Below are 224909 nucleotides of genomic sequence, written 5' to 3' on the forward strand. Positions count from 1 at the left end.
CTTAAACGGAATTCCACGGAAATTTTATAATTCCGACGGAATTTTCCGGAATAACACCCAAAAAATCTCACTCTCTCAACACCTTAATCTCTACTTATCTGGCTTGCAGTCACTGCCATGTATCACCTTTTCTTATTTCTTTCTGCTTCAAACACAATTGGGAATGACAGCTGAATGAATTGTGCACCCCCTCCTACACTGCTCCTTGAGGCTGGAGCCTCTCCAGCCTCTGCCTTGGCCCGGCCCTGAGTGTGATTGATGGTCTAGGGGGTAAGACAGATACCTACTACCATGTAGTGTGGTTCATGGTCTAGAGGGTAAGACAGATACCTACTACACACTGCATCCTGGGTTCAAATCCCAGCTATGGTATATAAGCATGCTTTTCAAAAAGCACAAATCCTTAATCATGCTACTTTTTCTATTGAATTGATCATAATGGTAGTATGGTTTATGCTAGGCCTGCTTTAGCATGTAGTGTGGTTCATGGTCTAGAGGGTAAGATAGAAACCTGCTACACACTGTGTCCTGGGTTCAAATCCCAGCTATGGTATATAAGCATGCTTTTCAAAAAGTACAAATCCTTAATCATGCTACTTTTTCTATATGCTAGGCCAGCTTTAGCATGTAGTGTGGTTCATCATGGTGTAGAGTTCATCATGGTCTAGTTTTGAAAATCTGTGATGATTGATGATGATTGATGATGATGATGATGATGAATATATTTTTCCGACGGAGTTGCGGAATACCGTTGGAATGAAACAGTAGCGGTATGACGGTGTGCGGAATTGTCCCGGAAATGGGCTCTTCCGACCATGCCTGGTCTGTCTTTGCAAATCTGGCCTAATTGGCTATTCATGAGGCAATGCTCATGCAAATGTGCATTTGCTTTAGCATGCCAAACTATGCGGGGTCAAAAAAACCAATACCGCAAAGCGGTCGCCCTGCGGGAATTAATTCATGCTACATTATCACTATCCAGGAGCACCACGGGGAGGCTTCCCAATGCCCCCATACAACTGGCCACGCTTGGGGGGTCGCCTGCACCACCCAGCCTCCCCCTCCGGGGTGCCGCTGTTGTTCCCAGGCAATGAGAGAGCCTGGGACCCCACGGTCCCCCCAGTTGTATAAAAAGGGGGCATTGGGAATCCTCCCTGTGGCGCTCCTGGATAGTGCTAATGTAGCATGTAGCAGGGCGACTGCTTTGCGGTATTGTTTTTTTGACCCTGCATAGTTTGGCATGAGAAACCAAATTTGCATGATCATTGCCTCATGAATAGCCAATTAGGCCAGATTTGCAAAGCCAGACTTGCTAGGGTAAGGCCTCTTTTCCATGGACTGTTGATAGGCAGTGAAATGCCTCTCAAACTCTCACAACTGCTCACTGCTGCCTGGTAACTGCTTGTTGCTGCCTGGTATCTGCTCACTGCTGCCTGGTAACTGCTTGCTGAGCACACAGCTCAACAGTCCGTGGAAAAGAGGCCTTAAATTTGGTGTTTGAGCATGCATACATTTTCTCATGCAAAGTACTTCTTCTTGCTTGACGGTTGAGGCACGTCCTGGGGGCAGGGCGCTACTTCTTCTTGCTTGAAGGTTGAGGCACTTACTCTATTATATATATAGATATTTCTATGATCCTTTCATGATGACAAAGGCCAGAAAGAAGTAGGCAAAGGAGTGCCCATTTTTCCGTACAGCTGTTATAATTTAAGTAGGTCTCAGTTATTTGGACTGAGGTTTAGGTAAAAGGCTTGTTCGCAGAATATACCTTTAAAATAGAGTTTCTTGTGATGCAGGCAGAAGCATCTCAGTGTCTGCTTGAAGCAGATGATACAAGCAGATACTGAGAACATGTTCCTGAAGGAAGGCCACAGGCCTACACTGCCCCAGACATATGGACTACGAGAACAATCAACATAGGCCATATTTACAAAATATTACATTTTTGTAAGTAAGTGAAAAGTGGCATTGAATATTAATTGAGTAGGTGTGTATTATGACACCACGAGGGGTCGAAGCCAATAGCCGGGTCTGGGGGATGGCTAAGATGAGGTCACATTTAACTCTTTCCTAGTCAGTATTAAAGGGCCGGAGGGGCCAACGGAGCGCACTCTTATTCCTACTTTCATGCTCTCTATATGCTGACTGGAACTCCTAATATCTCCTTTCCTTATGTACTCTGATATAATGTATGCTGTGCATAGGTAGTCTAGAAGATGTAACTTAGAATAGACATAAGAGGACCTGATTATCTTCAGCAGGAAGGTAATCACGCAGCTGTAACGCAACGCAACGCAAGGCAAGAATCTGCTTGGCTAAGATATGATGAACTGTATCTGTATATCTGGTTTCCTGAATAAATAACTTGTACATTGAAGATGCGTAAGAAAGTCTATCTCCTGCTTGCTGTGATGAGTCGTGTTTGTCCAGAGTGGGGACAGAGAGATTCTACTGAGTTTCTTGGCTTCCAGATGATTTCCTCAAAAGAAGTCTGGGCACAAGGAGTGTCCGCATACGTGTGCCAAGCAAGATGCATGGTCACGGATAGGAAGTGTTTACCAGCCAGGGGCATGGAGACACGTAGTAGTCAGATATTTCCCAGGGAGTGATTTGCAAGAGCGGATCAGGGGGGGGGGGTATCAGGACAGGGTGACTTATGGGATTATTCCTTTAAGTGAGGCACCTTAAAGTGCGGTGCAGCATGTGTTCCCAATAGAGATAGGGGGACAGTGCATAGTTGGAGAGGGAGAAAGGAAAAGAGAGAAAGAAAGGAGTTGACCAATCCAGGTGTACTCGCTGTGACTGCAGAATGTTTTTTTGGGTCGGGAACAGGACCAGAGATTGACAAAGAAGTCATTGCTGGGCTGTTAGCGTGTTTTTCCTCGCCCACCGATTGGTCAAATATATACAGTATATTTGTTCTTTCTCTTCTTTTCTCCAGCTCTGATTTAGTTTAGCACAGAACAGAACTGGAAGCAGTTCAAGGGGCAATTATAAAGATGAAGGAATTGCCATTTACAGATTGACAGTGTATCAGTACAGTGTTTGCCAGATGACTACCTACCGAGTGGGCATTCAGGGATCTGCATACAGGAATATGACGCTGGAATGCTTAGCCCTGCACCCTGTGTAGTTTAAGTGCAAAGTGCTCCTTCCTACAGGGAGGCAGCCATTTGTTTTTGTAGTCTGGGGGTAGTAGCACGGCAAACATTGAGCAGAGGGTACGACACACAGGACTTCTAGCAGAGCTGGTATCGCAATGAAGTTCCAGGTAAGTAAATGCGAAAATGAGTAAGAGCATTGCAGGCTCACCTGCAAAGCAGCAACAGGTGTGTGGCATCCGTACTCTGTGCATACGACGGCCACATATGTACAGAAGGGGGGGGATGTGGAGAGTAGTGTTGGGCGAACAGTGTTCGCCACTGTTCGGGTTCTGCAGAACATCACCCTGTTCGGGTGATGTTCGAGTTCGGCCGAACACCTGACGGTGCTCGGCCAAACCGTTCGGCCACATGGCCGAACTAAGAGCGCATGGCCGAACGTTCCCCGAACGTTCGCTAGCGCTGTGATTGGCCGAACGGGTCACGTGGTTCGGGCCCGAACGCGCTCTGATTGGCCGAACGGTCACGTGGTTCGGGTAAATAAATACCCGAACCACGTCATATCTCCGCCATTTGTCTGTGGGTTTAGCTTTGGGTAGGCAGGCAGGGTAGTTCGCTCTCCAGCCACGCTAGCCAGGGTCCCCCCCAGTCATTGTGTGTCGCTGCTGGGAACAGTAGTACACCGCTCGCTCAGCCACACTATATATAGCATTGTTTACTGCCACTGTGTACCTCGCTCAGCCACGCTATATATATAGCATTGTGTTTTCTGACACTCTGTGTACACGGCTTAGCCTGACTAATATAGCATTGTGTGTACTGCCACTGTGCACCTCGCTCAGCCACGCTATATATAGCATTGTGTGTACTGCCACTGTGCACCTCGCTCAGCCACGCTATATATAGCATTGTGTGTACTGCCACTGTGCACCTCGCTCAGCCACGCTATATATATAGCATTGTGTTTTCTGACACTCTGTGTACACGGCTTAGCCTGACTAATATAGCATTGTGTGTACTGCCACTGTGCACCTCGCTCAGCCACGCTATATATAGCATTGTGTGTACTGCCACTGTGCACCTCGCTCAGCCACGCTATATATAGCATTGTGTTTTCTGACACTCTGTGTACACGGCTTAGCCTGGCTATATAGCATTGTGTGTACTGCCACTGTGCACCTCGCTCAGCCACGCTATATATAGCATTGTGTTTTCTGACACTCTGTGTACACGGCTTAGCCTGACTATATAGCATTGTGTGTACTGCCACTGTGTACCTCGCTCAGCCACGCTATATATAGCATTGTGTTTACTGCCACTCTGTGTACACGGCTCAGCCAGACTATATAGCATTGTGTGTACTGCCACTCTGTGTACACCGCTCAGCCAGACTATATAGCATTGTGTGTACTGCCACTCTGTGTACATGGCTCAGCCAGACTATATAGCATTGTGTGTACTGCCACTCTGTGTACACCGCTCAGCCAGACTATATAGCATTGCGTACTCTGCCAGTCAGTGTGTATATTGCTGGGATCAGTAATACTCCACTCACCGCCAACCACTATATGAGCTCACCATGAGTTCCTCAGAGACCTCCGCTGTGAGCAGCACTCCCAACAACAGCAACGGCCAACGCCCCACGCAAGCTATAACATCCACTACAGCAGCCAGTGGTCAGCAGCAGCCCTCTCCGGAGGAGAATGTTGTGTCCATCGGTCCGTCGCCAGAACGATTAATGAGGGCTGCCATTGAGGAGATGATGGGGCCTGATGTGGAGGAGGAGGTCGGGCTCAGGCCAGCATCTCAAGTTAATGTTGAGGACGATGAGGGGTCTGTGTCTGGGGATGTTGGGGTGGCAGAGGTGGTGGGTGGGTCAGACTCAGGAGAAGAGTTGTATGATGAGGATGATGATCGGGACCATCTGTATGTGCCTCAGAGTCCGACCCCAGAAAACATGTTGTATCGTGTGTTTAGGTACTAAAATCTGCGTTCCCACTTCCCAGTACTGCCTGCAGTGCCCGGGTCCACGGATCCATATAATTTTTTGGGCAGCACTATCAAACTGTGGTACTATGAGTGAGTTGCCATGGTCCTTCTGTGCTGCCTGTCACACTCACCATCTGTCTGCAGATGGATTGTTCAACACAGCTACGCCATCTGACATGTAGTCCTGGACCTTGACCATCTTCTCTAGGCGATTGGTGTTGGAGGACGTGGAACTGCCCGATTGCTGTTCTGTGGGCTGCTGCATGGGTGTCAGAAAATGTTCCCACTCCAAAGACACTGCCAATACCATTCCCTTTTGGGCACTAGCAGCAGCTTGTGTTCTTTGCTGCCCTCCTGGTCCTCCTGGGTTTGCTGAAGTCAGTCTGTCGGCGTACAACTGGCTAGAGAAGGAGGAGGATGTCAATCTCCTCTCTAAAGTCTCCATCCTCAAGGGCCTGCTGGAATTGTTCCATTTTTGACCTGTCTGACACTTTCTTCAATCAGTTTTTTAACATTGTGTTTGTATAAACTGGGTATAAACCCAGTAATTGGTGTTGTCAAGATTCCAGAATAATGAATAATAATGAATAGTGAATAATGCGCGGGCCGCGTTCAATGCAGTCTAGCATGAATTGAGCCATGTGTGCCAGAGAGTCCTGCCAGACTCCTCTATCTTCATGTTCTTGTAAGCGTTGTGATTGTTGTGATGCACCATATTCGTCACCAGCATCACTTTCTTCCTCTTCTGCTGTCCTTTCCCGATAAATTGTGGAAGTCCAACGTGCACCGCTCTGTCCCTCGGCAGTGGGGGCATCCAATTCCTGCTCCAACTCCAGCTGTTCCTCGTCCTGTTCTTTGTCATAGCTGGGACCAGCGTTTCCTGAGGCAGGTTGCCTGATGTTGGTATCATCACGCTGATCGTTTTCATCTTCAGAATCCCCCACTTGCATCATGCCAGCGGTTTCCATCTTCAACATTGATTTCTTCAGTAAACACAGCAGTGGTATTGTAATGCTGACTGTAGAGTTGTCACTGCTGAGTCACGCAACGTGGATTGCTCAAAATTTTGGAGGACTTGGCAGAGATCCAACATGGTGGCCCAATCAGATCCACAGAAGCTTGGTAGCTACTAGCTGCTGGAATGCGCCTCGGCACTGCGCAAAAGCGTGCTAGCATGTGCAGCGTAGAATTCCAGCGCGTAGGCAGGGACATCACCCAGCGAGCGATGGTGCGCTAGATTGAAGCGCTCCTGCATCTCTTGGTGAGTCCTTCAGAAGCGGTACTGGACTTTTAACAATGTTTTTTTTTTTTTCCTTCAACAGAAGATCTGCCACGTTGGAGTGAGGAGGACGCCGCCGACCCCGACACCAAGCTGAACCCCGGCGAACTCCAAGCAGAGGATCTTCAGGAACCCTCAAGGCTTTGAGCAAACTGAGGAGGATCAGCAGTCCCGACGAGACCTCTCCTCATATGCGACTGAGTGCAGTGGAGCTCCCCAGAACAACCTCTCAGTTGTCACTTTGTCACTGGTCACTTTGTCACTTTGTCACTTTGTCATTTTGTCACTTGTCACTTTGTCACTTGTCACTTCTCACTTTGTCACTTGTCACTTTGTCATTTTGTCACTTGTCACTTTGTCACTTGTCACTTGTCACTTTGTCACTTGTCACTTTGTCATTTTGTCACTTGTCACTTTGTCACTTGTCACTTCTCACTTTGTCACTTCTCACTTTGTCATTTTGTCACTTGTCACTTTGTCATTTTGTCACTTTGTCATTTTGTCACTTTGTCACTGGTCACTTTGTCACTTGGTCACTTGTCCAGATGATCTCGGTACACCTCCTGAGATTCAAATTCCTGCACACATTGCTCTGGGATTTGGGTGTGATGAATGATGCATCTAACTGGCCACCGGAGGCAATTAAGGCCTTCAAAACATTGAAAGCAGCTTTCTGTTCCGCCCCCATTTTGCGTCATGTTGAGTTGTTGACGTCATGTTCATCCTCGGCCTCGCCTTGCATTTCAGTGCGAGGTGCATTTTCCACAGAAAAAGGTTGTGAATCCGGGCACAACATTTGTGGCTGTTCCATTGACCTTTCACAGGTAGAAGATTGTGGGGGTGGGAATAGCTCCTCCGAATAGCCCATTGTGTCCTGAAAACTACTCATTGCATTGCTTTGCGCACACATTTTTTTGTCCTCATGCAAGGCCTGAGTTGCACCTGAAAGCGTGGCCTTCTCCTCCTGCGCCTCCTCCTGTTCCATCACATCTGCTGCTGCTGGGTTAGCGTTGACGCCCGGTCCCTGTTTATTGAACCTCTTATCTTTATTACATTTATGACTGCATGGCGGTAAAAAGCATGCTATCCGCACGCTTCTTGTCCTCATGCAAGGCCTGGGTTGTTGTGTCTCAAAAAGCATGGCCTTCTCCTCCTGCGCCTGCTCCTGTTCCATCACGTGTGCTGCTGCTGCTGGGTTACCGTTACCGGTCCCTTTTCCTGGAACCTCTTCTCTGTATTACATTTATGACTGCATGGCGACAAAAAGCATGTTACCTGTGCAAAGAAACATGACATTTTCCACATTTAAAAGACAGTTTTTCCTTTGAAACTTTACAATCAATTTTCTCAAAAACTATAAGCTCTTTTTCAAATATTTTTTTCCTCTTGTACCCACTCCCAAGGTGCACATACCCTGCTAATTTGGGGTATGTAGCATGTAAGGAAGCTTTACAAAGCACGAAAGTTCGGGTCCCCATTGACTTCCATTATGTTCGAAGTTCGGGTCGAACACCCGAACATCGCGGCCATGTTCGGCCTGTTCGGCCCGAACCCGAACATCTAGATGTTCGCCCAACACTAGTGGAGAGAGCTTTCAATGAGGTGAGAGCTTCCAAAGGTGAAGTCCGCGGGAGCATATTTTAAACAGGTAAGTACTTAGGATAGTACTTAGGTAGGGGAGAGAAGTTTAACTCCAATCTACCAAAAAGAGTAAACAGAGTTCATGAGAACCATAAAGCAACAAGATCAATTACGGTATATATTGATCAATTTAAAGTGTACAGAGTACAAGCCGCAGGGCGAAACCCAAATCATTAATAAGAATTGATTTGTTTGTATTTCGATTTCAGGAGTTTGGCAATATGGAAGCAAGAGAGCTGAGGTGCTGGCAGCCGAGACAGAGATGTCATTCGGATAAGCGAAAGTTTCCAGATGCCAATCCGAGTTTGGAGAACAGCGAGATTCCTGAGATTGGAAAGAGACTAAAAAACAAGATTCCTGAGATCGGAAAGAGACTAAAAAAAACTGACTGTGCAAAGCATAATGCAAATTGCTAATGTTTTTCTTTCCCAATGAGGTGCTTTTATAATGAAGAGTACCAAGCTAATGGTGATCCTAGGCTGCCATTTCGTCCTAGGAAAATGAAGAGAGGACATTCTCATGAACAATAAGGGGTTAATGAGAACACAAGGCCCAAGCATGTTAATGTTGGGAGACAAAGGTACTGATCCTTTTCCACTTCCGTCTGATTGGCACATGGGGTCCAAGCAGAGAAGGAGGAATAGATCACAAGTGCCAGGTGCAAACAAATTTCATGGCACAATGTTGGTGAAAGGTCTGAAGGGTTAGGTGTGCTGGAAGTTTAAATTGAACGGCAGTGTAAATCTGCTATTGAATGTCACACTCCCAGAATCAATGCACCAATCCAAAGTTTTGTTGAAAAGTACATTGCAGTACAATGGGTACATGCAAAAGGTGGAGTGTGTGATTCAGGGGTACCTTGTCTTGGTTGTCTAGAGTGAGATGGTTCCAGATTGGAGAGGAACGAGCAGGAGGCGTCAATTCTCCTACAGGAGGGATGCAGGGGACAACATCCCACTCTGGGGTTACCAACAGAGGGTGTCTCTGAAACAACTATACACACGTAAAGGCTGGAAAGCCGAGGGCTTGTGGTTTTCGAAACAAGAAGTAAAAATCGAGATCAAGCCACATTTCCAGGTGACAAAGAGAGGGGGGGGGGGGGAGAGCGATCCCAGGGGAGGGAAAGCTAACACAGGGAACCCCATTCTCCCTACACGGGTCACAGCAGGGGACAATATTACACAGTCCATATGCAGCCACTTATCCTCATGCTAGTTGGGTAAGTGAAGAGGTACTCCTAATTGAAAGATTGCAGAGTGTACAGTCTTCCCGACCTCGGGTACATATTGTGCCTCAGGACATAAGGGGGGAAGAGGTCCAATCAGGGCAGTTGGGGACATATTTTGTCAGGGAGATGCTAAAAGATCCTGTACAACTGAGATTGGACAAGGAGAGGTTTATCGATTTTTCTGGAGAAGGATCTTTTGCATGGAAGCTTCAAGATGTTAGGGTGAACAAATGGAAAGGGTGCAACATTTCTTTACGCACCACTACTTCCTTAGTTCCCACCTCAAACCATGTCTTACACCATGACCTGAGAGGTCAACATTTTTTGGTGCTAGACAGGGAGGTGAGTTGCCCTCATACGTAGGTAGAAGCATCTCAGTGTTTGCTTGAAGCAGATGTTACAAGCGGATACTGAGAACATGTTCCTGAAGGAAGGCCACAGGCCTACACTGCCCCAGACATATGGACTACGAGAACAATCAACATAGGCCATATTTACAAAATATCACATTCTTGTAAGTAAGTGAAAAGTGGCATTGAATATTAATCGAGTAGGTGTGTATTATGACACCACGAGGGGTCGAAGCCAATAGCCGGGTCTGGGGGATGGCTAAGATGAGGTCACATTTAACTCTTTCCTAGTCAGTATTAAAGGGCCGGAGGGGCCAACGGAGCGCACTCTTATTCCTACTTTCATGCTCTCTATATGCTGACTGGAACCCCTAATATCTCCTTTCCTTATGTACTCTGATATAATGTATGCTGTAGTCTAGAAGATGTAACTTAGAATAGACATAAGAGGACCTGATTATCTTCAGCAGGAAGGTAGTCACGCAGCTGTAACGCAACGCAAGGCAAGAATCTGCTTGGCTAAAATATGATGAACTGTATCTGTATATCTGGTTTCCTGAATAAATAACTTGTACATTGAAGACGCATAAGAAAGTCTATCTCCTGCTTGCTGTGATGAGTCATGTGTGCAACTCTCGCTGATGAGTTTGCTGGTGCCGGAGAAAAAGGTGATTTATAACAACAGCTAAGCGGTCTCACTCACTTTTTCCTACAAATGAAGCATCTGCTGTACAGCAGCAGAGTGGCACAGCGGAAGCGTGCTGAGCCCATAACCTAGAGGTTGATGGATCAAAACCATCCTCTGCTAGGTGTACTTTGGTTTTTACACCTTGCTTTACCAGATGGGCCAATCGGTGGCCATAGCCTCATAAGAGAAAGTGTCATTAGGGCCTTGCTGTAACATAGATAGTAGTGTAACTATTTCAACTAATGTACCCTTCTTAAACTTGAAGGTTATATACAAATGTAAGCAGAGTGGTGCAGTGGAAGCGTGCTGGGCCCATAACCCAGAGGTTGATGGATCAAAACCATCCTCTGCTAGGCATGATTTCATTTTTGCACCTCGCTTTATTGCTGGATAGTGTAATGGTTAAGGGCACTGCCTCTGACACAGGAGACCTGGGTTCAAATCTCGGCTCTGCCTGTTCAGTAAACCAGCACCTATTTCAGTAAGGAGTTTCTTGGGCAAGTCTCCTTAACACTGCTACTGCCTACAGAGTGCGCTCTAGTGGCTGCCTCGCAAGCTCTTTGAGTCCAACAGGAGAAAGGCGCTATACAAATACTGCAATTATTATTATTATTATTATTGCATGGGCAAAATGGTTTCCATAGCTCTGTAAGAGAAAGTGTAATAAGGGCCCTGCCATAACATAGATATTACGGTAGCTAAGACTACTCCTGGGCCTTTCTTGTAGTTGAAGAGATGAGTGAACTGTGACACCACATTTAAAAGAACAAAAAAAAAACAGCAAACAGAAAAGCGTCCCCATATTGGAGCATTGGATTTGGTAAAGTCTTAAGCCAATTGGTTGTAAGCCACAAGTAAGCTTTAGGTTAGCAGTAATGGTTGCATGGCCACATAGCTTTTCATCCTTCCCACCCTTGCTCTGGAATCTTCCAGACTTCAAATCGCTGTCCTTTGCTGTGTGTGTTACACCAGCATCATCCAGGGGGGCACATGATCCTTCTGAAGTCTTGAATTGAAGCCTGTAAGCAGTATCACCATGTGTCCCACTGCTTTCATCTAGCAAATTAGGCAAATAAGCAAGCTCAATTTTCTCTTGGGTATATCACAATGGTACATGCTAGGCTGGCTTCAGCATGTAGCGTTGGTGGGATAGTGGTGAGCATAGCTGCCTTCAAAGCAGTTGACCTGGGTTCGATTCCTGGCCAATGTATGTGAGATTGCTTTTGACATCCTACAAATCCCTGGAAGACAAGACGGGGAGGGGGGGAATTACACTCCCTGATTGATGTATACACATACAAGGTATTGTAACGCAGTTTAGGCCTGCAATTTAGCATTCAATTTGATGTCTACCCTTAAAACACTGCTTTGCGTCAAATCCAGATTTTTTTTCTGGGACTTTTGACGTCTATCCCACTCAACCATGTCTCCCTCCAGGTATTAGACCCCTTGAAACATCTTTTCCATCACTTTTCTGGCCAGCATAATTTTTTCTAATTTTCCAAGTTCGCTCCCCATTGAAGTCTATTGCAGTTCGCATAAGTTTGTACGAACCAAAGTTTCGTGGTAAATTCGCGGACCGGGTTCGCGAACCTAAAATCGGAGGCTCGGGCCATCTCTATTCGTCATGTGCCTTTGTAAGGTAGTTGTCCCTACGCGGACCTTGGTCTTTCCATAGCTCAATTTTTGGTGCCAGAGAGTTCAGATGGCATTGCTCTCATTTGAGGTAAACACACAAAAAAATGTCCACACCACTGAGCCCTGGGATGATGGCACTTCGGTGGTGGCATCAGCAGCGGACGTTGAAAGGCATGTTGGCTGGCTGTCCATAGGTGGCCATACATGCCGCCGGACACTGCCATGAACTGTTTCTGGCAAAAAGCTCCCCTGCTTCTTTCAGCAACTCATCTCCTCCTACTCCTCTCTGACTCCCCCTCTGAACTGTCCCCCTGGTCATCATGTCTATTAGGATCCCATGTGACATCCTGTCAGGAACACAATTACCACTGCTGCGGGAAGCGGCGCCGCCGCTTCCGTATCTGATGTCACTTTGGCCGCAGCGACATCCCCGCAGGCTCCCCTCCGCAGGCTGGGCATTTCCTCATTGCATAGACATCGCTTATCACACGCGCGCGACAGGCGGCGTGATCTTTATGCATTGAGGAGGTGGGTCAGTTGACACCTTGGTCAGCTGACCATGGCCGCCGCCTCCGCCGTGTTGATTGGCTCAATTTCCGGGGGCGGGCCAATCAGGAGTAGCTGTTGTACTTATACCGGGGGCTTTCAGTAGCCCGTTGTCTGTCGTTGCTGAAACTTTGCGGTTAAGCTCTCAGACCTTAGTCAGTTCCCAGTGTGTTTGATCCGGCAGGACCCCTGGGATTCACACATAGCGCAGGAATTTGATAGCTTTAACTAGTAGCAGTCAATATCATTGTATATCTCATTGTGTTTGAACTTTGCCTGAATTTCTGACTATTCTTCTGCCTTCTGATTCTGTACTCTGCCAATCTGATCTGTTGCCGAATTCCAGCCTATACCTTTGACTTTGATTTTGCCTCCTGATTCTGTACCTTGCCTATCCGACCTGCTGCCGACCTCGACTTGTTATTTGACTATGATTTTGCCTGACGATTCTGTACCGCTGCAGACCGACCCGTTGCTGACCTCCCTTGTACGACCACTCTCTGTCTAGTGATAGCCTCAGTCACCAAGGGCTATCACTCAAGGAGTACTCCTGATTTAGAGCCCGTTTCCACTATCACGAATTTGCATGCATTACCCGCATGCGAATTCGCATAGCCAACACAAGTGGATGGGACTGTTTCCACTTGTCAGTTTTCCTGAACGTTTTCTGTGCAGATAAAATCTGCACGGTAGGGCACTCAGAATTCACGTGTGGCCTGAGTTGCATGCGAATCACAGGTAATGTATTTAATAGGGAAACCGCTAGCGTTTTCGTCTGCGTGTTGTAGTGCGATTCGCATGCGAATTCGCATACAAAAACGCATGTAATAAAGTTTTGGGGTTTTTTTCAATCCTGTCTCTTCCTTTTTCCTGCTTCCTGTTGTGTCTTTATTAAAAACGCCTGGCAGACAGAGACAGCATGGAGTTCACCATAGACACACTGGTGGCATTGGTGCAGCAGAAGCCATACATATACGACAAATCACTGCCAGAATATAAGGATGCTGCACTCATTAGGAGGACCTGGGAGAAAATAAGCAAATGATTTTCCCAAGACTGGGACAATTTGTCAGCAAAAGACAGAAGGCAGGAAGGTGAGTGCAGAACAGTGCAGTTTTGATGTAGTAGTGCATGCGTTGTAGTGAAGTGTTTTATCGTAGCAGGGACCATAATTTTGAGCACGCCAGTTGTGGCAAGTGTGCAGTGTCGTCAGAGGACATTGCACGGACAGGGTAGATTATATCCTGGGAGGTTGTAAAAATAGTTCCCCCTCACCATGGACCCGGCCAAAGTTGTATGCACTTTAGGTTAGACAGCTGTAGTTGCAATCAGTACAGATAGGCAGCTATAGGTTCCCCCACTATAGGTAGACAGGCATAGGTCGCCCAGTATACTTGCACCCATTATAGGTTACCCAGGTAGGTTCCCAAAGTATCGGTTATATACACAGGTGCCCTCGGTACAGGTTAGATAGGTGTGTGCCTGTAATATAGGTTGGTGAAGTAGTTGCAGAATAGGTTACAAAGTTCATGAAGGTACCCCCAGTGTAGCGGGGGAGTGGGAGGGACTACAAAGTTGCCTGTATACAGCAATAGAATATAAACATGTGTACTTGTTTGTGGAAAGATGTACGGTACATTCACGTGCAACCACTGTAATGGTCGGTAACTAGTAATGTACAGCAGAATAATTGCAGGTGTCGATTACAGTGGATTGCACCAAAATTACAGTACAGCTTTCCACTACCACCACCCCTTGCTCAAGAAACATGGATCTGTATTGAGAACCTGTGGATATCACCATTATTGACATTATGTCTGCTGTTATGACATTGGTGCTGGGTGCAGCGTAATTATGTCATCAAGCTTCAAACCAAAAGTAATGTCTTACTAAAGTAGTACGACCCCCAAAAGTTAAATGTATGTAAATTTTTGTGATAACAAAGTAAAGAATGCAACAACGTTGTACATTTTTCAACATTTTATTACTGTATTCGCTGAATAGCTAATGTTTTATCTATAATTGTCCTGCACTGCTTTGGAAGAAATGTGACACTAGGTCACGATTGCGTATCGCCTCATTAGTGTGGCGTCCTCCAGTCCAAGTTATGCCCGTAAGAGGGTGCACATCTTGGATGTGCTGGTCGTCGACTTGAAGTCCTTCTCTTTCGATGACAAAATTATGAAGAATACATGTGGCTTTCACCACAGCCACAGCAGTATCAACTTTTAGGTTAATCACTGTATACAGCACCCTCCATTTGTTAGTCAATATGCCGAACGAGCATTCCACCATGTGCCTTGCCATGCTCAATCTGTAATTGAAGTGGATGGTACGGTCATTTAAATTGGTGGAGGAGTAAGGGCGCATGACATGTCGCGATAGAGTGAAGGCCTCGTCGCCAACACAAGTGTAAGGGAATGTGGCATTAGAGGTCCCAGGCCATGCTGTTGGTGGTGGCAAGTCCAGCATTCCATTTTCCATCCGAAAGTAAAGATTACTATTGCGAAAAATGGAGGAGTCACTTGCAGTTCCATAAGACCCAACATCGATATACACAAATTTATAGTCGGCGTCTGCCACCGCCATAAGTACAAATCGAAAATAATTTTTTTATAGTTGAAGTACTGGGTGCCACTCTGTGATGGCATGACCATCACACGTACGTGTTTCCCATCAACTGCCCCAATGCAGTTGGGGAATCGACACTTCCTCCAAAACTTGGTGGCTACATCCTCCCACATTTTGCGATCAGGAACCGGCATAAAGGTTTGATGCATTTTTCTCCACAGTAGCATACACGTCTCCTTCACAATGTACGATATAGTAGTCTTCCCCAAACGGTATGAGAAGTGCAAAGATGCATACGATTGCCCTGTTGCCAAAAACCTAGGGGAAAGCAAGAAACAATTAATTAAGTTTTGTTCTTTTTCCCCTACAGTTATATACTATCGGAACAAATGGAGATCTTTGAGGGACACCTTCCCAAAAAAATTGACTAAGCTAAAGAGATTGCAGAGAAGTGGAAGTGGGGCTACAGCTAAATCTACGTACAAAATCTTTGACTTACTGTCTTTTCTGAGACCCGTGTTTGAGCCACGAAGGTAAATAATTTTCACAATCTGCAGTTTGAGTCTTCCATTTGCACCCCAAGTGTTGCTACATGAAACTAAACACTTTTCTCTAGGTTTATTTTTAAATTACAGAACAGAAGATAGTTTGATGGAACCAGAAACTGCAGAACGTGACAGCCACAGCAGTATAGCATCTCCACAAAGTAACTCTGATGATGGTGACAATGTGTCAGAGGTTACGTCGACTCAGGCAAGTGCCAGTGGAATCTCTGTGGCTTCCACGGTGAGACGCAGACCACGTACAGTAACTAGACAGAGGAGAGTGAGGTCTACAGATGTACCGGACGACTTGGAACACATGGCACAAATGAATACAACATACAAAGACATTTTAGATTATTTACAAAGCAATCGTGAGCGTTAACTTGCAACAGAGGAAAATGTCCCATATAAGATAGCTACATCGGTGGTGCCATACCTGCAGGAGGTTGATCCTTGTTATTATACTGATATTCATTTAGAAATAATTCAAGTTGCTAAAAAGTACATTATGAAAACCAGACAAGACCGTGAGGGAAACCAGGGCAATCAGCAGGGGGAGTACTCGGAGGGGTGTGGTTATCAAGGTCAGCCAAACACTATGGCCCACAGTTCTGATTCTCAAGAGGCTTGGAGACAGCAAACACAAGCATCCACTCCAATCACTCCCTCACAGTTGTATGGAATGGGACAGCCGCAACGAGAAATATCGAGCAGTTTGAGGTGACCCATCCCTACCACTTCTTAGACAGACAAGGAGAGAGTTGTAGCACTTTACGTTCATCAGGGCCAGAAGCGACCCGTTCCTACCACACTTTACAAAGTCACGGCGAACCGTCTGCTACACAAAGTTCTGAAATATCAATGACCAGATTTCTGTTTGCCTTTGATGCAAATGAGTAAGAACACTTTGATATAGCCCCCCCCCCCCCCCCAAAAAAAAAAAAAAATTGTACTATTTCCTGTTATGTTGCCGTTCAATGTGCACCTGTGTTGTTGCTGTGCTGCTCCCAAAAATGCATAAACGGCACCGGCAAGTCCTTGTCAATCGAGCCGGTGATGGCTCAATTGATAATATCCCACAGGTCCGATGAGATGCCGGATCGATTCCTGCTCGTCCATGCCAGCGCTCCTTGTCAGCCATTCGATTTACCGCTATTGTCCGCCAGCGGGTATCCAGCAAGAAATCTATGTGGCAGGTCATCTGAGCTGTCGGATATTATCAAGCGAGCCATGAGCGGCTACATTGTTTGGACTTGCCACTGCCGTGTATGCCCAGCATAACACCGAGAAAAAGAAATCCACGTCAACGATGGCTGTGTGAAAAAATTATACATTAAATTTAAATTATACAAATTATGAAAACAGTGGTTACAACAATTAAAAAAAACTCACGCATATCAGAATTCATACCTCCATAGGTTATCACCTCCGACACGTGTGAGCATTATTAACGTTATGTACCCACTGATTTGATAATCAATAAATATTTTTTCACACAGCCATCTGTATTGTGGAATCCTTTTCCTTGGTATGCCTTTCAATACTCCAATGTATGGTTACACTGGTCCACAAATTTAAGATATTACATGATTAGCAATGTGTGATATGTTGGCGCAATCACTGTACTGGCACTTTCCATTCAAAAACTTTATTACTGCCTTACACCTTGTGTAATACTTGACAACTTGCACTTTTTGTCCATGTTGGACTATTTTTTGTCGTTTTTTGGCACTATTTCAGTTTGTGCTTGACATTTATACGTTACAGTATGTTGTTACCTTGCAAATACATGATAGTTCTTCATGTACTACTGTTGTCTGTGTGCTTTCTTCCAAATGTCAAATGCAGGACAACTACTATGTGGGGTGCCACAATGGGCAGATGGGTTATAGTCTTGTATATGGATATGTTATTTATTATTATAGAATCCTTGGCAGTATATTAATTCAATAAACTTGCACTACATGGGAAACAAATCCTACATGACCTTCTCACCTCAGAGTGAGCAGCAATCTCTCCTCCGGGATGACGGCACTACGGTACCAGGTATCCTGTCACTGAAGATCAGAACCCAACATCTGCAGCAGGTGATCAAACCTAAAATCAACCAAACACAACCATTATTACAATACATAAATATTATAGTTAGCCTGACAAGACACTGCAGTACAACAAGTAAAACATGTTTTTAACAATAATACTTACGAGGTAGTAGTCATCCGGGTGTAGTTAAAGAATTTCACTGGGATAGAAAACTGCCCTTTCAGAGGCCTCTCTACCACCAGTGGATGCACCCAGAAGCGGTGTCGCCTACGTGGTGTAATCCTCCTCCTCCTCCACATCCTCTCCATGCTGAACAGCAAATTGTTCATCATGGACAGCAACAACACCTCCTCCAAATCGCAAAACACCATCTTCTCGCAGAGCACACAACAAACCACTACCTACTCAATTGCCTTCACAAAACACACAAGGAGGAACAAGGAAGTCCTCATATGCAATTTTCCATGAAAAACAAGTTCCTGCAGTGACAACTTCCCCCTTAAGGATCACAGGCAGCTGACAGGCATTGGCAGGGTTAAAATCGCACATTGCGCACCACATGCGCATTCGCATGGAAATTCGCATGCGAATTTGCATAGCGATGCGAATTCGCATGCGATTAAATCGCAGCAATTTCACACCACAATAGTGGAAACGGACCCTTACTGTGCACTAATTCACGTGTGATCACACTCACATTAAAGTACTGACTTCTGAGCTGTTAGAGCTAATACTGATCATTTCATAACAACAGACCATATCTATAGAGGCTCAGGTCCAGGCATTAACTGTAGCAGTTGAGCAGTTAACTGCCACTGTGGCATCACAGCAGGCTCAGTTAAATCTCCTGACTGTGAACAGGCCTCAGGGAGCTGAATCATCATTGCCTCCCATTCCTGTCCGTGAACCTAAAATGGCGCTGCCAGAAAAGTTTTCAGGTTTAAAGTCAGACTTTAGACATTTTAGAAATAGGTGAATGTCATATTTCGAGATGAGACCCATCTCGTCAGGCACTGAGGTACAGCGGGTAACTTTGATCAAAACCTTGTTACATGGGGACTCCCAGACCTGGGCTTACAGTCTGCCTGATGGTCACGACTCCTTAGTGTCCGTTCAGGAATTCTGTAAGACTATGGCAGTTATTTATTATGACCCCGACGTAGCCGCAACAGCAGAGAGAAAATTGAAAAGACTACGTCAGGGTCATGGTACAGTGGAGGATTACGCTTCAGAATTTAGAAAGTGTGCAGTCTCTTCTAGATGGGAACATTTTGCTTTGCTGAATTGTTTTCTTACGTGTTTGTCAGAGTCAGTCTCAGATATAATGATCAGTCATCCTGAACCCAAAACCCTTGATGAGGCAATTTGATTGGCCATTAAGATTGATCACAGGATCAGGTACAGGGCAGATCCCGCACTTTTCCTAAAACCATACTTTCCACCTCTTCTGGCACCACTAGTGCGGATGAGCCAATGCAGATAGGCCATTCCAAGCTGTCTGAGGCAGAAAAGTCCAGGAGAAGGAAAGAAGGGCTCTGTTTGTACTGTGGGGAGAAAGGGCATCTAATCCAAAGCTGCAGTAAGAGGTCGGAAAACTTCTCCACCTAGGTGTAGTTGGAGGTACTACCCTAGGCAAAACTGTTTTGCCTCCAGTAAATAATAAGATGTTGTTACCCTGTACCATTACTTGGGAGAATCAGGTGCATAACACCCAGGCCTTTATTGATTCTGGTTCTGCAGCCAATTTCATAGATTTCATAGATTTTGACTTAGCCTCTCAGTGGAATATTCCCATCTGTTCCAAAGAGAGGCAAATTTACGTTACCGCCATTGATGACTCTCCCCTGCAAAACAAATAGCTCCTTACGCAGACTCCTCCCCTTGTTTGTCACGTGGGGGTTCTGCATAAGGAAGAGATACAATTTTATGTCCTTCATATGTATTCCTCCACCATTGTCTTATGTCTTCCCTGGTTGCAAAAACACTCTCCCTTGATAGATTGGAACACTGGACAATTACTGGCATGGTCCCCAGCCTGCCAAAAACATTGTCTGGAGAAGATTGCCATGTGTTCCGTTGATTTTCAGGTGGATGGTGTTCCTGCACAGTATGCCACTTTCTCTGATGTTGTTTGTCCACGTTCCACAGATAAACTTCCCCCGCATAGGGAATTTGACTGCCCCATAGACCTAAGACCCGGTACCATGCCTCCTAGGGGTCACTTGTATATCCTCTCGGGTCCAGAGCAGCTCGCTATGAAGGATTACATCAAGGAGAACCTTGAGAAAGGTTTCATCCACCCCTCTAAGTCACCAGCAGGGGCAGGGTTCTTTTTTGTACAAAAAAAGGATGGTGGACTCCGTCCACGCATCGACTACCGAGCATTGAACAAGACTACCATCCAAAATCGGTACCCACTGCCATTGATTGATGATATTCTGATTTTCTCTAAAAATGTATCAGAACATCGGGAACATGTGAAGTTCGTGTTAGCCAAACTCAGGCAAAACTGTCTTTATGCTAAGTTAGTAAAGTGCCTGTTTGAGGTGTCAGAAATCTACATCTTGGGATACATAATCTCTACCAATGGGCTGTCCATGGATCCCAGGAAAGTTTCTGCGGTGCTGGAGTGGCCTCAGCCTGTAGGGTTGAAGGCACTTCAGAGATTTTTAGGCTTTGCCAATTATTAGAGAAAATGTATTAAAGGATTCTCTTCTGTGGTTACCCCCCTGACTGACCTGACCAAGAAGGGGGCAGATACCTACAATTGGTCTGAGAAGGCATGTTCTGCCTTTTCACAATTGAAGGCCCTGTTTTGCTCCGCCCCCATATTACGTCATGTGGACGTCACACGTCCTTACGTTCTGGAGGTGGATGCTTCCGAGGTAGGAGTGGGGGCTGTACTGTCTCAACATTCTGGGGTTCAGGGACGTTTGCATCCCTGTGCGTTTTTTTCACGCAAGTTCTCGCCAGCTGAGAAAAACTACGATATAGGTAATAGGAAACTGCTGGCCATCAAGATGGCTTTTGAAGAGTGGCGTCACTGGCTCGAGGGAGCAGAGCATGTGATTGTGTACACCGATCATAAGAACTTGGAGTGCATTGAGGGGGCAAAGAGACTCAATACCAGACAAGCCCAGTGGGCTCTCTTTTTCTCCCGATTCCTAATACACGTGTGATCACACTCTGATTAAAGTACTGACTTTAGAGCTAATACTTATCATTACACATCCATGGCAGTATCATCATCATCGTCAACATCATAACCATCCTCCACAGCTTCGCTTGTATCAGACACCTCACAAACTGCACCAACAGCAGGTACTTCATCATCCTCACACCTTACGTCCATAGTGACGCCTAACTCAGACATATGAGGTGGTGGTGTAATATGCTTAGTGCCGTCATCTTGTTGTAACAATAATGGCTGTGAATCAGTTAATTTCCCACCAAATAACTCCTGCGAAGTGTCAAATGGAGTGGATGTGGTGCTAGTAGTAGCGCTGGTGGCTGCAGAAGATGAGGTGTTCTGTGTTAAATAGTCAACTACATCCTGCCAATCTTGGGAGTTGATGGCACGTGCCTTTTGAACACTGTACTTTGGTACAGGGCCGCACAAAATCATGTCAGCATGACCTCGAACAGACCTGCTGGGTGGCTTACCTCTGGCTCTGCCACTGCCTGTTGTTTTGTCCATATTCAGGGGGATAAAGTGAAAGGTATGCACTGACTTGACTAATATAATGTGCAGTCACACAGGTGCAGTGAAAAGGTATACAGTGACTGCTGGTATAATAATGCGCAGTCACACAGGTGCAGTGAAAATGGATGCACTGACTGCTGGTATATAATACAAAGTGCGGTCACACATATTCAGTGAAAGGTATGCAGTGACTGCTGGTAGAACAATGTGCAGTCACACAGGCGCAGTAAAATGTATACACTGACTGCTGGTATATTACAATGTGCAGTCACAGATGCAGTGAAAGTATTACAATACAATGTGCAGCTGTCACACAGGTGCAGTTAACAGGTAGGCACAGACTGGTATATAAAACAGCGTGCGGTCACACAGGTGCAGTGAAAGGTATGCAGTGACTGGTATTACAATACAATGTGCAGCTGTCACACAGGTGCAGTTAACAGGTATGCACGGACTGGTATATAAAACAGCATGCGGTCACACAGGTGCAGTGAAAAGTATACAGTGACTGGTATTACAATACAATGTGCAGCTGTCACACAGGTGAAGTTAAACAGGGGTGCTCGGATATCCCGATCCACGAATTTGGCAACCACGGCTGTTGCTAAAAGAAAATTCGCCTCTGACGGGATTGGGATTTTGATACACATCCATGCTTCGACGCAGATTTTTGCTTGTGAATGACGCAATCACGGCCGTGATCCAGATTTTCTTTTAACGTTAATAGCAAAGTCGCCATACATGCTACAATCTGTAACGATTGGGTGTTGCAACTCAGACATCTGATTATTAGGTGATCTGCAGTATCACCAATAATACAAGTATAGCTAGCAACAATACTGAGTAAATAGTGCTTGGTGCAACAGTAAGTAATGGTAGCCAGACCTTACCAGAGGAGCTGGTAAGGTACTATCTGAATAAGTGACTGTATAGTTTGGCCAGACCTTCCCAGAGGAGATGGCAAGGTACTAACAGACACTGTAGTGATGATCAGTGGTGCTCAAATACCCCTTTTTAAAATTCGAGTTTGGTCGAATTCGAATAGTAAATTATTTGAGGTCAGTCGAATATTCGAGTCGAATAATTTTTACTATTCGATTCGACCTCGGACTTCGAGCTCACTATTCGAGTCGGTATTCGAGCTCATTATTCGAGCTGACTATTCGAATTGGCCTTAAATAGCTTCCAACACTTGTTTTGAGGGTGAATGATGCAAGAAACATCTTTTTTTCCAAGTAATAACAGCAAGTGATTATGTGGGGATGTTCCTTTAAAAAAAAAAGGTGGAAAGAGAAGTTGTGTCCAGAATTTTGTTCAGTACTGTATATACTTCTTCTTCTTCTTCTTCTTTATCTTCTATATCTTCTTCTTCTTCTTCTATATCTTCTTCTTCTATATCTTCTTCTATATCTTCTTCTTCTTCTTCTATATTGTCTTCTTCTTCTTCATCTTCTTCTTCTTCTTCATCTTCTTCATCTTCTTCATCATCATCTTCTTCATCTTCTTCATCATCATCATCTTCTTCTTCTTCATCTTCTTCTTCTTCATCTTCTTCATCTTCTTCATCTTCTTCTTCTTCATCTTCTTCTTCTTCATCTTCTTCTTCATCTTCTTCATCTTCTTCTTCTTCATCTTCTTCATCTTCTTCTTCTTCTTCTTCTTCTTCTTCTTCTTCTTCATCTCCTTCTTCTTCTCCTTCTTCTTCTTCTTCTACTTCATCTTCTTCTTCTTCTTCATCTTCTTCATCTTCTTCTTCATTTTCTTCTTCTTCATCTTCTTCTTCTTCTTCTCCTCCTTCTTCTTCTTCTTCTTCTTCTTCATCTTCTTCTTCTTCATCTTCTTCTTCTTCATCTTCTTCATCTTCTTCTATATCGTCTTCTTCTTCACTTATTTCTCTTTTCAATTTTTTTTTTAAAGAAATGCAGCTATTTTTGAGCGTAACAAATAGCTGGTGGCGCACACATGTTGGAAGCGCCATTGTATGTGCTCCCTGGCAGTGGAAACACACAGACAGCAGGAGGTAAATTCAGCAGCAGGAGGAGGAGGATGAGTGTGTGGCAGCAGGCAGTCAATGAGGCAGGCAGCGTGACATAATAGCCCTGGTACCTAGCGGTGATACCAGGGCTGTAAATAAACACAGCAGGCAGGAGGTCCCAGACAGCGGTCGTGCAGCCCACATCGTGTCCAATACACAACTGGGACAACACAGTTTTCAACCTGGGCACCTCAGAAAAATTAAACCTTTTTTTTTTTTTTTTATGGTTTTTTGGTTTTGTTTGTACAACCAATTACACAGATATATAGCTATTGTTTGACGTAATAGCTGGTGGCAGAGTGGCAGCAGAATGTAATTCTGTGTACCCTGGCAGTGGGAAACACAGACCGACAGCAGCAGTAGCAGGAGGAATGGAGGAGTAATGTGAGCAGCTATTGTTTGACGTAATAGCTGGTGGCAGTGTGGCAGCAGAAGGTAATTCTGTGTACCCTGGCAGTGGGAAACACAGACAGACAGCAGCAGCAGGAGGAATGGAGGAGTAGTGTGAGTGTGGCAGCAGGCAGGCAGCGTGACATAATAGCCCTGGTACCTAGCGGTGATACCAGGGCTGTAAATAAACACAACAGGAGGTCCCAGACAGCGGTCGTGCAGCCCACATCGTGTCCAATACACAACTGGGACAACACAGTTTTCAACCCGGGCACCTCAGAAAAATTAAACCTTTTTTTTTTTTTTTTAATGGTTTTTTGGTTTTGTTTGTAAAACCAATTACACAGATATATAGCTATTGTTTGACGTAATAGCTGGTGGCAGAGTGGCAGCAGAATGTAATTCTGTGTACCCTGGCAGTGGGAAACACAGACCGACAGCAGCAGCAGCAGGAGGAATGGAGGAGTAATGTGAGCAGCTATTGTTTGACGTAATAGCTGGTGGCAGTGTGGCAGCAGAAGGTAATTCTGTGTACCCTGGCAGTGGGAAACACAGACAGACAGCAGCAGCAGGAGGAATGGAGGAGTAGTGTGAGTGTGGCAGCAGGCAGGCAGCGTGACATAATAGCCCTGGTACCTAGCGGTGATACCAGGGCTGTAAATAAACACAACAGGAGGTCCCAGACAGCGGTCGTGCAGCCCACATCGTGTCCAATACACAACTGGGACAACACAGTTTTTAACCCGGGCACCTCAGAAAAATTAAACCTTTTTTTTTTTTTAATGGTTTTTTGGTTTTGTTTGTAAAACCAATTACACAGATATATAGCTATTGTTTGACGTAATAGCTGGTGGCAGAGTGGCAGCAGAATGTAATTCTGTGTACCCTGGCAGTGGGAAACACAGACCGACAGCAGCAGCAGCAGGAGGAATGGAGGAGTAATGTGAGCAGCTATTGTTTGACGTAATAGCTGGTGGCAGTGTGGCAGCAGAAGGTAATTCTGTGTACCCTGGCAGTGGGAAACACAGACAGACAGCAGCAGCAGGAGGAATGGAGGAGTAGTGTGAGTGTGGCAGCAGGCAGGCAGCGTGACATAATAGCCCTGGTACCTAGCGGTGATACCAGGGCTGTAAATAAACACAACAGGAGGTCCCAGACAGCGGTCGTGCAGCCCACATCGTGTCCAATACACAACTGGGACAACACAGTTTTCAACCCGGGCACCTCAGAAAAATTAAACCTTTTTTTTTTTTTTAATGGTTTTTTGGTTTTGTTTGTAAAACCAATTACACAGATATATAGCTATTGTTTGACGTAATAGCTGGTGGCAGAGTGGCAGCAGAATGTAATTCTGTGTACCCTGGCAGTGGGAAACACAGACCGACAGCAGCAGCAGCAGGAGGAATGGAGGAGTAATGTGAGCAGCTATTGTTTGACGTAATAGCTGGTGGCAGAGTGGCAGCAGAAGGTAATTCTGTGTACCCTGGCAGTGGGAAACACAGACAGACAGCAGCAGCAGGAGGAATGGAGGAGTAGTGTGAGTGTGGCAGCAGGCAGGCAGCGTGACATAATAGCCCTGGTACCTAGCGGTGATACCAGGGCTGTAAATAAACACAACAGGAGGTCCCAGACAGCGGTCGTGCAGCCCACATCGTGTCCAATACACAACTGGGACAACACAGTTTTCAACCCGGGCACCTCAGAAAATTAAACCTTTTTTTTTTTTAATGGTTTTTTGGTTTTGTTTGTAAAACCAATTACACAGATATATAGCTATTGTTTGACGTAATAGCTGGTGGCAGAGTGGCAGCAGAATGTAATTCTGTGTACCCTGGCAGTGGAAAACACAGACCGACAGCAGAAGGGCAGTACACAGCAGCCCACTGTAGGTGTAAAATGTGTGGCTGCAGGCGACGTAATAGTCAAACTGAACCAGGCTGGCGTAGTGAGCAGGAGCCAGGAGGTGGTAAAGGGTGGTAAGGCACATTAACGATGGTTCTTAGCCAGTTCATGTCCCCCTCTCGCCGACAACAGGGGCCAGGAACTCGCCTTCCACCCACGCCTGGTTCATCTTGAGAAACGTCAGTCTGTCCACAGACTTGTGAGACAGACGTGAGCGTTTCTCGGTGACCACGCCACCAGCTGCACTGAAGCAGCGCTCGGACAGCACGCTGGAAGGGGGGCAGGACAGCACTTCCAGGGCGTACTGCGCCAGCTCGCTCCAGATCTCCAGGCGCTTGACCCAATACTCCATGGGATCAACAGGGGCATCGCTGTCAAGCCCGCTGTAGGACCCCATGTAGTCAGCCACCATGCGGGTCAGGCGCTGGCTGTGACTGGAGGAGGATGCTGCTGCATGCACCTCCTCTCTAGTCACTGCTGCCGGAGCCTCTACAGTCCTGTAGAGCTCGTGGCTGAGAGACAGCAGGTCTGTGGGGCGCTTGCTGCTGGATGCAGGCACCTGCTGCTGCCTCTGTACTGGCTGCTGGACAGTGGGGGTGGAAGGCTGGGGGAAGGCTTCCTCCAAGCGCTCAACAAGGGCCTGCTGCAAGCTCCTTATTTCTTGCGCTGGGTCTCCTCCTGCAGGCGGCAGGAACTGGCTCAACTTCCCCTTGAGGCGTGGGTCCAACATCATGCTGATCCAGATGTCCTCCCTCTGCTTCATCTGGATCACCCTGGGGTCCTTGCGCAGGCACGCCAGCATGTGCGCTGCCATTGGGAAGAGGCGGGCCACGTGTGCTGGCACATCGATGGCAGTGCTGTCCTCATCCTCCTCCTCTGCCTCGTCAGCCTCATCCTCTCTCCACCCCCGCACCAACTCAGCTGCACTGTGCTGCTCCCCCTCATCAGCAGCAAGGTCAGGGACCTCCACCAAGTCCTCCTCCTCCTCCCCCTCAGAGGTGGACTGTGCAGCTGCTTGCCGCTCCTGCTGGTCCAAGGCTGCCGCTCCCTGTTCCAGCAAAGCATCGAGGGCCCTGTTCAGCAGACAAACCAGGGGCACCCACTCGCAGACCATAGCATGGTCCCTGCTCACCATGTTAGTGGCCTGCAGAAAGGGAGCCAGCACTAACCACACCTGCTGCATGTGCCTCCAGTCATCATCGGGGACGATGGACGGGATGTTGCTGGTCTTGTCCCTTCTCTGAGCGGCGGAAACAGTGGCCAGGGCAAGGTACTGGTTGACAGCGTGCTTCTGTTCAACCAGACGCTCCAACATCGCCAGGGTGGCGTTCCAGCGAGTCGGAACGTCAAGGATCAGCCGATGGCGTGGCAGCTCCAGCTCCTTTTGCACGTCTTCCAGGCTCGCACAGGCTGCAGCCGAGCGCCGGAAGTGACGTACAACGTTCCTTGCCGTTTCCAGCAGTTCGCCCATCCCCTGGTAGGTGCGCAAGAACTTTTGCACCACCAGGTTCAGCACGTGGGCAAGACAGGGGATGTGGGTCAGGTTTCCCCTGTCTATTGTGGCAACCAGATTGGCCCCATTGTCGGCCACCACCTCTCCGACTCTGAGGCCTCTGGGGGTCAGCCAAATCCTCTCCTGCTCCTGGAGTTTGGCCAACACATGGGTTGCCGTCAGCTTGGTCTTCCCAAGGCTGACCAACTGCAGCAGCGCTTGGCAGTGGCGGGCCTTCACGCTGCTGCTGAGGCGGGGGGTTTGGCCAGGTGTGCCGGAGGATGGCAGAGGATTGGAGGAACCTGCTGCAGTTCCCCTGACCCTTCGGGGGGGCACCACCCACTGTGTTGCTGCTGCTGTGCCCGCTGCTGCTCTCCCATCCTCACCCCCTTCCACCAAGCTGACCCAGTGGACAGTGAAAGACAGGTAGCGGCCTGTCCCGAAGCGGCTGCTCCAGGAGTCCATGGTGACGTGGACCCTTTCACCAACCGCGTGCTCCAGCCCTCGCTCCACATTGGCCATCACAAAGCGGTGCAGTGCAGGAATGGCCTTGCGGGCGAAAAAGTGTCTGCTGGGGAGCTGCCAGTCTGGGGCTGCACAAGCAAGCAGCGCACGCATGTCGCTCCCCTCCTGCACGAGCGTGTACGGCAGGAGTTGGGAGCACATGGCCCGTGCCAGCAAGCCGTTCAGCTGCCGCACACGATGGCTGCTGGGAGGCAGAAGCCCTAACCACCCCCTGGAAGGACTCGCTCAAAAGGCTCTGGCGTGGCCTTTTGCTGGCACGGGAATCAGCAGACACAGCAGAGGAGGCCACTGAGGACTGGCTGCCAGAACAGGCCTCAGTGTCGGCGGCAGGAGTTGCAGAGGGGGGAGGAGCAGTGCGTTTCCGCACTCCTGCTGGTGCTGCTGGAGGAGCAGGAGGGCGGGTGGCTGCTGTTGCTGCTGCTGCTGAAGGCTGTGCAGTGATGGGTGTGGTGCCACTGCCAGCACCAGATGCCTTCAGCCTCTGGAACTCCTCATGCTGGTGGAAATGTTTCACAGCAAGGTGGTTGATGAGCGAGCTGGTGCTGAACTTTAAGGGGTCTGCACCTCTGCTCAACTTCCGCTGACAGTGGTTGCAAGTGGCGTACTTGCTGTACACTGTGGGCATGGTAAAAAAGCGCCAGATTGGTGACAAAAACAACCCCCTACGGCATGGAACCGCTGCTGCCTGTCTCCCTGTGGTGGTTGGGGGGGGGGCTTGGGTGCGGCTGGTGGTGGTACTGGCAGATGCTGCTGCTGCTGCTGCTGAGCCTGAGACACCAGCAGGCTGTGGGACCTGCCTACTGCTGCCAATGCTTGCAATGATGCGCCTCCTTGCAAGGCCCACAAGCGCATCCTCCTCCTCCTCCTCAGAGCTGCTGATGACGACATCCCCTGGAGGTGGTGGCACCCAGTCTCTGTCTGTCACCGTGTCATCATCATCCTCCCCCTCCTGAAACATGTCCTGCTGGGATGATGACCCCCCAAACTCCTCTCCTGATGCATGGATGGGCTGCTTGACTGTCGCCACAGTCTTGCTGTCCAATCCCTCATCCCCCAAAGTGCCCATCAGCATCTCCTCCTCCAAATCGCCAACAACAGCAGACAATTGACTCATCATGCCTGGGGTCAAAAGAGTGCTGAGTGACAGGTCGGCGACTGACGGTGAACTGGCCTCCTCCCCAGGCCCTGCTGGGCGGCTGCTGCGAACAGGGGTGGTGGTGGTGGTGGTGAGGGTGGAGGCCTCGGATGCAGAGCTGATGGCGGGCTGCTCATCCTCCGTCATCAGTTGCACCACAGTGTCTGCATCCTTTTCCTCAATGGGACGTTTCCGACCCGGCTGGAGGAAAATCGGAGCAGGTGCTACACGCTGCTGCTGCTGTGTCTCTGCAGCGTGAGTTGCAGATGCTCCTGCTGGGCGGCGCCCAAGGCGTCCACGGCCAGTGGCTATGGGAGGAATGGTAGCCACTGACGCTGCTGCTGCGGAACTGTGCATGGTGGCGCGGCCGCGCCCGCGGCTTGCCACAATGCTGCTCCCTCTCCTCCTGATTCCCTTGCTGCCCTTCCCCTTGCCCAAACCGCGCTGGCTGCCACTTCCAGACATCTTCGATGTTTTGGGCGTAAACACAAACGTTTTTGAAAAGGGCGGGTGAGGTGACTGAGTGAGTGTCCCGACTCCCTAGTACAGTAAGTAAGTAGTAACAGTCAGGAAGTACAACTAGCAGTTACAATAATCACAAGGAAATAGAGTGTGTGTACACTACAGACAGTGAGTGCACGCACGCGCAAACACGCGCAGGAGCTGGCCTATGAACAGAGACTGAGTGAGTGTCCCTAGTACAGTAAGTAAGTAGTAACTGTCAGGAAGTACAACTAGAAGTTACAATAATCAGTAGTAATCACAAGGAAATAGAGTGTGTGTACACTACAGACAGTGAGTGCACGCACGCGCAAACACGCGCAGGAGCTGGCCTATGAACAGAGACTGAGTGAGTGTCCCTAGTACAGTAAGTAAGTAGTAACAGTCAGGAAGTACAACTAGCAGTTACAATAATCAGTAGTAATCACAAGGAAATAGTGTGTGTGTACACTACAGACAGTGAGTGCACGCACGCGCAAACACGCGCAGGAGCTAGCCTATGAACAGAGACTGAGTGAGTGTCCCTAGTACAGTAAGTAAGTAGTAACAGTCAGGAAGTACAACTAGAAGTTACAATAATCAGTAGTAATCACAAGGAAATAGAGTGTGTGTACACTACAGACAGTGAGTGCACGCACGCGCAAACACGCGCAGGAGCTGGCCTATGAACAGAGAGTGAGTGAGTGTCCCTAGTACAGTAAGTAAGTAGTAACAGTCAGGAAGTACAACTAGCAGTTACAATAATCAGTAGTAATCACAAGGAAATAGAGTGTGTGTACACTACAGACAATGAGTGCACGCACGCGCAAACACGCGCAGGAGCTGGCCTATGAACAGAGACTGAGTGAGTGTCCCTAGTACAGTAAGTAAGTAGTAACAGTCAGGAAGTACAACTAGAAGTTACAATAATCAGTAGTAATCACAAGGAAATAGAGTGTGTGTACACTACAGACAGTGAGTGCACGCACGCGCAAACACGCGCAGCAGCTGGCCTATGAACAGAGAGTGAGTGAGTGTCCCTAGTACAGTAAGTAAGTAGTAACTGTCAGGAAGTACAACTAGAAGTTACAATAATCAGTAGTAATCACAAGGAAATAGAGTGTGTGTACACTACAGACAGTGAGTGCACGCACGCGCACACACGTGCAGGAGCTAGCCTATGAACAGTGACTGAGTGAGTGTCCCTACTACAGTAAGTAAGTAGTAACTGTCAGGAAGTAGAATTTACAATAATCAATCAGTAATCAGAAGGAAATAGAGTGTGTGTACAGTACACAGACAGTGAGTGCACACACACACGCAGGAGCTAGTAGCCTATGAACAGTGACAGTGAGTGTCCTAGTACAGTTACAGTATATAACTATTCAGAAGGAAATAGAGTGTGTGTACAGTACACAGACAGTGAGTGTGCAAGCACACGCAGGAGCTAGCCTATGAACAGTGACAGTCAGTGAGTGTCCTAGTACAGTTACAGTATATAACTATTCAGAAGGAAATAGAGTGTGTGTACACAGACAGTGAGTGCAAGCACACGCAGGAGCTAGTAGCCTATGAACAGTGACAGTGAGTGTCCTAGTACAGTTACAGTATATAACTATTCAGAAGGAAATAGAGTGTGTGTACACAGACAGTGAGTGCAAGCACACGCAGGAGCTAGCCTATGAACAGTGACAGTCAGTGAGTGTCCTAGTACAGTTACAGTATATAACTATTCAGAAGGAAATAGAGTGTGTGTACAGTACACAGACAGTGAGTGCACACACACACGCAGGAGCTAGTAGCCTATGAACAGTGACAGTCAGTGAGTGTCCTAGTACAGTTACAGTATATAACTATTCAGAAGGAAATAGAGTGTGTGTACAGTACACAGACAGTGAGTGCACACACACACGCAGGAGCTAGTAGCCTATGAACAGTGACAGTGAGTGTCCTAGTACAGTTACAGTATATAACTATTCAGAAGGAAATAGAGTGTGTGTACACAGACAGTGAGTGCAAGCACACGCAGGAGCTAGCCTATGAACAGTGACAGTCAGTGAGTGTCCTAGTACAGTTACAGTATATAACTATTCAGAAGGAAATAGAGTGTGTGTACACAGACAGTGAGTGCAAGCACACGCAGGAGCTAGTAGCCTATGAACAGTGACAGTGAGTGTCCTAGTACAGTTACAGTATATAACTATTCAGAAGGAAATAGAGTGTGTGTACACAGACAGTGAGTGCAAGCACACGCAGGAGCTAGCCTATGAACAGTGACAGTCAGTGAGTGTCCTAGTACAGTTACAGTATATAACTATTCAGAAGGAAATAGAGTGTGTGTACACAGACAGTGAGTGCAAGCACACGCAGGAGCTAGTAGCCTATGAACAGTGACAGTGAGTGTCCTAGTACAGTTACAGTATATAACTACAATACAAAATACAATCACTAAGTAGTAAAGGACAGCAGAAATACTGTCTAATACTATCTAATACTGTCTAATACTGTCTAATACTAATGAGAAATAAACTAACAGAGGACAGGAGGACAGCTGCCCACACAGGCAGGCCCTGAGGCCTAAAGCTGTAAGCTTGCCTGCAGCAGCTGGCCTGTCTCTATGTAACACAAAAGCTACTAACTAAAATACAATGTCTATCTAACTAAAAACAATATAGGTGTGTATAGGAGGTGTATGTGAGCAAAAACGCTAGGTAAATGACCACAATAGAGCTCTTGCTAAGCCAAAGCACAAAGGAGCAACTCTCTCTCTATGCAAGTCTCAGGCAAGGACGGAGAAACGGAACATGGCGGCCGCTATTTATAGGGTAGGGGCTGGCCAGGGTCCCCCTCTGTGATTGGCTGCCGTCAGAGGGCCTGGGAGCCCTCTGATTGGCTCTAAGGACATCAATCTGGGCTATGACGCTATTCGAGCTCGGTATTCGAGCTCGAATAGCGCCGTTTGCTCGAATAGCTCGAATAGTGAATGGGCTATTCGCGTTTACTCGAATAGCCCATTCGAATAGCTGCAGCTATTCGGAGCTCGAATACCGAGCTCGAATAGCTTAAAAAGGGCTCGAATATTCGAGCTACTCGAATATTCGAGCTCTGCTGAGCACCACTGCTGGCAATAGTGGTACACCGCTCACCCACCACTGTATAGCATTTCTGTACTGCCACTGTACTGCTGCCAGTCAGCGTGTACTGTAAGGATAAGTGAAATGAGGAAGAAATCCGGTGAAAGAGGGAGGGGCAAGGGAAGAGGTGTTTCCCCTGACGGTTCACGTACAGGCCACAGGGGAGCACCCAAGAAAACCCACTCAATACCGCCCATGTTGTCCAGGACAACAACCCTCACAGATCCAAAAGAACAGGACCAGAATTACTTGGATGACCTCTCAAGCGTCCAGCAGTGGGTTAAGCAGCACCAGCACATCACGCACGAGGTCCGAGTCCTCAGCCAGTTACAAGGAGCCAGTGGGCACAAAGCTGACACAACCGGCAGCGACACCACGCACACAACTGCCAGATAACCAGACGACGTTGGAGTGAGCTGCGCAGAGTTTGTTCTGGGGAGCTCTACTCCACGGCGGCGGCCCCCCACAATGACATATGACGAGTTTGAGGAGATGGAAGAGGAGGGTATAGACAATGTGGACATAGACCCAGATTTTGTTTGTGAAGGAGAACATCGCCGTCGTAGCAGCAGCACAGATGAGTCTGTTGAAGAACCCACTGCTGCACGAGTTCGCCTTGTGCCACAAGGTAGGCGGCGCACAATTTCAGGCACCACAAGCGTGGAAGTTCAAGTGAGAGGCAAAAGAGGCGCAAACAGAAATCGCCAGCAAGGCAGGTGCTCCAAAGTCTGGGCTTTCTTTGAAGACTGCACTGAGGATGTTACCATGGCGATTTGCAAGGTGTGCAAGACCCGCCTGAGCAGGGGGAAAAGTATTAACAACCTCTCCACCACCAGCATGAGCCGCCACATGCTATCCAAACATCCCACTCTGTGGGCAAACGCGGCAGGACAGGGTACCACCAGCAACACTGCCTCCCTTGGGTTCACCAGACTCACCACCAGACCCGCCTCAGCAGCAGCAGTAGCCCAGCCATTGCGTGGTTCACAACATTCAAAAAAATCAGATGACGCTGACACTGTCACTTTCCGGAGTAGTGCTCTTGAGGTCTCCCAGTCTTCATCAAACACAACAACCAACAGCCCTTCGGTGTGCAGCCCTACGGTTCAGTTGTCTGTCTCGGAGATGTTTGAGCGCAAGAGGAAATTGCCAGCAAATGACCCCCGGGCCGTGGCAGTAACAGCCAGCATAGCCAAGCTTCTGGCCTGCGAAATGCTGCCATATCGAGTGGTGGAGACAAACAGCTTCAAGGGCATGATGTCAGTGGCCATCCCACGTTACGTGGTTCCCAGCCGCTACCACTTTGCGCGCTCTGCAGTGCCTGAGTTGCATGAGCACGTGGTCAGCAAAATAACCCGAAGCTTGAAGAATGCCGTTGCCTGCAAGGTTCACCTCACCACTGACACCTGGACGAGTGCGTTCGGCCAGGGTCGATACATCTCCCTTACCGCGCACTGGGTGAACCTTGTGGAGCCTGGCAGCGATTCCTCACCTGCTACGGCGCGGGTGTTGCCCACGCCGCAAACACCTGCACCGCCGTCCCTCCCACTGGATAACAACAGCAGCACCTACCTCTCTGACTCCTTCTCCTCAAACGCATCTCAAAGCTGTACCTCATCCGGAAACGCGAACCCAGCACCAGCAGCAGTAGGATCGTGGAAGCAGTGCAGCACAGCTGTTGGCATGCGTCAGCAAGCATTGCTGAAGCTGATCTGCCTTGGGGATAAGCAGCACACAGGGGAGGAAATTTGGAGGGGAATAAAGGAACAGACGGATTTGTGGCTGGCACCGCTGGACCTGAAACCGGCCATGGTTGTGTGTGATAATGGGAGTAATCTCATTCGCGCTTTAAGGTTGGCTAAGCTGACACATGACGAAGAAGAGGAGGAGGAACAGCTGGAGTTGGAGCAGGAATTTCATGCCACCACTGACGAGGGCCAGAGCGGTGCACGTTGGACTTCCACAATTCAGCGCGAATGGTCAGCAGAAGCAGACCAGGAAGAAGGTGACGACTATGATGCATCACAACAACTATCACAACGCTCACAAGAGGATGATGAGGATTCTGGTAGGACTCTGGCACACATGGCTCAATTCATGCTAGACTGCATTGAACGCGACCCACGCATTGTGCGCATTCGGGACAACACCAATTACTGGGTTTATATACCCTTCTGGATCCACGGTACAAACACAATGTTCCAAAACTGCTTGAAGAAAGAGTCAGACAGGTCAAAATGGAAGAATACCAGCAGGCCCTTGTGGAGACTTTAGAGAGGAGATTGACATCCTCCCCCTCCTCTAGCCAGTTGTACGCCAACAGACTGACTTCCGTAAACCCAGGACGACCAGGAGGGCAGCAAACAACACAAGCCGCAGCTAGTGCCCAAAAGGGAATGGTATCGGCAGTGTCCTTGGAGTGGGAACATTTTCTGACACCCATGCAGCAGCAGCCCACAGAACAGCAAGCGTGCAGATCCACCTCCAACACCGATTGCCTGGAGAAGATGGTCAAGGACTACATGTCAGATGGCGTAGCTGTGTCTAACAATCCATCTGCACCCTTCAACTATTGGGTATCGAAGCTAGACACCTGGCACGAACTGGCAATGTACGCAATAGAGGTGCTGGCTTGCCCGGCAGCCAGCGTTATGTCGGAACGCTGTTTCAGTGCTGCCGGAGGCATCGTCACAGATCGGCGTATCCGCCTCTCCACAGAAAATGCAGACCGTCTGACTCAAATTAAAATGAATCAATCCTGGATTGGAAACGACTACGCAACACTCCAGGACCCCAACCAAGTAACATGACCAATGAACATCTGGGATGGTTTAGCGTTTCCGGTCCCTGTTTATTGAACCTCTCATCTGTATTACATTTATGACTGCATGGCGGCAAAAAGCATTGCTGCTATATCCGCACGCTGTTTGTCCTCATGCAAGGCCTGGGTTGTTGTGTCTCAAAAAGCATGGCCTTCTCCTCCTGCGCCTGCTCCTGTTCCATCACGTGTGCTGCTGCTGCTGGGTTAGCGTTGCCGGTCCCTGTTTATGGAACCTCTCATCTGTATTACACTTATGACTGCATGGCGGCAAAAAGCATTGCTATATCCGCACGCTTTTTGTCCTCATGCAAGGCCTGTGTTGTTGTGTCTCAAAAAGCTTGGCCTTCTCCTCCTGCGCCTCCTCCTGTTCCATCACGTCTGCTGCTGCTGGGTTAGCGTTGCCGCGTGGTCCCTGTTTATTGAACCTCTTATCTTTATTACATTTATGACTGCATGGCGGTACAAAGCATGCTATCCGCACGCTTCTTGTCCTCATGCAAGGCCTGGGTTGTTGTGTCTCAAAAAGCGTGGCCTTCTCCTCCTGCGCCTCCTCCTGTTCCATCACGTGTGCTGCTGCTGCTGCTGGGTTAGCGTTACCGGTCCCTGTTTATGGAACCTCTTCTCTTTATTACATTTAGGACTGCATGGCGGTAAAAAGCATGCTATCCGCACGCTTCTTGTCCTCATGCAAGGCCTGGGTTGCGTCTCAAAAAGCGTGGCCTTCTCCTCCTGCGCCTCCTCCTGTTCCATCACGTGTGCTGCTGCTGCTGCTGGGTTAGCGTTACCGGTCCCTGTTTATGGAACCTCTTCTCTTTATTACATTTATGACTGCATGGCGGAAAAAAGCATGCTATCCGCACGCCTCTTGTCCTCATGCAAGGCCTGGGTGGTTGTGTCTCAAAAAGCGTGGCCTTCTCCTCCTGCGCCTCCTCCTGTTCCATCACGTGTGCTGCTGCTGCTGCTGGGTTAGCGTTACCGGTCCCTGTTTATGGAACCTCTTCTCTTTATTACATTTAGGACTGCATGGCGGTAAAAAGCATGCTATCCGCACGCTTCTTGTCCTCATGCAAGGCCTGGGTTGTTGTGTCTCAAAAAGCGTGGCCTTCTCCTCCTGCGCCTCCTCCTCTTCCATCACGTGTGCTGCTGCTGCTGCTGGGTTAGCGTTACCGGTCCCTGTTTATGGAACCTCTTCTCTTTATTACATTTATGACTGCCTGGCGGTAAAAAGCATGTTACCAAGAAACATGACATTTTCAGCATTTAAAAGACAGTTTTTCCTTTGAAACTTTACAATCAATTTTCTCAAAAACTATAAGCTCTTTTTCAAATATTTTTTTGTACCCACTCCCAAGGTGCACATACCCTGCTAATTTGGGGTATGTAGCATGTAAGGAAGCTTTACAAAGCACGAAAGTTCGGGTCCCCATTGACTTCCATTATGTTCGGAGTTCGGCGCGAACACCCGAACATCGCGGTGATGTTCGGCGAACGTTCTCGAACCCGAACATCTAGGTGTTCGCCCAACACTACTAACAATATGTCTTCTACCTGCATAAAACATTTCGTGAAATTCAGACGTTGCTAACGGCCATGGCTGTGATTTATGTACGTCAGAATCACTACCATTGAAATTGCCCAAATAAACAGGTTTTTGTGACCCTAGGCTATGACCTCTTCAGCCTAGGGGCCCGAAACTCACCAGTTATGATCCCCCTAACAGTTCTACAATGCTAGAAAATTTGCCACTGCTGAGCAATTGCCCTTTGAAAAGATTTGAGATTTTTGAAAGTGAAATAGGGAGCCTAATGGAAGCCTATGGCAGAATTCAGCACTTTTGCACCCCTGTAACTCTGGTTTTCAGAGATGTAGGGACCCCATATTTGGAATCCAAGTCTAACAATATGTCTTCTACCTGCATGAGACATTTCGTGAAATTCAGACGTTGCTAACGGCCATGGCTGCGATTTATGTACGCCTGGATCCCCTCCATTGAAATTGCCCAAATAAACAGGTTTTTGTGACTCCCTAGGATATGACCTCTTCGGCCTAGGGGCCCGAAACTCACCAGTTATGATCCCCCTAACAGTTCCTACAATGCTAGAAAATTTGCCACAGCTGAGCAATTGCCCTTTGAAAAGATTTGAGATTTTTGAAAGTGAAATAGGGAGCCTAATGGAAGCCTATGGCAGAATTCAGCACTTTTGCACCCCTATAATTCTGGTTGATTATCATCACCCGCCGACTTTAGCAGTTAATAGCAAAGGCCCCTTACATCCTAGCAACACCAAATTTGCAGGATATGTTAAAAAGATAGCGGGAAACAATATTCAAAGGACTTCCGAGGCCACAAATGTGAAAAAAGTTAAATACCTTTTCATGATCCAGATCCATGGAGGACGCCATCCGCGCCCTCCCGTTCATTCCCCCATGGCTCCCGCAGTAATATCGGCCCCGGTCGGGTCCCGACTCCCGACCCCTCCGAACAGGTCGGGTTCTCATTCCCCACTCAATATGGCCGACACAGATTGCCGCGGCTGCGCAGTCCGCACAGACGCGATTGCACCTGGCAGCTCTAGGGCCTCCTCCTGCCGCGTCATCAATATGCGTGCATACATCGGACGCATCGGGAGGAGGACCTAGAGCTGCGCAGCCGCAATCGCATCTATGCGGACTGCGCAGCCGCGGCAATCTGTGGCAGCCATATTGAGGGGGGAATGAGAACCCGACCCATTTGGAGGGGTCAGGACCCGACCGGGGCCGGTATTACTGCGGGTGCCATGGCGGAATGAACGGGGGGAGCAGATGGCGTCCTCCATGTATCTGGATTATGAAATGGTATTTAACTTTTTTCATACTTGTGGCCTCGTAAGTCCTTTAAAAAAAAAAAAAAAAAAAAAAATATATATATATATATATATATATATATATATATTTTATTATTTTTATGTGCTGAGTGTGGGAAATAAATGAAAAAAAATGACGTAGGGTCCCCCCTCCCGAGCCTCTGTAACCCCTTGTCCCCCATGCAGGCTGGGATAGCCAGAATGCGGAGCCCCGGCCGACTGGGGCTTCGCACTCTGAGCTATACCAGCCCGCATGGTCCATGGTATGGGGGGGCTCCGGGGGGGGGGGGGGGGGGCGGCCAAGCCTTCCCCTCCTCTCCCCCCCGGAGCCCTTGTCCAATCCATGGACAAGGGGCTCTTCCCCACCTCCGGTGCCCCAGGAGGAGGTGGGGGTGACGACTCCCTGGGGGGGGTTCATGGTGGAATCTGGGAGTCCCCTTTAAGAAGGGGACCTCAGATGCCCACCCCCCTCCCAGGAGAAATGAGTATAGGAGTACAAAGTACCCTTTACCCATTTCCACAAAGGGTTAAATGAAATAAAAACACAACCACGAGAAAAGTATTTTATTATTCTAAATTAACCATAAATACTTACCTGTACCTTTAAAAAGTTTTCCCACGCCAATATCCACGGTAAACGATCCAACGAACTGTATCCTCTTATGTTGCAATCTTCAATTAAGTTGATTGAAGATCTCCGACGCCTCCCACATAGCAGAGAATGCCTCCTTTTGGACGCATAGCTGCCGGCTCCTGCTGTCTCTCCCCACCTCCTCACCTGTCGCTCTCACCTAGCCTGGCACCCATGGGTGCACTGGGTGCCAGGCTAGGTGAGGGTGACAGGTGCAGGCAGGTGGGGAGAGACAGCAGCGAGCCGGCAGCTTCACGTCCTGCTCAGGACGCATTCTCTGCTAAATTAACGGTTCTTGAATCATCCGGTTCTTTTTAATGAATCGGTTCTTTTTTTTATGAATCGGCTCATTTTAATTTGAAACTTTAAAATTGATTTTCTCAAAAAGTATAAGGTCTTTTTGAAAAAAAACTTAACATTCCCAACAATTTTGGTGTTTCTACCATGTAAGGGGACTTTGCTATTAACCGTTAAAGTTAGCGGCCATTAAAGTCTATGGGCGAACCGAACTTTGAAAAAAAGTTCCCGGTTCTCTGCGAACGCGAACCACCAAAGTTCGCCTGGAACCGTTTGCCGGCGAACCGTTCGGCCCATCTCTTCAATTGACCCTCATGATGCACTATGGGGGCAAATCGAATCCCATTCGCCTGCAAACCGTTCAGGCCACCTCTAGTTAGGGACTGCTCTTTTTTTTTATATGTATGTCATGGGTATATTACTGTTATTTTAGTAATAAGGGTTTGTAATTATTGGACGGACACAAAAATATCCAAACCAGAAAAAATACACCTACAATTTGTATTCAGAACTTGGTATATAGTAAATTGTGTCACAGAAAAATGTCATTTTACTCAGTTTGAAAAAACATTGTTGGTCTACATACAAAAGAAAAAAAGAGCTGTGTGCTCAGACCAGGTATCACCTGACTTATATACTGGCTGCCATTTATCTATTGACTAATTAAGATGGCAAAACAAATGCATATTCCATATGCTTGCCAGAATATTCAGGGTCTAAACTAACTCACTGGTATGCCCTGCAGAAGTTTGCCCACACAAAATGTTTTGCTTTTCAACAAGAGTGCCGTGTGTAGAGATGTCGGCGAACGCTTCGGGAACCGTTCGCCGGCGAACACCTCACCCTGTACTACTTCCATTTCGCTATGACCCGGAGTAGTACAGCTGCGTCCTTGATCGCGCGCCTGTTGCCAGGCACTTTCTGCGCATGTGCGTGACGTCATGAGTGATGTCACGCTCATGCGCAGAGAGTGGCTGGCAACCAGCGCGTGATCAAAGACGCGCACCACTGGCCCAGTGCAGCCGTACTACTCCGGGTCATAGCGAACCGGAAGTAGTAGCGGCCCATAGGGGTTCGCCTACATCCCTAGCCATGTGGGGGCCTCCCATCACTGGCCTCCCATCACTGCTACCACTCAGGAGTGCAGTGTGACTGCGCCCCAGGGGGAGGGGCAGAGATCCGCAGACAGTGCACCCCAAAGCTTGGCCACTGCCTGAAGGGAACCATCTTCCTTACAAAGGAAAGATCCCTCACAACTAGCTGAAAGAGTATGCAACATGACCATTGTTGGTGGAGGGGTGTAACCCCAGTTCTTCAATCTACAGAGTGTGCTTTCTTAACCTGTCAAATCTCCCCACCTGCCTGTACAGTGGTTACCTGTGCGGTAACCCTTGTTTATATATATATATATATATATATATATATATATATATATATATATATATATATATATATATATATAGGTATGAATAATTATCGGTATATATATATATTTATACACAGAAACGCATACTCCCGGGCTGCTGCAGATTTTGGATTGCGGAGGCGTTTCTGCCTCCAATATAAAGTATAGGAAAACCGCAAACCGCTCTGAAAAACGGCAGTTCAGAGCGGTTTGCCAGGCGTTTTTGTTACAGTAGCTGTTCAGTAACAGCTTTTCTGTAACAATATATGAAATCTACTACACCAAAAACGCTTCCCAAAACCGCAAAATGCCAGCTGAAACGCTACAGAAAAAGAAGAAAAAGCGTTTCAAGATCTGCTAGCATTTTGCGGATCTGCTAGCGGGTTTTGGTGTGCACCAGGCCAAAGTTACTTTTATTCAACCAGCAAGTCATTTTTTGATGGGAAATGACATAGGTGTCTCCCAAAACATAATGAGACAATGTACAAGAGTCATTATTGTGAGTAAAAAAAAAAAAAAAATCTCAGCTTTTATTTACATTTGAGCAAAAAATGTCCAGTCCAAAATGATTCATACCCTTTTAAAAAACCCTTTTAAAAAAATCAAGGAAAAGCCTCTAAGTCCCCCGTGTCAATGATTGCCGGCATCAATGAGATGCCTGCAGTCATTGTAACTAAAGAAGTAATACATCCACACATTACCTGCTAAAAGGAAGTAATGCAAGGGGCAAGACAAGAAAAATAACATTTATATTGTGCTTTTCTCCTGGCGGACTCAATTCAACTCAATTCACTTTATTGTCATTGTGTAACACAACGAAATGTTACATAGTTACATAGTTACATAGTTATTTTGGTTGAAAAAAGACATACCTTCATCGAGTTCAACCAGTATAAAGTACAACACCAGCCTGATCCCTCACCTATCCCTGTTGATCCAGAGGAAGGCGAAAAAACCCTTACAAGGCATGGTCCAATTAGCCCCTAAAAGGGAAAAAATTCCTTCCAGATGGCAATCAGATAAAATCCCTGGATCAACATCGTTAGGCATTACCTAGTAATTGTAGCCATGGATGTCTTTCAACGCAAGGAAAGCATCTAAGCCCCCTTTAAATGCAGGTATAGAGTTTGCCATAACGACTTCCTGTGGCAATGCATTCCACATCTTAATCACTCTTACTGTAAAGAACCCTTTCCTAAATAAATGGCTAAAACGTTTTTCCTCCATGCGCAGATCATGTCCTCTAGTCCTTTGAGAAGGCCTAGGGACAAAAAGCTCATCCGCCAAGCTATTATATTGCCCTCTGCTGTATTTATACATGTTAATTAGATCCCCTCTAAGGCGTCTTTTCTCTAGACTAAATAAACCCAGTTTATCTAACCTTTCTTGATAAGTGAGACCTTCCATCCCACGTATCAATTTTGTTGCTCGTCTCTGCTCCTGCTCTAAAACTGCAATATCTTTTTTGTAATGTGGTGCCCAGAACTGAATTCCATATTCCAGATGTGGCCTTACTAGAGAGTTAAACAGGGGCAATATTATGCTAGCATCTCGAGTTTTTATTTCCCTTTTAATGCATCCCAAAATTTTGTTAGCTTTAGCTGCAGCTGCTTGGCATTGAGTACGATTATTTAACTTGTTGTCAATGAGTACTCCTAAGTCCTTCTCCAAGTTTGATGTCCCCAACTGTATCCCATTTATTTTGTATGGTGCTAGACCATTAGTACGTCCAAAATGCATGACTTTACATTTGTCAACATTGAATTTCATCTGCCATGTATGTGCCCATATAGCCATCCTATCCAGATCCTGTTGCAATATGACACTATCTTCCTGAGAGTTGATGATTCTGCACAATTTTGTATCATCTGCAAAAATAGCAACATTGCTCACTACTGCATCTACTAGGTCATTAATAAATAAATTGAAGAGCACTGGACCCAGAACAGACCCCTGTGGGACCCCACAGCTAACAGTCTCCCATTTTGAGTACGATCCATTGACCACAACTCTTTGTTTTCTGTCCATTAGCCAGTTCCCTATCCATGAACACAGACTCTTCCCCAGTCCTTTCATCCTCAACTTTTGCACCAGTCTTTTGTGGGGAACAGTGTCAAAGGTCTTTGCAAAGTCCAAGTATATCACATCTACAGCATTCCCAATATCCATATTAGCATTCACTACCTCATAAAAGCTGAGCATGTTAGTCAAACAGGACCTGTCTTTAGTAAACCTATGTTGATGCTGAGAAATAAGATTATTTTCTACTATGAAGTCATGTATAGTATCTCTTAGTAACCCCTCAAATAGTTTGCACACAACTGATGTTAAGCTTACAGGTCTATAATTTCCTGGATCAGATTTTTTGCCCTTCTTAAATAATGGGAAAACGTGGGCTGTACGCCAATCCACTGGGACTCTGCCAGTTGCAAGAGAGTCACAAAAGATAAGATAAAGGGGTTTATAAATAACTGAACTTAATTCCCTTAGGACCCGAGAATGCATGCCATCCGGGCCAGGTGCCTTGTCTATTTTTAATTTATTTAGTCTTGCCTTCACTTCTTCCTGCGTTAAGTATTTAATATTACAGTTAGAAGATTGAGACTCTTCCGCCTCTGTAGTTTGCAACAGTGCTGTTTCTTTTGTGACGACAGAAGCAAAGAAAGCATTTAATAACTCTGCCTTACCTTGGTCATCCACCATTGAGTTCCCACCCTCATCCTTTAGGAGTCCTATACAGTCAACCTTTCTTTTTTTAGAGTTAATGTACTTGTAAAACTTTTTGGGGTTAGATTTGATATCCTTAGCGATTTGTTTTTCAGCTTCAATCTTTGCCTGCCTAATTTCTTTTTTACAATTTTTATTGTACTCCCGATAACTGCTTAGTGCAGCCTCGGTCCCCTCCTGTTTTAAGACCTTATAGGCATTCTTTTTCCTCTTCATTTTATCTTTACCCTTTCTATTCATCCATAGAGGCCTTATTTATTCCTAGATATTTTGTTTCCATATGGGATATACATACTACAATATTGATTGAGTATAAGTTTAAAAGCTTGCCATTTCCCTTCAGTGTCTTCCCCTTGTAGTACATTATCCCAGTTCACCAAACTTAGTGCCTGCCTAATTTGATTGAACTTTGCTTTTCTAAAATTCATTTTTTTAGTGGTCCCGCTGCCCCGTGGCCTATCAGTCACCAGATCAAACGTTATCATGTTGTGATCACTATTTCCCAAATGTTCCTGAACCTGCACATTTGATACATTATCTGGTCTATTAGAAATGATCAGATCCAGTAACGCATTCCCCCTAGTTGGTTCAGTTACCATTTGAGTCAAGTAATTGTCCTGTAGTGCTGCCAGAAATCTGCTGCTTTTACCAGAATGGGTAGCCTCAATACTCCAGTCAATGTCTGGAAAGTTGAAGTCGCCCATAATTATGACCTCATTTTTACTTGCAGCTTTTTCAATCTGCTGTAGTAATCGCAGTTCTGCAGCTTCATTAATAAGAGGTGGCCTGTAGCATACCCCAATAAGCAATTGGCAACTTTTATTTCCACCATGAATATTTACCCAAACGGACTCCACATCTTCGCAATCTTCCTCCATCTCATCGTTGAGGACAGCTGTAAGAGAATTCTTAACAAAGAGACAAACCCCTCCACCTTTTTTCCCTGTTCTATCCCTCCTAAACACATTGTATCCTTTTAAATTAGCTATCCAGTCATGGCTTTCATCCATCCATGTCTCGGTTATTCCCACAATGTCATAGCCTTTGTCATTCAGAATGAACTCTAGTTCGTCTATTTTATTTGCAAGGCTCCGAGCATTGGTTACCATGCACTTTATATTTTTACCGCCACATTTACCAATTTTGTTTACATGAAATGGGCTACTTGAATTTTTACCAACCTCCTTAATCTTTACACTGTCCCCACCCCCCTCTCCAACCCCCATAATGTTAGGTTCCCACTGTCTTTTTACCTCATCTTGTCTACGTATTGAGACTTTATCCTCCCGCCTCCCCCCAGATCCTAGTTTAAAATCTCCTCCAACCGTTTAGCCATCTTCTCCCCCAATGCAGCTGCACCCTCCCCATTAAGGTGCAGCCCATCCCTGCTGTAGAACCTGTAGCCGACTGCAAAGTCTGCCCAGTTCTCAAGGAACCCAAACCCTTCTTTCCTACACCAATTTCTCAGCCACTTATTTAACTCCCTAAGCTCCCTCTGTCTCTCAGATGTAGCACGTGGCACTGGCAGTATTTCAGAAAACACCACCTTGGAGGTCCTTGCTTTAAGTTTATCTCCAAGTACCTGAAAATCATTTTTGAGGACCTTCCATCTCCCACTAACTTTGTCATTGGTGCCAAATGACTTTTCCTGACAACCCCACGGTGCATATAGGGAACATAGTGATAGTAACAAGAAAGGGAAGAAATTATACAAGTAAGCCAGGTATTACAGATGTTTAAACAATTTGTACACAGTGTTAATTATTTCAGAGAGGATTCAGAGTTCATCAAGTTTATGGTGGATGGGAAAAAGCTGTCTTTCAGTCTGTTTGTGTGTGTGCGGATTGATCTAAAACGTTTACCTGATGGAAGGAGCTCAAACCGGGCATTTCCAGGGTGAGTGTTGTCCTTGATAATGTTTTTGGCCCTTCTCACACTGCGAGTATTATACAAAAGTTCCAGTGATGGTAGTTCAGTGCCAATAATGGCTTCTGCTGTTTTAACAACTCGCTGCAGGGCTTCTCTAGTAGCCTTCGTGCAGCTGTTGTACCAGGCCATCATGCAATTGGTCAGAACGCTTTCTATAGTGCATCTGTAGAAATTAACCAGCAGCTTCTGTGGGAGGTTAGCGCTCCTTAGTTTTCTCAGAAAGTAGAGGCGTTGTTGTGCTTTGCCAGTTAGAGCTAAAGCATTGTCAGCCCAGGACAGGTTCTCTGCGATGGTGACTCCCAAAAATTTGAAGCTGGAAACTCTCTTCACAGCCTCTGCATTGATCATTAGCGGTAGGTGAGTGGTCTTTTTGGTGGTCCTAAAGTCCAGAATAATTTCTTTGGTCTTCTTTGTATTTAATAACAGGTTTTTAATGTCGCACCATGCAGTCAGGTTCCTAACTTCTTCTCTGTATGCAGCTTCCTCATTGTCTCATATAAGCCCAATGACAGTCGTATCATCTGCAAACTTAACAATTATGTTTGAGGTATGGATAGGCTGGCAGTCATGGGTGAAAAGTGCATAGAGAAGAGGGCTTAATACACAGCCCTGTGGCATGCCAGTGCTCAGGGTAAGGGTGGAGGATGTCTGTTTTCCTAGTCTGACAGTTTGAGGGCGATTAGTAAGGAAGTCCAATAACCAAGTACAAGTCAAAGGGCCAGAGCTGCACTCTATAGACACTAGCAGTGTTTGGGAGACTGGCTGTAACGATTTGTGTCAGTAAATAACAGAATTCTGATTATAGGTGATCTGCAGTATCACCTATAATGCAGATGTATACCTGATTATATGGTGATCTGCAGAATGACCTATAATGCTGGTATATCAGAAGCTGTAGTGACAACAATATATAGTGATGTGGTGCAACAGTAGTACGGATAGGTTTAACAATACCTCACCGGCGGAGCTGGTGGGTACTAACAGTACAGTGCCTCTCACCAGAGTCAAGGGCCCTCTGGTGAGAGTAGAGAGGTCAGACAGATCAGGTTTGGCAACAGACGGACATATACAGTACAAAATCGGAAGGCAGAGACTGAAAGGTATAAACAAGCAGAGTCAGCAGCAAGATCAGATGGGTAACAGTACAGAATCGCTAAGCAGAAGAATAGTCAGAACAAGCCAGAGTCATGAACAAATAATACACAGTAATATAATGATTAGAGCTATCAAACAATTCCTATCTTGTGTGAAATCCCAGGTTTTTTTCCCGGATCAAAGCACACCGGAATTATCTAAGGGTCTGAGCGCTAACACGAAGTATTCGCAACAGCAGACAAGTTGCGAGTAAATCAGCTAGGCTTTTGAAGCTGAGGAGACCCATCAGGCACGCCCCCTCCTATCAGCCAATGAGGAGCAGCGAGCGTCTCCTCTGACGTCAGCCGACGCGCCTCCTCCCCGCATAAAGGTCCTGTCTATGAGCGTGCACGCGACAAAGCAACCCTATGTGCAACAGACAGCCTTGTCCTCGGCGTGCTAGACGCCTGAGGCACGGATACAACGCTAGACAGGGAGCTGACGGCAGCCGCAGGGGTAGCGCTATTCACCGCGGCTGCCTCTCCAACATTTGTTACACTGGCCTAAGGCTTATTGAACAGGCAGAGCCAAGATTTGAACCCAGGTCACCTGTGTCAGAGGCAGAGCCCTTAACCATTCCACTATCCAGCCATCAGCCATTAAAGGCGAAATAGTAAAACTACACCTATATACATTTATTTTAATAAAAAGACCCACGCTTACATTTAAAATTAACTCATTACCTCCCACACTCTTCCATAGTACCCAAATACATTTTTTACAAAAAAAATAAATAAAAGACAATTAAAAAAAAACAACTTAAAGAGACACTGAAGCGAAAAAAAAATGTATGATATTATGATTTGTATGTGTAGTACAGCTAAAAAATAAAGCATTAAGATCAGATACATCAGTCTAATTGTTTCCAGTACAGGAAGAGTTCAGAAACTCCAGTTGTTATCTCTATACAAAAAAGCCATAACACAAGCGTCCAGGAGCTCCACTATAAGGCTCAAAATACAAGAATTGGTGTGCCACGGTCCTCACCCCGGTACCTGGGGGCCACAGCAATATATATTCCAAAAAAGACCGGCACCACACTCAGTATCTGTAGCTCTTCAAGGTTTAATAGCTGAGGGAGGCTTTAGCCAGGGACATTATTGATGAACCTTTGTTCAAATTTCTTCAACAGACTAATCCCACTACGCCACATATATACGTACTTCCTAAAATCCATAAAACTTTGCAACGTCCTCCTGGATGTCCTATTTTGGCGGGAGTGGGATCAGTTTTTGTCCCGTTGGCTCAATATTTAGACAAACTCCTTCAACCCATTGTGCAATCCCTGGACTCCTACTTGCGCGATACAGGCATGTTCTTGGATAAGTTGAGAAGTCTGCCTGTACTTGAGGGGGATGTTGCATTGGTTACTTTGAATGTTGAGAGCCTCTACACCTCCATCCCACATGATGGGGGTGTAGAGGCTACAGACTGGTATCTTATGATGCAGTCTGATTGCACCACCCCCCAGCGCAGGTTTTTGATACAACTGCTAGAAATTGTTCTTAAAGAAAATTACTTTTCATTTGAGGGGCGGTACTATGGTCAACTACAAGGCACTGCTATGGGCTCTAATGTGGCCCCCTCCTATGCAAATCTTTTTATGGGGTTATATGAAGAGACTTTCGTTTATCTCAACCCTGTGTTCCGCCAGCATGCTTTATGCTGGTGGCGCTATATAGATGACGTATTTTGCATATGAAGGGGGCCACGTGAGACATTGCATGCATTCTTGGAGACAGTGCACCGGCAGTGTCCGGCCATCAAGCTGACAGCAAATTGGGACACGGGACAATTGCCCTTTCTTGATGTCCTGGTTTGTTGCGATAATGGGACGATATCCACCGATTTATATACAAAGACGACGGACAGGAACTCCACCCTCCACTACGGGAGTTTCCACCCGGGTGGTGTGAAGGATGGGATTCCTGGAAGTCAGTTTTCAAGGGTGGATAGGATCGTGAGTGAGCCTGAGAAATGTGCTGATCGCAAGAACGAGCTCTGTGGGAGATTTCGCTCCAGGGGATATCCCATGGAAGTCTTAAGTGAAAAGAAACGTTCCCGGGGCCGACGTTTGAGAGGTGTGCCGCGTATTCCATTTGTTTCAACCTTTAATATTTGTAGCGACGTAATTTCAAGGACGGTGCGTCGCCATTGGCACTTGTTGAGGGATGGTTTCCCCACAGTGCCTGAGTTTAGGTTTCCTCCTATGATGTCGTTCCGCCGCGCCCCCACATTACGGGATAAATTGCGAGTGAAATCAGCACCTCAGGCACAGCCTCACACCGTTAGAACTGGGATGTTCCCCTGCCTGTCCTGCCATATGTGCAGCAGTGTTATACGGGGTCAAACCTTTTTGCATCCTACCTTGGGTACTGTGTATCACATCAGGGGGCACTATACATGTGACTCTAGTCACGTTGTTTATTTGTTGAAGTGTCCTTGTAGCTTCATTTATGTAGGTATGACTACACAGTGCCTCAAGGTTAGGATCTCTGCGCATAAATCAGCCATTAGGAATGGCACGGCGGGGCAGGCAGTGGCAGAGCATTTCAAGACCTGTGGGCATAATGTTTCTCAGCTACGGGTAATGGCCATTGATGGGGTTCCATCAACTTGGAGGGGAGGAGATAGACTTAAGGAACTCTTACGGAGAGAGGCGGGCTGGATTAGGCGATTAGATGCCATGGGGAGGGCAGGGCTCAATCGGGAGTTAGATTTGGGTTTCTGTATTTAATTCTTAGGTGACTTATTTGTGCATCTCTATTGTGATAAGTATTATTGTATTGTGGCACTTTGATGTTTTAATATGTTTTAGCTATTAAACCTTGAAGAGCTACAGATACTGAGTGTGGTGCCGGTCTTTTTTGGAATATATACAAAAAAGCCATTAAGCTCTACGACTTTCAAAGTCGTGCAGAGGGCTGTTTTCTGACTTTTATTATCTCAACTGTTATTTAACTATTTACTTTTTCTCTGCCAGAGGAGAGGTCATTAGTTCACAGACTGCTCTGAGAGAATCATTTTGAATGCTGAGTGTTGTATAATCTGCACATATTATAAAATGATGCAATGTTAGAAAAAACACTACATACCTGAAAATAAAAATATCAGAATATTTTCTTTGCTGCTAATCTTCCTAGTAATTATTTATAGTACACAACCAATTCATTATATCATATTTTTTTCGCTTCAGTGTCTCTTTAAATAGTTACTTTAGAGACTGAACTTTTTAAATATGTATGTCAAGAGGGTATATTACTGTTAATTTTTAAATTATGAGTTTGTACTTAGTGATGAACGCAAAACTGAAAAATTGCACCTTTATTTTCAAATAAAATATTGTTGCCATGCATTGCACTAGGAAAATATTTTAAGTGTTGCAATAACTGGGACAAATGGGCAAATACAATTTGTGGGTTTTATCCACAGTAGAATGTTTTAAAACTATAATGGCCGAAAACTGAGAAATAATGATTTTTTTTCAATTTTATTTCCTATTAAAATAATTCTTAGCATAATGTACCACCCAAAGAAAGCCTGATTAGTGGCAAAAAAACAAGATATGGATCATTTTGTTGTGATTAGTAGTGAATACGTTTTTGCCAAAAGAAAGGGAGGAGCACTGAAAGGTGAAAACTGCTCTAGTCTGTATAGGGTAAAAAACCCCTCAGTGGTCAAGTAGTTAATTGCAAATCATGAAGTTACTTAGCAGAGATGGTGAATAAGATGCAAATAATCAGTGTTGCTTGCAAATTTTAACCAAAGCCATTTTCACATATTTGCCACAATACAATGCATTTTTACAATATGGTCAAGAGTAACTTGTGGAAAATGCGGAAAATCATTATTTTTACCACAACAATTCCCAAAAAGCATTATTTTTAGCACGAAAATTTGTTAGAAATCACAAATTTATTGCAAAGCTATTTTCTATGGCATTTTTGCACGAAAGTTGAATTTTGCATTAATTTTTGCAAATATTAATGCAAAAAGAATATCGGCACTTTCACTTATCACTGCTAATAATTTGGGCATACATACCAATTCAATGCAAATTGCATGCAGCCTGGAATAGGGTCAATCAAAATTGATAGGTAGTGGGTTTGATTGGTCCAGTTCTAAACATATCTACTCTCTGGATAAATGTCTGTATGCCTTAGGACCTAGCCCATAGGTTGAGTGGGCATAAACCAATACAAGACATACTCAGGGGTGAGAGAGGCTCCATCCTCAGGGCACAGTGTAGGAGGGGTGCACAATTCACTCGGCTATCATTTCCCTATTGTGTTTGAAGTGGAGAAAAAAGAAACGGGGATACGTGGCAGTGACTGCAAGCCAGTAACTAGAGATTAAGGTGTTTGGGGGGTTGGGGGCCCTGGAGCGCCTCTTAGTCTAATAGCAATCAGTGTGTGATGGCTGGGGTGGGATGGATGGAGGGGTGCACTTTGGTATCTCAGCCTTGGGTGCTGGAGAATCTGGTCCCAGCTCTGGATATACTCACCAGTCACTGGGGCTGCAGTAGAGATCAGAGATATTGTAAGAAATGCCAAGAATCCATGTATAAACATCCCCAAACAGCGATGGAATAACATTTATCTTGAGGTGATGATTCTGCTTTGGACGTTGTATGTTGTACAGCAGGTATTCCTGTCATGTAAAAGTACTGAATGACTACACTTTTAAATCTTTGAACTGTCCCCTTTCATCTTTATAGAGTTACCAAAGAGTTTTTGTTTGTACTACATAGTATATTTTTATCTGTAAGCAACATTTTAACCAAAGTCTACTGCAAACAAATCAAAGGTCAGAAGTGTTTCATCTGCTGATACTATCTCTCTGCATGCCAGTAAATGTTGCTGCACTCCAACTTCCTAAATATTTAAACCTGGAAAACAGTGGATAAAAAAAAACAAAAAACCTCTGTTCTGTAACTGGCTAAATGATAACTGTAACGATCGGTGTAACACAGAGAGGGTCTGATTACCGGTGATCTGCAGTATCACCGAGAATACAGATATATACCCGATTATTGGTGATCTGCAGTATCACCGATAATCAGATATATCTCTAACCTCTGGACACCTGGGTAATAAGAGTGTTTGGTGTAACAGAAATACTTTGAGGACTGCACCTGAGGAGCAGGTGCACAGCAGTAAGGAGTACTGCACAGTAACACGTTCCTTCCGAAAGCCAGAGACTCTCCCGAGGGAGGGGTCAGGCTAGGAGTAGAAAGGACAGAGTGTGAGTGACACCAAGGAAGGGTGTCACCCCCAGGTCTGTGAGCTATCTCTAGACTGGGGAGATAGCTCTCAAGGTCGGACAAGCCGGGTCGGTAACAGACAGACAGATCAGGGACAGAGACAAGAGACAGATGCGGAATCCTAAGACAAGCAGGGTTCGGCAACAGAGTATCAAATATAGCGAAGTACCTAATCAGAGATCAGAAGAGTAGTCAGGAAAGCAGAAGGTCATAACAAATAATCAACAATGCCTAGTCTTGGGTGTGAGCTCCTTGATCATCAACACCCTGGAACTGGTCTAGGTAATAACACAGATAATATACAGTTTTCCCTAGACTGAGGTGTGAGGTCCTTGATCGTCAACACCCAGGAACTGGTCTAGATAATAACACAGATAATATCACAGATACTGACAAGGTCTGGGTGCTACCACGTAGTGATCGCAACGGCAGACAACTAGAGAATGACCAGCACCCAGTATATATAGCAAGGCGCTCTCCAGCGCCTCCCCTAAGTGCTAGACCAATGGGAAGTGGTACTGCCGTCAGCTGATCGGCTTGGTCAGCTGACTCCCTTCTGGCTGTCATATAAGTTCTGCCTCTCAGCGCGCGCGCACATCCTTCTGAAACTGTGTGGACTATCAGTCCCAGCCACACCAGACATGTGATGTAAAGCACCCGCCGCGCTGGATACGGAAACCGCCGCACCGCTATCAAGGCTATTCTCCGCGTTCGGCCATACTACTAGGTGTAGGCCTATGCGTGCCAACCGCCGCGTTGGACGCGGAATCAGCCGCCTTGTTCTGAGTACATGTGGCGGCTTTTCCGCGTTTTCTCACAATAACATATGCAAAATAAACTATTGAATTAAGCCCACGGTGGGCTAGATTAACTTATCCTGAGAAGACTGAGGCTCAGTCACCATCTGCTGCTAGATCATGTGTGGCCGTTGGGAGGGGACATTGTAGAGTCCACTCCAATGGTCCTCTCTGGTCTGACAGTAGCCCAGGGCAGATGCTTTATCCCATAGGCTATATTGTACAACACATCTGCCTGGTACAGAATTATATGCACAGAAGTGAGTCCAGCTTACTGCAACAGAGCTCACAGAACCATTGCACACTGAAAACAAGTGTTAATGGCTTCTATAAATAAAATAAGCAGACAACAGACAAAAAAGTCTGTTCTCAACCTCAGTGGGAAAAAACCTGATATTGCTCATTTTCTTTGGGGGTCCCTCCCATTACCCACTCCTGGACCTCTTCTGTCCCCAGCCTAATGGAAGATGTCCTAAACAGCAACAAGAAATTCTGAAATGCACATGTGTGAGCTACAAACTGCACTTGTGCTGTGAAAGAAAACTCTCATGGGCAAGCTCTTCCTTTTGTTGTGCATATGTATATTGGAACTCGCGTATGCAGTTTTGAATCACTTGTTACAGCTGGGTGATATTCAGCCTCGGACAGGCCCACCGAACCACCGATGGTCCCATCGGTGGGCCCCGGCCGTCCCGCCTCCTGGGGGCCCCAGTGCTAAAAAGGAGGGGGGCTAAGCGCAGGAAGGGGGGACATTGTGCACAGATCGGCGGGGAGGGGCGGAAGCCCCCCCCCTCCCTCACCTAGGGGCTCCCCTTCCGCGCCCCCCCCCCCCCTCCAGAATTGCAGCCAGCGGCAGCACCGGGGAAGAATCACTTAACGGTATGACGGAGATCCGTAGCTCTGCGTGCCGCTGGCTGGTCTGTCTCTGTCTCCTGAACTGACTGTCCAATCACACTCTCGCAGGAAGTACTGCAAGAGCGTGATTGGACAGTCAGTTCAGGAGACAGAGACAGACCAGCCAGCGGCACGCAGAGCTACGGATCTCCGTCATGCTGGTAAGTGATTCATCCCCGGTGCTGCCGCTGGCTGCAATTCTGGAGGGGGGGCCCCTAGGTGAGGGAGGGGGGTGGCTTCCGCCTCACCCCGCCGATCTTTGCCCGCCACCATCCTGATTGCATTTTGAGGGGGGGTATCTGCCACCAACCTGCCCTCATTACGATTTTCTGGTGTCTGCTGCCCACATTATGATTTTCTGGTCACTGCTGCCCACATTACGATTTTCAGGTGTCTGCTGCCCACATTGCGATTTTCAGGTGTCTGCTGCCCACATTACAATTTTCAGGTGTCTGCTGCCCACATTACGATTTTCAGGTGTCTGCTGCCCACATTACGATTTTCAGGTGTCTGCTGCCCACATTACGATTTTCAGGTGTCTGCTGGCCACGTTACGATTTTCTGGTCACTGCTGCCCACATTGCGATTTTCTGGTGCCTGCTGCCCACATTGCGATTTTCTGGTGCCTGCTGCCCACATTGCGATTTTCAGGTGTCTGCTGCCCACATTACGATTTTCTGGTCACTGCTGCCCACATTGCGATTTTCTGGTGCCTGCTGCCCACATTGCGATTTTCTGGTGCCTGCTGCCCACATTGCGATTTTCTGGTGCCTGCTGCCCACATTGTGATTTTCAGGTGTCTGCTGCCCACATTACGATTTTCTGGTGTCTGCTGCCCACATTACGATTTTCAGGTGTCTGCTGCCCACATTACGATTTTCTGGTCACTGTTGCCCACACATTGTGATTTTCTGGTCACTGCTGCCCACATTGTAATTTTCTGGTAACTGCTGCCCACATTGCGATTTTCTGGTGTCTGCTGCACACATTGTGATTTTCTGGTGTCTGCTGCCCACATTGTGATTTTCTGGTGTCTGCTGCCCACATTGTGATTTTCAGGTGTCTGCTGCCCACATTACGATTTTCAGGTGTCTGCTGCCCACATTACGATTTTCAGGTGTCTGCTGCCCACATTACGATTTTCAGGTGTCTGCTGCACACATTGTGATTTTCAGGTGTCTGCTGCACACATTACGATTTTCAGGTGTCTGCTGCCCACATTACGATTTTCAGGTGTCTGCTGCCCACATTACGATTTTCTGGTGACTGCTGCCCACATTGTGATTTTCAGGTGTCTGCTGCCCACATTACGATTTTCAGGTGTCTGCTGCCCACATTACGATTTTCTGGTCACTGCTGCCCACATTGTGATTTTCTGGTCACTGCTGCCCACATTGTGATTTTCTGGTAACTGCTGCCCACATTGCGTTTTTCTGGTGTCTGCTGCACACATTGTGATTTTCTGGTGTCTGCTGCACACATTGTGATTTTCAGGTGTCTGCTGCACACATTGTGATTTTCAGGTGTCTGCTGCACACATTACGATTTTCAGGTGTCTGCTGCCCACATTATGATTTTCAGGTGTCTGCTGCCCACATTACGATTTTCTGGTGACTGCTGCCCACATTGTGATTTTCAGGTGTCTGCTGCCCACATTACGATTTTCTGGTGTCTGCTGCCCACATTACGATTTTCAGGTGTCTGCTGCCCACATTACGATTTTCAGGTGTCTGCTGCCCACATTACGATTTTCTGGTCACTGCTGCCCACATTACGATTTTCAGGTGTCTGCTGCCCACATTACGATTTTCTGGTCACTGCTGCCCACATTGCGATTTTCAGGTGTCTGCTGCCCACATTACGATTTTCTGGTCACTGCTGCCCACTTTTTTTTTGGGGGGGGGGGTATCTGCCACCAACCTGATTGCATTTTGGGGGGTATCTGCCGCCAACCTGATTGCATTTTGTGGGGGTATCTGCCGCCAACCTGATTGCATTTTGTCGGAAAATCTGCTGCGATTTGACTACTCGATGAATTATCATGAGGCATGTAACTACTTGAATATTTTATCTAAAATGTATCTGGTCGGACCTAATCTCTGTGAATAACACCGCTACTTATGTTGTGTTTTTTTTTTTTTAAGTCTGCCCATGACTCATCGTGACCACGCCGATGTTCCAGTGCGTTGTGACACCCATTTACTTTCGCTGCGGCGCGCTGCGCTCGCCGCATGTGGACATATGCCTATTGGAGACTGTCCTCAGAAGTGCTCACGATCTTTTCCCTACCATAAACTGATGCAAAATTTCTAGAGTACATGTGTATGTGAGCCCAAAATGGGGGGGGGGGGGGGGCTGAAACTTCCTTGGTGGGCCCTAGGCTGAAACTTCCTTGGTGGGCCCTTAGTGTCCCAGTCCGACCCTGGTGATATTACAAGAGGCTTATTGAAGTGAAGCCAGTTGAAGAAAAGAGGACTGGGTTCAGGGAACAGGAGGGACCCCAAAGACAATGAGCAGCACCAGGCTTCTCAGGATAAGGTAATCTAGCCCTCCATTTGCTTGGTTCAGTTTTTTTTCCTCCCAATTCAGTGGTACTTTTTTTTTAACAGTAAAAGTTTATTTGAGTTATTCAGTGGTACTTGAATTGGTAACTATACCTCCCTGCCTAACACCAACTTGGTTCTCCCTCAACTCTATTGATGGGCACAAATTTTGCATTATCGTAATTTCGCTTCATAAGTCACAATTACAAAGCAAAATTGTAATGCAATATTTCGGAAAAAAAATTGTAATTAATTTAGTTTGTTCCTGTAATCAGGAACCGTAATTTTGTGTAATTAAACATAATTTTGTGCCGACTTTAGAGGTTAATAGCAAAGCCCCCACACATGTTTTTGACACTAAAATACTATGTATCAAGGAGAATTATGGGAACAAGTAAAAAAAAACAAAAAACTAAAAAGACCTTAAAGTTTTTGAGAAAATCGATGAGGGAGCTTTGCTATCAAACACTAAAGCAGGCACAAAATTATGCAAAATTATGCATAACTACGCAACTTTACAAATGGATTTACGTGAAATCCTGGAAATCAGTTGAATTTCCAAATTCTAATTAAATTATGTGCGGCCCTGATCTTGCAATTTTACACAATGTCTTGTGTAATTGTAATAAGCAGATAACGATCATCACTACTGAACTCTAGTTATTATCACCCAATGCCGACCGGCAGTGGGGGTGGTGTTTTGCAAGGAAGGATGGGACTTTGTAAAGCACCATGCACAAGAGTGGTGGGCACAAAACTCTTTGAATATCCCCTGATTCAGTGCGATGCCCAAGGATATGAGGAAAAGGTTGATGGTGCCTTTCAGTTTAACCCTTTATTGAAGGGATCACCTAAGTTCACACACCCTGACTAAAATGTACATGGGTCTTCCTATGACTTGTTCTACAAATACTAGTAAAAAGTCAAGTAATGATACAGATGTGTTAGTATTATTATTAGGTGTGTCTTTGGAGCATATCTCTGGAATCCCCATCTTGATCTACCGCTTAGTGGAGAAACCTTCCGTTGCTTGCAATGTGGCACCTGAGATGTTGATTGCTGTCCTCTGTCTTGCTAGTCACTACTGGTAAGGTCTATTTTTTAAGTCGTTTTAACAACTGTAGGTCAATGCTTCCACCTATATTTATAGACTATGGTGATACTGTGGGCGTGTGCAAATGGACTACATACTGTATTTGTACCGAGAAATTGAAAAAAGCCCAGATGCCTACTGTGAGTTCTATTTCTGTTTCTAGCTTGCTGCTCTTCTTATACTTATTATGGAAACTGCCTTCTTGTCCACTGCAGATTATAAACTATGGTCTACCCAGGGGCAAACCCAGGATTTTCAGGGGGGGGGGGGATTCCTGAAAGGTCTCCCTCAGCCACGCACAATACAGTATAATAATATGGTAGGACATCATGCTGGGTACACATAATGCAATTTTCCGACCGAACGACCGACAACGGGATCGATCAGGAGCAGTTTGGATACAGATAATAATGAGGACACTCGACATTGGTAATGAAGGGGAAAGTGAAGCATTCACACAGCAGGGCACAGGGCTGTGCTCATACCTGACTCTGTTAAGTTCCCCAGAGCTGCTCCATGCTTTGTACACACACTGCTGCTCCATGCTCTGTACACACACTGCTGCTCCGTCCAAAGTCAACTCTAGCAGGGAAAGAAAGGGGGCAGTGCTGTGAGCGGCAGGATACCTGCAGATATTCTGGTGTCTCAATGTGTGCCTGTCCCCAGACACTGCACTAGCCCTGATCTGAGGGGGGATTCTGGGCAGCTGTAATCCCCCCAAGTGTTTGCCTATGCTACCAATGGCAAGTCTGACATTAATAGGCTTATATTTGACTGAAATGTCTTTAAAAAATAGATCAAGGTAGGAAGTAGCCAAAAAAAATATTGGAATAAGTTAACGAACTGTTTGTAACGATTGGTGTCAGCAAGTAAGTGATGTCTGATTATTAGGTGATCTGCAGTATCACCAATAATACAGACACTATTCCTGATTATGTGGTGATCTGCAGAATCACCAATAATGCAAGAATATCAAACAACTGTTGTGATAGCTAAATACAAAGATAGGTGCTTGGTGCAACAGTATGTACTGATAAGTATAGAGATACCTCACCAGAGGAGCTGGTAGGAACTAACAGTACAGCGGCTCCTCACCAGTGGCAAGGGCTCACTGGTGAGAGTAGAGTGGTCAGACTAATCGGGTTGGCAACAGACAGGAAGCTAAGGTACAAAATCAGAAGGCACAGGCAAGAAGGTAAACAGGCAGAGTCGGCAACAAGATCAGATGGGCTAAAGTACAGAAGCGTAAAGCAGAAGAGTAGTCAGAAACGAGCCAGAGTCATACACAGATAAATATACAGTCTTCAATGAATTATAATTATAGCTATCAAAGGTCTGAGCGCTAACACGAGGTATTCGCAACAGCAGACAAGTTGCGAGTGAATCCTCCGTGCTTATCAGCCAATCAGAAGCGGCGAGCGTAGCCCTCTGACGTCAGCCAACCGGCCGGTCAGCTGACGCGCCTCCTCCCCGCATAAAGGTCCTGCCGATGCGCGCGCGCATGCGCTAATGTGACCTTGTGTGCAGCAGAGATACCCATCCTCGGAGCATGAGAAGCCCGGGGTGTGGGGACACAGTCAGGCAGGGAGGCAGAGGCAGCTGCGGTGGTAGCGTAGTCCACCGCAGCAGCTTCACCGCTATTTGTGACACTGTTCTTGTTCATCATCTCTCTTTTTTTCCATGTTTACGTTAGCTACCTTTGAAGCACCTAAAGAGGAAAAAATGATCTATAATAATAATTTGAATCCATCCACTGTATGTCTATGTGTCCTTCCATGGACCCCTGCTGCCCCACTGTAATTGATTGCCTTTGGCCACAGTCGAGCCGATTGGCTGCAGCCTACACTAATTGGATGGAATGCTCATTGGCTGGCTCCATGTAGTCGTGGTGCTGATTGGCTGTGTCCCACTCTAATCGTCTGCAGCTAGCATGGTGCTTATTGGCTGCAGGCCGCTGTAATTGCCCACAGCGATTCACTTTAGCCACAACACTGATTGCAAGAGGAGCTCATTGGCTGGCCCCTGGCCCACCTACCTATAAGGCCACCATATTGATTTTTTTAAAAAAAAAGTTGCAAAAAAATTATTAAAGTTAAATTAGTAGGAACAATTCTTTTGGAATTATTTTTTTTTTGTTATTTTATAAAAGTTATTTTTAGATAAGGGAAAGAAATAAGGTAAAATAATTAATGAGTGTCGTGTTAATCATCCTACAGTACTTATCTATTTTTTTATCTTATCTCAATGTATTATTATTATTGATTTATAAAGTGCTAACATATTCTGTGGTGCCGCACAAAGTAAGAAATACACATGGGGTACAAAATAATACAGACAATTGTGTACACCAATATACACAATACAGAGTCGGTCCAAAATACAGAATTTGTAATTAAAGTGACAGATTTAATATCAATAAATGCATAACAAATTCCAAGACACAAAAAGGGTGAGAGAGCCCTGCCCTTGCGAGCTTACAGTCAATGAAACCTTTTAAGCACACAGCCAGCAAAAGTACTAAAATAAGGGCATAAAAAACAAGTTTCACTTAAGTTAAACAGAAACAATGCCTGTTCAGTGATTGTTTTTCTTGGAAAGTGCTGAAAAGTTACTTTATAGACAAAGGAAAAATAAAAACAAATAAGAAGAGGTCATACATGTGATATTGCAGGTTGTGTGTATCAGCCTCATAGAACATGTACAGTATATGCTCTACACATGTTGGTATAACATCACTTTTAAGAGTCTCAGAAATGATCAGTGGGAATTCCATAACACTGAAAGCCTTCTGAATCACAAACCTTTTGATCTGTTCAGTCCAACTGTCCTTGAACCAAACAGAGGAGTATTTGTGTAAGTATCTCAGCACAAGATGTATGGGTGTATTGTTGTTTTTTTTTTCTTAATCAATAAAATTGATTTTTATTGTTTTTTTTTCACAAAGTGTCATTTTCCGCTAACTTGTGACAAAAAATAAAATCTTCTATGAACTCACCGTACTACTAACGGAATACCTTGGGGTGTCTTCTTTCTAAAATGGGGTCATTTGTGGGGTTCCTATACTGTTCTGGCATTTTAGGGGCCCTAAACCATGAGGAGTAGTCTTGAAACTAAATTTCTCAAAATGACTTGTGAAATCCTAAAGGTACTCATTGGACTTTGGGCCCCTTAGCGCAGTTAGGGTGCAAAAAAGTGCCACACATGTGGTATCGCCGTACTCAGGAGAAGTAGTATAATGTGTTTTGGGGTGTATTTTTACACATACCCATGCTGAGTGGGAGAAAGATCTCTGTAAATGGACAATTGTGTGTAAAAAAAATTAAAAAATTGTCATTTACAGAAATATTTCTCCCACCCAGTATTGGTATGTGTAAAAATACACCCCAAAACACATTATACTACTTCTACTGAGTACGGCAATACCACATGTGTGGCACTTTTTTGCAGCCTAACTGCGCTAAGGGGCCCAAAGTCCAATGAGCACCTTTAGGCTTTACAGGGGTGCTTACTAATTAGCACCCCCCAAAATGCGAGGACAGTAAACACACCCCACAAATGACCCCATTTTGGAAAGTAGACACTTCAAGGTATTCAGAGAGGGGCATGGTGAGTCCGTGGCAGATTTGGTTTTTTTTGTCGCAAGTTAGAAGAAATGGAAACTTTTTTTTTTTTTTTTTTTGTCACAAAGTGTCATTTTCCACTTACTTGTGACAAAAAATAATATCTTCTATGAACTCACTATGCCTCTCACCGAATACTTTGGGATGTCTTCTTTCTGAAATGGGGTCATTTGGGGGGTATTTATACTATCCTGGAATTCTAGCCCCTCATGAAACATGACAGGGGGTCAGAAAAGTCATAGATGCTTGAAAATGGGAAAATTCACTTTTTGCACCATAGTTTGTAAACGCTATAACTTTTACCCAAACCAATAAATATACACTGAATGGTTTTTTTTTAATCAAAAACATGTTTGTCCACATTTTTCGCGCTGCATGTATAAAGAAATTTTACTTTATTTGAAAAATGTCAGCACAGAAAGTTAAAAAAATCATTTTTTTTGCCAAAATTCATGTCTTTTTTGATGAATATAATAAAAAGTAAAAATCGCAGCAACAATCAAATAGCACCAAAAGAAAGCTTTATTAGTGACAAGAAAAGGAGCCAAAATTCATTTAGGTGGTAGGTTGTATGAGCGAGCAATAAACCGTGAAAGCTGCAGTGGTCTGAATGGAAAAAAAGTGCCTGGTCCTTAAGGGGGGTAAAGCCCACGGTCCTCAAGTGGTTAATAGGTGTGGTTGCTCTTTGCCCTGGAAAGGGTTAACTATTGGTTAAGCATGAGAGCATGAAACTTCCCCCTCCCAATAGCTTGGTGTGGCATGTAGTCAGATGTCTATATGTAGCATAAAGAGGTGGCGCTACTAGGGGTCAGCTATACACATCAATCTCCCTGTCACAGTCCAGTCAAATTATATACTAAAAATGATAACAGTCTCTTTTGGCAGCTTGATCTTCATAAATACTTCAAATTTCTCCTTATTGGCAATAGATAGCCTCCACCACACCTTTGTGCCAGACTCACCATCCACTAAGACCCCCAGACAGGTCTAGTAAAGCCTTGGGACCATTACCAGGTCGTCCCCCACCTCTCAGGCACAGATGGATCACACTTGTCTCGCTCACCAACAGGCACGATGTCTTCCTTACATATGTTACTTGTCTCCCAGAACCTCAATAAAAAGGCCTCTCATAGCGTAATACTGTATGATATTTATTATCTTATAAAATCAATTGCACTCACATTTTCCAATGTAAAAACAAGGCACAGAGTTTTTCTTGGGGCGGGCCCTCCCCCGCTTTGTTGGCCACAGGCAGGCTGGTTCCTATAGTTCCTCCGTGTGCTACACCGTTGGTGCGGTGTGGTGGAGGCTATCTATTGCCAATAAGGAGAAATTTGAAGTATTTATGAAGATCAAGCTGCCATAAAAGACTGTTGTCATTTTTAGTATATAATTTAACTGGACTGTGACAGGGAGATTGATGTGTATAGCCGATCCCTAGTAGTGCCACCTCTTTATGCTATATTCTGTTGTAAAAGGGAGGAGGCAAACAGGGAAGACTGTAATCTATATGTACACAATTTTTTATTAATTTTTATAATGCGGGAGGATATCATTGAAAGCTCTGTCTAGTGTCAGCGCGTGTGTGTTTTGTATATCATACTTAGATGTCTATATGTGTTGTAACTTTGTATCAGAAGCTTAAGCACTTGACAAAGGGCGGTTGGCCCAAAACGTTATGCTGTTTATGCTGCATTACCCCATTTATAGAATAAAGAGAAGTTGGGTATAATATCCATTGAGGGTTGAGTCCTACATGGGAGTGTTTGCATGTTTTGGACTTTACATTCACAGGTTTGATGGACCTCTTGCCTTATTAGGACTCCCCGAGATTTACAAGCACTTAACCCTGAGGCTGGTGGACTACTTTCTCATGCTTGCTGGAGCTCCCCTGGCACCAGGACCAGCAAAACTGCCATGCACTATGTGATCAAATCAAAGTTACTGGTCTTTTGTGCATCAGGCCCTTGATCTAGCAAACCTAGATTGAGTAAAAGTTGTCTACTAGGGTTCAAAAGTTTACAGCCCTCTCTTTGGTCATATTAGAATGTAATAAGGTTTCTATTAATTGGTAGATTACTGGCAATGTGGGACAATGGCATATAGGGGTCAAAGTTCAACAGTGTTTCACATGCCCTTAAAAATGGAGGTACGCATTAGAAATACTGTTTGTCTATAATCCAAGAAATGTGTGGAGATGAAATAAAGGGTTTGCTTTTCTTTTCAACAATGGTGAGGTTCAATTAAAAGATCATTGAGAATAAAATGCTGAACTTGCTCTAGTCTTTAAAGAGGAACTTTAACCAAGGAATGAACTTCATTCCAATCAGTAGCTGATATCCACTGCCCCCCACAAATCTTTTCCTTTTCTCTGATGATTCATCAGGTGGCGCTGTATGGCTGATATTGTGGTGAAACCCCTCCCACAGTGTGATGTCAGGACCATGGTCCTGACAGTTTGCTGTCTGTGAACTTCGTTGCATTGAGGGAAATAATGTTTTCAACTGCTAAGCAAGCAATGCCTCCCTCTGTGCATAGGAATCTCAGTAAGGGCTGATTCACACTGCAGGAGTTTTTTCTAAGCGCTTGTGATTTTAAAAGACAAAGACAAGACAAATAACATTTATATCGCGCTTTTCTCCTGGCGGACTCAAAGCGCCAGAGCAGCAGCCACTAGAGACTTGCCTAAGGTCTCCTACTGAATAGGTGCTGGCTTACTGAACAGGCAGAGCCAAGATTCAAACCCTGATCTCCTGTGTCAGAGGCAGAGCCCTTAACCATTACACCATCCAGCCACCACCATTAGCTCTTGCTAATGAAATGTTATGAGTTTGTTCTTACTTGAACAATGTGATTTTATTAAAATCATCCATAGCATTGCATTAGCAAAAAGCTTTTCAAATCACTAGCGCTAAAAAAAGCTCTTGCAGTGTGAACCAGGCTTAATGAACATTCCATACAGATCACCTGGCAGAACTAAAGCTGTCCCCACCAGTGATGAATCTCACAATGTAAATCAGGGAAAGGAAATATTTTATAATAGGTAAACACTAGCTAAATAACTATATCATAATGTAAAAAAAAAATGATTTTATTATGTTTATTTTCACTACAGTTTCCTTTTAAAGGGGTTTGAATTTTAAACATAGAGTAAATATAACAGAAGGGATAACACAAAATATGTCTCTCTGATGAGGTGTGTAATTTCGGCAGCAGTATCTGTAATTGGCCATCACATCAGAGCCTTTTATCCATTTCCTGCTGATGGTGTCTACCAATAGCTAATGATTGAGAGTGAAGCCTTTTGCATTTGGGCACCATCTCAGCATCTTCAAAGTGAAAACTCTCCTGGGAATAATAAAAAAAAAAAAAAAAAAGATTTGTTAGTCTAGTAGTGATCAAGGTCACTAGCAAAGAAAATCCTCATATACAACAGGGATTCGTACTGGTAGTGGAAGTAGAAGAAAGGTAAGCATGTTTGTCTAAGATGAGATATGATTAGGGATGGCCGGAAATGCAAATTTTATTCTTTGGAAATCCGGGTTTTCGCCAATGTCGATTACTGATTCTGAAGATTTCTGAATTTTCGATTTTTGGAGATTCTTTTTTTTGTCATTTTTTGCATCCTCTGATTGGCCAAATACTTCAGAGTTAACTCTTGACAGAGTTAACAGCCATGAGATTTTTTGACATATTTACTGCCAGATCGATCATTTCCAACATGTCTGATCGGATTTGCGATTGATTTGCGGATCAATTTTCCATAGAAGTGAATGGAAAATCAATTGGAAAATCGATTGGAAATCTGCCAAAAAATCTCATTGTGTGTACCAGGCGTTAAGGCTAAGGTGGTATAGCCCTGAAGTAAGGCTAGTGTAAAGCCTGTAATTGAGTGTAAGTAATAGAGCTGGTTTAGGATGGGAGTAAAGGTTAGCGCAAGGAATATAGAAGGGAGGCTGGAGCTGAGATTTTGGGGAGTGAAGGATAAGGTAAGGTATAAGGGTGTAAATGCTTTGGCTTAAATAGGTTAGGAGTAAAGGTCATTGTTAAACATACAGGCCCTTATTTAAATCTCTTTTTTGTCTTAGGCAATTTTTACACTTACAAGAACACTATCGCGAAAAACTATAAAATTTAAAAATGAATGAAAACACTTAAAGAATAACTGTCGGGCATAAAATCAAAAATCAATTCTTTATTTTTATCTCGTAAACAAGTAATAAGGATGCTAATCAGGCAATCCAAAAGTTAAAAATCACTATTATTTTTCTTGTTGATAAATTACCATTCCCCAGTTTACATGACTCTTATTTGGTACACAGAAAATTTGGTACACAAAAGAGAAGTTGCAGGGCATGCTGGGTTGTCTTTTTTTGCTTCCTTACTTCCCCTCAGACTTAACTAATGCAGCCTGATTGGCTGAAGCCTCTTTCCCTCCTGTTTTCCCCTCCCACACCTCTGTTCCTCTCTGATTGGCCAAAATTTCTCAGGCTGAAACAATGCACTTTCTATAGAGAAGGGCGGGCAAATCAGGCAGAGGAGACTAAGGGTGGATATTACATCACGACTGGCTTCAAAATAGCCACAGAAAATATGGAAACTGTCTCGAATAGGATTCTCTACTTTTCCTTTATAAAATTCACAGGAATCATAACGTGGACAGTGCAATACATCTGTTATGTAAGTAGAGCAAGTATTTATCTACTTCTATATTTGTTTTTTTTTCCTGAGATAGTATGGCTGACAGCTCCTCTTTAAATAAAAAGTATATTTCTCCCAGAGTAAAATGTGGCATAGATTACTTTTCTCCCATGTTGCTGTCACTTACAATAGGAGGTAGAAATGTGACAAAACTGACAGTTCATCTCCCCATGGGGGATTTTCAGGGTTTTCTTTATTTTCAAAAGCACTTTGTGAATGGCAGTTAATCAGCCCAACTGCCAGAATAGTGTGCAAACAGATAAGGGTGGTGGCCAGCATCTTTATTATAGATCCTTTCCAGGGAGAACTTTTGTAAAAAAAAAAAAAAATAATAAAAATAAAATAATGAAATACTGAGATTCCACAATGAAGGGATGGATTAGTCAAAAACCTGTCAGTTCCATGAGATTTCTAGTAACTGCTGTAAGTGACAGCAATATAGGAGAAAAGGGATGAATAACTCATTTTACTCCGGGAGAAAGATTTTTCTTACTTGCATGTGTTTACATGTATTTTAAATTGTACAATTTTTACCCAATAGTGGTCCTTTAAATTGCATTGGGGTGTGTTGAGATGCTCCTGTCGCATTGCACCGCAACACCAAAATGACAAACATATGACCCTGCAGCAGGGACATATGCATAGGCCCACCCCCAGCTTAGTGACATACTCCCTGCTTGACAAGTATTACACCACTGGCATTTCCGTCATCCGCGCATGTTTGCTGCACCGTCCAGCTCTCCAATTCATGTGTCGCCCATTTACTCCAATGACTTTGGCGGCAATTCCGAAGTGGTAAGTGCCGAAGGCCCCATACACTTACATTGCCATTGCGTTACCCTGTGGGAAAGCAGGGTAACACAACACACTCTTGCAATGCACATGTAGAAAGGACCTCAAATTGTTCCCAAGGAGATTATTTTTTATCTTCTGTTCAAAATAACTTTTCAGCACTCAGCAATTAAAAAAGTACCAAAATGTAGGCAAAAAAGTACTGCCAAATTTGTTCTATGTATTTTCTTGCTTGCTGGTGGTTTAAAGGGTATTTTAACCTCTTGAGGACCGCAGTGCTAAACCCCCCTAGTGACCAGGTCATTTTTAGTAAAATAGGCCACTGCAGCTTTAAGGCTAAGCTGCAGGGCCGCACAGCACACAAGTGATCCCCCCCCCTTTCATGATCGCTCCCCCATGTTTATTTTTTTTTTGTATAAATATTATTGATACTGTTTTTTAATTAAAAAAAACTGTTTCTTTAAATACCTTCCCTCCCCCCCCCTCCCCGCAGCCAGTCAGCTTCTGCCTATGAGAGCCGATCGCTCTCTTGTCCCCCAGGGGGACAGCCGTGTGACACGGCTGTCCCCAGTACAGCGCTGCTGCCAGTCGCAGCGCTGTACATGTAAATAGACGGCGATCACGCCGTCTATCAGTCTCCTGAGTGGCAATAGCCGCTTGGAGACTGAAGGCGGGGCGGAGCTCCACCCCCCAAGCAGGTGATCCTGCATTAGCTGGCCCCAGGACTTTATGCCGATCGGCGTTAGGCGGTCCTGGGGCTGCCGCGGCGGCCACGCCCATCGGCGTGACGCGGTCGGCAGGAGGTTAATTATAAGATGTGAAACTATCACCTAGGAGAAATCTTGTGAGAAAAAGTGAACTAAATAAGTATTACAGACTTTCTCAAGAATTACAGAAACTATTATCATTTACGTTGTACATAAGTAAGCTCCCATTTGCAGAATCTGATTCCAAATGCTAATTTACTGTACAATTACTCCTAAACTTTCCTTCTGCCTTTGACACTGTTGCTAATTCTCTGCTTCTTCAGACTTTCTCACCACTGGTGATCAAAAACCTGGAGCCATTGGAGTTTCATGGTGGAATCCCTTTAACAAGGCGCACCTAAGTCTGGGCTGTGTCATTTTCAGTGTCCAAAAATACAAATACGAATACAACTCTAAAATATTGGTGCTCCTGGTGTCTTTTTTTACTCTCAGTTCCTAGCCTCTCACAAATCAAAGTTTACAGACCAGATACACCCAAACGCTTAAGGTTTCTTCCAGTTTTTATAGATATTGAAGCCTACAATTCCAGTAGAAACAATGAGTCCAGTGTAAACCTGCCTGACACACCTCCTTTGGGGAAAAAAAGACAAGTAGTAAAATTGCCTCTCTTGAATTGCATATGTTGTTCTCTAGAACAACTGGTGCTCGTAATGCATCAATTACGATTACGGAAAATTTTGCATAATTTAACGTTACGTACAGCATACTACTTTTGTGAATCGTAATTACACCTGTAATTATGCAATTTATGCATAATTTGCGTTCAACCCATAAAAATATTTGCATCTATTCGCCAGTGTTCTGTGCCAGCTATTGGTTAAATGTTCAATGCGAAAAATACGTTTGAATGAAGAAAAAAAATCGCATTCATCAGCCAATATACTGCACACATGCGGCTATTTAATTATTCAATGTGAAAAATCAGTTTGTATGCTTGAAAACATTCACAAAAAAAAATTATGTGTGATCCCGCATAGGCGTAATTTCTGCCCAAAACTTTCTAGAACCCTTATAACAGGGCAAAAAATTGCAACGTTTTTATTCAATCTACTCTGCTAGGAGAATAGCGTTACATCAAAATAAGTAACTCTTGCCTTAAGGAAGACATCTTGGATATTTCATAACTCCGTCGTGACATGAAGCTGCTACGGGTCCTGAACTCCGAAAGTTTTCTTTACATTTCACATTTACCTCTGTAAGATGTTTATGAATTTTACTCAGGTCATCTAGTGATTGCAGATCAAGGTTATTGTTCTTCAGACTCCTGGAAGAAATGATACAGGGCCCTAAAAAATAGCATTTAGGCTTTATTAAATGGGTTTTAAAAATGTTTCCTTACAAAACCATTAGTGGTACTTACTAAGGCATTCTGGTGGGTCACTCCATTCGCCTCTGTCACACCTCATGCTATTGTTGCCAGTGAGGACATAATGGTCATCACATATGATGTCTACCAAGGTTCCAGAATTGTAGACATCTTGGTCTGGACTAAGCACACTATATGCAATTGTGGGAGGAGTGCAGTGCCCTAAACAATGAACAGTGTCTATTCCCGGACACTGATGTGTCCAGGCTGACGTCGTTGAATGTTTGTCTCCACAGTCACTGAGACCACGTGCTGGCACATTTTGAGGGTCCATATTGGATGTGTACATATACGGTGTGCCTCTGAGGAAGCGGCCCTGAGCCGTGAAACATGTGTCAGGCAATCTATATGCCATATTGGAATCCGTTGTTATTGAATGCTGGTCTTATGATCTTGAAGAAATTGATATTGAAGAGAATAAAAGACAAACTGTTCATTTAAAACCCCGTGATTATTTTTGGAACCTGTTCAGTATTATATTGGGATGGAACAATACTACGTATTTTATCTGTATCTGTATTGCATATGTACAGTATATGTTAGTATGGCTTAATGATTAAAGTTTTTACACTTATTCTAACACTTTTTGCGTTTTGCTTTATGGTTGTGTTCAGTTCAAAGGCTGCTTGATATTAGGGCCCAAAGGAAACCATCCACAGTGGGGAGAACAAGGCCAAGTTTGCATTTAGACAACAACTGATATCTGCTCTTTCTAGACATGTTTGAATGTTCTAACCAAGTACTGGTTAGTGTCATACACAACCTCCAAACTGTGGACTCCTTTATATAAATTTGTATTAAACTATTAGGAAAACCTTCTGAAACCTTATAACTACTTGAGATAATTTGCTGTACAAAAATGATGACATTATAAGTTCCTTAGCTCTTGACAAAAAAAAAAAAAAGTAATTGCGTCTTTGCATTTCAGATATCCTATAGATAATACCGAACCATCATTAACCCCCTTGGCGGTCCAATTCCCGCAAATAGGGGACAGCACAGCACTTTTTTTTTTAAATCATGTAGCGAGCCCAGAGCTCGCTACATGATAGCCGCTGAGCAGCGCCATCCCCGCAGCCACTCCGATCGCCTCCGGCGATCAGAGTAAGCAGGAAATCCCTTTCAGAATGGGATTTCCTGCTGGGCTTCCCCGGTTGCCATGGTGACGGGGCAGGATGACATCACCGACGTCATGGATGTCGGGACGTCAGAGGGAATCCCGATCCACCCCTCAGCGCTGCCTGGCACTGATTGGCCAGGCTGCGCAAGTGGTCTGGAGGGGGCGGCGCGGCGGGTAGCGGTGAATCGGCGGCGAGTGGCGGCGATTGTACTATGCACACAGCTAGCAAAGTGCTAGCTGCGTGCAATAAAAAAAATTATGCAAATCGGCCCAGCGGGGCCTGAGAAATCCTCCTACACAGGTTACCTGTAAATGTAAATGGACAAGTGTGTGTAAAAAAAATCAAACAATTGTCATTTACAGAGATATTTCTCCCACCCAGCATGGGTATGTGTAAAAATACACCCCAAAACACATTATACTACTTCTCCTGAGTACGGCGGTACCACATGTGTGGCACTTTTTTACACCCTAAGTACGCTAAGGGGCCCAAAGTCCAATGAGTACCTTTAGGATTTCACAGGTCATTTTGCGACATTTGGTTTCAAGACTACTCCTCACGGTTTAGGGCCCCTAAAATGCCAGGGCAGTTTAGGAACCCCACAAATGACCCCATTCTAGAAAGAAGACACCCAAAGGTATTCCGTTAGGAGTATGGTGAGTTCATAGAAGATTTTATTTTTTGTCACAAGTTAACGGAAAATGACACTTTGTGAAAAAAAACAATTAAAATCAATTTCCGCTAACTTGTGACAAAAAAATAAAAACTTCTATGAACTCACCATACTCCTAACGGAATACCTTGGGGTGTCTTGTTTCTAAAATGGGGTCATTAGTGGGGTTCCTATACTGCCCTGGCATTTTAGGGGCCCTAAACCGTGAGGAGTAATCTTGAAACAAAAATGACCTGTGAAATCCTAAAGGTACTCATTGGACTTTGGGCCCCTTAGCGCAGTTAGGGTGCAAAAAAGTGCCACACATGTGGTATCGCCGTACTCAGGAGAAGTGGTATAATGTGTTTTGGGGTGTATTTTTACACATACCCATGCTGAGTGGGAGAAATATCTCTGTAAATGGACAATTGTGTGTAAAAAAAATCTAACAATTGTCATTTACAGAGATATTTCTCCCACCCAGCATGGGTATGTGTAAAAATACACCCCAAAACACATTATACTACTTCTCCTGAGTAAGGCAATACCACATGTGTGGCACTTTTTTGCAGCCTAACTGCGCTAAGGGGCCCAAAGTCCAATGAGCACCTTTAGGCTTTACAGGGGTGCTTACAATTTAGCACCCCCCAAAATGTCAGGACAGTGAACACACCCCACAAATGACCCCATTTTGATAAGTAGAGACTTCAAGGTATTCAGAGAGGGGCATGGTGAGTCCGTGGCAGATTTCATTTTTTTTTGTCGCAAGTTAGAAGAAATGGAAACTTTTTTTTTTTGTCACAAAGTGTCATTTTCCGCTTACTTGTGACAAAAAATAATATCTTCTATGAACTTACTTTGCCTCTCAGTGAATACTTTGGGATGTCTTCTTTCCAAAATGGGGTAATTTGGGGGGTATTTATACTATCCTGGAATTCTAGCCCCTCATGAAACATGTCAGGTGCTCAGAAAAGTCAGAGATGCTGGAAAATGGAAAAATTCACTTTTTGCACCATAGTTTGTAAACGCTATAACTTTTCCCGAAACCAATAAATATAGGCTGAATGGGTTTTTTTCTTATCAAAAAAATGTTTGTCCACATTTTTCGCGCTGCATGTATACAGAAATTTTACTTTATTTGAAAAATCTCAGCACAGAAAGTTAAAAAAATCATTTTTTGACAAAATTCATGTCTTTTTTGATGAATATAATAAAAAGTAAAAATCGCAGCAGCAATCAAATAGCACCAAAAGAAAGCTTTATTAGTGACAAGAAAAGGAGCCAAAATTAATTTAGGTGGTAGGTTGTATGAGCGAGCAATAAACCGTGAAAGCTGCAGTGGTCTGAATGGAAAAAAGTGCCTGGTCCTTAAGGGGGGTAAAGCCCACGGTCCTCAAGTGCTTAAAGCCGCCAGGCACTTGTTCAGCAGCAGGATAAGCCATATACCGGCTGTATCCTGCCCCCAAGTCTCCCAGCGGCCAGTTCATATGTATGCCTTAAAAAGTAGAGTAGTGCTGTTTATACTCGAAAGTGAAGAAAAGAAGCTCCACTGCAAGGCATTTAAGATTAAAAAAAAAATTAGTACACAAGGGCCCATATTCAATTAACTTTTTGTCCTGAGTTTTCTCCTAGGTGATATCTTTAAAGTTATTAATAAAATGCATTTTAAGCCACCAGCAAGCAAGAAGGTGCTCAAAATAGTTTTGATAGTACTTTTTACCTACTTTTTGGTACTTTTTTACATATCAAACTGCTGAAAAGCTATTTTAAAAAGAAGCTGAAAATTATCTCCTGGGAGAAAACTTGGGAGAAAAAGTGAATTGCATATTGGCCAAGTTGTGTAAAAGTGGAGATCAGAAACACCATTGACTTGAAAGTGTTTAAAGGACAACTGTAATGAGAGGAATATGGACGTTGCCATATTTATTTCCTTTTAAACTTTACCAGTTTCCTGACAGCCCTGCTGGTCTATTTGGCTGCAGTAGTGTCTGAATCACACCAGAAACAAGCATGCAGCTAATCTTGTCAGATCTGACAATGTCAGAAACCTCTGATCTGCTGCATGCTTGTTCAGGGTCTATGGATAAAAGTATTAGAGGCAGAGGACCAGCAGGAGAGTCAGGCAACTAGTATTGCTTTAATGGAAATAAATATGGCCGCCTTTATTTCCCTCTCACTTCAGTTGTCCTTTAAAGGGACCCTGAAGTGAGAGACATATGGAAGCTGACATATTTATTTTCTTTCGAACAATACCAGTCACCTGGAAGTCCTCTTGATGATTCTGGAATCAGTGGTGCCCGAATTACACACCTGAAACCAGCATGTGGTCAATCTAGTAAGAATTTCCAAATTCTGAATTCTTGGGAATTTTCAATTCCACCGGGTAATTCTGAGTTTTGTGCGGAATACTGTAGAATTTACAAAATTTCATGGAATGATGCAGAATTTTGTTGATAATGCTATGTGAAAATGCAAAAATTCTATACAAAAATGTAAAAATTCCATGTGAACTTGAGACCTATTGGGAATTTTTTTTTCAAAAATTTTCACTAACCATAACTAATGTTATAGTTATTACAGTACAGTAAAATTACAATTACATAACTGGCATAAATGGCCAGAGCTCATAAAAAGAAACTTCTGAATATCGACCCCAAAAAAAGAAAAATTCGGAATTCTGGAAAAATCGCAGCAGCACCAAACTTATGGTCCATTCAATAGAGCGTGCAAAATTGATCCGTTCAAATGGACCAATGCAAATGAATCCATAGGTTAAAATTGTATCCATTCCCATCCGTTACGATCCGTTACGTTATGATCTGTGACCAGACCGTTTCTTACTGCCAGTGTGAATCTCGCTGAATTACATGCACATGAAACCCACACAAAACTGCAAACACAGTCCCGGTTTTTGTTCTCACCTTTTTTTAAGCATGTTGGCAAGTTTATCACTCCATCTAAACACTGAACTGTCAGCAATTTTGAATCCAATATTTCATATTCTGGAGCACACTGAAATGTTGTGTATTCAGCATGTACCTTGTATATTTTTTTATATTTATTTTCTTCTGATGTTTGATGTATATTGTTTTGTAGCAGAGCAACTTCTTTTACTGTGCAAGGTGCTAAAAGTAAGAAAGATATACAATTAATTAATTGCAATACCACACACACAATGTGCCATAACTCCCATATCACATAAAAACTCTCTTCTAAAGCGTAATACTATAAATGTTAATAACACTCCCATAATGTCAGTTACCAAAGGACCGTGATTAGAGGTAATATTTGACTCCTCTCTCTCTCTCTCTCTCTTATACCTCACATTCACTCTCTAACCAGCTCCTGTCATCTCCAACTCAAAGACATACCTCACATCTGACCTTTTCTCACTCAAGACACAACTAATATTCTCGTATAATATCTCATCTGGACTATTGTAGCACACTACTTTGTGGACTACCAACTAACAGTATAATATCATATAATATCTCATCTGGACTATTGTAGCACACTACTTTGTGGACTACCAACTAACAGTATAATATCATATAATATCTCATCTGGACTATTGTAGCACACTACTTTGTGGACTACCAACTAACAGTATAATATCGTATAATATCTCATCTGGACTATTGTAGCACACTACTTTGTGGACTACCAACTAACAGTATAATATCCTATAATATCTCATCTGGACTATTGTAGCATACTACTTTGTGGACTACCAACTAACAGTATAATATCGTATAATATCTCATCTGGACTATTGTAGCATACTACTTTGTGGACTACCAACTAACAGACTGGCCCCGCTCCAATCCGTACTGAACTCAGCTACTCATCTAATTCATCTTTTTTCTCGCTCCCTGTAACAAGCATGGGTCTGGCGGCTGCTGACTCGCACGGGGGGTCTGCAGCCGCCTCTCTCCCTGGCTCTCAAGCGTTATCTGTTCCCTTGGCGTCTAGCATGCCGGGAACAATGTTATCTCCCGCTCATAGGGTTTCTGTCTCGCGCGGGCGCGCGCAGAGACAGGACCTTTATGCGTGCAGAAGGCGCATCAGCTGACCTGCTGGTTGGCTGATGTCACTGATGACTCTCGCCGCGCCGATTGGCAGATTCCGTGGTGGGAGTGGCTGGAAACGTGCCTCCGCTTCTTAAGCCTCCAGTCTTCATTCGTTCCCTGTCGTGAATACTTTGTTTGAGCGCTCAGACCTTAGACTAGTGCCAGGTGTTGAAACCAGGGACTTCACACCAAGACTAGGATTGTTGTTATATTGTATTTGATTACCTGTGCATGATTCTGGCTATACCTCTGACCTTGCTTCCTGCTTAACCCTTCTGTACTTCTGCCTATCTTATTAGTTGCCGAACTCTGCCTGATTACTGATTACTCTTCTGTCTCACGATTCTGTACTGATACTTATCTCTCTGTTGCCGAACCTAGCCTGTCTGACCTCTCTACTCACCAGTGGGCCCTCGCCACTGGTGAGGTACTATTGTCTCACCAGCTTCTCTGGGGAGATAGTTTCTTATTGCTCCTTTAGTGACTGATAGCACCTTTCCAGCTCCTCTGGAAAGGTCAGATCAAGTCTATACAGTCACTTTCACTACTGGTACCTGGCCAGCCTCTCTGGTGAAGGACTAGTCTGTATTTTCCTATTCTCCCACTGTTTGAACCTATTCCAGCCCTTTGGAAAGGTCTGTGCTAGTATATACAGTCAGTGTATTGATAGTACTTTACCAGCTCCTCTGGTAAAGTTCCTCTCTACTATTAAAGTTACGGTTGCACTAATACACAACTCTGTCAGTATCTCTACCAGCTATACTTGCATTATTGGTGATTTTGCAGATCACCACATAATCAGGTATAGTGTCTGTATTATTGGTGATACTGCAGATCACCTATAATCAGACGTCTGAGTTGCAGCACCCAACCGATACACTCCCCCTCTGCTGTTGCTCCTCTCTGTCAAGCTCTTCACTGGCTACCAATTAACCAGAGAATCCAGTTAAAACTCTTAACCCTAACCTAAAAGCTCTCCACTCTCTATAACCTCTCTCCCCTTTACATCAACCCACTAGTTTCCAGATACCAACCTAATCACAAACTCAGATCTGCACATGACCTTCATGTCCTCTAGAATGACCTCCTCAAATTCACGTATACAAGATTTTGCACGTGCTTCACCCCTCCTCTGGAATGCCCTTCCACAGCACATCTGTCATTATCCAACCATTGTTACTTTTTATCCACCACTACAGTATATCTACGTCCTCTGTGACTTCATCTAAGCCACGAGTCAGTAGATATACGTCTTGTAGCAGAAGCAGTGCTGTGCAGGATTGGGCTTGCTCCTGTGCACATTTTTGGCACTATCTGATGCAGCACTAATTGGTAAAAGGGAATAGGTTTCCTGAGCTAATGAGATTGATTTTTACCATTAAAAATACTTGTATTTTCTCAGTTCATAGTGAAAAATACACTCTGTAGCACTATTTCAGAATCAAATATCTTCACCATAAATTGTGACAGGAACATAATCTAAATTTTGTGATAAGCGGTAAGAATAGCCAAACAAAATTTGTGTTTTTTTATCTACAGTAGCACTTTTTATTTTTAAACTGGAATTGGTAAAACTGAGAAATAATGTAATTTTTCTATTTTTTGCTTTGTTTTCCCATTAAAATTCATAGAAAACAAAATTAATTGAGGGAAAAAATGGCATACAATGAAAGCCTAGTTTGTCTTGAAAAAAACAACATATATTTAATTTCTGTGTCATAAGTAGGGATAAAGTTATTTCTGATTAAATAAGGACATGGCTAAACTGTCAAAACTGCTCTGGACCACATGTGGGAAACAAGGTCGGGATTAGTGTTGATCCAACATCCAGATATTCGGGTTCGGTTCGGCCGAACATGGTCCAGATATTCGGCATATTCGAGCCGAATCCCGAACATAATGGAAGTCAATAGGGACCCGAATATTCCTGGGAAACTTCTGCAAAATGGCTTGGAAATAGTGTGTGTGTGTGGGGGGGGGGGGGGGTGGGGGGGGCAAATGAGATCCTGAAAAGCTGTCGTAGTACCAATGGGACCGGCAACGCTAACCCAGCACACAGGATGGAAGAGGAGGTACAGGAGAACAAGGCCACGCTTTGTGACACAACCCATGCCTTGCATGAGGACAAAATGCATGCTTAAAGCGATGCATTTTGTCGCCATGCATCGATAAATATAATATAAATGAGATATTCCTGAAAAGCAGTCCTACCAATGGGACCGGCAATGCTAACCCAGCACACAGGATGGAAGAGGAGGTACAGGAGAAGAAGGCCACGCTTTGTGACACAACCCAGGCCTTGCATGAGGACAAAATGCATGCTTAAAGCGATGCATTTTGTCGCCATGCATCAATATATATATATATATATAATAGAAATGAGATATTCCTGAAAAGCAGTCCTACCAATGGCACCAGCAACGCTAACCCAGCACACAGGATGGAAGAGGAGGTACAGGAGAAGAAGGCCACGCTTTCTGACACAGCCCAGGCCTTGCATGAGGACAAAATGCATGCTTAAGTGAACCCAAGGTGAGAGTGACATGGAGGCTGCCATATTTATTTCCTTTTAAGCAACACCAGTTGCCTGGTTGTTCTGCAGATCCTCTGCCTCTAATACGTTCAGGCATAGACCCTGAACAAGCATGCAGCAGATTAGGTGTTTCTGACAATAATGTCCGACCTGGCAAGATTACCTGCATACTTCTTTCTGGTTTAATTCACACACCACTGCGTCCAAATAGATCATTATAGCTGCCAGGTAGCTGGTATAGTTTAAAAGGAAATAAATACGGCAACCTCCATCTCATTCTCCTCAGGTTCACTTTAAACCAATGCATTTTGCCGCCATGCATTGATAAATATTATACAAAGGAGATATTCCTGAAAAGCAGTCCTATTCCTATCTGGGACCGGCAACGCTAACCCAGCACAGATGTTCATGGTGCTTGGTCGGGGGGTGTTGCGAAGTCGGTTCCAATCCATGATTTATTCATTTGTATTTGTGTCAGACGGTCTGCATTTGCTGTGGGCAGGTGGATACGCCTATCTGTAATGATGCCTTCGGCAGCACTGAAACAACGTTCGGACATAACGCTGGCGGCAGGGCAAGCCAGCACCTCTATTGCGTACATTGCCAGTTTGTGCCAGGTGTCTAGCTTAGAGACCCAATAATTAAAGGGGACTGATGGATCGTTCAACACGGCTATGCCATCTGACATGTAGTCCTTGACCATCCACTGCAGGCGAGCGGTGTTGGAGGTGGAACTGCGCGAACGCTGTTCTGTGGGCTGCTGCCTGGGTGTCAGAAAACTTTGCCACTCCTTGGACACTGCCGATACCATTCCCTTGTGGGCACTAGCTGCAGCTTGTGTTGTTCTTTGCTCCCCTCCTAGTCCTGGGTTAGCGGAAGTCAGTCTGACCGAGGCTGACTGCCTCGGTACTGCTTCATCAGGTACTGGACTACTGCACTCTTCTGCTAGCAAAGGCGTGCTAACATGTGCAGCGTCGAATTCCAGCACATGGGGACTTCGCACACCAAGCGATGGTTGGGTAGACTGAATCGCTGCTGCAACTTGGTGAGTGCGGCCGAAGCGGTACTGGAATTGCGAAAATGCTTTGCCACTCGTCGCACCTTCTGCAGAAGATTAGCCACGTCTGAGTATGTCCTCAGGAACTGCTGAACCACTAGGTTCAGAACATGGGCCAGGCAAGGGATGTGTCTCAGCTTTGCCAATTGTAACGCGCAAATTAGATTGCTCCCATTATCACACACAACCAGGCCTGGTTCCAGCCAGGTCCAGCGGTGCCAGCCACAACTGGGTCTGTTCCTGTATTCTCTTCCAAATTTCAGCACCCGTGTGCTGCTTATCTCCACGGCAGATTAGCTTTAAAGAGAACCCGAGGTGGGTTTGAAGAATATTATCTGCATACAGAGGCTGGATCTGCCTATACAGCCCAGCCTCTGTTGCTATCCCAAACCCCCCTAAGGTCCCCCTGCACTCTGCAATCCCTCATAAATCACAGCCATGCTGCTGACAAACAGCTTGTCAGAGCTGGCTGTGTTTATCTCTATAGTGTCAGTCTGCTGCTCTCCCCACCTCCTGCAGAACTCCAGTCCCCGCCTGCATCCCTTCCCTCCCTGCTGATTGGAGGGAAGGGAGGGGGGCAGGGACCGGAGCTATGCAGGAGGCGGGGGAGCAGCTGAGACTGACACTACAGATGTAAACACAGCCTCACAGCACGGCTGTGATTTATGAGGGATTGCAGAGTGCAGGGGGACCTTAGTGGGGTTTGGGATAGCAACAGAGGCTGGGCTGTATAGGCAGATCCAGCCTCTGTATGCAGATAACATTCTTTAAACACACCTCAGGTTCTCTTTAATAAGGCCTGCTGACGCATGGCAACAGCTGTGCTGCACCACTTCCATGCACCTATTGCTGAGTTAGAACTGCTGGATGAGGTAGAGTTTGGAGAGGCGGTGGAGGAGAAGGAGCCAGAGAGGTTGGTGCTTGATAGTGCTGCCCAAAAAATTATATGCATCCGATGACCTGGGCAGTGGGAACGCAGATTTTAGTACCTAAACACAAGATACAACATGTTTTCCGGGGGCTGAGGCACATACAGATGGTCCCAATCATCATCATCATCATAGAACTCTTCTCTTAACCCCCCTCCCACCACCTCTGCCACCCCAACATCCCCAGACACAGACCCCTCATTGTCCTCAACATTAATTTGGGATGCTGGCCCGAGCCCAACCTTTTCCACCACATCAGGCCCCATCATCTCCTCAACGGCAGCCCTCAATAATCGCCCTGGCGCCGGATCAAGGGACACAATGCTCTCACTCGGGGAGGGCTGCTGCTGATCACTGGCTGCTGGGCTGGATGTTATAACTTGCGTGGGGCATTGGCTGTTGCTGCTGTTAGTGCTGCTCACAGTGGAGGTCTGTGAGAAACTCATGATGGGCTCACGAAACATGGTGAACGAACTGCAGTGGCAGTCTGACTGTCTGTAAATAGTAGCTAAAGTGTATGACTGGCTAGCTGAATACAAGTGAGCACTCTGAACCTGCCTGCCTGCACTAAACACACTAATCACGTACTGCTTTTTTATACAACACTAAGCAAGAGTAAAATGCAATAAAGTGTGTTTTTTTATGGGCACAACTGATCCCTGCTGACACTGAAAGTACTTAAAAAAAAAAAACCATCAGTAAAATGCAATACACTGTGTTTTTATTATGGGCACAACTGATCCCAGCTGCCACTGAAAGTACTGTCTTTTGGTTCAACACTAAGACAAAATTATTTGCAATACAGTGTTTTTTTTGGGAGACAACTGATCCCACCTGCCACTGACAGTACTGTCTTTTGGTGCAACACTAAGACAAAATTATTTGCAATACAGCGTGTTTTTTGGAGAGAACTGATCCCAGCTGCCACTGACAGTACTGTCTTTTGGTGCAACACTAAGACAAAATTATTTACAATACAGTTGTAATGATCTGGGGGCGATTTCCACAGTCAGCGCACACCAAGTGCGCCGAAGCGGATGGAAATCCCCCACAATCACAGAAGCAAAGTACCCAGTATATATTTGTAGAGGGGAATTCCAACCAGCAGGTGGAGCTGTGGAGCACAGAGGAACAAGTCCTCTGTACATCCACAGATGCCAGATAGAAATAGCACGATGAAACAACACAGGGCAAAACAAACAAGGTAGCAACTCAAAAGAGAGCAAGAACAGAGACAGACTGTATGAATGTCTACCAATCTAGTCGTCACCCAGCGACGGTAGACATATCACAAGCGAACAGACTAGAGTGAGAAAGCCAATCGCAACAGAGGCAATTGCTGTCAAAAACACAAGACTGAGCAAAGACAAAGCAAGAATAGAGTAAAGGAATACACAGCAAATAACCACAATCCGAACGCCAAGGAAAATAACAAATGGACTAACTAAACGCGGTCACCGCACGTTATGCGCAACAGTGACAAGCGTGTTAATATCACGGTCACCACACGTTAAGAGCAACAGTGACAAAACATACCAATCCTAACTAACAAATTAACAAGAAAAACAAAGACAAACAGATACCGAGAATGCTTGCTAATCGGTTGCCTAACACCAGACAACAGCAAGCGTTTGCTCCAGACAAAACAGACCAAACGATTCACTATCAGCCACCACTGGAGATAGTGTAATCGCAAGTACAGGACAAGACAAAACTAGACAATACAAATAAAACACAAACTGACAGCACTAGTAGAAGTGCAAAGTGCACTCCCCAATAATTAACTACACTAGAATATTCAGCAATAAGATACAAAGAGGCTGAGGCTCTAAAGTCAGGCTTCACCAAACAGAACCTATGACGAGCAAGGAATTCTGGGAGGAAGTGACATTTATACCGAAAACCTTCAAAGGAAGCAGACAAGCAGATTGCAAGATAAGTGGATGCAAATCCGCAAGCCTCCCGAATCTTGCAAACTGACAAAAAGGCCTCTTTTCCCTGGACTGAACTATGCAACCTGCATAGGAAACCAACAAACTGTCCAGGGAATCAAGGCCAGCAGAGCGGATTCTGACAACAGTGTGTTTTTTTTGAGACAACTGATCCCACCTGCCAGTGCCTGCTGTCAGTGCCTGCTGGCAGTGGTGAGTCAGAGGCCCTGTGGGTGCTGTCAGTGGTGAGGATAGGGCCCTGTGGCTGGCCTGGCTGGCAGTAGTGAGGCAGGGGCTCTGTGGGTGGCTGGGTGCTGCTGTCAGCGGTGAGGCAGAGGCTCTGTCCTCCGTGGCTGCAGCAGTGCTGTGTGAGGCAGAGGCCCTGTGGGTGCTACTGTCAGCGGTGAGGCTGGGGGCCAGGGACCTGTGGCTGGCCTGGCTGGAAGTGCGCTACGCTGAAGCTCTCTCCTACCTACCCAAAGCTAACCCCCAAAGCAAATGGAGTCGATAACACGCGTTCGGGTATTCATAGTCCCGAACCACGTGACCCGCTCGGCCAATCACAGCGCGAGCCGCGTGTTTCGGGTGACCGCTCGGCCAAGTTCGGTGCATGCTCGGCCAAGTTCGGTGCACGCTTGGGCAATCACAGTAGGGGGGAGGAGTTCGAGCAGCGTGGCCGAGCATCGTCATGAACACCATGCGGTGTTCGGCTGTGTTCGACTCAAACACGAACGGCCCATTATTCGGGGAATAACGAATAGTGTCGAGCACTGTTCGATCAACACTAGTCGGGATGCGAAGTGGTTAAACGCTCTCTCAAAACTCACTTTTTCCAACAAGCCTACGCTCTACCTTAGGCCTCTTCCCCTTTGCCCTAAAGCCAAGTTGTACTCCTACTAGATATACTAAAACACACTACCTCTAGGTATGTTTTTTGTATACTACCCCACCCCTTGTTTCCACCCCTAGTCCTTTAGATTGTAAACTCGCAAAGGCAGGGCTGCCACTCCCCTTCCTTTGTGTCTTGGAATGTATTATACATTGTATTCATCATGTTACTTTTGCCACTGTCATTACCATTTCTGTATTTTGTATCAATTTTGTCACCAATGCTGTATTTTGTTTATTGGTGTACCATTTGTCTGTATTATGTACCCCATGTTAGTTTCTTACTTTGTACAGAACCATAGAATATGTTGGTGCGTTATAAATCAATAATAATAATATAATAAAATAATAATAATAATAATAATAATAATAAAATAATAAATAGTATATTTCAGTGCAAAGTAACATTCAATCTAAAAAAAAATAAAACATATTTCTCTATGGTCCATATCCAATTAACCAATTAACTTTCCTTTTGAGTTTTCTCCCAGGAGATAATTTTTCATCTTGTCTAAAAAATTTAGACAGCATTTAATTATTAAAAAAATACAGAAAAGTATGTAAAAAAGTTATATTTGCTTAGTGGGGGCTTTAAAGGTATTTTATTGGAAAGGTTTGAAAATATCTCTTAAAGAGAACCCAAGGTGGGGTTCTTCCATCGCAATCCATATACAGAGGCTGGGTCTGTCTATAGAGCCCAACCTATGTTGCTTGTTAGTTTCCCCCAAAGCCCCCCCTGCGCGCTGTCAGACCCCATAAAACACAGCCGCGATGGCGACACGCAGCGTGTCGCAGCCGGCTGTGTTTAGCTCACTACTGTCAGTCTCACGCTCCCCCGCCTCCTAAATCGCTCCGGTCTCCACCCACATCCCTTCCCTCGCTGATTGGAGGGAAGGGACGCGGGCGGGGACCGGAGCGATTCAGGAGGTGGGGGAGCAGCCGAGACTGACAGTAGTGAGGTAAACACAGCCGCGTAGCGCGGCTGTGATTTATAAAGTCTGACAGCGTGCAGGGGGGGCTTTGGAGGAAACTAACTAGCAACAGAGGCTGGGCTCTATAGACAGACCCAGCCTGTGTATATGGATTGCGATGGAAGAACCCCACCTCGGGTTCTCTTTAAGGAAAAACTCAGGAGAAAAGCTAATAGAATATGGGCCTATGCTTTTTGTATTGATATCAAATACATTTTCCTCTACATGTAAAGATGTGAGTTGGTCTGGCAAACCAAGTTGTGCATTGAACTTTGAATTTTAACTTTTTTACTCGCGTAAACTCTTGGGGCAACAGTATTGCCCAACCTGTTCTTAGAGCGGGGTTGTCAGCTATAAAATCAAGTTCCATTTACCCACTGCTCTGTGTTTATTATGTAGCCTGCAACCTGACACTGCATTGCAAGCATTCCAATCTAATCAGAAATGTTTCTACTGTAATAAATCTTATCTCAGTCAGCTTGACTCTATTTGGTATATTGCCAACGAGAAGGAAGCTTGTCATCTCCCCTCCCACATGCTTGCTCCTCACTGACTGGCTGAGGGCAGTTTAGTGAGCTGCTGAAATACTATCTATGCTGTGCTCACATGTGCTTACAAAGCAAGCTAGCTATGACAGTGCAGTGTCTAGGAGAAAAATAGAGTAAGGGAGGAAATTGCATTACAATTGGCTTCAGTCAGAGAGAATAAAAATGGAAAATGCCTCAAACAGAATTCACTGAAATCAAAACTGGGACAGTACAATACATCTGTTATGTTAGTAGAATAAGTATTTATCTACCGTATTTTTCGGACCATAAGACGCACTTTTCTTCCCTCAAAGAGAGAGGGAAAATATTGGTGCGTCTTATGGTCCAAATGTGCCAAAACAGACCTGCCTCCCCTTAAGAAGTGGAAGTGGAACATTCCGATCTGCTTGTCGGCAATGTCCCCAGGCGTTTATCTTGTTTTCCCCCGGCTCCTTATGTGGTTCACTTGTGGCTGCCCCCGGTGTATTTATTTCTGCCCCCCCCTGTACTTATAGCTGTCCCCCGTGTAGTCATATCGGCTTCCCCGAGCGCCGCTGTGTCCCGCCTGCCTCTATGTAGCGTTATGCTTACCCCCGTGTATTTATAGCTGTCCCCCGTGTAGTCATATCGGCTTCCCCGAGCGCCGTCCTTAATGCTCTGTGTCCCGCCTGCCTCTATGTAGCGTGAGGCTTACCCCATAACGCCGCTATGAGTAGCGGTAATCCTTGTAAAGCCGCTGAGGGATTCACGCACGCAGGCAAAGTATTTCCCTCTTCACTTCCGCATTAGTGACATATGCGGAAGTGAAGAGGGAAATACTTTGCCTGCGTGCGTGAATCCCTCAGCGGCTTTACAAGGAGGATTACCGCTACTCATAGCGGCGTTATGGGGTAAGCCTCACGCTACATAGAGGCAGGCGGGACACAGAGCATTAAGGACGGCGCTCGGGGAAGCCGATATGACTACACGGGGGACAGCTATAAATACACGGGGGTAAGCATAACGCTACATAGAGGCAGGCGGGACACAGCGGCGCTCGGGGAAGCCGATATGACTACACGGGGGACAGCTATAAGTACAGGGGGGGGGGCAGAAATAAATACACCGGGGGCAGCTATAAGTGCAGGGGGGAAAAGTATAAGTACAGGGGGGGACAGCTATAAGTACAGGGGGGGGGAAACTATAAGTGCAGGGGGGCAGCTATATGTACAGGGGGGCAGCTATATGTACAGGAGGCAGCTATATGAATGGGGGGGACAGCTATATGTAAGGGAGGCAGCTATATGTACAGGGGGGGGGCAGCTATATGTACAGGGGGGCAGCTATAAGCACACTGGGGGCAGCTAAATGTACAGGGGGCAGCTATAAGGACACTGGGGGGCAGCTATAACTACAGGGGGAAGCTATAAGGACAGGGGGCAGCTATAAGTACAGGGTGGCAGCTATATGTACAGGGGGGCAGCTATATGTACTGGGGCCAGCTATAAGTACAGGGGGCGGCTATAAGGACACTGGGGGCAAATATAAAGGACACCAGGGGAATAGATAATGACGCAGGGGGCAGGGATGAGGAAACAGGCACATATAGGGAAACATCAGGCACATAGGACAAGGACAGGGGCAGAGATGGGGACAGAGGACACAGGCAGGGCAGAAGAGGACAGAAAGGAGACACACAAACTACAAAAGGGGGACATAATTAAGGGAAGGAGAAGATGCACAAGATGCCCCTGCTCCATGGATGCACCAGGTTTAATAAAACATTTTTTTCCTGGTTTTTGTCCTCTAAACCTGGGTGCGTCTAATGGTCCAGAGCGTCTTATGGTCCGAAAAATACGGTACTTATAAATGTGTTTTTTTTTCCCTTAAAGGATACCTGAGGTGACACGTGACATGATAAATATGGGTATGTACAGAGCCTAGCGCATAAATAACTATGCTGTGTTCCTTTTTTCTTTCTCTGCCTGAAAGAGTGAAATATCAGGTATGTAAGTGGCTGACTCAATTCTGAGTCAGACAGGAAGTGACTACAGTGTGACCCTCACTGATAAGAAATTCTAACTATAAAACACTTTCCTAGCAGAAAATGGCTTCTGAGAGCAAGAAAGAGATAAAAAAAGGGGCAATAGTTCATAGATTTTAGCTCTGGCATACTTCAATGAATGTGTATTTGAGCAAAAATAATAGAAAACTTAAAAAAGTAGATTTAAACATAAAATACAACTGTGGAATATCTTAAAAAGTCATTTTTAGGAGAAGGAAGATAGATACAATCATGTATTTAATTTGTTTATTTTTGCCTTTTGTGTCCTTTAACTGTCCCTGTGGCTTTAAGGGAGTAAGTAGACATTTAAGCTTGTTTTCATTGCTGCTCTTCGTGAACCATCCATCAACTGACAGAGGACAGGCTGGTCAAAGTTCTTCCATGCTCAACTGATGGTTTGCTTGCGTTGCAGCAACAATAAATCAGTCAGTATATATCCAACTCTGATTTCTCCACTCATACAATGTATTGCACTAGGACGGACTCCCTACCCCATGTGTGAGTACAGCTTACAGTCATTTTTTTATGGGAGGGGTGGGGAGGGTAACAGTTGTAATCTAAACTAGTTAATACATTAAAATCTCACATTTATTAGTGAATACTACACAAGGTCCTCTAAAATAATTAAAAAGGAAGAAGCAGGCATCCTTTAAATACCATGAGATGTAAGGAAAGAACTGGAAATCAGTCCTCAGGCCTTGCAAGAGGAAGAGGTGTGGCCAATGCAGCACTCAGAGGGCTGCCCAGATACAATTCCAGTTACAATACTATCACTCCTTAAAGGATGCCAGAAGTGACATGTGACATGATTAGATAGACATGTGTATGTACAGTGCCTAGCACACAAATACCTATGCTGTGTCCCTTTTTTTCTTTCTCTTCCTGAAAAAGTTAAATATCAGGTATGTAAATGGCTGACTCAGTCCTGACTCATACAGGAAGTGACTACAGTGTGACCCTTACTGATAAGACATTCCAATTATAAAACACTTTCCTAGCAGAAAATGGCTTCTGAGAGCAAGAAAGAGGTAAAAAGGGGAATTTCTTATCAGTGAGGGTCACATTGTAGTCACTTCCTGTCTGAGTCAGGACTGAGTCAGCCACTTACATACCTGATATTTAACTATTTCAGGCAGAGAAAGAAAAAAAGGAACACAGCATAGTTATTTGTGTGCTAAGCACTGTACATACACATGTCTATCTCATCATGTCACATGTCAGTTCGGGTATCCTTTAAACTAGCACTACTTAAACTGTACACATAATCTCTGATTTAGCTCAACTGAGTCAGAGTCCACTTCCTCCGTATCCAGTTGCAACCTTAAAATCCCCCCAAAAAATCTCTCTCTCTCTCTCTCTCTCTCTTTCTCTCTCTCTCTCTCTCTCTCTCTCTCGGCCTCAATGCCTTCAAAAGGGATTTTTGCCATTGAAGGTGTTTTGTCTTCTGCTCGGATATCTGAACGAACTATCCGCCCAGATTTCGGAGTTCAGATGGGAAATCCGAGTTTGCTCGGATAGTGCTATTCGGATTTTAACTACCTTAAGGCCGCTCAACGCCCATGGTCGTGGCCACGGCGGCAGCCCCAGGACTCCCTAACGCCGATTGCCGTCAAGTCCTGGGGCTGCAGTTTGCAGGAGATGCGCACAGGATGCGTGCGCATCTCCTGCTTGGGGGGGCGGAGCTCCGCCCCCTCTTCAGTCTCCGAGCGGCGATCGCTGCTCGGAAGACTGTTAAACGGCGTAATCGCCATCTATTTACATGTACATTACTGCGATCGGCAGCAGCGCTGTACTGGGGACAGTCGTGTGACATGGCTGTCCCCCTGGGGGACAAGAGAGCGATCGGCTCTCATAGGCAGAAGCCTATGACAGGCGATTGCCAGGATTGGCCAGCTGGGGGGTGGGAGGGTTTAAAAAAATAAGAAAGAAATAGTAAAAAATAATAAAAAAAATAACATAAATATTGATAAAAAAAAATAAAATAAACACTGGAGAGGCGATCAGACCCCACCAACAGTGAGCTCTGTTGTTGGGGGGGGGGGGGGGAGGAGGGGGGGTATCACTCCTCTGCTGTGGTGTTTGGCCCTGCAGCTTGGCCTTAAAGCTGCAGTGGCCAATTACAGAAAAAGCAGCCTGTTCTTTAATGGGGCTTAGCACTGTGGTCCTCAAGTGGTTAAAAATATCCGAATCGCTATTCAAAGTCTGGATAAAGGAAAAAGTTTGGATTATCAGGAGTGTTTTTAGGCATAGGCATTACAGTCCACTGCCTGGAGTGCCATTAGTCCTGGGGGGCCATACCCCTGATTAAGCCCCATCCCCTGTATTAGGCCATGCCTCCCCGGCAAAGCTACACCTCCCACAGGGGTTTGTACTTCCTTCTGTCCCCTTGTGCCCCTCCCCTTTTTCCCCTTGCACCTCCTCCTTTCTCCTTTTGTTCCTCCTTCTGTCTCTTTGTGCCACCTTCAATCCCCCTGTGCCACCTCTTCCCCCCTGTGCAACCAGAGATGGATTAAAGTGAAATGGTGCTCTAGGCAAGCAACAATTTTGGACCCATGCTTAATGGCCACCTAGTTTTTTTTGTCAAGATTTGTTGGGGTTATTTGTTAGCATAAACTGGCCCCTATACTCTCTCCAGGCCCTAGGCATCTGCTTTAGTTGCCTTGTGGATGATCCAGATCTGTGTGCATTCCTATGTGCCTCCCTCTGTCCCACTCTGCCTCCTTCTGCCCCCCTTTGTGCCTCACTCTGTCCCCTTGTCCCACTATCTGCTCTCATCCCCTCCTGCACTCCCCCAGTCCAGTATGTAAAGGCAGAGTATAGCGCAACAGAAGCTGTGCTCTAACCTCCCCTCTGGAGACCAGCTCTGTGCCTGTGCAACCATCCTATCTGTTTTTTGCTCCCTCTAGTGCCTCAATCTCCCCCTGGGGGTACTTACTTGGGAGGGGGAAGCCTCTGGATCCTATTGAGGCTTCCCCCATCATCCTGCATTCCACAGTGGTCTCACTGTGCCCCTCAGAACAGCAAGCATGTAAATATTTACCTCTCCCGGTTCCAGCACAGGCACAGTAGCAATTCTCTGCTCGGGATAAGGCTGAAATAGCCGATCCCAGTCAAGTCGGCTCTACTGCAGAGGCGCAAGTAGCCTGTGCAGTAGAGCGGATCTGAGTGTGATCGGCTATTTCTGCCTTATCCCGAGCAGAGAACTGCTACTGTGCCTGTGCTGGAACCGGGAGAGGTAAATATTGCACACGCTACTATGGCTGCACCACAGCATGACACAAATTGTTGGCTGTGGCTTCGGAGGGGCCCAACAAGACTACCGTGGGATGGAGGAGGACAGGGGAAGCCTCTATAGGATCCAAAAGGCTTCCCCCGCCCCAGGTGGTCTCTTTAACATACCCTGCAAATTTGCTGGATTTTAGCATATATGGGGGCTTTGCTATTGACCGCTAAATTCGGCAGCCATTAAACTTTAAAAATAACCATTAAAAAAACATTTGTGCAAAATCTGTATTTTTTTTTTTTTTTTTACTATTTCACAGTTGATCCTCCTCCATGCCACTGTCCAGGTCCTGGTATACGTTTTACACCCTTTTTTATGAAACTAAGGCTGCAGTTACCCTAAAAAGTTTTGAACTTTGCCTGTCCACTTAAGTCTATGGAGCTTGTCGCGAACTGCAGGTTTGCGAACATTTGCAGAAAATTTGTGAACGGGTTGGCAGACACAATAATTTGATGTTCGACCATCACTAATGTAATAGGCGGGTAGTGAGTGGTAAAGTTTATCACTCATCCTCTTGCCCATAAAAGAGATGGTCCGAAAGGTTCGCACATGAACTTTTTTGCGCAAACTTCAGTGGTTCGCATTCGCGGTGAACAACAAACTATATGCGAGTTTGACCCGCCCCCTATACTACATCATTAGGGTCAGCTTGGACTCTCTACATCACAGTCAGCAGGCACAGGGTAGCCAATCAGGCTACACTCCCTCCTGGAGCCCCCCCTTATAAAACGCAGGCAGCGTCAGCCATTTCACTAACTCGTATGCCTGCAGTAATTAGAGAAGGGAGAAACCTAGCTGCTGACATGGGGAAAGCCTAGTTAGGCTCTTGTGTTAGGCTTGTTAGGTTGCTTCTCCTTGCTGATCTTATTGCTAAAAAGCACTCCTCATCCTCAACAGCTCTTTTGAGAGCTAATATTGTTCTTGTGTTGTAATTTTTTTTGTGTGTGTCCCACAGACACTTGTGTTGCATATACAGCCCTGTCAGTCAGTCGCAGCTACTAGTGGGACCTTGGCCCCTTGGTAATTCCTACTGTGCCACTGCCAGGCCCAGCACATTCAGTGACTACCTGTGTGTGTGACAGGTGCACATTTGTAAAACCAATCACTGCATACCCACCTGTTCAGTGCACCTACCTACCTACGTGAGCGCACGCAGTGTCACTGCACCTGTTCACGGTACCTGTGTGTGTGACAGCTGCACATTTTTAATACCAATCACCAGGGCCGGATTTGTACTTTCCGGCGCCCTAGGCCGGCTGTCACCAACCGCCCCCCCATTCTGTCCAACTCTGACTGGTGTTCACTGGGTTACATGGGCTCCTGTCTGTTTTGCTGCTTTGCCCCCCCCCCCCTGTTCAAAGAAGCAGTGCATGCTCTGTCCACTCCATGTAATTTTGCACTCCAGCCTGGATGCACAGCAGGCAATAGTGTTCAGGGCTTGCATAATTCAGAAATGATGCTCATATATGAGCAGCACTTGTCAAGTACAGATACCCATAACACTCCAAGCCTCGGCTGCTGTGCACATCAGTACAGGAGTGCGTAATAACAAGAAGCCCGAGAGGACAGAGCATGCACTGCTTCTTTGTCCTTTGTGCGACTTGCTTCAGTCAGAGTCACAAACAGGTGATGGTGCAGCGCAAAGGAGAGAAACCCATCCAAAACAGAACAGGTCAGTAGAAGGATCCGACACTACACACGCTGGTATAGATGTACTGTAATGCTAGGTGCACACGATGCAATTCTGACAGATTTACTGTCAGATCGATTATTTCCAATGTCTGATTTCCGATCAATTTTTCAATCGATTTTCCGTTCATTTCTATGAAAAAAATCATTCAGAAAATTGATTGGAAAGCAGATCGGACATGTTGGAAATAGTCGATCTGACAGTAAATCTGTCAGAAAATTGCATCATGTGTACCTAGCATAAGCTCAGGTGTACTTTACACAGTGATAATTTAGCACTTGGGGCAAGTGAAGACAGATCTTAATCAGTCAGCAGGAAGTTTTTAAGTTTTGTAATAGAATGATAATAATTATTGGCTAACCAAAAGAAAATAGTGAGCCTTTGGCTAATGAGCCATCTTCAGACTTTGTTCCTGTATACAGGATGTTAGGACACACAGCTATATATACAGTCAGCAGGAGATGTATACATTGTTTTGTAAATATAAATAAATGTAATACAGTTGTCATTCTGTTTCAAAACATCCTGCTTTCACTGATGGCTAACACAGAACAATGCTTTGCTGCTTCTAAAACATGTCAGGAAAGAGTTAAACTGTACTAGCACAGAGAGAATGTTGTCATTCCTTAGGAAATAAAAACAAACCATAAATCTAACAGGTCTCAGGTCTTTAACAGCTCTGACCAAGTAATAAAACATCAGTCTGGGGGAGAGGAGAGCTGATAATTCCTATCCTTGAATGCGTGCATAAAGAAACTAATCTGAACTCAAAAGTTCTACTACTTGAGCCCATATATTTTTTTTCTCACAGCAGCTTGTATGTCCCCACTCATTATACTGGACGAGATCTTCAGATGACAACAGATGCTGACTGTCATCACACACACTCTGCAGTGAGAGAGATGCAGGGATCTCTGGAATTCAGGCAGAATAGAGCAAAGCAGAAGTGATTTACTTTGACATGTGACCTCTTATCTCTCCAAGTCCTGCGCCCTGCTGAATTTTATCGCCCTAGGCCTTGACCTTTGTGGCCTTTCCAGAAATGAGGCCCTGCCAATCACTGCATACACACCTGTTCAGTGCACCTGCCTACCTACCTACCTACGTGAGTGCACGCAGTGTTATATACCACCAATCACTGCACCTATTCACGGTACCTGTGTGTGTGACAGCTGCACATTTGTAATACCAATCACTGCATACCCACCTGTTCAGTGCACCTACCTACCTACGTGAGCGCACGCAGTGTTATATACCACCAGTCACTGCACCTGTTCACGGTACCTGTGTGTGTGACAGCTGCACATTTGTAATACCACTCACTGTATACCTGTTCACTGCACCTGTGTGACTGCACATTGTTGTACCAGCAGTCACTGCAGCCTGTTCACTGCACCTGTGTAATCGCACATTGTTGTACCAGCAGTCACTGCAACCTGTTCACTGCACCTGTGTAACCATACATTGTATTAGTCAAGTCAGTGCATACCTTTCACTTTATCCCCCCCCCCCCCCCCAATATGGACAAAACAAGAGGCAGAGCCAGAGGCAGGCCACCTGGCAGGTCTGTTCGAGGTCGTGCTGTCATGATTTCATGCGGCCCTTAAACCAAAGTGCAGTATTCAGAAGAAGGCATGTGCTATCAACCCCCAATATTGTCAGGACGTAGTTAACTATTTAACACAGAACACCTCATCTTCCTCAGCTTCCGCATGGAAGCATGACATATCTTCCTCCTCCTAAGGTCATTGCTTAATTGTGGACAGACCAAATTTGATCAGCTGGACAGTCACTGTTGTTCTGTCATTGCGCTACCTCAGCCCGGCGACCATATGGGCTTGAAAACTGCCATGAGCGGCACTCTCGCCATGGTGCGCACCAGTCCAGCATGGCTGTCACTACACAAACAACTGTTTGCAGTGCGTTACACAGTGAGTTTGGTCTGTCAGTGTGAAACAGTACTCTAATTGCACTCCCTGATTGATGTATACACATGCAAGATGTTTTAAAGCACTTTAGGCCTCCAATTTAGTATGCAATGTGATTTCTGCCCTTAAAACGCTGCTGTACGTCAAATCTAGATTTTTCCCCGGGACTTTTGCCGTGTATCCCTGTCCTCCATGCAACTCAGATGTTAGACCCCTTGAGACATCTTTTCCATCACTTTTGTGGCCAGCATAAATGTTTCTAGTTTTCAAAGTTCGCCTCCCCATTGAAGTCTACTGCGGTTCACGAAAGTTCATGCGAACCGAACTTTTTGCGGAGGTTCACGTTCGAGGTTCGTGATCCGAAAATTGGAGGCTCGAGCCATCTCTAGCCCATAATTCATTAAAAACATAAAGTTTGTCCCCCTCTAGCTACTAGACAGAATTAAGTTTCTAGATGTCTGTGACCACGCCCATCTGCTTGCCCCGAGTCCGACCTGCCCCTAGCTCAGCAGCGAATAATTAGGCTGTGGCTGCCTGAGCTTCCGAAGACTGTAGAGAAAAAATGCCATGGTAGATTTGCCGAGTAGGCGGGTGGTGTTTCTGTCATTAATAAATGATGGGGCAGCAGGTAAGTAATTTACCCTACCACTTACTGATCCCTGCATGGATGATAAAAAGCCTTACTTTGCAGGCTTTCTATTTTACACTGGAGGTTCTCTTTAATAAAAGCTATACAAATACATTTCCAAACGCTGCATATTCTCTTTAAATACAATTAAAACATTTTAATATCAAACTAGTAACGTGTAAATTACTATTTTATGTTATATTTTATGTTATATTTTTTTAAAGTACTGTTTTACATGATTTTACTGTATAATCTAGTATAAGAAAATAATTCATTGAGGAGCCCTTATGAAATCAATGAAAGGGAAAGAAATACACAGAAATGAAATATACATTTTTAATAGTTATACTAACATTAACATATTAGTATACAGTGGAACCTTGGTTTTGGAGCATAATTCGTTCCGGAAGCATGCTTGTAATCCAAAGCACTCTTATATCAAAGCTAATTTCCCCATAAGGATTAATGGAAACCCAGTTAATTCGTTCCACACTTCAAAAACAGTTATAGTAAAAAACAAAGTATAAAATAAAAATGTAAACAATACTTTTTATTATAACAAACAGCATCTTTGCCTTCTGTTGGCTTGTCACAGCTTTTTTTCTGTGTGGCTTTAACAGGGAACTTATCCAATGACAGTTACTTTTGAGGATTTCGTGGAAATGTGACTTTGCACAGTCTCTACACTCAGATTAAGTACAATTAAGTACAATCCTGCAGAGCTAAAAGAGAGAAGAACTATCGGCTCAGTTGTGATGATGTGACGCATGTATACTGTTTTTGCTTGAACTGTACAGTATATTAAGACATTGCTTGTATGTAAAGTCAAAATTTCACAATAATGTTTGCTTGTATAGCAAAGCACTCTTAAACCAAGTTACTCTCAATCCAAGATTTTACTGTAGAAAGAAAGGCACATTAGGCGTTGCTAGTTTTTTTCCCATTGGAACATGTTGAAAATATGCTCTAATTACATCGCTGTAAGGCACTATATATTGACCTGTGGAAGCAGGCTAGTACCCATGAAATGCATTGTCTATTAACTGTATTCTGAACAAATGCCTTTTCCAGTTGAACTGGTGCCCTATCTTGTGGAGGAGAGTTAAGCAACTGCCTCTCTATATATTACTGGACATTATCAGAAATAACTTTTTTTTACATCAGACACCTCCATCCCTGTATTTTGTTAAAAAGATGAATTGTTAGGTGATTGACAGAGGGGGAGCATGTAAAACATCTATGAAAACAGTTCCCAAATCTTAAAAAAACAAACAAAAAAAACTTGTGTATCAGCATGCATTAAATTCATATGCAGTGATATAACATGAAATCTTGATGCCATTACCTCTGCAAACTGGCGTCTTGTCCCAGACTCCATTTATACAAGTGATTCTTTCACGCCCTTCAAGTTTATAGAAATTGACGCACTCATATTGCACAGAAGAACCTGATCTATAGCTCTTCTTTAATATTTCTGTAAGTTCTGCATCAGTCACTGCTGGTGGTGCATCACAGTTCACTGCAGAGTCAAAATGAAGAAAACAGAAGACACTTTGAAGGTTACACAATGGTAGTGGGAAAAAGGCGCCGGCGCCTGGTGGATGAAAAGGGCACCGCCATAGACTCCAAGGGTGTTTCTGCAGGGGGAGTGGTTAGGGTTAGGCACTACCGGAGTGGTGGTTAGAGTTAGGAACCACCCAGGGGCAGTTAGGGTTAGGCAACACAGGGGTGGTGGTTAGGGTTAGGCACCACCAGGGATTGGGTAGGGTTAGGCGCCACCAGAGGGTGGTTGGGGTTAGGCATCACCAGGAGAATGGTTAGTTTTAGGCACCACCAGGGGAGGGTTCTGTGTAAGAGTTGGGTTGGGTTAAGCTGTATTGTTGAATTACGTTACTATTTTTAACGTTAATATATTTTCGTTAACCCCCGTCTGTTTTAAAACGGTATACATCGTTTCCCAATTTCATTAACAATGTTTATCGTTATTGAGATTTTGTTATCCACCAGCGCCATTTCATTATCCAGCCAGGCCCATGTTCCCTGAACCCTTTTTTCAAGCATGCTATACAACAATGCAGAATTTGTGTAAAGTAAACAGTTTACAGTCAGCTTACAGTTCAACTCTGCCACCCCCTCCCCCTGATGCCGCCACAAAATTGTTACAAACAGCTGGTAAACAAGGCATTTTTTTTCTCACATGCTGGCTGTGCTGAGAGACCTCTGAAAAGCTTTTTAGTGTTGCTGGCTAAAAGCTCTATAGGTGTGTGGGGTTTACAGAAAAATAGTTTTTTTGATAGTTGTTCTTTAAATTAGTCATAATAAAGATGTGAAGTAGCAGGGAGTATACCATTTTTCCAAAAATGCATTGCTATTAACCTGATGCACAGGTTGGCTATCTTGCAGTGTGAACATCTAAAAATAGAGTGTGACATGTTGAATGAGATGGAATTTGCCTATTGCATCCCCAATGGGATTGCCGATAGCCATGTAGGGATGGTAACAAACTGACACAACGTTTTAAATTGAATGAAGGTGTCTCTTCTCCCTTACCATTAGAGATGGCCCAAACAGTTTGCACACAAACGTATTCACGCAAACTTCGCTGGTTCGCAGATCGACCGCAAACTATATGCGAGCTCGACCCGCCCCCTATACTACATCATTAGGGTAAATTTTGACCCTTTACATAACAGTCAGCAGACACATGGTAGCCAATCAGGCTAGACTCCCTCCTGGAGCCCTCCCCCCTCTTATAAAACGCAGGCAGCATCAGCCATTTCACTCACTCGTGTGGCTGCAGTAATTAGAGAAGGGAGAGAACCTGCTGACATAGGGACAGCTTAGTTAGGCTCTTGTGTTAGGCTTGTTAGGTTGCTCCTTCTTGCTGATACTTATTGCTAAAAAGCACTCCTCATCCTCAACAGCTCTTTTGAGAGCTAATTTTGTTCTTGTGATCTTTTCTTTTTTTTGTGTGTGTGTGTCCCACAGACACTTGTGTTGCATATACAGCCCTGTCAGTCTTGGTAATTCCTACTGTGCCACTGCCAGGCCCAGCACATTCAGTGACTACCTGTGTGTGTGACAGCTGCACATTTGTAATACCAATCACTGCATACCCACCTGTTCAGTGCACCTACCTACCTATGTGAGCGCACGCAGTTTTATATACCACCACCAGTCGCTGCACTTGTACCTACCTACCTATGTGAGTGGTGTTATATACCACCAGTTTGGACCTGTTCACGGTACCTGTGTGTGTGTGTGACAGCTGCACATTTGTAATACCACTCACTGCATACCTGTTTACTGCCCCTGTGTGACTGCACATTGTTGTACCAGCAGTCACTGCAACCTGTTCACTGCACCTGTGTAATCGCACATTGTTGTACCAGCAGTCACTGCAACCTGTTCACTGCACCCGTGTAACCGTACATTGTATTAGTCAAGTCAGTGCATACCTTTCACTTCATCCCCCCCCCCCCCCCCAATATGGACAAAACAAGAGACAGAGACAGAGGCAGGCCACCTGGCAGGTCTGTTCGAGGTCACGCTGTCGTGAATTCGTGCGGCCCTCGACCAAAGTACAGTGTTCAGAAGAAGGCACGTGCCATTAACCCCCAATATTGTCAGGACGTAGTTGACTATGTAACACAGAACACCTTATCTTCCTCAGTTTCCGCACGGAAGCGTGACATATCTCCCTCCTCCTGCTCTGATTCTATCACCCCACTTAACACTATGTTGGCATCCATCACCAAAGTGCCATCATCGCTGGGCTCAGCGGTGTGGAAATGTTTTTGTGTGTCTGCCTCAGATGAGAGCAATGCCATCTGTACTCTCTGCCACTGAAAATTGAGCCGTGGAAAGACCAAGACCCGCGTAGGGACAACTACCTTATGAAGGCACATGATTACAAAGCACAAACTGCAATGGGATGACCACCTGAGGAAAAGCAGCACACAAAAGCAAAGCCACACACCGCAGTGGAAGATACCAGGCTGCAATTATTTCTCAAAAAAGGCGATACCTAAACTGTACCATGATGTTGAAAGGCAAGTGGTGACATCTCTGGCACACAGCGTTGGGTCAAGGGTCCATCTGACCACGGATGCCTGGTCTGCAAAGCACGCTCAGGCCTGCCCAAAGACTAAGTCAGTCCCCACACACAGCATCTCTGCCTGCATGCCGTGTGACTGCCTGCCCCAAGACTAAGTCGGTCCCCACACAGCATCTCTGCCTGCAGGCCACTTGACTGCCTTCTCCGCCACCACCAACGGGGTACAGCAATCCAAGCGGATTCCTGAATTTTTAGGGCCGCTGCTAGCAGCGGCCACAATAATAGTTTTTCTGGTGTGTGTACATGCCTGCCTAATTTTTCTGGCTGCACTGCGGCTGCAACAACAAAACAAAAGGCATGTGCATGTGTCAATTCCCCTTCGTGATCATTACCTTTCGGGGGTGAACGGGCTTCCGTATCACAATGAAGCAATGACCGCCGGCTATATGAGTGTCTCGGGGGGGGGGGACCCCCAAGATAATAAGGTCGTTGCTTCATTCAGGACAGACCAAATTCAATCAGCTGGACAGTCACTGTTGTTCTGTCATTGAATTACGTCAGCCCGGCGACCATATGAGCTTGAAAACCGACATAACCTGCACTCTCGCCATGGTGCGCACCAGTCCAGCACAGCTGTCACTACACAAACAGCTGTTTGCGGTGCGTTACACAGTGAGTTTGGTGTGTCAGTGTGAAGCAGTACTCTACTTACACTACCTGATTGGTGTATACACATGCAAGATGTTTTAAAGCACTTTAAGCCTCCAATTTAGCATTCAGTGTGATTTCTGCCCCTAATGCACTGCTATACGTCAAATCCAGATTTTTCCCCGAGACTTTTGGAGTGTATCCCACTCCCCCATGCAAAAACTCAGATGTTAGAACCCTTGAAACATCTTTTTCATCACTTTTGTGGCCAGTATAAATGTTTCTAGTTTTCAAAGTTCATCTCCCCATTGAAGTCTATTGTGGTTCGCGAAAGTTCACACGAACCGAACTTTTGGCGAAGGTTCGCGTTTGAGGTTCGCGAACCAAAAATCGAAGGTGCGCGCCATCTCTACTTACCATCTGACAAAGCCCTGACTGATGGGTGATCCGCATTATCATGAATACTAACAGTTGATGAGGTCAGTGAGGTATGTCTAACTCAAACATACACATGGCGACAGGAACCACACTGCAAGAGCACTACCAGTTGTGTGCAGACAGCTTAACTTCTTGCCGACCGCTCCACACCAATTGGCGTGGATGCGGCGGCAGCCCCAGGACAGTTGGCATGATGTCCTGGGGTGGAAATAGCAGGGGATTGCGCACGCCGATGTGAGCACATCCCCGCTTGAATAATGGAGCTCCGCTCCACCATCATCAGTGATCAACGCTAGGAGACTGTTAGACAGAAAAACTGCTGTCTATGTACATTGTATAGCGCTGCCATCTACAGCAGCGCTGTACTGGGGACAGGCGTGTCACTCAGCTGCCCCTCTGGAGGCACAAGAGCGATTGGCTCTCATAGGCTGATGTCTATGAGAGTTGATCGCAGGGATTGGCTGGCGGGGGGAGGGAAAGTCCAAAGTAAAATAAATACAAAAATAGCAAATGTATTCAAGAAAAAACAACAACAACAAATAAATAAAAAAATAAAATAAACAAACATTCCAGCAGGGATCAGAGCCCACCAAAAAAGATCTCTGTTGGTGGGCAGAAAAGGGGGGATGAATCACTTATGTGCTAAGTTGTACAGCTCTGCAGTGAGCCCTTAAAGAGACTCTGAAGCGAGAATAAATCTTGCTTCAGAGCTCATAGTTAGCAGGGGCATGTGTGCCCCTGCTAAACCGCCGGTATCGCGCCGCTAAACGGGGGTCCCTTCACCCCCAAACCCCCCACTGCAACACTTGGTCACAGACTTGGTCGCTCCTGGAGGCAGGGCTAACGGCTGCAGCCCTGCCTCCAGTCGCGTCTATCAGCGGCGCATCGCCGCCTCTCCCCCGCCCCTCTCAGTGAAGGAAGACTGAGAGGGGCGGGGGAGAGGCGTAGATACGTGCTGACAGACGCGCGTGGAGCAGGGCTGTGGCGGTTAGCCCTGCCCCAACCAGGAAGCACTCCCCCGCTGCACGGAGGGGGATTTGGGGGTGAAGGGACCCCGTTTAGCGGCGCGATACCGGCGGTTTAGCAGGGGCACACATGCCCCTGCTAACTATGAGCTCTGAAGCGAGATTTATTCTCGCTTCAGACTCTCTTTAAAGCTGCATTAACCTGATTTGTAAAAAAATAGCCTGATCACTAGGGGGGATAAAGTCTGTGGTCCTTAAAGAGACTCCGTAACAAAAATTGCATCCTGTTTTTTATCATCCTACAAGTTCCAAAAGCTATTCTAATGTGTTCTGGCTTACTGCAGCACTTTCTACTATCACAGTCTCTGTAATAAATCAATGTATCTTTTCCCTGTCAGACTTGTCGGCCTGTGTCTGGAAGGCTGTCAAGTTCTTCAGTGTTGTGGTTCTGCTATGAACTCCCCCTTCCAGGCCCCTCTATGGACACTGCCTGTGTATTATTTAGATTAGGGCAGCTTCTCTCTTCTCTCTTATCTTTTACAAGCTGGATAAATCGTCCTCTGAGCTGGCTGGGCTTTCACATACTGAGGAATTACAGACACAGGCAACGCTGTTTGCAGGAAGAAACAAGCAGCCTGAAACTTCAGTGCATGAGAACTGCAGGGGGAAAGAAACACACAAATGATCTCTTGAGATTCAAAAGGAAGGGTGTATACAGCCTGCTTGTGTATGGATGTATTTTCTATGTGTGGACATACTGTACATCAACCTACTTCCTGTTTTGGTGGCCATTTTGTTTGTTTATAAACAAACTTTTTAAAACTGTTTTTAACCACTTTTAATTCCGGCGAGGAGCGTCGAAATTGTGACAGAGGGTAATAGGAGATGTCCCCTAACGCACTGGTATGTTTACTTTTGTGCGATTTTAACAATACAGAGTCTCTTTAAGTAGTTAATATTGTGCTTGCTGCATGCTGACAGGTGGCTCATGCTGCATTGGCTGATCTGGCTGGTGGGACTGATACAAGTGGCAACAACGGAATCATTCAAGATTGGTGAGAGACTCTAAGCTTATTCATGCAACTGTATGCAAAGTGCTTGGGGGGTCTGAAGTTGCATACGTTGATCTGTAAAGCATCACACGTGTTTCTAACAACCAGCATCACAGAACACAATAGATCCCTAACGGTCTCAAATTAGCAAAGGGAATTCTTTGCATTCAGGATCATGACTTTTGACACATGCGGTTGATGTGGAGGAGATCTTTTACCTTAGTGCAGGGGTAGGGAACCTATGGCTCGGGAGCCATATGCGGCTCTTTTGATGGCTGCATGTGGCTCACAGACAAATCAGTAAGGGTTGATTCACTAAGCTACACAGCTCAAGCAGTGCAACTTAGTGTGGCAGCGCAAGTGAAATTTTCAAAGTAGGCACGCTACTACTGTAGCATGCACTACTAAATTGCTCGCACTCCCCCCAAAACACAGCTGCTCCAATTGTCCCACTCTGGACCCTGTCAGGTCCAGTGACTTTGTAGGACGAGATCTCTGCACTTTGATTGGTGCGGGGATCTCGTCCTACAAATTGAATCAACCCCCAAGTCATCTAATATTTGTACAAGCTGTTAGTTGGTATTTCTCCTGTCTGGCTCTCTGGGAAATTGCTTATGTTGCTGAAACCCAAGAGAAGCTGAAGACGTGTCTGACACTTCCGCTGCCCTGTGAATCAGCTGTATACACATCGCCGTAGCAAAAGGGACATGAGCACTCTGCTGCGCATGCGCACTGTCCCAGTTTGAAACATATTGTATGGCTCTCAGGGAAATACATTTTAAAATATGTGGCGTTTATGGCTCTCTCAGCCAAAAAGGTTCCGGACACCTGCCTTAGTGAGAACTTTTGGCAGCTCCTGTATAAAGATTAGGGCTAGCAAGGGGTGTGACTGAGTGGGTGTGATCACCAGCTAGCATCACTGATGTTTATTGCTGGTCATGGAAAGGTGTACATTTATAATATAAATAGGAATAGCTGCAAGTAGATTATCTGTATATGACCGATATTCTACTTTGGTTTAGTGGGTTATCCTGAAAACCAATATTCTACTATAGCCTAACCTAACCTTATTCTCACACAGAGCCCTCCCTCTAACGATGCCTAAATCTAACCACCTCCCCTCCGATGCTTAACCCTTACCAACCCCTCTGCAGATGTCTAACCCTAAAGCCCCTCCCTATGATGAATAACTGTAAAAAACAACCCTCCGATGCCTAACCCAACCCCCCCCCCCCTTCCGACGCCTGACCATAAACACTTCTTCTAAATCCTAGCCCTCCCAAAAAACATTGATGCCTACCGATGCCTCATCCTGAAGCCCTCCCAGTAGTGATCATCAAATAGATGCAAATTCGTACGAGTTGATGCAAATGTATGCAATTTTTTTTTACAAATGTATGCAGTTTGAAAATGGACCAATCAATTTAAACTCAGGTTTAAACTGATTAGTACTTTTTCAAGCTGCATATATTTGCATAAAAATGTGCATACTTTCAGAAGTATTTGCATCTCATTGATCATCCCTACTGAGATGGCCCGAATGGTTTGCCGGGCGGGTAGTTCACGCAAATTTCAGCTGTTCGCATCCACGACGGGACGCGAACACAGCGAGTTCGACCCGCCCCCTATACCTTGTCATTGGGCCAAACTTTGACCCTTTATATCACAGTCAGCCGACACATGGCAGCCAGTCAGGCTGCATTCACCCACGGATCCCCGCCCCCCCCCCCCCCTATAAAAAATGCAGTAGCGATGACCATATGCTGCTCCTGTAGTGAGTGGAAGGGAGAGACATTGTTTCAGTGACAGGGACAGTTAGCTGGGCACTGTGTGCGTGTGTGTGTGTGCGTGCGTGCGTGCGTGTGTGTGCGTGCGTGCGTGCGTGTGTGTGTGTGTAAACAAACAAACCGAGAGCCCGATATGGTGTAGTAGGTTTTGGAACAAGAGGAAAAAATGACAAGTAAGTATTACTAGCCGACCCGCGGCGTAGCATACGCCGCATAAGGGGGTAGAGGGCAGGAAGGGGGTATTGGGCACAGCGGCGGGGAGGGGAGTCGGACCCCCCCTCAACTGGGTCCCTCATGTGTGCTCCCCCTCCAGCTTAAGCTCAGCAGGAACCCACCCCCCCTCACCTGGGTCCCCCATGGGCGCTCCCCCTCCTGCTTAAGCACAGTAGCAGCTGCCACTATTAGTAAAAGGCAGCAGGTGGGGATGACTCACCTCTTCCGTGTTCCAGCGTGTGTTCCACTGTTGTCACTTCCTGCAATGCCACCCACTGTATTGGTGTAATTTGCCTTCTTAAAACAGAAAGAAATCTGCAATAATTCAGCTATAAATGAACATTTGTGGTTACCCACAATGCACTGCGACTAAATATGCCAATTATTCTTTTTCACCCTTGGTAAGTCAAGCAAGCCTATAGGCCTGATTCACAAAGCGGTGCAAACTGTTTAGCACGAGTGTGCTAAACAGTTAGCACGTGAAGTGCCGTTCGCAGACTTTTGCACGCGCAAAGTGCCGCGATTTGCGCGATAGCGGTCTTTTGCGCACGCAATTTGCCGCGAATCGCAGCACTTTGCAAGCAAAACTCCGCAATCGTGCGACTCGCTGCAAATTCCGTACGCAAAAGACTGCGATTGCGTGATTCGTGGAACTTCACATGCTAAACAGTTTGCACTGCTTTGTGAATCAGGCCCTACAGCTTTTCATTTTATACAGTCATATCAAACCCACATGAAACAGCCTATTTCAGACTTTCAGTCCTCATCAGTTCTTGGCAGGGATTGATATGGCTGTATGAGATAGGGCTTGGACCAGTACAACAGAGTAACCAAGCAGCTCAGGGTGACCCAAACTACTAAGAATGTGTATAGGAGGATAAAAGAGACCAAAAAGCCCTCCTACTAAAAAAAGCAAAGCTTGGTGTAATTTGCCTTCTTAAAACAGAAGCAAATCTGCAATAATTCAGCTATAAGTGAGCATTTGTGGGTACCCACAATGCACGGCTACTAAATATGCAAATTATTCCATTTCACCCTTGGTAAGTCAAGCAAGCCTATGGGCCTGATTCACAAAGCGGTGCAAACTGCTAAACAGTTAGCATGTGAAGTGCCATTCGCAGACTTTTGCACGCGCAAAGTGCCGCGATTTGCGCAATCGCGGTCTTTTGCAAGCGCAAAAGTCCGCGATCGCACAAATCGCAGCAAAATGCGCACGCAAAAGACCGCAATAGCGCAAATCACGGCACTTTGCGCACACAAAAGTCCACGTACGGCACTTCACGTGCTAAACAGTTTGCACCGCTTTGTGAATCAAGCTCTATAGCTTTAAATTTTATATAGTCATATCAAACCCACATGTGACAGCCTGTTTCAGACTTTTGGTCCTCATCAGTACATAGCAGGGATTGATATGGCTGTATGAGCTAGGGCTTGGACCAGTACAACAGAGTAACTAAGCAGCTCAGGGTGACCCAAACCACTCGGAATGTGTATAGGAGGATAAAGGAGACCAAAAAGCCCTCCTACTAAAAAAAAAAGCAAAGCTTGGTGTAATTTTCCTTCTTAAAACAGAAGCAAATCTGCAATAATTCAGCTATAAGTGAACATTTGTGGTTACCCACAATGCACTGCTACTGAATATGCAAATTATCCCTCTTCGCCCTTGGTTTGATATGACACTACTTCTTCTTCTTGCTTGGACCAGCCCCTTCTTCTTGCTTGGACCGGCCCTGTGGGCAGGGCACTACTTCTTCTTGTTTGAAGGTTGAGGCACTTAGTCTATTATATATATAGATACTTACAAACATGGGTTACCGCTCAGGCAACCACTGTATAAGCAGGTGGGGAGATTAGACCTGTCCCCACTCAGGATTAAGATGTCGCTCTCTATGAAAGAAGAAAAGGAGGGTGTGTCACCCTTCCACCAAGGGTGGATAACTGGATATGATGATGCACAGAGGCGCCAGTAGTATAAAATGCACTAAAAAGTTTAAAATGTTCAGGTGGCGGTGGTGGACCAGCCAACCAAAAGCAGACACGATGCTGTCGATTGAAGTCAAAGATAATTTATTCACATACTCCGAGACAAACTGTGACGCGTTTCACGGGCAAAATCCCACTTCTTCAGGCATTAAATAAGAGGAATATCACACAGCTCTAGGTCCAGATAAGGCTCGGCACCTCTGTGTGCGTGTAAAAGGCACTGGTCACACTGCATACAGTCATTGCTGGGCTGTGTAGTTCTACTATACTCTTCTATCTATATTACAAGCAAGCCAGCACACTGTCTATCATAAGCTGTGCTTTGCTTGCTACTGTATCTGTTATTGATATCTGTGTGGGTTACACTTACACTACACACAGGCCACAGTCAGTTGCTGAGCCTTGTAGTGCTACTATACTCTTCTAACTATTGCAAGCAAGACATCACACTGTCTATCAAAAGCTGTGCTTAGCTTCCAACTGTATCTGTTATTGATATCTGTCTGTATGGGTTACACACTGCATACAGGTCAGGCCACAGTCACTGCTGGGCCTTGCAGTTCTACCACCCTCTTCTATCTATTGCAAACCAGCACATATCACTCCCACTCAACATATTAACTGTTATTAGTTTTATTTCGTATTGTTATACCCCCCCCCCCCCCAAAATAAAAATAAAAATAAATAAAAAATAAATAAATAATCACAGAGGGGAACCCTGGCCAACCCCACCTGACATCATTGAGCCAATCAGAGGGCTCACAGTCTAAACCCTTGCACCCAATCACAGAAAAGAACACTGTCCAGCCCCCCTGTATAATAAGGAGGGCTGCCATGATGAGACATATCGTCCTAGCTTGCAGAATGCTCACAGTGCTGGTGGCCTAGCAAGGGCTGTACACATTTATAAAAATAAAGCTGTTCAGTGATTAACCCCTTCACTATCACTACACTATTGTTAAATCGTTAATTAGCTTGATGTCATTTTGTGACAGTCATTGTGTACCAGTCAGAGTGTGTGCTCCAGTCCTGCTTGCCTAGCAAGGGCAGTACACAGTGATAAACCGAAAGCTGTTGAGTGATTAACCCCTTCACTATCACTACACTATTGGTAAATCATTATTTAGCTTGATGTCATTGTGTGACAGTCAGAGTGTGTGCTGCAGGCAGCTGCTATGTGTCTGTGTGTGTGCTGTGCACAGACCAGGCCAGCTGCTGCCTGCTAGCTAGCTATTAGCCTTAGCTAGCTACAGCATAGGTTAGTTAGGTTAGGGATTAGGGGATAGGATTACTGTGTTATTGTGTAGTTAGTACTGTAGTACTGCAGTACTAGAGTAGTAGTACTACTGTGTTAGCTTTATACAGAAATGCTGTGCTGTGAGCAGTGCCAGTTAGACAGTGCACTAGTGTCTTCACCTCTGCTGTCTGACTGTCACGTGGCACTTGCCACATGTCACTTGTCACGTGGCACTTGCCACGTGTCACGTGTCACTTGCCATGTGTCACGTGGCACTTGCCTCGTGTCACGTGGCATGTGGCACTTGGCACGTGTCACGTGGCACTTGGCAGGTGTCACTTGGCTTGTGTCACATGCCACTTGACATGTGCCACATGACACGTGGCAAGTGACACATGCCAAGTGCCACGTGCCATGTGCCAAGTGCCACGTAACACGTGCCAAGTGCCACGTAACACATGCCAAGTGCCATGTGACACATGCCACGTGACATGTCCGGCATGCTCCTGGCACACGTTACCCCTGCTGCATTGCCCTGCTCCTGCTGTCTGTGCAGCTCCCACCACCAGGGTGCCACAGGCCACTGCTGCTGTGCTGATACCACCTATATTTAACCCGAACCACAATTGCTGCGTAATTTACTGGGGGTGTCTTGGCTGAAAACTGTCATGTCCCAGTTGTGCGGTTGGACTTTGGACACAATGTGGGCTGCATGACCGCTGTCTGGAACCTAGGCCTGATGTTAATTGACAGCCATTTTTTTTTGGGGGGGGGGGGGGATTTTAAGTCCCCACATCATCAATTAGTGTTTCCCATTAAAAAATAATGATGATGCATGCCTCATTTACCCTAAAAACCCTTTTTAAAGCAAGTTAAAGGTCACTTCTGTTTTTTTCCATGCAGATATCTGAATCCGGCTGGATACCCCGGATACTGAGGTCGGACATCCAATTCGGATCCAGATTGGAAAATTTTGAAATCGGATATCCAACCCAAATCGGATATCTGTGTATCGGATCCGGATTTTGAAAAGGGGTATCCGAGCAGCACTATACCTTTGTGGATGGTCAGGGCTTGCTGATGATAGTGAGGTTTGCAGTGTTCATCATTTCATATATAGTGAGTGGGAATGGCACATCCTTGCCTGACATGGTAGGATATCAGGAAGAAATCCACCCAGTTGTGGTTGGTGATGGTGACAGTGTGGTACACGATGGTACCGGGAGCAGGGGTGACAAATGCTCTGGACGCGGAGCAGTAAAAATTGTTGCTGATCCTTTTCTTCACTACGATGACAATTATGCGAGGAGAATAATTTTCAAAAGTACCAAAGCAGGCCTGTAACCACAGGATCTCATAACTGTGCTGAGCTGTCCATCTGACAATCCATGATCCCGGTATACCACAATCTTCTCTGGCAGTGCATGATTTAACTGGTAGTATTTCTGGAGAGTGGCCACAACGCACAGCTTCAAGCCAGCCATTCATACTATCCTGATGTGGTCGCTGAAAGATTACACAGAAGTATCAGCAGGTCAGGAAAGTATTTATGCTGGCCACACAACAAAGTCTGTCACTGAACGGGAACTTTAGCCGGCATCATGGTAGATCCATTCCGATCACCATCAGATTTTTCAGGGGAATGTCCACTCCCCACAGCTCTCCTTCAAGCTTGCAATTTATCTGCAGCAAAATTTTCTGTGCAATGCTTCCCAGTTTTGTTGGATTAGAGATTGCTTTCACATTCACAACTTGAGAAGGCACAGCACAAGTTCTTTATAGCACTATACAGGTCAGCGCTCGTCGGCAGGTATTAGCTCTGGAATTACCATAATTACCAAAGTAACATATCAGGAAAAAAAAAAACATTGTAGAATTTTATAAATAACTCTTCAATTTTCAATTAATCAAAAAAACAACAACATATTTTAAAATTTTCATCATCATTACCTGCACTCTCGCCAACGTGCGCACGAGCATGGCCATCTCTACACAAACATTGCCGCTGAGAGGACTGACATTTTATGTAACTTTATTAACTAATGACAACCCTTTGCGGCAGTTTGCGGCGGTGCATTAAACAGTGAGTTTGGTCTGTCAGTGTGAAGCAGTACACTACTTACACTACCTGATCCATGTATACACACGTAAGATGTTTTAACTACTTGAGGACCCAGCCTTTACCCCCCCTTAAGGACCAGCGCTGTTTTTTGTGATCTGTGCTGGGTGGGCTCTGCAGCCCCCAGCACAGATCAGGTGGCATGCAGAGCGATCAGATCGCCCCCCTTTTTTCCCCCCTATGGGGATGATGTGCAGGGGGGGGTCTGATCGCTCTGGTCGGCAGGCATTTTGCGGGGGGGGGGCACCTCAAAGCCCCCCTCCGCGGCGAAATTCCCCCCTCCCTCTCCTACCTCTCCCCCCTGGTGATCCGCGCTGCACAGGACGCTATCCGTCCTGTGCAGCCTGTGACAGGATGTCCTCTGTCACATGGCGGCGATCCCCGGCCGCTGATTGGCCGGGGATCGCCGATCTGCCTTACGGCGCTGCTCAATGCAACCAAAGAAGACATACGTCTCCTGCGTTTACATTTAGTCTGCGAGCCGCGATCAGCGGCTCGCAGGCTATTCACGGAGACCCGCTCCGTGATCTAACAGGAAACGGCCGCTCGCCCCCAAGCGGCCTTTCCTGATTTATTAGGGAGGCACCTGGCGATGCAGATCTGCGTCGCTGGTCCTCCAGCTACCACTTTGCCGCCGCACGGTATGAGTGTGCGGTCGGCAAGTGGTTAAAGCACTTTATGCCTCCAATTTAGGAATGCAATGTGATTTCTGCCCTTTAGGGATCATAACCCTGCTCTGCGTCAAATACATTATTTTCCCAGGGACAGCCAGCCAACATGCCCTTCAACGGCAGCTGCTGACACCACCATAGTGCCATCACCCCAAGGCTCAGTGGTGTGGATTTTTTTTTGTGTGTCAGCCTCAGATGAGAGCAATGCCATCTGTACTCTCTGCCACCAAAAATTGAGACGTGGAAAGGCCAACACCCGCGTAGGGACAACTGCCTTACGAAGGCACATGGAGAAAAAGCACAAACTGCAATGGGAAGACCACCTGCAGAAAAACAGCAAACAAAAGCACTCCAGCATGCCCTCCTCCAGGTGTTAGACCCCTTGAAACAACTTTTCCATCACTTTTGTGGCCAGAAATAGTCCCTGTATGTTTTAAAATTCGCCTGCCCATTGACGTGTACGGCGGTTCGCCCGGTTCGTGCGAACTCAAACTTTTGCGGAAGTTCGCGTTCACAGATCACAAACCTACAATCTGAAGTTCGGGCCATACAACCTCCAATGCCAAACCTTAAACTCGCCCCCCATCCAGCAACAATAAAGGCATTGCAATTGGTAGTTGTATTAATATCAGAATCTGTATTATTTGCCAAGCACGACTGGAATTAGGTTTGGCAAAAGCAGGGTATAGTAAATGTAATACAATGCAGATGTCAAAACAGTTGGAAGCAAGATATTTGCGATTGCTATTACTGTTACTTTGGCCACCGGACGGTGCGGCAAAATGCAGCTAGAAATAACGGGCTCATTTCCGCATTTTGCCTCCCCAAATTATAGCAGTAGCTGCTGCTAGTCATGGCTATTATTATAGTTGCCTATGACAGTATCAATTTTACCTGGGTGCCACTGGTACACAAATTAACTGCTTCCCATGAAGATGGTATAATTTTTGTCAAAATAAAGAAAACTCTACACCATATATTATTACTGTGTTCTATAGATGATTGTCCAAATGTACCAGTAATTTCAGCAGCCAGTGTATTGGTATTATAATTCTTAAAAAATGACTAATTTATCAGCTACTTATGAGATTAGGGCCCATCCCGTTTCCCCTTCAATGCCCCCAGTGGCTTCTCAGTCACAGGACTGTTTCCTCTGTCAGCAAGTTTTCCTCCAACATAAAAAAATATCAGCCTTACCGATCACTGTACATTCACTGAATCAGTGCCCCTCTGGCAAACAATATTGCCAAAAATCTGTAAAATAATTAGAGCATAGTCATTAGAGATGTCGCAAACATAGAATTTTCTGTTCGCGAATGGTGGACCCGAAGTTCCGCAAAATGTTTGCGACCATGCGAATTTGGTTGAACCGCCATAGACTTCAATAGGCAGGCGAATTTTAAGACCTTCAATGAAAAAGTTGTTTCAAGGAGTCTTACACCTGGATAGTGGCATGCCAGAGGGGGATCCATGCCAAAAGTCTCACCAAAAATTACGGAGCTGACGCAAAGTCGGGTTTTAAACCCTAATGGGCAGAAATCACATTATGCACAGCTCTGGGTGTCAGTGGGCAGTGGAGTGTCTCACACAGAAAGATAGAATAGTACTATCAGAATACAGTGAAATAATAATGCACAGGAGTGGTACTGTGTGTGCAATTTAATGAGGCAACAGCAGTAGTTTGCAAATAGCTCTGGGTGTTAGTGGGCTGTGGAGTGTCACACACAAAAATAACACAAGAGACTGATGTGCTAGCCCTCAAAAGGGCTGTTTGAATTACTTTCACAGCAAGTGAGGAACAAGAACACAAGCCTAGCTAATGCTTTCCCTACCTATCTGGAGCAAATCTCACCCTGCTCTCACTAACAGTCAGCAGCCAGCAGATAATTGATCCAATATGGCCACTGCCAGTGGCAGCTCAAGGGGGGCTGCTACGTAGGTGCTGGACCAACTTCTGGGGTATCTGATGACCCGTGGCACGTGCAAAAAATGGGTATGTCTATGACCTGCAAGCGCGTAAAGTGCGCAGCGGCAAAAAAAGATGGGTGTGGTCATGACCGGAAGAGGGCGGAGCTAACTGTAATTTATATGAGCCAGAGGTGAGAGTGATATGGAGGCTGCCATATTTATTTCCTTTTAAGCATTACTCGTTGCCTGGCAGCCCTGCTGATCTATTTGGTTGCAGTAGTGATCTGAATTACACCATAAACAAGCATGCAGCTAATCTTGTCAGTTCTGACGATATTGTCAGAAACCCCTGACCTGCTGCATGCTTGTTCAGGGTCTATAGTTGAAAGAATTAAAGGCAGAGGACCAGTACGTCAGGTTCCCTTTAAAAGTGCAACGCAAAGACAGTGGGCCCAAGTTTTGGTGACCCTTTCCCCAGAAAATTCACATAATTGTGCAGGTTTTCTCAAGAAATTACACGTAATGTGACCAGATTTGCCCAGAAAATACGTTCAATCATGTCGGTAGATTTGCCCAGAAAATACGTTCAATCATGTGGCAGATTTGAACACAAAATACGTTCAATCATGTTGGCAGATTGAACCAGAAAATATGTTCAATCATGTTGGCAGTTTTGACTAGAAAATAAGTTCAATCACGTCGGCAGACTTGATCAGAAAACACTTCAATTATGTGGCAGATTTAACCCGAAAACACTTCAATCATGTGTGGCAGACTTGATCAGAAAACACTTCAATCATATGTGGCAGACTTGATCAGAAAACACTTTAATCATGTGTGGCAGACTTGATCAGAAAACACTTCAATCATATGTGGCAGACTTGATCAGAAAACACTTCAATCATATGTGGCAGACTTGATCAGAAAACACTTTAATCATGTGTGCCAGACTTGATCAGAAAACTCTTCAATCATGTGTGCCAGACTTGATCAGAAAACACTTCAATCATATGTGGCAGACTTGATCAGAAAACACTTTAATCATGTGTGCCAGACTTGATCAGAAAACTCTTCAATCATGTGTGCCAGACTTGATCAGAAAACACTTCAATCATATGTGGCAGACTTGATCAGAAAACACTTCAATCATGTGTGGCAGACTTGATCAGAAAACACTTCAATCATGTGTGGCAAACTTGACCAGAAAATACACCTGTTAATAAATAAATAAATAAAAAAAAACCATTTACTCACCTGCTGAAGACCTCCTGTCCCAGCCTCCGTCCGGCGCGCAGCTCCCACGATCCTCTGCAGCCAGCAACTGTAACTTCCATGCTGAGAGCAGGGCTATGGGAAAATGGCACCCGAAGACCTGCACTGCAGACTCAAAGTCTCCAGAGCAGGGCTTGGGATGCCATTTTACTGTAGCCCTGCTCTGCCGCTGACAGAGCTGTGGGCTGCTGCTGCCGGTGAACTGACACGGTGTCTATTAGACGCTGAAAGTCAGTTCACGCTGGGGGGTACTTTAGGGGTGCTTGTAGAATTTTAGGAGGTGCTTCCGCACCCCAAAGCACCCGCCTGGCACCGCCACTGGCCACTGCAATTGCTTTTTTTATAAGGGGGTGGGGGGGTCCAGGAAGGGGTGCTAGCTGATTGGCTGCCATGTGTCTGCTGACTGTGAAGTAAGGGGTCAAAGTTTAGCTCAATGATGATGTATAGGGGGCGAATCAAACACGCCAAATGTTCGCTATTCGCCGCAAATGCAAACAGCTGATGTTCACAGAATACTGCTCGCCGGCGAACTGTGTGGGCCATCTCTAATAGTCATCATATTATTGTGTAGATGTATAAAATACAGGTTTAGATATCCAAAGAAATCGAGAAAAGGACTTACTTGTGCATGCCGGCTCTGTCCACCGTGCATCCTCACAAGTGATATAATCTGTATTAGCCTCTCCAGTGGTATATCCGGGGTCACAGTCATAAAAAACACGGTCACCAGAGGAGTATTTATTCTTTTTCTGTTCTATAATTTCCACATGTGAAATGTTTGCTGGAGGTTCACAAGAGGTATCTGAAAGAGGCATTACAGGCCTTCAGATTGGACCACAAAAATTGCACAAAGTGAAAAACAAATGAAAGGGACCCAGATAAAAAAGCAAAATTTACACTTACCTGGGGCTTCCTCTAGCCCACCATAGGCTGCGAGTATCCCTAGCGTCATCCTGGTTCCTTCCCTGGTCCCAGCTCCAGTTACAGGACGACTTCGGCCTGAAGCCGCCGGGTCTGCTTCCTGCTGCAGACGATTGCGGGATTACACTGGCCGGCTACACGTCACCATGCCAGCCGGTGTGAGAGTCCTGCTCATGCACAGGGCCCTCAGGCTGGCCATCATGATGACGCGTAGCCGGACGGCGTGATGATGCGATCACCACAGCGGGAAGCAGACCTGGCAACTTCAGGCTGAAGTCGTTGTGTAACCGGACCAGGGAAGGAGCAAGGATGACGCTTGGAATACTTGAAGCCTACGGTGGGCTGGAGGAAGCACCAGGTAAGTGTAAATTCTGTTTCTATACCCTGCCCAGGGTCCCTTTAAAACTAAAATTAAAAGAATCTTTGTGATAACAACTTTTAGTGGAACTTCTAAAATAAGTAAGATCACAAATCTAACAAAGATACAAGATACAGATGGTAGTTATATCTAAGTGACAGATACCCAGGGTTATGAAATGCCTGGTTATGAAAAAGTGGCTCACTTCCCTGCCCTAGTGCCTCTTTCCCTCCTTCCCCATGCCTAGGAGTCCTGATGAGAGTGTAAATGTGAGGTTACTCACCCAGATCTCGGCATTCTACTGATGAGATCTCCCTTCAGTCGGGGGCACTACTAGCCTAATACTGAGGGTACCTCTGGCTACCTTATGCTAAGGGGCGCCTGTAGCTACCTATGACAGGCAAGACAAGTAAGGGAGAAGTGACAGCTGGGCCAGCCAGCACACTTGCGGTGTGGTTCAGAGGGAGTTTGTAGGTTCATGGGGCGCAATATAAATTTTATTTGTCTTTGTCTTCTATACTTTCCATTTTCAGGGATGAGTACTGTTGACTCCATAGCAAATCTGGTGAGCATCCTGGCATGGGACCAGATACTGGCATGGGACCATTTCTGAGGATATTGGTGTGGTAACATTAATTAAAGGCAGGGGTGTAGCAATAGGGGTTGCAAAGGTTACAACTGCATCGGGGCCCTTGGGCCAGAGGGGCCCGAAGGGCCCAGCAGTATTAGCTCTCTATTTGTCCACTGCTCATAATAATCACATCTATAGATACTTTGAATAGTGGTAATCATTAACAAACTGCTCCCCATCCCCCTGTCAGCACCTCTGGCACTGTAGTTGCCATCGGCAGGTTTTGGTGCACCGTAGCAATTGTTATGTATAGGGTGCTGGGGGGGCATTGTAAAACTTGCATCGGGGCCCACAGCTCCTTAGCTACACCACTGATTAAAGAGTAACTGTTAGGCAGAAAATACACAATAAGTTCTCTACTGCATGCTAATAGAGCAGTAGAAAGGATGCTAACCAGGCAATGTAAAAGTTTCAAATCATTCTTACTTTTGTCGATTTCTCTCCTCATGCCCCAGGCTCTAAAAGTGTACGCAAGCCGCAGAGAGAAGTGACAGGCATGCTGAATCAGCCTGATTGGCTGATGCCTCTGTCACTCATCTCTCTGCACTGCGATTGGCCGCCTGGTCTCCCCTTGTCTGCCTGGTTGCCGCTGCTGTTAGAGCGCACGGAGGGGGGCCAGAGGCTATCTCCTGTCACTGTCCTCTGCCCCCCTCCTCCAGTGGCATGTCCACGCCCCCCCCCCCCCCCCGCCGTTCTGCCGCCCGCCGCCGCCGCATTCTCCTTTTTCCCCGGACTGAGCTTTGGGGAAGGATAAAGGTGGTGCACACACACAGACTCCCGGAATAATGGTTCCAGGCGCTGCAGTATCCTACACTCTGCACTAGTGCAGAGAATAGATGGGAACGACAGCGCTTGGATCCATTATTAGGTGAGTCTGTGTGTGGCTGCTGCATTTATTCCTCCCCGCTGTGCTCAGAGTCAGTGCGGGGAGGAGGGGGATGCGGGGGGGGGGGGAAGAAGATCTAGCCGGACACAAGATGGCCCCTGCCAGCAACAGGAGCCTTCTAATATATAAACATGAAAATAACAGAAATCAAAACGTGGACACTACGATACATCTGTCATGTAAGTAGAGCATGTATTTATCTACTTACATATGTGTTTTTTGAGGGGGCATTTTGGAGCTAACAGTTGCTCTTTAAAGGTAAGTATTTATGATTAATTAAAAACAATTAAATACCTTTCTCCTGGTTATGTTTTTATTTTTTTTTTACTTTTTGTGGAAATGAGTTAAGGCTACTTCTTGAACCATGTGGGCTGTTATAGCTCTGGGTGCGGAGCCTCACATGGTCTGGGTTTAGAATTTTGGCTATACCAGCCTGCATGGGTAATAAGTGCTTAAAGAGGCTTGGGAGGAATGATCCACGTGGATTGATAAAATACATGTAGGGTATTCAGAACTAGTATGCATTACGCACCCATTAAATAACCTAATTACGCACTGCCTGTACATATACTGTATACTTCCCCACCTCTTGTTTCCACCCCATTCCTTTAGATTGTAAGCTCGCAAGGGCAGGGCTCTCACCCTTTTGTGTCATGGAATGTTATTAATTTAATTGCTTGCACACTGTTATACATTTTAGCCATCATGTTAAATCAAATTGTAATCAGCAGTGCTGTATCTTGTACAGTGTTCATATTTGATGTACCGTATATACTCGCATACAAGCATATACTTGCATATACTCGCATACTCGCATACTCGCATACAAGTGAATTTTTGACCCCCAAAAAGGGGGCAAAAGTTGGGGGGTCGGCTTGTATGCGAGTCATTTTTTACTGGTGGTCGGTGGTCCGCGCTCCCCCCTCCCCGCTCCCCCCTCCTCCCGTGGCCGCCGCTGCTATTACCTGCTTTAGGCAGTGGCTTCCTCTAATCCGGGTTCCCCTCTCATGTTCCGTATAGGAGATCACAGCAGTGCGCCCGGCGCTGCTGCTGTGACGATGCAGGGGGCAGGAAAGAGCGGTTCTCCTGGTAACGGCGATACACATCGCCGCTACAGGGAGCCGCACACTTTCCTGCCCCCTGCATCGTCACAGCAGCAGCGCCTGGCATGCTGCTGTGATCTCCTATACGGAACATGAGAGGGGAACCCGGATTAGAGGAAGCCACTGCCTAAAGCAGGTAATAGCAGCAGCGGTCGCAGGAGGAGGGGGGAGCGGGGAGGGGGGAGCGCGGACCACCGACCACCAATAAAAAAAGACTCGCATACAGGCGAAGCAGGTAATAGCAGCGGGGCCGCGGGGGGAGCGCTATACTGGCCACTACCTACCTATACTGGGCACTATACTAGCTATACTGGGGAACTACCTGCCAATACTGGGCACTTTACTAGCTATACTGGGCACTATACTAGCTATACTGGACACTACCTACCTATACTGGGCACTATACTGGCTATACTGGGCACTATACTAGCTAAACTGGGCACTTTACTAGCTAAACTGGGCACCATACTGGGCACTATACTAGCTATACTGGGGAACTACCTGCCAATACTGGACACTTTACTAGCTATACTGGGCACTATACTAGCTATACTGGACACTACCTACCTATACTGGGCACTATACTGGCTATACTGGGCACTATACTAGCTATACTGGGCACTATACTAGCTATACTGGGCGCTATACTGGGCACTATACTAGCTATACTGGGGCACTACCCACCAATACTGGGTACTTTACTAGCTATACTGGGCACTATACTAGCTATACTGGACACTACCTACCTATACTGGGCACTATACTGGCTATACTGGGCACTATACTAGCTATACTGGGCACTTTACTAGCTAAACTGGGCACTATACTAGCTACACTGAGGCACTACCTACCCATACTGGGCACTATACTAGCTATACTGGGACACACTGGGGGATCACGCAGCCTGCACCAATCCAGCATTTCCTACCCCCGGCTTATATAAGGGTCAATCATTTTGCCCTGGTTTTTCAGGGAAAAGTTGGGGGGTCGGCTTATATGCAGGTCGGCTTATATGCGAATATATACGGTATATCATTGTCTGTATCATTATGTATCCCTTGTTTGTTTTCTTACATTGTACAGCGCCACGGAATATGTTGGCACTTTATAAATAAATAATAATAATAATAATAATTAAAGTAAATCTTAAAAAAAAAAAAAAAAAAGAAAAACAGCCTAAATTTACCTTAGGGGGAAGCCACTGGATTCTAATAAGGCTTCCCCATCCTCTTCACCCGCCTGCGCAGTAGAGCGGACCCAACAGGCTACTGCGCCTGTGCAGGAGTGGGGAAGGTAAATATTTACATGGCCGCTGTTTGGGGGCTGCCAACACTGGATCCTGGCGGGTGAAGATGTGTAGTGGAAAGTACTCCCCAGAGTCCTCCAGAGTACTCCCCAGAGTTCTCAAACATAACAAGGTCTTTTTGGATTTTTTTTAAATTCTCCCTAAGATATCTGGCAAAATTTTTAAACGTCGGAATTCCGTGGAAGTTATGCCACAATGTAGCAGGACTTCCCCACCACAATCTTCTCAGGCACCTCTGGTGCCCATTTTTCCAGGCTGTGTCATGCCTGAATACCTGCTTCATAATATGCTGGAAACTTAGACAAGGAAGGGTGCTAAAACAGTTTGAAAAAATCTTATCAAAATAATTGTTGTGCTCTCCAAAATTCATACTCATAATAATGTTTTTTGCTTTACCACATGCAGTAATACTTTGAGAATTGAAGCCTACATGGAAAATGTGTTTGTAATTTGTTTTTGAAATTCTTAACAACTAGCATATTAATTGGGGGTTTGGTTTGGCCATACTTCATCTTTAGAAATGTATACATCTATATTTTTTCGCCTTTCTCATGTGTTATAATGTTTACTCCATTGGACTCTTCTGTAAACTCTCATAAATTCCCTCCCCCCTTACCCTTTTCTTTCCCTTTCTCTTTTCAACCCGCTGGGTGCTACCACAGGCAAGATGTGGTATTTCCACCCATGGTACGCCCTTTAATCCCCTACCTTTTCCATCCCTTACCTTCCTATCCCTCTTTTTACCTTCCTCGTCCCTTTTTCTCTCCTTCCCTCCCCATATAATAAAAAATGTATGGGTTCCCTTTGACCACTGATGTTTTGAATATTTTTATTCTTTCTATATATCTGTCCTGAATGTGGTTACAGTGTTTACTTCATATGATATGCTATTGTGTGATACTCCCCATATGTGGGGAACATGTTATATAACTGTGTATATCATATGATATTTTTCAATAAACACCCTTGAAACGAAAAAAATCCAGAAACTTTTTGAAGAACCCTTACAGTCATCAATATTGCATGCATTTTTTGTTTTCAGGAATCAGGGTGAGTGTTACCTACAGATACACTTTGGAACATTTTGCCATCTTCCAAGTAAGCATGTAGCATTCCCATCTCCGGACAACCTGTACTCTGCAGAGCATTCATAGGAGGCTTTCTCATTATGCTTGTATTCTGTCTTTCCTTCTAGAACTCTCCCATTTGCTATTTCTTCCGGTTTCCCACAGAGACTTTCTAAGGAAAGAGAAAAATTTCCAAGTACAGTTTAGCACATGTGGAAAGATAACATTCACAGCAGACAAACACTATCCAGAATAAATGGCAGTTTTTAATAATTTATGAAAATATTGGAGAGTTTTTTTTTTAAATGTATTTATTCATTTTCTTTAACTGTTAACCACTTGAAGACGGCAGTGATTGAAATCTACACCCTGTTTTTGTGGTGCCATAGATTTCCCTAGCTGTCATCCAAGCGCTCCTGCGTTGATTGCACACATATGACAGCTGACATATCCCCTCACTGATCAGGAGCCATCCCGATTGGCTCCTAATCATGTGATCACTATGATCACTGTTGATCGTAGTGATCACTAAAGGCAGCAGCGGGGGCAGAAGCAGCAGGATAGGACCGGTACTCACCTCTCCTGGTTCCTCCGGCGATCATCACTCCCAGTCTGCTCTGCACGTCCTCCAGCATTTTACCATCTCTAGTGTCGGGCCTCAGCTTGATGATGACTTAGTGGCAGTGTGAGGCTGAATGCCGATCTGAGAGGAGGGGAGAGCTGCTTGTCGCTGGACCAAGGGAATGTGAGTTAATACTTACCCAGTATGCTGCCTTCTGCCAGCTCTGCACAAGGGGGACCACAAATCGAGACCACCCCACCAGACCACCGCACTAAACTACCCCACCAAACCACTTCATACCACCAGATCAGCCTACAAGACCACTCCACCAGACAATCAGAGACACCCAACAGACACACCCCTGCCAGAGCTACCAGGGATAACCCCACCAGGCCACCAGGGGCCCACCAGGCCAAAAGGGGCACTCCTGCCAGGCCACCAGAGACATTCCCACCAGGCCACCACAGGCTCACCAAGCCACCAGGGAAACCCCCACCAGGCTACCAGGGGCACGCCAGGCCACAAGAGACACTCCTGCTAGGCCCATCCCCACAACACCAACAGGGACACCCCCTCACCAGGCCACCAGAGACACCCCCTCCAGGCTACCAGAGACACCCCTGCCAGGCCACTAGAGACACCCCCGCCAGGATATCAGGGTCACCCTTGCCGGGCAACCAGGGACACCACTGCCAGGCCACCAGAGACCGCCTTAAACCACCAGAGACACCCCATCAAGCCACCAGGGGCCTGCCAAGCCACCAGGGACACCCTCACAAGGCCACCAGAAACACCAGCTAGGCCACCAGAGACACCCCCACCTGGCCATCTGGGACCCGCCAGGCCATCAGGAGCCCACCAGACCACACCTCCCCTGCAAGACCACTAGGGACACCCCTGCCAGGCCACCAGGGACCCTCCCATCAGGTAACCCCACCCACTTTAATGACCACACGCTCTACATAATAAAATCATTAATGAACCTTGTCCATTAACCCTTTTCCCCTAAAGTTTACAAGTAAAAGAATGCTCCCTTAAGATTGTATCTCATGGTCCCAAATTGAATTAATCAAACGTAATGTATGCACACATATAATTGAAAGCAGTTGAATGCTGTCAATATGCTGTTTGAGTCAGAGCAGTTCAGTTTGTTCTGCTTTTTTTTTTTTTTTTATTAATGGACACCCGAGGCAAAAATAAGCTAATGAAATAATTGATTGTATCTATCTTCCTTCTCCCAAAAAGGACTTTTGTAAGATATTCCACAGTTTTATTTTATGTTGAAATCTACTTTTTAACTTTTAACGGTTTTATTGTTTTTGCTCAGTGATACATTCATTGAAGTATGGCTGCTAAGAAAGTGTTTTATAGTTGGAATTTCTTATCAGTGAGGGTCACACTGTAGTCACTTCCTGTCTGAGTCAGGACTGAGTAAGCCACTTACATACTTGATATTTAACTGTAACGATTGGTGTCAACACGCAGAGAGAGAATCTGATTATTGGTGATCTGCAGAATCATCAGCAATGCAGATATACACCAGATTATGGATGATCTGCAGAATCACCAATAATCCAGGCATGTCTAACCTCTGGAAACCTGAGATATGAGTGTTTGGTGTAACAGTAGCACTTTGAGTGAGAACCACCAGAGAGAGGAGCTGGAGGTTAGAAGAAGAAGGGAATTCACCCCAGACTGTGGGTGAATCCCTATAGGCTAAAGGCTCCCTAGGAGAGGGGCCTAGGCTTGGTTGCATGATGCCCTGCTGCTAAGATAAACAGACTTGCCCTAACTGGATGTGAGATCCTAGCTCTCTATACCCTAGAGGCAGGCTAAGGTAATACAAGTACACAGTGCTAGTCTTGGGTGTGAGGTCCGTAGTGTCAACACTCTGGAACTAGTCTATAGCATAACATAGCATTGACACAGTATCCTAGGCTTGGGTGTGAGGTCCGTAGTCACAACACCCTGGAACTAGTCTATAGCATAACATTGCGAGAATAATCTAGCTCAGTGTGAATTCCCAGGTCCTCCTGGTTCTAACACACTGTGGGATCTGACTGAGGTCTGTGTGCCAACACATAAAGCATTTGCAACGGCAGACAACGTGAGACTGAGGGACGAGTGGTTATATAGTGCAGCGCTGATCAGCGTTGCCCAGTCCCCTCCAGCCAATCCTCATACATCCTGGGATCAGCTGACCAAGGGAGTCAGCTGATCCCTCTCTGCTTCCCATAAAGCTTCTGTCTTTCCGCGCGCGCGCGTGTATTCCTCAGCCTATGTGCACAGGAAGGCTGTACCACATCAGACACATTTCGCCGCGCGTAAACCGCCGGACTGGACGCGGAAGTAGCCGCCATGCCGTCAGAGCACGCGGCGGCTATTCCGCAATCCTTCACATTAACTCTTTCAGGAAGAGAAAGAAAAAAAGGAACACAGCAAAGTTATTTGTGTGCTTAGCACTGTACATACTCATGTCTATCTCATCAATCACATGTCACCTCGGGTATTCCTTTAAGCTCTTTCTGACAATTTTATTGGCTTGATTATGTAACAGATGAATTGGTCAATTACGGGTGCATCCCTGTAGTTAGTTCCTCAAATGGCCAGCTGCAGACAGATGCTTTTAATCATTGCAAAAAAATCTGATTTCTTTTTAAAGGAATATAGCATGAATAAATATACATGTATTACAGTAATTCTGAGTAAAGTAAACATATAAAGTGTTTAAACTTAGACATTAACCTCTTGAGTATTACCACTCCCCCCCCCCCCCCCCGTTCCAGTGGCCAGGAGCATTCAGCACCTGTACCTGCACAGGCACAGAATACTACAGAACGTGATTGGGGCGCATGTGTGTCAGCCAATATAAGCTCAGTACACCCCGGACCAGAGAACATTCTGGGGCAAATTGCAGAAGATTCAGGCAGTGCAGGAGGATGGCAAGGGAGTTATCAGCCTGGAGGGGGCTGGATGACGGGCACCTATACCTAGCTTTGCTGAAAGCACCTATACCTGGCTATACTGGGGGCACCTATGCCTGGCTATACTGTGGGCACCTATACCTGGCAATAATGGGGGCACCAAAACCTAGCTATGCTGAAGGCACCTATACCTGGCTATACTGTGGGTGTCTATACTGAAGGTACCTATACCTCGCTATATTGGGGGCAGGGGCACCTATACCTGGCTATACTGGGGACAGGAACCTATACCTAAGCTATACTGAGGGCACCTATACCTGGCTATACTGGGAACGGGCACCTATACCTGGCTATATGGGGGGCACCTATACCAGGCTATCTGTACTGGGAGCATCCAGCGGTGAGCTCTGTGTGCCAAAACCCCTGCTTTGGCACCTGCTTGGGGGGCCCCATCCAAATTTTTGCAGAGGGCCCAGTGGTTTCTAGTTACAACCCTGGTTCTGAAATGCCCAGCAATGAGTCCAGATCCAAATGCCATTAAACACATGTGGAGAGATCTTAAAATTGCTATTGGGAAAAGGTGTCCTTCCAATAAGAGAGCTGGAGCAGTTTGCAAAGGAACAGTGGTCCAAAATTCCGGGTGAGAGGTATAAGAAGCTTATTGATGGTAAAAGAAAGTGAATAATTTCAGTAATTTTTTCAAAAGGATCTGCAACCAAATATTAAGTTAAGGGTTTCAATAATTTTGTCCAGCCCATTTTTTGGAAATTTGTGTGGCATGATGTCTAATTTGCTTACTTCCTCCTTTTTTTTTTTTTTTTGTTCCAGTACAACAAAGGGAATAAACAGGTGTATAGCAAAACATGTTTTACTGCAATACTTTTGTGTGAGAAATACTTAATTTTCTGGAAAAATTCCTAAGGTTCCAACAATTTTTCAGCCATGAAAGCAATAATTAAAGAAAATTATAATAGCAGCAGCAGGAATTGGTGGCAGCACAGTAGGCCATGGACCCTGGCGGTAGGAACACAGCAATAACCAGATAGAATTTTAAAAGGTGGAGGTTTCAGGTAGAGATGGGCCAAACTATTCACCTGGTGATTTTTTTGCAGTGGGTGTTCACGTTCCCCCCATGGTGTGTTTGACCCGCCCCCTATACATCATCATTGAGCTACATTTTTACCCCTTATCTCACAGTCAGCACACACATGGCAGCCAATAAGCTATCCCTCCCACCTGGAACACCCCCCTCCTTTTAGAAAGCAAGCACAGAAGCCATTTTGCAGTCTTAGTTTGGCGTCTGTGCTAGACAGATGAGGGACAGTGTGTTGTGACAGGGAGTGCTAGGTAGGCCTGTGTTCTGTGTCCTCAGCACAGATTCTTGCTGCCACCACATTTTTCTGAAACAGCCACAGCATTCTTAGGGCTAATACATTGTTTTTCTTGCTATTGTATTGCTCTTCTGTGGCCAGTGCACAAGTTAGCTGTTGGAGACAGGTCTGCTGGTCCTAGTAGTGCACTGACCATAACCTAATAATCCTTCACATCACAACTGGCATCTAGTATCCACTATTGGCCCCTCTGTAAAACCTCAGTGCTGTTGGAGACATGTCTGCTGGTCCTAATAGTGCACAGACCATTACCCAGCAATCCTTCACACCACAACTGGCATCTAGTATCCACTACTGCCCCCTGTATAAGGCCCCAGTGCAGAATCAGTGTTTTTTTGGTCAATTAACTGTGATTGAACTACCTCAGCCTGACCATAGATTCTGGAAAACTGTGATCTGGAAAATCGCCTGCACTCCCACTATTGTGCACACAAGCATGGTGGCCACTACACACCACTACACAAAGACTGCCGCCAAGAGAACGAACATTTATGTCCTGGAGGTGTCAACTAGTAAAAACAAAGAGATGCCCACCTGACATAATTACTAAAGGTCGTTTGCGATTGTTTGTGGACTGTGGTGTGTTAAATGCAGTGTTTTGTCTGTCAGTGTGAAGCAGGTATAACCCTTGTACTACCTGATGTACGTGTGCGCACGCCGGTCATTTTAAAGCACTTTATTACATCAATTTAGGAATGTGATTTCTGCCCTTTAGAGATTGAAACACAACTCTGCGTCAACTACATCATTTTTGGTGGGACTTTGCCATTGATCCCCCTCCGGCATGCCCCCATCCAGGTGTTAGGACCCTTGAAACAAATTTTCCATCACTTTTGTGGTCAGAAACAGTCCCTGTAGGTTTTAGAGTTCACTTGTCCATTAAAGTCTACGGAGATTTGCCTGTTCGGAATCGAGAAAAATCTCTAGTTCCAGGAAGCAGTCATGCAGCCGCATTTGGGGCCTCCAACTCAGATAGCATAGTTTTCAACCCCAACACACCCAGAATTTTTTAAAATAACTTTTGCCAGCAGCAGTAAGGGTAGGCCGTGGACCCTGGCAGTGGGAACACAGCATGAATGAATAATTAAAATTAGGAGTGCAGGAGTAGAGTTGGGCCGAACCTCCGATTTTAGGTTCGCGAACCGGGTTCGCGAACTTCCGCGGAAGGTTCGGTTCGCGTTAAAGTTCGCGAACCGCAATAGACTTCAATGGGAATGCGAACTTTGAAAAAAAAAGTGATGGAAAAGATGTTTCAAGGGGTCTAACACCTGGAGGGGGGCATGGCGGAGTGGGATACACGCCAAAAGTCCCCAGGAAAAATCTGGATTTGACGCAAAGCAGCGTTTTAAGGGCAGAAATCACATTGAATGCTAAATGACAGGCCTAAAGTGCTTTAAAACATCTTGCATGTGTATACATCAATCAGGTAGTGTAATTAAGGTACTGCTTCACACTGACACAACAAACTCACCGTGTAACGCACCGCAAACAGCTGTTTGTGTAGTGACGGCCGTGCTGGACTGGTGCGCACCATGGCGAGAGTGCATGTATTGGTGGCTTTACAGCCCATATGGTCGCCTGGCTGATGTAGCTGAATGACAGAACAGTGACTGTCCAGCTGATCAAATTTGGTCTGACCACAATGAAGCAACGACCTTATTATCTTTTGTGTGCCCCCCGAGACACTCATCTATGCGTATCTGAACAGTACAGGTATACAGTGGCGGGTTCACTGAACACAACAGGTATGCAGTGGCGGGTTCACTGAACAGGTATGCAATGGCGGGTTCACTAAACAGGTATACAGTGGCGGGTCCACTGAACAGAACAGGTATGCAGTGGCGGGTTCACTGAACACAACAGGTATGCAGTGGTGGGTTCACTGAACACAACAGGTATGCAGTGGTGGGTTCACTGAACAGGTATGCAGTGGTGGGTTCACAGAACAGGTATGCAGTGGCGGGTTCACTGAACAGTACAGGTATACAGTGGCAGGTTCACTGAACAGAACAGGTATGCAGTGGCGGGTTCACTGAACAGTACAGGTATACAGTGGCGGGTTCACTGAACACAACAGGTATGCAGTGGCGGGTTCACTGAACAGGTATACAGTGGCGAGTTCACTGAACAGAACAGGTATACAGTGGCGGGTTCACAGAACAGGTATGCAGTGGCAGGTTCACTGAACACAACAGGTATGCAGTGGCGGGTTCACTAAACAGGTATACAGTGGCGGGTCCACTGAACAGAACAGGTATGCAGTGGCGGGTTCACTAAACAGGTATGCAGTGGTGGGTTCACAGAACAGGTATGCAGTGGTGGGTTCACAGAACAGGTATGCAGTGGTGGGTTCACAGAACAGGTATGCAGTGGTGGGTTCACAGCACAGGTATGCAGTGGTGGGTTCACAGAACAGGTATGCAGTGGTGGGTTCACAGCACAGATATGCAGTGGTGGGTTCACTGAACAGGTATGCAGTGGTGGGTTCACAGCACAGGTATGCAGTGGTGGGTTCACTGAACAGGTATGCAGTGGTGGGTTCACAGCACAGGTATGCAGTGGTGGGTTCACAGAACAGGTATGCAGTGGTGGGTTCACAGCACAGGTATGCAGTGGTGGGTTCACAGAACAGGTATGCAGTGGTGGGTTCACAGCACAGGTATGCAGTGGTGGGTTCACAGCACAGGTATGCAGTGGTGGGTTCACAGAACAGGTATGCAGCCAGACAGGAACAAGTTAAGCCTAACTAATCTTTCCCTGAGAGACAGTCTGCAGCAGCTCGCCCTACTCTCACTAACGCAGGCAGCACACGAGTGACCGTAATGGCCGCCACTGCCTGCCTTATATAAGGGGGGGAGTGGCTCCAGGGGCTAGTGTAGCCTAATTGGCTACACTGGGCCTGCTGACTGTGATGTAGAGGGTCAAAGTTGACCCTCAAGGTGCATTATGGGGCGAACCGAACTTCCGCAAAGGTTCGCCAGCGGGACGCGAACGCGAACCACCGAAGTTCGCGTGGAACCGTTCGCCGGCGAACCGTTCGGCCCATCTCTATGCAGGAGGAGGAGTTGGTGTTCAGTTTTGCATCCATCACTAATTCCATGCCCGTAAGTTAAAAAATAACAGTAATATACCTGTAATATACCCTCTTGACATAACTATTAAAAAATATTTAAAAAGTGCTGTCCCTAAGGTAACTATTTATGATTTGTTTTTATGTATTTTTTTACATACAAAAAAAAATTACATTCGTAAGTATGTGAATCAGAAGTAATGTGTGGCACTGTAACTCCAGAACATACAATGAAGCAGGCATCTAATAGATGCCGGCATTCATTGACTCGGGGACTTAGATTAATGAAAGGGAACTGAGTTTCTATTCATTCATCTACCTGCTAAAGGGTGGTGACGGGAGCAGACGCATTTTCACGGCACTGGGACTTCAAGTGAAGTGATTATACTGCACCTGGTGGTTAAAGGAACAGTCCAACAGAAAATGGTCCATGGTCTTCTCAACACCTCCAGACTACCCATGAGCACAACCATGATCCCACTATCTTATAAACTTCAAATTTCCTCTAACAAAGAGCTTGCTGTGAAAGGAAAGCCAAGCAAAAAACCTGAATTTGCTAGGAATCCTGTCTGGGAAAACATAGAAAGCACAAACCTTACCTCATAATTGGGCTTGGGCAAATTCTTCAGGGCCAATGGATCTTGAATAAAGGACTCAATCAGTCCCCACCAGGACTCTCCAAGAGGTTGAGATAATATCCTCCTTCATCAATCCCCATTGCCTGATCGCTTTCAGACATGATGCAACATAATTCGGGAGATAGCCATTGCTAGTCCTCGGCCTTTTCACCAAATCACCTTCTTCACAGCATCTGAGAAAAGGCTTAACCGCTTGCCGCCCGCATCACGCCAGTAGGCGTGGCCGCGGCGGCAGCCCCAGGACCAGCTAACGCCAATTGGCGGAAAGTCCTGGGGCAGCAGTTTACGGGAGATCGCGTGCACGGTGCGCGCGCATCTCCCGCTTGGTGGGCGGAGCTGAGCTCCGCCTTCAGTTTCCGAGCGGCGATTGCCGCTCGGGAGACTGTTACACGGTGAAACCGCCGTGTATTTACATGTGCAGCGCTGCGATCAGCAGCAGCGCTGCACTGGGGACAGCCGTGTGACACGGCTGTCCCCATGGGGGACAAGAGAGCGATCGGCTCTCATAGGCAGAAGCCTATGACAGCCGATCGCCGTGATTGGCCGGCTGGGGGGAGGGAGGGGATTTAGAAAAAAAAAAAAAAAGAAAATGTCAAAAAATATTTAAAAAACAAACAAACAAATATTTATAAAAAAACAAATAAACACAGGGGGGGCGATCAGACCTCACCAACAGAGAGCTCTGTTGGTGGGGAGAAAAGGGGGGGGGAGATCACTTGTGTGCAGAGGTATACGGCCCTGCAGCTTGGCCTTAAAGCTGCAGTGGCCAATTAATGTAAAATTAGGCTGGTCACTAGGGGGGTTTACCACCATGGTCCTCAAGAGGTTAAACCAAAATAGGAAAACACCCATCTATCCAGGCAATTCCTCTGCCTACATCTTACCAAAATTGTTCTTTATATATGTTACGGCCAGAAGCCGAAGTGTGGCCACTTCGCGTTCTGGCCAACCACTTCGGGTTCTGGCCGGCCAATGTGCGAAGTGGCCGCAGCGCAGCGGGCAATGTTAGAAATGTAATGTTTACACTAAGCACAATGTATTTTACGGCCGTCTCGCTGCGGCCAAATGTATTAAAACTTGCTTAATTTAATTAAATATAGCCGGCGGGAATGTAATAGATGAAGCCGCCGGCAAATAACATGAATAAAATAATTTATATATTTGTAATAGAATAAATAGCCTTAAAATAGCCTTAAAATCACGTATACATTAATATTATAAATAAAGAAAAGTATATATAAATATATACAATACAATAGATAGCCTTACAAGCATTAGAAATCTTAAAATAACAGTAACATTAAAAGCGATATTTTAGTAACTATAATCAACGCATTATAAGTGTAAAAATAAAGTTAATACCAAAAGCGATGTATTTCTAATACAATAAGGTTGAAAACGGTATTTACGCATTATACATATGAAAACAAATTTTTAAATGATCAAAGAAGTGTAAACGAAAATTTAGTTGTTATACTTTTGTAAGCGAAATTTTTAAACTAAATAATAAGTAAAAACTGATATAAGCGAAATTTAAAAACGAAAAAATAAGTATGACACAAAGTCAAAACGAACTTGTAAACGATATTTGTTATAAACCTTATTCTGTAAACGAAAAATTTTGTTAACACGATCCCTGTAACCGCTATTTCTCGGGCGCCCTTTTTTCCTGTCGGGCGCCGATTAGCCGATATTTTGCATTGCAGTCTATGGCGGCGCCCTTTTTGTCCACTATCCCTGTGCGCCCTTTTTTACTAGCACCCTGATGGACGCCTGACACCAGTAACAGCTCTAAGCCAGTGTCTGTCGCCATGATCTAATTGACAATGTTGTGGACTATGGACTCTGACCTTCCTACAGCTTAATGGACAATGTTACCAGCAGGTTCTTTGATGGTGATTTTGAGTTTCTAACGCTTATCTATTGCCAGTGACTGGTACTTGTCATCACATTTTATACAGTTTGGATACCTATTGCATTAAAAAGCAAGAATATTTGCATTCAATTGAGTTTGCTCATCTGTGTCGCGACTACTGGGATTTGGTATAATACTGTAGTAACATTAAAGTAACATTTTTAAAATCAATAACAAGTGGAATATACCATTACAATGTGGAAAGGAAGTCCATCCTGAATTGGTGCACTGAATTCTGACTTCAGGATTTTTGGTTGAGGCAAGAAACCCTTCATTGCACTCGTAGTCCAAGTACTCTCCAACTTCATACGCATTCTTGTGCTCCTTGTATGTGCCATTTGCAAGGTTAGGTCTATAGCAAAATTCTGAAAGGGGAAAAATAACTAATTACAACCCTATTGTTCACAACTGGCCTAATGTACTGAGGCAGTGGTTATAGCTAAGGAGCTATGGGTTACAGTGCAAGTTTGACATTGGGCTTCCTCAAGCGCTCCACAAATAAGAACTGATATAGGGTACCAAAACCTGCCAAGGACAGTTACAGTGTTGGAGAGTTATAAACTACTATTAACCACTTCTCAACTGAGGGGTTTCACCCCTAAAACACCAGTGCGATTTTTACCTTTCAGCGCTGCTTCCATTCCTTTATTTCTGTAATATGATTGGTTATTGGGGACTGGGGTCCCCATAACCAATCATTGGACTGCAGAGCCGGGGTGTGTGTGCTCATGCGCAGGTCGCGGGGGCACGTTTGTTTATTTTACATTGGTATGAATAAAGACTGCTTCTGTTTGAAGCAGTCTTCATTCTATTCATAATCGGCGAGTCTAATTGGATTTAGGAACGCTTGTTCCTAACGTCCAATTAATCACCTGCTGTGCGGGCTGGCTGGAGTGTGTGCGCGAGTTCCACCCGCCCACTCCCAGCCAGTAAACAAACAAGTGCGCCTTTCTCCGTCCCTGGGGGTGAAGCGGTGTGCAGAGGGATGGAGAAATTTAGCACTGGGGGGGTAAAGTGGTTAAAAGCACCCACGCTCATAGCCAGCAGCATTTCCGCCCGGCGGATCGTTCAGAAACAGCCTTATCAGTCCGCCGACAGTGCATACACACGCACTACAGTCTGCTGAAAACCCGCCCAGTGGGAGGTGCTGACGGACCCATCCTTGGCTGCTGTAGTGCGTGTATATGCACCTTAACACTAAATTTATTAAAGCTGCAGAATGTGCAAAACGAGGGCTAAGCCGTCAAATTACAACATAAAAGAGAAAAAGATTACCATTAAACATCACCAGGCCACATATATATATATATATATATATATACATATATATATATATATATATACATACATACATATATATATATATAATTATATTTATCATATGTTTTCTTGATTTATCTCTGTTACTCTTTGAACCTGGATCTTTTTATTCCGGGAGAGATACCCCCTCTTATTATGACTATTTTTGAGGAATTACTATTATTAATGGGCGCTGGTCATGTCACCTTTTAGTGATGTTTTAATTGTTTTTACCTATGCGGTTTTGTGGAATCAATAAATGTTTTTTGTACTTTGCATAATTAATGAGTCTGTGGTCTGGTGCTGTTAAAGGGTAATCTTTTTCTATTTTTTGTTGTAATCACACTGTTGAGTATCTTTTAGAGCAGAGAGAACGTTCTGAGTTCAGTGACTTTGATGAACAGAGGCGCCAGCAGAATAAAAACAATAATTAAAAGTTTTAAAATATGCTGGGGAGGCAGTGGTGGACTTACCTCCGAAAGCAGACTAGACTACTTGTCTGACATAAATAAACACTTTATTAGTACCCCAATAGATGCAACGCGTTTTGCAGGACCAAGCCCACTTCATCAGGCAATAAAACAGGGGACAAAACAGTAGCTCTCAGGTAGCACGTATAGTTCTGAGTTCAGGTCCGCTTTAATTTTGGTTTCAGATTCACAAATATGCAGTCGATTCACATACACTACAGCCAACTTATGTTCAGAATGCTACCATAAAGCCCCTAGTATGTGGGGATCGCCTGATGAAAGATATGTGTGCTTGAGAAGTCAAGCAACCAGCGCTAAATAACAACAATGGTAGAATAGAAAGGATCCGCTAAATAACACTAACTTCCCTCCATGCAGAGCAGTGCACAGAGGTGACTTACCAAATGTCTAGAGACCATCCTTTAGCTTCCTATCGCTCCCAGCGGCTGTTATGCATCCTTTGTGTACGGCTCCCGAAGACGTGGGTCACATGACACACCAGGACCCATACATGCATGCAGGAAAGCCGCTGGGACAGGAAGTGTAGTGGACAGTGCCTAGAGGTTTGATAAGTCTCTTCTGCTGTGCCGCTCTGCAATTAATGAACTCTTGGCCCCCATTCTGATGGTTAGTTGAGCCTTCTGGATGCCTGAGTTTTGGATAACGGGGGGTTTACTGTATGTCTCTTTATTCTTTCACTGGAACCATGAGGCTAGAGGATGAACGTAGCAAGCAATGAAAAGTGAAGGGTATTGGCATGCTATTCAAGGCACTACTGAGATACTAATGATTTTTCTGAGTTTAAAAAACAAAAAATTATTTATATTACTTGTACCGACTATCCTCCTTAACATATGTAGCAATTTTGGTAGCAATAGCAAGTATGGGGGCTGTGCTATTCACCGCCAAAGTCAGCACATAATTACGCATAAATTACATGTAAATTAATGCTTTAATTATGAGTGATTAAACAAAGTCAATTGGATTACGAATTTGTAATTAGGTATAGGCGTAATTGTGAAAATATATACATAATTTCGCTTTATCGTAATTAGCTGATTATGATCTTCACTGAATCCATATTTCCTTCAACAAGTCTAAGCCTGCCCTCTCTCTTATGGTGGCCATACACGGTACAATAAAAACGTTCGATTTTCCCGTTTATTCGATCTAAATGATTGAATTGAATGAAAGTTGAATTTTTATTTTTTTTCGATCAAGAAATTCGAACGATTATCCCGTTTTTTCGGGAAAAATGATCGGACATGCTGGAAAAATCTTTATATTCGATCTAACGGAATAATCAAACTAAATTATCTAATTGAAAAATTGTACCATGTGTGGCCACCATTAGGATCCTTCCTAAATGAAGAGAACAAATACATTAAGGTCTCTTTCACAGTGGGACGTTAAAGTCGCACGTTAGAAAATGTTTAAACGTGGAGTAGCGCACAGCAATTCAAAGTCTGTGAAACATTCACAGTGCACACGTTGCGTTTGTGTGTAACGTGTAGCATTATTAGAAAGTGCTGCATGCTGTGCGTTATACACGTTATTAACTGCGGTGGACTGTTTGCACATGATCAGTAATGACCTGGAAGCATACTTTTTATTTCCTGTATGCTCTGCTGTATGCGACCATAACAGGGCATAAAGTTGTGTTGTGACATTTTTGGGACATTTTTTCCCAGTGTGAAGGTAGCCTAACTGTAAATAATCAAAATTTTGGGACCTTTTCTGTCAGAATTTACAGTAGTATCAAAAGACTATAACACACACAACTTACTTGAACACCCTTTCCCTGATAATTTTCCATTAGGAAGACACTTTATGTTGCCATGGATACTTCCATCTGACATTTTGTAGCCTTTAAAACACCTAAACCATAGTCTGTGTCCTACAAGGATTTCTCTGGCTGTTGACCAAATGTATGAATTCATCTCATTACGAGAAGGAATAACACATATTTCTGTGAGAAAGAAAAAGCAAATATGTTGATTTTAATATTTAACCTAACTGAAGACCGGGCGTATGTATTTGGTTATTGTTGGGTCCAACTACTTTTTTCTAACCTTAACACACAGTTACTCAATGACCAAGTTTGTGAGCTTTGGGGTCCTTGGCATCAATAATGTGTACATTTTCCCATTGAAATCAAGCAAACAAATTGATTGGCTGTTTGTGGCTCCACCCCTTTATCTGATATTGTGCTGCAGTCACCCAATGACCGATTGTAGCAGGTTTGCGGCCTCTGCCATTAAGTATAAGAATGGCAGCAATTTAAATATTCCCTGTGAAAATCAATAGGTGAATTTTGATTGGCTGTTGAAAGGCCCCACACACTTTCCTGAATATTAATACCAGTCACCCAGTGACCAACTGTGCCAAGTTTGAGAACCCTGCGAGTAACAGTACAAGAATGGCTGCAGTTTACATTTCCCATTTGGTTGTTGTTGGCTACACCCACTTTTCATAACCTTGACACACAGTACTTCAATGACCTTTTTTGGGGGACTCTGGCTTTATCACTGTGAGAATTGCAGTGTTTTACATTTTTTTTCATTGACGTGAATGGGTGAAATCTGATTGGCTGATTGCAGCTCCGCCCAGGTGGGCAGGGGGGATGCAGGACCCCCAAGAACATATCATCCCAGTTAGTAAGGGATTTGTATACCAAGTAGTCATTGAAACACACACACACACACACACACACACACACACACACACACACACACTTACTTTTATATATATAGGTTACGTATATTTCTAATAATTTTCTATTTATAAAGTTTACGTTATTTTTCACTAAATAATCTGCGGCACGCTGCCTCTAGAATTTTTAATACCATACTAGGATTATTTCTAGGCCACACCTCTATTTTACTTGCAATTCCTTCCTATCCTCACAGTATCTTAGTGTGACTGCACTGTTCAACTGACCAGACGAAGAGTGCAGTCTAACCACTAAGGGCTCTTTCACATATGCACTGATTTTCTGCATTTCAACGCAGCGCCTGAAGTTTGCGTTACCCAAGGTGAAATGAAAGTCCATAGACTTTCATTTTAGCTTTCACATATAACGCAGCGTTTTTGTGCGGTGCGCTACGACGCACCCAGGTGCAGTTTTTCGGCCTACGCTAGCGTTACGCGTTTCAATGTTAGTCAATGTAAACCGCACGCTATGCACGTTTTTAATCCGTTGGCAACGCAGGCAAACAGTCCCAGAATGCAAATAGGCAACTTCCGCTTTGTCACTTCCTTTCTAGGGCGAGACAGGATCGTGGATGGAAGTGTGTAGGAGCTGTGGCGCAGTAGGAAATAAAAATGGGCGCCAAATGCACATTCGACATAGAGGAACTGATTGTGAAGGTGGAGGAGCATCCTGGACTGTATGAGAAGGGTCATGAGGACTTTAAAAAGACCAGCAAAAAGAATAAAATCTGGAGAGCAATCACCATGGAGCTGTTCGTAGAAGATTGGCCTCTTTGGTCAGAGGATCAGAAGGAGGACAAAGGTTTGTCATTGCTATAGAACTATGTAAAGTTTTTTTTAACTCAGTAGATTTGTTTGTTCTGTTTGGGTGTGTGTCCAGGTGTAAAAAGGTAGTGATGATAGGTAGATGCAATTGAAACTGATTGGGGTTTTGTCCACTGGCCATATACTATGTGCACACATGAGAATTGGAACTGTGATGCTGCATATGGTGCAGTTTGTTCCCCCCACCCCGCCGTATAGCGCACAGAAGCTGGCCGACCTTATGGGCCCATACACCTGATGTCCCCACACAGCCTCTCTGTCTTTTTAATGCCGCTGATAGCAGCAGCCACTATAATAATTTTTCTAGTGCGTGTACATGCCTGCCTATTTTGGCCGGAGCAGGAAATGTGTGTGGTTGGGTGGGTGGGGGGCACTACCACCACAACTACCACCACAGCTATCACAGATTGTGATTGGTTTCATGCTGAAATCGATTCACAATCCTGTTTGCAGTAAAGGCAGACATACGATCCCTCTGTCTGATGGCAAATCTACCAGTGTATGGTCATATTAGTGGTAGTGAAATGATGGTGGGGCGTTTGCAGTGTAGTATTTCAATTGTGCACTCTGTCATGTCAAACAAATGGAATTATAATTGAATGATCATAATGTTGTTGAACACATACATGTGATATATATATATATATATATATATATATATATATATATGTATATATATTTTTTTACAGTTGCAGAGATGAAAACTAAGTGGCGACATGTGCGTGATAATTTTGCAAGAGAGATGAAACTAGAGCGAAAAGAGCAACGTAGTGGCTCCGGTCGTTCCAAACGACAACCGTATAAACACACAGCAATTATGGCTTTCCTCAGGCCTTCTCTGGAAATGCGGCTGTAAGTTTATCCTTTTTGGGTTTTTTTTCCTGTTTTTTAAAAAAAATCATTACTTTTCGTTCCTTTTTTTAATTATAGCACAGAGGATAACATTACATTCTCTTCTGATGAGGATTCCATCCTATCTATGGATACATCGGACAAATCTAGGCGCACTGAAGAATTAGAGAATTAAATTGACTTCTCACAGGAACTTATAGAGGACACTGAAGGCACCTCAGATAGTGCTGGTAAGAAAGCATTCAGAAAAGCTGGGGGATCAGATAACAGGGGTAAAAAAGTGACCAAAAAAAGCAAAGAGGAAGATCTCATGACGTCACTGAAAACATGCATGACTGTAATTAAGGGCAAGGAACAGCCAATGTCGGAAGCGCAATCATTAGCGCAAAGTTTGATACCTCTACTTGAAAGAGTGCCTGCGTCGAATATGTTTGCTCTAAGACATGCATTGTTAGATGCAATTTATGCACACATCCCTTCCGCCTCAGGTGGAGATGTTCATATTGCTGAAGCTCCCTCTACTGGTTTTGTGCCTCCTCCTACTATTATTTATCGTCAACAACCTGTTGAACGATCAAGTACACCTATACAACATGCGGTGCCACAAAGTGGCAATGTTGGTCAGTCTATGCATGCTCAGTATTTACAGAAGTACTCTTTGAAACCAGCTCATTCTAATGTGCCTCCACATGCTGAGGTACAACGTACCTATCAGCAATATCATCTACAGTCTTTAGATAACAACCCTCAACAGGCCCAGCTTAAAAATCAACCACAAAGTGGTACAGTGCGTCCTCATTCCTTTCCACCCCGACGTAGTGATAGCCAAAGTGGGGATTCTAATTTTCAGTACATGAGCAGTTCATATTCTTACCCTGATATTACTGAACCTCCCCAAACATATGGGTCTGATACAAACATGCCTTCTTTTCTGCAAGAACTAAGATCGGGCTGCGCTAGTCCTCAAAATTTTTAAAATAGAAGTGTTCAAAGAAACACAAACCCACCAACAGAATATACCCAGGCCCAACAGGGTTTGCCACATCAAGACAGCAATGCAGGTGCCAGTACTGCCCCAGAAGGCAATTATTTCACTGATCTGTAAAATTGCAAATTTTTGGGTGGGTTGACTAAAAGTTCTGTTAATTGTCCCTACAGTAGACAGTAATGTTATGTGAAAAATGGTGTTTGTGGTATGTGCACTACCTTCTATGGCAAGCACAGGCAGTTTTATATACATAAATGTTTGACAGTGCAATAGCACTACTACATGTAAAAAATGTGAGGTAAGATTCTGACCTTGTAAGTTTTTCAACACAGAAAACCTAAACAACCGCTTTGGGCCTACTTTTGTATACAATGTTCTTTATGTGATAGAGGTGAATGATGTATTTTTCTAATACATTGTTTGTGGACATCGCATCTTACACAAATTTGGATTGTGTAAAATGCAATGTGAACCCATATTTAAATAAAAAAAAAAAGTCAGATACTCACATAATCACAGACTTCCCTATCCTCTCCCGGTGTTCTTTGTGCTGTGTTGGCTTCCCCCTACCATCTGCTACCATGGAGACTTTGGAAGTCTTCACGAGCCGAGTTCTACCGAAGACAGGCGGTTACAAACTGCACATTCGCGAATGTGTCATACAGCGTGTTCCCTCATGCGCAGTGTACAGCTTAACATCTTTGGGAGCACTCGGGTTCACGAAGCATTTCAAAACTCTCCATATGAACGAGAAACAGCGGTATTTGACTGCAAGGGACGAATAACACTGTGTGGAGCCAGCGCAAGGACGGACACCGGGAGAGGAGAGGAGATACTTACCCTCCTTACGTGATTATCTGACTTTCTTTTATTTAAATATGGTTTCTCATTTGTTGTAATTTCCTAAATGTCATGTCCGACACAATGTAGGACATGCCATTCAGGAGGTTTTGAACTACATACTTTGCCTACCGAACAATATTTGCCTTGTTACTGTGCTTGCCATAAAAAATACTTATAATCAGAGAGCTGAAGTAGAGAAAAGCGTTTGTACCTACCTTGGGCTTCCTCCGACCACATACACCAGGATCACTCCCATGCCGCCATCCACCACTGCCTGCATCTATCAGAACCAGCTTGCCGCTCTTCCGTCAGTCGGAGCCACTTTACTGTAGGAGAAGTGCGCTGTTTGCTTATCTGAACAGCAGCCGATAAAGAGATACATAAAGGGCGCACTTCCTTAGCGTAGCCTGGCTCCAATGACATCAGTGACAATAGCCTGTGGTCGTAGATGTAGGCAGTGGTGGATGGCGACATGAGAGCCATCTGGACGTCTGGGGCTGGAGGAAGCCCAAGGTATGTACAAAAGCATTTCTCTACTTGAGCTCTGTGGTTCCCTTTACACTACATCACCTATACTGCAATTGTTGTGTTGATCGTTCATCCTTATTTTGTAAGTAACACTTTATGGTTATGTATGCTGAGGTTTCTTGGGTGTACAAATATGGATATTTTTATATAGTACATTGAGGTAAGACCAGTACTGTCCTGCATTCATGTGAGCATTATAGTTTTGTTTGTTACATGTGGAAGAGACTACTCTCTCCCCAAGCAGTATGATTCTGAAGTTTGGAGGCTTCACAGTCCCTCAAAGTGTTCAAAACTTGATGTAGGAAGTAAGATCCGGTTCACATTTACATTGTAAGCCAGTGACTCTAGTTTTTGATTAAGTACATCCGGAAGGCTTACTACGTGGCACGTTCATATAGTAGCAAAACATCTAATCATTGAATGTTTGTATCTGGTTTCAATAGACAAATTCATATCTTAACTTCTAAAACAGCCAACGATAGAGGCTTCATCTTCCACTGAGAATACAATGCGCGTCGTGTGAGTAGGGAAAATGGGGTCTGTAGCAGTTTCATGACCCAGGGACTGGAACATATCCATATCCAACGGATGTTTGTGGTTAGATCCATTGGTTGAAAACCTTACGGTTTTACAACTGCTAATGTGAACCGGGCCTTACCTTAAAACAGATAATTTGGACAAGTCATTCTAACCACTTAACCGGTTATTTCTAATGTGTACTGGTTAGTTTTTCCTTTTCTATGCCGTTAGCTACAGCGATGTTAGAGTCACACATGTCCGTTGAAAATAAACATAGCTGCAGTGTGTGGTGGTTTAAAATCACATGCTGACCCCTTCACCGTCCGCCATTTGCATCATATTATTGCAGGTGTACCGGTAACTTACTTGTACCTTTGCAATCCTTCCCTCATCATTTATGTCTGGCATATAGCGATTGGCTCAGAAGCACACTGACCCCTCTGTCTGATCTGTGCTTTGTGTGTGCTCCATTACACCAAACCTCACTTGATTAGTATGTGACGCTTAGTGTACTGGAGCGCAGACGAAACCCAGATTAGTCAGAGGGGTCAGCTTGATTTTGTGGCAATCACTGTGCGCCAGGCAGAAGTGAAGAAGGAAGGACATACTGCACACACAGGGTGTATTTTGTCCGGGTCAAGCTTCAAGGAAGTTGCCGGAATGCCGGCATGAATATGACACAAACAGCCAACAAAGGAAGGAACAGGATGAGGTCTCTGTATGTAATTTAAACCCCACCCCCTCACATTCACACGGTACCTATTTTTTTCATCTATGGTATCCTTTTACTGCTCCTTTCATGTGAAAGGTAGAAACTACTCATTTAAAATGGCATTTTCGAATACTTCCCGTACTGCATACGTTGCACTTTTTTTCTGTAATTGATGGTGTTATGTCAATTTGACATTGTATTGTGTTATGTTGCTGGTTTTTACAGCTGTATATTGCATTCTATTAATGTGTACTGCATCACAGTATGTTACTGTTCAATTTTGCACTTTTGCAGACTCTATTGCAGTGATTTTCTGTAATAAAAAAGCATTGCAAAATTTTTCAAAAAATAAACAATGTTTATGTTTAACGGAGTGTAGTTTTTCATCCAATGGGTTACATACTGTTTTGGTACAAATGTCTAAGACTACAATTTCACAAATGCATACAATATTATCCATAAATGTATTGGGTAGTAAGTAAGGAAGAACCGTATACAAAAAATTTAACTTTTTTTATTGATTACAAAATCAGATAATACATTTTTTTATTTCAACATTGAACAATTAAATGAAAAGTTGTGTGGACTTGTCAGTTTTTAGTCCTTGTACTGCCAACTACGTGGGTCATCGTTGATGAAATAGAATAACAGCTCATCCCTCAAGTTCAGTGCTGAAGATGATCCTCTGGGAATTGGTCCTGCGATTTGTGGCAAAGGATGTTCAATAATCTCAGGCACAATCCCACCTTCCATGTCCCGCAAGTAGTTGTGCAGCAAACATGCAGCTTTGACAACCTGAACAGCGTTTTCCGGATGTAACTGCATGCTGGTGTGAAATACCCGCCACTTATTAGAGAGTATACCAAACGTGCACTCCACAACACGACGTGCATGGGTCAGTCTGTTGTTGAATGCAGTCTTCTGCAAGTTCATCTTTTTTTGAGAATATGGCGCATGACATTCACACTCAACCCAAATCCTTCGTCAGCAACAAAAGTAAAAGGCTTCGGTTCTGTTTTTCCAGGCCAAGGTCTCGGTGGTGGAAGGTCCAACTTTCCGTCATTCATGCGTACTCCCAGTTTACATCTTTCGAATATGCTGGCATCATTGCTGCTGCCGTAGTTTCCAACATCTATGAATGTAAAACGGTAGTCTGCATCTACGACAGCAAGCAGTGTTATAGAAAAGTATTTTTTGTAATTGTGGTATTTACTACCGCTACAAGGGGGACAAATCAATCGGACATGCTTCCCATCGATTGCACCAATGCAATTTGGGAAGCTGTGTTTCAGCCAAAAGTTATCAGCAATTTCTTGCCACTTCTGTCTAGATGGGAATTCCATGTGGCTTGGTTGTAAGGCTGCCCAAATGATAGGGCAGGTGGAATTGACAATCCCTTGAATTGTTGAAATCCCCAATCTAAATTGATAGTGCAACGAAGTGTAGCTGTTGCCAGTTGCCAAGAATCTAAACATTAAAGTAAAATATAAATCAACTCCCAATGCACAAACACAAGTTTCACAATTCGACAGATTTTATTTTAACGTACTATGTAGAACACTGCTGACCACAGCTATGCTATACATAGTACATAACACTTGAGCACACCATAAAACACGGTTCAATGGGTTGAAGGTAAGTGTACAAAACAAAACACACAGTGACAAGTATTATGTACTATGTAGAGCACTGCTGACAACAGCTATGCTATACATAGTACATAACACTTGAGCACACCATGAAACACGGTTCAATGGGTTGAAGGTAAGTGTACAAAACAAAACACACAGTGACACGTATTATGTACTATGTAGAGCACTGCTGACCACAGCTATGCTATACATAGTACATAACACTTGAGCACACCAAAAACACGGTTCAATGGGTTAAAGAGCAATAAAAAAAATAATAATATGTACATCTATCGACATGAAGAAATGCTCAACATACAATAACACATTACATACTCACCGCAATGTGAGCAATAATCTCTCCACCGGTGCTATTGGGTTCCGGAATCTAGAAGTCTGCTTTAATAGGTCACTATGGATCATATGCAGAAGTGAATCAAAACTATAATTTAAAATGAAAAATAAGAAAATATATAAAAGTTTACCACACCCTTGAAAAAATACACAACACATATTGTCACATTACATGTAATGACAATAGGCTTACCTGGCTATAGTCATCCTGGTATAATTAAAGAATTTTTCTGGGTGACTCCTGAGGTCAGCATAGAGCACTCTGAATGCACTCTTCTGTTGTCGCTCCATCAACAATGGATGCACCCAGTACCTCCTCTTCTGGGCTTTTCTTCTCAATTGCATAATTGCAATTATAAGGATTAAAGCTAGTCCAACTTCAGCATACATTATCAGAAATGGCAAACTGACAAAGCTGATAGAAAACACTCTACCTGATTACTCCTCTACTACAAAGCCACAAATTACTATGCAAGTAACACTGGGCTTGATTCACAAAGCGGTGATAACTCAGTTATCATGCCTAAAAGACTTTAGGCGTGATAACCTTTGCACTAGCAAAGTTATCACCGCTTTGTGATCTAAGTCGCGCGAAGCTACCGCGCGTACGTGCGCGTGCAAAGTCCCATAGGGCTTAATGGGAGCTTCGCGCGAAGCGCCGGGTGCTGCGCGAAGCGCCGGGTGCTGCGCGCGCGCCTGCGCGCTTGCGCGCGCGAAACTTTGCGCGCGGAAAATTCGCGCGAGTTTCTTCTTATCATGCCTAAACTGAGTTTAGGCGTGATAAAGGGGTTTTCACTCGCGTGCAAACACTTTGCATCGCTTTGTGAATCAGGCCCACTACCTTATATACACTTCTCTACAACCAATCACTGGCATTAAAAATAATTCACCAATCAGGTCACCTGAAAATGCATTTGTTACAGTTTAAAAAAAAAAATAAAACTGTCAGGCTAAAGAATTAACAAATCAAAGCAAAATAAACTGCATGGTGTTCAAACAACCAATCATTTCTCTTTAATTTGCATTTTACACAGTTCAAAATATAAAAAAAAAAATTAACGCTGCGTTTACCTACTTGCATTGAAAACGCACCAAAACGCATTTACCTGTTTTGCTAACGCAGCAAAACGCTGCTCAAAACGCAGCAAAACGCAAACAGCTAACTTTCAGCTTTTCTCAACGCACTTTGTGGTGTGAAAGAGCCCTAAGGTTGAGCTCTTAGATCAGAATAGTTCAGAGTTCTGAAGATTCACATCAGATTTCGTCCATTTTGAGTAAAATCACAAAATGTGGAAATCTTACTATTTTGAACATTCAGAAACAAGAATTTTCAGCAAACAGCATTAACACAGAGAAAATTGGCCTCTGAAACAAGAATTTTCAACAAGTAATGTCAACAAAATGGCCACATGGGATTCCCTGGTCCCTGAAATAGGAACAGTTTTTCACATGAATGGGAGGTCCAGGGGACCAGGGCATACCCTGCCATAGGCCCCTGAGCCCCCCACCCCCGATCCATGTGGAAAACCACTTGTTCTGCCACTCTAATGTGGCCTCTGGGGACCAGGAATTACCCAGTGGCCATATTATTATTTTGCTGTTTGCCAAAAATTGTTTCAGAAGCCAGTTTTCATGTTGCCATCCATGCAATACAGATGCAGAGGTTGTCTATGGCCATTCAGCCCCAAGAGTTTGTTGGGAATAGAACATGCACAGGAACATTTTAGAGGATAATGGTGTGAGATCACTTCTGAGGATATTGGTGTGGGATTATTCAATGGAAAGTATATCTAGTTAATTTAGAAAAATATTTTTTATTGTGTTATTTTTATTGTGTTATTTTTTTTTTAAACTTTTTGTGGAAATGGGTAAGGGGTATGTCAGTACCCTAAACCCATTCCAACTGGGTAGGAGGCGGGCATCTGGGCATCTGCTTGGTAAAGGGGAACCCCAGATGCCACTATGAACCCCTCTCCAGGGCATCGGACCATGGAGGTGGAGGAAGTGCCTCTTGCCCATGTGTTGGACAAGGGCTCTTGGGGAGAGGGGAAGGCTTGGTTGCCCCTCTCCTCCAGACCCCCCTCATACCATACCTGGCACATTATCCTCCATTACTCTGCACCTCTACTGAACAAAGACTTAGATTTTTAGGTCAATTTGGTGAAACCACATTAACAAAAAAAATCACTTACTTACCAAGTGTAACGATTGTGGAATTCTCTCCGTGATCAGTGCACAAGACGTGCGCTGACACTGCGGAAATCCTCCACAAGCGTATGATTTGAGGGAACCCAGCAAAAGGTGCAATGCACCTGTAGAGGGAAATTCCTGTCGACAGGTGGAGCTGTGGAGTGCAGAGGAACAGCTCCTCTGCCCTGCTACACACGCCAGACAGGAATTGCATGAAGGGAAGGAACGCAGGGCAAGATCGCCCTGAAAGAGAGAGATCAAAGCGACAGAGGGTATGTATGTCCACCAATCCAGTCGCCACCCTGCGACGATGAACACACAACCAGGAAGATAAAGTGAGAAGGCAATCGCCAGAGATGGTGATTGCTATCAGCGACACAAGACCGAATAAGCACAGATGAGGAATGTATGTATGTCCACCAATCTAGCCGCCAACCTGTGGCGGCGGACACACAACAAAGGAAACCGAGTGAGAACACAATCGCCTGGGAAGCGGTTGCGAAAGAGATTGAGCAAAGGGACAGATTGTATGTGTGTGCACCAAACTAGTCGCCAACCCGCGACGGTGCATACACAACAGCAGATATGAAGTAGGAACGCAATCGCGGGAGAGGCGATTGTTAGAGGTGACACAAGGCTACAGCAAGGCAGAGCACGAGAGTAGCAAAGGCACAGCAATTCATACAATGAGAAGACAAGGAAAATAACAAACACTAACTAAACGCGAACACCGCACTCATTCACAACAGTGCATGCGTTTATGTGCGGTCTCCGCGTGATAAGCACAACAGACACAAGCACGCCTAACTAACCACCGACAGACAAACATGAAACAGAGGACGTGAGCGCTTGCTGAACGGTTACCTCACCGAGCCACCAGCAAGCGTTCGTAGCAGACAAGACAGATACACGAAAACAGGAATAAGTGAGAGATAGGATCCACAGCACTAGCGCAAGAGGCTAATGCAATCCAGGAAGACAGAACAGAAGGATCCACAGCACTAGCGCAAGGCGAGTGCGATCCAAGTATAGAAAGAGAGATGGAGATCAGATGGATCCACAGCACTAGCGCAAGGCGAGTGCGATCCTTGCAAGACAGATCAGATGAGATAGCTGGTAGCAAGAACAAAGATCAGAACGACTTCCTGTCGACCACCGCAAGGACAGGACAATTGCAACAGACAAACAAAACAGATATGCAATCCTAACTGCACTAGGGAACCTGCCTAGTGCAGTCCCAGGAATTACTCTAAGCTAATCTTTAAACAATGAGCAAGGCTGACACTCCAAGAGTGTTTCACAGGACTAACCCTTATGACCAGCCACTTACTGTGGAATCACATGGTATATATAGAGCAAGCCTACAAAGGATGTGGCTAGGCAATCTGCATGACAAACGTATGCAAATTCCTCAGCAGCAAGCTGCCAAACTGACAAAAGGTCTCTCTTCCAGAGACCTGCAGAATGCAGACCTGAACAGTGGTCAAAAGGCTGCCTGCCTGCGCAGGCAGCCGAGCGGATCCTCACAGTACCCCCCCCTCTAGGGTCGGATTCCAGACGAGCCTCTAACCTGATATTTGCAAAAGACTCTAACTGAAGACTCATGAAGGTCAGGACAGCCCGACACGGCCCAATTCCAGAGTCAGCCCACCCGAAACTGACCTCATCGGAAGGAGAAGCCACCGAAACATGCCCATCAGTACCACAAGTCTCAGTGTAACACCCATCAGGACTGTGAATGCCAGAGAAGAAGCCATCGACACCCACTGAGCCATGCCCACCACCTTCCAAGGACCGTCCAAAAATACCAAACCTGCCACAATACCTATTCGAAGTGTCCCTTTCCACAAAGCACCCACTGCTGATCTCATCCAAGGTACCAGGAAATATTTCTCCCAGGATCTCCCAGAACACTTTGAAGCTCCGCAGAGATCCCAGGAGGGCAGTACGATCACCAGGCTCACATGGAAAACTATCAAGAACCCCTATGGAACCAATGACAATTCCGGATTCAGAATTACCAGGACAAGCATCAAGAACAGGGCCTTCAGGGACCACCTCTGGGCATGCAGGCAGGCAGGCAACATCAAAACAGGTTTCCACCGAGGAAGCATCTGAGCAGGCTGGCAACCGAGACACACTTGGGCTTTCTGGGTCACAGAACACATCGGGGTACACTAGCCCAAGGGGAACCTCAGGACACGACGAGGAACTGCCAACCTCAGAGTCTGTCACGAGAAGACCAAAACAAGAACCGGGCAGAGAATCATCACGAGCAGTGGTCACAAGCACTGGACTTTCAAAAGAAGGCTTGGACTCAAACCTAGAAATCTCTGTGACAATAATATCATCATTGACTACATATGAGTGAAGCTCCACCAGAGCTGCAAGGGTAGCCAGCACAACAGCAATGCCTACTGAAGTGGGCAACACCTCAGAAGGACTTGGGGGGCAGGAGACATCTCCTACAAGTTCTGCACCCTTTGGGAGGAACTCGGAGGTCTCCAGGACATCAGACAAGACCTCAGGAACATAATTTTCCAAGTTTTCTGAGAAGGATTCTAAACTATCCATGTTACAGGGCAAAACTGGAACTTTATTTTGTGGACAGGGTAGATGTCCCAGGGAAGGTTCCACCATAAACTGAGACTGAATTTCATCATCATGAGCGGAATGTACAAGAATATTTACTGGAACACACACTGACTCCCTAACTTTAATCTCACTGCACCCAGAATTCTGTGTAGCAGTCAAACTAGCTTGCAACTCCAGAACTGAAGAAAACAGGTGAGTATAGTAGCAATACCTAGACGAGCCTCTAGGGACACTGCAGGAGACTCTAAACAAGGCCATATTAACTCATCCAGAGTACAGGGTGCAGAATCAGCATTTTCCTCAGAACAAGAAAGGGACTCACAAATGTCAGTGTGATTGGAGATCATGTTTTCATTCATGGTACAGGGCAGATTCAGAGAAAGCTTCTCTGGAGGTCCAGGGCTTGCCCACACTTCCCTCTAGGTGTCGCATGGTGGTTTGGGGGCCCCAGCGAGGGAGAGAGACCTGGGGCCCCCGGGCTGTCATGTGGACCAGTGTTTGTGATTTTAAAGCTTCTCTGGGCAAAGCAAAGAGGCTTCAGCATCAGATTCGCAAAACCGAAGCGCTGTCTCACTCTTAGATTCGGCTAACAATGTCAAATCCGAGGAGTCAGAACGCAAAACTTGCGAATCAAAAATCGCTTTAGGTTGTGAAACTGACGCTTCCATAGCGCAAACCTCCGCGATCTGCGGGGCAGACTGCAAGGCGTTCAGGACAGAAACACTGGAGCAACTGTCACCAGGCAACGGGCCCTTACGGGTGTGAACAGGGTGAGACAAAGACGCATTTGCAGTAGAAATAGCGACAACATCAGGAAAAACTTTATTAAACATATTAATTTTACTTTTGATGCTGCATAATTTAGGAATTTTCCCCATAGCAGGATCACAGATGGAAGATCTTAAATATCTGTCTCTAAATGACAAGGGGTCCCACACATCCTTGAGAAAACTGGCACATTTATGCTGATCACAATCTGCAGGAACATCAGAGAAACAGGCATCAGATCGCAGAGATTCAAACTGCACGCAGTCAGGAGAGAATCCTCCAGGATTCGCACAGGAATCAACCACAGTGGCACACCCACTCATTTCAGATCGCACAATGTCACGACTCACATGCTTTACCCCAGAAAGGCAGGAACAATCATCCGACAACGATGTCTCTTTATTGGAATCAATTAATTGGTGTGTGTGCAACTCATCCAAAATCGTCTGCCATACATAAATCACCAGATCCACATCACCCTCGTCACATTCATCAGAATCAATCAAAAGGTACATAGAATCGAGACAATCATTCAAGACATCTTCGCTTTTTGCGATGTAAAAATCGCAAAAGGCTTTCCAATCAAAATCAAATTCCTCCATCAAGGCCCCAATGTCCCATGAGGCAAATGGAGGTTCAAACAGGCCAGTATCCAGATAATCTCCATATGGGTGGAGTTCAGGAACAAGAACAGATTTTTTAACTGCTTTAATATAGTGTGCGATCCTACCTATAATAGGATCCACATAAGCTTAGGATTGGGGCAAAAAACCCGGAGACTGAGCAACAACATTATCATACTGAATGGTTTTGCACATTTCAGACTTGACAGAAATAACCTCTTTATTTGTGGTTGCTATGGGCAACAAATCTTTTGGCTGACAAGCCAAATCAGCAGATTGGCCTGCAAGCACCAATTCATTAACATATGGTAATGACACAGAAATGTTGCATAACCTAATCTGATCAGCATCATGCACTGCAGGAAAAAACTCATAGAAATAACCTGACAGGGGAATTCTAAGTTTATGAGAAAATACATGATTCAGAAATCTGCGAGGGTTATGTCTCAGATTCTCGTGTCTGGCATACTCATCCGCCCACACAAACAGATCCCCTTGGAAAAGATTGTAAGCAATCTGACTACTCCAAGTGGAAATATTGGTGGCCTGAAATTCAGGATTTGCCAAGAATCTGGAACATTCTGATATAAACTCATCTCTGGTTTCAGAGTCCTGTATCTTAAACCTCTTATAGATACAGGACCCATATTTGACCAAATCATACAAATCGGAAATTCCCTCTACACTGGGAATTTCGGTTTGGCTGGTCATACTGTAACGATTGTGGAATTCTCTCCGTGATCAGCACACAAGACGTGCGCTGACACTGCGGAAATCCTCCACAAGCGTATGATTTGAGGGAACCCAGCAAAAGGTGCAATGCACCTGTAGAGGGAAATTCCTGTCGGCAGGTGGAGCTGTGGAGTGCAGAGGAACAGCTCCTCTGCCCTGCCACACACGCCAGACAGGAATTGCACGAAGGGAAGGAACGCAGGGCAAGATTGCCCTGAAAGAGAGAGATCAAAGCGACAGAGGGTATGTGTGTCCACCAATCCAGTCGCCACCCTGCGACGATGAACACACAACCAGGAAGGTAAAGTGAGAAGGCAATCGCCAGAGATGGCGATTGCTAACAGCGACACAAGACCGAATAAGCACAGATGAGGAATGTATGTATGTCCACCAATCTAGCGGACACACAACAAAGGAAACCGAGTGAGAACGCAATCGCCTGGGAAGCGATTGCGAAAGAGATTGGGCAAAGGGACAGATTGTATGTGTGTGCACCAAACTAGTCGCCAACCCGCGACGGTGCATACACAACAGCAGATATGAAATAGGAATGCAATCGCGGGAGAGGCGATTGCCAGAGGTGACACAAGGCTACAGCAAGGCAGACCACGAGAGTAGCAAAGGCACAGCAATTCATACAATGAGAAGACAAGGAAAATAACAAACGCTAACTAAACGCGAACACCGCACTCATTCGCAATAGTGCACGCGTTTATGCGCGGTCTCCGCATGATAAGCACAACAGAGACAAGCACACCTAACTAACCACCGACAGACAAACATGAAACAGAGGACGCGAGCGCTTGCTTAATGGTTACCTCACCGAGCCTCCAGCAAGCGTTCGTAGCAGACAAGACAGATACACGAAAACAGGAATAAGTGAGAGATAGGATCCAAAGCACTAGCGCAAGAGGCTAATGCCATCCAGGAAGACAGAACAGAAGGATCCACAGCACTAGCGCAAGGCGAGTGCGATCCAAGTATAGAAAGAGAGATGGAGATCAGACGGATCCACAGCACTAGCGCAAGGCGAGTGTGATCCTGGCAAGACTGATCAGATGAGATAGCTGGTAGCAACCGCTGCTCTAGCTATAATCCAAGAACAAAGATCAGAATGACTTCCTGTCGACCACCGCAGGGACAGGACAATCGCAACAGACAAACAAAACAGAAATGCAATCCTAACTGCACTAGGGAACCTGCCTAGTGCAGTCCCAGGAATTACTCTAAGCTAATCTTTAAACAATGAGCAAGGCTGACACTCCAAGAGTGTTTCACAGGACTAACCCTTATGACCAGCCACTTACTGTGGAATCACATGGTATATATAGAGCAAGCCTACAAAGGATGTGGCTAGGCAATCTGCATGACAAACGTATGCAAATTCCTCAGCAGCAAGCTGCTAAACTGACTAAAGGTCTCTCTTCCAGAGACCTGCAGAATGCAGACCTGAACAGTGGTCAAAAGGCTGCCTGCCTGCGCAGGCAGCCGAGCGGATCCTCACACCAAGTAAGTGGTAACCACCTACCACCCAGATACTCAACTTGAAAGAAGTTGGAGACAGGAATTGCAGAGGATGACAAAATCCAGGAAAGACAGCTACAGTCCTGACTTTTAGTACTTTTGCCATTCAGGAGCTGGCCCAAAGGGTAGGTGCTCCAAACAAATTCACACTTACCTTGAGACAGTGTTTTATTGACCCGAGGAAGCGAGTGGTTGTCCACAAAATGCGTTTTCCATTGTTTTTGTGTAAAATATTCTTGTATTCTATATCAATCCTTGTCTTGGGGTAAGTTCTTAACCTTTAAACAGTTTTTATCATTTTACACATCTTTTGGGGTGCCTCCCTCCCAGTATTACACCTCCGAACCCCCTTGGGGGTTGTTTTGTAGTTTGTGAAATTGTTTGTTTTACATTTTCCCATCTACTACTTTTTTGGAACTGCAACCTGGTTTTCTAAGTACCCTATTTGTTTTCTTTGCTTTCTGCATTACTTTACATATTGTACTATAAGTAAAGTAATGCAGTAATCCAGTCCTCTCCTGTTTTTTATCCCCCCCTCGAAAAATGACAGATACTCCAGGTCCACCATTAGCCCTGGTTATCTCTTCATCCCACAAGGACTGGCAGTGGCATAAAAAAGGAGCTTGAGGCCCCAGTGCAAGTTTTACATGGAGCTCCAACAAGTGTATTGATATAAAGCCCCAACACCTAAAAAAATGGCCCGAAAACAGGTGTCTCGGCTTGAGTCATAATTACCAAGCATGCTCCCCCTACACACACTGGAGGGGTATGCTGCTGTTTCCCCGATTCTGGTCCACCATGCACCCCATGCAATATGCCCCCCCCCCCCTCCCGCTGGAGCCGTACAGTACATCCCCCTATTTCTGTCTGCATTCCTATCCACAATGTGTCCCCCCTCCCGCCGGAGCTGTACAGTACATGCCTTGATTCCCATCCGCAAGTGGCCAATCAAAAATGCGTCACAGTCTTTCATCAGGTCCTCTGCATCCCTCCTGCATTCTGATTGGTTCATGTGTGTTCTCTAAGAGTATATAAATGTTTGTGTGATTGAGACACGTCAGAGAGCCAAATACAGCTTGAGAAAGGACCTCTGTTCGAAACAGTGTCTGTCGCTGCTATGGCTATCTCTTTGTATTTTTAAATACAATAAATGAACTATACAGTACCAACGTGGTGCTGTGGATTCTTCACTTCCTGGACCACGTTTTTCTGAGTCTTGTGATTCAGAATACCCAGATTAACCTCCGCATTCTATGATTGGCCAAATACTGCAGAGTATTTATGAATTCTGAGTCTTGTGACTGGCCTAACATCAGAAGTTTTAAGCCAATAAAAAGACTCGGAAATAATTGGTAGTATTGAACGAACCAGAGAATGCAGAGGTTTACCATGGAAATCGGAATACCATGGAAATTTGAGGCCAATCACAAGACTCAGAAAAACACAGAAGTATCTGAGTCTTATGATTGGTCTAAAATTTCTGCATTATTATGATTTCTGGGGCAAACTTTTTCATTCTCTGATTGGTCCAATACTTTCTACCCTAAAGTATTCGGCCAATCAGAGACAATCAGAGAATTTGGTAGTGTATCAAGGATGTCTGCATAATAGCGGACATCAGGGGCGTTGCTAGGATCCTTAGAGATCCGGGGCACTTTTGGGCACTCCAGCTGAAAAATGGGTTGGGCCACACACCACAATTTGGTTGGGATCATAAACGGAGCCCAATTTATAAGAACTTAACAGTGGTCTGAGTAGGCCTGCCCAGCAAAATGTTGGAGGAAGCCAACCCCCCCCCCCCCGCTCCCCCCATTCAATAATGCAAAAAAAAAGGCATAATGGGTGCTGTGTGGTGCCATGCTGGGTGCTGTGGTGCCTCTATGGGGCATGCTGGGTGCCTCTATGGGGCATGCAGTGTGTTGTGGTGACGTGCTGGAAGCTATGGAGCCTTCATAGGGAGCATGCATCATTGTGTGTGTCCTCACTGTTCCTCCCCCTCACCCCCAATTTCCCAGCAGAGTAGCACAGCGAGAGGAACTGCTCATCTCCTTTATCCACTCTTGAGAATTAGACGCTAGGACCTCTAGCATCTGATTCCTTCTCATACACTAAGGGGAGAAGCCCAGAAGAGATGTCTGCAGAATCTGGAGACCAAGCGAATGGAGATGGGTACTGCCGCCCACTGCCTGACTCTGCCTGAGGGACATCCGGGGCACCCCAGAATAGATCTGGGGCATGTGCCACTGATCTTTGGGGCTAGCAACGCCCCTGCGGACATCTGCAAAATATAGCGGATTCTGCAAAAACAACCTTTTTTAACCTCCCTGACGGTAATCCTGACTCTGGGTGTAGCTCGGGCTAGCCGCCAGGATCTTATTACAGTATAGCACACAGCGGGCATTTTTACCAGGGATGAGCAGAAACTACACCAGTGCGAATTTACGCATCGTAGTTCGCATCTACGCATTGTAGTTCGTAGGTGAAGTTTCAAAACTACGCTTACGAATTTACGCGTAGCAAAGTACAGCTAAGCGTAGATTACACCCACTATGCGTAGTTAACATGTGTATTGCGTAGTGAACTACAAATGTGTTACTCGCGTCTAATTTTCCGTGTGCGATTGTATGCTTACAAATTTACGCATTGGAAAGGGGAATGTAGAAGAGTTGCCGGTTTAAGCAAACAAACAGGAATGAATGCGTAAAATTTTCTGCATGCGGGCATAAGCATCCGCATACACTACGCTTCGCACTACACGTAATTGCGTATTTTAATGCGTAGTCTACGAAATGCATACGAACCAAATATTTGATTTCGGAGCCATAGGTTGGCAAAGCGTAATTGCGTAAAACTGCGCGTAGTTCCAGCATAGCAAAGTTTGCTGACTACGACCAACCCTGATTTTTACTCACCTCCCGGGGAATCGAGACGTCGGTAGCCATTCTCCTTCCTGTCCTCCGAGGCTCTGAATAACTCTAGTGAGATCAATATCTATGATCTCATTACAGAATTACAGTGCCACTCGGAGGACAGAGGTATAATTGGAGTTCTGGAGCCCAGGGAAGTGGGTGAGTGCTGGGGCTGCTGTAGAGACTGTGGTGGCATGATTTTTTTCCTGATTTTAGGGTCTAAAACATTTTAAAAAGACCCTGAAATCCAGAAATAATCATACCACCAGGCAGGGTAAAAGAAAAAAATAGAAGTTTATTAACAAAAATGGCAAAAAAAACTCCAAACAAACAAAAAAAAAACCTTGCTGCGGAAATTTAGAATTGCCAGGGAAATTTACAGAATCGGTAATTAGCAATCATGAAGATCAGAATTGCCTGCGGAATCAGAAATTGCTATTTCTGACCATACCTACTTTAATGCCTATGCATCTGTCAAATAGAACTCAATAATTTCAATATTCAGAAAATCCTTTAGGGCCCGTTTCCACTGGAGCGGTTTACACTCCGAATCCGCAGAGTTCCCCTGCACACAAATTGCACGGGGAAACTCTGCCATAGGAAACTATGGTGCCGCAGGCAGAATCGCTTGCGCTAGCGATTCGGCCGAAACTGCCCACAGTTTTTGCGCGGGAGGCTGCGAATCCCATAGCCATGCATGGCACGGCTTCTGGGACTCGCCTGCGATCCCGCACCGGGAAGTGCCGCCGCGCGCCTCACTGACGCGTGCGGCACAAGTGGAAACGAGCCCCTTAAAGTGGACCTGAACTCTTGCACAGGACAGAAGGAAAACAGAAAAATGCACCCTGTGTGTATTCAAAGAGTTTAGCCTGTTTAATTTTCCCTCATTTGTGTCTAATCACAAGTTGTAATCTGATCTCTCCCCTGGGTCACATGACTGCCACGGCAGAGATGGCAGATACGCTCATTTGATAGCACAGGATGTTAACAATATAAGTGCTTCCATGAATCAGGAAGTAGAAACAATGCAGATTTATTTTAGGATTTGCTTCAACTGTAATAAAGAAATGCTTTATGTCTAAAGGTTGTTATGCCTGTTGTGTATCTTTTAGAGCAGAGAGGAGAGATGACGTCAAAGAACTTTCCATGTATGGCACATCAGTGACTGAGAACTTACTTTTGCATGCAAGATCTGTCCACCGTGCATGCTCACAAGTGATATAATCTACATTGGCTGGTCTAGTAGTATATCCGGGGTCACAATCGTAAAACACGCGGTCACCTGTTAAGTATTTAGTCCTTTTGTGTTCTCTAAGATTTCCATTTGAAATTTCTGCCGGGGGTTTACAGACAGCTGCAAAAAAAAAAGTTTATTTAACCATTTCAGCCCGTGGGTATTTTTCACCTTATGTGTCAGAGCAATTTTCACCTCCCATTCATTTGCCAATATCTTTATCGCTAATTATCACAATGAATTGATCTATATCTTGTTTTTTTCCACCACCAATTAGGCTTTCTTTGGGTGGTACATTTTGCTAAGAATTATTTTTTTTCTAAATGCTTTTTCACAGGAATATTAAGAAAACAATTAAAACAAAATGTCATTAATTCTCAGTTTATGGCCATTATAGCTTTAATATAATACATGTTACCATAATTAAAACCTATGTATTTTATTTGCCCATTTGTCCCGGTTATTACACCATTTAAATTATGTCCCTAGCACAATGTATTGCGTCCATCACTATGTACAAGCTTACAATTTAAAAAATGTTCGTAATATACCCTCTTCACATGCATATTAAAAAAAGTTCAAACCCTTAAATAACTATTTATGTTTTGTTTTTTTGTTTTTTTTATTGTTTTGTTTTTTTCTTTTCATTAAAAATTTGATTTGGGTAATTTTTGGGTGTGGGGGGTAAACAGTTAATTTTAAATGTAATATTGTGAGTTTATTTTATTAAAAAATGTATGTAGATGTAGTTTTACTATTTGGCCACAAGATGGTCACAGTGATTTTTTTTTAACCCTGGAAGCGAAGTGCTTGCTTCCAGGAAGCGAAGTGCTCGCTTCCAGGAAGCATATGTAGGGTAGGAAATGTTTGTCAGAAAGATGGCGGCTTCTGATGAGAAGCCAACAGCCTTTCTACCAGGGACTAAGATCATTGAATGGGAACTATGTTCCCATTCATTGATCTCCGGGCTAACGGGGAGCAACATGGGAGCGCAGCGCTATAGCAGTCACCTAGACATGACAATCACGTCCAGGCAGCATAAATGGTTAAATGCAAATGGTACTGGTGTGATTAACCCAAAGGCGTAGCTAAGAGCTCAAACCCACTAGCAGCCTTTTCTAAGCATTAGTGATTTGAAAAGCTCTTGCTAATGCAATGCAATGGAGGATTTCTATAAAATCACATCGCTCTAGTGGGATCACACCCATTGTATTACATTAGCAAGAGCTTTTTAAAGCGTTTGTGATTTGAAAAGCTCTTTCTAATGTAATGCTATTGGTGTGATCCCACTTGAGCAAAGTGATTTTATAAAAATCCCCCATAGCATTGCATTAGCAAGAGCCTTTTAAAGAGGAGCTGTTAGGTATAGAGTCTCAGAGAAAAAAAACACATATATTAGTAGCTAAATATTGGCTCTACTTACATTACATATGCATTTCACTGTCCACGTTTGGATTTCACAGAATTTTTATATAGTTTTTGCAGAGAATGATGCTCCTGACAGCTCATGGCAGGTTCCATGTTTGTCTGTCTCCTATGAAGCCAATTGTGATGTCATATCCTCCATGCTTCCTGATGATTCCATTAACAAAAAAAGATCCTAATGGACAACACTACTGTGCAGTGAATATTAATTAGCCATGTGGCTAGGAACAATAGCGGACTCATGCAGTATACTCTAACAGAACATGTGCCCTGTGATTTTTCAGTGCTGTGCTGTTACAAGCTGCTGTAACATGAGCCTGTAACTTCCCACTGTGAAAGCAGCCTTAGGGTGTGATAGGGAAATGAAGGGGATGACCCAAGGTAGTGCAAAGTGGGGAGAAGAAGCAGCCCCAGAATGCTTTGCAGTATGTTATGCGGCCTGGCGGCCTCCTTAGGGGCTTGGGAATAACCAGCCTTGCTGTTCAGCAAGGCTCAAAGTAAGAGAGATCTTTAACTTCAGTATTGCCTTTTTGGCTTCCTTCTAAACTGTTTAACACAGGAGAATAGAGGTTTAAATTAGCTTTTGCAGCCTGACAGTTACTCTTTAAATCACTAGCGCTTAGAAAAGGCTGCTAGTGGGTCCCAGGCCTCACACAGGATTGAGTAATTACCATTCAGCTGTGTTGGAATTTGCATGCCTGCTCTCATTGGTGGATGTCAATACAAAAGCCTCTTCCTCACTTGGCCCGTTATAGCTTTCAGTTTTTCCATAGCTGTTGGCTGGGTCCTGTGTCCCCCAAAAAAACAAACAAACAAAAAAAAACACCTTGTCTTGCTTCTTTGTGGATGGTTGCTGTTCCTGTGTGGGAAAACAGCAAAGTCCAGGGCCGGATTTATGACAAGGTCATCTAGGCCATGGCCTAGGGCACAGATAAATCAGCCTAGTTTAGTGCAGCTGTCGGCTGAAGGGCAGTGAACAGTTATAGAAAGCAGGCAAGATCAAAGTACCCAATCACGCAACCTGATACTTCCAGAGTGCTGGCAGCACTAGGCAGCCAGACCTGGTACTTCCACGACCACCCTGCATCAGTTTACATATAGCAGCAGTGCGCAGGCCAGGCGGGCATGTGACTAACATGTTGGCAAGGGATGGACGCACACGTGGCTGGCAGAGAGAAGTATTACAGTATGGCAGCAAGGCAGAGCAGCTGCTAAGAGGAGCAGTGTGGGACGCAGCAGAGGATCCCCACAATGTATCTATGTAAATGTATTGTATGTATGAAATGTAATGCTAGGGTGCATTTTTACTTTTGGCCACACGATGGCACTACACTGAACTTTCATGTGCTATTAATATCACACAGAAGTACTGAAGTACTGGTTTTTTAAATGAAAAGCTGCATCTCGCAGACGCCGGCTTTCCATTCAATATAGGCACTGTGATCGGGTTTGAGAACAAGCTGTTCTCATTCCCGGATCACAAAACGGTGATATTGCAGTGGAATGGCAGGTCTGCGATGCGGCAACCAGAAACGGCAAGGTAAACAGCCCACATGGTCCATGACATGGAGGGCTCTGGAAGAGATGCCTCTCCCTAAATACGCGTGCATGAAAAAAGGGCCCCGCTGGATAACGAAATGGCGTGGGTGGATAACAAAATCAATAAAAATCGTTGTCAAACTTGGTTAGCGATAAATACCATTGTTAAAACAGACGGGAAATAAAAACGGAAAGATATTAACGTTAAAAATTGTTATGTAATTCAACAATACAGCTCAAACAAACCCTACTCTCACACAGAACCCTCCCCTGGTGGTGCCTAACCCTAACCACTCCCCCTGGTGTTGCCTAACCCTAACCACTCCCTCTGCACAAACACCCTTTTCCACATACAGTGGTGTGAAAAACTATTTGCCCCCTTCCTGATTTCTTATTCTTTTGCATGTTTGTCACACTTAAATGTTTCTGCTCATCAAAAACTGTTAACTATTAGTCAAAGATAACATAATTGAACACAAAATGCAGTTTTAAATTATGGTTTTTATTATTTAGTGAGAAAAAAACTGCAAATCTACTTGGCCCTGTGTGAAAAAGTGATTGCCCCCCTTGTTAAAACATAACTTAACTGGTTTATCACACCTGAGTTCAATTTCTGTAGTCACCCCCAGAACTGATTACTGCCACACCTGTTTCAATCAAGAAATCACTTAAATAGGAGCTATCTGACACAGAGAAGTAGACCAAAAGCACCTCAAAAGCTAGACATCATGCCAAGATCCAAAGAAATTCAGGAACAAATGAGAACAAAAGTACTGTAATTGAGATCTATCAGTCTGGTAAAGGTTATAAAGCCATTTCTAAAGCTTTGGGACTCCAGCGAACCACAGTGAGAGCCATTATCCACAAATGGCAAAAACATGAAACAGTGATGAACCTTCCCAGGAGTGGCTGGCCGACCAAAATTAACCCAAGAGCGCAGAGAAAACTCATCCGAAAGGCCACAAATGACCCCAGGACAACATCTAAAGAACTGCAGGCCTCACTTGCCTCAATTAAGGTCAGTGTTCACGACTCCACCATAAGAAAGAGACTGGGCAAAAACGGCCTGCATGGCAGATATCCAAGGCGCAAACCACTTTTAAGCAAAAAGAACATTAAGGCTCGTCTCAATTTTGCTAAAAAAAACATCTCAATGATTGCCAAGACTTTTGGGAAAACACCTTGTGGACCGACGAGACAAAAGTTGAACTTTTTAGAAGGTGCGTGTCCCATTACATCTGGCGTAGAAGTAACACAGCATTTCAGCAAAAGAACATCATACCAACAGTAAAATATGGTGGTGGTAGTGTGATGGTCTGGGGTTGTTTTGCTGCTTCAGGACCTGGAAGGCTTGCTGTGATAGATGGAACCATGAATTCTACTGTCTACCAAAAAATCCTGAAGGAGAATGTCCGGCCATCTGTTCGTCAACTCAAGCTGAAGCGATCTTGGGTGCTGCAGCAGGACAATGACCCAACACACACCAGCAAATTCCCCTCTGAATGGCTGAAGAAAAACAAAATGAAGACTTTGGAGTGGCCTAGTCAAAGTCCTGACCTGAATCCTATTGAGATGTTGTGGCATGACCTTAAAAAGGTGGTTCATGCTAAAAAAACCCTCAAATAAAGCTGAATTACAACAATTCTGCAAAGATGAGTGGGCCAAAATTCCTCCAGAGCGCTGTAAAAGACTTGTTGCAAGTTATCGCAAACGCTTGATTGCAGTTATTGCTGCTAAGGGTGGCCCAACCAGTTATTAGGTTCAGGGGGCAATTTCTTTTTCACACAGGGCCATGTAGGTTTTGAGGTTTTTTTCTCACTAAATAATAAAAACCATCATTTAAAACTGCATTTTGTGTTCAATTATGTTATCTTTGACTAATAGTTAACGGTTTTTTGATGAGCAGAAACATTTAAGTGTGACAAACATGCAAAATAATAAGAAATCAGGAAGGGGGCAAATAGTTTTTCACACCACTGTAGAAACATGCCCCCCAACTGTCCTGAAACCTGCGGAACTGTCCCGATTTGGGGGGGCTCTCCCATTCTCCTGTTATGCCCCCCCCCCCCTAGTGTCCCAGCTGGGTGGGGGGTCAGATGTGAAAAAAAAATGACAGAGGCACCAGCGGTGTCGATGCAGTGTGTGTGGGATGCGGGTCAGGCATATTATTCTCCCTACCTCTCTCCTAATGTGCCCCTCAGTGTCCCCCCTGTTTGCAGAGTAAGTTTGCGCAGCAGAGCGGGCTGTCATTTAATCTTACCATTCATCCTCGCGTACCGGGATCTGGCTTCACTCTACTTCCTGTGATGTCACAGGAAGCGGGAAGAAGAGAAGAGCCAGATGCCAATACACAAGGATGAATGGTAAGATGACAGCCCGCTCCGCTGCTCACTTTACTCTGCAAACAGGGGGACACGGGGGCACTGTCGGAGGAAGGGAGACTATGATGCTGGACCCTCATCCCTTACACCTCATCCGTGCGGCTGGCGCCTCGATCATTTTTCCCCTCCTCTCCAGAGGTGCCCTCCTCCTCACCCACGGGCACCCTCACCCTCCTACCCACCTACGGGCACCATCACCCTCCTACCCACCCACAGGCAGGGTATATTGTCTATTATTTTTTTTTATTGAAATGCCCATTGTGGTTTTAATGAAAAAAAAATCATGAATGATGTATGCGTGACTAGGGGTGGGTCAGGGGTGTGGTTGGGGGTGTGGCCTAAGTGTCCCGCTTTCTCATTTCAAAATGTTGGGAGGTATGTAGAAATGATAATATCTTTGATAACATAAATCTGTACAAACAAACGAAATAATATGGCAAAAACTATAATATTGCAAACGTCTAAAATGGTAACATACTTCAAAAACTTGAATGTTCTAATGTTGTTAACAATATTTATTGCGGCACCCTGTTTTTTGCTTTTTTCGCTGTATTAACGATAATTGCATTAAAGTAACACTACACACACACACACATTACACATACACACACACACACTACACATACACATACACACACACACACTACACGCACAATACACACACACACGCACACTACACACACACACACTACACACACAATACACACACAATACGCACACACACACACTTCACACACACACACACACACACACACACACACACACAATACACACCCTACACACACAATACACACCCTACACACACACACACACACACACACACACACACACACACACACACACACACACACACACACACACACACACACTATACATACACACACACACACACACACACACACACACACACACACACACACACACACACACACACACACACACACACACACACACACACACACCACACACCACACACACACACCTTACCTAAACACCCTTTTCCTGATAACTGGCCAGTGGGAAGACATTCAGTCTCTCCAAATCTTTCTCCATCTAAGGTTTCATAGCCTTCATAACACTTAAATATTAGCTTGTCTCCTTCCATGATTACAGGGTCTCGATGATAAATGACTGCATTCAGCTCTCCATGTAAAGGACTGTTACATGTTCCTGTAGAAAAAAGAACAGCATGTGATAAATATTTTTTTCTGTTCAAGTTGGCAGAAGAGTGAGAGAGTGATATCTACCGATATATTAAAGCAGGGCCATGCAGAGGGCCCTTAAATGGGGTGCTATTATTTTAAAAAAGGGCCCTTCCACTCCCAAAATGCACAGTAGTACCAACACGTGTTGGGGACCTTCCCCCCAACCCCCTTGCCCTGCAGTGACATGTGACCCCCCCCCCCCCCACACACACACACACACAAACTCTCTTACTGTCCCAAACCATGCCCCTGAGCCCCTCCACGTGACACATACATTTAGTCACAGAGCTTGCTGCATCCAATGTAGAGTGGAGTCAGTCAGACCTGTCTCCGGTGGCCGCACATTTCCTGCTCCTCTTTTCTGTCTCATTGACAACCGCATCTTCACTGTCATGACGTCAGGAGGATGGCAATAATGCCATGTGACATGTGCGGCTGCCATGGAGACCCCAAGCTTCAAGGAACTTCTTACTTGTTGGAAGTGGCGGCTCCAAATTCAAATTTGTTGGAGGCATGATGACAGGCTGGTGGGGTTCATTTGGGTGATCAAAACTGATGTTTGTATGGCAAACTTCAGATATTTTTTCTAAACTCCTATCTCAGGTGATAAAATTAAGGCTAACAAGTTCAGCAATGATAGGAATCAAAGGTAAACATTACAAACAGAACTCAGAGGCTTTTGAGCAGAGCAGATTGTCTGAATGATGGTGCTATTATTGAATAAAAATTACCTAAAGGGGTACTTGGCTAGTTTGCTGGCGTGCTTTAATCCTAACTTGTTGGCAAGCTGCTACTGTGTGGGCAGATCACAGACAAATCATTCCAGCCCCCTGTCTGTTTCTACGGCAGGTTTTCTCAACCTTTTTAAAGTTAAGGAGCCCCTACAATATTTTTCGGATCTCAGGGAACCTATACACAAACATAACAAAAAAGAAAAAAAAATGTAATTTACAGCCATCTCCAAATATGAAAAGCAATTAACCCCACATATACTGTATAATTTGCTTTGCAGCATACCCAAAATCAGGGTAGGATTTTACATATTTCAGCACGCATGGCCCACTGTTTTCAGCCTTCCCCTGAACAAAAGCATCAAACACCCACCGTAGCAGAGCAGCAGTCACTCACCCGCAGTAACAAATAAGGAGGTGATGCAAACTCTAATCTTCTCCAGCATAGCAAAGTGAGAGATAGGTGTCAGAGATGAAGGAGGGCACTTCCACTAGTGTGAGGAACAAAGTTTAAGGTACCCCTGAGCGGGGTTTTGAACAACATACTTTTTATATACAATTTGCTTTCTTCTGCTGTGACATATCACAGCACGATCCTCCTCCCCCTCTATCCTCCGCTCTACTCAGGGGCAAACGCAGGATTTTTAAGGGGGGGGTTCCTGAAAGGTCCAGAAGCACGTATGTCCCCGAGTGCTTCCGAATACAGGTGGCTCCATACTGCCCATGCACAAAAGTGCGCTGGCGTATTACGGAGCTGCCTATCTTTGGAAGTACTCAAGGACACGAGTGTTTCTGAGGGCTTCTGGTAGCAGCAAATGTGAACGGGGTACAGCGCTGGAACAACTCCCCAAGAGAGGAACAGGAGATAGACTTAGTTTGGACAATTCAGCGGAATATGCTACATAGTGTCACATAGCGCAAGCGATACCCATATGATGCAGGGATATATGCATCTGTGGAAGATGGCGGCGCTATATAAATACTAAATAATAATATTTTACCTCACCAGGATTGCACTTTTATTTAGCTTTCCTGTATGACAAGAACACACAGCCAGCTCTAAGGGAAGAGGAAAACAAAGGTGAATGAGGGAGGGCTGGTGCACACCAAGATGGCGCGTTTGCGCGTCTGAGCGTTTTTTAAATCAACAGTGATTTGAAAAGCGCTTGACTAATGTTACCCTATGTGGGTGTTCCCACAGCAGCGTTGTGATTTTTTTCAAAATCGCAGGTATACTGCATGTAGCATGTTTTTGAGCAATTCATTCAAAAATCGCTCTGAAAATCACTTCACAAAATCACACTCACAAATTGCTAGCGATTGCTATTGTCATTTTGGCATGCACTAGCCCAGAGAGAGGAGTGGAGAAATTGAGAATAGCCTGAGATGGAGCAGAGAACTTATCTGTATTGCAGTCCCACATCAGACAGGCTACTTGCCTGTAATCGGACTCCTGTCCCTGTCAGTCTCTCACACAAGTCAGAAAGAAGCCCTCCTGGAGTCTAGGGACTGTCAAAAACTTTTCAGCTTGTTAAACACCTTACCCACACATGCAGTCATTATAACAATGGGGAGAGACCAGACAGATGTTTGCCCACGGACCCTGAGTCCAGGCAAGCTCTGCATCATGCTGTGCATATTTACCAGCTTGCCTGCGCTCTAATTTCATCATGTCGAACACTTCTGTGCTGTGGAGAGTCCAGGACTCCATAATCAACATTCTCTCACTGCAGGCTGCATCTTCTTGTGAGGGAAGCTGGGCTGCCTCTCTCATTCTATTAGCTGGAGGGAAGCACCAGAAGTAAGAAGGGAGGGAGAATGAGGCTGTTTATATTATGCGGGCTTCCCTGGCTGAATACACAGCTCAGTGCAGGGGGGAGGTTCCAGACATCCGGAATAGCCCCCTCAGTTCGCCAGTGCTACTGAGTCATGAATGATGGGCAGGGAGGAAGTGTACGTTTTTCCTACCCTCTGCCCATCCTTAGCTCCACCCCTGCACCCGTGCTTGATGGCACCTGTGCCACCTGGGTCCCTATATCTGTCAGCGACCAGTGAGAAGAGATGGCCCAGTTAGTTTACCGAAGGGCATTCCCTGGTGAGCCCCTTGTCCCCCATGCAGGCTAGAATAGCCAGAATGTGGAGCCCTGGATATGTGGGGCTTTGCATACTGAGCTATACTTGCCTGCATGGTCCTTCGTAAGGGGGGACAGGGCTCTGGAAGAGGGGGGTGGCCAGTGCTGCTCGGATACCTCTTTTCAAAATCCAGATTGGATTCAGATCCGGATACCCAGATATCGGATCTGAGTCGGATATCCGAGTTCAAAATTTTCCAATCCGAATCCGAATCGGATATCCGACCCCAGTATCCGGTGTATCTAGGCAAATTCAGGTCTCTGGATAGAAAACCGGAAGTGGCATTTAAATTGCTTTAAAAATGTTTTTAGGGTAAATGAGGCATGTAGCATCATTATTTTTTTTAAAGGGAAAAACTAATTGATGATGTGGGGACTTAAAATCTGCCCCCCCCCCAACAAAAAAAATGGCTGTGTGAGGATCCGCGCGGACACAAAAACAATGGAAAACACATTTTGTGGACAACCACTCGCTTCCTCGGGTCAATAAAACACTGTCTCAAAGTAAGTGTGAATTTGTTTGGAGCACCTACCCTTTGGGCCAGCTCCTGAATAGCAAAAGTACTAAAAGTCAGGACTGTAGCTGTCTTTCCTGGATTTTGTCATCCTCTGCAATTCCTGTCTCCAACTTCTGTCAAGTTGAGTATCTGGGTGGTAGGTGGTTACCACTTACTTGGTGTGAGGATCCGCTCGGCTGCCTGCGCAGGCAGGCGGCCTTTTGACCACTGTTCAGGTCTGCATTCTGCAGGTCTCTGAAAGAGAGACCTTTTGTCAGTTGTGCAGCTTGCTGCTGAGGAATTTGCATACGTTTGTCATGCAGATTGCCTAGCCACATCCTTTGTGGGCTTGCTCTATAAAGAGCTATGTTTCCCACAGTAAGTGGCTGGTCATAAGGATTTAGTCCTGTGTAACACTCCTGGAGTATCAGCCTTGCTCATTGTTTGAGGATTAGCTTAGAGTAATTCCTGGGACTGCACTAGGCAGGTTTCCCTAGTGCAGTTAGGATTGCTTATCTGTTTTGTTTGTCTGTTGCAATTGTCCTGTCCCAGCGGTGGTCGACAGGAAATCGTTATGTGTGTCTGGGTGCTAACCTGAACAGCGGTTGTTACTGGTAGCCCCTTCTGTTCTGTCTTCCTGGATCGCACTAGCCTCTTGCGCTAGTGCTGTGGATACTTCTGTTCTGTCTGCCTGGATCGCACTCGCCTTGCGCTTGTGCTGTGGATCCTTCTGTTCTCTCTCCCTGGATCGCACTAGCCTCTTTCGCTAGTGCTGTGGATCCTATCTCTTGCTTGTTCCTGTTTTCGTGTGTCTGTCTTGTCTGCTACGAACGCTTGCTGGAGGCTCGGTGAGGTAACCGTTAAGCAGGCGCTCGCATCCTCTGTTTCATGTTTGTCTGTCGGTGGTTAGTTAGGCGTGCTTGTCTCTGTTGTGCTTATCACGCGGAGACTGCGCATAAACGCGTGCACTGTTGCGAATGAGTGCAGTGCTTGCGTTTAGCTAGCGTTTGTTATTTTCCTTATCTTCTCTTTGTATGATTTGCTGTGCCTTTGCTACTCTTGTGTTCTAACTTGCTGTAGCCTTGTGTCACCTCTGGCAATCGCCTCTCTCGCGATTGCGTTCCTACTTCATATCTGCTGTTGTGTATGCACCGTCACGGGTTGGCGACTAGTTTGGTGCACACACATACAATCTGTCCCTGTGCTCATTCTCTTCCGCAATCACTTCTCTTGCGATTGCGTTCTCACTTGGTTTCTTCTGTTGTGTGTCCACCGTCGCAGGTGGCGGCTAGATTGGTGGACAAACATACATTCCTCATCTGTGCTTATTCGGTCTTGTGTCGCTGTTAGCAATCGCCATCTCCGGCGATTGCTTTCTCGCTTTGTCTTCCTGGTTGTGTGTTCATCGTCGCAGGGTGGCGACTAGTTTGGTGAACACACATACCCTCTGTCGCTTTGATCTCTCTCTTTCAGGGCTATCTTGCCCTACGTTTCTTCCCTTCGTACAATTCCTGTCTGGCGTGTGTGGCAGGGCAAAGGAGCTGTTCCTCTGCACTCCACAGCTCCCCCTGTCGACAGGAATTTCCCTCTACAGGTGCATTGCACCTTTTGCTGGGTTCCCGCAAATGATACGCTTGTGGAGGATTTCCGCAGTGTCAGCGCACGTCTTGTGCGCTGATCATGGAGAGAATTCCACAATCGTTACAGTATGACCAGCCCAACCGAAATTCCCAGTGTAGAGGGAATTTCCGATTTGTACGATTTGGTCAAATATGGGTCCTGTGTATTTAAGAGGTTTAAGATACTGGACTCTGAAACCAGAGATGAGTTTATATCCAAATGTTCCAGATTCTTGGCAAATCCTGAATTTCAGGCCACCAATATTTCCACTTGGAGTGGTCAGATTGCTTACAATCTTTTCCAAGGGGATCTCTTTGTGTGGGCGGATGAGTATGCCAGACACGAGAATCTGAGACATAATCCTAGCAGATTTCTGAGTCATGTATTTTCTCGTAAGCTTAGAATTCCCCTGCCAGGTTATTTCTATGAGTTTTTTCCTGCAGTGCATGACGCTGATCAGATTAGGTTATGCAACATTTCTGTGTCATTACCATATGTTAATGAATTGGTGCTTGCAGGCCAATCTGCTGATTTGGCTTGTCAGCCAAAAGATTTGTTGCCCATAGCAACCACAAATAAAGAGGTTATTTATGTCAAGTCTGAAATGTGCAAAACCATTCAGTATGATTATGATGTTTACAATGATGTTGTTCCGTCTCCGGGTTTTTTGCCCCAATCCAAAGCTTATGTGGATCCTATTATAGGTAGGATCGCACACTATATTAAAGCAGTTAAAAATCTGTTTTTGTTCCTGAACTCCACCCATATGGAGATTATCTGGATACTGGCCTGTTTGAACCTCCATTTGCCTCATGGGACATTGGGGCCTTGATGGAGGAATTTGATTTTGATTGGAAAGCCTTTTGCAATTTTTACATCGCAAAAAGCGAAGATGTCTTGAATGATTGTCTCGATTCTATGTACCTTTTGATTGATTCCGATGAATGTGACAAGGTGATGTGGATCTGGTGATTTATGTGTGGCAGACGATTTTGGATGAGTTGCACACACAATTGATTCCAATAAAGAGACATCGTTGTCGGATGATTGTTCCTGCCTTTCTGGGGTAAAGCATGTGAGTCGTGACATTGTGTGATCTGAAATGAGTGGGTGTGCCACTGTGGTTGATTCCTGTGCGAATCCTGGAGGATTATCTCCTGACTGCGTGCAGTTTGAATCTGTGCAATCTGATGCCTGTTTCTCTGATGTTCCTGCAGATTGTGATCAGCATAAATGTGCCAGTTTTCTCAAGGATGTGTGGGACCCCTTGTCATTTAGAGACAGATCTTTAAGATCTTCCATCTGTGATCCTGCTATGGGGAAAATTCCTAAATTATGCAGCATCAAAAGTAAAATTAATATGTTTAATAAAGTTTTCCCTGATGTTGTCGCTATTTCTACTGCAAATGCGTCTTTGTCTCACCCTGTTCACACCTGTAAGGGCCCGTTGCCTAGTGACAGTTGCTCCAGTGTTTCTGTCCTGAACGCCTTACAGTCTGCCCCGCAGATCGCGGAGGTTTGCGCTATGGAAGCGTCAGTTTCACAACCTAAAGCGATTTTTGATTCGCAAGTTTTGCGTTCTGACTCCTCAGATTTGACATTGTTAGCCGAATCAAAGAGTGAGACAGCGCTTCGGTTTTGCGAATCTGATGCTGAAACTTCTTTGCCTTGCCCAGAGAAGCTTTCTCTGAATCTGCCCTGTACCATGAATGAAAACATGATCTCCACTCGCTCGCACTGACATTTGTGAGTCCCTTTCTTGTTCTGAGGAAAATGCTGATTCTGCACCCTGTACTCTGGATGAGTTAATATGGCCTTGTTTAGAGTCTCCTGCAGTGTCCCTAGAGGCTCGTCTAGGTATTGCTATTATACTCACCTGTTTTTCTGCAGTTCTGGAGTTGCAAGCTAGTTTGACTGCTACGCAGAATTCTGGGTGCAGTGAGATTAAAGTTAGGGAGTCAGTGTGTGTTCCAGTAAATATTCTTGTACATTCCGCTCATGATGATGAAGTTCAGTCTCAGTTTATGGTGGAACCTTCCCTGGGACATCTGCCCTGTCCACAAAATAAAGTTCCAGTTTTGCCCTGTAACATGGATAGTTCAGAATCCTTCTCAGAAAACTTGGAAAATGATGTTCCTGAGGTCTTGTCTGATGTCCTGGAGACCTCCGAGTTCCTCCCAAAGGGTGCAGAACTTGTAGGAGATGTCTCCTGCCCCCCAAGTCCTTCTGAAGTGTTGCCCACTTCAGTAGGCATTGCTGTTGTGTTGACTACCTTTGCAGCTCTGGTGGAGCTTCACTCATATGTATTCAATGATGATATTATTGTCACAGATTTCTAGGTTTGAGTCCAAGCCTTCTTTTGAAAGTCTAGTGCTTGTGACCACTGCTCGTGATGATTCTCTGCCCGGTTCTGGTTTTGGTCTTGTCGTGACAGACTCTGAGGTTGGCAGTTCCTCGACGTGTCCTGAAAGTCCCCTTGGGCTAGTGTGCCCCGATGTGTTCTGTGACCCAGAAAGCCCAAGTGTGTCTCGGTTGCCAGCCTGCTCAGATTCTTCCTCGGTGGAAACCTGGTCTGATGTTGCCTGCCTGCCTGCCTGCCCAGAGGTGGTCCCTGAAGGCCCTGTTCTTGATGCTTGTCCTGGTAATTCTGAATCCGGAATTGTCATTGGTTCCATAGGGGTTCTTGATAGTTCTCCATGTGAGCCTGGTGATCGTTCTGCCCTCCTGGGATCTCTGCGGAGCTTCAAAGTGTTCTGGGAGATCCTGAGAGAAATATTTCCTGGTACCTTGGATGAGATCAGCAGTGGGTGCTTTGTGGAAAGGAACACTTCAAATGGGTATTGTGGCAGGTTTGGTATTTTTGGACGGTCCTTGGAAGGTGGTGGGCATGGCTCGGTGGGTGTCGATGGCTTCTTCTCTGGCATTCACAGTCCTGATGGGTGTTACACTGAGACTTGCGGTACTGATGGGCATGTTTCGGTGGCTTCTCCTTCCGATGAGGTCGGTTTCGGGCGGGCTGACTCTGGAATTGGGCCTTGTCCGGCTGTCCTGACCTTCATGAGTCTTCAGTTAGAGTCTTTTGCAAATATCAGGTTAGAGGCTCGTCTGGAATCCGACCCTAGAGGGGGGGTACTGTGAGCATCCGCGCGGCTGCCTGCGCAGGCAGGCAGCCTTTTGACCACTGTTCAGGTCTGCATTCTGCAGGTCTCTGGAAGAGAGACCTGTTGTCAGTTGTGCAGCTTGCTGCTGAGGAATTTGCATACGTTTGTCATGCAGATTGCCTAGCCACATCCTTTGTGGGCTTGCTCTATAAAGAGCTATGTTTCCCACAGTAAGTGGCTGGTCATAAGGATTTAGTCCTGTGTAACACTCCTGGAGTATCAGCCTTGCTCATTGTTTGAGGATTAGCTTAGAGTAATTCCTGGGACTGCACTAGGCAGGTTTCCCTAGTGCAGTTAGGATTGCTTATCTGTTTTGTTTGTCTGTTGCGATTGTCCTGTCCCAGCGGTGGTCGACAGGAAATCGTTCTGTGTGTCTAATTGCTAACCTGAACAGCGATTGTTACTGGTAGCCCCTTCTGTTCTGTCTTCCAGGATCGCACTAGCCTCTTGCGCTAGTGCTGTGGATCCTTCTGTTCTGTCTCCCTGGATCGCACTAGCCTCTTTCGCTAGTGCTGTGGATCCTATCTCTCGCTTGTTCCTGTTTTCGTGTGTCTGTCTTGTCTGCTACAAACGCTTGCTGGAGACTCGGTGAGGTAACCGTTAAGCAGGCGCTCGCGTCCTCTGTTTCATGTTTGTCTGTCGGTGGTTAGTTAGGCATGCTTGTCTCTGTTGTGCTTATCACGCGGAGACTGCGCATAAACGCGTGCACTGTTGCGAATGAGTGCGGTGTTCGCGTTTAGCTAGCATTTGTTATTTTCCTTATCTTCTCTTTGTATGATTTGCTGTGCCTTTGCTACTCTCGTGTTCTGCTTTGCTGTAGCCTTGTGTCACCTCTGGCAATCGCCTCTCTCGCGATTGCGTTCCTACTTCATATCTGCTGTTGTGTATGCACCGTCGCAGGTTGGCGACTAGTTTGGTGCACACACATACAATCTGTCCCTGTGCTCATTCTCTTCCGCAATCACTTCTCTTGCGATTGCGTTCTCACTTGGTTTCTTCTGTTGTGTGTCCGCCGTCGCAGGTGGCGGCTAGATTGGTGGACAAACATACATTCCTCATCTGTGCTTATTCGGTCTTGTGTCGCTGTTAGCAATCGCCATCTCCGGCGATTGCCCTCTCGCTTTGTCTTCCTGGTTGTGTGTTCATCGTCGCAGGGTGGCGACTAGTTTGGTGAACACACATACCCTCTGTCGCTTTGATCTCTCTCTTTCAGGGCTATCTTGCCCTGCGTTTCTTCCTTTCGTACAATTTCTGTCTAGCGTGTGTGGCAGGGCAAAGGAGCTGTTCCTCTGCACTCCACAGCTCCCCCTGTCGACAGGAATTTCCCTCTACAGGTGCATTGCACCTTTTGCTGGGTTCCCGCAAATGATACGCTTGTGGAGGATTTCCGCAGTGTCAGCGCACGTCTTGTGCGCTGATCACGGAGAGAATTCCACAATCGTTACAGGCTGTCAATTAACATCAGGCCTAGGTTCCAAACAGAGGTCGTGCAGCCCACCTTGTGTCCAAAGTCCAACCGCACAACTGGGACATGGCAGTTTTCAGCCCGGACACCTCCAAAAAATTGCACAGCAATTGTGTTTTGGGTTAAATATAGGTGGTATCAGCACAGCAGCAGTGGCCTGTGGCACCCTGGCGGTGGGAGCAGCAAAGGCAGGAGGAGCAGGGCAATGCAACAGCAGCAGGTGTAACATCTGCCAGGAGCATGCCGGACTTGGCAGTGGCACAGGGCACGTGTTACGTGGCACTTGGCACGTGGCCCTTTGCACTTGGCACATGGCACTTTGCACTTGACATTTGGCACTTGGCACTTTGCATTTGGCACTTTGCACGTGCCAATGCCACCTGCCAGGTGCAAAGTGCCAAGTGAAAAGTGCCAAGTGCAAAGTGCCACGTGCAAAGTGAAAAGTGCAAAGTGCCACGTGCAAAGTGAAAAGTGCCACGTGCAAAGTGCCACATGCCACGTGCCACCTTGCACATGGCACTTTGCACGTGGCACTTTGCACGTGGCATTTTGCACTTTGCACGTGGCACTTTGCACTTTGCACGTGGCACATGGCATTTTACAGCAATAGAGTAGCGATAGGGAAGGGGTTATTTGCTGAACAGCTTTAGGTTTATCACTGTATACAGCACTGCTAGGCCAGCAGCACTGCAGCATGTCTCACAGTGACTGAGCAGTCACACGGGACTAGAGATGTAGCGAACTGTTCCCCGGTGAACGGTTCCAGGCGAACTTTGGTAGTTCGCGTTCGCCTGCAGCAAGCAAACTTTTGCGGAAGTTCGATTCGCCCCATAATGCTCTATTGAGCAAAACTTTGACCCTCTACATCACAGTCAGCAGGCACATTATTGCCAAACACACTGCTCTCAGTGCTGGAGACCAGTGTTGGGCGAACACCTAGATGTTCGGGTTCACGAACGTTCGCCGAACATCGCCGCGATGTTCAGGTGTTCGCGCCGAACTCTGAACATAATGGAAGTCAATGGGGACCCGAACTTTCGTGCTTTGTAAAGCTTCCTTACATGCTACATACCCCAAATTAGCAGGGTATGTGCACCTTGGGAGTGGGTACAAGAGGAAAAAAAATATTTGAAAAAGAGCTTATAGTTTTTGAGAAAATTGATTGTAAAGTTTCAAAGGAAAAACTGTCTTTTAAATGTGGAAAATGTCATGTTTCTTTGCACAGGTAACATGCTTTTTTTCGCCATGCAGTCATAAATGTAATACAGAGAAGAGGTTCCACGAAAAGGGACCGGTAACGCTAACCCAGCACCAGCAGCAGCACACGTGATGGAACAGGAGGAGGCGCAGGAGGAGAAGGCCACGCTTTGAGACACAACAACCCAGGCCTTGCATGAGGACAAGAAGCGTGCGGATAGCATGCTTTGTACCGCCATGCAGTCATAAATGTAATAAAGATAAGTGGTTCAATAAACAGGGACCACGCGGCAACGCTAACCCAGCAGCAGCAGACGTGATGGAACAGGAGGAGGCGCAGGAGGAGAAGGCCACGCTTTGTGAGACACAACAACCCAGGCCTTGCATGAGGACAAGAAGCGTGCGGATAGCATGCTTTGTACCGCCATGCAGTCATAAATGTAATAAAGATAAGTGGTTCAATAAACAAGGACCACGCGGCAACGCTAACCCAGCAGCAGCAGACGTGATGGAACAGGAGGAGGCGCAGGAGGAGAAGGCCACGCTTTGTGAGACACAACAACCCAGGCCTTGCATGAGGACAAGAAGCGTGCGGATAGCATGCTTTGTACCGCCATGCAGTCATAAATGTAATAAAGATAAGTGGTTCAATAAACAGGGACCACGCAGCAACGCTAACCCAGCACCAGCAGACGTGATGGAACAGGAGGAGGCGCAGGAGGAGAAGGCCACGCTTTGTGAGACACAACAACCCAGGCCTTGCATGAGGACAAGAAGCATGCGGATAGCATGCTTTGTACCGCCATGCAGTCATAAATGTAATAAAGATAAGTGGTTCAATAAACAGGGACCACGCGGCAACGCTAACCCAGCAGCAGCAGACGTGATGGAACAGGAGGAGGCGCAGGAGGAGAAGGCCACGCTTTGTGAGACACAACAACCCAGGCCTTGCATGAGGACAAGAAGCGTGCGGATAGCATGCTTTGTACCGCCATGCAGTCATAAATGTAATAAAGATAAGTGGTTCAATAAACAGGGACCACGCGGCAACGCTAACCCAGCAGCAGCAGACGTGATGGAACAGGAGGAGGCGCAGGAGGAGAAGGCCACGCTTTGTGAGACACAACAACCCAGGCCTTGCATGAGGACAAGAAGCGTGCGGATAGCATGCTTTGTACCGCCATGCAGTCATAAATGTAATAAAGATAAGTGGTTCAATAAACAGGGACCACGCGGCAACACTAACCCAGCAGCAGCAGACGTGATGGAACAGGAGGAGGCGCAGGAGGAGAAGGCCACGCTTTGTGAGACACAACAACCCAGGCCTTGCATGAGGACAAGAAGCGTGCGGATAGCATGCTTTGTACCGCCATGCAGTCATAAATGTAATAAAGATAAGTGGTTCAATAAACAGGGACCACGCGGCAACGCTAACCCAGCAGCAGCAGACGTGATGGAACAGGAGGAGGCGCAGGAGGAGAAGGCCACGCTTTGTGAGACACAACAACCCAGGCCTTGCATGAGGACAAGAAGCGTGCGGATAGCATGCTTTGTACCGCCATGCAGTCATAAATGTAATAAAGATAAGAGATTCCATAAACAGGGACCGGCAACGCTAACCCAGCAGCAGCAGACGTGATGGAACAGGAGGAGGCGCAGGAGGAGAAGGCCACGCTTTGTGAGACACAACAACCCAGGCCTTGCATGAGGACAAGAAGCGTGCGGATAGCATGCTTTGTACCGCCATGCAGTTATAAATGTAATAAAGATAAGAGGTTCCATAAACAGGGACCGGCAACGCTAACCCAGCAGCAGCAGCAGCACACGTGATGGAACAGGAGCAGGCGCAGGAGGAGAAGGCCATGCTTTTTGAGACACAACAACCCAGGCCTTGCATGAGGACAAAAAGCGTGCGGATAGCATGCTTTGTACCGCCATGCAGTCATAAATGTAATAAAGATAAGTGGTTCAATAAACAGGGACCACGCGGCAACGCTAACCCAGCAGCAGCAGACGTGATGAAACAGGAGGAGGTGCAGGAGGAGAAGGCCACGCTTTGTGAGACACAACAACCCAGGCCTTGCATGAGGACAAGAAGCGTGCGGATAGCATGCTTTGTACCGCCATGCAGTCATAAATGTAATAAAGATAAGTGGTTCAATAAACAGGGACCACGCGGCAACGCTAACCCAGCAGCAGCAGACGTGATGGAACAGGAGGAGGCGCAGGAGGAGAAGGCCATGCTTTTTGAGACACAACAACCCAGGCCTTGCATGAGGACAAAAAGCGTGCGGATATAGCAGCAATGCTTTTTGCCGCCATGTAGTCATAAATGTAATACAGGTGAGAGGTTCAATAAACAGGGACCGGAAACGCTACACCATCCCAGATGTTCATTGGTCATGTTACTTGGTTGGGGTCCTGGAGTGTTGCGTAGTCATTTCCAATCCAGGATTGATTCATTTTAATTTGAGTCAGACGGTCTGCATTTTCTGTGGAGAGGCGGATACGCCGATCTGTGACGAAGCCTCCGGCAGCACTGAAACAGCGTTCCGACATAACGCTGGCTGCCGGGCAAGCCAGCACCTCTATTGCGTACATTGCCAGTTCGTGCCAGGTGTCTAGCTTCGATACCCAATAGTTGAAGGGTGCAGATGGATTGTTCGACACAGCTACGTCATCTGACATGTAGTCCTTGACCATCTTCTCCAGGCGATCGGTGTTGGAGGTGGATCTGCACGCTTGCTGTTCAGTGGGCTGCTGCTGCATGGGTGTCAGCAAATTTTCCCACTCCAAGGACACTGCCGATACCATTCCCTTTTGGGCACTAGCTGCGGCTTGCGTTGTTTGCTGCCCTCCTGGTCGTCCTGGGTTTGCGGAAGTCAGTCTGTCGGCGTACAACTGGCTAGAGGAGGGGGAGGATGTCAATCTCCTCTCTAAAGTCTCCACAAGGGCCTGCTGGTATTCTTCCATTTTGACCTGTCTGACTCTTTCTTCAAGCAGTTTTGGAACATTGTGTTTGTACCGTGGATCCAGAAGGGTATAAACCCAGTAATTGGTGTTGTCCAGAATGCGCACAATGCGTGGGTCACGTTCAATGCAGTCTAGCATGAATTGAGCCATGTGTGCCAGAGTCCTACCAGAATCCTCATCATCCTCTTGTGAGCGTTGTGATAGTTGTTGTGATGCATCATAGTCGTCACCTTCCTCCTGGTCTGCTTCTGCTGACCATTCGCACTGAATTGTGGAAGTCCAACGTGCACCGCTCTGGCCCTCGTCAGTGGTGGCATGAAATTCCTGCTCCAACTCCAGCTGTTCCTCCTCCTCTTCTTCGTCATAGCTGCTGGGGCCAGCGTTCCCTGAGGCGGATGGCCTGATGTTGGTACCATCACGCTGATCGTTTTCTCCTTCAGATTCCCCCAGTTGCATCATGACAGCTGTTTCCTTGATTTTCAACATTGACCTCTTCAGTAAACACAGCAGTGGTATGGTAATGCTGACTGAAGAGTTGTCACTGCTCACAAGCAACGTGGATTGCTCAAAATTTTGGAGGACTTGGCAGAGGTCCAACATGTTGGCCCAATCGGATCCACAGAAGCTTGGCAGCTGTCCGGATGCGCCTCGGTACTGCGCCGTCATGTACTGGACCACTGCACTCTTCTGCTCACAAAAGCGGGCTAGCATGTGCAGCGTAGAATTCCAGCGCGTAGGGACATCACACAGCAAGGGATGGTGGGGGAGATTGAAGCGCTCCTGCATCTTGGCGAGTGCCCCCGATGCAGTACTGGAATTTCTACAATGTTTGGCCACTTGATGCACCTTCAACAGAAGATCGGCCACGCCTGGGTATGTCCTCAGGAACCGCTGAACTACTAGGTTCATCACGTGCGCCAGGCAAGGGATGTGTGTCAGCTTAGCCAATGTTTGGCCACTTGATGCACCTTCAACAGAAGATCGGCCACGCCTGGGTATGTCCTCAGGAACCGCTGAACTACTAGGTTCATCACGTGCGCCAGGCAAGGGATGTGTGTCAGCTTAGCCAACCTTAAAGCGCGAATGAGATTACTCCCATTATCACACACAACCATGCCCGGTTTCAGGTCCAGCGGTGCCAGCCACAAATCCGTCTGTTCCTTTATTCCCTTCCAAATTTCCTCCCCTGTGTGCTGCTTATCCCCAAGGCAGATCAGCTTCAGCAACGCTTGCTGACGCATGCCAACAGCTGTGCTGCACTGCTTCCACGATCCTACTGCTGCTGGGTTAGCGTTTCCGGATGAGGTACAGCTTTGAGATGCGTTGGAGGAGAAGGAGTCAGAGAGGTAGGTGCTGCTGTTGTTATCCAGTGGGAGGGACGGCGGTGCAGCTGTTTGCGGCGTGGGCAACACCCGCGCCGTAGCAGGTGAGGAATCGCTGCCAGGCTCCACAAGGTTCACCCAGTGCGCGGTAAGGGAGATGTATCGACCCTGGCCGAACGCACTCGTCCAGGTGTCAGTGGTGAGGTGAACCTTGCAGGCAACGGCATTCTTCAAGCTTCGGGTTATTTTGCTGACCACGTGCTCATGCAACTCAGGCACTGCAGAGCGCGCAAAGTGGTAGCGGCTGGGAACCACGTAACGTGGGATGGCCACTGACATCATGCCCTTGAAGCTGTTTGTCTCCACCACTCGATATGGCAGCATTTCGCAGGCCAGAAGCTTGGCTATCCTGGCTGTTACTGCCACGGCCCGGGGGTCATTTGCTGGCAATTTCCTCTTGCGCTCAAACATCTCCGACACAGACAACTGAACCGTAGCGCTGCACACGGAAGGGCTGTTGGTTGTTGTGTTTGATGAAGACTGGGAGACCTCAAGAGCACTACTCCGGAAAGTGACAGTGTCAGCGTCGTCTGATGTTTGTGAATGTTGTGAACCACGCAATGGCTGGGGTACTGCTGCTGCTGAGGCGGGTCTGGTGGTGAGTCTGGTGAACCCAAGGGAGGCAGTGTTGCTGGTACCCTGTCCTGCCGCATTTGCCCACAGAGTGGGATGTTTGGATAGCATGTGGCGGCTCATGCTGGTGGTGGAGAGGTTGTTAATACTTTTCCCCCTGCTCAGGCGGGTCTTGCACACCTTGCAAATCGCCATGGTAACATCCTCAGTGCAGTCTTCAAAGAAAGCCCAGACTTTGGAGCACCTGCCTTGCTGGCGATTTCTGTTTGCTCCTCTTTTGCCTCTCACTTGAACTTCCACGCTTGTGGTGCCTGAAATTGCGCGCCGCCTACCTTGTGGCACAAGGCGAACTCGTGCAGCAGTGGGTTCTTCAACAGACTCATCTGTGCTGCTGCTACGACGGCGATGTTCTCGTTCACAAACAAAATCTGGGTCTCTGTCCACATTGTCCATACCCTCCTCTTCCATCTCCTGAAACTCGTCATATGTCATTGTGGGGGGCCGCCGCCGTGGAGTAGAGCTCCCCAGAACAACTTCTGCGCAGCTCACTCCAACGTCGTCTTCTAGATCTTGTCGGCCGACCTCCTGCAATTGCAACCCCTCCTGCCCAACTTGCTCTGGGATTTGGGTTTCCGAGTCCTCCTCGGACTCGCCTTGTATTTCAGTGTGCGGTGCATTTCCCACAGTTAATGGTTGTGAATCCAGGCACAACATTTCTGGCTGTTCCTCCATTGACCTTTGAAAGGTGGAAGTTTGTTGGGCTGGGAATAGCTCCTGCGAATACCCCATTGTGTCCTGAGGTAATTCATCGGACTGGTTATCTGGCAGTTGTGTGCGTGGTGTCGCTGCCAGTTGTGTCAGCTTTGTGCCCACTGGCTCCTTGTAACTGGCTGAGGACTCGGACCTCGTGCGTGATGTGCTGGTGCTGCTTAACCCACTGCTGGACGCTTGAGAGGTCATCCAAGTAATTATCTGGTCCTGTTCTTTTGGATTTGTGAGGGTTGTTGTCCTGGACAACATGGGCGGTATTGAGTGGGTTTTCTTGGGTGCTCCCCTGTGGCCTGTACGTGAACCGTCAGGGGAAACACCTCTTCCCTTGCCCCTCCCTCTTTCACCGGATTTCTTCCTCATTTCACTTATCCTTACAGTACACGCTGACTGGCAGCAGTACAGTGGCAGTACAGAAATGCTATACAGTACCACTATTCCCAGCAGCGACACAGAGCACAATGCTATACAGTGGCGGGTGAGCGGTGTACCACTATTCCCAGCAGCGACACAGAGCACAATGCTATACAGTGGCGGGTGAGCGGTGTACCACTATTCCCAGCAGCGACACAGAGCACAATGCTATACAGTGGCGGGTGAGCGGTGTACTACTATTCCCAGCAGACACAGAGTGGCAGTAAACAGAATGCTATATAGTGTGGCTGAGCGAGGTACACAGAGTGGCAGTAAACAGAATGCTATATAGTGTGGCTGAGCGAGCGGTGTACTACTATTCCCAGCAGACACAGAACAGTAAACAGAATGCTATATAGTGTGGCTGAGCGAGGTACACAGAGTGGCAGTAAACAGAATGCTATATAGTGTGGCTGAGCGAGCGGTGTACTACTATTCCCAGCAGACACAGAACAGTAAACAGAATGCTATATAGTGTGGCTGAGCGAGGTACACAGAGTGGCAGTAAACAGAATGCTATATAGTGTGGCTGAGCGAGCGGTGTACTACTATTCCCAGCAGACACAGAACAGTAAACAGAATGCTATATAGTGTGGCTGAGCGAGGTACACAGAGTGGCAGTAAACAGAATGCTGAGCGAGCGGTGTACTACTATTCCCAGCAGCGACACAATGACTGGGGGGACCCTGGCTAGCGTGGCTGGAGCGCGAACTACCCTGCCTGCCTACCCAAAGCTAAACCCACAGACAAATGGCGGAAATATGACGTAGTTCGGGTATTTATTTACCCGAACCACGTGACAGTTCGGCCAATCAGAGCGCGTTCGGGTCCGAACCACGTGACCTGTTCGGCCAATCACAGCACTAGCCGAACGTTCGGGGAACGTTCGGCCATGCGCTCTTAGTTCGGTCATGTGGCCGAACGGTTTGGCCGAACACCATCAGGTGTTCGGCCGAACTCGAACATCACCCGAACAGGGTGATGTTCTGCAGAACCCGAACAGTGGCGAACACTGTTCGCCCAACACTACTGGAGACCCGCCCCCCTCCCTCCTTCCTCCAAGCAAGGTCCTTATACCATTTGACTCACTTGTCTGCCTACACTAATTAGTTAAGTGACAGCTGCCTCCCTCCTCCCTCCACCCTTCTTGCCTTCTACCTATTCCCTTCTCCATCCTAACGGAGGGAGGAGGGTCTCATCTGCCAGGGAATTCCAGTATTTCATAAGCCAGCTTACATGCTGTGGCTGGGGATTGAACCCAGGTCTCAGTGTATGGTAGGTAACTAACATATTCATTATACCACCAACACAGCTAGCTGAAGCTAGCCTAGCATGTACAATTTATGCTCAATCCAAAAGAAAAATAACATTTATATCATGCTTTTCTCCTGGCAGACTCAACGCACCAGAGGTGCAGCCACTAGGGCACACTCTATAGGCAGTAGCAGTGTTGGGAAGACTTGCCTAAGGTCTCCTACTGAATAGGTGCTGGCTTACTGAGCAGACAGAGCCAAGATTCAAACTCTGGTCTCCTGTGTCAGAGGCAGAGCCCTTAACCATTACACCATCCAGCCACTGCTTAAGGATTTGTAGCCAGGCATGGCCTTGCCTTTCGTGTTCAACAGTTGTCAAGAGAAAAATTAGACAAGACAAATAACATTTATATCACGCTTTTCTCCTGGCAGACTCAAAGCACTAGAGCTGCAGCCACTAGGGCACACGCTATAGGCAGTAGCAGTGTTAGGAAGACTTGTCTAAGGTCTCCTACTGAATAGGTGCTGGCTGACTAAGCAGACAGAGCCAAGATTCGAACCCTGGTCTCCTGTGTCAGAGGCAGAGCCCTTAACCATTACACCATCCAGCCTCTGCTTAAGGATATGTAGCCAGACATGGCCTTGCCTTTTGTGTTCAACAGTTGTCCAAAGAGAACCCCAGATAGCCAGGTAGATTAATCTCTATCTCTCTCTCTCTCTCTCTCTCTCTAGTAGGGATGGTCACCGCTTTCTACAGAATTGTATTTTTGCGTATAAATGGATTGAGCATAAATGGTACATGCTAGGCTGGCTTCAGCATGTAGTGTTGGTGGTGGCAAGGCCATGCCTGGCTACATATCCTTAAGCAGTGGCTGGATGGTGTAATGGTTAAGGGCTCTGCCTCGGACACAGGAGACCAGGGTTCAAATCTCGTCTCTGTCTGTTGAGTAAGCCAGCACCTATTCAGTAGGAGACCTTAGGCAAGTCTTCCTAACACTGCTACTGCCTATAGAGCGTGCCCTAGTGGCTGCAGCTCTGGCACTTTAAGTCCACCAGGAGAAAAACGTGATATAAATGTTATTTGTCTTGTCTAATTTTTCTCTTGACAACTGTTGAACACGAAAGGCAAGGCCATGCCTGCCTACATATCCTTAAGCAGTGGCTTGGTGGTGTAATGGTTACGGGCTCTGCCTCTGACACAGGAGACCACAATTTGAATCTTGGCTCTGTCTGCTCAGTAAGCCAGCACCTATTCAGTAGGAGACCTTAGGCAAGTCTTCCCAACACTGCTACTGCCTATAGAGTGTGCCCTAGTTGCTGCAGCTCTGGTGCTTTGAGTCTGCCAGGAGAAAAGCATGATATAAATGTTATTTTTCTTTTGGATTGAGCATAAATTGTACATGCTAGGCTAGCTTCAGCTAGCTTTGGCTAGAAGTGTTGGTGGTATAATGGATATGTTCATTACCTACCATACACTGAGACCTGGGTTCAAGCCACAGCCATGGTATGTAAGCTGGCTTTTGAAATACTGGAATTCCCTGGCAGATGAGTCCCTCCGGCAGGAGGGAGGAGGGAGGAGATAGGTAGAAAGGTAAAAGGAGGGAGGAGGGTGGTCCAGGTATTAGAACCCTTGAAACATGGGTAGTAGAAAAAATTTTTAGTAGAAATTTTTGTAAATTTTGAAGTCCGCATCCCCATTGAAGTCTATTGCAGTTCGCAAACTTTTTCCCGAATCGAACTTTCCACGGAGGTTCGCGAACAGGGTTCGCGAACCGAAAATCGGAGGTTCGCGACATCACTACACAGGACGAGATTTCTCATCATGGCACCCACAGGGGGGCTGGCCAGGGTTTCCTTCTGCGATTGGATGCTAGGGCTTAGGCTGGGAGCCCTCTGATTGGCTCAATGAGCTCAGGTGGGGCTGGCCAAGGTTCCCTTCTGCGATTGGGTGCTAGGGCTTAGGCTGTGAGCCCTCTGATTGGCTAAGTGACGTCCTGGATGTCATACAGTATCTCAAATGTCGGATTTCTGCAGATATCCACGGATATCCGCATTGCCAGCCAACTATCCGCAGATAGCTATCCAGATTTGGGCCCAGGTATCTGGAATCCAAATCCAGTTGGATAGCTGAAAAAATGGAAATGGTCGGATATCCGGGTTACCCGGATATCCGGAATCCGGATGAGCAGCACTGGCGGTTGCCAAACCTGTCCTGTTTCTTTTTTAAACAATATTAATATAATACTGCACACTACTGCAAAAGTAACACTACTGGACACTAGTGTTGATCGGACAGTGTTCACCACTGTTTGTTATTCCCCGAATATCGGGGTGTTTGGGTTCGGCTCGAGCTCAGCCGAGCACCATGCAGTGCTCGGCTGTACTGTTAGGGGGGGGCTGGAGGGGACGCAGCGTGACGGGAAAGCCATGGCCACAGTTGGCGGGGAGGGGGGACTGTCCCCCCCCCCCTCCCTCACCTCGGGGCTCTCCCCTCTGAACTCCCCTCCAGCTTGAAATAGTATGTGCGGGCAGCAGCGGGCAGTGGACAGATACATACCTTCCGTGCGTTCCATGGATACCCCTCGCTCTAGCATCTGACGCAACCTCCTGTTATGTAAATAACAGGCTAGCCGCTTGAAGAAATTATCAGGATTCCGCTATATAATCTTTAGCAACTAGTTTTATCTGCAGAAGTTAGCAAGGTGGAGCTCTTAGCTTGACTTCCTCATGCTATCAAATCCTAAGGCATAGGATGTATTATGAATGAGTCCTTATATATAATTCCCCTTTTTTAGGAATGGAAAACAAAAGTTTGCTTTCTTAAAACAGGAACCATTTGCGATAATTCAGGTTGGAGTGAGCTCCGAGATGTTTCCCTGTGCATCACTGCTGAATATATGCAAATTAACCATTGTTGTCCTTGAAAGCTAAACACACCACCAGATCTGCTGGAATACAATGATGTGTCATCTTGTAATTAGTACAGAGCCATAATAATCCAACATGTATACAGACTGTTTTGGATTGGTTGATACTCATCAGTGCATGGCATGGATTAATTTGGCTCTATGGAGTAGGGCTTGTAATACCGAGAGGTACAGACTAACCAGCAAGCTCATGGTGACCCAGAATTCATTGAAGTGTGTGGGGACTACAATGATCCTAAAAGCCCCCTTACTAAAATGCTAAGAAAAACAAAAGTTTGCTTTCTTAAAACAGAAAGAATTTGCGATAATTCAGGTTGGAGTGAGCTTGAGATGTCTCCCAGTGCATCACTGCTGAATATATGCAAATTAACCATTGTTACCCTTAGATGCTAAACACACCTCCAGAACCGCTGGAATGCAATGATGTGTCAGCTTGTTAATTTGTACAAAGCCATAGTAATCCAGCATGCATACAGACTGTTTCAGATTGTTTGATCCTCATCAGGGCATGACATGGATTAATTTGGCTCTATGGAGTAGGACTTGAAACACCCAGAGGTACAGACTAACCAGCTAGCTCATGGTGACCCAGAACTCCTAGGAGGAGCTACAATGCACCAAAAAGCCCCCTTACTAAAATGCTATGGAAAATAAAAGTTTACTTTTTTAACCACTTGCCGACCAGGGGTGATTTGCCTGATCTGTGCTGCGTGGGCTCTCCAGCCCGCAGCACAGATCAGTATTATGCCAGGGCGATCAGACTTCCCCCCTTTTTTCCCCACTAGGGGGATGTCCTGCCGGGGGGGTCTGATCGCCGCCGGCCATCTGCGTTTTGCGGGGGGGGGGGCTCCTCAAAGCCCCCCTCCGCAGCCATTTCCGCCCTCTGGCTCCTTACCTCCCTCCCTCCCTCTCTCCGTAATGCGCAGGACGGAATTCCGTCCTGCGCATTGAAGGATAGGCTTCCGCCTATCAGATGCCGGCGATCCCCGGCCAATCAGAGGCCGGGGATCGCCGATCTGCCCTACGGCGCTGCTGCGCAGCAGCGCCGTATGATGTAAACGTTTTACATTTTGCCGGCGAGCCGCGATTGGCGGCTCTCCAGCTGTTCACGGAGACACCCTCCGTGAACTGACATGGATCGATCGAGCGGCCGTTTCCATGGTAACCCGCAGACGAGCAGTTTACGCCGATCAGCGTTAGCTGGTCGTCAAGAGGTTAAAACAGAAAGTATTTGCGATAATTCAGTTTGGAGTGAGTCTCCCACCCAGTGCATCCCTGCTGAATATATGCAAATCACCCATTGTTGTCCTTGTGAGTTAGCCACTCCTCCAGATCCGTTGGAATGCAATGATTAGAGTTGGGCCGAACGGTTCGCCGGCGAACCTGGTTCGCGCGAACCTAGGTGGTTCGCGTGCGGGTACCGCACGCGAACTTTATTGCGGAAAAGTTCGCCCCATTGCGGTTCGCCCCATAATGCACTGAGGGTCAACTTTGACCCTCTACATCACAGTCAGCAGGCCCAGTGTAGCCAATTAGGCTACACTAGCCCCTGGAGCCCCACCCCCCCTTATATAGGCAGGCAGCGGCGGCCGTGGCCACTCGTGTGCCTGCATTAGTTAGAGTAGGGCGAGCTACTGCAGTCTCTCATAGGGAAAGATTAGTTAGCCTTAGCTTGTCCCTGGCTGCATACCTGTTCATTGATCCTGCCACTGCATACCTGTTCATTGATCCTGCCACTGCATACCTGTTCATTGATCCTGCCACTGCATACCTGTTCATTGATCCTGCCACTGCATACCTGTTCAGTGATCCTGCCACTGCATACCTGTTCATTGATCCTGCCACTGCATACCTGTTCATTGATCCTGCCACTGCATACCTGTTCATTGATCCTGCCACTGCATACCTGTTCATTGATCCTGCCACTGCATACCTGTTCATTGATCCTGCCACTGCATACCTGTTCAGTGATCCTGCCACTGCATACCTGTTCATTGATCCTGCCACTGCATACCTGTTCTGTGAACCCACCACTGCATACCTGTTCTGTTCAGTGGACCCGCCACTGTATACCTGTTCAGTGGACCCGCCACTGCATACCTGTTCTGTTCAGTGAACCCGCCACTGCATACCTGTTCTGTTCAGTGGAGTTTGGTGTGTCAGTGTGAAGCAGTACCTTAATTACACTCCCTGATTGATGTATACACATGCAAGATGTTTTAAAGCACTTTAGGCCTGTCATTTAGCATTCAATGTGATTTCTGCCCTTAAAACGCTGCTTTGCGTCAAATCCAGATTTTTCCCGGTGACTTTTGGCGTGTATCCCACTCCGCCATGCCCCCCTCCAGGTGTTAGACCCCTTGAAACATCTTTTCCATCACTTTTGTGGCCAGCATAATTTTTTTTTTTTTTCAAAGTTCGCATCCCCATTGAAGTCTATTGCGGTTCGCGAACTTTAACGCGAACCGAACCTTCCGCGAAAGTTCGCGAACCCGGTTCGCGAACCTAAAATCGGAGGTTCGGCCCAACTCTAGCAATGATGTGTCAGCTTGTAATTAGTACAGAGCCATAATAATCCAACATGCATACAGACTGTTTCAGGTATATTATCTGTTTATCTATTATCTATTATCTGTTTATCTCTTATCTATTATCTGTCGCTTTTTCGAGTATATTATATGTTTCAAAGTAAACCCGAGGTGAAAATAAACTAATGAGATAAACAATTATATTTTAAATCCTACTCTAACTACTACTACTACTAAAAAGGAATTTTCAAATATCATGATGATGAAAACGTAAGGCAAATTCCAAGCTACAAAAGAGGGAGAGAGGCCTGCCCTTTAGCGCTTACACAAACTAAAGCTAGAAGGACATTGCAGTGCTGCGTTTTAAAGTCTTATAACGCAGCTTACCGCACTGCAAGGATTAGCCTATGTGATGTTCACACTGTGACGTTAGTGTAGCATTCTAACATGTAGCATTATGGTAACGCACTGCAGCAGTGCATTACCTCTAAATGCACACGTTAACCGCTACAGGAAAGCATACTTTTCATTGCCTGTATGCTTCACTGTACCTACTGTATGTGATGGACGGTAACACAGCATTAATGTGCGTTACCACTTTTTTGTTGCATTGGGTTGTAATGTTGCGTTGTAACTTTACAACGCAATGTCCTACTGTGAACCTAGCCTCAAGGAATAGGGAGGAAACAAGAGGTGAGGTGGGGTAATACACAACATGTATAACCTAGAGGCAATTTGTTTTTAAGTTATGTTTAGTAAGCAAGACTTGGCCAGTGGTTGAAGGGGAATGGTTTAAGTTAGATCGTATGTGTGAGGTCCGCAGCCTTAGAGGATGCCGAGAAGCGGGCTGGAGAGCGTACTTCAGCATTTAGGCAACCTGATGACATCACTGGAGCGCAGGAGGCAACTGAGAGTGGATTGGTTGGATGGAGGAAGCGCTCTCAGTACGCTCTGCGCAGAAGGAAGCAGTGACAGCCGGTCCCCGCAGGGTGGAACAGCGCTGTGCACTGATTGGCTCCTTCTCTTTCAAATTCTGGTGAGTGCTGTCAGTCACCGCCCATGATAGTGACTGCTTGGCCTGTTACTGGGTAGAGCTCACTAGTGTCTGTTTGACTAATTTCTGATTGATCTTCGTTGCCAAATCTGCTGATAACTAACTATGCTCTTGTCTTGCCCTCTCCTGTACCTTGCCTCGGATATCTGCTAGATCTCTCCTGCTAAGTTTGGCTTGTCAAGTTTTATGGCTCTGTCTTGTTAGTAGAAGGAACACCGCTCTACCCCACCAGTGGATAGTTGTGCTGGACCAGGTTAGCAAGACCTCAGAAGCACTCCAACAAAAGGAAGGTCCGCACCAATTCACCACGAATCCTCTTTTGTCAGGACATGTCCTGTATTAAAACATCGAATCTCAAGCTGACATGTTTTGGACCTACTGGTCCTTAATCATAGCTGAGTTCACATGGAAAACCTTTGACATATTAATAAATATCCGGCCCATGACTCCACCTCCTGCCCACCTCTATAGGGGCGGTCTCACCCTGGAGAGCAGAGCCAGGGTACAGATCAATTTTAAAGGTACATGAATTTTTTAAAAACAATGCAACAAAAGATATTATTGTACACAATAAAAAACAGAGTAAAAAAAGTGTCAAAATTGTTCTCATAACTGAGACCAAAAAAGAGTAACGCAGTAAAACAGTGATACAAGCAGACAATGCATAAAAAGGACACACATCATCACGAGCTAATAGAGGCATAAAGGATGTCACTGTGTTGTAAGACTCACATCCCATTTAGCATTCAGGCCTCGAGGGGCTCTCGTGTCCAATTTAAATATCCACATGGCTTCTCTCCTAAGTAAACACCTGTAAAGATCCCCACCCCGTTTAGATGGGAACACTCTCTCTATGCCCTGGAATTGAAATCCAGTCATATTCCCACCATGTACATCCCTAAAATGCTTGGCAACATTGGAAACATTTGTGGTGAGCCACCCTTGCCCCAGGTAGTGCTCCGCTACCCTCTGCCTTAGCGGCCTAGTAGTACATCCGACATACTGGATGGAACATACACTACACGTGATTAAATAAATCACGACCTTGGTTCCACAATTAATAAACTGTTTTATTGGATAACTACGGCCGCTAACGGCAGAGACAATGGATCTAGTTTTCGTGTGCACATGGCAATATCGACATGTGGGGACACTACATTTAAAAGAACCTGTCAAGGAGAGCCACGTACTGGGATGTTGCGTTGATTCAAACATACTAGGGGATAGAAGTCTGGCAAGAGTGGGTGCCCGTTGGCTAGCCACTCTAACACCTTCACTGATAATTGGACATAAGCCTGCATCTGCTTTAAGTATGGGTAAGTACTTGGTAACAATACCTGTGACCTCTTTATACTCTGACGAGAAGGTAGTCACAAATGTGGGTTTCGGACTGGTGGCCCCCATGGTTGAGTTGGCATGCACCAAGTCTGTTCTGGGTCGAGAGGATGCTCTCGACCTACCCCTCTTTATGGCCCATTTAGGATAGCCTCTGTCATAGAGTCGTGTTTCCACAATATCCAGTTCACCAGCCAGATCCCCTTCTTCTGAGCAGTTGCGTTTTGCCCTACTAAATTCTCCAACTGGAATGCCTTTTATGGTGTGGGCTGGATGGCAACTGTTAGCTCTTAATGTGGAATTTACACTGCACGCTTTTCTATAAGTAATCGTGCTAACCCTTCCGTTGTTGGGGTTTCCCCTTAACACAAGGTCCAAATAGTTGATGGAAACCTTATCATATTCAAATGTGAACTGAAGGTTCAATTCATTAGCATTAAAGTATTCCACCCAAGACTGGACATTGCAGGGGCTCCCCTTCCACACCAATAGCAAATCATCTATGTACCTCCCGTACCACACAACATCCTCCATGAGGCCGCAACCACCCCCAAAGACATGGCTCTCATCCCACCATCCCATGTATAAATTGGCCAGGGATGGGGAGAACTTTGCTCCCATGGAGGCGCCACGTCTCTGGAGGTAGAAGCGGCCATCAAACAAGAAGTAGTTTTGGGCCAGGAGGTGACGAACAGAGTCCAGTATGAAAGTCTGGAGGTCCAGAGAATAATCTGAGTATTTCCTCAGATGAAACTCCAAAGCTTGTAAGGCAAGATTATGAGGAATACATGAGTAGAGAGATTTTACATCAATTGTAATCCAAATATATTCTAATCTCCACTCGAAATCCTCAACACTGGCCAATAAATGTTTGGAATCTTTTATGTAGCCTGGGAGACGCTTCACCAGAGGCTGGAGCATGGAGTCCACCCAACTACCAAGGTGCTCGCCCAGAGAGCCAATCCCGGCCACTATGGGCCTGCCCTCCGGACGAGCACCTGGTTTGTGAATTTTCGGTAAATGATGGAAAATTGGTATAGTCGGGTGCTGAATTCCCAAATACTCCACTAGTCTCCGGTCGAGGACCCCCAGGCTCTCACCATACGACAGGAGGCTAAATAGCCTACCCTGGAATTCTGAGGTCGGATCGTTCCTCAGAATCTCGTAGGTATCACTATCATTCAGCTGTCTTAGAGCCTCATCTCGATAACTGACACTGTTTAATATTACCACTGCGCCGCCCTTATCCGCATTGTGGATTACAATATTATTATTCTGCAGACTCTTAAGGGCATGTGCTTCGTCTCGGCTAAGATTTGAAATAGTGGTGGGTGGGGGATTCTTAGCCAAATGTAAAAGATCTCTCTCCACAAGTTCCTGAAAAGTGTCTACATGAGTCGTGCGTGCAGACACCGGGTAGAAGTCTGGATTGGCTGCTCTGATTGGCTTGACATAATCTAAGGTAACCAGGGGATTGCTGTCGGACAACAGACTATCCATTGTCCATCTAGCACATGTATCCTGAAAGTTACCTATATCAGGTATGCCCACAGTGCTGCCAGCCGATCTCCACTCCGGTTGGTCCGCATTGTCTCCAAAATGTTTGCGTAAAAGAATTGACCTCACAAATCGATTTACATCGAGAAGAGTGGTAAATACATCAAAATGATAAGTGGGGGCAAACGACAAGCCTGTCTCATCCTTATCTGTACCACATTTGGATTCTGCTGAATTTATGTGTATGACTCTGGCTTGTTTTTTTTTTTTTTTTTAACTGTAATTTTTATTGAATTTTCAATATGGGTACATCAATTTAAAAAAACACCAACCTGTACATATACTTATATGAAATGTGGTTTGAGACATAGTCAACTCAATGTTCATATACACATGACATAATCGTTGTATTAAGTTGTTTTGTACATAGAATAATAAACAGGTATGGACTTAATTATCATATTTGACAGATTGAACATACGTCAGTGGTCCATTAGGAGTGAGTAATATATAGGTATGTGGTGGGATGAGAATATGAGTAAGAGGAATTAAAGTATGAAAGGGGAGCGAGTAGGAGAGGTCAAGGGAGGGAGAAGAAAGATAGATAGGGAGGAAGGAGGAGGAAGGAGAGCAGAGAAGGAAAGTGAGCAGAGAGTACCTGGAAATCTACTTTAGGTTATAACAACATTGGTTTTGGTTTAAGTTTTGTTTAGAGGAGAAATCTCCTATCACACTCGTATTCTATATCAGTGGGGCTTATAGATATGAACTATTGGGGTGTGTAGTCTTCAGAACTAGCTTAGTGTCAGTAAAAAAGAAAAGAAAATGACTTCAGTCTTATTACAGTTGGAGTTGAACATCTGTGGCCTCAGTTGGTAAAATAGTTAGATATCAGTAACTGAATGGAGTGATCCTTGACGGGTGGGGGCTTTGTGGTAGTACTGCTTCCCAGTCCACCTCAAATATGGTTTCCTGTTTTTGTGATTGTGGCAGGGAGTAGTTCGGTCTCAGCTTTTTTTCAATTGATATATTGTGGTCCACTAATGCCTTCATTTGTGATAATGAAGGGACTTCCGCTGAGGCCCAATTAGTTAGAAGGAGCGATCTGGCTGCACATAGAATATGTGTAACTTGGAGTCTTCTATTTACTGGGATTATATCTATATTTATATTAAGAAGAGCTATTTCTGGTTGCATTTTGAATTGTGTTTTTAGGATTCTGCTTATGAGGGCACGAATGGAGGACCAATAGTTGTTAATAAGTGGGCATTCCCATAGAATATGGAAGATGGTTCCAATTTTTTGGCATCCTCTCCAACATAGGGGGGAGTGTTCAGTGGAAAAAGTTGCCAGTGTCCTAGGGGTGTAGTGCCATTTGAAAAGAATCTTGTATAGGGTCTCTTTGTGTTGGATGCATTTTGAGTGTTAATGCAATGAGGTTGTGGCTCTTAGAAATTGAGTTGGGGTGACCTCTGAGCCCAGGTCCTCGGACCAAGTTTTTAAGTATTTATTTATAGGGTTGTGGGAAAGTGATCTGATGCAGTCATACCAAATGGAGATACAGCTTTTTAATTGTGTTACTGGGTTGAAGAAACTTATAATATGTCTGGGCAGTTTTGGGATGGTTAGGGTAGTACTAGTTACTAAGTGTTGTATTTGGTTGTAGGTAAATTGTTGTTGAGCGGGTAGGTTATATTCATCCTGTAGGTGTTGAAAACTTTTTAAAGTATTGTTGGCAAATAAATTATTTATGAGTAGTATACCCTTGTTTTTCCACACTTGGGTACTGATATTGGGAATGATTAGATTAATAGTTGCAATTGGCAGTTTAGGGACAAATGTGTCTTCGATTTGTGTGATTTTGAGGTTTTTCATAAAATGTTTCCAGGAGTTGAGCGTTGCTTGGATAGGGGGAAAGGGTATTTTTAAGGGGATCTCTGTGAGTAGTAAGCTTGCTATTACGAGTTTTAGTGGTTTCTGGATGATATATTTTTCCATTTGTACCCATAGTTTGTCGCTGTTTTCTTTCCACCATTCCATAGACATATTCAAAATAGAGGCATGATAGTAGGATTTGATGCAGGGTAGGCCCAAGCCTCCTTTTCTCACTGGGAAAGATAGGGTGTTGTATGCTACTCTGTGTTTCTTGTTATTCCATATGTAGTCTGCTATTATCTTTTGTATTTGGGTAAAGAAGGTGTTGTGTATTGGGATGTGAATGGTTCTTAGTAGGTATAATATTTTAGGAAAGGTGATCATTTTAAATGAAGCTATTCTTCCTAACTAGGAAGTCTCTTTTTTTGACATAGAGTTAAGTTCTTTCTTGATTGAGGCAATTAATGGAATGAAATTGGTTTCATACAATTTGTCTGTGGATCTAGGTACAGTATATTGATACCTAGGTATGGAATGGTTTCGTTAGCCCATTGGAAGGGGACATTTTTAGTTATGTCTCCTTTAAGGTTTTTGGGGATGTTGATGTCTAGGAGTAGGGACTTATGTTCATTTATTTTGTAGTATGAAATTGAGGAAAATTCCTGAAGAGTTGTGTATATATGTTGGAGAGAGGATATAGGGTTAGAGAGGAATAGTATAATGTCGTCTGCAAATAGGCCTATGGTATGGGTATTATCTGCTACTTGAATACCCTGAATAGATTTATTTAATCTGATATATATAGACAAGGTTTCTATAAATAAGGTGAACAGGAGTGGGCTCAGAGGACACCCCTGTCTCGTTCCATTGGTGATGGAAAGTTTGTCAGAGTAGAAGCCTGCAACATTAACAATGGCTGAAGGATTACTATACAATGCCATATCCGCTTTTTGGAAGTTACCTTCTATTCCAAATGCTGTAAGTACTTTTTGCAAGAAACCCCAGTGAACTCTGTCGAAGGCCTTCTCCGCATCCAAAGCTAGGAGCACAGAAGGCCTTCGACAGAGCTCAGCCGCTCTAAGAACATTTATTACTCTACGTGTGCCATCTGGGGCCTGTCTCCCCTTTGTAAACCCCACTTGTTCCGGGGAGATTATTGTTGGCAGAATTTGAAGTAGGCGGTTTGCTAATAATTTAGCAAAAATTTTAGTATCTGAGTTGAGCAATGAAATGGGGCGGAAGTTGGCTGGGCAATCAGTGGGTTTACCCGGTTTTGGTATTACCGTGATCACTGCTTGAGTCATTTCTTCAGGAAGCTTTCCTTTATGGATGAAGCCATTAAATAGATCTGATAGATGTGGGGCTAATGTATTCTGAAATGTTTTGTAATATTCATTTGGGAATCCATCTATTCCCGGTGATTTGTTGGCCTTTAAAGATTTGATTACCTTTATTACTTCCAATGGATTTATTTCCTTGTTTAGTTCTACTCTTTGGTGGGAGGAGATGTTGGGAATTTTCAGTTTTTTGAGGAAAGCATTCATATTCTCTTCGTTGGGTTGTGGGGTAGATGGGTCTAGCTTCAGATTATATAAAGAATTATAATAGTCTTTAAAGACGTTGGCGATTTTTTTGGGGTGATAGACTATTTCTTTAGAGAAGGGGTGGATATTTTTTTCTATTTTGGTTCTTGCTTGTTTCTGTCTGTATAGTCTAGCCAACATTGCTCCTGCCTTATTAGATTGGGAGTAATAATTAAGCTTCATTCTCTTGATATATTTGTCATAATCGCAAATGAGCTCGTTTCTAAGTTCCTGTCTTAATGTAAACAATTCTTTATCTAGTAGTGTCGAGAATTTTTGTTTATTTATATATTCAGTGGTTTTTATCTTATTAAGAAGTAAATCAATTTTTGCAGTTTTCTTTTTTATCTCAGTAGCTGAGATTTTGATGAAATGGCCTCTAATGACGGCTTTATGGGCCCCCCATCTGATGTCCTCACCAACCTCTTCCGCCCCATTCAGCTCAAAGTACTCCTTTAGATTTTTATGAATATGTGCAACGTTTTCTTTGGAAGACAAAAGAGAGGGATTGAGTCTCCATGGAGGTCTTTCTGTTATTAAGTTAGCGTTTGCAATAGTAAGGGTGATAGATGCATGGTCTGACCATGTGATTGTGTTAATTTTAGTATCTATAATTTGTTGTAGTGTTAGTCTATCAGTTAGGAACATATCGATTCTGGAATACATCCTGTGTACTCTCGAAAAGAAAGTATAGTCTCGTTGAGAAGCATTAATAGACCTCCATGGATCAAACAAATCCTCCGCTATTATTGTTTTATACAGGGATACTGATTTTTTTAGGCCACTATGAGAGGTGTCTAACTTGGGATTAATGCAGGCGTTAAAGTCACCCATTAATATTAAGGCCCCTTTTCGGGTTTGTCTCACTTGGTCCATTACTGTTTTGAGGAAGGTGCATTGCCCAGTATTGGGTGCATATATACCTACTAATGTAAAGTTAGCTTTATTGATAGTGCATACTACGATTATAAAGCGACCATTTGGGTCTTGGATATATTGGTGGATCGTTACTGATAATTTTTTATGAAAAGCAAGTGAGACGCCTCTTTTTTTTTTTATAAAATTGCTGGAGAATATCTGGGGATACTCTTTGTGGTGCAATCTGTGTGCTTCATTGCTTGTCAGGTGTGTCTCTGAAACACAGATTATATCTGCTTTCTGTTGCAGGGCCTCTTTCCACAGTTGGTGCCTCTTGTAGGGCGAGTTTAGGCCATGGGCATTAATTGAGAAATATTTTAGACTCATGTCAAGTTATCTAATTTTAATGCTTCAAAGAATCCAGCGATTCTTAGTACTGAAGTTCTCGACTGCCCTTTAAAGAGAACCCGAGGTGTGTTTAAAGAATGTTATCTGCATACAGAGGCTGGATCTGCCTATACAGTCCAGCCTCTGTTGCTATCCCAAACCCCCCTAAGGTCCCCCTGCACTCTGCAATCCCTCATAAATCACAGCCATGCTGTGAGGCTGTGTTTACATCTGTAGTGTCAGTCTCGGCTGCTCCCCCGCCTCCTGCATAGCTCCAGTCCCTGCCCCCATCCCTTCCCTCCAATCAGCAGGGAGGGAAGGGATGCAGGCGGGGACTGGAGTTCTGCAGGAGGCGGGGAGAGCAGCAGACTGACACTATAGAGATAAACACAGCCAGCTCTGACAAGCTGTTTGTCAGCAGCGTGGCTGTGATTTATGAGGGATTGCAGAGTGCAGGGGGGCCTTAGGGGGGTTTGGGATAGCAACAGAGGCTGGGCTGTATAGGCAGATCCAGCCTCTGTATGCAGATAATATTCTTAAAACCCACCTCGGGTTCTCTTTAAACCAATGTGACATTAATTTGTTTAGTTCTGTGCTCTTTTCCAATATGTTTAGTAAAATCCAGGGGAAAGAATAAACATCTACATAGCTTATAACTCTAAACTTATAAACATTCATAACACATATAACTTTTGGTTGCAAAGGTTCCTTTAAATAGGACGGTGCCAAAGGTACCTCCTGTGGGGCAAGTAGTATCCAGCTAATAGCCTGGATAAGTACAACACTCAGAATTTGGTAAAACATTAGTGCAGAAGTTCCAATTATGGATACAGCTCGTGTGGCTTAAGATTTGTGCCATTCCAGGGAAAGTTTCTTTGCTGCGTTCTCCTTTAAGTCGGGGCATGGAAGCTTCATCTGTTTTAGGAATCGAGTTCCATCGTCTGTATTTACAATGACAATCGTTTTCCCCAGGTGAGAGACGATTATTTTTGCTGGGAAGCCCCATTTGTATTTAATGTTATTGTCTCTCAAGCTTTTTGTGACAGCATTTAATGTTTTGCGAGCTTGCAGCGTGGCTTGGGATAGGTCCGCAAACAACAGAATGTTCTTAAAGGGGTCCGGTAGGGATCCATTTTTCTTCGTGAAGGTCAAAAGTTCCTCCTTCGTGTGGAAAAATTGGAAGTTCATAATAACATCTCTAGGGATTGTGTCCGCTAGAAATTTGGGCTTTGGTAGGCGGTGGATTCTTTCTATGGAAAGTTCTATTTCGGATAGATGTGGTAGCGTTTTTTTAAGTATGTTTGTGACGAAGGGTTTGAGTTCCATTTGTGTCACAGATTCGGGTATTCCCCTTAGCTTTAAATTATTTCTCCGATTTCGATCTTCTAGAACCCTATTTTTGCCTTTGACCCATGCTATTTCCTTGTTTTGCTCGTCTATGATGTCTATCATTTTATTGAAGCCTGTTGTAAGGTCAGCTGCTCTTATTTCAGTGGTGTCCACTCTGCAGCCTAAGTCATCTATTTGTTTTTGCAGTTTATTGCTGATGATTTGGAAATCAGCTATTAATGTGTGTCTTAGTGATAATAACATGTCCTTCATGGCAGCTTGCGACAGCGTTTGGTCTGTAACTGGGAAAAGGTCTATCGGCTCTCTCTGTGTAGGGCCCCCCTCCGCAAACCTGCGGCCTACCTTGTCCGGTGTTTCCGACAGCCTCTGTCGCACTTTTGCTGGGCTCCGTGATGCTGGAGATGCGGACTCCGGAGATGATGAGTCCTCCTGGTCTCGATCAGGGGCTTGTTGGTCGATAATGTCGTCTGCTGATATGAGGGAGTCTGTTTGATTTTCCGGGTCACAGCTTGTTGAGAGCGGCGCATTGCCAGCGCTGCCGGCGCCATCTTGTCTTCTCGCTGATGCTGCTTTCTGGTTCTTCAAAGGGAAAAACTTGGTGAGTTTCTGTAGTTTAGGAAACTGCTTCTTCCTCTTACGAGAGGAGTCTGTTTCCATTGTAGGATCTTCCATTCTGGTGCTTGTAGCTTCCCTGGAGGGTTAGATTTCAGTCGCTTTGTGGAGCTGTACAGGAGAGCTCTGTTAGCAAGCGTCCATTCAGCTTGCGCGCCAGACACGCCCCCCATGACTCTGGCTTGTTAAACTACTTCGACTCTGGTAAATCCTTGTCTGTATCACGTTTGGAACTTTGTCTTATGTGTATGACCCGGCTTTCCTTCTGGACTTTGTGTTATCTTTCCGCACTGGAATCTGTATACCCATAAGCAACTCATCATTGAGTTATGTACCTCATGGACTTGTTATCTCATCCTGTCCTGGAATCTGCATACCCATGAGCACTTTCTTCATAGGACCTTCTGGAATCCGTCATATCATCTGGTCCTGGCACCTATATATCCATGAGTAATAATCTCTGGACTTCCATTCTTACATAGTTACATAGTTACATAGTTATTTTGGTTGAAAAAAGACATACGTCCATCGAGTTCAACCAGTATAAAGTACAACACCAGCCTGCTCCCTCACATATCCCTGTTGATCCAGAGGAAGGCGATCTGTACATTATCCGTCTGGATTGCTGCTGCTACTGAGACTCAGGTGACTTTTATTAGTGCTTACTCATATACTGCTTGTGCCTTGTCATCTGTTTAGCAGAGGACTGCTGGTATATTCTCCGTGCTTCACATTGTATGCAATATCTGCTTACAGAGAGTCAGTGTGTGTGGTTAGGTCACTCTTTGGAAGTGTTAGCTAGTCGGCCGACTCCGCATACAGTGTGTATCAGAGTCCTATACCAGAAAGACCTGACAGTATGCTTGTTTGAAAAAGTGAGCTTTAAAAAAGCGCATAAAGATTTCAAAGGTTGCAGAGTGACGGATATGTTTAATGCCAGGAATACACGGTACATTTGTACCGATCGATTATGCTGTCGGATCGATTCCTGCTTGTCCCCGTGGGCAATTCTCTTATCCTCTGCTCGGTTTCCTTATCATTTTTCATTGTCCCGCCCACGGTACCGAGCGTGGAATCGATCCATCTAATGGCTCAATTGAGCGGTACAAAACTGATACTAACCATATCCCCCCTGGTTTTGCTTAACCTGAAGACCCACCCTGGGGTTGCCTCACTCTAAGACACCCTTGGCGATGCCTAACTCTAAGACACCGGTGGAGCCTAACCTTCAGACCCTCCTCCCTGGGTGGTGCTGGTGCCTAGCCCTAAGACCTCCCCTAGGTGGTGCCTATCCCTAACCCCCACTTCCCCGCACAAACCCCCTTCCGGACAACCAACCCTACCCAACCCTCCTGTAGAAACACCCTTACAAAAGTAACATTTGCACTTGGAAACAATAAAATATTTAATAACGTAAAATGTGTACACACAAACAAAATAATATTACAAAAACTATAAAGTTGCAAGTTTAAAAATGACAACATATTTCAAAAATGTTAATATTCTAAAGTTGAAAACAATATTTATCGGGGGCCCAAATTTCTGCTTTGTGGGTGCCGATATTTGCATTAGTGCCTATGGGGTGTCCAAATCGTCCATTAGGCACAGGTGCCCAAATATCCTGCTATCCTTTTGATCCTGTTTTACACCAGTTTAGTGCCAGTTTTTCTTAGGCCTGGGGCCCACTGGTAGTGCTTTTTCAGCACTTGCAGATCAACAAAAAAAAAGTGGCAACTGCTCAACCCTATAGGAGTGGTTCCACTTGCAGTGTTGCAATCATGGAGTGATTGTACAACACTGCATACAGCATTTTGGGAGAGATCCCAGAACATTCCTATAATGTTTGTTTCCTACTTTGTACAGCGGCACGGAATATGTTGGCGCTTTATGAATCAATAATAATAATAATAATACTAATGGCTGCAGAGTCAAATTACGGTCATTCCATGAATTGTGTTTAAAATTGCTGGAATCCATTACAAGCTTATCATGAAAGTGCTTTCAGTGGGTCCCAGCCCAAAGGCCGGGTTCATATGTGTAAACAGTGTGGTAAGCACATCTGCTCATGCCATGAGTGGATGCACTTGCGCTGTTCACACTGGTCGCTGCATTTGCACCAAGAGCCCCCTGTGCTCAACCAGCCGCCGCTATTTCTGCCACTTTTCTCGTCACCCGCGCTATACCTGCTTGTTGTGCTCTTCCGCTACTTATCCGGAGATCAGGAAGCATGGGGTTGCCTGTTGGCTTGTAAAAAACTATGTAAAACCTACCTAGCAATAGGAAAAGAACAGAGGGACACCGAGGGCCCAATATAGTGTAATATGTATGGATTCAAGGGAGGAGTAATGAAAGGTAAGTATACAGTAGAATACTCACAAACCAGAGTTACCTCGTAGGCAATCACTGTGACAGCAGGTGGGGAGATTTAAACCTGTCAAATGAAAAGGAGAGAAAAGAGACTGGCACTGCGGTCGTGGGGTCTATATGGGGACGATTCTCTGGAGGGATCAATGTGGGTCCAGGTATTTAGGGTATTCACCTTTTGTGTGCTCTAGATGCTGAAAATAACATCAAACGTATATATGAGGTGAAGAGATAAATTCATCCGGCACTACAACTGAAGGTTAAGCAGAAGCTGTCCTTTATTATGTCTATATTGCTGATCCTGCAGACAGATCCATAGGCATTGCATATGTATGGCAAAAAGACATACCCTTCTGGTGCTTGCTGTGGGGCAGTGTGGGAGCAGCGGTCCGTCTGACAGCTGTTTTGCTCAAACGAGCTTCTTCTGAGGCTCCGTGCGCCGACCTGTCTCCACTCAGGGATAAGAAGTCGCTCTCTGTAGATAGGAAGAAACGTATAACATTTTCTGCCCTATCACCAGGGTGGATAGACAATCAATGCAAGTGAACAGAGGCGCCAGTAGAGTGAAACAATGAGGTAAAAGTCACAGGCGCTAAATGCAGAGCTGGACCATTGATGCTATATACTCCTATCTGAATTGCCTGAAGAAGTCATGCCCGTGAAACACGTTGTGAAATTGTGGAGTGTATAAATAAAATTTTAATTGTGTTATACCCTTAAACACATTTGTTTTCGAGTGTCCTTTGGAGTGGCTAGATATCCACCACTGCCATGTCCATGTTTTAAAACTTTTACCTCATTGTTTTACTCTATTGGTGCCTCTGTTCACTTGCATTGACTACCTAGCAATAGTGAGAATTCTCATTAGGGATGGTCGAAAATGCCAGTTTCCGATTCTGTGAAAAATCCAATTTCCGCCAATGCCAATTTCCAATTCTGCCGACTTCCAAGTTCCGATTTCCAATTTTTGAGTAGCCTTTTTTTTTTGTTATTTTTGCATTCTTTGATTGGCCAAATATTTCCTAGTTGTTTCTGCATTCTCTGATTTTCTATGATTGGTCTAAAATTACCGAGTTGAGCTAATGCTGTATTTCCGCTGAATTCTGATTTCTGACTTCCAATTTCCGAGTTCTGATTGGAATCCAATCAGAAATACGGATTTCCTGTAGGAATTGTGGAAATGTCAATTCCACAAAATCCAAATGAGCATCCCTAATTTTCTTTAGTCCACATGGACCAATGAGAAAGTTTTCTGTTGCAGGAGGATTCCCATTGTTTTTTTTTTTTTTTTTTGCAAACTGAAAGGAAGCCCTATACTTCCTGGTCGCCAGGTCAAGCGGGGACAATATAAACCGGGATGGCTGTTCCGAATTTCTACAGACAGGTGAGCATTTTTTTTGTGTGGTTGGAAGCCTAGTGGGAACAGGCACACGTGTTCCCATAGGCTAGTATTTCCGAGTGGTGTTTGCGTTGTGGCTGCATCCGGTGTTTGTGATGCATTTGCAAAAAATGCAGCAGGTCAGCATTTTGCATTTGCGGTCCAGTGATAGCGTTTTGCATATCCGTTTGACAGTGTAAATGTATTCTATTAATAACATAGGATGCATTTACTGTCCATTTTTTCCATTTTATTGCATTCTGTTTAACCCAGCATTTTTGCCTGCAGTGTGAACTTGCCTCATCACTGCTATTCATAAATCTGCCCTACTGTCTGCAGTATAATTGCAGTGCAAAGAATTTTAGTTATGGGAGGCTCTGGACTCATAATCTCATTGGCTGGTCATTTTAACACTTCTAGCTTAAAGGGGAACTGAAGAGAGAGGTATATGGAGGCTGTCATGTTTATTTCCTTTTAATCAATACCAGTTGCCTGGCAGCCCTGCTGGTCTATTTCTCTGCAGTAGTATCTGATTAAAACCAGAAACAAGCATGCAGCTAGTCTTGTCAGATCAGACTTATAAGTCTGAACCACTGAAACACCTGATCTGCTGCATGCTTGTTCAGGGGCTATGGCTAATAGTATTAGAGGCAGAGGATCAGCAAGGCTGCCAGGCAACTGGTATTGTCTAAAAGGAAATAAACATGACAGCCTCCATATACCTCTCTCTTCAGTTCCCCTTTAAAGAGAGCTCGAGGTGGGCACATAAAATTAAAAAAAAAAAAAACCTATGCTACCTGATCCGGGGGCTGGGTGGATCATGTAGCTGCCATTCACGTTTCTCTCCGCCGCTCCATTGGCCGGCAACTCCATACTTTTACTTTTGTGACCTCTGGGGTCACGACGCTGGAAGAAGAGCGAGATGCTGTCTCAACTTGCAGGGCGGGGGGGAGTAGGAGGCGTGGCCAGGGAGAGACAGCTGCCCAATGTTAGGGTTAGGCTGTGGAAAGCATGCAGGAAATCCCTCACCTCCTTTTCCCTTGGGATTAGTGACAATTATTGTCACCAATTTTGGGAGGTTATAGCGTGGCGGTGGGAAGTAGAGATGGCCGAATGGTTCGCATGCAAAATTATTCGCGCAAACTTCGGTGGTTCGCGTTTGCGATAGAACGCAAACTTTATGGCGGTTCGACTCGACCCCTATATTACATCATTAGGGTCAACTTTGGAGCCCCCCCTTACGAAACACAGCAGCATCAGCCATTTCACTCACTCGTGTGGCTGCAGTAATTACAGAAGGGAGAGAACTTTGTTGCTGCTGACAGGGAAAGCTTAGTTAGGCTCTTGTGTTAGGCTTGTTAGGTTGCTCCTTCTTGCTGATCTTATTGCTAAAAAGCAATTGTCATCCTCAACAGCTCTTTTGAGAGCTAATGTTGTTCTTGTGATTTTTTTTGTGTGTGTGTCCCACTGCCAGGCCCAGCACATTCAGTGACTAGTACTACCTGTGTGTGTGACAGGCAGCTGCACATTTGTAATAACAATCACTGCATACCCACCTGTTGTTGTTCAGTGACCTACCTACCTACCTAAGTGACCGCACGCAGTGTCACTGCACTTGTTCAGAGTATCTGTGTGTGTTACAGACAGCTGCACATTTGTAATAACAATCACTGCATACCCACCTGTTGTTTTTCAGTGCACCTACCTACTTACCTACTTACGTGACCGCACCTGTTCAGGGTACCTGTCTGTGTGACAGGCAGCTGCACATTTTTAATAACAATCACTGCATACCAACCTGTTGTTGTTCAGTGCACTTACCTACCTACCTATGTGACTGCATGCAGTGTCACTGCACCTGTTCAGGGTACCTGTGTGTGTTTATGACAGGTGCACATTTGTAATACCAATCACTGCATACCCACCTGTTGTTGTTCAGTGCACCTACCTACCCTACCTGGGTTTGCTATGGCTGTGTAAAACTTAAAGCTATAGGCTTGCTATAAACCAGCGGTTCTGGATGCTTGGCTTAACAAGGGCAAAAAGGGATCATTTGCATATTTAGTAGTAGTGCATTGTGGGTAACCATAAATGTTAATTTATAACTGAATTATTGCAAATTTCCTTCTGTGTTAAGAAGGCAATTACACCAAGCTTTGCTTTTTTAGTAGGAGGGCTTTTTGGTTCCTTTTATCCCCCTATACATTCCTAGTAGTTTGGGTCACCCTGAGCTGCTTGGTTACTCTGTTCTACCTACCTACGTAAGCGCACGCAGTGTTATAAACCACCAGTCACTGCACCTGTTCACAGTACCTGTGTGTGACAGCTGCAAATTTGTAATACCAGTTATTGCATAATTGTTCACAGTACCTGTGTGACTGCACGCTGTGTAATATACCAGACCGTGCATACCTATTAACTGCACCTGTGTGACAGCAGCACATTGTAATGTAATACCAGTCACTGCATACCTTTAACTGCACCTGTGTGACTGCACATTGTATTAGTCAAGTCAGTACATACCTTTAACTTCACCCTAGCCCCCCTCGATATAGACAAAACAGGTAGAGGCAGAGGCAGGGGCAAACCCAGAGGCAGGCCACCCGGCAGGTTTGTTCGAGGTCGTGCTGACGTGATTTTGTGTGCGGCCCTGGACCAAAGTACAGTGTTCAGATGAAGGCACGTCCCATGAACTCCCAAGATTGTCAGCACGTAGTTCACTATTTAACACAGAACACCTCATCTTCCGCAGCCACCAGCGCTACTACAAGCACCACATCCGCTGCATTTGACACTTCGCAGGAGTTATTTGGTGGGGAATTAACTGATTCACGGGCATTATTGTTACAACCAGATGAAGGCACAAACCAAGTTACACCACCTCATATGTCTGAGTTAGGCAACACTATGGACGTAATGTGTGAGGAGGAGGAGGATGAAGTACCTGCTGTTGGTGCAGTTTATGAGGTGTCTGAGGCAAGAGAAGCTGGGGAGGATGATTATGATGATTATGATGATACGGATGCCACGTGGGATCCTAAGAGACATAATGACCAAGGGGACAGTTCAGAGGGGGAGTCAGAGAGGAGTAGGAGGAGATGAGTTGCTGAAAGAATCAGGGGGAGCTCGTCTTCAGAAACAGCTGGTGACAGTGTCCGGCGCCATTTATTGCCACCTATGGACAGCCAGCCAACATGCCCTTCAACGTCAGCTGCTGATGCCACCATAGTGCCATCACCCCAGGGGGGCTCAGCGGTCTGGAAATTTTTTAGTGTGTCTGCCGTAGATCAGAGCAATGCAATTTGTTCTCTCTGTCTCAAAAAATGGAGCCACGGAATGGCCCACAGCCGCGTAGGGACACTTGCCTTATGAAGGCACATGGAGAAAAGGCACAAACTGCAATGGGAAGCGCACCAGAGGAAAAGCAGCACACAAAAGAAAAGCCACCCTCCTTCTTCTCTTCCTCCTTCGGGTGCATCATCTTCAACCACTTTCTCCCTTACACCTTCACAATCACAGCCACCCTCCTCCACTCCGCCTCTCACCTTGAGCGGCTCCTGCTCCTCTGCCCACAGCAGCAGCCAGGTGTCCATGAGGGAAATATTTGAGCGGAAGAAGCCAATGTCTGCCAGTCACCCCCTTTCCCGGCATCTGACAGCTGGTTTGGCGGAACTGTTAGCTCGCCAGCTGTTACCATACCAGCTGGTGGACTCTGAGGCCTTCCGAAAATTTGTGGCCATTGGGACACCCCAGTGGAAGATACCAGGCCACAATTATTTCTCAAAAAAGGTGATACCCAAACTGTACCATGAAGTTAAAAGGCAAGTGGTGTTCTCTCTGGCACACAGCGTTGGGTCAAGGGTCCATCTGACCAGGGATGGTCGTAGTCAGCCAACTTCGCTACGCTGGAACTACGCGTAGTTTTACGCAATTACCCTTCACCAAACTATGGCTTCAAAATCAAACATTCGGTTCATATACATTTTGTAGACTATGCGTTAAAATACACAATTACGCATAGAGCGAAGCGTAGTGTACGCGGATGCTTATGCCTGTATGAATTAGTAACACAAGTGTGAACCACATGACATGTATTCCCATATTGGTATCATGCCCCTAGGTCTTCAATCAAACATCATAGCACAAAAAAGAAAAGGGATTTTTTCTTTATGCAGCAGACTTTGCACTAGCACGTAGCACTTTTGTTTATAGTGAGATGGACTTTTAGGTAGATAGGTAGGAAGTGTTTTGTACAGATATAGGTATATTGGGTATCTTGTGGTTGTATAGGGAATTGTTACCCCCTGCCTTTTTTCACTCTGATTTTTGTGATTTATACACACGCTGTGTGCATGTGGGCACCCATGTTGTTGGGCGTGGGTGCGGACATGCACACATCTTTTTGTTTGCTGATATAATGAATTTGCACGGACGCACTTTATAAGCAAAATATTGGGACATTTTTGCACAATTGCACATATATGTGGCACCTGCCCTTTTAAATTATATATACTATTATAGTGTGATTTATTGTATTGTGATCCAGAGGTGGATAGTGTTGATAATAATCGACATATACCAGGAGACTTTATTTTAATTGTTTTTAATTATCTTGCTTGTTTGTTAAATAAAGTTTGAAATTTGACATATCTGGATCTGGAGTGTCCTCGAGATATTATTTATGTATGGCATATGCCTGTATGCAGACAATTTTACGCATTAATTCCTCTTTAAATGCTTATACCTTTAACTCTTCTATGCGTACATTATCCTTTCCAATGCGTACATTTGTAAGCATACAATCGCAAAAATTAGACGCTAGTAACACATTCGTAGTTCACTACGCAATACACATGTTAACTACGCATAGTGGGCGTAAGCTACGCGTAGCGGTACTTCACTACGCGTAAATTTGTAAGCGTAGTTTTGAAAATTTACCTACGAACTACAATGCATAGATGGGAACTATGATGCGTAAATTCGCACTGGCGTACTTTCTGCTCATCCCTGCATCTGACCACGGATGCCTGGTCTGCCAAGCATGGTCAGGGCAGGTACATTACTTACACAGCCCATTGGGTCAACCTGGTGACCGATGGCAAGCAGGGAGTACATGGCTGTGCAGCAAACCTAGTGACACCTCCTCGGCTTGCAGGCAGGCCTGCTGCCACCTCCTCTCCTCCTGCTACAGCCTCTTCGCTGTCGTCATCCTCCTCCTCCTTGGCTGAGTGGCAGTTTAGCTCTACTGGTGCTATGATCTCCTCTCCAGCTACACAGCCCTAGCTCCCCAGGGCCTATGCTGCATGCCAGGTACCACAGTCAGCTTATATACGAGTCATATACTTTCTAGGTGTGCGGACTGACCTTCTGCAGGATCCTGAGTGCATAGCAGCACCTGGAGTGAGAGTGGGCATGCAGAGGGGTGTGAAGATTTCAGCCCGTTGACACGTCCGAGCATCCAGGATGAGCGTGCTTTGCAGGTGCAACACTCCAGAAACCAGAGCAGCGTGTGCAGTGATTAGCGGCCGGTATGAGTGGAGACAGAGTGGGCTGTGCAGGCATAGCACGCCCAGGAACATGTTTGACGTCAGCTCTCACTGTGTCTCATCCCTATGATCCCCTCTAGCGGTGTCTTGAGACACAGTAAGAGAGACAGTGAAAAGGCTAAAGAGGGCTACTGGACTGAAAATACACCCGGTAAAAGGATGGCAGATGGAGCTTGTTGGGCTTGTTAGGGTAAATCTCCCGTGCAATCTGGAAGCCAACTTTATGCAGGACTGGTACAGGTGCTCGTTGCAATATTAACAGTGAGCCAGGGCTGGTTCAAGGGGCCCTGTGGCCCTGTGGCAAACTTCAGCATTAAGCCCCTGCATTGCCCCCTTCCGCCATTACCCCTCTGCTCCCTGGGGCCCTGCTGCAAGGATATTAGCAGCCATAATTACCTATTATTCCAGGCGGGTGAGCGGGCGGGCAGCGGCTGCACTCTGAGACATGCTGTCTCCCTCCTTCTCCATGACCCGGCGCATCATGTGTAAACACACGCCGGGTCATAGAGTGGGACGGAGACAGCGTGTCTCAGAGTGCAGCCGCTGCCTGTTCCCTCACCCGTCGGGACTAGGGTAATTATGGCTGATAATATACTTTCAGCAGGGCCCCGGGGAGCAGTGCAAGTGGGGGGGGGGAGTGTTTGAGCAAAGACAATATAGCAGCGTCGGCACTGCAAATGCCCCCTTTGCCTCTATGGTAGCGCTGGCCCTGCACTCTGCACATGAACAAGTCCTGCATACAATCGACTTCCAGAATGTACTGGAGATTAAAAGGTACCCATACCTCAGACTATGTATGGACAGATTGACCAAAAGACAGATCTCTCTCTGATTGAATCTGATTGGAGAGAGATTTGTTGCCTGCCCATACACCACAGGCCGATTTCAGAAATCGATCCGGAATCAGCCTTGTGACACCACATCCGCCGCCTCACCAGCCTGACGCTGTCCCACCTAATGCCCCCCCGATGCCCAGTGCAGTATATATTACCTGTCTGTGAGCCATTGCCTCCAGGCTGGCTCTGGGTACCATCCTCCATCCATAAATGCACCCCATGTGGTTGCCAGAGTAACTTGAGCGCATGTGTGACATCACACACTAGCCCAGGTGTATGCCATCAACAATGTGGGGTGTGTGTATGGATGGAGGATGGCGCCCAGGCCTGCAGTGGACATATACAGGTCATGTATAATGCCCTGGGCACTGGGGGGGCACATTGGAGATTAGGGGGGACAGCATCAGGGGTTTCGCTACGTTTGTCGCTTGCACCAATATTGCTTGCCGTTAATGCCATGCACCGAGCTCTTTCCGCAATCAGTGGAGTTCTAAGAGGGTAGCTCAAAAACGGCCTGCCCTGGGTGTCAGCATCAGGGATGCTCATCCGGATTCCGGATATCCGGGTAACCAGGATATCCGAACTTTTTTACGCTATCCGATTCGGATTCGGTTTCTTTTAAAAATCTGAATAGCTGTCTGCGGATATTTGGACGCATGACACGGATATCCGCGGATATTGCAGATATCCAGATCCAAAATTGAATACACAGATAAAATCTCTACACCCTCCTCCTCCCTGTTCATGGATCTTGTCTTCCAGGGATTTGTAGGATGTCAAAAGCAAGCTCACATACATTGGCCAGGGATCGAACCCAGATCAACTGCTTGGAAGGCAGCTATGTTCACCACTATACTGCCACACAGTGAATGCTTTGCTGTAGGAAAAAGTGGTGTTAAACTTCTTGGAGCAGACTTACTTCCTCCCTCTAAAAGACACACATACATCCCCTTAAAATCATTTAGCAGCAACTGAGTGCACAGACTCTGTGGCGCAATTGGTTAGTGCATTTGGCTGTTGAGAGAGAGAGAGAGAGAGAGAGAGAGAGAGAGAGAGAGAGAGAGAGAGAGAGAGAGAGAGAGAGAGAGAGAGAGAGAGAGAGAGAGAGAGAGAGAGAGAGAGAAATTTGACCCACCAACCTTTTGGTTAACAGCCAAATGCACTAACCAATTGCGCCACAGAGACTGTGCACTCAGTTGCTGCTAAATTTTGGTTAACAGCCAAATGCACTAACCAATTGCGCCACAGAGACTGTGCACTCAGTTGCTGCTAAATGATTTTATGGGGATGTATGTGTGTCTTTTGGAGGGAGGAAGTAAGTCTGCTCCAAGAAGTTTAACACCACTTTTTCCTACAGCAAAGCATTCACTGTGTGGCAGTATAGTGGTGAGCATAGCTGCCTACCAAGCAGTTGACCTGGGTTGGATTCCTGGCCAATGTATGTGAGTTTGCTTTTGACATCCTATAAATCCCTGGAAGACAAGATCCATGAACAGGGAAGAGGAGGAGGAGGAGGAGGCATTTTTCACCTTCCAAAACCTGTTGGAAGCATTTTAAAGGGCACTTCCGTTTTTTCTATCCAGATATCCGAATAGGTCGGATATCCGCGGATAATGCATCCGGATATCCACGGATATCTAAAAGGTCCTATTCGGATATCTGAACCTGATCCGGATATCTGGATATCCGGATCAATTCGGATTTGAAAAAGTACTATCCGAGCACCCCTGGTCAGCGTGTGTGTGTGGGGGGAGGGGGGTTTATATGTACATTTGGCCCTGTCCATGATACATCATGACCACGCCCACCTTCTGGTGCGCGGTCTCGCCCTTTTTTACTGCAATCATGGGATGTGTGGGCCAGGTTGAAATTTCTGTGGTGGGCCCCCAGTGTTCTAGTCTAACCCTGCCCCATCCTCCCCGACCTCAATCCTATTGAGAACCTTTGAAGTATCCCCAAGCAAAAGATCTATTAGGGTGGGAGACAGTTTACATCCAAACAGCAGCTCTGTGATTCTATTCCGACATCCTGCAAATAAATTCAAGCAGAAACTTTTTAAAACCTTACAGTTCAAAGGATACAAGAATTGTTAAGCTGCTATCAAATAATGTCTCTTATGTTAAAATGGAACTTTAGCCATTAAGATATTTTTGACATCCTAATGCTACAAATTCAACAAATGACCATTTTTAGTTCTATACAACCAGGGCCGTAACTAGAAGTCACCAGGCCCCCCTGCAAGAATTTGGATGGGCCCCCCTGGGTGCCCGCTCAGGGCTGTTTTAGGGGAACAGGAGGGGTCGCAGCATGAGGGGAAAGCATTGCACATCGGTGGGGAGGGGGGACAGTCCCCTCTCCCTCACCTCGGGCTCCCCTCTCAGCGCGCTCCCCTCCTGCATCAATCACTGGCAGCAGCGGCACAGGCAGGAGACATACCTCTATCCGCCGTGGAGGTCTCCGATCTCTAAGTGCTTCACACTACTTCCAGTTTAAACAGGAAGTAGCATGAAGCACTTACAGATCGGAGACCTCCACAGTGGATGGAGGTATGTATTGCTGCTGCTGCTGCTGCCAGTAATTGATGCAGGAGGGAAGTGCGCTGAGAGGAGAGCCCGAGATGAGAGAGTGGGGGACTGTCCCCTCTCCCCGCCAATGTGCAATGCTTTCCCCTCATGCTGCAACCCCTTCTGCCCCCCAAAATGGTCCTGAGTGGGCCCCAGGGGGCCCCAGGCCCCCCAGTGGGTGCAGAGGCTGCATCCCCTATTGTTACACCCCTGTACACAACCTTAATATTTTTTTTTAAAACTCTGTTATGCGTAATAATTTGGAACAGTGTTATTTTAGGTTTTTCATTTTTTGAAAAACATTCAATTTTCATTGGGAGGTTTGTTCAGTCACATTTGAATTATATTCCATTGGTTGATGACTCAAAAAATAATGCTGACTGACACTTGTATCGACTATTTAGGAAAATCAGAGAAAAATATAATTTGCATAATAATTTGGAACGGGAAAAACTATTCCAGGCTATTTATAGAGATGGCTCGAATCTCCAATTTTCAGTTCGCGAACGTTCGCAAAAAGTTTGGTTCGCGCAAACTTTCGCGAACCGCAATAGACTTCAATGAGGATGCGAACTTTGAAAACTAGAAACATTTATGTTGGCCACAAAAGTGATGGAAAAGATGTTTCAAGGGGTATAACACCTGAAAGGGGGCATGGCGGAGTGGGATAGATGCCAAAAGTCCCTGGCAAAAATCTGGATTTGACGCAAAGCAGCGTTTTAAGGGCAGAAATCACTTTGAATGCTAAATTGGAGGCCTAAAGTGCTTTCAAACATCTTGCAGGTGTATACATCAATCAGGGAGTGTAAGTAGAGTACTGCTTCACACTGACAGACCAAACTCACTGTGTAACGCACTGCAAACAGCTGTTTGCGTAGTGACGGCCGTGTTGGACTGGTGCGCACCATGGCGAGAGTGTAGCAGGCCATGGCGGTTTTCAAGCCCATATGGTTGCCGGGCTGAGGTAGCTCAATGACAGAACAACAGTGACTGTCCAGCTGATCGAATATGGTCTGTCCACAATGAAGCAATGACCTTATTATCTTGGGTGTGCCTCCACCCATTGGACATCGGGCATTGGGCTAAAGAATGTCCGCATGTCCGACATCACCATGAGATCGCTAGGGCGTCCTCCGTCCTGTCCTTGCCTGCATGGACATGGAAGAAGGATTATTGGCAGTGGTACTTTTATTCCGTTGTGCTGTGACATCACCCTTAAACGCACTGTAAAGCATAGTTGCCAGCTTGTTCTGCATGTGCAGCATCCTTTCTGCCTTCAGGTGAGTTGGTAACATTTCCGCCACTTTGTGCCTATACGGAGGGTCTAGTAGCGTGGCCACCCAGTAATTGTCATTCCCCTTGAGTTTTTTTACACGGGGGTCCCTCAACAGGCTGGACAGCATGAAAGATGCCATCTGCACAAATTTAGATCCAGACGTACTATCCATCTCCTCTTGCTCTTCCTCAGTAACGTCAGGTAAGTTCTCCTCCTCCCCCCAGCCATGAACAATACCATGGGGACTTTGAGCAGCACAAGCCCCCTGTGATGCCTGCTGCGGTTGTTCTTCTGTGGCCTCCTCCTCCAAAAAAAAAAAAAAAAAACCTTGCTCATCATCATCTGACTCCTCTTCCCCACACGACTCTTCCTCCTCCTCCTCCTCCTCCCCCCTCTGTGCTGCCGCAGGTGTTGAGGAAACATCTTGTTCTGATGAGAATTAATCCCACAACTCTTCCTCCTTTTCCTGTTCCTGTTCACGCTCCTCCACAGCTTGATCCACCACTCTACGCACGGCACGCTCCAGGAAGAAATCATACGGGATCAAGTCGCTGATGGCGCCTTCACTGTGACTCAACAGGTTTGTCATTTCCTCAAACGGCCGCATTTCGCATGAGTGTCCAGTTCTTCGGCCAGAACATCCCCATCGCCCCAGAGTGTGTCCTTCTACTGTAGTTGTAGAGATACAGGGTGACGTCTTTCTCCTGTTGTAGCAGGCGGTTGAACATCAGGAGGGTCAAATTCCAGTGAGTCGGGCTATCGCAAATCAAGTGCCTCACCGGCAAATTGTTTCTCCGCTGAATATTGGCAAAGCGTGCCATGGCCGTGTAAGACCATCTGAAGTGCCCACACAACTTCCTGGCCTACTTTAGGATGTCCTGTAAGCCTGGGTACTTAGACACAAATCTCTGAATTATGAGATTCAGCACATGTGCCATGCAGGGTGCATGTGTCAACTTTCCCAAATTCAAAGCCAAAATGAGATTTCTGCCATTGTCACACACCACGTTGCCGATCGCCAGTTGGTGCGGGGTCAGCCACTGATCCACCTGTTTGTTAAGAGCAGCCAGGAGAGCTGCTTCAGTGTGACTCTCCGCTTTGAGGCAAGACATGTCTAAGATGGCATAGGCCCTGGGGAGCTGGGGCTGTGTAGCTGGAGAGTAGATTGCAGCACCAGTAGAGTTGAACTGCCACCTAGCCAGGAGGAGGAGGATGACGACAGCAAAGAGGATGTAGCAGGAGTAGAGGAGGTGGCAGCAGGCTTGCCTGCAAGCCGAGTAGGTGTCACAAGTAGGTCTGCTGCACAGCCATGTACTCCCTGCTTGCCAGCGGTCACCAAATTGACCCAATGGGCTGTGTAAGTAATGTACCAGCCCTGACCGTGCTTGGCAGACCAGGCATCCGTGGTCAGATGGACCCTTGACCCAAAGCTGTTTGCCAGAGATGACATCACTTGCCTTTCAACACTTGCCTTTCAACTTCATGGTACAGTTTGCATATCGCCTTTTTTGAGAAATAATTGCAGCCTGGTATCTTCCACTGTGGTGTCCCATTAGCCACAAATTTTCGGAAGGCCTTAGAGTCCACCAGCTGATATGGTAACAGCTGGCGAGCTAACAGTTCCACCATGCCAGCTGTCAGACGCCGGGCAAGGAGGCGACTGGCAGACATTGGCTTCTTCCGCTCAAAGATTTCCATCACGGACACTTGACTGCTGCTGTGGGCAGAGGAGCAGGAACCACTCAAGGTGAGAGGCAGAGTGGAGGAAGGTGGCTGTGATTGTAAAGGTGCATGGGTGAAAGCGGCTGAAGATGATGCACCTGAAGGAGGAAGAGGAGAAGGAGGGTGGCTTTGCTTTTGTATGCTGCTTTTCCTCTGGTGCTCTTCCCGTTGCAGTTTGTGCCTTTTCTCCATGTGCCTTCGTAAGGCAGTTGTCCCTACGTAGCTGTTGGCATTTCCACGGCTCCATTTTTTGGGACAGAGAGAACAGATTGCATTGCTCTGATCTAAGGCAGACACACTAAAAAATGTCCAAACCACTGAGCCGCCCTGGGGTGATGGCACTATGGTGGCATCAGCAGCTGACGTTGAAGGGCATGTTGGCTGGCTGTCCATAGGTGGTGATACATGGCGCCAGACACTGCCACCAGCTGTTTTTGATGACGAGCTCCCCCTGATTCTTTCAGCAACTTGTCTCCTCCTACTCCCCTCCGATTCCCCCTCTGAACTGTCCCCTTGGTCATCTTGTCTATTAGGATCCCACGTGGCATCCGTATCATCATAATCATCCTCCCCAGCTTCGCTTGCCTCAGACACCTCATAAACTGCACCAACAGCAGGTACTTCATCATCCTCCTCCTCACACATTACGTCCATTGTGTCGCCTAACTCAGACGTATGAGGTGGTGTAACTTGCTTAGCGTCTTCATCTGTTTGTAAAAATAATGTCTGTGAATCAGTTAATTCCCCACCAAATAACTCCTGCGAAGTGTCAAATGCAGCGGATGTGGTGCTTGTAGTAGCGCTGGCGGCTGCGGAAGATGAGGTGTTCTGTGCTAAATAGTCAACCACGTACTGACAATCTTGGGAGTTGATGGGATGTGCCTTCTTCTGAGCACTGTACTTTGGTCCAGGGCCGCACAAAATCACGACAGCACGACCTCGAACAGACCTGCCGGGTGGCCTGCCTCTGCCTCTACCTGTTTTGTACATATCGGGGGGGGGGGGGGGGGGGATGAAGTGAAAGGTATGCACTGACTTGACTAATACAATGTGCTGTCACACAGGTGAGGTGAAAGGTATGCAATGACTGGTATTACAATACAATGTTCAGCTGTCACACAGGTGCAGTTAACAGGTATGCACGGAGTGGTATATTACACAGCGTGCGGTCACACAGGTACTGTGGACAATTATGCAATGACTGGTATTACAAATTTGCAGCTGTCACACACACAGGTACCGTGAACAGGTGCAGTGACACTGCGTGCGGTCACGTAGGTAGGTTGGTGCACTGAACAACAGGTGGGTATGCAGTGATTGGTATTACAAATGTGCACCTGTCACACACACACACAGGTACCGTGAACAGGTGCAGTGACACTGTGCGGTCACGTAGGTAGGTAGGTGCACTGAACAACAACAGGTGGGTATGCAGTGATTGGTATTACAAATGTGCACCTGTCACACAGACACAGGTACCGTGAACAGGTGCAGTGACACTGCATGCTGTCACGTAGGTAGGTAGGTAGGTGCACTGAACAACAACAGGTGGGTATGCAGTGATTGGTATTACAAATGTGCACCTGTCACACACACACACAGGTACTGAGAACAGGTACAGAGACACTGCGTGCGGTTACGTAGGTATGTAGGTGCACTGAACAACAACAGGTGGATATGCATTGATTGGTATTACAAATGTGCAGCTGCCTGTCACACACACAGGTAGCCACTGAATGTGCTGGGCCTGGCAGTGGCACAGTAGGAATTACCAAGGCTGTATATGCAACACAAGTGTCTGTGAGACACACACACACATACACACGCACACACAAAAAAAATAGATCACAAGAACAACATTAGCTCTCAAAAGAGCTGTTGAGGATGAGGAGTGCTTTTTAGCAATAAGATCAGCAAGAAGGAGCAAGCTAACAAGCCTAACACGAGAGCCTAAGCTTTCCCTATGTCAGTAGCAGCAAGGTTCTCTTCCTTCTCTAATTACTGCAGCCACACGAGTAAGTGAAATGGCTGATGCTGCCTGTGTTTAATAAGGGGGGGGGGCTCCAGGAGGGAGTGTAGCCTGATTGGCTACCCTTTGCCTGCTGACTGTGATTTAGAGGGTCAAAGTTGACCCTAATGATGTAATATAGGGGGCAGGTCGCACCGTCATAAACATAAAATTTGCATTCGATCGCGAACGCGAACCTCCGAAGTTTGCGAGAATAAGTTTGCATACGAACCGTTCGGGCCATCTCTATCTACCTATACTGGAGGAACGTTTACTAGGCTACCTATACTGGGGACACCTATAGCTGGCTATCCTATACTGGGTGCAACTATTCTAGGCTACCTATACTTGGGGCTACTATAGTTGGCTATCTATACTGGGGGCAACTACACCTGGCTACCTATACTGGGGGAAAACATACTATGCTATCTATTATGGGGGCACCTATACCTGGCCAAGCTATACTGGGACATCTATTGCAGACTACCGATACTGGGGCAACTATACCAGGCTACCGATACTGGTGGCACCTATACCTGGCAATGGCATTACCGCACTCACTCCTTTCCTTTTTTTGGTCGGGGGCTGTCATTTAATACCCAGCACTGATTGCCAAATACCCTAGGTATGCCACTGCTTGCCATCTTCTATATATATAATAGACTAAGTGCCTCAACCTTCAAGCAAGAAGAAGAAGTAGCGCCCTGCCCCCAGGGCCGGTCCAAGCAAGAAGAAGGGGCTGGTCCAAGCAAGAAGAAGAAGAAGTAGTGCCATATCAAACCAAGGGCGAAGAGGGATAATTTGCATATTCAGTAGCAGTGCATTGTGGGTAACCACAAATGTTCACTTATAGCTGAATTATTGCAGATTTGCTTATGTTTTAAGAAGGCAAATTACACCAAGCTTTTAGTAGGAGGTCTTTTTGGTCCCTTTTATCCCCCTATACATTCTTAGTAGTGTGGGTCACCCTGAGCTGCTTGGTTACTCTGTAGTACTGGTCCAAGCCCTATCTCATACAGCCTTATCAATCCCTGCTATGTACTGATGAGGACTAAAAGTCTGAAATAGGCTGCTATGTGTGGGTTTGCTATGACTTTGTAAAATGTAATGCTATAGGCTTGCTATACACCAGTGATTCTGGATGTTTGCTTAACTTACCAAGGGGTGAAATAAATAATTTGCATATTTAGTAGCAGTGCATTGTGGGTAACCACAAATGTTCACATATAGCTGAATTATTGCAGATTTCCTTCTGTTTTAAGAAGGTAAATTACACCAAGCTTTGTTTTTTTTTAAGTAGAAGGTCTTTTTGGTCCCTTTTATTCCCCTATACATTCCGAGTGTTTGGGTCACCCTTTGCTGCTTGGTTACTCTATTGTACTGGTCCAAGCCCTATCTCATACAGCCATATCAATCCCTGCCATGTACTGATCAGGACGAAAAGTCTGAAACAGGCTGTCACATGTGGGTTTGATATGGCTGTGTAAAATTTAAAGCTATAGGCTTGCTATATACCAGTGGTTCTGGATGCTTGCTTAGCTTGCTAAGGGTGAAAAGGGATAATTTGCATATTTAGTAGCAGTGCATTGTGAGTAACCACAAATGTTCATTTATAGCTGAATTATTGCAGATTTCCTTCAGTTTTAAGAAGGCAAATTACACTAAGCTTTGCTTTTTTTAGTAGGAGGTCTTTTTGATCCCTTTTATCCCCCTATACATTCCGAGTGGTTTGGGTCACCCTGAGCTACTTGGTAATTCTGTTGTAGCCCTATTTCATACAGCCATATCAATTTCTGCCACGTATTGATGAGGACCAAAAGGCCAAAACAGGCTGTTTACATGTGGGTTTGATATGACTGTGTAAAATTTAAAGCTATATGCTAGCTATACACCAGCGGTTCTGGATGCTTGCTTGGCTTCCCAAGGGTGAAAAAGGATAATTTGCATATTTAGTAGCAGTGCATTGTGGGTAACCACAAATATTCACTTATAGCTGAATTTTTGCAGATTTCCTTCTGTTTTAAGAAGGCAAATTCTACCAATACAGTGGGTGGCATTGCAGGAAGTGACGACAGTCGAACGCACGCTGGAACGCGGAAGAGGTGAGTCCTCCCCGCTCGATGCCTCTTACTAATAGTGGTGGCTGCTGCTGAGCTTAAGCATGAGGGGGAGTGCACATGGGGGACCCAGGTGAGGGAGGCGGTTCCTGCTGAGCTTAAGCTGCAGGGGGAGCGCACATGGGGGACCCAGGTGAGGGAGGGGGTTCCTGCTGAGCTTAAGCTGCAGGGGGAGTGCACATGGGGGACCCAGGTGAGGGAGGGGGGGTCCTGCTGAGCTTAAGCTGGAGGGGGAGTGCACATGGGGGACCCAGGTGAGGGAGAGGGTTCCTGCTGAGCTTAAGCTGCAGGGGTTTGTGCACATGGGGGACCCAGGTGAGGGAGGGGGGTCCTGCTGAGCTTCAGCTGGAGGGGTAGGGAATGTTCTGCTGAGCTTAAGCTGCAGGAGGAGTGCACATGGGGGACCCAGGTGAGGGGGGGGTTCTGCTGAGCTTAAGCTGGAGGGGGAGCGCACATGGTGGACCCAGGTGAGGTGGGGGGGATCCTGCTGAGCTTAAGCTGGAGGGGGATGGCACATGGGGGACCCAGTTGAGGGGGGTGGTTCCTGCTGAGCTTAAGCTGGAGGGGGATCGCACATGGGGGACCCAGTTGAGAGGGGGAGGTTCGACTCCCCTCCCCGCCGCTGTGACAATATCCCCTTCCTGCGCTCTACCCTCTTACCTGATTTCTGAAGGAAATGTTGGTACCTTGGCTTATACACGTGTCGGCTTATACGCAAGTGTATACGGTACTCACCAGTCACTGGGGCTGCAGTAGAGATCAGAGATATTGTAAGAAATGCCAAGAATCCATTTATAAACATCCCAAAACAGCGATGGAATAACATTTATCTTGAGGTGATGATTCTTCTCTGGACGTTGTATGTTGTACAGCAGGTATTCCTGTCATGTAAAAGTACTGAATGACTACACTTTTAAATCTGTGAACTGTCCCCTTTCATCTTTTGTAGAGTTACCAAACAGTTTTTATTTGTACAACTTAGTTTCTTAATCTGTAAGCAAAGTTTTATCCAAAGTCTACTGCAAACAAATCAAAGGTTAGAAGAGTTTAGTTTGTTGAAACTATCTCTCTGCATACCAGTAAATATTGCTGCTCTCCAACTTCCTGGATATTCCAAGAGGCTGGGTTCACATATGACATAGCGTGAAAAAGTAGCATTTTAAGATGACGCATTTGCGATTTTCTATTGCATTTCTATCACATTTTTGGTGCGTTCCGTGCATTTTTTTTACGCAGATGCGTTTTAATGGGTTTATGGTTCGCTAATGTAAAACGCATATGCGTTTTGTATGCATTTTATTTTATTTATGCAAATCACTAGGAAGACAACAGGAAGCAAAAACACATCAGTGATCTTTACTTTTTTTTTAATTAAAAATGCATTAAAAAACACATAAAAAATGCAATGCAAATGTGTTACCATAGACTTTCATTATGTGTATTTTGGCAACTAGCCTGCATAATATGCAACACTACCAGCATTCGGGAAATGCATACTATACAAACGCAGTGAAATGCAGCTTCTTCTGCGTCCCCTAGATTAACATTGCTGCATAAAATGCAGCGTGTTCCACTATGTTAGAGTTTCTGCTATGTGTGCACCCAGCCTGAGGTTTTTTGAAGTCAAGCCAGTTGAAGAAAAGAAGACTGGATTCAGGGAACAGGAGGGACCCCAAAGACAATGAGCAGCACCAGGCCAGCATTTGCTTGATTCAGTCCCCCCCCCCACCCCAAATTCAGGGGTACTTTAAAAAGTAACTATGTCTCCAAGCCCAACACAAACAGGGTTTCCCCTCAACTTTATTGTGGCATTTTACACACAATTTTGCGTAATTGTAATCAGCAGATTACAATCATCGCTTCAACACTAGTTATCGTTACCCAAGGTGGTCGGCAGTGGGGGGAGGTGTTTTACAAGGAGAGATGGAACTTTGTAAAGCACCATGCCCAGGAGTGGTGGGCACAAAGCTCTTTGAACACTTCCTGGTTCAGTGGGATACCCAGGATGTTAGGCAAGAGTCAATGGTGCCTTTCAGTTTAAATCTTTATCGGAGGTATTACATAAGTTCACACACACCCAGACTTAAGTGTACATGGGTCTTCCTATGACTTTTTCTACAAATCCAACAATTACATAGGTGTGCTAGATTTTTTTTTCTTCTGTGAACTGCCATAAGTCTTTGGAGCATATCTCTGGGTTGGGATGGTTGGAAATGCTGATTTCTGAGTCAGCAGACATATGGTATTCAATCAGGCTACACTCCCTCCTGGAGCCCCCCTCCCCCCCTTATAAAAGGCAGGCAGCGTCATCCATTTCACTCACTCGTGTGGCTGCAGTAATTAGAGAAGGGAGAGCTTGCTGCAGAGAGACATAGGGAAAGCTTAGTTAGGCTGTTGTTAGGCTTGTTAGCTTGCTTCTTACTGATACTTATTGCTAAAAAAGCACCCCTCAACAGCTCTTTTGAGAACCAATGTTGTTCTTGTGATCTATTTTTTGTGTGTGTGTCCCACAGACACTTGCATATACAGCCCTGTCAGTCAGTCGCAGCTGGCCCTTGGCCCCTTGGTAATTCCTACTGTGCCACTGCCAGGCCCAGCACATTCAGTGACTACCTGTTCACTGTGCGTACGTACAAAAAGGGCGCCCGGACAAAAAGGGCGCGGGGTGTAAACTCTAAATTATAATTAATCATTAATAGGGTTTATAAAAATAGTGTGCTATATTTCGTTTACAAATAATGTTTAACAAAATTATAAATCATTAAATAATGTTTATGAAATCGGAAAGTGTGAAAACGTTAATCTTCCCTGTTTCAAAAGTTAAACTTATAATTACGTTTTTTAAAAAAAAATAATATATGTTTAATTGTTATAATTGTATATTATTGTGAATAACCTTCATTTATGGTTTGTTCTTATAATAAAATCTGAAAATAATGTTTATAAAGATGATATAAATATAACTACGTTCGTAATAAGTGTTGTAAAACATTAGTAATTATTACCAAAATTTTACTAAAACTATACCTAAGCCTACTCTTACACAGAACCCTCCCTGTACCTATCCCTAACCCCTAGACTCCCCTGTTGGTGCCTAAACCTAAGACCACCCTGTTGGTGCCTAAACCTAAGACCCCCCTGTTGGTGCCTAAACCTAAGACCCCCCTGTTGGTGCCTAAACCTAAGACCCCCCTGTTGGTGCCTAAACCTAAGACCCCCCTGTTGGTGCCTAAACCTAAGACTCCCTGGTGGTGCCTAAACCTAAGACCCCCCTGTTGGTGCCTAAACCTAAGACCACCCTGTTGGTGCCTAAACCTAAGACCCCCCTGTTGGTGCCTAAACCTAAGACCCCCCTGTTGGTGCCTAAACCTAAGACCCCCCTGTTGGTGCCTAAACCTAAGACCCCCCTGTTGATGCCTAAACCTAAGACCCCCCTGTTGGTGCCTAAACCTAAGACCCCCCCTGTTGTTGCCTAAGTACCCCTCCCTGTACCTACCCCTAACCCCTAGACCCCCCTATTGGTGCCTAAACCTAAGAACCCCCTGTTGGTGCCTAAACCTAAAACCCCCCTTTATTATGTGGATAATAATGTTGTACTAATTGTGGATGCAAAAAATATTTTGCAATTTACGTTACGTACTGATCGCTTTATTTTGTGAATAATAATGTTTTACAAACAGTAAGGGATAAAACTTTAAATAAAAAAAATATTTTGCAATTTACGTTACGTACTGATCGCTTTATTTTGTGAATAATAATGTTTTACAAACAGTAAGGGATAAAACTTTAAATAATGTTTTAATTATTTAAATAAGATAAATATGTTTAGTATTTTCATAAACGTTATTCGGCACGGGTGCATTTTATAAACGTAAATCACCACAAGTTCAGTTATAAATCATTAAACATCTCCGGACGCCGTTTGTAAACTTTATTTAGCTCCTGGCGCCGTTTGTAAACTTTATTTAGCTCCGGCGCCCTTTTTTCCTACTCGGCGCCCATTAAACGCTATTTATTATGGGAGTGAATGGCGGCGCCCTTTTTGTCCACTAGCGACCTGCGCCCTTTTTTCCCAGCTCCGTTCACTGTACCTGTTTGTGTGACAGCTGCATATTTGTAATACCAATCCCTGCATACCTTTTCAGTGCACCTACCTACGTGACCGCACTCAGTCTTATATTATATACCAGTCACTGCACCTGTTCACGGTACCTGTGTGTGTGACAGCTGCACATTTGTAATACCAATCCCTGCATACCTGTTCAGTGCACCTACCTACATGACCGCATGCAGTAGTAGCCGACTACCTGGCCTTAAGCGTGGACGTAGACACTGTGAGCAGCGATGAACCCTTGGACTACTGGGTGCGCAGGCTTGACCTGTGGCCAGAGCAGTCACAATTTGCCATCCAACTTCTGTCTTGCCCTGCCTCAAGCGTCCTGTCAGAAAGGACCTTAAGCACAGCTGTAGGCATTGTCACTGAGAAGAGAAGTCGCCTAGGTCACAAAAGTGTTCAGTACCTCACCTTTATCAAAATAAATGAGGCATGGATCCCGGAGGGCTACTGCCCACCCGAAAACTAAGTCAGTCCCCACACACAGCATCTCTGCCTGCACGCCGCGTGACTGCCAGCCCCAAGACTAAGTCAATCCCCACACAGCATCTCTGCCTGCAGGCCGCTTGACTGCCTTCTCCGCCACCACCAACAATTCTTAAGGCGGCCGCTATAATAATTTTTCTGGTGCGTGTACATGCCTGCCTAATTTTTTGGGTTGCACTGCGGCTGCAACAACAAAACAAAAGGCATGTACATGTGTCAATTCCCCTTCGTGATCGTTACCTTGCCGCGGTGAAGGGATTTCATGTTACAATGAAGCAATGACCGCCGGCTATATGAGTGTCTCGGGGGGGGGGGGGGGGGCACACTCATGATAATAAGACCGTTGCTTTATTGTGGACAGACCAAATCCGATCAGCTGGACAATCACAGTTGTTCTATCATTGAGCTACCTCAGCCTGGCGACCATATGGGCTTGAAAACCACTATTGCCTGCACTCTCGCCATGGTGCGCACCAGTCCAGCACGGCCGTAACAACACAAACAGCTGTTTGCGGTGTGTTACACAGTGAGTTTGGTGTGTCATTGTGAAGCAGTACTCTAATTACTCTCTCTTATTGATGTATACAAATGCAATAGGTTTTAAAGCACTCAAGGCCTCCAATTTAGCATGCAATGTGATTTGTGCCCTTAAAACGCTACTTTGCGTCAAATCCAGATTTTTCCCTGGGACTTTTCACTTCTATCCCACTGATCCATGCAAAAACTCAGTTGTTAGACCCATTGAAACATCTTTTCCATCACTTTTGTGGCCAGCATAAATGTTTCTAGTTTTCAAAGTCTGCCTCCCCATTGAAGTCTATTGCGGTTCGCGAAAGTTTGCCATTTCGTGAACGTTTGCGGAGGTTCGTGAACCCAGTTCGCGAACCTAAAATCGGAGGTTTGGGCCATCTCTAATCACAAACAGACGCTTACATGTTGTCTACACAAACGCAGCGTTTTGATCCCTATATTTCCCCATTGTCTGAGGCAAACCTGAAATAAACAGGGTCGATCCAGGGTGGTTTAGCATCATACTCCTGTGCTGCAGGGGTGAAAAACACTAATTGACGGGAAGTGCTGCTTAAAGCCAACAAATGCTTTTTGCACACTTGCAAAAAAAGCATTTACACGAGACAACAGAGGGCTGGTTCAGAAGACCGTCTAAACCAGCCCTAAAGGTCCATACCCACGGTGGTCTAAACTCAGCCGTGGTGGATGATAACAACTGCCATGGCCTGGGATCAGCATCAGACCAGCGTGTGTACAGTGGTCGCATGTTGCTCGCTAAAGATCTGGCATGTCAGATCTTTAGCGATGCACAAGGCTGGTTCTCTCATGAGGCAAAGTGAAACATTTGCATCAGGCAGCAGAGATTACAAGGGCAGCAGGTGGCAGAGATTACAGGGGCAGCATTTTTGTACTGTGTTTATACTAACAGCATGTAGTCAGAGTAGGAAGAGAATGAGACTCACAGCCAGCAAGTGAGTAGGGGGGCAGGGGGGCAGATCCTTACAAGTTTGCCACAGGCAACAAAAAGTCTAGAAATGGCCCTCCCGATGCCTGAGCAATGCATGGCATTGTTCTCGCCACCAACCAGAAGCAGTTCTTTTGCACGCGCTTATCGTCCCTTGGCTCCCCCCTGCATAGCAATAGATGCATCTATAGAGGCTGATGACGCATTTGTACAGCACTGTTGGTGCACTGTCGCCCGATCCCTTTGGCGACAGAGCTCCAGAAGACATCTGAAGGCGAGTATGCATATGCTGCATTTGCGATTCCACTTGTATTGGAAAAGTGTTTGTATTGACTCTAATACAAACAGTTTTTATTTTTTTTCTACTATCATGATGCAATATGTGCGCCTGCCAGCAGGGAGAGCCCATACTGCATCATGACTCTCCCTGGGCGCTGCCATCTTGCTGCCAGACTGAGATGCAGAGAATTCCCTGAGGCTGGAGGGAGCATATTTCTTAAACAGGAAATGAGCGCAAGTGATCATCACTTCCTGTTTGGCTGTCAGCCAGAAGGACATTACTGTGTACTAAAGTGGTAATCCCCGAAGGTCTTTTTTTGGCAGTGCCATGTGGCCCCAGGACCACACCGCTAATGCCAGCCTGTAGCCTGAAACTGGCCTCAAAGAAACCATACCAAACTGGTTTATAATTAAATTATTTGCTCTGCTTCTATTGACTGGGGGTGAAGCAGCCATGGTAAAGGACATAGGAGGCAGGGAGCGCAGCTGCCAGGGGAGAGGGACTCAGGAGGCCACCTGCATTGTCTGTGCCCTTCTATGGCTCTGAACCACTGTGAACGCAGCCTGCTGCTAAGTTCATGTTCATTTGGCCCCACCCATGACTACTCCCACTTTCCCGCACTTGGCCATGCACATGCGTCTCAACACTAACCTGGGGTCCAAAGGTGCCCCAGATCTCCCGAAACCCTAGCAACACCCCTGTGTCATACATTGAAAGCATATACATATTCTATGAAGCTAATTCACAAAACCTGCAGTACATGGATGATCTCTTCTCCTAATCTATTTTTCATTAGTCTATAAAGTAACTTTTCAGCACTTTTCAACAATCACTGAACATGCATTGTTTCTGTTTAACTTAACTAAAGCTTAATGGTTTGCATGCTCTTATGTTAGTACTTTTGTTGGCTGGGTAGTGGAGAAAAAGGAGAGGGGATGATCAAACGGGACAGCCAGTGCCAAGTGAACACAAGGTGGAATAAACACAGCAAAGGATAGTGTGCCTAAAACAAACAAAAGAGTCACACAGGAATCCAACAGCCCAAAGGAGTAGTAAAAGTCCCAGTGCATAAGAGGTTCCTGCCAGGACAACATGTGCCTTCATAGACGACTGGAGATGGCCTGAACGGTTCACCAGCGATCGGTTTCAGGCGAACTTCCCCGGAAGTTCGATTCACCCCATAATGCTCTATGAGGGTCAACTTTGACCCTCTACATCACAGTCAGCAGGCACATTGCAGCCAATCAGGCTACACTCAGCACTGGAGCCACTCCCACCTTATATAAGGCAGGCTCCACCGCCCATTACACTCACTCGTGTGCCTGCAAATAGACAGAGTAGGGCGAGCTGCTGCAGACTTTCTTTTAGGGAAAGATTAGTTAGGCTCTTGGCTTGTTAGCTTGCTCCTGGCTGAATCTTATTGCTTTAATAGCACCCCTTTTTTTCCTCTGTGTGTCAAACTGACACTTGTGTTGCATAGACAGCCTTGATAATTCATACTGTGTGTGTGCCACTGCCAGCAGCCCAGAACATTCAGTGACTACCTGTGTGTGTGACAGGGAGCTGCACATTGTACTACCCACCCAGTACTGCATATACCCAGTACCTGTTGTGTTTAGGTAACCCACCTCATCACTGCATATACCTACCGTTGTGTTCAGTGAACCCACCTCACTGCATCTACCTAGCTGTTGTGTTCAGTGAGAAGACAAGAGATGGGCAATCTTGCACTGCTCAAACACCTGGACCGATGGTGGGTAACACACTCTGGCGGCTCCTATCAGCTGGGTTGTGCAGCTGGGCTTAGGGAACACAAGAACAAAAAGAACAAGGAGCGCCCTCTAGTGTGTTATCCTTTAATATATAAAAACAGTGCGCATACAAATTGCACTTACTGAATAATACAACTTTTCAGGCATAAAATTGGGCTGATAATAGCCCTTTCTGCAGCAACCAACCGGGGTACCTCAGGGACAGCTGTGGCCAGAAGCGGTCCTGGTCTGTGTGGTGTAGATAGACCTGGGGTGTCCTCCGTGGTGCTGGACGTGTGCTGGATATCGTCACAACGCGTTTCGGCGTATCCACACCTTCGTCAGGTAACGCCTTGCTGCAGAAAGGGCTATTATCAGCCCCATTTTATGCCTGAAAAGTTTTATTATTCAGTAAGTGCAATTTGTATGCGCACTGTTTTTATATATTAAAGGATAACACACTAGAGGGCGCTCTTTGTTTTTGTTTTTGTTGTGTTCAGTGATCCCACCTCACTGCATCTAACTACCTTTTGTGTTGAGTGAACCCACCTCACTGCATATACCTAGCTGTTGTGTTGAGTGAACCCACCTCACTGCATCTAACTACCTTTTGTGTTGAGTGAACCCACCTCATTGCATATACTTAGCTGTTGTGTTGAGTGGACCCACTTCACTGCATCTAACTACCTTTTGTGTTCAGTGAACCCACCTTACTGCATATAACTACCTTTTGTGTTCAGTGATCCCAACTCACTGCATCTAACTACCTTTTGTGTTCAGTGAACCCACCTCACTGCATATACCTAGCTGCTGTGTTGTTGTGTTGAGTGAACCCACCTCACTGCATCTAACTACCTTTTGTGTTCAGTGAACCCACCTCACTGCATATACCTAGCTGTTGTGTTCAGTGATACCACCTCACTGCATCTAACTACCTTTTGTGTTCAGTGAACCCACCTCACTGCATATACCTAGCTGTTGCGTTGAGTGAACCCACCTCACTGCATCTAACCACCTTTTGTGTTCAGTGAACCCACCTCACTGCATATACCTAGCTGTTGTGTTCAGTGAACCCACCTCACTGCATATGTAACTACCTTTTGTGTCCATTGAATCCACCTCACTGCATATAACTACCTTTTGTGTTCAGTGATCCCAACTCACTGCATATAACTACCTTTTGTGTTCAGTGAACCCACCTAACTGCATATACCTAGCTGTTGTGTTGAGTGAACCCACCTCACAGCATCTAACTACCTTTTGTGTTGAGTGAACCCACCTAACTGCATATACCTAGCTGTTGTGTTGAGTAAACCCACCTCTCTGCATCTAACTACCTTTTGTGTTCAGTGCACCCACCTCACTGCATATACCTAGCTGTTGTGTTCAGTGATCCCACCTCACTGCATCTAACTACCTTTTGTGTTGAGTGAACCCACCTCACTGCATATACCTAGCTGTTGTGTTCAGTGATCTCACCTCACTGCATCTAACTACCTTTCGTCTTGAGTGAACCCACCTCACTGCATCTAACCACCTTTTGTGTTCAGTGAACCCACCTCACTGCATATACCTAGCTGTTGTGTTCAGTGAACCCACCTCACTGCATATAACTACCTTTTGTGTCCATTGAATCCACCTCACTGCATATAACTACCTTTTGTGTTCAGTGATCCAACCTCACTGCATCTAACTACCTTTTGTGTCGAGTGAACCCACCTCACTGCATATACCTAGCTGTTGTGTTTATTGATCCCACCTCACTGCATCTAACTAACTTTTGTGTTCAGTGAACCTACCTCACTGCATATACCTAGCTGTTGTGTTGAGTGAACCCACCTCACTGCATCTAACTACCTTTTGTGTTAAGTGAACCCACCTCACTGCATATACCTAGCTGTTGTGTTGAGTGAACTCACCTCACTTCATCGAACTACCTTTTGTGTTCAGTGAACCCACCTCACTGCATATACCAAGCTGTTGTGTTGCGTGAACCCACCTCACTGCATCTAACTACCTTTTGTGTTAAGTAAACCCACCTCACTGCATATACCTAGCATCCCCCCGAGATGGACAATATGGACAAACCAGGTAGAGGAAGAGGTAGAAGCAGACCCAGAGGAAGGCCACCTTACACCAGCAGGTCTGTGCGACGTTGTGTTGATGTGATTTTGTGCGGCACTGCCCCAAAGTACAGTGCTCAGAAGTCGGCACATCCCATCACTTCCCAAAATTGTCAGGACGTGGTTGACTATTTAACACAGAACACCTCATCTCCTGCAGCCACCAGCACTAGTACAAGCACCACATCTGCTGCATTTGACACTTCGCAGGAGTTATTTGGTGTGGAAATCACTGATTCACAGCCAATACTGCTACAACAAGATGAGGGCGCTAAGCAAGTTACACCACCTCATACGTCTGAGTTAGGTGGTGATAGTATGGACGTAACATGTGAGGAGGGGGATGATGAAGTACCTGCTGTTGGGGCAGTTTTGGAGGTGTCTGAGGAAAGTGAAGCTGGGCAGGAGGATTATGATGACGATTATACGGATGCCACGCATGTTCCCAATAGAGGAAATGACCGGGGGGACAGTTCAGAGGGGGAGTCAGAGAGGAGTAGGAGGAGACGAGTCCATGAAAGAAGCAGCGGGAGCTCGTCCTCAGAAACAGCTGGGGGCAGTGTCCGGCACCATGTATTGCCAGCTATGGACAGCCAGACAACATGCCCTTCAACGTCAGCTGCTGATGCCATCATAGTGCCATCACCCCAAGGGGGCTCAGCGGTTTGGAAATTTTTTAACATGTGTGTCTCAGATCGGAGCAAAGCCATCTATTCTCTCTGCCTCCAAGAATTGAGCCGTGGAAAGGCCAACTCTCACGTAGGGACAAGTGCCTTACGAAGGCACCTGGAGAAAAGGCACAAACAACAATGGCAAGAACACCTGAGGAAAAGAAGCACACAAAAGACAAGCCACCCTCCGCCTCCTCTTCCTACTTCAGGTGCAGCGTCTTCAGCCGCTTTCTCCCTCTCTCCTCCACACCGACCCTTCCCTTGAGCCATTTTAGATATGTCTTGCCTCAAAGCGGAGAGTCACACTGGAGCAGCTCTCCTAGCTGCTCTTAACAAACAGGTGGAGCAATGGCTGACCTCGCACAAGCTTTAGATCGGCAACGTGGTGTGTGACAATGGCAGCAATCTCCTTTCCGCTTTGAATTTGGGAAAGCTGACACATGTACCCTGCATGGCACATGTGCTGAATCTGGTCGTGCAAAGATTTGTGTCAGAGTACCCAGGCTTAGAGGACGTCCTGAAGCAGGCCAGGAAGTTGTGTGGGCATTTCAGGCGGTCTTACATGGCATGCTTTGCGGACATTCAGTGGAGAAACAACTTGCCGCTGAGACGCTTGATATGCGATAGCCTGACTCTCTGGAATTCCACCCTGCTGATGTTCTCTCGCCTGCTAGACCAGGAGAAAGCCATCACCCAGTACCTGTACAATTACAGTAGAAGGACACAATCTGGGAAGATGGGGATATTGTGGCCCAACAACTGGACACTGATGCGAAATGCATGCAAGCTCATGCGGCTTTTCGAGGAGGTGACCAACCTGGTGAGTCGCACTGAAGGCACCATCAGCGACTTGATCCCCTACGCTTACTTCCTGGAGCGTGCCGTGCATAGAGTGGTGAATAAAGCTGTGGAGGAGCGTGAAGAAGAACAGTTACCGCAGGAGTAGTCGTGGGAGCAATTTTCATCCGAACCAGATGTTTCCTCAACACCTGCGGCAGCACAGAGGGAGGGGGAGAAGGAAGAAGAGGAGTCATGTGGAGAAGAAGAGGAGTCAGACTCGGATGATGAGGAAGGTGTTTCTGTGGAGGAGGAAGAGGCGACGACAGAAGAACAACCGCATAAGCCGTCACAGGTGGCTTGTGCTGCTCCACGTTCCCGTGGCATTGTTCGTGGCTGGGGGGAGAAAGAGGACTAACATAACATCACTGAGGAAGAGCAAGAAGAGATGGAGAGTATGTCTGGATCCGACTCTGGGCAGATGGCCTCTTTCATGTTGTCCAGCCTGTTGAGGGACCCCTGTATAAAAAGACTCAAGTGGAATGACCTGTACTGGGTGGCCACGCTACTAGACCCTCGGTACAGACACAAAGTGACGGACCTGTTACCAACTCAACAAAAGGCGGAAAGGATGCAGCATTTGCAGAACATGCTGTCAATGATGCTTTACAATGCGTTTAAGGGTGATGTGACAGCACAACGCAATAAAGGTACCACTGGCAGTAATCCTCCTCCTCCCATGTCCACGCAGGCAAGGACAGGACGCTCCAGCGATCTCATGGTGATGTCGGACATGCGGACATTCTTAAGTCCCACGCCTCGCCGTAGCCCTTCCAGATCCACCCTCCACCAATGCCTGGACCGGCAGGTAGCCGACTACCTGGCCTTAACTGTGGATGTAGACACTGCGAGCAGCGACGATGAACCCTTGGTCTACTGGGTGCGCAGGCTTGACCTGTGGCCAGAGCCGTCCCAATTTG

General features: G+C 45.7%; 2 protein-coding genes across 9 annotated transcripts in view; both read right to left on the reverse strand.

Moving 5' to 3' along the window:
• Positions 1-50899, reverse strand: part of LOC137524284 (complement factor H-like) — a 340451-nt gene extending 289552 nt beyond the window's left edge. For all 4 annotated transcript variants that reach the window (XR_011022650.1, XM_068243963.1, XM_068243965.1 and 1 more), the window contains exon 1: positions 50707-50899. Coding sequence is in view for 3 of the 4 variants with exons in the window: in XM_068243963.1 (XP_068100064.1) it covers positions 50707-50797 (91 nt within the window). In the remaining variant the exon portion in view is untranslated. The remainder of the gene's footprint in view (positions 1-50706) is intronic.
• Positions 50900-63487: 12588 nt separating this feature from the next.
• LOC137524285 (complement factor H-related protein 1-like) lies at positions 63488-213199 on the reverse strand. 5 transcript variants are annotated; one of them, XM_068243966.1, is made up of 11 exons: positions 212989-213196; positions 158053-158235; positions 151664-151840; positions 130968-131150; positions 127601-127777; positions 116911-117084; positions 111263-111442; positions 93636-93809; positions 72733-72936; positions 67767-67958; positions 63488-63760 (listed from the first exon to the last, which is right to left on the reverse strand). In XM_068243966.1, exons 1-10 carry the CDS (start codon positions 213077-213079, stop codon positions 67768-67770), a joined length of 1734 nt encoding a protein of 577 aa, XP_068100067.1. In that variant the 5' UTR covers positions 213080-213196; the 3' UTR covers positions 63488-63760; position 67767. The 5 variants fall into 5 exon arrangements, with proteins under 5 accessions (XP_068100067.1, XP_068100068.1, XP_068100069.1 ...); XM_068243967.1 differs by lacking the exon at positions 67767-67958 and having other exon boundaries at positions 212989-213199; XM_068243968.1 differs by lacking the exon at positions 151664-151840.
• Between the last annotated feature and the right edge of the window lie 11710 nt (positions 213200-224909).

Source organism: Hyperolius riggenbachi, chromosome 7 (assembly GCF_040937935.1).
Source record: "Hyperolius riggenbachi isolate aHypRig1 chromosome 7, aHypRig1.pri, whole genome shotgun sequence".
In the NCBI taxonomy this organism is placed as follows: domain Eukaryota; kingdom Metazoa; phylum Chordata; class Amphibia; order Anura; family Hyperoliidae; genus Hyperolius; species Hyperolius riggenbachi.

Bases quoted from the DNA above. Each gene is read 5' to 3' on its own strand.
- LOC137524285 (XM_068243966.1), bottom strand. From the start codon at position 213,079: ATGTTATTCCATCGCTGTTTTGGGATGTTTATAAATGGATTCTTGGCA. The intron at 158,236-212,988 runs GTGAGTACCGTA...TTTTTTCTACAG, and splicing joins TACTGCAGCCCCAGTGACTG to GAACATGTAACAGTCCTTTA. The intron at 72,937-93,635 runs GTAATGGCATCA...TCTTACTTTTAG, and splicing joins CAAGACGCCAGTTTGCAGAG to CACCTTGCACAGTAAAAGAA.